The sequence below is a fragment of the Bactrocera tryoni genome, chromosome 5 (genome assembly GCF_016617805.1).
Source record: "Bactrocera tryoni isolate S06 chromosome 5, CSIRO_BtryS06_freeze2, whole genome shotgun sequence".
Classification (NCBI taxonomy): Eukaryota; Metazoa; Arthropoda; class Insecta; order Diptera; family Tephritidae; genus Bactrocera; species Bactrocera tryoni.
This window is the reverse complement of record NC_052503.1, coordinates 27,872,755-28,140,545: the sequence shown is the minus strand read 5'-3', so window position 1 is coordinate 28,140,545 and position 267,791 is coordinate 27,872,755. Positions and strand designations below refer to the sequence as shown.

The 267,791-nt window shown below is 35.3% G+C and overlaps 15 protein-coding genes across 26 annotated transcripts in view; 8 read left to right on the top strand and 7 right to left on the bottom strand.

Annotated features, from left to right (window-relative positions):
• Nucleotides 1-25,612, bottom strand: part of LOC120776934 (glutamate decarboxylase) — a 63,085-nt gene extending 37,473 nt beyond the window's left edge. The window contains exons 1-3 of one of the 5 annotated variants that reach the window (XM_040108009.1): nt 25,485-25,612; nt 10,413-10,481; nt 2,379-2,615 (exon numbers count right to left, since the gene is read on the bottom strand). In XM_040108009.1, the coding sequence (XP_039963943.1) occupies nt 2,379-2,615; nt 10,413-10,473 (298 nt within the window). In that variant the 5' untranslated portion in view covers nt 10,474-10,481; nt 25,485-25,612. The other 4 variants (XM_040108010.1, XM_040108011.1, XM_040108007.1 and 1 more) reach the window with 4 other exon arrangements.
• On the top strand, nt 22,309-38,602 carry LOC120776935. The gene is made up of 4 exons (XM_040108012.1): nt 22,309-22,365; nt 32,504-32,893; nt 33,360-33,481; nt 37,021-38,602. Exons 2-4 carry the CDS (start codon nt 32,526-32,528, stop codon nt 37,305-37,307), a joined length of 777 nt encoding a protein of 258 aa, XP_039963946.1. The 5' UTR covers nt 22,309-22,365; nt 32,504-32,525; the 3' UTR covers nt 37,308-38,602.
• Nucleotides 38,603-48,772: 10,170 nt separating this feature from the next.
• On the top strand, nt 48,773-50,880 carry LOC120777415 (fumarylacetoacetase). The gene is made up of 5 exons (XM_040108715.1): nt 48,773-49,007; nt 49,416-49,499; nt 49,568-49,701; nt 49,776-50,377; nt 50,447-50,880. Exons 1-5 carry the CDS (start codon nt 48,924-48,926, stop codon nt 50,785-50,787), a joined length of 1,245 nt encoding a protein of 414 aa, XP_039964649.1. The 5' UTR covers nt 48,773-48,923; the 3' UTR covers nt 50,788-50,880.
• Nucleotides 50,881-53,200: 2,320 nt separating this feature from the next.
• LOC120777229 lies at nt 53,201-64,884 on the top strand. Its single transcript, XM_040108410.1, has 6 exons — nt 53,201-53,515; nt 59,465-59,604; nt 59,665-59,913; nt 59,977-60,134; nt 60,195-60,600; nt 61,422-64,884. Exons 2-6 carry the CDS (start codon nt 59,544-59,546, stop codon nt 63,521-63,523), a joined length of 2,976 nt encoding a protein of 991 aa, XP_039964344.1. The 5' UTR covers nt 53,201-53,515; nt 59,465-59,543; the 3' UTR covers nt 63,524-64,884.
• A 3,684-nt stretch (nt 64,885-68,568) lies between these two features.
• Nucleotides 68,569-70,921, bottom strand: LOC120778449 (cytochrome P450 302a1, mitochondrial). Its single transcript, XM_040110242.1, has 6 exons — nt 70,763-70,921; nt 70,225-70,698; nt 69,994-70,169; nt 69,264-69,910; nt 69,008-69,205; nt 68,569-68,918 (listed from the first exon to the last, which is right to left on the bottom strand). The coding sequence occupies exons 2-6, from the start codon at nt 70,614-70,616 to the stop codon at nt 68,784-68,786; spliced, it is 1,548 nt and encodes a 515-aa protein (XP_039966176.1). The 5' UTR covers nt 70,617-70,698; nt 70,763-70,921; the 3' UTR covers nt 68,569-68,783.
• A 2,041-nt stretch (nt 70,922-72,962) lies between these two features.
• Nucleotides 72,963-76,102, bottom strand: LOC120778588 (UDP-glycosyltransferase UGT5). Its single transcript, XM_040110454.1, has 5 exons — nt 75,885-76,102; nt 75,238-75,774; nt 74,695-75,134; nt 73,555-73,667; nt 72,963-73,495 (listed from the first exon to the last, which is right to left on the bottom strand). The coding sequence occupies exons 1-5, from the start codon at nt 76,001-76,003 to the stop codon at nt 73,037-73,039; spliced, it is 1,668 nt and encodes a 555-aa protein (XP_039966388.1). The 5' UTR covers nt 76,004-76,102; the 3' UTR covers nt 72,963-73,036.
• A 4,611-nt stretch (nt 76,103-80,713) lies between these two features.
• Nucleotides 80,714-138,860, bottom strand: LOC120778735. The gene is made up of 4 exons (XM_040110700.1): nt 137,891-138,860; nt 82,616-82,772; nt 82,428-82,549; nt 80,714-82,364 (listed from the first exon to the last, which is right to left on the bottom strand). Exons 1-4 carry the CDS (start codon nt 137,924-137,926, stop codon nt 81,339-81,341), a joined length of 1,341 nt encoding a protein of 446 aa, XP_039966634.1. The 5' UTR covers nt 137,927-138,860; the 3' UTR covers nt 80,714-81,338.
• Nucleotides 138,861-167,415: 28,555 nt separating this feature from the next.
• Nucleotides 167,416-169,835, top strand: LOC120778105 (pyrimidodiazepine synthase-like). The gene is made up of 3 exons (XM_040109807.1): nt 167,416-167,516; nt 169,007-169,593; nt 169,657-169,835. Exons 1-3 carry the CDS (start codon nt 167,489-167,491, stop codon nt 169,780-169,782), a joined length of 741 nt encoding a protein of 246 aa, XP_039965741.1. The 5' UTR covers nt 167,416-167,488; the 3' UTR covers nt 169,783-169,835.
• A 1,906-nt stretch (nt 169,836-171,741) lies between these two features.
• Nucleotides 171,742-173,287, top strand: LOC120778104 (pyrimidodiazepine synthase-like). Its single transcript, XM_040109806.1, has 4 exons — nt 171,742-171,913; nt 172,147-172,733; nt 172,807-172,928; nt 173,044-173,287. The coding sequence occupies exons 1-4, from the start codon at nt 171,886-171,888 to the stop codon at nt 173,075-173,077; spliced, it is 771 nt and encodes a 256-aa protein (XP_039965740.1). The 5' UTR covers nt 171,742-171,885; the 3' UTR covers nt 173,078-173,287.
• A 2,810-nt stretch (nt 173,288-176,097) lies between these two features.
• On the top strand, nt 176,098-177,930 carry LOC120778041 (pyrimidodiazepine synthase-like). The gene is made up of 4 exons (XM_040109716.1): nt 176,098-176,125; nt 176,649-177,235; nt 177,313-177,434; nt 177,677-177,930. Exons 1-4 carry the CDS (start codon nt 176,098-176,100, stop codon nt 177,705-177,707), a joined length of 768 nt encoding a protein of 255 aa, XP_039965650.1. The 3' UTR covers nt 177,708-177,930.
• Nucleotides 177,931-179,328: 1,398 nt separating this feature from the next.
• On the bottom strand, nt 179,329-185,922 carry LOC120777281. Of its 4 annotated transcripts, none has more exons than XM_040108486.1 (9): nt 185,465-185,922; nt 182,506-182,761; nt 182,294-182,423; nt 181,266-182,232; nt 180,618-181,207; nt 180,494-180,546; nt 180,322-180,423; nt 179,801-180,120; nt 179,329-179,735 (listed from the first exon to the last, which is right to left on the bottom strand). In XM_040108486.1, exons 2-9 carry the CDS (start codon nt 182,580-182,582, stop codon nt 179,707-179,709), a joined length of 2,268 nt encoding a protein of 755 aa, XP_039964420.1. In that variant the 5' UTR covers nt 182,583-182,761; nt 185,465-185,922; the 3' UTR covers nt 179,329-179,706. The 4 variants fall into 4 exon arrangements, with proteins under 4 accessions (XP_039964420.1, XP_039964422.1, XP_039964423.1 ...); XM_040108488.1 differs by having other exon boundaries at nt 182,506-182,655; XM_040108489.1 differs by having other exon boundaries at nt 180,494-180,543; nt 185,465-185,921.
• On the top strand, nt 183,364-184,595 carry LOC120777282. The gene is made up of 3 exons (XM_040108491.1): nt 183,364-183,634; nt 183,696-183,864; nt 183,927-184,595. The coding sequence occupies exons 1-3, from the start codon at nt 183,481-183,483 to the stop codon at nt 184,252-184,254; spliced, it is 651 nt and encodes a 216-aa protein (XP_039964425.1). The 5' UTR covers nt 183,364-183,480; the 3' UTR covers nt 184,255-184,595.
• A 548-nt stretch (nt 185,923-186,470) lies between the features above and the next one.
• On the bottom strand, nt 186,471-189,175 carry LOC120778159 (pseudouridylate synthase 7 homolog). The gene is made up of 5 exons (XM_040109885.1): nt 189,006-189,175; nt 188,742-188,929; nt 188,281-188,677; nt 187,664-188,216; nt 186,471-187,573 (listed from the first exon to the last, which is right to left on the bottom strand). The coding sequence occupies exons 1-5, from the start codon at nt 189,104-189,106 to the stop codon at nt 186,662-186,664; spliced, it is 2,151 nt and encodes a 716-aa protein (XP_039965819.1). The 5' UTR covers nt 189,107-189,175; the 3' UTR covers nt 186,471-186,661.
• Nucleotides 189,176-189,502: 327 nt separating this feature from the next.
• On the top strand, nt 189,503-190,997 carry LOC120777295 (negative elongation factor E). Its single transcript, XM_040108511.1, has 4 exons — nt 189,503-189,668; nt 189,731-190,248; nt 190,341-190,507; nt 190,621-190,997. Exons 1-4 carry the CDS (start codon nt 189,588-189,590, stop codon nt 190,710-190,712), a joined length of 858 nt encoding a protein of 285 aa, XP_039964445.1. The 5' UTR covers nt 189,503-189,587; the 3' UTR covers nt 190,713-190,997.
• A 401-nt stretch (nt 190,998-191,398) lies between these two features.
• LOC120777294 lies at nt 191,399-260,584 on the bottom strand. 5 transcript variants are annotated; one of them, XM_040108505.1, is made up of 8 exons: nt 244,969-245,306; nt 235,614-235,685; nt 209,583-211,165; nt 207,878-209,508; nt 199,167-201,171; nt 198,862-199,094; nt 198,536-198,769; nt 191,399-194,323 (listed from the first exon to the last, which is right to left on the bottom strand). In XM_040108505.1, the coding sequence occupies exons 1-8, from the start codon at nt 245,048-245,050 to the stop codon at nt 191,782-191,784; spliced, it is 8,382 nt and encodes a 2,793-aa protein (XP_039964439.1). In that variant the 5' UTR covers nt 245,051-245,306; the 3' UTR covers nt 191,399-191,781. The 5 variants fall into 5 exon arrangements, with proteins under 5 accessions (XP_039964439.1, XP_039964442.1, XP_039964440.1 ...); XM_040108508.1 differs by lacking the exons at nt 235,614-235,685; nt 244,969-245,306 and adding an exon at nt 260,560-260,584; XM_040108506.1 differs by lacking the exon at nt 235,614-235,685.
• Between the last annotated feature and the right edge of the window lie 7,207 nt (nt 260,585-267,791).

Here is a 267,791-nt window from a genome sequence, read left to right as displayed (position 1 = left end):
GATGGTTTTGCGAATAGTACGCTCAGGAGCCCGATTATGTTGACCATCAATCGAGCGATCCTGTGAAATTCTCTAGGCCTTTCCCTACTTGTGACATTGCAGATCGAGCAAATTAAAGAAAAAATACTATTTAATTTTTCGTAATCTACATACGGATAAAAACTGGCTGTTAGAGGGGTTGCCGGGATCTGCGGCGATCCTTCAAGCTGCCGAAATACTGCAGTATTTTTCAGGCAGACATTTTTGCGATCAGGAAAGCAACTAAGATAGATAACAACGAAGGAAATAACATAAAGAATATCAATATGTCGATAAACAAGCGGTAATTAAAGCAATAATCTCACATCGCATTGCATCAGAGAATGACTTAAGAAGCAGGGAGGCAGAATATATATAGTGGATGCCGGAAAGCTGATTGCTGTTGAGTTTCAGGTCACAAAAGTGTACCGAAAAACGAAATAGCTGATGAGATTGCCAAAAGTGCTATCCGTTTGAACAAAACAGTTCAGGAAATATGCAAGTCGCTAAAAACGATACACATTGAAATTGCTGAAAAGCCAGGATGAGATAGAATGCCTCGGGGACATGCAATATCGCCAAGATCATGTGCTAGGGAGCGGAAGGGAAACACGTAAGCTTTCTACTTCTACCGGTTTGAAAAGACTGTAGGACTGTTGTGTGCCTAGTCACAGGTCACAATTTACTGGCATCACGTGCGAGCCGTAAAGTCCGTAATGCCCATAATAACGATGGCTTATAGTATATGGAAAGTGCAGGGAAGTAGGAATGATAGAGACGCTGCGGTACCTCCTCTGCATATGTCCAACCCTATCTAGAACACTACTTAGATACATAGAAGCTTCGCAGTTCAAGAGACTAGATGAAATCTTAAAATTAGATATAAAGTCTGTATTAAACTTCGCAAAAAGCGTTGACGTCCAGCATGTCGTTGACTTCAGCGCGTATTAATGATGAATCTCCATCTAGCATTACAAAGGCCTGTAGGTCTATATATGGCGTGACAGCTAGATAATACATTCCAACAACACCAAATGTGCGGAAAAAATTCTTGAAAAACTTTGGTAGAGCAGCCTAAAAGGTAAAGGATTAAAAATATAAAGTGTCGATAAAGTGACAAGGACGAAAAGTCACAGTGCTTCGCAGCGCTTTCTCACATAATTGATAAAGTTTATATCAAATACGTTTCAAACATACATATTTGTTGATTCACAAGCTTATTAAAAGTCAAACGCTGCTACTTTGCATAATTGAATTTGTTAGACAAACAATGGCAGTGCTTATCTGCCAGAGGTATGTTTGAACAGGCGGGCGACAAGAAGCTTAGTGTACTCTTCACTGCAGCGCACGAGCCAATCGCTCCTTCCCAGCGAAATTTGTCTTGACATAATATTTGAATAATAATTACCCGCCACTGACAATTTGCATTAGCATATGTTTTGATGCTCCCAAACGCCCAGCACAGCATGGTGTCTCTTCTTCGGCGAGTGCGTATTGTGTCACTCGAGACGTGACTGGTTGCGCTGCGGTCGCATTAGGGTAGTTTGTGGCGCGGCACGAGCACGAACGAACAATGGACAGATAATCAGATCAACGCGCGGCTGATGCCATTTTATGGTCCATTGAATCCAGACTCTTAAAATTTACACCTTTCATCTGCAGACATGCGAATATGTTTACAGAAACTCTTTTTTACACAGCCATAAAGGGTACGAGGTTGCTTGCTTTGCTGACAAATATTGTGGTTGGCATAAGTGCCAAATCAATCAAAATCTCTTACCGCCAAAGGATTGAAAGCCAAAAGTCGTGTGGCAACGAGGAAACTCGGCACTTTTGCTTGCGTCATGAATGCCACACTGATTCCATTGTGCGCGAGCGCTCGTGGCCCGCCCCTTTGAGCGCTTCCTAATCGAATTGGCCACGTGACCACAATTGTGTTTGAAGTAGCGATAATAAGCGTATTTATGGCACTACGAAGACGTGGCACGCCACATAGTTGCAAGTAAGTATATGCCGCGGGGGACACTTAAACGCAACGCCACATGCCACACCACCGAACCGGATTCGCCTGCCTTGTTGCGGATGTGTCGGTGTTGGCGTTGACTTCCTACATGTGTGTTTGCTATTGTTTTTGTATGTAAAACTTTTAAATGAATTCAATTTCGGCTCACTTCTCTGTCGTTGTTGGTTTTCAAAATTCAATTAACTCCAAAGAAAATATACAAACAAATAAATATTTTGGCACAATCAGCAGTGGGCGTGAGAGCGCGAATGCGTGTATTGAGACATGAGTTGAACTATCAATATTCAGTATTTGTATTCACTTTAATACCGATACTTTATCTTCTTCGCTTACTTACCAGTCTTCACTTGATATTTCAGTGTTGTGGCACAATCTTCAATGAGCTGCTGTAAAGTCACAGCTCGATCGGGTATGTCCAAGTTTAGTATCGTCTTCATTTCCTCTGGATGATGGAATTCCAAGATTTTCTCATTGCGATCATTGGTCGCCTTCACAAAGTCCAATAGCACATCGATGACCTTCTGCAGGAACTCTCGGGTCTCAGCAGTGGCGCTAACTGTTGTCGGCAAAAGATCTGGAAAGAGAGCCAAATCTGTGGTTTATAAAAAGGAAATACACATATGTATATCTATCGAAACTATTCGTATAATATAGGTATTTTGAGGTATAAATGATTCTCCAATTGTTAATTATTGTTGGAATCCGTCTGGTTATCAACGAAACAGGTAATCCTCTTAACTCTCTGCAGTCGGCTTTATTCTGAACTCTAACAAAGTGCGTCTGATTTATATGGGCTAAGATTGAGGAGTAGATTCGATTCTTCCTGTGGGTAATGAAATAGAACCTTGGAATCACTTGTAAGTATACATTTTGCCACGAATTTTCAAAAATTCGAACTCAACAGCATTATTGTTAAGTTGAAGGCAAGCTTTCTAGTTTCAGTATTATACCTACAAGCTGTCATAAAACCAGGGTTTTTGAAAGGACACCACGCGCTTTGCACTAGCTTGGTTTTACGGTAGTAATTAACTTCCAAAAGTGGATCTGACTGCTGACAAAACGCCTTGAAAATCTCACAATTCTGTTGAGGCGAGTACTTTAGATTCCAGATAGATTTATAAGATGACTAAGTATATAAGACCCATGATATTTAAACCTTAGCTTTACGAAAGTATGTAGTCCAGCACAAAATACCGGGACAATATCACCCTACACACGGATAGTTTTCCGACCTTATCGCGTGGATGCTCATTGCGGATTGACTAAACAGAATCTTCCTTTAAGTCCAAAACCTTAGGATACGGTCAAAGAGCTCTTGTGTGGCGCAGATAAAAAAGCATCAAAATAAACTCTAGGGGAAGATCCAAAACTGTAATTTGAGGTGATGTGATTTCTGTACACGTAGATATGTAGATCCTAGGGTCTTGTACCGGCTTCTATAAATTGCTGGGAAATCTAGAATCAGGTGTTCTGGAGATTCCTGTCCTATGTCGCAAAACCAGCAGATTGCGTAAGAGACTATGCCCATATAGGACAAGTGCCTCCTGAGCTTGTAGTGCCCTATATAGAGTACGACAAGGATACGGAATTTGGCTCGAGGGAGGTTGATCATATCTCTAAACCATACCAGGTAGTAGCTTGGTTTGTCGCGTGACGTAAAGCGATACGCTGGTTGCGTTAGTTGTGTTGGAGATTGATTCTTGCACACAGACTTATAGCAAAGACTTCTGCTTGAAAGATGCTGGGAAAAAATCCCATTGGTATGGATGGTTTCGTAGGTGGTTCACCAATGCCTTCCGGTGTTTTCGAGCCGTCAGTGTACCACTGGTAGTAGTAGGTCGAACGTGGAATCAGTCCACTCCGGCTTACTGCCTAGAGTAACTCTTAACTTCTTTTTGAAGTTTACCCTCTTTTTAACTCCGTCTCACGGAAAAATGGCCAGTGGTGTATCTTGAAAATATATTTCAATCTCAAACACACCACAAATCTTATACTGAAATCTAAAAAAAATATTTTTCTTATCATTGCATGATATATGACTATGCCTTGCTTCGCTTTCCCCACGTCATTTCAATAAATTACACAAATATTGCATATTTATGCCATTATGTGTGTTCTTTTTGCTTAGGTCATAAAAATCAGATTTTATTTTAAAGCATTCCGCTTCTAAGAAAGTCCGGCAATCAAAGGCATTTGGTGGAGCATAAAAGACGAAAATATTGCTATTTTGCTGGAGGAAATTGCGGCTACCGCGCACTGATTGCAAATCGCCCTTTCATGATGGGTCGCTCGTCCAATATGTTCCAGCTTTTGTTGTTGTGCCATAAAGAAAGGAATAACAATACCGAGGCAAGTGGCAAACGTAAGCATATGTGCCTGTGAGTGAGTGCTAGACAGAATGGAGTGGATTGGTGGTGGCTTGTAGGCAAGATTACTACACTCATACTTCAATCGACCCTTACAAGGTCGTACAGCTGGCGCACCGTTATGTGGGAGTGAGAAAATTCATTCATCAAACTTTGGATTTCGCATTCAAAATTAATTTTTTTTGTTAGCTTAAACAGTGGCGAAGTTATTTTAAGAATTTGGTTTCAAACCGATATGCATGTACTTGTATATCATATGAATGTATATATCTTTGCCTAGAATATGTAAAATATTAGTTAGACGAGAGGAGACTACAGCTTTGTTTTGTGAGTCTGTGAGAAAAATCAGATTGTAACAAACTTTATGTCACTATCTGATGCCTAATTACTTTTATTAATAAGGCCAAATTCCGTATTAGGGTTCCAATCTTACTTCTCTTACGAAAATAACTGCTGAATAATCTAAGACATTTGAAAACCCTCAGTATGGAGCTGCAGTCCCTTTGGTCGGAGATTTACGGATCAATGGGGAATCAACTGCAGTTAATTTTAATATAACATGTCTTCGAGCTCCACGACCGTTGCTGCTTGAATAAGGGAAATTATTCTAGAGGCGTCCATTTGATTGGCACATTTTTCGAAATTAACGAGTTGGCAAACTTTGTACGCAATATGTCTATGTTTATACGTATAAAATGAGGAGCCGCAGCGTCTTGTTAGAAATAGATTGGAAATATCCGAAAAAAAGTTTGTCAACATCGTCATGGTGACGACATTTCCTGTCTCATTTCGAAGAAATAAGCCCCGATGATGCCGCCATATAATTCATATAAAATTTTGTGGATGAATTTCCGCTTCCTGAACCACACGAGGACTTGACTCATCTCAATAGCGACACTTTTGGTGATTGACGAAATCAACACGCCAGAAGTAAGCCCCATCTGAGAAGGTGATTTTTCATTTTAGAGCAACTACCGAAGAACGTTAATTTCTCTAATAATTTTGGACAATTTTCAATTAAGAATTCTCTGTATATCATATACTAGCTACGTTAAAAAACAGTCTACAGTAAAATAACTTTTGAATTTATGATTTCAAGGAAAAATTGCGGACAGGATCTATTACACTAATTCCGATGTCAGCAGCGACACAACTTACGAGAAATCTATTTTTTAAAAAGTTAAAAATTGATTGTTTTTTATTCTTAAAACATTGACATGAATATGAGTGTCGCTTTCATTTTCCCAAAAATTAATCACAAAAACCCATTTTGGGGCCTTTTCCAAGTACTCCCCCCTAAAGCGTTTGAAACCAAGTGTTAAAGTGGAAAAAACTCGAATGGCATCTATATGACATAATTACTCTAAATCTCTCATTGACTTCAAACATACAAGTCCTTGATAAAACTTTTGAGCCGGAAAATTGTATTTTATATATAAATCTTTTAATTTATTCCTTCACAACCTATCTTTCTAAGGATTCTTGAGAAAAATTGAACGAAAATTACATAATTTCATATAACATGTGCTATGTTATGCTGTCCGGCTATAATGCTATACATAGACTTACTGCTTCTTAGTAATATCAGATGGGGGTTTAGTTTAATTTGAGTTGAAAAATTCGTCAAGGGTTTTTGGCAACTTTAGGAGCGACTTGATGTCTACTTTCGATACTTCGTCCAGTCCTTTGAACTCCGAAGCTTCTAACTTCTCTGCACTTTCTGCATTGATCGTTATCACTTATGCCCAACCGTGTTGACAGTGGGTTGTGACCTTTCAAGAAGCCAGCAGCCGTCCGGCAGTCCTTTCCAGTTCGTGTGAGTAAGAAGCAAGCGAGTTTTCCTAAGGTTCTCTTGCACATGATCTTGGCTATCCTGCAAGTACTTAAGAAGTTCCACCCCGCCCTGATCCGCCTTTTAGCTCTGATAATAAAGATAAAACTACCTATGATATAGCAGTAATTGGAAAATGCTTATGCCGTATATCTTCTTGAAACATAAAAAAAAATTATATTTTCTTCCTCTGATATAATGTTCGAATTCTATGACAGTCGAGTAATTCCGTAATAAGTAACGATCGGTTAAGGGGTTACAATGGTTTACGGGTTACAAAAAATCGAATTTTGTTATTGTCTTATTAAATTCTACAACACCTCTAGAATATTATCCGAAATCTTCAAGATGATCCGAGTAATAGTTTCGGAGATACATCCTTGAGAACTTGTTAGCTCGAGGTTATCTAGGCTAAGTGAGTCGTTCTTAAACGCGTTTTTCCCGGTACTGTGTTTTTGAAGTCGGTTGGGAAGATTTCTCGAGAAATATTCAACCGATATTTATGAAATTTTACACAGATCTTTGGGATACAGTTCTTTAAGACTTGGATGAAGCATTTTTTTTGATTACAACAGTTTGAAAAATTTTTAATTTTTCTTGTAAAAATATCTGCCAAAAATCCAATTTTAAGTTTTTTCCCTTCGTCGAACTTGTAAGTTAAGGTTTTAACTAAAACACGTATATTTTCCCTTTAGATGTAAGAAGTTATCCTGCCAACGCGGGCGCATCTTTTGCCGAGGGGTCACCGGAAATGGCGACGCAATCCGAGCTTAAAACATTTTTTCAAAAAATTTCAAAATTTTCTTTGTTAATAGTGTATTTTTGAACAATAAAAGGTTCTTATAAAATATTTCATTTAAAAAAAGGCTGTTTTTAAGTCGGGCAAACCCATATAACCGCTTAAGTGATTGATTATGGTTACAACTAACATTTGGTGTGCCATGTATACTATACTTTGTAGATGATGAACACAAAATTATAGAAATAATTTTTCGAAGACTCTCAGCAGCTTGGGTTTTTTAGAGGCAGTCAGAGAAAAAACTTAAGAGCCTCCAGACCTCTCCCATTTTTAGAAGTAGAAGTAAGAAGAAAAGTCAAGTAATTTTGATAGCAATAAAATTATATAACCTATTAAAACTTAGTGTTATCACAGGAATTTCCATTAACATTCTCCAAATGAAATCGCGCACAAAATTAAAATTTCCCTTCATTAATCAACGGCAGTGATGTGTAAATTTAAAGCGGTCTACGCACAAGAAATTCCAAGTTTTATAGACTGAAATGTTTGCATTTGTTTACGCAGCTTTTTAAATTCAATTTAAAACACGTTGATCGGCGCATTCGTTACGCCAACACAGACAGAGTCACACGCACTTATACACTTGTAGATAAGCATCGCTGTGCTGGCGGAAAGAAGAGAGGACGGAAGGAAGACAGCACCAGCCGCTTAAACGCACGTCCACCACTAGCGGATATGTAGACTGATAAGGCTTTTTGGAACTGAAAAAAGTGCTCAACGCACGAAAGTGAGGCAGCGAACTGCAACTCGGGCGAAACTACCACCAACGCCAACCAACAGCAACAACATTCGCTTTGGAAAAAGCGCTGCTCATAAGTAGCTTTGCTCAGATGTTACCTTTTTTCCTTGTATGTATGTGTATGTGTCAGTACGTCATGCACGTTAAATAAACGGAATTCCAGTGACATGTAAACGAACGTAATATCCTGTGACTAAACGGTTTATGGCTGGCCGTGTATTGAATTTCAGCCGCACGCACGCACATCACAGCACCGCACACCAAGTGGCAGGAAAGGGGGTGACTTTGACTTCTTGGCACTGCTTCATGTATGTATGTATGTATGTATGCCTCAGACCTCAGCAGATCTGTTGTAGATTCTTCATATACATACACATACACGCACTCATCATACACACGTGCGCCCCAGAATCGCTTAGGCGGAGTACATAGTGGCTGCGCGTTGGGTGTGAGACGCTGGGCAATTTATCACCTCAGTGGACGAGTGTGTCCGACACCGGCAGCTTCTGGTACACAAAACTCTGCAGTTTTTTCTTGCTCTTATTCCTATTCTCATACATTTTGTATTTTTCTTGTGCGTAAACAAAGTTTCGCATTTTGCCAGACTTCGGTAGATTTGCCATTGCGCCATTTGTTAAGCCATAAATCGCAAATACTCTTGCTGCATATGTCATTTGCCAAATGTACTTTTGACTGAAGTACATATTTATCCAGTGCTTGAGCATATTAACAACACCCGTTATTTGCTTGTGCTCTCAAACCTTGTTTGTGTGCTTGAGAAAAGTAAAAGTATTAGGTTGTGACACTCAGGCTCAGAAGTTGATTTTTTTGCACGGAAGTGTGTGAAGAAAGTTCTTATTTAAGAAATTGTGTTCGTTATTTCGCTGGTAATATTAATTAGTAGAATCTAATGTGAAGATTCTAGGATTATGTGTCTTATTTCAGTACTTTAGTGCAACAAATCTCTTTTTAGTATGTTTAATGGGCTTTTTGATAAGGTTTGTAATGGTTCTGCAGCTATATAGAACATACAAAATAGAAAACAAATGTATATACTTGTATGTTCCTTATACATATGCAGAGACTGGGCCGAAAATCCTTTGCTCTGACAGAGAGATCGCATTAATAACAATAGCATACATGAGCATACTATTCGCAACGTCCATCTTGAGACCCACTAGTCATTATTGGATAATATTCGACCAACCATATCCAGCACGCAGTGAGGAACATATACCTGCATATATACCTGTTCGCAGTAACTCGGACTGAAGTTGAGATCTTAAATTGAAATCGTCTAAAATACAACAAAAACTGAAGCCGCTAGACCTTCCCAAGTTGCAAGAAGATTCGACGTTTTTGAGCCAAATTTTGTTCAGCGATGAAGCCTCTGGCTCCATGTGTATGTAAACAAGCAAAATTGCCGCATTTGGGACAACGAGCAATCTGAAGAGATCCAAGAGTCGCCATTTGATCCTGAAAAAATAACAGTTTGGTGTCGTTTGTGGGTCGGTGGAACATCGGTCCATATTTGTTCAAAAATGATGTCGGTGAGAACGTAACCTTCAATGGTGACCGTTATACCGCTAAGATAACAGAATATTCGATGACATTTGTTATTAACAAGACGGCGCCACTTCCTACACTTCGCATCAATCTATGGATTTATTGAGAGAAAACTTCGGTGAGCAAATGATTTCACGTTTTGAGTCTGTCGATTGGCCACCAAGATAAAGTGATATCATACGTTTGACTTTTTGCAGTTTACATGGTCGGACGGACGGGCAGTCACCTAGATTACAACTCGTCTTGTCATCCTGATCATTTCTCATATTATGATCAAAGACTCTTACATTGACTTGGTACAGAAGGGGGCTTTTTTAAGGAAACCCTTAAGGTGAACACTTCTTAATGCCAGAAAAAACGATTGATACATTCCAAGTGCATATCTTAGGCTTGTCTTAAACCTTTTGTTCAGTCCCTGAAAATTAGTTTAAATGTATCATAAATTCTGTCAAAATGGCGACTATATTTAAACCAATAAAGCGTTCTTTAAAAAAATAGTAACCTTCCAAAGATTTTTGCAGCCAGATTTTGGAGAGAATAAAACCGGTCAGTAAATGTTGAAGTATAGTTTCCGAAGCTCTGCGTAAGTATTGATGGTGTTTAATTTGGTCGTCTATTGTTGGGCGGAAGAATTCTGTCGAGTTGACAGTCCTTTACTGGATACAAAACCCGGGTCCATTCTGGTTACGTAGACCGGACTGTCGTGGGATTTGTTCGTCTGTCAAATTACATGATTTCTTAGAACGGTAGTTATTTATCTATCGGTATTTATGTCTTAATCTGAATTTCTGCTGTAGAATACTCTCAGAGAAAGTTATTACAAGTAATGCAAAGTTTGAAGGAATTAACTGTATCTTGGCTATTTTCGAGAAGGAGATAGTTCGTGGAGCGTATTCAAGTAAGTTTTGCTTTAGTTATTATATTTAAAAATTATATAGTAATTAGTAAAAAAAAATATGGCACCAATTGCCTTTTCTAAATATTCTCAAAAATATTTTTTTTTTTCAAATTTTCTTATCATTTTCTATAACTAAGTTTAATAAAGCTTATTAATGTTTTTATAAACTTACCGTATGCCGTTAGACGAGCCGTTTTATCGGACAATTTATACCCGTTTGGATTGATCGACATCTTCTCCTCTGAAATAAGAGCGAAAAAGCAAATTGTAATTAAAAATCATAAAATTTTTATTTCAAATAATTTAATTCACTTGAAAGCAAAGTAAATAACAGCTGCGCCGGTATTGATGTAATGTATGTACACGCTGTTTATTGTTTACAAAACGCACTAAATTAGAAAACAAAAATTTGCCAATTTGTTCGAAAATATCTGAATACTTAGCAGCGAGTACGAAAATATATCTATCTGCCAATTTGGTGGCGAACTTCTGGCGAAAATATTCGATAAGACAAACATTTAGTATCTTTGATTGAGGAAGTATCTCAATTTAATTTAGAGAGCTTTTAATCGTGTTGTGTGTGAGAGATTACATACGTACATGTGTATATGTTGTTGGAAGAAGTAGTTGCCTAGATTGAGAGATTGATTTCTGATCGACGCGAATCTCTCCCAACTTAACTTAAATGAATCGAATGTATCATTGTATTTTCTCGTATTTATTATTGATTTTTTGAGTCTAAGAGAGAGCATGGGTAGAACGCAATGATACACTCTCACAAGTAGACATTTATTTCTCATTCAAATGTTTATTAGTTTTAGGGAACGTAATATCAATATTAAAATGAAAATACTCACTTCCGTTTGATGGTTTAATCTCTTCTGAATAAAGAAATTTTCTATAGTGTTTTTTGTATTAGTTCACCTTATACAAATTTTTGCGAAAGTTATGTCTTTTTTTCGCTACATTAAAAATGTTTCAGTGGCTGCCTTAGGACGAATACATAATACATATATAGAAGTATTGGATGACTAATTGTCACTATACAAAATTTCCGTTAATTTTTCTTCTACTAAACTATAAGTCTTTTATAGCGAGGATTTCCAGGGACTTATTAATGAGAAATCAGTACAAAAGTAGAAATATGACAGATTTCGCACTCTTGGGCTATTAAAATTCGGTGTATTTGTAAAAACTTTTGCGCACTTACTGCCGAAATCATCACTTAACTACTTTGGCAATCGGAAAAATCGGTATGACACAATCATACTGACGCTTTTCTAAGTTCTTCTCTTAATGTCAACGTGTCTAACAGGAATGCATAATATCTCAAGAATGTTGTATCCATATGCTGGTTTAAAAATAAAAAATCTAGTTTGTTACTTTTATTCAAAGTTTAACTATTCTAAAATATATCTACAAGATGATTTTTCAAAATTCAAATTAAAAAGTAATAAAATAAGTATTTTGTGGACTCAGCATTCAAACTGGTTCGGCCGGAACTGAAACTTTAAACGGGTTTTTCTTGAAAACTGTCTCAGGTTCTATAGGAATAATTAACTTGACTTTAAGGAAGTCTTCTGTATACATTTGTCTATATCTGGAACTCCATATCCCCAGATCTAAATTTTTCGTATTTTTAAAAAATTCGAAGCAGTCACAAGATGTGGATCAAAGTTGTTTCTTAGACAATCGCCATTTCGTGAAATAAAAAATTTCCAACTTTTCATAGAACCAGATATTGTGCCATTATTCTATATTAATAATATTTTTTTTGGTTTCAGATTGCAAGAAGGCTTGAAATCCATGGTATTCTCATAAGTCAATGTTTTGAGATCCCAACTTCGTCAGCTGCTAATTTTTGAAATTGTTGACATTTTTTAATTTTTTTTAATATTTCTTGATTTTTTCCTATATGCTTGCAATGTTAATAAATAACTAATAAAAAATCGATAGTAAAAATATTAATTACCTTTGTTTAGGACACTTCAAAAATTACGTGAAACTTAAGCCTCTATACTAAAATACCCTCTTAAAGCGTTCTTTCCGCAACTCGCGCTTTCAAAATCGGTGCCCTCATAACTTAATTTTATTGCCACAATCGTATGAATGATATTTCTTTAGATCAAAATAAAGGAATTGGTGCTTGAGAATCGTCGATTAACAGAAAATATCTTATTGGCATCGTTAGAATATTGGAAGGATCAGTGAAAACCATTTTGAAATATCATTTGGGCCTAAGAAAAGTGAAAACACGGTTTGTTCCAAAATCACTCAATTTTTTCAAAACACAATGTCGCGTTAACGACTGTGAAACAATTCTTTCCGACTACCAAGATGTCATGAAACGTATTATTAATGGCTAGGAATCTTTGATTTATGCTTACAATCTGGAAACAGATGATTAATCGGCCGAATATCAAGGCAAAGGTGAGTCGAAGCCGAAAAACCACGTCAAAAACCAAGCTTATCTTGACAGTTATCAAAGTGTGTTGTACTCCGAAATCTTTCCGACCGGCCAAACTGTCAACAAGGAGTACTATTTGAGTGTTATGCGTCGTTTGCGCAAAGCTACTATGGGCCGATAACTCTTGGTTTTGGCACTACGATAGTGCATCGTCGCATACAGCATTGATTTTTCGTATATTTTACGCTATGGTTAGCTCCGTGGCTAGTCAAAAACTCAAACGACCGCTCTGGAGAAACCGTTTTGTGTCAGTTGAAGACATTAAACGTGAATCGCTACGCGCATTGAAGGTTATTTCGGAAATTTACTTTGACAATTGTTTCGACTGGGAAAAACGTTGGCAATTATAAACAAAGTATTTCTATTTTTTGCTCATAGTAGTATGTTTCAACCGTTTCATTTATAATATTGGACCTATTCCCCTCTGAAAATGGGTACTATATTTTTCTTCCTAGAAACAATTAAAAATAAGAATTTAAATTAGATCGAAAATAAGAAGGTTTCAAAAAATATGTTATTTTGAATATGATGACAAGTTTTTATTTACAAAATTTACAAATATACATATTTCATACATTATTATGATGGTTAATTTATTTTTATTTATTTATTTCTGTTAGCTAGTGTTAATTGATACATTTTTGGTTCCAGGGTTGCAAACTACGCATTCAAATTGGTAAAGGTTTTGTATTATATAAGAGAATTTTGATTTATGTAAGATTATGTTAGGTTTACAACTAATATGATTGTATTTTATAATATTTTACAACCAAAGAGTAAATACATTAATTTATATGTATATGCACATATGTGTTGTTGTTATGTAGGTGTAAAAAAAATAAATAAAATGGATATAATTAAATGATGAAATACAATGCAGACTAATTATGCGCAGTTATATATTTGTATATATTATTTTAAAAATCAATGCAAACGCCTTGGGTTGTGCTGTATTGAAGGATAAATGAAGGACAAGCAAGAAATGCGAGGAGGAGACATGCAAAAACGGCTCACGCGAAATGGAGTGAGAGGGAGCGAGTGTCTTGGGAAAGTAAAACTTTACGTAATGCAAATGGTGGCGTTTGACCGCTTGGCAGACAAAAGAGGTGTGAGAGGCGTAGATATGTATGTGTATGTATATGTAAGTCGATGGATATATGTATATGTAAGTGAGTGTGCGTTAATAAAGAAGGTGTGTGTAATGAAATGACGCCTCGCAACTGCGCATTGCTAGCTGCGTCAAGCCGCTGCCAACGGAAACTGCCGAATTTTCAAATTTTCAAGGTACTGCACTGAAGGACAACAATGCTGGCGAATGGTTATGTAATCAAAAAATTCAATTTTAGCAGAAATTAAATTTATTTTATTTCACACAACTTTTTATTACACAATTTTTTTTAAAAATTTTCTTTCGATATTCATTTTTAAGTTTTATTAATTTTTTTGTCATAAAATATGTTGTAATATTTTTTTTTATATTTTATTTGTTTTGTATTTTTTCAAAAAAAATTATATTTACAAAATATTTATATTGCCTTGTAGGACAACGAGGCGAGGGAATGGTTGTGCAATAGAAAAAATTCAGAAAATAAAATTGTAAGCCAATTTTAGAAGCAATGAAAATTTATTTCATCTTACAAAATGTTTTTTGTTTAAAAAATTTTTTTAACAAATTACTTTTTTGAATTTTTTTTTGAAATTTTTTTTAATACCGATTTTTCAAATTTTCAAGGTATTGCATTGAAGGGCAACAATGCTGGCGAATGCTTATGCAATCGAAACAAATTCAATAGAAAAATGTTGAAGCTAATTTTAGAAGAAATTAAATTTATTTTTTTTTTAATTTTCTTTTATTGCACTATTTTTTTTTAATTTTATTAATTTTTTTAGTTTTATTAATTTTTTTTTGTATAAAATCTTTTATAATACTTTTTTCATGAAAAAATTTTATATTTACAAAAAATTTATGCTGCATTGAAGGACAACGAGGCTGGGAAACAGTTATGCAATAGAAAAAAATTTGAAAAAAATTATAAGCTAATTTTTACAAAACTTTTTTATTGCAAAAATTATTTTAACAAAATTTAATTTGTTTTTTGAATTTTTTTTACTACCGAATTTTCAAGGCACTGCATTGAAGGACAACATTGCTGGGGAATGGTTATGCAATCGAAAAAATTAAAGAGAAAAATTGTAAGCTAATTTTAGAAGAAATGAAAATAAATTTTATTTAACATTTTTTTATTTTTTAACAAATTTTTTTTTGATAATTTTTGTTTTATTTTTATAAAATATTTTTTAATTTTATAATTTTTCTTAAATATATTTATTAATTTTTATATATTTTTTTAATTTTTATTAAGTTTTTTTTTGTAATTTTAATTTTAATTTTTATTTTTTCATAAGAAAAATTATATTTACAAAAAATGTGTATTGTTTGTCTGAGTAATTATGTCTGGCTCAGCAAATTCTCAGTGTCTGTCTGTGCATGTAAATTGGTGTGTGTGCGCATTGGTGCAGTCTGCTTACCAATAATCTTGCGGAGGTCTTCGATGTATTGCTTTAGGAGAATCACTTTGACTGTTTAAATTTGATATGGATGGTGATGAAACAAGTGATTAGTGCTGATGACTGTTGGGGTGGATGATGTTTGCGGCACGTTAGCTAATTACGCTGATGCTATAACGCAGCCTTGGTATGTGTGAAGGTGTATGGCGGCCAACTACAGTGGAACACTTTTCAATATTTTTTTTTACTTTTAAATTTTTGGTTAATTTTTCTAAGCTTTTTTACTACTACTAAGCGCTGTGAGCGTTTTCTACATTTGTATTACTTTTCTTACAACGTTCTTGCAATGAATAATGCAGCAACTAAGCGTTTACAAACACGTCTAACTCGCTTGCGCACAAAAATTACTGCGACCGAATTTTCTGAGTTCTGTAAATTTTTTTCCACACTCTTGAAGACTTTTCAATTTAGAATTTAGCTGAGCGTTGAAACCACACGTTTAGCCAGCCAGGACGGACAGCACGCGAATGCAGCTTTACTGTTTGACGATCTGCGGCGCTATGTGCCACAGCTTCCATGCGAGTCGCCTAAGAAGCACAAATTTTTCAAAATGGCTGCGAGGACACTTCGTGGCGACAATCGGCCTCCGACTAACGTATGCAATGAAATTATCGATTCTGGTTTTTCTTCATAGCCAAAGCACCAAACCACTCACAGGCAAAGGCTCGGCGACAGCAGTCCTTCGTGACACACACACACATAAATAAATCCCCCTCTCGCATATTCCATTTTCCATTGGGGAGCATTTTAGTTTTTCAGCAATGACGTCATAGTTGCCATTTTGCTTGCGTAGGCGGAGCCAAAATGTGGCAGAAAATGGTCGTGTGGTGCAATTGAGGGATGTGGTGGGGCTGGCGCTGAAGCTGTAACTTTTTGTGCCCCAAAAATACGCCTTTTTGTTGTCACAGCACAGCGCGCGTTGCGGCTAATGGCTGACATTGCATAACTAATGGCTTTTCTCGTGCACAAGGATTTTAAAGTAAGAATTGAAGAATTTCTGTTTTTCGAAGAAAACTTTATTAATCTGGCAGCCACGCAACCAGCCATGGGAGCGCTTATAATGCCGTTAGAATGAAATATTTTCTGTATGCACTGAGCCGTGCGAAATAAATTAGTGCAAGGATTGTTATTGTCAGGTCATCGTTGACCTCAATCAGAACTTAATTTGGACAGTAACGAAAGAATATGTTATGATAAGAAGAAAAAAAGCAATTTGTGTGTTCTTTTCTGTTGCCTCCAGCAGAAAGGTTGTTCAATTTGTGTGCAAAAAGTTTTTATTTGTGTTTTTTCTTTATCTATAGTTCAAATGTCGCAGAGAAAAAGTAAATTTGCGATAATCTCTTTTTCGGACACTTTTTGACAACAGCAAAAGTTTTAAGCTTTGTTTTTTAAATGCAGTCATGTGGAGGTAATTAAATCGATTTTGTGTGCTCTTTTTATAAAAACTACAAAAACCATATATTTTCCCAGCTCGTGATTAAATTAAGTAAGTTTGATTTTTAATATCCAGTCAAATGCACATAATATTTGACCACCAGTTCTCATAAGCTCAAGAATATTCGATAAAAAATGTTTCTTTCTTCAAATTCCCCTGGCTGTAAGCGGTCGACTTCAAGTAACCATACCGTTCATTGCGCTACCAAGTGAGTCCTGAGTAAGACCCACAGGATTTGACGAAGATTTGAGGTACTTCCAAAGCTTTTTCCACCCAAGCTGCCTAATTTCTTTTATACTGGAATATTGAGAGCCCTAGAAGACGTCACGTATCAACCACCTAAATGGTGGTACTCGAAAAACGAATCTTCCATTAATTATCTAAATTACTAAGATAAATAATAGCCAAGGATGAGTTTTCTGAGCGCCATTGACTTGGGGTTGGCTGGAAACGATTCTTTTACATATGGCTCAAGTAGCGCACGACTTCCGGTTTTAGCTCAAGTATACCCAGGGTGGCCAAAAACGATCCCTTTGAACGCGCGCTAAGGTAAGAAGGCGGAACATCCCTCTCCATCGCTGATCGCTGGGTTTGCGATCCGCCACGTAAAAACCACTCCCAATGAAAATTAGAAAACAGCCTCTGATGAGAGATCTGAATAGGGAAGATTCAAACTTCTATAACAATGTACGGCTGCTGGCGTACTCCGATGATATTGATATCTTTGGTTTCAAATACCGCACCGTTAGGTCTGGTTTCTCCAGACTAGGTAAGGAAGCAGAATAACTCTTACCATCAGGTGCTACTTTGGACTGAGTAGGCAACTGAGATGTAAAGTCCTCTCTCGACGAACAAAAACCACATTCTACAAGTCGCTCATCATCCCCGTCCTGCTATATGGTGCAGAGGCATGGACGATGACAACATCTGATCTGAATTATGGTGCTTTGGGAATAGCCAACGACGAATACTGCAGTCAATGGAACGATTAGCTGTATGAGATATACGACGCCATTGACATAGTTCAGCGAATTAAGAGACAGCGCCGGCTCGGTCATGTCGTTCGAATGGATGAAAACACTTCAGCTCTGAGAGTATTCGACGCAGAACCCGTCGGAGGAAGCAGAGGAAGGGGATGACCTCCAATCCGTTGGAAAGACCAAATGAAGAAGAACGACTGGCGAAGAACTCGGCTATAATCGCGTAAGCGGTGTCTACGCCAGTAAAGAAGAAGAAGAAGACGCTCATTTTTTGCGATATTGAGATGTCTTTTTCAATCAGAACCGTTGATATCGGTTCACTATCGGATAAAGCTGCCATAGATTATTGGCATAGGCAACACTACGATCGCCGATGGTTCAGATTGCAAATATTTGCCATACAAATAAACAGATAAAAATCATGTTCTTGTGCAGCTGTAAAATAATTTGGATTTCGTCCAGCGGACGTTAACGTTTTTTTATTGTTTTAATTTTAAAATAATTTGATTCAATAATTCAATATTATAGAGCAGTTTTTGATAAGCTGTCCTTAAACTTCAACAGTTATTCTTCGAGGTGTTTAGAACCTTAGATTGTTAGATCCTCCTCTCCTCCTTATTCATAACAAATAATTACCAGAATACATGATATGTCTAACTCACATTGGATAATAATATAAAATTCAGTTCACGATTGACTGGAAATAATTTAAATAAATTAGATCATAACCTCAAAATATAGAAAATGCTTCATGAATCGAGGATTGATTTTATGTCAGAGTAATAACGCGGGTGCATATTCAAGCTTGTCTATAGTATTAATTCACTCAGGAATGAAATTCGTTGTCCTTTTGCCACAAACGGTATGGTCCAAAATTAAATGTTAATTTATATGTTGCAATAATATTAAAAATTTAATGATCTATATAACCCAAGAGTGCAGAAAAGTAATCACTTCAAAGAAATATTCGACGAAGTTCGAAAAATTTGCAACCTCGATCCAACAAGGGCAAGGAGACAATTTGTGCTGTATTTTTCTCAGCCTACTTCGGCATTAGATGACTTCATCACACCTACATATGTTAATATATGTATATAATGTTACGATTTTGAGTCTATAGTGATGGATATAAGTTAAATATATTTTTAAATATTATTTTTTAAACTGATTAATCTTAGTAGATATTTTGTTTTATTAAAAAATCAGTACTCAAATGGTACTATTGTATTTTAAGCCACAACTGTTTGCTATAAGGGGATCTACACGTTTAGAGTCATTAATTAGTGACAGTATTTATTTTAATCACTCTAGAAAACGTTTAAATTTTTTCAATTCGATAATATATGTACATAATTTTTACTTTTTTTAAGAAGAATATATATAATATGTGTATATATAATATAAAAAAAGATATACTAAAATCTGTATATATATTTTTTTATAGTAAACATTTTTTTTTCTTAGCACTCTGCATACATTAATGCTTATACTAGTTAACCATGAGAGTAGGATACACAGGCATGTCTCACTCATAATAGCGCTTCGATATCTCTCTGTATAATCAGTTTAGCAGTTGAGGCATCTCTGACGCACAATTTTATCTAAATGGAAGCGAATGTATGTTTAAGTAAATGTGCATATATATGTAATATATAGAAATTAGTGTTCGAAATTTCGATTTATCTAACGCCGTCGAGAGCTTATCGACGCAACTGGCAAGTGTTTCTAATGGCTTCTTGACACTTGATAGGCAGAAAACCTATTACCAATTATCATCTAACAACCAATAATACTTAATATTAATTAAAAAACAAATGTTATCAGTGATATGATATTTAATGCCGCTACAAAATGTTATTAACTGGATTTTATGTTCATCCTTATTAATACATATAAATATGTTTGAGTTAGTGTTATAGCCTTTCAGACTTTATGAGAATGAGAATTGAATCATAAACCATTCTAAAGCTCAATCCGAACATAGAATATATGTATAATATAATGCTTATATATAAATGTACTATATACCGTTTTTTAAGTATGAAATTATTTCCTTTGACTTCTCTGTGTAATCATCTAATATCAGTATGTAAATTGAGTGTTGAAGCCACTGGCAAGCTCAAGATCGACAAATCACCCGGCGTGGATAGGATGCCATCAGAAATCCTGAAAGTTGTTGCTTCAGAGCGACTGGCAGTACTATTGAATATGTATAATGCCTGCCTCGACTGCAACGGCTGGTGCTAATCAGTAAGGGAAAAGGAGATCCCAACTTGCCATCTACATACCGTCCAATATGCATGTTTGACACACCAAGAAAGCTCTATAAAAGGCTGTTCAAATCCAGATTCGAAGTGGCTATGAACGAAGCTGGAGGACTCGCCCCTAGACAACATGGCTTTAGACCCGGCAAATCAACTCCAGGAGCTTTAAAATGTGTCATTTTTAATGTAGAAGCCGCACAGCGTAGATGGCATAAATACAAATATTAGTCCGAAATATCTTCAATAGCACTAGATGATTGGATATACGCTCTCCAAAAAAGGTTTAAAATACCTCAGAGCTATCGGAGCTGTGGTGCTACCTTAGCAACAGAAAAAAGCTTAACTAGAGAGGGATCACGACAGATAGCGGTCACGCAGGAGTTGCCCAAGGATCCACTCTAAGCCCAGACATGTGAAACATCAGCTACGACGCTATACCAAAACCTGAAATGCTGGACGAATCGTACTTAATTGGTTACGCGAATAACATTGCAGCATTAATTATAGCACGAGGCAAAGAAGAAGCGCGAAGAAAGCTTAATCAGATCATGATACGGCTTGACTCCAGCAACTTTCAGCTCACTACGGAAAAAACAGAGCTACTACTGCTAACAAATAGACATATACCCCTCGAAATAAGTATGAAAACGACTTCTGACTGTTCTGTTCGACTTAGAACAGAAAAAGTTGTAAGCTACCTAGCGTAAGACTATGCCCCAGACTAACCTTTGGGTAAAAATTAAGCACGCCGCAGGAAAGGCAACGGAAATCACCTCCCAATTTAGCAGATAAATGACCAACATAGGGAGCTCGGCTAAGGAAAGAGAAGACTCCTAATGTCGATGACAATCAGCGTCCTATAATACGGAGCTGAGATCTGGACAGATGTGCTTAAAAAGGAAAACCGGAGTAAGGTAGTGGTCAGAGTGTACCGCACCACAGGCGAACATTGTCAGGTGATTCAATATGGGTTATAAGCGGTAATGCCCCAATTAACTTTCTGGCATATTAAAGACAAAGCTTTGGGAGCTAAATGAAACATCCGTAAATAATAAGAGTGCAATAGAACAAATAACGAAAGATACAATAATAACATGGCAACGAAGATGGGAGAATGAGAGTCGTGTCAGATGGACTGCCAGACTAATAAAAGGCCGAAACTTATGGGCAAGCCGTAAATTCGGAAAAGTCGACTTTTACACAACTCATCTGTTATTCAGTCACGGATACTTCAAATAGTACTTCCACAGAATGAGAAAAGTCGAAGAGCCGTCAGGCCTATACTATGATGACACAGAAGACGACGCTGAACACACGTTCTTTAAATATGGCGGTGGCAACGAGAATGCACCGCCGTAGAAGATTGGGGGATTATTCACAAAATCGCAGCAATTATGCTACACAGCAAAAAGTGGGACCTGGGCGCAGGTGTGCAGATGTAAATTTCCCAATAAGAAAAAAGAAACGCCACCCTGACGTAATGCAAATGTGGTCCCAGGGTGGGCGACGGTTCCTTAAAGGGGGCGTTTTTATTGATCAGCAAGTAGCACATACCGTTGCCCCGACGAGAGCACTGAGTATGTGGAAGGCAGTTTCCACACGCTCACTCAGCTCATGAGAGTAGGCGTGTATGAAAAGGAAACGGAAAAGCTTGGATCGACTTCTAGCTCACCAACGAAGCAAGAGATGTATCATACTTTGAATAACTTCAAAAGATATGTAATATTACAGGATTATTATGTTATACCAGTAATCTATTACTTAAACGAACAGTGGGACAAGATATGGCCGAGATATGTGGATATATTTTAAGCCCCTCTCTCAAGACGTCTCAAAATTTATTACTAGGTCATACTCATACAGCTTGACATATCTTTGATGCACTGCGTGTGGTGAAAAATAAAGCCGTTAAGACTGTGCAGAAGTGTAGCGAACCGACTCATAAGACCGACGAACTTGTTAATTTGCTGCGTCATGCAAATAGCAGCTTCGTGTCCAATATGGCACATGCAAGATGAGCGAAAATTGCGAAAATCATGAAGCCACGTTTATCTAAAAGCAATAAAGTGCCAATGACTGAGAGCACACGTTCGGATAATCGAAAGATATAATTAGATCGTCCGATATGTCAATTACTTTGGGTGACGCATATATGTAATTAGCAAGTAATCACAGTTAATATGAATTTTGGCTAATTGATGATCTGTTAATAAAGTGGAATATATTCCGAAAACATTTATTCGTTTTCTATTGCTAAGCTTTCGCACTGATAAGTAATTTCCGCCAAGCAGCGGCGGTGATAAGCTGCTTAAATATCCACATCGAGCCAATAAACAAATCAGTCGAAAGTGCTAAATTTCGGAAAGCATTTCGTACGCACTGAATACGAGTAGCAAATACAGAAAATAAAGGTAGTAAAAGTATATTATTTGTATTGCATATAACTTTAATAATAATAACGCCAGCGATTGCGTGGATATGTGGATTTGTTGAAATTCAAATGTAAATGAAAATTTCGTTTAAATATGCTTGATCAAGCGGTGAATATTGTGAAAAAGTAATTTTTCAAATGAACAAGTAAGGAAAGGCTAAGTTCGAGTGCAACAGAAAATTGTATACTCTTGCATTTTGCAAGAATCAAGTCCCGGGAAATTCCTTCGGGCGGTGGCAAACTTTATTAATACAATACTTTACTTAAATATATTCCGAAAGAACTAAACTTAGTTTTATTGCTCGACTATTTTTTAGTTCGCATCAGCTAAAATTACAATAAAAACATCTTGAAATGACATATGTACATATGTGTGATATTTGATATTAACTCGACTGGAAAGAGAAAGAGTCAAGCGGAATTTAAAATTGTGCTATGGGAAGTAGGCGTGGTTGTTGTCCGACTGCGTCCATTTTGACACTGTGGCATGGGAATGTCACGTACTTGGTTGAAATCGGTCAGAGCTGGTTTGAGATATGTACACCTAAAAGTAGGCGGTGTCGTTTCCATCATCCAATTTTTAGCTCGACTCCTATTAAGTCTTCTCATACTATGTCTAATGTACATTTGTGTAAGGTTTTCATGCTAAAAAATGACTTTTTTTGCGAATTTATTTTTTTAATATGGATTAAGTAATTTTATTCGGAACTTTTGTACATTATTGAGCACACTTTTGGCAATTTTTATACCCTGAACAGGGTATATTAAGTTTGTCACGATGTTTGTAACACCCAGAAAGAATCGTCGGAGACCCTATAAAGTATATATATAAATGATCAGTATTTTGAGCTGAGTCGATTTAACCATGTCCGTCTGTCTGTCTGTCCGTCCGTCTGTATATACACGAACTAGTCCCTCAGTTTTTAAGACATCCTTTTGAAATTTTGCAAATGTCATTTTCTCTTACAGAAGCTGCTCATTTGTCGGAACCGCCGATATCGGACCACTATAACATATAGCTGCCAAATAAACTGAACGATCGGAATCAAGTTCTTGTAAGGAAAATTTTCACATTTGACAATGTATCTTCACCAAATTTAGTACAGATTATTTTCTAACATGCCACATACTAATGTAATCTCCGAAAAAATTGTTCAGATCGGATTACTATAGCATATATGTAGCTTCCATACAAACTGAACACATAGTTACTAAAAGAAATGCACCTGTGAAGGGTATATTAGCTTCGGTGCAGCCGAAGTTAACGTTTTTTCTTGTTTTACCTTAAAAATAATCGAGATTGATCCAGAGTTATATACATACATATGTATATTTATAAAAAGTGACAGTGGATTCCAGGATACTGTCTGTCCGTCAGCACGTGCGCGCCCTAACTGAAGTAAATATTGAGTTATCTGGACGGAGCTTGGTACATGTGGTAATTTGTGCTTTATATAGCATTTTTGAACCAAGTAGTATCTCTACAAGGACCAAGAAGAAAAATAACGCATCGTATCCCACTAAACTGAAAAGTTTATTTCTTAAGCGATTAGCTTAAATCAGCATCATCTAAATCAAATTTCGAATGGCAATGCTATGAGTGTCTTGAAGTCTGAATCGAAGGAGCCCCACTTGTATGGCTTTGTATTTATGTGTGGGCGACACGAGTAAACCCTAACATACTTATATCGTAATCTACCTTGAACATAAATAAGACGAGTAAAATGAGTATAACATCGAAATGGACACATATTTATGATCCCTTTAGTCATTATTGACATTTGGAACGGATATATAGAACACAAGTTACAGTTTCTTCCGACATTTTTTTTTTTAATATTTACTGTGGCTTCACTGCGTGCATTGGTATTGAACTTTTAAGGATGGGAAGGCTTTAATCTAATTGAAATCGGTATATACGAAAAAGTATCTGGAAATTGTAATTTAAATTTCCCGGGTAAATGATATTTCAAATGTTGGAAAAGGCTTACGGTGATTCTGTTTTATAAAAACGCAAGCCTACGAGAGGTACAAAACCTTCAAAGACGGTTAAGAGATTGTTGAAGACATGCCTCGCTCTGGACGACCATCGACTTCTTCAACTAATGAAGGATATGGTGCTTGAAAATCGTCAAGCAAGTGATAAAGAGATGGCACGAGAGCTCTACATCTCTCTCGAGTTCGTTCGAATGCTTCTGGTGGTTTTTTGGATATGAAACGGGTCTCGACTCGTCCTAATAAAGATGAAGTCGATTTATCCATGTCCGCCAATCTCGCTAGATGTAACATACGCAAAATTTGTATGGAACTGAAATTTTGCACACGTTGTTTTCTTCCAAAGAAAGTGCTCATTTATCGGAACCACCGATATTGGGCAACTATAAGAAATATAAACTGTTCGTTCAAAATCAAGTCCTTGTAAGGAAATTTTATTTTTTTACCAGATGTCTTAACGATATTTAGTATAAAGTATTGCACAATCAGATCGAACTACTATAACCTACAGCTATCATTCCAACTGACCGATCAAAATCAATATTAATATCTGTTTTCACTATTCAGTAATCTTAATTCGACTTCAAGGTTGTTTTTTCTAACTCTGAAAACAAACATTTTGCGCACATGTGTATATCTGTATATATGTATGTATGTATATGTTTACAGTTATTTGAGTATATGTTTATTATTCAGTTTGTTTGATTACCTTGATCTGTACTTAGATAGCGCAGATAGGCTTTGTATCCTAGATAAGCGAAAATATTTGCAACTCTGCGTTTCTACGCGTATCGACAACAACAACAACTACAAGTATGTAAGCAGTGTGCGCGTGTATGTATAGCAATCGATAACGGTATCAGTTATTATTTGTGATTTCAGTCAGTGATTGATGCACACTTTACGGTAATTAACACTGGATTTTCACGCACAAAAACAACAACAGTTTTGTTTACAACAAAACCAGTACACACAATGTATACATTTAGCAACAACAACAATTATTATATATTGTTATCAGCTATTAACAACAACAATGCAATATTTATCACAATCAATGCAATAATAACAACAACAGCACTAAGTCCATGCATATGCACTTACATATGCTTACTAGAAGACAGCAACAATGATTACACAACAAATTAGACGAAAAGCTTGCAAGCGACTGTTGTCTCGTGAGTCCTGCTGCTGCTGCTGCTCTTGCTGCCGTTGTAGCTCTTGGCTTAACGGATGTGGCAAATATGGCGCCAGCAACGCATCGCTCCTGGACTTATGTACCAACGGCCAGGCTGTTGGTGGTTTCGCCAACGCCACTTTGCAACGCTGCTGCCGCTGCTGCGGCGCCCACTTGCCATGCCCACCACAGCAGTTGGTATTTTTGTGCAGCAAAGTCATATACGGAATTTCGGCAAAATTGGTGGAGGGGTTCTGCCTGTAGTATATATGAGTAAGGTATGAAGTACATTGTTTAAGGTATTTGTGTAGTTGGTGTAGTGTTAGTGCTAAAGCCAAACACTTTCGCTATATACAGTTATGTTAAGCATGGAATGGCTAATTCGCGCAGTCGAAGGTACAGTGATCAAGGCTTTACTAATAGCTTTCATAGTAAGGCCTTGTATTATAAAAATACTTACTTTTCATCATAACATGATGAATTTTTGGTGAAGAAACTGTCTTTAGTAAAAGAGAGAATAGAATCTTTCGCAAAGTTAAATTTTACGTTTTGACAATGCCATGATACCTAGAAATCCTTATCCATTTCCACTACTACTCCCACTACTTCACTTAGTTAGATGAAAGTATTACAACCAAGGTGTTTTCGTTTTAACCTCTTTAGGCTAGGGCAATTATTTGTTTGGAAAATTGCCAATTAAAGACCTCTCGACTAGAGAAAACAAACTTTGCTGAGAGAGCAGAGCTGGTTAGACCAATTTATTTACAGAGAAAGATCTGTAAATAAAGATCAAGTCGTTGTTGTTGTAGCGGCAGAGTTGACAGTCCTTGAGCGGATAAAAAATCCGGGTCCTTTCCGATTACGTAGACCCGACTGTCGTGGAAACGGTTCTTGTGACTTCGCAAGTAATGGTAGATCACTAGGCGAAACACAAAAGGTATCGACTGTAAATCTCATAAATCGGTAAAAGTTGATGGTATTTGATACGTGGTGAGATAGAAAGATGAGACCTCATACTAGAAACTTCTCAGACAGTTCTGTCATTACTTGTTCGAGCACGCATCAAAGAAAGGCACCAGCAAAGAGCAAATATGAAATCTTTTATGTTTTTTTTTTAAAGGTGAAAACACAAGCTAGGTAGGTGAAAATGTGAAGAGTGTTTATTAATCTGTAGCACTAAACACTGGCATTGGCAGTGAATTATCTACGAAAAAAGAAAGCAATTTCCGAGAAGCGGTCAGATTTGGCTAATAGGAAAGGAAAGTTACTCGCCTCAAGTTGCGGGTGCGTGGTTGGGATGTTCTTATGCATTAATAGTATAATTTAAAACTGACATCAATTGATTGCCATCTGTTGCTGTATACGGTGAATGATTTTGTTGATTAAAAATTTGCCTCAAGTGTAGCTTAGAAAAATCGACTGTGGTATGTTTTAGGGAAAACTTTCTATATCACAAGTGTAAAAGTTTACAAAATCAGACTCCAATGATGCCTACTCTCAACAAAAAAAAAATATATTGAATATCACGAAGCCATTTGCCTACAGTATAAATGCATATATATTGAAATTAAACTTATAATTAACAATATTCTTGAGCAGCTTCTTGAAGAGAAAATGACGCTCGCAAAATTTCAAAACGATAACTTAAAACTGAGGGACTAGTTCGTATATATACAGACAGACAGACAGACGGACAGACAGACGGACATGGCTAAATCAACTCAGCTCGACATACTGATCATTTATATATATACTTTATAGGGTCTCCGACGCTTCCTTCTGGGCGTTACAAACTTCCTGACAAACTTAATATACCCTGTTCAGGGTATAATAAATACTGATGACATACGTACATTCAATAAATACTGGCCATCAATAAACCTGTCAGTCGTATACGAACAAACAACTAAAAATAGTTTAGCACCAACTGTTACATATTTGGGCATTGCCTTACATCGTAAATATATCCAATATTTTGAGATTAATCCACTGTACCGCATGTGGATATAAAGTGCAGTTGCTGTATATATATTTATATGTATATATGTATATATATTACCGAATTTATATATTTTTATTAGTATATAAACACATGAGATATACGAGCCTTACGAGTATTCCCTGTATGTGTCAAAGTGTGGTAGGGCCTTGTGTATGGATTTTCCGTGCTGACGTTGGCACTTTGTGCTAGATTTAGAGCTTGTCCTTAAGCAGTCGCTGGAATGAGGTATCCCACCAAGCTTTCTTACTTTCACGTACATACTATGTATTCTTCTTCAAATATATGTTAGTACATGTGTAGTCGGGTACACATTAGGTTCTTTATGGGTATTTCGTGGGTGATGACGCTCGCATGTGTTTACTAAATAAATATTTCTAATGGACCTAAAGGCCTCCTGACGCAAGTTTTAAAATTGAAATTTAATTATGTTGTCGCCTATATTCTGTTGTTTATACCATAAAGAACGTAGAAATTGCGTTAGGATCAGGTAATATTGTTTATTTTTGTTCGAAATTGACTTAACCTCTCACATATTGATTTGATTGATATAATATGACCTATATATGGAAATTTATTAAACAAAAGAAGTGGAAGTTTGCGATTTTTACAGCTTTTCAGCTCAATATTATTTTATATTTGTTAATTCGTTTAAGGATCGAATAATATTTAAAAAAATTTCAGAATATGCTTAATTTTCTAAGTTGCAAGACGGTCTAGAACTATTTTAGCAGACTATTTGTAGTAGGAAACTGTTTAATGTAATGAAATTGGCCGATTAATTACCAATTCCACACAATTTTTTAATAATTAAAACTGGTTCGAAATAATTGTTGATTTTCCCAGAATGTTACTTTGCAGGTTAATTATCTGGTATGTTTACCTTTGATTAAAGGTTAGGTTAAGTTAGGTTAATCTGGTAGGCCAATAAGCCACTCATAAACCAGTTTGGTCCTTTGCGATACCAGATGGAGTTCAGTTACTAGGTCCATGAGAAGTAGTCATCGTTTAGGATGCCTGCGCTTGACGCGAGTTTTCACAGACTCTATGGCCTCACTATCGATATCTCCTTCAGTGTATCATACTGTGGGGTTCCCAGATGCTTACAGCGTATTCTTGCCAATGCGGAACAGGTACGCAAGAGATGCTCCATTGTTTCCCTGGTGCCCTGTTCTAGGCATTTTCTGCAGTCGTCTGGTTCTGTCAGCCGCATCCTGCGGGCGTGTGTCGCCACCAGACTGTGACCAGTTAGTATACCGATCATGTTCCCATAGTATTTTCTATTGAATGCCATTAAGAATTTGGTGTACTTCTAATATACTATTTTGCACATGACTTTTGCTGTTTTGCACGCAGGTAGCTCGCTTCATTGGGTTTTGATTATCTTTACCAAGCTTTTGTCAAAATCGTTGTCCCAATGTTGATCACGTTCTTCGATGTTAGCCGAACACTTGGAAATCTCGTCCATTATTTCATTGCCTTCGATACCGTTGTAACCTGGCAGCCAGTAAAAGTGAAGTTGCTTGCTTCTGACAACACTTTCCACGGCTGCCCTGCTTTGCAAGACATCTGTCCGTTATGCGATACGAGGTTTTTGCCTTGATTGCTGCTTGGCTGTCCATGTACATGTTGACTATGAATTTGTCTGCAGGTGCAATAGAGGCCAACTTGGCGGCTTCCGCTATAGTAAAGACCTCTGCTTGAAATATCCTGCAGTGGTCCGGCAACTTAAAAGGTTACCTTAAGCCTAACTCTGGACAATATATTCACGCATCAACTCCATCGTACATTTTGACTCATAACACACCTTTATGCCATCTTTTAGATCTTCCACGCTCTATTCTAGACCAAAATGATTTTGCCGTCGCACAGGAGTGGATTCTCGTCCACCCCTTGCTAAGCTCACGTGATATCTATTGTTTCAATGCTAGAACGCGCGATGCCAATGGAGATCCAACTCGGTCGTAATCCGATGTGTGCGACGCAAGGAACCCCCTCTGGCTAGCTCATCGGCTTTGCAGTTGTCCGCGATTCCGCTATGACCTGGCACCCAAACGAGTCGAATGATGAAGTGGCTTGATGGTATTACCAGTGAATAAAGCCACTACTTGACTAGCTTTGGATGCACGGTTAGCGAGCTTAGCGCTAAGTGCGCGAGCTCAAGCCAGTATTGCCACCTTGCTGTCGGAGTGAATACTTACCTCCCTCAAAGAGTTTGCACTCCATAGCAGTGCGTCGATTGTCACCTTAATTTATTGAGCGAGTTAATATCTACTCCTACCAAATTGGTGTGTCCGTAGAAGGTATGACAACCAAGATGCTTCAATCTTAGTCTCGGGAAAACTGAAGAGTGAAGGAGAAAGTGTCTCCTTGTAGCTTTGACAAGTTGCGTCCTCCAAAGCCTTTAGCTTCTTCGCGTGAGTGCTTATGGAACAGTTTTCAGTTAGAACACCCATCATTGCGGTCATGTGAACCTTGCTAAGAGCTAGTGGTTACATAGATATTTTACGTTCCATTCTGAGCCAGAAGGTTTTCACAACGCCACAAGTGCTGGTTGCTAACCAACGCTTATTGTGCTCGCGCGAAGCCCTTAGATCCAGCGCCTGAGTGCACGATCATCTCTCCTGATTGGATTTGGATTAAACGCTCTGGGTTCGTTCGGGAAAAAAATAGAATTTTTATAGATGGTATGTTTTAAAAAATCTATAAAAATTGCATACAGCCTTACATAAAAAGCCGAATATCTCGAGACGTATTAATGATAGCGATTTTGACCTCAAACCTTTTATGTAGCAAATAACATTTCCTACAAGTTTGTCATGAACATTTTTTCTATAGCTCTTGTCATTTACGAGTTATATACAAAAAATGCGAATTTCGTGGAAAAACCAGGTTTAGAGCCCCGTACTACCACACCGGTTTGTTGCACTGGGCACTTTTGTAGAGTGAACAATTCTGAGGAATATGCGTCTAAAGTCAAAGCGATGCCATAAAATACCTCTGATCTGTAGGAATTTAAAGATAAAAAATCACGATTGTAGTGTATTTTCTATAGAAAAGTTTTACATGCCTTGGTCCATTTCTTAAGGGGCTATACCAGTGTGACGCATGAAAAATTAGCCGATTTTTGTGAATTTTTTTAAAAGAAAGTACTAAATGGAAGGTTTCGACGTTCTATTGAAGTAATAAAGTATTTTTTTAGCTATATTAAACATTTTTTTGTTTTACAAAAATATTGGAAAATAACAGAGTAATGTGCTGTCTGCGGAAATGCTGAAAAAAAGTGCCTCAACTGCTGGCATGATTCCGGTCGAATGAGTAGCTGAAACAAAAAAATTCAAAATGTTTATTAAACTTAAATATATTTCCTATACAATGGACTACGATTTTTGAAAAATATCAAAAATTAAGAAAATTGCGTAATTTTGAAAAAAAAAATCGTTTTTTTACGAAAAAAATTGCCTTTTTTTTTAATGCCAAAATGACAATATTCAACCAATCAAAAAGATCGTAGTACATTATATAACAAATATATTCAACTATACCCAGTTTTAATTTGAAGTCAATCGGACAATTTCTCGTTGAGTTACGATGTCAGCAAATTTGAAAAATGTCCTGTGTAGAACGCTGCCATTCAAAAACTATCCAAGATACGACCTTTCCGATTTCACAGGATATTTTTGAATATATAAACTATCGAAAAAGCAAAAAAAAAAATATATTTTTTTTTGAAAGTGTCGCACTGGTATAGCTCTTTAATGTTTATATTAACGGCTAAAATTTTCAGGGAATTTTTTTTAGGGTATTTCCAAGGAAATTTCGTAACGGTACTGGAAAAAATTAATAGTTGTAATCTTTGAAAACAAAGTGTTGGTCCAGGTGATTTCAATGAAATGAGAGGAAAACTCAGAAACCGAATCAATAATATTCGGCTTCTCTGGAATTTCCTTGCATTTAAAACTTTAAAGTGTCAAAATACTGAATATTTGGAAATATCGATCGTTTTTAGGCATAAAATACAACTTTATGTAAACAATCTCATTTAAATGCATAAATATAACTGTATATATATATAAAATTTTTCCTTATATATTGAAAAGTTCCCGCTGAATAAGGATACAGTACTGAACGTCCACGTACATAATGCCATTAGTCGGCAACCCAAATCGCCGCCCGTCTACCCTTCAGGTACTACTACTTACGTGCAAAAAATAATACAAAATATACGATAAATCGTTGCCCACACAAAGTGTTGCAATGTTGCGCAACAGCAGCGCCGCACAATGGCGTCAATTGGTTGGCGCAGCACAAAAGCAACAAAGGCGGCAGCGCCATCATTTGCATGCAACATCGCTCAATAATTGCATTTGAACGCCAATTACGCACAAAAACACATAGCTAGTTTGCCGTACGTGTTATACATACACATATACATACATAAATATTCACCTATATATGTATATATGTATGTGCGCTCCCGTTTTCTGCTGCAGCGCCTTTATTATGAGTATATTTTGCTTGCATTGTTAGAAACACACACACAAAATTACAAAAAATTACATATACACACATACCCATATACATACATATACATACATATATGTGAAACCACACATGCAACTACTGTAGCCTGCAGCCAATGTTGCTCATACCACCCGCCTTACAAAATTTGCTGTTTGCAGCACTTACGACACACACACACATACATACACACAGATATACATGCATACGAATATACATAGCTGCGTTTGCACCTCACTTCCGCATTCGCTGACAGCCATATTGCTCCCGAAGGTGCCACTTTACCGCCAACAACTCGCACTTCACACTGCCACATGAGTCGCAACGCCCACATTGCGGTGGCGCCACACACAGCGTACCCACTACCTCTCACATATGTATATGTATGTTTGCCAGTTAATTTATCAACGCTACTTTGCCCCACAGCTCGTTTGTATAAAGAAAAAATATGGCGCTAACTCTTTTCCGCACGCTGCTATTGGTTGTTGCCACAATCGGTTTGGCGCAGGCGCGTCATGTGCCTGCCAAAACGGTGGTAAATTACGTTGTGACGTCATCACTGCCCACAATAGGGGTTGCACGCAAAGCAAGCAGCTACCAAAATGACAACAACTACAAAAACAAAAGCCGCAACATTAACAACAACAATGTAACTAGCATCCTTGACGCTGGCAAGCAGCACGCAAACGCTGAGTATCAAAGCCAAAGAGCGTTGAGCCTCGAGGACAACGGCAACGGCGACGCTTTCACTGTCAACATCAGCACGCCGAAGAGTGTAGTTCAGGATTGGAGTTCGGTGTGTCAGCAGCTCTGCGGGTAAGTCAACTGTTGCAAGCTGCAATAACTTTGAGCAAAAGTGGAAAAGGAACTATTTTTTTCGCATAAAATTGAAGCAAAAAGAAGTTGTGTGTTGGTGTTGTTTAAGTGCGTATATACAAATGTGAGTGTATATATGTTAAATATGTGAGTGTGTATATGTATATTTGTCTGTGTATATCAAAAAAAAAAAATAAACTCAGCTCAAACTTATGTCATAATTCAATTAGCCGACAGCAAAAGTTTTGTGGCAAGTGATAAGATCTTCATTAAGGTCAAAAGTGGATTAATGCAAAGCGTGTTGTGAAAGCAGCTTAAAATGTGTTGTTGTGTTGAAATTTAAGCGAATTTTCGGGTTTTATAATTTGTGTGCTTAAACCAAAGTTTTAATGCATTTTAATGTAGATTTTAGAACAAGCGCAGATATTTGCTAACGCTTAGCCTTACTTTACTTTGATAATTGCAGAGCTGGCCTAGGCGGGCCGCCATGTCTTGCCTACTGTCACAGCACTGACAAGCCGTCGCTTCCATCATACTTTGCAGACAACAAAAATGAGATTTGCAAGGACCTCTGCAAGCTACAGCTCGGTAAGTTCGATATAAGTAAGAAAAAATTTTAAATTCGGCTGCACCGAAGCTAGAATAGTTTTCATAGACACAAAAGTTTATATTTACAAAAACTTTGTTTGGTAAGTTTGCTTGGCAGCTCTATGCTATATGCTCTTCTATCTCGTCAATTCTGGCAAGTGAGCAGCTTCTTATGCAGCTTGATATCTGGAAAACTGAGAGACTAATTTGAGCTTATACAGATAGATGGACATGACTAAATCGATTATATACAGAAATTTATGGTCTCTGATGTCTTGGGTGTTAAAAACTTCTTAGAAAACTTAATATAGCCTAGTTAGGCTTCAAATGTTTTAGAGATTATATGTGTGGTATATTAGTCCAAACTTAAGTTTTATGCTCAAACTCGGTAACAGCACACGAAAAATGAAAAATTCGATTTGTAAAGAGCAACTATCACGCCTTTGAGCATTTTTCAAGTAATCAAACAATTTTTGATGATACTTTGAAATTTCATATTTGCTGCAAATTGCTTGGAATTCCATTAGATACTCCTAAACTTATAATTTTTTTTAAAATAGCAACAAGCAATTTCTTTTAAAAAGCTAAAAAAGATAAAAGAGATTACCCAAACATATGCTTCATAAATTTTGGTTACATAACACACATAATCATTATGACTCTAAGGAACAGGGGTATATAATAATGAGTTTAAACTATTATGTGATTGTGTGATGTGAAAAGTGATTGAGCAATCATTATCTTGTACTAATTCTAAATGAATGATAGGATGATCATATATGCTTTGATATCAGGTTAAGTTAGTGTTAAATGTTTTCCAAGTTGTTTTTTATGCTAAACAGTGATATTAAGTTAGCCACAGAGTATTTAAAACCAAGAAGGAAACGTCGGAAACGCTATAAAATAAATATATAAATTATCAGCATGACGAGCTGGACGTTTGACTGTCTATCGGACTACTATACTACTATGGTATAGCATATAGCTGCCGTACAAACTGAACGATCGGTATTTGTGCAACCGAAGTTAAAGCTTTTTTTGTTTTTTGTTTTCACCTACATCCATTGAAGTATCAATTTTTCCAAAAACAAGGGCCAATATAAATGAGCTCTGCTTTCAATTTAAACCTTTCCCAGATAATTCCTTTCTTTCCCATACATTTTAAATGGAAATTTTGGTATTTTTCTCCAAATCTGCAAATAAAAATAATGACATTCATATACAAAAATTTTCGTTCTACAAAAAAGATCTAAATAAATTTTATCATAAAATATTACTTTAAAAGTTATACGTCAAATGTACTGAGCACTCCTTCATATCATGTCGAATAAGTAGCATAGACCAATATATAAATCACTGGTTTATTTTCTAGTTCCTTTTATGCAGAGCACAAAATTTTTTATTATTATATAGTCTTTTCAAAGTAGTGAATTTACTTGCTTAATGCAAAATATCAAAAAATCTCATGTCATATATATGACAAAAAATATGATTTAAGCAAGGTTTAAGAGCATTGGGATCCTTTTTAGAACCAAAACTGTTCTCAGTCTTTCAGTTTTCGTTTGCAAAAAGGAAATCATCCCTTCTCAAGTGATAGATATGTATCCAAAAAAAATTATCAAAAAGATGGGAATCAGTTAGTGTGTTAGATATTTTCTTTTTGTTGTTATCATAGCGTGCCAATGAGTTCCGTTTTGAGGAATGTAGACGAGCTAGTAGTACTTGCCCGAATAAAAAACCGGATTTGTTTCGATTACATAGACGGACGCGGGTGCACATCTGTATTTGTTTTCACGGATACAGTTCATCCGAACTACGATGACTATCAATCCATTACTACTACATAAGTGTGGGCCTTCAATGTAGCGAGATCAGAAAAAGTTATAATGAATACCAGCTATTAACTAACTACATATCTAGTTTATACTTACATAGGTACGAACATAGACTTCAATATATGTGACCTGGTCTACGGAAAGGGGGCTTAGGTGTCAAAAAAAAGAGAACCGTAGACCAGGTTACATGTACGTATGTATGTAACTCATTATTGTAATCCCAAAAAATATAAGAAAAAATGAATGGCTGGTTACGGCATCTTAATTGAAGTGATTTTCAGTACTGTAATGTGGCGGTATTACACCGATTTTTAAAGTTAAAAGTGAGTTAACGGAAGATGACCCATCTTTGTCGTGACGATTTCTTCTTTGTGCCCTTTTTTGTTGAGGTCTGAGAAGAGAAAAGTTCATGGGTGCCAGGTCCGGTGAATATCGTGGACACCATAATGGTTGAAATTTATTTAGAACAGGTTCCTTTGGTATCTTTTGAGTGCCAGCAATTAGATTTTCCTATTTTTATGCTCATCCATTTTTATTTGTGCATTTTTCACAACTTCGTCCGTAACCGCTTTCCTTGTTTATATTACACCAAAAATATTAATAAAAAATAGATTAATCAAATCTAGCGTTTTCTCAAAAAAACACTTAAAAATACTACAATTTTCAACCGATCTATCGAACATTAAAAGGTGTCTACAGTTCTAAAGCACTTTTGCCACTCTGATTGAGGTATCTCCAAAACATGCGTTCTGAATGCATCAACGGTCTTATCAGGTGTCGAAAAACGTTGGTATTTTAGTTTACGTTTTCTTTGCGGGAATAAAAAAGTCATTCGCCGCAAAGTCAGGACTATACGGTGAATGGCACTTCAAATCGACGTTTTAAGTGCTCAAAAATGCAGTTGTTTCAGTCGCTTTGTGAAAGCTCGCACTGTCGATCATGGACCTTCTCCAAGTTCGTCTTGGAGTGATCTCCAACCTCGATTGAATTCATCATAGCAACACTGGTCTTTGATGAAGCCAAAAATTTAACTAAGTTCATCGACGCACTGACGCTGAGATAATTTACGTCGAAAGTTGTAAAAAATAATCGGCGAAAATGTTCCCAATTTAATTCCATTTTTTTACCGAGATGTTTATTTTAAACGTTCTATTGTTAAAACGTTCTATTAAAAATGTCAAACTTTACGGTGAAGTTGTGAGTTGCCACTTCCACAGTATAAATGCGGACTTAGCGTACCAATGTTGTTGAACTCAAGTCGAAGCGGCTCTTTGTTTAGAACTTCGGTAGACGCCAACATCAAATCTTAATATTAAGTAGGATCGGAATGAACAGCGATAACGATGCATCTAAAACGCATAAATTTTCGTAACATGCTTTCGGAATACTTCCCAAAATAAAACTGAAATATAATGATTTCATTCTCCTTTCGATAAGAGCAAATACGCAACCATATATTTTTTTGGAATCAATTAGTCAGTTTTTTAGTATGCTTAAGTTTAATAGTTCTTCCTCACATAACAATATTTTCAACAATAGACCTCATGTCTACTTTAAAAAATCTTTCACAGAAAAATTTCCTCAAAAAACTTAACATTCTATAACTTTCTCCATATAATCAAAACCCGAACTTCTTGCCACTTTATCTATTAATAAAAAACTTTCTCTTTTTCTTTCTCTCTCCGCCAAATCCCTACCGTATAGGTGATGTTAGTTGCGACTGTCAGCCCGAAGAAGTAGCTTCGATTACCTTCTCCAACATGACATGCCAGTATGAATTACGTAATATGGCGTGTGGCAGCTTCTGTGAGCATGGCGGTACAACGCTGATCGGCTGTAGCAGCTGCCAGCTGGAGGTCGATAAGACCAATTTATCAAATAGATCGTCAGATGAGAGCACCACACCAGACTGGAAGGAGCTGTGCGTCTCTTTGTGCAAAACCGGCGATGGCGGGTCACTCTGCAATTGTGATTTGGCGCCGTTTTTTTAGAAGTCTAGCAGAGCAGCGAAACGCTATGCCAACCACAAGGTCCACACACATGCAAACAAATTGAAATTGAAATGTGGACAGACACAGGTGACAGCTGATGACAGAAGTTGACAGTTGAAGACAGTGTGTCGATGTTGTGCGAAATTGATGGCTGGTTATTACTACTCTGCGCGGTCTCTAAGGTTTAAAATTTATTTTTGACGACGACAAAAACACCAACAACTTATTGTTGTTGGTAGTTCGTTATTGTTTATGACACACAATATACATACATATATTTTCGTACAGACGTTTAAAGTATATAGTTAATTATGCAACACACATACATATGTAAGCACAATGTATTTATGTAAATGATTTGTGAAAATTTTAACTTCAAAACTAAATCGGATTTGTATGCTCCAAATAAGAAAGTTTTTCGCAAAAGATTTGAGTTTTTATTACACCGTTATTTGTTTGTGTTGTTGTTGATTGTTGTTGATTGTGGTTGGTTTTTGTTGAATTTTGTTTGTTGTTTTTGTTATAGCGGCTTATGCGCTCAAATTAGTCACACAAGATGGCGGCATGGCACTGCAAGGCGAAGGAGAACTACGAAGCGTGCAAAAAAATAAAGAAAATTAAAACAAAAATCCAAAAAAAAAATTAAAAAAAAATACTCAATCCCTATGCGAATCAATTAATTTGTAATTAATTTGAATTATAGTTAATGAAAAATTTACCGTTAAACTAACGTAAACAAAAATTCACAACTACAAATACAATTATAGGCATAAAGCGACACGAAACTGGAAGAAAACGAGATTGTAAGACAATTGCATATAAAGATATATATATAGATATATAGTTATATAGCTATCAAGGTGATGTAGGCCAATATATACATACATATAGACATATATACACACACATCTGCATACATACTATCTATACATAATGTATAATCTCTTATGCACTAATTCATAGCTCATAATCACATGCATTTGTATGTATTTATGTACCGTTATCTATAATAATCTTAACGGTTTTCTGTTTCACAGTTATTGTTGCACAATTTTCTTAAGGAAAAAGTGAATGCAAAATAAGAACAACAAAATCACCAAAGGGCTTCCAGGATGCCAGCATGGCGGCGTGTGGTTTGCCGCAAGCGGTGGCGGACGCACAAATGCCAGCTGGCATACAAATCTCAGAGTGTAGACTAATTGTAGGTTAAAAAGAAAAACAAAACACAAAATGTTAAATAATTAAATGCGTTAATATGAAATATTGTGCAACATTTCGAGTTAGAGGCTGGTTTTTAAAAGAAAATTTTGTTGTTTTCGTTTTTTTAAGGTTTTTTGTTGATGGCATAAAATCGAAGGAATTATCATAAAAAGTGATTCTGAAAAATTAATTTTTTTTGACAAAAACTCATTATTTTTTTTTTTAATTTTTTGAAGAAATTTAATATAAAAAATATAATAAAATAATTATTTGTTAAAATTTTTTTTTTTTCAAATTAAAAAATGGCATAAAATCAAAGTAGTCATAATGAAATGCTTATTTAAATGTTTTCTTTTGAGGAAATTAGTTTTTTTTTTAATTTTATTTTACAAAAAATAACTAATTTTCTTTAAAAAATTTAATTTTTTTAAATGAACTTTTAATACATTTAAAACAAAGTAATAATGAACCAAAACTTCAAAATTCATTTTTGAAAGATTTGACAGATTTTAAATTAAAAAATTTGTAAAATGTAATGGAAATTTTTTGAAAATTTTTAAAATTAAAAAAAATCGAGAAAAATATTTGAAAAGTTCAATGCAAAAAAAATACTTCTAATTAAAAAAATATTTAAATATGCTAACACAAATACTCCTATTAAATATTTTTAATTTTTTTGTATATTCGGCGTGTTATCAATTATATTTATTTATAATTTTAGATATTTTTGTAAACTATTTTTTAAAGTTTTAAGACAAATTAATAATTAATTAAAATTTGTAAATCTATTCAAAAATTTTTACAGATTTTCAAATAACTGTTTTTTTTTAATATTTTAAGAATGTACTGGAAAATGTTTCGACAGATTTTAAAATTATAAGAAATATTTAAAAAAAATTTAAAATTTAATGTTTTCAAAAATGTAAAGGAAAAGTTTTCGACGAATTTTCAAACAAAAAAAAGTTTTGAAAAATGTAATCGAAAATATTTTGACAGGTTTTAGAATTATAAAAAATTTAAATTGAAATTTAATTTTTTTAAGGTTTTTTAAATATTTTGAAATCTAAACTCCATTTGCTATTTTTGTTAACTTATTTGAAAACTGTGCTGAGTTAGTAAACACAGCTTCCAAATTCTCAAATTTGTTTAATTTACAGTATTACTGTTTTTAAGTGAGTATTTTTGAAGCACGTAAAAAATACTCAAAAGCTTGTACCTTTTAATTAATCACAAAAAAGAAAATATTAAATTTTTTTTTTCAAATATTTTATATCGGTTTTAGGTTTAATTTCTTAATTTTTATAAAAATTACTAGTTTTTAAATTGTATTTTATAATTTAATTTAAAAAACTCTTTTTTTAACTTTCACAACAAACTAATAGCTTTTTTATTTTAATTTTGAAATCTATATCTTTCGTATTAAAAAAATAATAATTAATATTATTAAGAAAAATTATTTATTTTATTTTTTAAAGCACCTAAAAATTTAGAAAATTTACTACTTCGTAAGTAAAAAAATACTAAAATTGATTAAAAATTATTTTAACCAACCAGTTTTAATAATTTCAAAAAAACATATCTTTTTTTATAAAAGTGTGTAAATTAAAAAAAATCATATTAAAATTGATTAAAAAATATTTTAGTTATTTAAAATTTAAAAAAATTGTGTTGTTCTATAACGATATTTATGTTTTTTTAATTAAAATTTGCAATATTTTTTATATATATTTTTTTTTGTTTTTGTTTTTTTTTTAATAAAATAATTGTAATTCTAATGTTTGAATTTTTGATTTTCACAAATTAATAATTTAAAAATTTTTTTATTTCTCTTTAAATATATATATTTCTTCTTCCTTTGATTTTATTTTTTGCAGATTTTTTTTATATATTGAAAATATCTCCTTCCAAAATAAAGAAAATATATTATTTATATTAAACATTAACCTCTGCTTTTCAAATAAAAATTTCAATGCAAGTACAAGAAATAGAATTGCCAAAATAGGTCTATTATTTTTTAGCCAAAGCTACGAAATAAATATAGAAATTATAAAAAAATATAAATAAATATAAAATACATAAATAAACTCTTTTTGTAGTAATACTAAGCTACTTTGGAAGACAAATGTTAAATAAGCACACATTGTATAGAAAATAATGAGTATAATAGAAAAAAAACCAAAAGAAAAAAATCGTTTTGGAAGACATTTTTCATATGCAAGAAATATGAAACCTTTTGAAAATCCGCAAACAGCAAAGGATTGAAAATTTTGGAAGACAACGCTGTACACTTGACCCAAGCGTAAATTAAAACAACAAAAAAATACATATATAAATATTTAATAAAAATAAATTATATAAAATATTTAACTAATGCTTAAGGGGGATTACACAAAGCTGAAATTAGCTTAACCTAGCAGAAATATAAAAAAGAAATTATAAGATATGTAAACACAATAAATATAAATAATTATAATGAAATGATTTAAGTTCAAAGAATTATTATTTCACTTTGATGAAAGCTCAGACAAAGAGGCACAGCTTTCCACACATAACAGAGAGGAGCGAGTGTTTTTTTGTTTGTCATTTTGGCTGAAATCTACGCTGTGACTGACAATAACGGCAAATTCTTAACGCCACCACACGCCAGTGACTAACTGTTGTCCGGTGCGGTTGGCGAGAATTTCCACAACGACATAGCGCAAAGTAAATTACGCAATAATTATATCAGAAATAATAAAAAAAAATATGTTTTGGAAGACAAAATAAAGTTAATTTAGTGCTAGTAATACACAAAGATAAATAAATATAAACATAGCGGCATTAATTCAAGCATATCGTAATATAATGTATATGTATGAATGTAAGAAGTTTGTAAAAACAGAAAACGTTAAATCAAACTGAGAAAAAATATTACAAAGTTTCTAAACAGTAAAGAAAAAAAAACGAAAAGATAGAATAAAAATTAAAAACCAACAGCAACAGAAAATGTGCTGTCAACAGAAACAGCATGAACAACAGAAATAGTATTAGCAACAGAAACTTAATTAGCAACAGAAACACACAAAATGTATTGCAAAGTTGCAAAACACAATAAGAAATAATAATAATTAAAAATCAACAGCAACAGAAAATTTGCTGACAACAGAAACATAAGTAGCAACAGAAATAATATGAATAACAGAAACACTCTAAAATCCAACCATGTAAAATATCCAACATTAAAGTCATTTCACATTTGCTGTTTTTGTTTAAAGTGTTTGTCCAACACTACATATTTATATGGGAGCAAATTTTCAGAGCACAGCCAAAGTTAAGCGAGAAACCAATTTTGATGTCGACACCATTTTAAGCGTCAAAAAAAAAATCATAATTAATAAATAATCCTCTGCACTTTTAATGTTAACTGAAATTTATGCATATTAAGTGTCGTATTCCATTTTCTTATTGTCTTTAAATGCACCTAATTAATCCAAAAATGCACGCACCCCCCTCATCCACAAGGCAGCAATGCAAATTAAAATAAACACACATATTATGGTATATATAAATACATATCTCTCCAAATATATATAAATAAAAATGCACTTAATTTCTTTCGCTAATTACTTGCCTGTTGATTATATGTATTTGTACTTGTTGTAATTGTATTGTATTGTAATCTAGTTGTTAACTGCCATTCGACTTTGTTTTACTTCCACAAAAAAAAAAAATATTACAACCACATGCAAAAAAAAAGGATTCGTTTAGTATGGAGAATGTCACTTAATTACGAACTTTGGCTAACCAAATAATGAAAAAAAAGTAATTCAAATACTTTCAATTACATAATTATCTCAAATAAATAATAATAACAAGCATATAAGCACTTTTCAATATTCAAACTTTATAAGTGTGTAGCTGAATATACTTATAAAAACAACAACAAAAACGAGATCATAAATTGTCCTTTTCGTGACTACACAACGGCGAAAACCGAAGCAAACTGCAAAGAGGAGTGCCACGAATTGTTTATTTGCTTATCAATATATGTAGCTGACTATGTACATAAATGCATATGTATGTTTATGTATTTTTAATGGAAACTCCAGCATATAACAAATATTTAATGAAATTAATAAAAAATTATATAGTTGAATGTTGTGAAGTCAACTTAAAAGGAAATTTTTCATATTCTGAGGCAATAATTGTAAGTATGTACATATGTAAACCAAAATATTGCCACTTAATCACACTAAAATCTATAACAGACAATTTATAACAGATTCGTAAGTAGAAGGTCTTCCAATATTAACGCAATATTTTAAGCTATTTAAATTTGCCGCCATCAAATTCTGGAATAGCCTCCAATGCGCGTAGCGATTCACGTTGAATGTCATCATTTCACTCAAAACGGTATTCTCGGCGCGGTCGTTTAAGATTTCTGAATAGCTAGAAGTCATACGGAGCTAACTGTGGAGAATACGTTGATTCCGGCACGATGTTGGTTGATAATTTGGCGAAAAACTCACGAGGTATCAATGCAGTATGCGACTTTGTATTATCATGGTGCAAAACTCAAAAGTTGTAGGCCCATAATTCCGGCCTTTTTTTTACAAATAGCTTAGCGCAAGCACTCTAATAGATAGTATTCCTTGTTAACAGTTTGGCCGGCTGAAAGGAATTCGGAATGCACCATACCTCGATTATCGAAGAAACCTGTTACATAGCCTTGATTTTTGATCTGCTTTGACGTGTTTGTGTTATTTTCGGCTGCGGCTTACCTTTGCCACGATATTTGGCCGATTGATCGTCTGTTTCCGGGTCGTAAGCATAGATCCAAAAGCCATTGCCAGTAATAATACTTTTCATGATCTCGTTGACGTCTCACAGTCGTTAACGCGACGTTGTGTTTTGAAAAATTTGAGTGATTTTGGAACCAATCGTGCTTTCACTTTTCTAAGGCCCAGATCATTAAAAATGATTTTCACTGATCCTTCCGATATTCAAACGATGCCAGTGAGTTCTTTGTCCGTTAATCGTCGAGTATCAAGCACCAATTCCTTTATTTTATTGACGTGGTGATCGTCAGTTGATGTTGATAGCCGTCGGAATTTCTTTTTGAATAATTTCATTCAACATAAAAATTGCCGAATACATGAAGTGTATGTAAGTGAAGAATGGCGAACGTGTACTAAACCCTAAGGATTACTTTGATGTGACTGTTGTCACAGCTATCACACACAGTCATACCAACCTACAAAAAAAATATTTCGACGAGTGGGCTTTCGCGCGAAATTTTAATTGCAAAGTTTTGCTATTTTTTGCCCACATTAGTATAGGCAAGCGCAGTATTTGCTGTGACTTTCAATTGTTTATATTCTGTGTCGAATATTTTAGTAAGTTTGCATAAGTTTTGTATATTTTACCTATTTTTGTGTTTCAAAATAAATCAGTTGATTTGTTGTACAAAAATACAATAGTCTCATATTTTCATACAAGAGACGATGGTTCTACAATGATTATTTTACTAAAGTAGACGATTCAATAAGCTATATGTAATTATGCTGCAGGACTTCTTCAAGAACTGCGTGTTATATACATAGTATATATGTAGTTGGGACTCAAGAAGAACGTTGAAAAGCTATTTGAAGGAAAGTACAAGGTTTCAATATCTCAAAATATAATTTTCTCTAATCGTGAGACAAAATTGAAGAAAAGAATTTTTTGTAGGTACACAATAGGTGAAGACATCAAAAGTTGGACAAAGCAAAAAGTACTTTGGCTTTTTTAAATGGATGCCACAATTTTTTCGTGAGTAAAAAAGCTGAAAACTACGGTCATGCCAGAGTTTATTTCTGCTTATGAAGCTTTAGAATGCAATTTGTCACATAAAATTCACAGTGAGATTTGGTCAATACTTGTGATTCCGGTATGTCGATTGGACGGGAAACTACATTGAAGTAAATATAAGGAAAAATCTACAAACGATGCGATATTTTTCTGACATTTTTAGAACTTGTTACCATAAAATTATGATTTTTCACTGTAAAACTTGAACCATAATGTTTTTCACATTTTTATCAACTACTTTAATAATAATATGATTTTTTTAACACAAGTATATTAAATTGAAAACCTATATGCTGTACTTATTTGCATGGTAAATTCCTTGCTAAAATCATAAAATATGGTGAACTCATGAATGAAAATAGTAAGGAGAAAAAAATTTGTTTTTATAGATCAGTGTAATTTGTTTTGTTGAGAGTTACACCCTAACTAGCAATCTTCCTGTATGTAATCAATAAAAGTCTATTCATATACAATAATTTCCAATCAGATTAATTGAAGCAATGTAGGCGTAATCCTCATAAGACCAACACGGCGTATACTTTATGTCAATTTTATAAGTAATGGTATTTATCACTCTTTCCACTGACAATTTATTAGATTAGTGCCTAACTACAATACCGTTAGCAAATATATAAATATGTATGTGTAAACAGGTGCTTTAATTTTTCCCGTAGATAAGCCCTTTTGGAACATACTATGTACTATATATATAGTAAAACATTCTGACTTCTGCATGTTAAATTCCAAATAATTAAGGAAAAAATATATTTTTTAATTAAAATTTTGTACTTTATGTTTTATGCTTTTATATTCGTATGGGCTGTCTCGTATTAAACCCCAAATGTAAAAGCAAACTTTACCAAAGTCTAGAATATGAAATTGAGCATAAAAATGAGAAACTCAAAAACAAAATTTTTTGTAGGTACACAGTAGGTGAAGACATCAAAAGTTGGACAAAGCAAAAAAAAAGTTCTTTGGCTTTTTTAAATGGATGCCACACTTTTCTCGTGAGTAAAAAAGCTGAAAACTACGGTCATGCCAGAGGATGCAATTTATCAATTTTGGAGGTTTTAGAAACCACATCCATAGTGAATTTGATAGCAATTGGAGCCAAAATTTTTTAAGAAGTTTTTAGCGTACAACTTCTCTCCGTCTTAATGTTGGTTTTGAATACCAATAATGATGGCTGCTAAGGAATGTACGTACTTCATACTTATGTGTAAGTAATTAAGTATCAAAATCAGCAACTCATTTTAAAGAGAGTCTAATGGATTAGTTATAGTATTTTTGGAATGATGATTTAATTTCAGATCATCAAGTAGGTTAAAAATTGTTATTAGTTTGAGTATTTTCAGTATCAAAAATGGTTCTTGAACTCAATTTTCAATAATCACCAATAGAACAATAGCATTTAGATAATGTTTGCAGGTACATAGCACCGTTAAAAGAGTCAAGCATAACAATTAATATCTTTTCGTATTATTGATCTCAGTTTAACATCTAATCTTTGAAATACAAAGCAAAAATAAATAAAAAGAACTAAACTCTCGTAGTTTTGTGAAATAAGTTAGTATTTTGTTGCAGTTTAAGGGGCCTGTTCGCCAGTCCAACCACATATTTCGCTAAAAAAATATCTAATTTTTGTATTTTAGATGGAAATTTTTCTACTTTTTTTGCTATTTAACTGGTTTTTCTGATTCATCTGTGTAGAAATGTCACTAATACAAAATAAGACTTTATGCAAAATTACTTGAAATCATTCTGCATAAAATTAACTCGAAACTAGTTCGGTTAGATAAACAACGCACCTGGCATTACGCTGGCTCCGACTTTGACTTAGGCTTGTGTTCAAATCTAATAAAAATAAATTAAATTACAAAGTGTGTTGCTATGCATTTCAGTTGAAAAAAATGATGATCATGAATGATAATACAAATTTAGAATTTGGTATTATTTCGAGAATAATGTAACCTTATATGCTTAATGGGGATGAGAGAGAAGCGGTGGGTCGCTCTATATAGTAATATTCCTGGTATATTACTGGGTATATTATTCAGAGTCAAGCATGATTTGGATAAGCTTATATTCGATATAGTTCCTTAATTGTACCAAAAATTAGGCATTATTGAAAAATCATAGTAAAATATTTTTATAGAAAGATAGTAAAAAAAAATTCATAAATAAAAAGTACTTTGAAGCTCTACTAAGCGAACAACTCCGATAACCATGCACACTGGCCGGCCATTGGTTGTTGATGTTTATTAAGTACAATCTATTAACAGGATAGAATGGCTGGTAACCAGATATTGAGAAAGCAGCCTTAAATTCGTTATTTTTCCCAATAAAATTTATTTGTATGAACATAATCAAAGTGAAACCTCAAATACAATCCTTTGGAATGTATACCATAGCCGGATATCCTAGTGTATATATATATATAGGTTGCTTTTTTATAAATTTAGAGAGAGAGCTTCCTACCCGGCTGGCAAACCGACTGTTAAAGTAGGCTCTTGTATTGGTACATTACTTCGACTGATAAGCATGAAAATCTTTCTTCTTTTAAACTTCGAAGAAATCAGGAATGGAACTGTAAATTACCCACCTCATGTTTAGGCTCCGTTAGAATTCTTTTAATAAAGGCGTCCATCCTTTCTGTGGATGAATCAGCTTCTTTTCCTAGTAATGTGAGGACGAATATACGGAATATTGTTGAAGAATCGGACCGGGAGGATGAAATTCATAAGGCCTGGTAGCTATTTGAACTGAAAACTTACGGTTTAAATAATTTTCCGATGTTTTATATAAATAAAAAATCAACACCTCAAAAAAATTTACCTTCTTCATTACATATACATTGTAAAATAAGGACTCGGAAATTGTAAATAAAACGCAAAATATTTAAATATTCATCAATATTTATTTTGTTCCCTTAATAGTAATTTTCACCAGATGTAATACACTTATGCCAACGATTTTTCCTGTCCACTAAACACTTTTCCTAAGGACTTTTTAGGATGGTGATCAGCACCTTCAGCGAATTTTGCGTTATCTCTTCGGTCGACTTAAACAGGGTCCATGGAGCAGTAATTTCAATTTGGGAATAAGAAAAAATAACACGGAGCCAAATCTGGTGAATACGGTGGCTGATCGATGCTATTCATTCCGTTTTTGGCTTTAAATTCGGTCACAATTGACACTCGATGCGAAGACGCATTATCATTTTCGACGAATGTTTTTACGCAAAGTCCTGAATACAACCAAATAGAACTCCTTATTGACGGTCTGTCCCTTCCGAACAAATTTATGATGTATCAAACCACGAATATCGAAAAAATAATGGAAAACTCCTTGATTTTTGAGCGCCTTTGGCGTGTTTTTTTTTTGTTTTTGGCTCGTTTTTTTCCTTCCGTTTCGAAGATTGTTGACTTGTTTGTATAATGCATAATGCTCTCCATGAATGTGGGATAGGAACTCGCACGATCAAGCACATACAAAGAGACCCTTTTATGAAAAACGCATTTTCACACTCGTCTGACGATTTTCAGGCAGCAAATCTTTCTTCTTCTTCTTAATTGGCGTAGACACCGCTTACGCGATTGCAGCCGAGTAATATCTTTCACTGTTTTAATATTTTCATCAGTTGAAGAAGTCGAAGGTCGTCCAGAACGAGGCATATCTTGAACGATCTCTCGACCGTTGCTTAAGGCTTTGTACCACTTGTATTTTTGATACATTTTTAAAAGTTTATTTAAAATAAGTACTTAAAAATATTTCAGAACTTTTTGAAAGAGTTGGTCATAGAAAATGAAACGTTGAGCTGCTTTGGTAATGGAACGTATTAAAAAATAATTAAACCGTATATAAAAACCAATGTGTACACTTTCTATTCTACCTTAAAATTGGCCAAAGTCGCAGAGGAAGAGCAAGAAAAGCTATAAATTCTGTTTGCTAATACTTCGTATTGTTGAAAAGAATAACCCTAAATATGTAGAGGTGGCTCTCAAACTCATCACAAAAATATACGCTGAGTATAAAAGATTTGGTTCCGCTCAAAACCTCTGACAATTTTTGTCTTATTTAATTATGATAACACATGTGTTCAAACTCTCCCGGCGAGTAGCTTCCTAAGCTTCATGAACACTTAACAATTTTTAACAAAACGATAATAATTTAACAAATTTTAAATAAACGAGTTGAAACGACGAACACACCTAATTATCACCCACAAATGCTCTATCAGTGAGAAATTTTTAGAAGATTTGTAGATATACTTTTATGGCAAGAAAATATGGCAAGAGACCGTGATCAGATAAGTAAACCCAAACACGAAATATGAAAAGAGGTTACCGAATTTGAAGAGAGCAAATAGTAATAGTAGTTAACCGTCGTTAGACGCGATCACACTTCAGCGCTCATTGAGCTTCAGTTTTGTTAGTTGCCGCTGAACTGGCGATCGAGCAGGTTGCTTTCTTCGCTTTTACGACAGCTTTCGTGCTTTGCGCAATCACTTTCAGCGACTTCCAAACGTGGCGTGTGCATTCTGTAAACAATTTTAATCGACAGTTTGTTGTGAATCAAAGCGGAACGATGACCAGTTTTGTAAACATACCGGAAGGAAGCGATTTCCCTTTGGAGAATCTACCTTATGGCGTATTCTCAACCAAATCAAATGTGAGTAGATTTAAAGGCGTTTAAGTGATGACATTCCTTTTTATAATTTTGACTTGTGAAATAATTTTTTTCGTGCTGAAATTTCATATAACGGGTCCAGTTTCCGAACTGGAAAGTATCCCATTCTAGTTCAACTGGTTCTACTAATGAGGTATGCGAGTTTAGAGTTTAGAAAACCAAAACAAAATAAGATTTTATGCAAAACAACACGATTTCCATTTGCATTACCATAAATTAGTGAGAAACTAGTTTGAACGCTGGATAAGTGGTTCACATGCCGCGACTGAGACCGGCTTGAGAGACACACGTTTGTTGTTATAAGTATTGACTTGTAATTAACTAACTTACCGAATTACAAATTAAAAAATAAATACAAAAATACAATTATATACTTATTCATCTTTCCAGCCGCGCAAGCGCGTCGGTGTCGCCATTGGCCAACATGTGCTCGATCTCGCCGGCGTAGCGCAACTTTATCCACCCGAAGTGCAGGTATGTCGCCATTAGCACTTTATATATAGCATAACTGTTAAATTTCCAATGCTTTTTATTCGTTTCAGGATGCGCTCAACTCGGAGTCGTTGAATCTGCTGATGAGTCTCGGTCATACAGCGTGGAATGTGGTGCGTACGCGCACACGCGAGCTTTTACTAAAAGGTTCGGTGCTCGAGGAGAATTTGCTGCTGGCACAAAGGTACATATGCATCTTACCTTCACTCTCTTTCACACCATCTTCTTTAAACATTTCCTAATATTTCTTACTTCCAGCGCTCTCATACCACAAACCGACTGCGAGCTGCATTTGCCCGCCAACATCGGCGACTACACCGACTTCTATTCATCCATACATCATGCAACCAATGTGGGCATCATGTTCCGCGGCAAGGAGAATGCTCTTATGCCGAATTGGCGTTATATACCGGTGGGCTATCATGGACGCGCCAGCTCTGTGGTGGTCTCCGGCACACCGATACGCCGTCCATTGGGTCAAACTTTACCCGTGGATGGTCAGCCACCAGTTTTTGGCGCTTGCAAGTTATTGGATTTTGAATTGGAAGTTGCTTTTTTCGTTGGTGGTCCGGGTAATCAATTGGGCGAACGCATTTCTGCTGAAGATGCGTGGAAGAATGTCTTTGGTTTTACGCTGATGAATGATTGGAGTGCACGTGACATTCAAAAATGGGAGTATGTGCCGTTGGGTCCATTCACAGCTAAGAATTTAGGCACCACCATTTCACCATGGGTTGTGCCTGTTGCGGCCTTGGAACCCTTTCTGGTAGACAATTTCAAACAAGAACCGGAAGTGTTTCCCTATTTGAAACACGAACGTCCATTCAACTTTGATATAAGCCTCGAAGTTTCTTTGAAACGTAAGTACCTACATTCCTTTTTTCCAGTTCTTAAATCTTCATTATAACCTTTTCCATCAACCACTTTAGCCGAAGGTGGCGCTGAGTCTGTCATCAGCAAGTCGAACTACAAATATTTGTACTGGACAGCGCTGCAGCAGATTGCCCACCACACTGTCACAGGCTGCAATGTGCGTCCCGGTGATTTGATGGCATCGGGTACAATTAGCGGTGAGACGGAAGACTCTTATGGCTCTATGTTGGAACTGAGCTGGCGCGGTTCGAAGACCATCAATTTGGAGGGCGGTGCTACCAGGAAGTTCCTGCAGGATGGTGATGAGTTGATTATTCGTGGTCACTGTGAACAAAATGGTGTGCGTATTGGCTTTGGTGACTGTGCCGGAAAGGTGTTACCCGCTATACCACTTTAAAGTGTAAACTACCATTTTACTTTAGTTTGTCTGTATATTGTTTACAAACACTTTTTTACTATGAAAGAAAAATATTAGTTATTATGAAGAATATTTAACTCTTCTACAAAAGCGCGGTTTTAAAGTCAAGGAACGGGGATGGACAAAATATGCCAACAATCTGAAGGATTCATATTTTGATAAGCCCGGAAGTACGGTTTGATTGACTAATTTTGAAGCTTAGCTTCTGTAAACCTCAAAAAATCTAGAATGCTTAGTGTCAGTTCACACAAGGACTCTTATGTTAAAAACGGGTTATTGTAGTCAAGTGAATGAAAAAAAAACGAAGGGATGGCAAGTTTTGTGTTCTTGTTCTTAACAGTTTACTGTTATAAACTATAAAAAAGCTGTGGACCTCGTACATGAAGCAGTCAAGAAAGTTTTCCAACGAACTCATACAGCTCCTGTGAACACAATGAGCAACATCAAAAGAGAAAAGTCCGTGTATAAGCCTAGACATAGTATTCCGCAAAGAACTGAAGATGTTTTGACATACCACATACTATTTGTGTTTTTACGGTAACTCAAAATATTCATCTCGACAAAAAAAATGGAATTAAATCACGAACATTTTCTCGCCAGTACTTTTTACAACTTTCGCGAAGATCGTCCAATATACCTTGTTTTCCCGGAAACTATTGATGTAGTGATAACATTGTTACATCAATATCTGTCATGGGATCTCTCGTGAGATTAAGACAACAATAAGCATTAGTGGGACCAACATATATTCAGTATTGAGTGGATATTAGACATTAAAAAATATTCACGTTCGATCCCACACAATTTGTCAAGCGCTTAAGAAAGCTCGTGCCGATTGATCGAGAAAAATGTTAAAAAGTACGACAATGGAACTTCAAAACACGTCTATGATATCATGACAGGGGATGAATAGTGTATTTACGTGTATGAGCTCGAAAGTAAACCGCAGTCGCCTATATGGGTGTTTCAAGATGAGACGAATCCAACAAAAGTTGTTCGCGCACGAAGCATTTCCATTCCTTTAAGTGCCTGTTTTGTTGGAGAAACTTTATATTTTCCTCTTGAAGAGGCAATTGCTGCGTTTATATCGCTTGCTTTGAAGATACTTCAATCAGAGTGGCAAAAGTGCTTCGAAAATTTGTTCATACTCATGCAAAAGTGTATAACATAGATCTTAATAGATCTTACAAAGGTTAGGTAAGGTAAAGTTAGGTTAGATGGGTGATCGAAGATCGCAAGTGGACTGCCATAGAAAAGAAGAACTCCTGTGTTCGGACTTGTAAATAAGTAAAATGCTTAGCAGCCAATACAAATTTACATGGCCGTTCAATTTCAACTCCCGCCAGTTCGGTGGGATGTCTCAAAGGATGCGCTACCAAGTGCTTAAGTCTTGACCTCCGAAATGCGGGACAATCATGAAGGAAGTGTTGAGTTATTTCCACCTCATTTTCTTCAAAACAGCTTCTGCAAGAGGCATCTGGCAAGATTTTCAACCTTACAGCATGAACGCCAAGAGCACCATCCATATCCATACCCATACTTAATAAATATACTCAATAAAGCAATTTTCGATGCTTAATATTTGTATTTGCTTTCAAATCCCGAAATATAAAAGGCATCCCTCATAATAATTCTAATTATCGATTAGCTAAGGCTGTCAATTTCTAAACATGCTATGGAGTTATGATAATTTAACAGAACTATATTATAAAATTTGAAATTTTTTCTCAGGCTCTTGTTCGTATTCATGGCTTCAAACAAGCTTACGTAAAAACTGAAGCTCCACAAAGCTATGGATACTCGACGGATCAGGCAAAAGGTCAGACTCCGCCTGACTGATACAAATATTTCGTCAAAAATATTCTATTTGTGATTTAAAATTATCGAAAACTTAAAATGAATATTCCTTTAAATGTTAAATGATAAAATGTAAATTTCCTGAGTACTGGTCTTTTCTTTACTTTGGTCTTAGGGTCTTTTCATAGCACAGTGTTTTTATATGAACTTTTTCAACTCGAACTTATCACTTTGGTTAGTAAAAGCTTTAAAGCGCGCATGTTTGTAACTTTACAGAGTGACCACGGTGTATCACAAATAACCACCGAGTAAAAAACTTGCCTAGTACCATTTGTATCTCAGAGCATTACTAAGTTACTTATCTCATAGATGCTTTCGCTGCGCGCACTTTATGAAGAGCATAAAGCATACAAATACAGAGAGGGCGAGAGAGCAAACAATAACACTGCGCCTGCTCACAACACAGCACCACCCTCCGCGCCGCTGCAAGCGCCAACCGTTTGGCAATTTACTTGAGCAAAGTAACGAGCGAATTCCGTTGGCTGTTCAACTCCAGCACGAAATCGCTGCTGCCGCAAACAGTTGAAGACGAACAACGTCAACGAGCAGAAGCGAGCAAATTGCAAAAAATCACTGGCGCCGGGTAAAATGGTTGTGTCCGACCGCATTAACAATAAATACAATAAATAAATGAAATATTTCCATAAGTTTGCGAGCAACGAATAAGCACACAGCAAAGTAAATAAATAAATAATCGAATAAAAGACAGCGATGTATATGGTGAAATAGTAGCACACAACAACAACAACAAGAAAAACACAAAGTTTTCGCATAAATCAATAATAGATGAGTGCGACGCAAATTTGTATGCCAAACGCACAGCAATAAAACAACAAATCCGTAGCAGAAAGTGAGTGCAAATTGTAGTGAAATATCTAGTTTTTTCCATTTTCCACACATTGATTAACGGTACTTCGGCACCTGCATAAAATAAATGGAAAAGTGCAAAATTTGCAATGCGAAAAAATAAAGAAGTTTCGTTTTGAACGCGTTTGGAAAAATCAATTCTTTGCTACTTCATTCGGTTGCCGAAGTCGGCGCTGCAGTTGGCGACGCAGCCGTTAAGCCACTACAGCTGTCACCAGCAGTGCCAGCGCCGCCGAGGCATATTGCATTGTAGCAAGGCGAACTGCCACCGGCAGAAGACGAACCACCCGCCCAAACTGCTATATACGGCGCTTAGCTGGCCACCCACTCCAGCAGAGCGGACGCGAACCCCCGCGCAGGTTCGTGTCCACGGCAGCGGCATAGAAGCTTAACGCCAGCGAGCGAAGCAGGTAGCAAGTAGCGGTGGTAGAGTAGAAACTTCAAGGAAATCCCCCACGTCGTGCTGGTATTTTCGGCTAAGCCAGCGCTGGCTAACTGCACTGTCAAGTGTGTGGTCGCGTACTGTGTGTGCGACTCTTGAGACGAAGTCTGTCACCGCTGAACCCTTGACTCAACTGTCTGGCCAAATGACTGACAGAATGAGGTGTGCTGCCTAGCGGCGTTCGGGGTGCGGGGCTGTTTCGTTTGTGAAGAATACGAAATCATAAGCGAGCAGTGCAAATGTGCAACGACTGATTGGCTGTGGGGGAAGGGGGGCGCAGCACTTACCATGCAGACGCACCCCACAGCGAATAATACATTTTTTGCCATATTACACATGCAATTCCTTACTCGGTGCAGTAGACAGCGAGATAAACAAATGTGAGACAAGCCATTTCATTGTTTCTTTTTTTGTCAGTGTGTATGAGAGACGACGCCGACGACAACGACGACGACAAAGGCAATTAAGCGTCGGCGCCAGAATGAAAGCTTGCTCGCAAATCCATATGTGCATATGTATGTATATGTGTGAGTGCATTTCGCGCAGCGCCGCAGCGGCAGGGGGTTGTATGGGCTAACCAGTTTTAAATATGGTTTGCTCAAACTTTTAATGCCTAGACTTGCTGTGCAACGTTCAATACAAGCAAGCACAAACATATATAAAAAAAAATATATACATACATATTTACATAAAATGAATTGTCATCTGTGCATTTTTTGTTTTGCGTGCAATAATTTATACTGCTTCGTTTGTTCGGCTTTTTTTTTTGTTGTTATAATTTTCTGTCCCTTTTACAACCAACCAACCACCCCATGGATCGGTTCCACCGCCCTTTGCAACGAGTCGCTAAAATACGGCGAATTAACTGCATTGTGCGGCGAAAAAAGCTAAAATGATAATAAAAACGCCGTGATAATAAATGAAATGCGTAAATGTGGAGCAAAGTGTAGCTATGTGTGTATGAAATAAACGAAATCAAGCAGTCAACAACAATAAAAGCAACAACGAGTACAAAAAGAAAGAAATAAAAAATTCAAGTGTTATGAAAATGTGTGTGTAGAGAGAGCAGCAAGTACAGCAGTTTAAAAAAATGTTGAAATACAAATCTGTAAACAAAGCAAATGTATTTTTCGGCCAACCGATTCGGCAGCAGCTTTTCACGATTTTGTTGTTAACGAATTCTTTCAAAATTTTTTTTTATAAAAGTCTATGTTTGGCATATAAAAACGATTAGTGAGGACTTACAAATGCTAAATTGGGGACTAAATGCTTAGTTGATTGCGTTAAATACTTAGTCTTTAAATGCTTAGATCAGTCTTAAGTATTGTACTTTTCACAATGGGCCTCTTAAAGGCCTATGTGCGTCGGCAGACATCCACTTTAGCTTCCTAAAGATTGTATTAATATATAAGTACATACGTAATTATATTTATAAGTAAATTGTTAATTTTCTAACCACAAATCGCACCGCCAACGCTCAATTGCTGGGCGCACAGCTCAGAGTAGCAAGTGTTGTGGGAAGAATCGCAACTTTCTTAAACGTGTTGACAAGTAATTGGTTTAAAAAGTCGCTTATCACTAAAGCAATCAATTACAAATTAAAATAACTACTTAATTTTTAAACTATTTCGCAATACAAAAACAACAAACAATAAAAAACAACAAGAAATAACGTTAACTTCGATTGCACTAATCTAATAATAGCCTTAACAAAAAAAAAAGAATTTTGAACAGTCGGTATGTGTGACAGTTATAACATTGAAAAGTCCCCGGCCTACCATGGCAAATTCGTTTTTTGATTATAGCGGCCCTCCAAGCTTTCGATACCACTTTTGTAGTAAGTCGTAGCTGATTTGTTCTTTGCTTCAAAATTGGCCTCAGTTTTGGGCAAACACATCTTATGCTTCCCAGCAAACACTATTTTGAGATCCAAGATAAAGTAATAGTTGCTGGGGATAAGAACTGGTGAATAGCGTGGATGCGGAAGCAACTCGAAGCTCAACTCATCGATTTTTCTTCCCATAGATCGCTCTTTTGAGATCTGAGAATAGGAATTAGTCGCTGGGGGCCAGATCTTGAGAATATCGTGGAAGCGAAAGCAATTCGAAGTCCAATTCATCGATTTTTGCCATCATTTTGACTGACTTGTTATGCGGTGTATTGTCTTGGTGAGACAGCACTCACTTTTTTTGAAATGCGGCCGTTCGTCGGCGGTTTCGTCTTTCAAACAGTTAATGTAATAGTCGCTGTTGAAGGTTCTTCTTCTTTCAAGGTGGTAAATAAAAATTATTCCATGTGCATTCCAAAATACAGACACCGTAATCTTGTCAGTTGGCCGTTGCGTTTTTCCACGCTGCGTAGCGGGTTCATCGTGTGTAGTCCACTGGGATGACTATAGATTGCAGTTCGGAGTGAAATAATGGAGTCATATTTCATCCATTATCACATATCGACACAAAAGTTAGGGTTTATTAAGCTTAAACATCTCCAAACACGGCTCCGAATCATCAACTCGTCCCTGTTTTTGGTCAAAACTGAGCTCGCGTTTCACCCACTTTACACAGAGCTTTCTCACACCCAAATATTTGTAAATGATATAATGTAAACGTTCAGTTGATATCTTTCGAATACCTGCTAACTCGAACAACTTCTCTTTACGGTCTTCCAAAATTATTTTGCGGACTTTTTTTAAGGTTTCCGTCGGTAACAACCTCTTTTGGGCATCCACTGCGTTCACCGTCTTCGGTGCTTATTTCACCACGTCTAAAGTTAGCACACAAATATTTGATGGTTGATTTTCCTGAAACAGTGTCCGGAAACAAGTCCTCAAGAAAAATTTTGGCTTCAACTGCATTTTTTTCCTTCAAAAAGTAATATTTATCAACAGGAGATATTCCTTTTTATCAATATTTTTCACAATAAAAAAGTTGCTTCATTCAAAATGATATAATTCACAAGCATACGATACGACAGCTGTCAGAAGTGTCATCTATTTGTCAGATCTGTCATGTTATAGTTATACGATCGTTATAGTGATCCGATCGGAACAATAATAACTTCTCAAACAAATACTTTTAAGTACAAAAATTCAATTTTGATCGATCAGGTTGTTATAGTGTTCCGATATCGGTGATTTTTTTTTAAATAATTAGCGTCTTGGGGTGAAAGGACGTGTGCGAAATTTCAGATCTATTCCTCAAAAACTGAGAGATTAGTTCGCGTATCTACTGACATACTTTACTTTATAGGCTCTCCGTTGTTTCCTTTTGGATGTTACAAACATCGTACCAAACTTAGTATTGCCAGTTCAGGATATAAAAAACAAAAACACTAAAAAAGAGTGAGATATACGTACATGTACATTCGTTCATACATGCTTAAATAATTATATAAACATGTATAGGTACATTTGTACAGCCATATACATATGTATGTATGTTAGCTTATCAAGAATCGCAGCCAGCTAATCGAAATAGAAATGTTCGGCTAGTAATCTTGCTAGAGTTCATTGATAAGTTTATATGTACCTGTATATGTATGCGTAGATATGTGTATGTGCACATAGCATTATATATAGACAGAAATTTTGCTTTTTAATAAAGATTTGCTTAAATCGATTTGATTAGCCCCCTGTATACTTAAGAGTATGTGATAGCGGCCTCGCATATATTTTATAATCGCAATCGCGCACATTATATACCATACACACATATGAACAATGCATACTTTCATACTTTTCTTTTGTGAATTATGAATAATGCGTTATATACCTTTTATATTAAAAGAAATTATCAGCGAGGAACAGTCATTGAAGCAAATTAGAATACTATGGCTGGAAGCGTTTGTTCTAAAAAAAATTAACAGGGTGTAAATAATATAATCATAAATATTTTTTTATTTTAATTTTCTGATGCATGTGATTAAGGGGTTAGACCAGTCTAAATTTTTCAAAAACTCAATTTATTTTGCATTAAGTACAGCTCAGGTTCCTTATTCTTATATAAATTAAGATGTCTGTATATAATGATTATTTTTTGATTAAGATAATTTCTAAGATTGATCCAGGATTCAGTTTGACCAAACCTTGTTTACGCTGAAAAAAATAAAAATAAATTCAATACCGTAAATTCCTTACTCCTAGAATAAATTGTCAAATTAAGCCCTTTTATGAGCGCCTGATCGGCCTTATCCCATAAATATTCCATAAACAGTATGAAAAATGCACTCGAGTTAAGTTGCATCCTTGGCCGAAAGAAACTCAGGTCCGTTTCGGTTACAGAAAAGCAGTTTTGCTCACGCCAAAGTTCACTTGACTCCTTTTGACTGCATCCCCACAAGTGAAACTTTTTTGTTACCCTGAATGTAAAGGGTTGATTTGAAGGAGGTTGATTAACTTTCTAGCCTTTTATATATGTAAATCATAGTTTTTATAATCTATTTGATACCCAACCAAAGTCACCAAAAAATACTTGTTATGTATATCGGGTCAATGTAATGGTTGTCATCGTTATCAGTCCTAAAATCTAAACCATAAGTATGGTAGATATGCCAAGTGAAGCTTTTTCTGTGCGGATACAACCTGAAAGCGTCCAGACTGGTCAACAGTGTTTCTAGAAAAATAATTGAGAATACTTTAAGCGTTGTACTATATACTGTCAACTGAAGTCTGATGTATTACATGCATAAAATGGAAATGTGGTCCAATGATCGAGTTGTCCATACTGCGACCATGTAGGGAAAATACAGGAGTAAAATGAATAGAGATCTCGCAGTGACGTATTCGAAAAGAAGGTACTTCCATAAGCGCAGGCGTTTTATTAGGTTTAGCTATTTGTCTTATCGTTGAATGAGGTGATTTAAGTGAAGCGAGGGAACAATCGAGATCTTAAATTGAAAGCGTACAAAGTACAGTCTGTGCAAGAACTGACACCGCTCGATGGAAGAACTATCTGAGACGTAGTCGAGGCCAAAATTTGAAAGAGATAATCTTCAAAAAATGAATGCCAAAGAATATTCTTTCCAATGTTAATAAACAATCGTCATTGAATTTGAAGTTTCTGTGTGGAGTAGAGAACCTCGAAATGGTTCATCCTTTATTTACACATTTAATCGAACATTTCACATGAAAAATTAGCTCATGAAAAAAGATCTCCTGAGAGTCTCTACGCTTTTTGGAGACATGCCTTGTATGATAAATTTATTGAACCCATTTATAGTAAATAGTTTTTAGTATTAGTCCAGATAGTTCCTTTTGATATCCTTCTACGCTATCCGTTTGTTTGTTGGACTACCACAAACCGGAATGATTAATCTAGTTGATGAACCAAACTAATAGTTAGAACTCTCGGTTGATTTTTACAGTTTCACAAAATTTCTTTCTTCTTCAACCTCTTTTAATGCCAAATAAAAGGAGACCTTCAAACCTTAATTGTGTTTATAAATCATTTTAGTATTTATTGCTTAATTTTTAAACTCTTCATATTTTTCTAGCAATAGATAAAATGCCTGCGACGCTTTCTTATTAGAAACCACTGGGTCTTCAATAAAAGCAAAAACAACCAGCCATAAAATGTCTCCACTAAGATTAGTGTACTGTTTGGCGCTTTTCGCCGGTGTTCGAGCGAGTACGCGTAAGCTTAAATATAGTAACCTAAATCGCAGAACCAAATAATATGCTTCTTTATTTCCAGCTGAGCGTCCATTCGCCTGCATGAGTTATATGGAGGATGAGAAGTTCATAAATGACGACGATGACTTTGACGAGTATTCAGCAAATGGCGCGCAGACGCAATATAGTGCAGAGAATTTAAATTCATTGGACGTAGAAGACACACCAATTGAACCGGCAGCGCCGCATAGACGCGTCTGCCAGGCTGATTATACTTTCTGCTTCGCGCTGTGGCGGCAATATCCGAATGGCACACGTATCGAGAAACAAGGTAAATGAGAAAATTTAAACATTTCCTAATTTTTTTCTAATCTTACATTTTTCCGCTCTTAAGGTTGTTGGAAGGAGAGCACCGAACGCAATGCCACTTGCAGTCAGTCGGAGTGCACGAGCTCAGCGCCCACATCACGCAACAATTCGCTCTACTACTGCTGCTGCTCGGGTGATTCTTGTAATAAGCATGTGGCCGTGGTGGAGCCAGCGCCGCTGCAGGTATTTGGTCTTAAATGCTATTACCTCAACTACCGACTCATTAATAATCCAACTTTACAGCTCTCCAAACCCATATACGGTGCTGATAAAAATGTTTCCATGCACTTCGGCGATGCTGGCGTAGGCGTCATTTTGACAGTGATTGTTGTATTGATTCTTTGCTTGTCGGTTAGCGGTTTTGCGGCTTACTGTTATGTGCACAAAATAAAAGATAAACCCATGCCCGAGGAAGCACCGCTGGCACCTTCCGGTCCTGGTTATAGTTCGAACCTGCGTAACGTGGATAATATTAACTTGATATGTATGCTCGGTAACGGTAAATATGGTACCGTTATGAAGGGTTTACTCCATGATCAAGAGGTGGCTGTGAAGATATTCCCTGAAAGTCATTATCCATATTACATTAATGAACGGAACATTTACTCGTTGCCTATGATGGATAGCCCTTCGTTGCTAACTTATTTTGGTGAGTATGAAAACTGAAGGGCTTAGGGTTTTAGAAATCAAACGGTTTAAAACGTCACCATTTGACATAGTCATTCTGATACCATTTTACACCCCAAATATGGCTGAAAAACGAGTACCAAGGCGTTTAAACTTTGATCTCTCAATATGGAGTCGATCCAGAAGGAACTGCAAAGATTTTTTTTCAACCTCGTTGTTCCTTCCTTAACATATATCGGTCTTTAAGGGTAACAAACGAACGGAGTCTGATCAGAGAAAGCATAAATTAGTCCACATCAATGTAACCCATTCTTATCCCTTCAAAAAATTCATCTGTATTAGTCGTTGATATTTCATAATATATATGTATCCGATCCAGAAGGTTAGGTTAATCTGGTAGGCCAATAAGCTATACATAGCACAGTTTAGTCCTTTGCGATACCAAATGGAGTTCACTTGCTAAGTCCGAGAGGAGACTCTGCGGCCTCCCTGTCGATTCCTCCTCCAGTGTATCATACTGTGAGAACCCCATATGTTTACAGTCTTGCCAATGCGGGACAAGTGCGCAGAAGGAACTGCAAAGATTATTTTTCAGCCGCACTCTTGACATAGCTTGGTCTTGGGTGGTGGGTAACAAGAAGATAGGAAATCATAAATATGTCCACATTAATGTAGATAGCTTTCTTCATAGCTGTTGCGTTGTTTTGTTGACCTTGGTCCGTACAACAGTGTGTATCTTGATTATAGATTGATTTTCCAGTCAAAAACCTGGCATTGTTCTACTAGAAAACTTTTTATTTACTCATTCCATATAAATATTTCTAAAATTTACTTTTTCTGTAGGTTATGATGAGCGTCATACAATGGACGGCAAAATCGAATATCAGTTGGTGCTGTCACTAGCACCACTCGGCTGCTTGCAGGATTGGCTAATAGCCAACACTATGAATTTCGAGACCTTTTGTGGCATGGCGAAGTCCATCACACGCGGTCTCTCACATCTACATACGGAGATAAGTCGCGGTGACGAGTATAAGCCATGCGTCGCACATCGGGACTTCAACTCGCGCAATGTGCTCGTCAAAGCCGATCGTACATGCTGCATAGCCGATTTCGGTTTCGCGCTTAAAGTGTTCGGCTCCAAGTATGAGTATCGCGGCGAAGTGGCTGTCGCCGAAACGAAAAGCATTAATGAAGTCGGCACTTTGCGTTACATGGCACCCGAACTTTTAGAGGGAGCTGTCAATTTACGTGACTGTGAGACATCGCTCAAGCAGATGGACGTGTATGCGTTGGGGCTGGTGCTCTGGGAAGTTGCGACACGTTGTACAGACTTTTATGCGCCGGCACAAATGACGCCAGCTTATAAGGCGCCCTACGAACAAGAGGTCGGCACACATCCCACCTTCGATCAGATGCAGGCATTGGTGGTGCGACATAAAGCCAGACCACTCTTTCCACCCGGTTGGGGTGGTGGCGCTGCGGCTAAGCTAATTAAAGACACATGTGAGGATTGTTGGGATCATGACGCTGAGGCACGTTTAACTTCGCTATGCGCTGAGGAGCGTATGCAAGAAGCAGCTGGTTTGCGGCCACGCTACTCACACGCACAATCGCCAAGTCCATTATTGAGCGCCAACAATTTACTCGCCTGCGATCATGTAGACTCGTCAGCGGTACGTATATCGATGGAGACGTGTCATTCGGAGACGGCGACAATGCTGCAGCCGCCACCAAATCAAAAATTGTTGCCGCGTGCACACAGTATGGGCAGTGAGTTGGGTGGCTTGCCACCGCAGACAGAGAAAAATCATCTCATACACACGCAACAACAACTGCAACCATATCAGGGGCGTAATCCATGTCAGGAGCGTAACTTGGCGCCGGTCGCAACGCGTCCACCACAAATACTGGTTGAGAAGAGTAAGAAGCACAGCTTCCAGACGGGTCAAGAGAATAGTTTCTCATGCCTCGAAGACGATGTTTCAGTGGAGGATTTGATCTCTGGCGGCAACACGAAGAAGATTAGCAATTTTATGACTGACAATACTTCCAGCATGGGTGAAGGCTTCCCCAAACAGCACAACACCGATCGCAAGCTGCGCGGCTGGCATGGCGTGCGTGCGCTAATACAAAAGAAACTCTTTCGTAAGAGTGATGCCGGCGCCGACGTTTATCACCAACAATTCGGTTATGGCGATGAAAAGTCCAACTTGGTGGACAACCGTTATGCGGCGGTAATTAAGGGGCTCGACAACACCGGCACCGAGAGACTGGCCAAAGCAGCCACCGTTAGTTACATTGACGATCGACAGCGCTGCAATAATGGCGTCGCTACAACAAAAACCACAATGCTCAGCGATATCTATCCGCATACGAGACGACCCAACAACCTGGACTTGAGCCCGCTCAACGGCGCCGCAGTTCCGGTAACTGAGTGCAGCACGCCGCTTAACAGCGCCACCTACAACAAATCCAACTTAATACAGAGCATAGCGGAGGAGTGTCACGATATCGTGCCTAAAGTGCGCCTACAGCAATTGGAAACACGCACAAGTACGCCCTGTCACGTGGTGCCGCGTTCCCTCTCCACGAGTCTGATAAAAAATATGAATCGTAATAATAATAACCTCACTAAAAGTGAACTAAACTCAGTGAATGTGGCAAAGTGTCCGAAGGAGCCGACACCGCCAACGGCTGCCAGTTCGGCTGGTCATCTCAGTGCGCCCAATCACGCCGACATACTGTTTCGGCGGCAGCGCAGCCTTGAGATGTTCCGCGAAGTGTTCAGTGGGCGTGGCAGCACAGAGCGACTGCGCGACCCTAGTCAACGTGTGAAAACACCGGGCGATGTACCGCCTTCAGTGCGTAAAGTGCGCGCCTCCAAGACGCTCAGTCTCTACGACGATCGCATGATGGACTCGTCCACGCTGAATATACTCTAGCATGAGGAAGTTCTGCTGTTGGAATTGTAAGCTGCGCGTAATTCTGTGTTGAGCTTACAATGGCGGCAGACAGAACAGTAGTGCTATAAATGAAAGTACACGAGGTGCTTCGTTGAAAATACTCGCGTGTTTAGTGGGGCTCAGACCGGAGAGCGAAAGCGCACGCGCTGAGATTGCAATACAAGATTTCAACTCTATTTTACATAGATGTTTATGTAACTATATGACCCAGCTGTATTGTATGTATTTACAAGGAAAACTCTACACATATACATATGTAGATTTGTATGTGTTTGTAAGTGTAAGTGAAATAACCAAAGTCCTTATAGTGTAATTTTTGAATGTGTTTTTGTACGAGATTTATGTAACGCATTTGCGCGTTGTGTCTGTAAGCTAGTCTTAAGCGTGTATACTATACATAGTTAACGTACATACATATATGAATGTATATGGGGTAAGTAAGTATAAGTTGTGTGTGCATAATAAGGAAAAAAATCGTGGAAAGGATCGCAGATCAACATTGTCAGCCATTGTTTGTTGTTGCAGACAGAATGTAGTAAGGGAAAAACTGTATTTTGTAAAACACTTATTGGTAGTATCGTAAGTCAACCACTGTACATCTCTAGGGAATTTTCATAGCTCTTATGGCAGACACAAACTACATTAGGGTGGTTCTTAAAGACGGGAAAGACACAATTTCTTAGAAACAAACTTCGAAACATAACAACTAATGCAATATTATTACGAATGAAGATGACAAAAAAACTTTTCGAACCTGTTAGGGTGTGTATGCGCTGAAAATTTTTTTTTTATTTTGTAGACGCCTAAGTCGTTTCTAAACTAGTATTTCAAAACTTCATAAAGACATTTTTAGTTCGATTGTTGTTGGTTTTTGGGCGTGTATAAGGAAAAAAAAATTAATTTTTAAGAGCCACCCTAATTCTACATATACATTGGCATTAACAAGTAAATGACAAAGAAAGTATGGACATTTTGTATTTTTCCTTTTAATCAAAAACTGAGCTTATAGCCTTATGTTTGTATGTTAAGGTGGTTCTGAAAGTACGGAAACTAAATAAAAAAATAAAAAAACCACCCTAATGTCCCGACACCCGAATTTCAAAATAATTTATTTGATCTAGTTTGCTGTGAAATTAACGAATTTTTGTTTTGGGTACTGAAAAATATATTTTTATTCTCTTTTAGAACCACCCTAATATGTACATATTTTTGTATTAATAAGCTAAATCAGCAGATATATAGTTTATATACTCTTTTCACTTATTCTTAATTAAAAACTTTATTTTCACGTTTATGGTGACATATAAATATTTATTTATGTATGTACATATGTACATATGTACATACATACATATGTATGTATGAATATTACGTTGGTTCTCAAAGCTAACAATATAAAATTTCAAATAGAATTTCGGAAGCTCTGCTAGTACAGTAATTTTTTCAGAGAATGTTATTATAAAAAAAATATTAAAATAAAGAATTGGCAACGGTTGCAGACGATTAAGGTGTGTTTAAGTAAGAAAAATTAGTTGATTAATGTTCATGTGTAAATCTTTGTACAATATTTTTTCTACATTATTATCAATTTTTAAAAATTACACTGAAAAAAAATATACAAAAAAATTTAAGAACCACCCTAATGTATAGTATGTTGCATACTTACATAGCCATTCACATGCAAGTCAACTCTCTCTCTTTACCTTATTACCATTTTTTGAAAATTAAACTCAAAAAAATTATGATATTTTAAGAACCACCCTAATGTGTGTATCTAACATATATACATAGTTTCTAGATTCATATGAAAGTCAGCACAGCAGAAAAAGTCGTTTACTTTCCATCAAAAACAATACTTTCTTATAAATATATTTTTTGATTTGTCAATTAACCGCATTTATAGCTATTAAATATATTAAAAAATAACACACACATATATACAAAAACATTCACGCAATATTATATATTTATACTTACATATGTGCTATAAATTCTTTTCTAATTAAAAATAATAATAATTTACTACACACCCTAATACTTGAACTGTTGAAGCGTTCATGAAGTCGAAAGAATTTTCCAAATGCCTTGTATTTAATTAGAAAACAAAATAGAATTAGTGATTTACGATTTAGAATAGAAAACATGATAAGTTTATTCTTTACAATAATGAAAGCTATAAATATTATAGCCATATAAAGATTATAGCAATGATACTCTAACAAAAAACAATGATCTTAGTGTATTCCAAATTATATATGCAATGTATATGTACATATATATAGGTATAAATAGTAAGTATGTAAATGAATTTGATTTAGAAAACGTGAAATGTAGTGTGAGAAAACAACAAAAACAAAAATATTATTTGTATTATCAGGCTCAGCTAACATCACATATACATATATACATACCATTAGCAACATTGCATACACACACAAACATAGATACATACATCTATACGAGTCTAAGTTGTGCAAATAAGTAAATACAAATGTATGTATTTAAATCAATAAATTCCATATATTAAAGAAAAATATATATATTAAAATAATAATGGGATTTTTAATTGATATTTGAAGTAGATTTGTATGGGTTTACGAGTTCATGCATAGATACACATACATATATGGTCACTTTTCCACCTATTTCAATCATAATATCTACAATACTTTGGCTAAGCATTAATATTACAGGAGCGAACCAACACGAGGCCCTGTCACTATGTAGCCACTATGGCAACATACATACATATATCTAATATTTGTCAAACTTTGGGAAGTGGCGAATCGAACAAACATTAGACTGGTAATAGACTGATGAGAGCGCCTTACAAACGTAACATCTCAATTCGCTATGCTTCATCGGTCAGTATGGGTAGGGCCAGTAGTTTTTGGGATTCACATAGAATTCACCTAGTTGATGTGGATTCTATGTGAATTCCAAAAAGCATAGTAAAATATTAAAAATAATTGGATATCGAAAACACAGGTAGGCCAAAGACCTTAAAACCGCCGTTATAGTATACATAGCAAGATATATATATCAATATACTATTTGTTTTTCGCTTACTAAAAACGTTGTACGTCAAAAATAGTCAGAAACGGATCCGAAGAGATAGTTTATCTCCTCATTAATGCCTCTTACAACCCGATTTCCTTGAATCAAATGAGAATTTGAGATTATAAGCTATCATGAACGAATCATTGTCAACATAGTACCTAATTCGGAACTAGCAATTCGTTTTCCTGGTTAGTTGTTCCTTTCGGATTAATAGCAAACAATGTTTATATACTATATATATGTATGTAGAGGGATTTCCAACAAGAGTGATATAATTTCTTTACAAAAAAAAACACTAATTGTTAAAAAAATTCAACAATATTTTCATTACTTCGAGCGGTTCTTTGTGTTATTGGCACTTCAACATTATGCAAAGAAAATGCAGGCTCCAAATCTCAAACGATTCGCGAAGGATTATTTTGATAACATAATTGAATACTTTGTAAACGTTGTTTTTGTTCATATCATTCCATAAGGAAATTGTAAACCTTACTGAATAAAATGAAAAAAATAGGACACAATATACTATGTATGAAACGACACTTAAAAATTATATCCCTGATATGTAGTATATTTATCTCATCTCTAAACTTCTAAAGACGCCTTCAAAAGCAAAGGCACGTAGGTTTTATAATATTAAATACTCAACAATTTCTGACTTTGATTTCTTGTTTTTCAAATCGACGCCCATTTTATACATTTTGGGAAAGTCTTGCTTAAACTTAGTAGATAGGTCTGACGACGCACGGTTGTGAAAAGATCTAGTTAACTACTGCACATTTATAATTTGGCATGACGTTGAATATTGCGAATGCTGGAGAGTTTCATACACTGTAATTTAATTCACCGAATCAAAGTTTTAACCATTTTGATAATATCGGAAAATCTAACATTAAGTCCTGGGTGACCAGAACGGTTTGTAATTGCAAATCTTTAAATAATACTGTTCCACAGCTCTAGAGATGCCAATCATTGCTTAGGAGGTCAGTCTAAAACTTATAAATGTAGCAAATAGGTTTTTTGGACACCAGTCGTCCTCCGGTGCATAATTTTAAACCTTTGCGTAGTGTTTTGTCTTGAAATATATTTTCATAAAAGTCATTCGACATTTGGAGGTATTTGAAAGCTATAAGTTTCTTCTTTAGCCGGTAATAATATCATATCATTGTCAAAGCAAATCGGTAGGTCTATTCTTTACAGTATGTGACTAGTATGGTCGCGTGTTCACAGGAGAATCGTAGGAAATTGTTAATTCGATAATTTGTAAGGAAAATTACCCTTGTCTCGATAATGAGCTCTTGGAACTCATTAAGATTCGCATATTCCTAGGTGGAAAAGTTTTAGTAAGCAATTGAGAAGTAAAGTCCTCTCTCGACGAACAATTCGTCGTCTTCGACGATTCTACAAGTCACACATCATCCCCCTCCAGCTATATGGTGCAGAGGCATGGACGTTCACAATATCTGATGAGTCGGCGCTACAAATTTTCGAGGAAAAGGTTCTGCGGGAAATTTATGATCCTTTGAGCATTGGCAACGGCCAATACCGCAACCGATGGAACGATGAGCTGTACTACAAGTAGATATACAACGACATTGACATAGTTCAACGAATTAAGAGACAGCGGCTATGCTGGCTAGGTGTGCTAGGAAAGCACTCTAGCTCTGAGAGTATTCGACCGCCCGCCTTGGGAAACCGAGGAAGACGATGACATCCTGTCCGTTGGAAAGACCAGGGTGAAGAAGGACACGGCTACATTTGGAATCTCCAATAGGCACCAAACAGCGAAAAGGAAGGACGACTGGCGCGCTGTTGTAAACTCGGCTGTAATTTTTACTGGCCATTGTTCAAACCGAGTGCACGAGACAAGCTTAAAAATTACAAAAGGGGCGTTATTATATTTGAAACTTAAAAAGTTACGAAATCTTAGGTCTCAAACTCAGATCGAAAAATTAAGTTGGGTCTAAAATCTACAATACACTAATGTTCTTTATTATTTATAATCATTTATCACTTTCCATACAAAAAACAATTCACTACAAGTACAATCTTCACAAAAATTACAATAAGAATAGTTACATAAATCTACAATATTAAGAGGTATGTAGTTCATCCGTGATACACAAACACAAGTGCTGTAGTTGGCGACAATCAGAAAATCACTTTACTGAATCCGTAATCAATTTCCGTGGCTTGACTCATCGCGTCGCTTTAGCTGTATGCACACCGGCCGACTGGGCTTGTTGATTAGTAGCGTCCGTACACCCATCTTGTCTTCACCCCCCATCCAAGTTACTTCAAAGTTTCGCAACAACTAGCGAATGAGATGAAAATTTCATGCAAATCAAATGCGGATTCAATTTTAAAAATAGCTTTGCAGCTCAATGCTCATTGGGTACTTACGCGTAACATGAAAACGAGTAATATTTGCTCAGCCATGCGACGGGCTATGCAAGCGCGCATGCCGTGACCAAAGGGCAGCACTAGGTAGGGATGAACGGCTTGATTGCGATGTAGCCAACGCTCGGGCTTGAATTCCTGCGCGTCCGGGAAGTATTTCTCCAAACGACAGGAGATCATATTTTGTGTTACCACCACGGTCTGTAAAGAAATTTCATTAAGATGATGTGTCGCTTTGCTAGCTTTAACCCAAACCCACTCCTTTCGGCACATGATAACCGCTTAGCACCAAATCTCTATTGAGTATGCGTCCGACGCCGACTGAAATCGGATTCAAGCGTAAAACCTCCTTCAGCACGGCGCGTGTATATGGCACCTCGGCGCGCAAAGCATCAGCTGATAAGGGTGTTTTCGGTGTAGCCAACACACGACAGGCTTCCTCCTTCAACTTCGCTTGCACTTCTGCATTCCTAGCAATGTGATATACCGCAAATGCTGTCGTATAAGAAGTGGTATCGATGCCTGCTAGCAGTAAATCCGCCGCCATGCCGACAACGTCACAGAGATCGAGGTTGGGATTTTTGAGGTATTCTTCAATCAATGAGCTGCGCGACATAGTGCCATCATGATTGTCGCCATTGCCGTCCGGTTTACTCTCCTTGAAGTACGCCAACTTTTGAGACACTAAATCGATAGCGACACTCTCCATATATTCTTGCGCCTTGCGTAGCCTACGATATTTGGGTGTCTCGAAGTGGCGCCATAACTGCAAACCTTGATCGGTGGGCAATATGATGCTGTTTGTTGTTTCTGCAGCGCGCATGAGTTTGGTGGAGCGTGAGTTGGGTAGCTGTTCGTCGGGTGAGAAGCCATTTAGACGCTCATCGAAAGTCATTAGGCAGGTGACTAGGATGAAAGTTGGAAATACATGTAATAATGTTGGGTTCAACTTATAGTGCAGTTTAGTCACTTGAATTAGATAGACTTACGTTCCAAATTCAAGCGCGCCAATTTCGGTAATATGTCGAAGCTGCAATCCAATGGCAAATATTCGAGGAACTCTTGCGTGACCAAATCCAAGTCGGCAAGAAAGCTGCGTACGCTCTTCGGTGCGCTGATCTCTTTTTGCAACTCAGAGCGTAGGTGCCACCATTCCGCGCCGTTGCTATAAATAGAAGAAAATTATGAAGCAATTGAAATCACTTTTCACATATACTAACGTGGGCAGCAAGCCGGCTGAGCGATAGATGTGCGGCCGATCTTTGCGATACTTCTCCAACGCCAAATGACTGCGTCGCTGTGGATAATCTCGCTCATTTAGCAGCGTCGCAATATCGTTCGGATCATATAACCACACTATGTCCTCGCCCGGTATCATGGTCTCACGCACGATCGGTCCATATTGCTCGTACTTATTGCGTCCCGCCTTATGCAGCTCCAGCCATGAGTAACGTCCAACCAGCGGCAAGTACTGATACAATATACCAAGTCCGAAGGGTCCACGCGGTCCCGGTATATCCTTGTAGGGTTTAGCAAATGCTTTCGACGTTGAACGCGCTGCCGTAGATGAGAGATATCTCTTTGTAAGTGCGCTGCTGATTATTCTAGCCATACTGCTTTGCTCAAGCACAGCAAGCACATCCGAAATCACAGCTTTTTGTGGTGCCGTTCAAGATCAACAAGGCCGCTTAACACTAGAGCGTCACAGTATAAATGAATTTCGGTTAACGAAAACATTGCGGAATAGCGTGAAAATACCATTGTTTCTATATATTGCTTCACTTATAGAATGATTGATCCACATATAATTGACTGTGTGTATCCAAGTTCGAGCTCATAAATAAATGCAAACCGTAGCGAAGTAAAGGAGTTAAGAATCGACGTAAATATATAAATGTATTTACATATATTTCGCAGAGTTAGATAAACACGAGAGCTACATAGCATCGGTTTCCACAATCGTTCTCACTTTGTTAATTTGTGGAACTTAGCGTTGATTTAAGCTCAGCTTAGCATCCACCAAAGCGAGCAGCAGCACATATCAGCTGTTGAGATTACTCAAAGCTTACGGTATGTATGTGTTGAGTTGCAGTTAGAGCATGTTTAAAGATTTAGATTTTCATCGGCAATCACGAAGTTTTAATACCCTACATTTAAAGGTAACCTCTGGATAACACTATGCGGGTAATTGGTCCAAATATGCAATAAACTTTCATATTGCGAGGTGCTCAACGTTAAAAAAACGAGATATTTTAGCAAAGAAGGCATCAATTAATGACCAATGAAAGGTTCAGTATACGATTACAGAAGAACTTCTTTTAAACTTCTAAAGCAGCTAAGTTCTACATCGCTATTCCAACGCTCATACTCGAACGGGCCACAATTGTCTTTGAATAAAGACTGTCAACTCACCAACACTCTCCAAATATTTTTGGATAATATTTTTTACTCCTAAAAAACACATCACTCATCAATTTGAACAATTTTTAAAGATGAGAGGCTCAGAAGTTTAGCGAAGAGAGGATCACATTCGATTTAATGGATGAGCCAAATGATATGTATTTATACCAAGCATTTGTAATACTTACTGTGGTTTATCATCCTCGAAACTGTAACTAAAATTCCGTATTTCTTCTCAGTTGGATAAACCTAAAAATATTTTATAACTATCATAATTCCTAATATTTTACTACATTATATACGTTCCAACTACTCGAAGAAACCCATTACGTCTGCGACTATTTCGATACCACTAATAATAGATCCATCAATTCAATCGCCATTGCCATCTGTTTTCTATCGTTCCCATGATGTCTGAATCTATTGACGGATCGCTACTAATTCCCAATATAAGAATATGCCTCTGGAGTGGTTCGCCGATGTGTAAGACGGAAGCATAGTCAGATGTTAGGGGTTTTCGTTGAACTTCGTATTCAACCTGGATAACCCATAAAGAAATCCTTAAAATCTAGAATATACAAATTTTGTATTTCTAACCAAATTTCGTGTGCGAATGTAGGAAAACGCTTACGGTGATTCAGTTACATGCCTCGTTCTGGTCGATTTTTGATCTTTTCAACTGATGAAATATTGAAAAAGTGAAAGATATGGGGCTTGAAAATCATCAGGCAAGAGTAAGAAAGCACGCCATATCTCGCGAGTCCGTTCGAATGATTTTTGTGGATATTTTGGATATGAAACGCGTTCTTGCTCGACTCGTTCCGATATAGTTTAATTTTTTTCAAAAAGAGTATCGCAAACAGGTTTCTTTGATCGTGTAAATTCCGATCCTACATTCATAGAGCGCATTCTAAATGCCGATGAGCCATGGGTTTATGAGTTTTATATACAAACAAGTCAACAATAATCGGAATGGAGGGGAAAAATGAGCCGAAATCATAAAAACCATGCCAAAGCCGCTCAAAAATCATGGTGATGTTCATTGTTTTTTCGATAGTCGTGGCTTAGTGCGTCATGAATTTGTTCCGGAGACACAGACTCAATAAGGAGTTCTATTTGGCCGTATTGAGGCATTTGCGTAAGAACATCCATCGGTCGGAGTTGTGAAAGAAAAATTAATAGATTTTACACGATGATCAATCACCAAAAACGCAATGAGTACCATTGATCAACCACCGTATCTACAATCGTTTTGGCTCCGTGTGATTTTTTGTTGTTCCCCAAACTGAAATTACCGCCCTGTGGTACCCGTTTTCAGTCGATCGAAGAGATGAAACGAAATTCGTTGAAGGAGCTGAAGGCCGACTTCTTAAAGTTGACTTAAGTAGATATAACTAAGCTTTAGCTACAAGTGAGTTACACTTAAATAAATTATATTTCGAAATTCCGATAGATGAATAATTACGGTCTCAGCTTCAGCAGACTAAGACTCCATTTTGATATTTCTCTTTCTTTGGGCATACATTTTTGAATAACACACATTTCGTTTATAGCGAGGTTATTTTATTATTCCATTAATTTATTAAAGTAATTAAATATTTATTTCTATTTTTTTTTTGATTTTAGTCTACCTCACTGCACTTTCTTCTTACTCTCATTTGCTTTCTTCGTTTTACGTTTCAGACTTTTTTCCTTGTCTACGCCGTTCATCGTCGTCTTCTTGCCCTTATTCTGACATTGTTCTCTCAGTTGTTTCAGCACAATAAAAGTATTCACCAAGAACATTACCAACATGAAGAGCAGCACAGACATGGCGTCTAAGGAATGCAAAGCAAAGAAGCCCGTTTCGGCAACTGACTGCGAGTGAAGATACCCACTTTCTTTGGGGTTCGCCATAACGTGGTTAATCCACCAGAGTGCCTCTTCGAGTGGATTTTGTGGCCGATTACGAAAAGCGACCTGCCGAGATTTTGCGTTCTCTGTGAATTGCGGTTTCGTGGCTAATGCTGAGATGGCGCTCTGCAGTTTCTCAGCGCCGGACTTTAAATCTACGCTAAGGCCGATGCCCAATGACTGCACACGAGTCGCGATCTGTATTGTAAAGAAGATTAGAATTATGATTACTGGTGTTACTTGTAATGCAAACTCACACTTGGTGGCTGTAAGGTATTAGTAACAGCAATAATGGGTACACCGTGGTAGATAGCCTCCTGAACTTCCATATGGCTGCCGCTCGTAATTACGCCTATCACCTTGTTTTGTGCTGTAAGAGATGGATGTTAATTAATGAATTTGGAAATGAAAATTTAAGATCTTTGAAACTCTAGTACTAAGTTAATAACTTTAAAGCGCTGCCAAACTGACTGAATATAAGTTTGAAGTTAACAAACTAAATATTCCGTAAATTTTTCAATCGATCTAGTTAAAGATCATATCCAAAGTTTTAACGCTCATTGAACCATGGAATATAATAAAAAAATAATCTGTAAGAGATTTATGGGTTTCAACTCATTCCATTAGAACTATGAAGCTCCTCATTGAAAATAGGTTAGAAAAAGTGGACAAGTGTTTCCATTGCAGATATCTCCAAAGAAAGAATTATACGTTCTTAGAGTATAGTCGCGGAAGCTGGTAAACCAGTATGTCTCCATGATTGCTCAGATTTCATTGTATCTTGATACAGCCCTAATCAAACGAAAGTTATAGGTCCGACACTGAAATCTTTAAGCCACACCGAAGTCGTAGATGCATGAGCTTAAGAAGACATGGTAAAAAGCTTGATAAAATGCTTTAAAGAGCTCTGGAGATGATCTCAAGATCTTGTATTGACGGTCTAAGAGAACAAATATATATAATATTAATTTATACTTCAGCGATTGTACGAAGCCAATGAAGTAAGGCTAAGGCAGTTTTTAAGTGATCGCCGGTAACAAATAGACGTTTCTACACGAAGCAATATTTAGTCCAAAAACGGTCGAGTCTATGAAACTGATACGAAGACAATTCCACACGGAGGCAGTATTTAGCCCAAAAACAATCGAGTCTACGAAATCGATACAGCCCCAATTTATATCACACCAAAAACCGGTTCTTTAGCGATCGCCATAACAAAAAGACAATTCCACACGGAAGCAGTATTTAGGCCCAAAACCGTCGAGTCTATGAAACCGATAGGAACCCCAATTTATATCACATCAAAAACATGTTCTTAAGTGATCGAAGTGATGAAAATTTGTTATTTGGTCGAGATCACAACTAAAGAAACCACAATCTCGAAATATCATACTCACCCAGAATATTGCTCTTCTTCAACCATTTTCCCACATACAGATTTTTCCTGCCTGTCGACGGTATCATAATCTTCTTTACACCCCACACGAAACCAAATTCTGGGAATTTATCGACCACACTCAACACCTGCTCGATGAGTAATGGAGTCAAGAGCTCAGCGCCAATGGTGATAATGAAGACACCCTCAATGGAGTCATCAATGAACGTTTGCATCTCCACTAACAGTGGCCGATTGATATTATCGAATTGCAAGCCGGCGACTTGAATTACATTCGGCGGCAACGAGTGCACATAGTCAAACGCCGGATGACTGTTAACCAACGCGACTTTAACACGATCGCGTACGCTCTCAAAAGTGGGCTTTACGTGAGCTGCTTGCAATGCCTCGTGCCTAGCCAAGAGAGCTTCTTGTACGCGCAACACCGTGAACTGACGAAAGCTGCAAGCAAAAGAGAATGTGAAAACAAAATATTTGTGTACTTGTATGTATGTATGTATATATGTATGTATAGAGTACGTTGGTACACAACGCGGTGACTCACAATTGGGCTGCGGCGTATATCAGTGTGTTGTGTAGCCGTTCGAAAAAATTCATGTGCTCGTCGTGTGTGCTAGTGAAATGCGGCACAGTGGCAGGTTGCAGCTGCGTGCCTGGCACAATTTGCAACAAATCAGGTGTGATATGCGAGGCACTGACCGCGACAATGGGCACATGCTCGAAGAGCTGCGTCAGCGCCAGCAAACAGGAGTGGCCATAGGTGGCGTCGAAGATGATCACGTCGAATGGTGCCTCCATGCCGGAGCCTCTAGAGAGCGCGATAAGCTCATGCAGACCACTGGACGAGAGCACAGCCTGGCAGACTTTCATCTGTTTGTTGTACCAATGGTAGATGCGCTCGAAAGGATTCAACCAGGCATTGACCAAGCGGCTGTGTAGATTATTGCTGACGTCCAATGCTTCCTTCACCTGTTCCAAATGAATCTGTGTGAGGTGTGGCGACTTCGAGTGCATTGTACTGCCGCTGACTAGCGTAACTTTATGGCCGCTTTCAATTAGACCCTTGATAACGGCATCGTGCCTACGAGTGTGCGCCGAAGTGAAGAAATGCAGAAATTAGAAATACACACGAACACATATAAACACAAGATATAATTAAGGTAAGCTCGCTTGTTTTGCATTAAAATGTACCAAATTTGTTGATCCGGCGCTAATACCTCGACTAAACTGAGTATATTTGCGCTTTCTGCGCCGTTAAGCGCATGGCAGAGCGTCACGAGCAATCCGATTGCAAACTTTGTGAATTTCATTGCGTTTGTGTTGCGCTAAATATGCACTTTCCGTGGGACCCGTTTAACTACTGAATTGTTTATCACGCAGCGCCGGTACTTGGAGCACCGGTGTGGAATTGCACCAACACCGGAGTGCCAGAGTCGCTGTGGTAGATAAGGAGAGCCTATCTTATCGGTTTTTATGTGGATTTATGACTTTTGTTGTTGTGATAAGAATTGTGCTTGCGGAACGTGTGTGTGAAATTAAGAGAATTTGCAGTTTTATAAGTAAAAAGAGCGCTTAAAAGAGCGTGACTAAAATCTTGAGCGTAAAATATGACACGCGAAGTGAAATGGAGAAGCGTGGGATTTACACGCTGCTTTATATATTGTCTAAAAATGTAGATCTTAGTATAGGTAAATTATTACTAAACAAGAAACGTGATCTAGTTTTTCCTACCGTTCGTGACAGAGAAAGACTGGGGTTATTTTTCTGGCGAAAATTTTTAGTAGCAAGAAGAGAATATTATCAATAATTTGAGCTTTAATTGATGTACATACATAGATCGAGCTTATCTCGCATTTCAACGTCATGCGACATATGGGAATTCCCAGAAGTTCTAAGCTGCCTGTAGATGACGGTGATTTTATGAGAAATGATTAAAGACAGAAAATCAGAAAGAAGAACGTTCAAAATATTTGTTTTATTCTGTTCAGGGTAACAGCCGATATCGGACGGCTACAGCATTAAGCTGCCATACAAACTGATCGATGGGAATCAAGAGTTTGTAGTGTAGACGAGATGTCTTCACGAAATTTGGCATGTGTTTTATCTAAGTCAATACTGCAATCTCCGAAGTAATTGTTCATATCGGATCACTTTAGCATATATGTAGATGACATTTCGATCATTTCGACATAAGCTGAGAACTATATTCGCATTGACACTAATTTCCATTATGCCATGTGATTTTATGAGAATTCAGATCAAAATTTACTTGGCTTGACAAAAAAAATGTCATGTATTTTATTAAAATTTCTTATTATTGCCTTCAAAATACACTTCTGAGGCAATACAAGTATGTCTATGCTTAATCTAATTTGTCACACACTTGGTATAAGCCTTGACATTTTTCCGTTTCAGGTAATTCTTCGAGCGTCATTCAATAGATTGTTGAACAATTTCGACGTCTTATTCTTAAAATGCGTTTGATGAATGTAGAGTCTTCAGCTACGCGACCACTACTCAGCGCCGTTTTTGCAAAAGAATTCAAGATTTTTGGGACGAGTCCAATATTGACACGCTTCATATCTAAAACCGAAACCATCGATCAATAAGGGATAGTTGAAGTGCTTTGCCAACTCGCATGAACCAAGTTTTCTATGAATTCACTGAATTTGTGCATTTACTACTGTGGGCAAAAAATAGTATGACTTTTTAATTTAAATTTCGCATGGAAACCCCCATTGTCTTTCTGAAGTGCATAAAGTGTATTCGGCGATTTTTAAGATGAGTGAACTTATTCAAATCAAATTTCTGGCACATTCCGAATGTTGAAAAGGGCCTTCAGTGAATGTTGTTTGACGCGAGCAAGTGCTTTTGATTGGTACAAATTATTCAAAGAGGATCAAGCGCGCGTTAACAACAAACCATGTCCAGAACAGTCATTAACATTAACTGATGATCAATGCGTCAAAAAAATACAAGAATTGGTGCTTGAGTATCGACGGCACATTTGGGCAAGCGAAAAGTTTTTAGTATTACTGGCGATGAGTCTCGATGAAACCGAATTCTACACTTATGATTTGGAAACAGATGATCAATCAGCCGAATATCGTGTCAAAGTTGAGCCGAAGCCGAAAAAACCACTGATTGGATAATCTATAGTTTTAGACAGTGGTGTGATTATTATTAATTCTTCAGCACTTTCAAAAAATAGTATAAGGTGGTGTATCCAAAACCACAAGGATTTGCTGGAATAGTTATTGGAGACATATTTAAAAAAAAAATATATGAAAGATATTACTTGGCGACATATTTGGACTAAAATCAGAATTGGATAAGTAGGCTGATTGTCAGTTCTAAACCAACCTTATCAACGAAACCACAATTAAGAAGACTTGGTAAATAGAAAAATAAGGCAGGGTCAACCTATTTTCCAAAATTTAAAAACCATAGCTTAAAATTTGAGTAAAATATTTTTTAAAACTTTATTTATTTCATTCTAAATAACGAAAAGCGTTGAACACGGCCACAAACAACATATGAAGTTTGTATTTCTTTATGGAATGTCTTAGTTTTTTGTTGTAGATCAGCGTAAAAAAGTATATTCTAGTAATATTTTTCAAGAAAGTTAAAAGTAACATTTCGTTTAAAAACTCAGTTTTTAATCTCTAAAGGCCCGGCTGGGGCGAGGAAAACTTATCCGCGTCGTCGACTAGGGACTGTTTTTTGGAAAATGTATCAATACATGACAAACTTTACGGCCAAATGCCGTATGGCTACGCGGGAAAGCCCAATCCGCCTGAGTAAGGCTTAATAACATAATAATTTTATTTTTTTTTTAAACATTGTATTAATGTTCCATAATTTAACAATTATATATGGAGTTTTTTTTTTAAATATATCTTCCTATATTTATTGATTTTGTAAGCATGATTTAACAAAATTTCTTCCATCCTTGAACGATTTTTCTTTTTTTTCTTACTTCACTTTCATTTCCTTCCACAACACTTACCTCTATTGCATTAAAAATAATAAGGAAATATAAAGACTTTATTGATTTTTAATTACACAATATTTATTACAGCTTTTACATACATATACATATATTTCTCTTGCAGCACTTGCTTATAACAAAGACAGTTTCCTGGCAACCGATGTTCATTAAACATTTGCATAAAACTACATACATGCAGACATATGACATAATAAGTTATTTTATTAAATGATTTAATTTAATTTGTGAGTTATTAGGCTGTTAAAGAGCGGCGCTTAAAAAAAATCTAAGATAAAGCAATTATAATAAACAACTATTGACCAGGAATTGCGGTGAGAAAATGTCTACATATACATATGCATATACATATATATTAATTTTTAGTATGTACATATTCAAGGAAATTATGTGTATAATTATAAAAACTCATTCGTCACACAGTTTTCAATCGTCGTTGTTTCATAGCATCCACAGGTTAATACGCACAAAGATTACAACACATAAAAATACGCACAGTTGTGTCAATTAAGTAAATGAGGATTTGATACAAATTGAAAAACAAAATTAAATTTAAAATTAAAAAAAAATTACAGCTTCAAAAAAAATAATAGTAATAAAAATAAATTAAATAAAATTTAAAGAAACAAATAAAAATTATATAAAAATCAATTGAAAAAAATGAATCGAAAAATTCAAATTTTTATAATTTTATTTCAAATATTAAAAAAAAACGAATTTAACAATAAAAAACAATTGAAAAATTTAATTTTTTTATTTCAAATTTATTTTTTATAGTAAAATTTAATTTTTTGAATTTTAAATTTGATTTTTGAAAACAAAAATTAAGGCTTTTCGATTATTTTGTTGTATTTAAAATTTCATTCTTCTTTTAATACTTGATAAAAATATTTTTTTTGAATTTTAAATTTTTTTAATATTTTAAATAAAATAAAAAAAGGATTAAGATTTTTCTATAATTTTTATTTTTTTTAATTTAAAATGTCATTCTTTTTTTAATATTTAATATACACAAAAATTTAAATAAACATTAAAAAATTAAATAAAAAGTAGAAGGAAAATAGAGATAAAAAAACATCGAAAAAATACAAACTTAAAATTAAAAAAGAATGTAGTCGAAAAACCTTATTTTTCTTTTTTAATTTGACTTAAAATATCTAAAAAAACTTAATTCAAAAATAAAAAAAAAACAATCGAAAAAATTTTTATTTTATTTTAAATTTGTTTTTAAATCGAACAATTTTATTTTATTTTTTTAATCTAATTTTTTTGTAAATAAATAAAAAAATAAATAGAAATTAAAAAAAATTAACATTTTTCAATTTTTTTGTCCTTTTTTATTTAAAATTTGTATTTTTCTTTTTGAAAAATTTGAATAATATTGAAATATAAAAACAAAAATTTAAATAAAAATTACAGAAAAAATTACGTAAAAAATATGAAAACAAAAAAAAATAATCGAAAAAATACAAATTTAAAATGAAAACAAAAAGTAATCGAAAAACTTTAATTATCTTTTTTAATTGTAATTAAAATATTAAAAAAAAGGAAACAAATTATTTAAAAATAAAAAAACAATCGAAAGATTTTATGTATTTTTGTTTTAAATTTGTTTTTTTAATTTTAATTTTTAATTTTGAATTTGATTTGCTTTCTGTAAATATAAATGAAATAAAATTAAAAAACGAAATAAAAATTAAAAAAATAAAAATTGAAAGAAATTAAAATTTTTCGATTATTTTATTATTTTTTATTTAAATTTTTTTTTAATATTTGAAATAAAATAAAAAATTAATAAATAAAAAAGAAATACAAATTCATAAAATTTAATAATAATAAAAAATATTATTGATTATGTTAAGAATACAGCTATGAAAAGAAAGCTAATATAAATTATTTTAACTACTTTTCTGCAGTTTTATTGCACTTATTGCTAAAAGCTATTATTAATTACAATTTTTTTATTTTTTTTTATTTTAATGCGTTTTTTTAATTATCATAATTCATTATTATTTTTTAAATAATATTAAATATGTTAGTCGCTTGTTGTTTATATATTTAATTTTTTTTTTTGTTAATATGGCAAGATTAATACATGAATGTGATTTCGTTAAACTAACTGTAGCTCGTTCGTTCGACGTCATTTTACGCAGCAACGAGTACTCAGCTCAAAGCTGTTACGTTTCGTTACATTTAAATTATATAAATTAATTAATTTATAATTTTCATTAAATTATATAAGTATATATATTAAACTAACACAGACACATACGCATAATTCCACACATACACACACACAGGATATATATATGCGTGAACTCGCTGAAAATACAAACAATGCCAGGCAGGGTATAGCGAACTGCAAGCAAAAACACGAACGAGTATGCAACGCTGACTTGTGCTCGGCAGTTTCGATTTCAAATACTTGTAATTCTATTTTATATTTATGAGTTTGCTAAAACATTACACCATTATCCACTCTTTGGCTAGTTACTCGCTGCTTTGGATCGGTTCGTTCTTGAGTTATTTGGTGAGACAGTTATCAGCCGCACGTAAAATATTGGATTTGCGAGCTCCGCTTATATTTGACATTGTTTATATTTCGTTTTCGCCTACTTCTCCCGCCCATCCACGCATCAGACAACGGCATCGTAAGGTGCCGCACCCAGACCCACATAACGATTGTTGTTTCTATGCACGAAACCGCTTCCCGGCGAGGCATTATAGTAGACCACACGGCGTATACCGAATGGATCCACATAGCCGAAGCTGCCGGCACGCTTCTCGTTCGCAAATTGCTCTTCTTCGTGGTATTGGTGCGGTAGGAAATAACGGAAACCGTTAGCTGTCACACCGACACCGTCATACGGCACCGCGGGTCCACTTAAACTATTCGCAGCTGTTGGTCGCTGTCGCCGATGTGTCGTCGGCGGCAATGGTGGCAGTAAGCCGTCTTCAAGCTGATTGATCTCCAAGGCATTTGTTGTGGCAGCATTTGTATGCGTGGCTGGTGTAGGCGAACGCTGGTAATAGTAACCATTGGTGTTAGGCGCGCTCTCACCACCTGTATTGGCAGCAAACGGTGAAGGTGAGGGTGTGGAGTAACCCGCAGCTTCGGCAGCCGTGATCGGCGCTGGCGTTGTATCGTAGACAGCAATTGGACGCAGACGCTGGCGTGTGGCACCTCTGCCGAGCAACGGTGGTTGCATATCGAGTGCGGGCAATGGAAGTGCCCCACTAATGCTGCCCTCACGTAGCCCTTGCACTACTTCTTGTTGAAGATCTGTCAGCGAATTGCTGGCGGGTGTGTCATAAGGCGCCACTATCGGTTTCTGTATGCGTTCGCGTTGACGCTGCAGTAGGCGTGGCACCTCGTCGGGGTAGTGATCGAATCCCAGCTGGCCTTGAGGTTGTATATTCGCCGCTTCAGCTGGTGAAAGATAGTTTAATTTGCCATCGTAAGCTTCTGAAGCTGGATCGTGCGGCACGATGGGTTCGCTAATGATTGGCGGCAACGGTGTTGTGGTTGTTGTGTATGCAACAGCTACTTGTTTTGCTGTGTCCACAATATTAACACTGCTCGTTTGTCCACGCAGTCCATTGCGGCCATTAACCAGCACGCCATTCTGCGCTGGCACCGACTTCGTCGATTTGATGGCATCCTGCGGTAGAAAATAATAATTGTTTACTAAATTCAATTTAAATATGGTTTCTCTAAATATTACGTCAATAGCTCTGTTATAGCCCACAAATACGGTCTTTGACTTCAGTATGCGATAACCATCTTTATCGGCAATATAGTCCTTTTGGCGTAGAAATCCCGCTGCGTCTATCCAAGCTTCAGTGCCTGAAACGTAAAAAGGTTCTAGAGTGCGAATACATGGAAAATGATTTAAAAGCGGCAAGCACTTACCAACAACGGTACCGTCTTGTAGACGTCTTTCCTTACGAAACTGTCCATTATCCGTTTGAAAACGGAAATAACGCTCCGGTCCTTCATCTGTCTGTATGTGATATTGTCCATCACCTGGTGAACCCCATGAGCCTTCTGCCACCGCAAGCAGTGAAACCTGCAAATCGAAATTGAAATATTTTATTATCATAAATGCTAAAAAGAATAATTTAGAACTGGAATACAGTTAGTTCTTATAGTATTACAAATATGAAGAAATGGTTAAATTTCTAGAAAAAATATGAGACATACAGTTTCAGAAGAGGCGCAAGAAAAATATTATTTTCGAACCTTTTATTTTCCGAAATTATCCTTTGAATATTCAGTAGCGTTCCTAAGACTTTGGTGTGCTTCAAAAATAAGAGATAGAACTAGATATTAGACAAATACTATACGCCTTATCGTAGAAATACCTACGGCCACTTGATTATGTTCGCGGATACTGTTACCATCGACAAATTAGTTATACCATGTTAGCTTATCTGGTTTAAAAGCTTGAATCAGTTTTTGGTGATTATTTTGACATTTAAGAGTTCGTATCACTTCGTATTTGCTACTTAATTTTATAATATTTCCGAATTTAGGTTTATATGTTGGAGAATATCAATGCATTATATGGGATTTTCGATCTGCGATGATAGTTTGTGGATGGAGTCATGAGCAGAAGTTCAGTTGAGGAAAGTCCTTTCATTCATTTAGGAGTTGCCAGAAACGATTATTTTACTTATGGCTCAAACAGCTTATGATTTCCGGTCTTAGATCAGGTATCCTCTGGGTAGCCAAATCACATCCGTTTCGAGACGATCTAAAGTAAGAAGGCGAACCACCCCACCCAAGATTGTACGCTAGGTTTAGGACCACCCATTTAAAAATCGCCCGCAATGAAAAGGAAACAACAGCCTTGAATGAGAGACCTCTCTTCTGATGACTACCACGGGAAACGCATTAAGGATACAATTTATGGGCATGCATCTGAAATTTTCGGTCCCTTAATTGGGAAATAAAGGCTGACATCACCGCCGTCCAAGAAGTGTGGTGGACGGAACAAGTCCTAATACGAGTAGGCATTCACTACAGTGGTAATATATACAACACATATTCGCCCAATCCTGGCATTCACACCGGTGGATGAACGTCTAGCCACAATCCGCATCACAGGAAATTCTTAAACATATAACTGATTTGCGCCCACGCACGCACGGAAGAGAAGGACGATGCAGCGCACTTATGAGAGCTGCCTCCGCCACGAAGTCAAAATCGTATTTGGCGACTTTAATGCCAGGGTGGGCAAAGAAGGTATCTTTGGCTCCACGGTAGGCTGAAATATCTCCTATCATCAAATGAACAGTCGCCGCACTTGGTTCCACGTCAGAACTTCAAAGTCGAAGATAATTTCCTCTATTTTGGAACCAGCATTAACACCAACAACAACGTCTGCCTCGAAATCCAACCCAGAATAACTCTTGCCAACAGTTGCCACTTCGGACTGAGTAGACTACAAAAAACAAACAAAGAGCAAACTTCAGAAGTCACTCATTATTCCCGTACTGCTATATAGAAACGAGGCATGGCCGATGACAACTTCTGATGAGTCGACGTTGGGGATTTTCGAGAGAAAGGTTTTGCGACGAGTATCGAATTCGATGGAACAATGAGCTGTACGAGATATATGATGATATTGACATAGTTTAGAGATTAAAGAGACAGCGGCAACGCCGGCTAAGTCATGTCCTCCGAATGGACGAAAGCACTCCAGCTCGGAAAGTATTCGACGCAGTACCCGACGGGAGAAGCAGTTAGATATGACCGAATTGATCAGATCGCTGATCATTTTCTTCGGATTTCGGACTTATACCTTATTAGTACTCCATGGGACATTTCTTTGTACCCGAGAACTACTTGGTGCAAATTTATCATCAGTCCAATTCAACAAGAATATAGAGTTCATCGAAAAACTGTATTGTAAAAAATTTGTGGAACTCGAGAAAGGTTTTTTATAGGCTCAAACATCTTATAACTATAGGTAGAAAAAATCAGTCTTCCACAAAAGTTTAAAACCCCTTTCAAATATAATAGTCAGATGTACAGATGGATGCTATGATTGTCTGAGAAATGACTCTTTCTTCTCGTAGAATCAAAATTTTGTTTTGAAAAGACAAAGATTATTTTTCATCTTAGTCTTGAAAAAAATTTTCATTGTCCAAATATACCGAAAAAAAGCTTTGGTCATTAATATGCCATATAATATGCAACACACTGCCTCACAAATATCTCACCAATGTCTATCACGCCTAACGACAGTAAACAAACCCACATTCGATTACTCAAACATTGCTAAGTAACGAATGTGTTCGGCATTTGAGCAAACATAAATAAACTTCGGGAATCAGCAAAACGAAAACGACAGCAATTTAATTTTTGGAAATATTTACAAAAACAAACACATTTATATTTTGAAAATTTCTCAAATAACGCAAATAAAAAGCCAAAATGCCCTCTTTGGCAACGGCATCCATCAGTTCATTTAAGTTAGCACGTTTTAGTCGCCCACTACGGTTCAACGATCCCATTGTACGGGAACAGCCCGAGTGCTATTCCATACGACCATCACTCATCGACTATATACGCGAAGACCTACAGGAGTTATCGCGACGTCTCTTCTACCAACGCATCTATATATTGGCGAAGAACAAATTGGATGCGGAGCCACCGCAGCTACAAAGTCGACCGACGCCGCCAACACTGCCGCATGGCGGTTCGTACCGAGGGGGTAGGCGCTCACTGACCTCTGTGACATCGGCACGACGAGAAACACTCGATTTTAAGATAATCCTACAAATGGAATTGCAACACATATTAGCGCGCGATGCCGAAAATAGTATTTCGGGTGATAGACCCACGGGCATATTTCTGTACATGGGCGATTATACGTTGTTGATGTTCGAGTGCGTTGAAGATATTGTCGGCTCCTTTTGTACGCAGTTGAGTGCGATCGCCGATAAATACTTTTTGGCAAATAAAGTCTTTCTCACCGAAGATCGCACCGGGGAGGTAAGCGAAACGCTAAATACACACTCTTTATGGTAGCGTTCTCTTTTTCCAGACTTACTTTCAAAATTTTCATTATCGTCGTGCCGTCCCGATTAACATCAATGAGAAGTTTCCACCGAACACCGTCACCGACATTGAGCTAATGAGTCAACAGCACTTGACAATTAAGGATAAATTGTTTGAGCTGTGTGCGACACTGTCGCAAGAGATACAGCGGGGCCAAGATAATACGGTACACAGCACAATAAGCTCTGGTAAGGGCGCGTTCAGCTTGTGGCGACCGAGTTTTGATTTCGGTGAGGATCTAACGCCTGCCATATTCAATAAACTTTTACCCGAAGTGCAGCGTATCGAACTTGTGCTGAATTGTAATCGTTTCTACTGCAACGTGCAGCGACGCGCTTTAATGTACAACCGTATACCAAACGCGTTGGACGATAAGCTCCATTCTTGGCCCATACCATATAATTACACTCCGATCGGCGTTTTCTGGCACTCGCCATACGATGTTAATTTGACATTCTCCGATTATGGCAAGAAGGAAGAGCAGGTAGAAGAGCAGGGCTCTGGTTCGGATGAGGAGGGTGAAAAGATCGCCTAGCGTAGTTGATGTGTTAAGTTTTGGGCGAGCATTTATAGAGAAATAACAGAAATAAATATGCTAAAAACCTTAAGTTGATTTTTTTAAATAAATGTTTACTGAATAAGTTAATAAATGATAACGAAAATTTCGTAAGAAGAAAAATTTCTCGCAGAATTAGTTTTTTTCAGCAAATATTTCTTTTTATAAAGGTCGCTCCACAATATTTGGATAATGGTAAATCTCGGCGCGTATGTATTTCTAATAAAAAAATGTCTCATAAAATCCATAAACTGTTTGGAGTCGATCAAAATTTGTAGCATATTTTGAATAATATCGAGGCAGATCAAATGAGAAGAAAAAGTGCTGATATCTCTCCAATGCAATATACATTAGGGTGCTCCAAAAAGTAATTTGAATTTTTTTTTTCAACTCTTACTCCCTCAAATGTTAGTGATAGACAAACAAACAAGAAAAAATGTTAACTTCGGCTGCACCGAAGCTTATATACCCTTCACAGATTACATTGGTGCCTTAGAAAATAATTTATACCAAATTTCGTAAATATATCTTGTCAAATGCAAAAGTTTTCCATACCAGCATTTGATTCCGATCGTTCAGTTTGTATGGTAGCTATATGCTATAGTTAACCGATCTGAACAATTTCTTCGGAGATTACATTGTTGCCTTAGAAAATAATCTATACCAAATTTGGTGAAGATACATTGGCAAATGTGAAAGTTTTCCATACAAGAACTTGATTCCGCTCGTTCAGTTTATATGGCAGCTATATGTTATAGTGGTCCGATATCGGCCGTTCCGACAAATGAGCAGCTTCTTGAAGAGAAAATCACGTTTGCAAAATTTCAAAACGATATCTTAAAAACTGAGGGACTAGTTCGTATATATACAGACAGACGGACGGACAGACGGACAAGGCAAAATCGACTCAGCTCGACATACTGATCATTTATATATACACTTTATAGGGTCTCCGACGCTTCTTTCTGGATGTTACAAACTTCGTGACAAACTTAATATACCCTGTTCAGTGTATAAAAATCTTCCTTCAAGCCAGGCGCTGTAGCTTAACTCTAAGGGGTCGCTATTTTTTTTTTAGGTTCCCATACACTTTACATAGGAATTTTCGTTTTTTCATTCAAACTAAAATTTCACCAACTAATTTTCGTTTCTCAAAAATAACCATCACATATTCAGAAAGTTCATTTTTCAAACTTTAGAAATTCCGGCGAAAAATTTATTATTCTCAGAAACTTTGTTTATTTTTATTGAAAACATTCCAAATTTCAAATCACTATGTTTAATCGCCTAATTGAGATAATCAAACTTTGTCGCAGAAATTTTTAAAATTTGAAAAGTGAACTTTCTGAATAAAGATGTAAAATGGTGGTCTTCCTGAAATCTTATTCATCTGCGTCAAACTAAAGCATTATCTTCTTTCCGTTCTAATTTTGTTCTACGATATTGTTCAGATAGTATACAATTGAACTATCTAGTGCAGGTTGCTGCAAGAAAACCCTTCAATTTCAATAAATACTCATTTACTCAACCTAACGTAATAAACCTCTCACTAGACTTAGGCTGGATCGGTCATCTTTGCGCAGCAAATATCATAATCACTAACATATCAAAGTAGTAAATATATATATAAAATGTTCGGATATAGTAGGTCTAAAGGACCAGTCAGTGAGAAAATTTACAAATATACATACTTTGGAGATAGCTTATGTCATTTCACAATGTTATAAAGACTTGTTAAGGGGTACGGCTATAAAATCATGTGCAGAATTATTAATTATATTCTTTTTTATTCACGGCACTAATGGACCTCAAGCTGATGAAAAATTATTATTTTGGTTAATTTTCTAAACCAAAAAACGAATTGCGCGATCTCGCTTTGATCAAGAGCATTCACAATTGTCCTAAAGCAAAATTATAAATAAATGACAATACCCACAGACATTCGTTGGGAAATTTAAAAATTTTGATTTCTTTAAAAGCAAGAAAGAAAAATTTAATTTTTGGTGAAAACTGCGTAACTCGCCTTAAAAAAAATTTGAATCAATTGAAATTTCTCTACATACTTGTACTTCTATGCAGAATCCAATTTCTAAGATAATATCAAATATGAAGTCGATCGAACAGAAATTGTCAAAGTTATTTGTCAATTGAAAAAAAGTAGTTAAAGTTTCACATATGCTTTAAGGAGGGAGCCTGCTTTAGAAGCTTCAAAAAATCGATTTTTTTGCTTAAATATTTTTAAAAGTTATCTAAGTCTATGCGTGGCTTATTGGCCTGCTAGTTTAGAATAATCTACTTTAGTGGCCTGATCAGAAAAGAATTGTTAGGAAATTGTTGTCTTGCCTAGAAAAGTTTTTCATTCGAATATTTGATTCCGCTTGCTCCGTTTGTATGGAAGCCACATGCTATAGTGGTCGATTATCAGCGGTTCCGGCAAATGTGCAGTATCTTTCAAAAACTAATTAATATACAAACAGACAGAAGGACAGAGAGATGAACATGATTAAATAGATTCAGCTCGTCACGCTCATCACACGTATGTACCATATATTCTTAACATAGTCCCTAAAATTTTCTTGTGGGTGTTAAAACTTCGCGGCATGTCTAATATACTCTGTTCAGGTTATACAAAATAACTTAAGGTGAGACTGAAAAGACACCCCACCTATTAGAAAAACATTTGTTTACAACATGTAATTTAATAACATTACCTAAAATACTGTCCATTATCATAAATATAGTTGCATAACACCTCTTGGTTAGGAAAATTTATTATACAACTCTTACCCAAGCAGTTTCTTAGCTTCCTACCACCTATTTGCTATTATTATTTCTTGAGCACATGCAGCTAGTTATCAGCCACAATATTTATTTTATTACTTATTTTATATATCACAAGCTGATAAATTTGTTATTTTCAATCGATTGCTTAACTATCGCCTTATAAAGTGCGACATTCGATTCTGGTTCGCCTACTGTGAGTGAAAAATTTATTGCTTACTATCTACCCACAGCTGGTCGACATGTAAGCCATTAAAATACTTTTAATCAACAGCGAACATGACAACCAAGTGCCTACTCGTATTTCTTCAGTAGTGTTGAGCTGAATATTTAATGGTTGATTTTTTAAGATATTTATTTTTATTATTTATTTAATTTTTAGTTACCATTTTTTTAATATATTTTTATTATATTATGTTGTATTTTGTAAAGTAAATATATCAAAAAAATATGTAATACATATTTTTAAGTAATCATTTTATATATTTTTTTAATACCAAAAATTTTTTTTTATTTTAAAATCTGTTTCAAATTAATGTTGAATTTAAAAATGGCAGTATTTTTTGTAGTTTTATATATTTTTTAATTAACTGATTTTTTAAAATTTAAAAAATATAATGTTTTTATTTATACCCATTCCTAAAAGAAAACTATTTTATCTTTTGCCGTTTATTTCATTTTTCATATACTTAAAAATTTTTTTAATACTATTTAATAGTAAAAAAAAGTATTAATAAATATATATTTTGTTTTGATTTGTTTTTAAAATATTTTTGGCTTGCAATTTTTGATTTCATTTTAATTTTTCTTTAATTAACTAATGTTTTTATTATTAGAAAAAATATTTTGCTTTTATTAATTTTTCGAACAGACATACATACATATGTATGTACGTACAAATTTATTTTTTGCAGTTTCTTATTTTTCATATAATTTAATTTTTTTTAAGATTAATAAATAATGTAAATTTTGTTTTGATTAATTTTTTAAATATTTCTTTTGTTTTTTTCCTTTATTAACTAATGTTTTTAATATTAAAAATCATATTTTTTTTGGTTTTCGTATATTAAAAAATTATTTTTTTTTTGTAATAATATTAAAAAATGTATGTATATATGTATGTATGTATGTACATATATAATACAATTTTTTTTTTTTTTTTAAGATTTTGATTTTGTTTTTTATAATAATATAAATATTTTGTTGTTGATTAAATTGAGAAAACATAAATCGATAAAAAAAATGTATGCTTTGTGCTAAATTTGTAATTGTAATTTAAATTTTTTTGTTTTTCTTTTCTTAAATTTTTTAATTAATTAATGTGTTTTGTTATTTTTTAAATATTAAAATTGTTTAGTTGATATAAAAAAAATATATGCTGTTTTGATCTACTTATTACAAATATTTTAATTATAGCGATTTTTTGTTTTTATTATTTATTTATTTTTTTTTAAATAAATTTTTTGTCGATTAAAGTGCAATATTTTTATTTTCTATTACATATTATTTTATTTTTTTATAAATTAATTTGCAATTTTTAATTTTTTTCTTTATTTTTAGTACTTAAAATAATAAATCTTAATTGTCTCTAAAATAATATCAATACTTAAGGGTACGATTTCCTATCACTTCACATCTGAAGATACGTTACGCTCACACAAAACCAACTCCAAGTGTCAGTTCAATGCCAAATCGCTTATACGCCGTGTGTAACACGATAATTCAAGATGAGCAGATCGAATTTCAAACAAAAAAAAATTATTTACTAATGTGCTCATTCAGCCATTCGCAATTCACTCAGCGGGCAAGCGGCACTCATGCGCTCATTCACTCAACCACTTAACAGTATAATTTAGCGTTCAAATGCCCATTCATTCACAAAGAAGTAACAATTTCGTTGCTGCTTGTGTTGTTGTTGTTGTATATATTTCTTTTATTTTCAATATTTAATTGCCATAAAAGTAAGTAATTGCTTTTTGAACGCTCGATGGCTGTTGTGACGTCACCAAGTGGACAGACAGCTATGGAAGATGCGACCAGCAGACCAACACACACACACACATACACTGACAGGGTCGAGATCAACGATTTTGTTACGGCCAACAGCCAAAAATGTAAACAAATAAAAACCGGCAGACGAAAGGCCGAAATCACAATAACAACAAAAAAGTGCTAACCACAACAAAACAGTAGAAGATGGCAACAACCAAAAAAGGTGACAACAACAAACAAACAAACAAGAAGATGAGCGTGAAGAAATGCCGCCAAAATGCGCGATGAGCAGCACAACGGAAGAGTCAGCGATGTGTTGAAATGAAGTGTGGTGAGCGAGGCAGAGGCGTCGGTAGCCGTTTGCAAATGTAAACAAAAAACTTTGCAGACTTTATGACTTTGCACAGCGAGTTGTGGTTTTTATGTGGTTGTTGTTGTTTTTATATGTATTTGTGGTTGTTTTCGGTATTTATATGCTGTTGTTTTTTGGTCAACAGTTGTGGTTCGGGTATGGCGCCAACGGCAGCAGGAAAAAGCAACAATGCGCACGAGTGCGCTAAACGGCCAACTAGTTGTTGCGCTTCTGCGGTAGCCGATTGTTGTTTTTGTTTGTCTAATTTTAGTTTATATTTTCTCTATTTTTCCCACTTCCAATTGTAATCATTTCCGTTTGTTATGAAGATCAGCGCCAGCGCCAGCGATTGCGATTCCGATTGCATGTTGCAGTCGTGTAACAATAACAACAAACTGTGATAATAAGCGAGTTGAGCGCAGCGCGAAATTATGCAAGAGCTGGATTGTGGAATATTGATAGGTTGGAAGCACTGTGAAAAATAGAAAAAATGGAGAGAAAAATGACAGCAGCAGCATTGAAAGTGACAGTGGCAGTGACAGTGGATTTTGGCGAGTCCGCGATTAACAGTGCTCATAATATTATGAAGCAGGTTTATGGCGTAAAATGTAAGTAATGTACTTTTTTATATATATTTTCTTGTTTTTGATTTTCTGGGTGTCGTTGGTTATCAGCTTTGGGTTACTTAGTTATTACTCGAAATGTCTGAATATGAAACCAAAACAAAATTATATGAATTAAGTATACCAGACACGATTGACCTCGATTTATTTAGTTCAAATTGCTACTTTAAAATTGTACAGTGCTTGGAAAACGTCGTGTGGGCGTCAGAGAGACAGCAGAGCACCTCAACATCTCTTACGGATCGATCAAAGAACTTAATCTTTTGCAAAATTGTTGCCAAAAGGGAGGTCGAAAAAGAGATGCTTGACAACGTGGTAGAGGACTCATTATCAAACGCTTCATTACTAGCAACTGTATCGGGGTATATGAATATGACGTAGAATCTGCCCAACAATCCAATTCAGCAGCCTATTTTGAAGGCAATAATATAGATTTGTAAAGGGTAATCCGAAGTGTTCTCTCAATAAATCCATAGATTAATGCGATGTGTGGGAAGTGTCGCCGTCTTGTTGAAACCAAATGTCGCCGATATCACGAGCTTCAATTTCAGACATCAAATAGTCGGTTATCATGGCACCGCTGATTCCACCGGGCCACAAACCACAACAAATCTTGTTTTTTTCTGGATAAAATGGCAGCTCTTGAATCTTTTCAGGTCGCTTTTCGTCTCAAATGCGGCAATTTTGCTTGCTTACATACCCATTGAGCTAGAAAAAAATAGCTTAACAAAATTTTACTCGAAACGTCGGATCTTCTTGGAACTTTTCCAGGAGCTCATAGAGCGAAACGATGTCGCTTAAGAAGGTCCAGCGGCTTGGACACGAGTATTTTGTACGATGTCAATCTAAGATCTGCGCCATGTCGTTGCCTACGCCAGTCAGAGAACGGCGCCGAATCGACTCTCCACGGTCTTCGAGTACACTCCCAGCTACGGCTGCTACATTTTCTTCACTCCGTATTTAACGTGGTCTATTCGGTCGAATATTATCCAATAATGAATGATGGCTCTCAAGATAGGTGATGATGTTGCGAATAGTACACTGAGTACTCCGATTATGTTGACCATAAGTTGAGCAAAACGTACGAAACACATTCTTGACAGAACGTGTATTTTTTTTTTGTTTAAGTTGAACGATTTGTAAACATTGTTCAGACGTAAGTCTTTCCATGATGAAATGCAGAACAATACTGAACGAAAATAACATGTCAGCTTCGACACGATTCACCCATGATCTGTCAAAAAAAGTGCTATTGAAAAAATAACTGCTATTTGATTCACCCGTTATAATAGCTTGCAACTGTGAATTACTACTTAAGTGAAATTTGGAGTGCCATTTGTAATTTACATCCAATATCTCAGCTCCTAAGGCAATGACCTTTAGATTAAAATAGTTTAAAACCCCAATAAATTGTATCATTTCAACTGATTTTATTTGATTTCACTTCTCCACTTGTAATGACAAGTTTTCTTGCATAAACAGATGCAACATTGTAATCACGAGACACACGAGTTGAGTTCGTTGCATGCCACGCCAAGTGAAAATGTGTTGCATATTTATATGTCTCATTTATCATGCTATCTGACATCGACCGCTAAAAGTAATGAAAACTTGGAAAATATTACCAATTAACAGTTAAATTATTACGAATGTGGCATATAGAGTGCAATTACCGTTAATCACAAAACAAATAAATAAACTGAATGGATGTGGAAATTGTATTTATGTATATGTACATTTACTAGTCTGGACTTATTGACTACTGTTATGTATTTATATATGTATGTCATATGTTTTAAGTACATATATAAATTCATGGGAATATTCAAATCTAACATAGCTAGTCGTACCTCCAGTTATGGAAAGTTATCACACAAAACTTTAGTATAAAATAAAGAATCTAAAGTAGGATAATGTTTAGTTTTTTCCAATTATAGTTATGTATGTCTGCAGTTCATGGTCCTCAAATTGGTTTCACTTCGAAATAGAAATAAGTCTTCCAAATTAATCTGTCCAACAAGTTTGCTCCGAATCTGATGGCGCTAGTCAATAAAGTTAAAATTTTATACTGTTATTATAGTAGTATTATTTTTCTGAGTAAATAATAATGCTCCGAATTTCAGGACTGCTTTTCGGGGTTCATGCTACCTCATCGATAATCGTTATTGTCTACAACTGATAAATAATGACTATCAAAAGTGGCATGCAAGATGTAAGTCCAAGAAAGCCAGGTTCCTACTTCTACGCTTTAAAATATATGATCGTGTTGGACCCGAACTGACATAATATCAACATTTTCACGTATACTAAAACAATTTTTATTATCGCCTTAGGCGCCCTTTGACCCCATAAAATCTTGCCAATGGTTATTACTATTCCTCGTTATATAAGTATATGTATGTTATATGGATGCGGGATGGAGTCATGTGTAGAAATTCACGCAAGTGAGGAAAGTTCTCTGAGCGCCATTTTAGTGATGGTCTTTGACTTTCGGTCTTTAACCAAGTATTCTCTGGGTAACCTAAGCACATCCGTTTGAAGCGAGCTAAAGTGAGAAGGCGAAGCATCCCTTTCCAGGGTTGTGTGATGGGTTTTGGACCCATTACGTAAAAACAAACACCACCAATAAAAAGGAGAAAATAGCCTCGAGTGAGAATCTACTTTTGATGACAATCTTTGCAAACGTAATAAGGATTTAAGGGCATGCACCTGGCCTGGAATATACGGTCCTTCAATTGGCAAGGTGTCGCTGCCCAGTTGGTTGATGTCCTCGTGAGAGTAAAGGCTGATAGCACCGTCGCCCAAGAAGTGCGACTTACGGGACCAGGACTGAGGTGAGTAGGTTCTTGTGGCATTTACTACAGTGTAAACAAAAGAAGCGCAAATTCGGTGTGAGATTGTGGTAGGAGAGGGACTTCGTCGCCGAGTCCTGGCATAGTGGATTCCGCATCAAAGTGAATCTTCAACTTATCGCTGATTTGCGCACACGCACCGATGGGAGAGTAGAACGATGCGACCTCAGATGTCATCTATGATCATTTAGAGCGCACCTATGAGAGCTGCCCCCGCCACGATATCAAAATCGTGCATGGTGACTTTAACGCCAGGGTGGGCAAAGCTGAAGTGGCAAAATTCATCAAGCTACCTGGCTGTCCCCTGATCGAAAAGCCACTGACCATAAATAATATAAGGTTATTAATAAATAATTCAATAAAATCAAACTTAAGCTGATTAAAAACGTAATTTTGTGCATAAATTGCTGACCAGCAGAAAAAAACGTCCATGAATGATATGAAAACGCAAAATTTAAGCAGAACTTAAGAATAAAAACTGATTTAGATAATTTGATATGTCGTCTAAAATTGCTTACTATATTTATTAGGCGCTGCAGAATTTATTTATTTTCTTAAGTCTTTGAGAACGAGAACATTTTTTTAATTGCAATAATCTGGATCGCGTTAATTATTGCCATTCAAAAAATGTTCTCGTTTTGTTTTGTACTGTAACTGCAACCATAAGTCAAATTTTAATTTTGCTATAATTCCTTACCAACCAGAAAGCTGTTCGAAAATTTCATTTCCTTATTTGTACGTTTTATGACTTTTTGCCCGAATTACCGAATTGCTGTTTCCTCAATATTTCGTTTTTTTGGCAACTTATTACGAATTCTGTCATTAAACGTCAAAAGCAACCAATTTTTAGGGGAACCAATTTAATTTGTGTTGGCAATTTGTGTCATTGCTTTTTTTGCGCTTTGCCCGCCAGCACAAAGCCCGATTAGATTTATGAGGTCATCAGCATAACTCACTATTTGGACAGTCTAATTAGACTTTTACGATCCGAACGAATTTATTTTTCATATTTCAACATTATTAGCAACGTATTGTTCTATTATTGTGCTGTTGACAACATTGTTGAGGGCAACAATGGCCAGCCAGCTGACATACAACAGTTAAGCCGACATTCAACAGTAAAGTCGACATACAACGATCGAACGAAGCGATCGAGAGCAGCGATCGAACGAACGAAAATTGTGCGAAATCACGAACGTATCGAACGAAGGCGCCGGAGGGACTTTTATGGCATATGTGTCTTGTATGTAAGCACTTATGCGCCGCGTAGCTGTGTAGCACGGCTTACGTAATCGCAAGTCACGCAATAATAAAATCGAAAAGTTTTGACTTTGCAAAAATTATAGCAAAAAACTAGTAAGTGAGCTCAGCGCAGATCCGATAATCTGTATCGCATATTTTTACAGTTCAGGATGTATGTTGGCAAATTATATACTGACATGTTGTTGTAAAGCGCAACAACAAAGAGCACGCGAAGTTGAATTGCACCGGACAAACGGGCTTTTCCACTCTGCGCACGCTAAGTGGGCAGCGGTCAGCGATCGTCGGAAGCGGTTGGCAGCTATCGGCCGTGTGGGCATCTGGAAATGCTTGTCTATGTATACTTGTGTGTGTGTTTGCTCCAAAAACCTTTGCAACACAAGTTGCTTGCAAATAAATGCAGGTGTGTTTGCAAGTAAGGCCCACACTGCCACCAGCCGAACATAAAAAAATTGTTTTTATTTATCTTCTGTGTGTTTGTATGTAAAAGTGCACCCATGGACCCGCATGGCTGCCGCAAATAACGCAATTGGTGCAAAAACTAAATTGCAGTGCAACAAAATTTGCTGCAACAAGCTGTAAAATTAATGCAGAGTGCAGTTATAAACAATTTGGGGTTATTACACCAATTTTTTTGCAATTTGGTTTTTGAAAAAAAAACTTCATATGTGATGTTGCAAGCTCTACTCTAGGTGTTGAAGACTTGCTGGGGCAGATTTAAGAGTTATATTCATATCAACTCAGAAAAAATGTTTTTTTTTTATTTTTTTTGCGAGAGGAATTCTATTTAAAATAAAAAATCGATTTTTGAAATTCGCAAATCGCTATAAACACTAAATTATTCTTCTGAAAACAAATTAGAATAAAAACTTAAAAAATAATACTTGTAGTGATGAGTCCACATGTCATTAGTGACACATCTGCAAATATGTGCTTGTGTATTGAAATTACTCATACGCCAACGTGTCTTCCCACATTGTAGCCTATTCTACTTGTAGTATGAAGCACATATTGTTATTCTGCCTGCATGGAGGTAGAACAAACAACTTGAGTTAATTAAATAAAGAATCTCAACTGCGCATAAAGTTCTTCGCAAATATTACAGGCGTTGTTTATTGAATATTCGTAGCAATTTTTAGTTTAAAGTAAAATTACATATAATTTTTTGTTTGTTTTGCGACTCACTTAACCCTTACGGTGAACAGATGTTTTCTAAGAAATTCAAATATTTATTTTAATTTTTCGAGGAATCCGAGTATTCACACTTTTATGACTTTCTAAGCGCAGTCGACAGTTTCTTCTAAAGTTTAATTTAAATATTATAATTGAGAGCTTCTAGTCTCTAAGAAATATATGCAAGTGCACGATTTAATTTAATTTTTTTATGCAATGCACATATTTTAAAGAGTATGCGCCCAAGAAATATTCAAATAATTTGGAGATATAAAGGAACTCTTGCTCTAACGAAAGCACAAACACTTAAACAATAAAAAGTGTTTTATGAAAATAGTGAATTCGTTGGTAATTTACCTATCATGAGCCACCCATTTACCGTCCTATCTGTTAACGATTCCTCTCGTTGTTAAAGCGACTTTCACTCGAACATTTATATAGACTGCTGAAAACATAAATATGTCTCCAATAGATATTGCGAAATAGATGCTTCTCACCGAAAGCCAAATTAAGGTGACCGACAAGCAAACTCAATCTAAAAAATTACCGTTATGTTACTTTTTCGTTCCATGAAGTACCAAAATATGCTGCGAGAATGGAGGATAGGTCGGTGAAGATCAAGAAAAGAGCTTGATAAGGGAAAAAGGTCTTTTACCATTCAAAATGGCATTGTTTCTTGACAATCTTGGTTACATTTTAAAAACTAATAGGCGATATGTTAAATACTTCAAAGAAAAATATGTAATCGACCAAAATGAGGTGTAAGTAACTGTAGGTCCACTATAGTATTTATAATACATATACAAAAAAGTACCCGGAAATTGTATTAGAACGCAAAACATTTAATTATTAATCAATATTCCTTTTGCTTTGTAATCCTCATCAGATGTAATACACTTATGTCAACGATTTTTCCAGTCCTCAAAGCACTTCTTTGCATTTTTTTGGATAACCTTCAGCTCTTTCAAAGAATTTTGTTATATCTCTTCGATCGATTGAAAACGTATACCACGGAGCGGCAATTTCAGTTTGGGGAACAAGAAAAAAACACACGGAGTCAAATTTGGTGAATTCGGTGTTTGATCGCTGGTATTCATTGCGTTTTTGGCTTTAAATTCGGTCACAATCGTGCCTCGATTCGATGGTGCATTATCATCGTGTAAAATCCATAAATTGTTCTTACACATTTCGGCCGTTTTCGACGGAGGTTTTCACGCAAACGTGTCATTTCGCTCAAATTAAACTTTTTATTGACCGCCTGTCTCTCTGGAACAAATTTATGTTGCACCAAACTACGAATATCGAAAAAACAATGAACATCACTTTGATTTTTCAGTGGCTTTGGAATCCTTTTTTTTGTTTAGGCTCGTTTTTTCTTTCCATTCCGATGATTGTTGATTTGTTAGCATGTCAAACGTATAAAGCCATGTTACATCGGCAGTTATAATGCTCTCCCTTAATGAGGGATCGGAATCGTGCGAACAAGCAGGTCCAAAGAGACCTGTTTACGGTATTATTTCAAAAAAAATGTTTATCTTTATCGAAACGAGTCGAGCAAGAACGCGTTTCATACCCAAAATATCCACCAACGTCATTCGAACGGGCTCGCATGAGATGTCGAGCTGTCTGTCTGACGATTTTTCTTCACTGTTTTAAAATTTTAATGAGTTGAAGAGGTCGTAAGTCGTACAGAAAGAGGCACATCTTCAACGATCTCTCGACCGTTTTGGAGGCTTAATACCACTCGAAGGCTACTTTTTTTGATAAAAGTGAATTATTGTAAGCCTTTTTCAACATTCGCAACGATCCAGCACACGAAATTTGGTTAGAAATACAAAATTTTAAACAGATTCCGTCTGACCGCCTGTCTGTATATATGTATACGAACTAGACCCTCAGTTTTTGAGATAATGTTCTAAAATTTGGTATTGCTTCCTGTTCAGATCGAGTCTCTATAGTATATAGCTGCCATATAAACTGACCGATAAAAGTCAAGCTTTTTAAGTGCTCTTAATTCTGGTGGGAAGGCCGGAATTGCGGTAGCAGTGGAGGACCGTTTGTTTATCGTCGTTGGAGATAAATAAATAGATAAGAACTTCACTGCAACCTTAGGTCTATTGTGCCGTCGGAGATCACGTTTGAGTTGAAAATATTTAAATAAAAATCTTCATTCATCAAATTACATTTCAAAGGCCAAAAATAGCTCAACTCCTTCTCAAAGATCTAACTAAGCATGCTCATGAATAAATTATACGCATTTTCTGTTACAAGAAAAATGTGTCAAATGAAGTATTAAGCATAACCGCAAATATATGTATGTATGATTAACCGTTTAGTATGAAATGACATGATTTTTTGTGCAACTAAGGCGCGCATAAAAAGGACGGATTAGAAATCCGGGTTTCTGATAACTACACAGCGACTAGATTTGCATGCAACCGCTTTGTCAAACAAATTTATGTTAATGTTTGACAGTAAAAACCGCTAATTTAGTTTGACAATTGTCGCTGCATTGCGCCATTAACACGCCTACATGCGCACTTTTATGTTACACATTGCATAATTGCCAATTTACCGGCACAAATTTTCACAAATAGTCAAAGGGCGGCAAACATACATGTGTATATACTCATCTAGACATATGTATTCACATACATATATAGACATGTATATATACAGATATATGTAAACATACAAATGAAGTTACTTCAAATCCGGCTGACCGAGATGTGCTCATATGAGTGTGAGTACTTTGTATATAAATATATTTATGTATATATAACATGTATATATGTGTGTGCACGCAACACATTAACCCGATTAGCTTGCACATTTATTTAGTTGAGTGCAATAAAATATAAATACAACAGCAATAAAAATAAAAGCATGTAAGTAAGTCATTTGAAATTTAAAATGGACTAAAACGCTTAAGCGTACAGCGTCGCAGAAGTCATTTGAAAGCAAAAGAAAGCGATATAAACAATGCAACCAACACACAGCAACAGCAACAACCACAAGCGACAACAATGCAACGCGCCCACGTTCGCTCAGCGACGCTTCAGCGGTGTGTTGTACGTTGTCAAAACGAAAGACTTAAGCGACGAACGTGCTGAGAGTGTGAGACACATTACAATGCCCCCACAATGCGCACTGCCAGCAGCAACAACAACAACTACAACGCTCAAATAGGCGACGGTGTGCGAATGCAAAATGTTTGAAGCCGCGTTTGAACGAACGAACTTTGGAGTCGATTGTCGACTGTGGCGTCATTAGCATTTAACGCCCGCTGCGCTGAAAATATAAAACAACGCGCAGCAACACAAGCAATGCAAGTAGATGTCAAATACAACAACAAAAACTGTTGGCGAATGTCAGCAAAGAGGAGTGGGCTTGATGGCAGTTTAGGTGGCTGGCAAAGTGTTGATAGAATTAAGTGTTTTTGGCACCGCACAGCAAGCTTATATATATTTACAAATACACACCATACATATGTATGTATATATGTGCACACATGCATATATATAAAAATATATAATATATAATTTTGTGCAACATATGCAACGCAGCGCTTAGGCGTACAGGTTCATTTACTTGGCGCTCACGCACGAGGCATTCACTGCCGCTACCAACACTGCAACCGCTTCCACCACAACTAGCAACACTGCCAGCGCTTCCATCACAACTAACAACACTGCCAGCGCTTCCACCGCCGCCAATATCGCCACTACCACCGTCAGTCCCAACACCTTCACCCCAGCAGCGTTAGTCATTTGTTATGCCTGCATTTTTTCTACTCCTCTTCTTCTTGCTGTTGCTATTATTTTTTTCTTTTCTACCACTGCATTCGCCAAACGGCGCACGGCTAGCCACAATAGCAATGATTAATTTCGTATTAGCGGCACTGCCGAGGCCTAAACGGCCGCAATTATGAAACGATCTGTTGCATTTTAATCGCGCTCCAATCACGCGAATTCCACAAAACAAATGTTTGATTGCAATAAAAGGCGCCCGAGTATGGCAAACGAACAAGTGCAAGCACGCATGTAATTAATCGCTACTCAGCGCTGGTATAACATATGAAATAATGAAATAGGCGCGCTTAATGCGAATTTTTTGAGTTAATTTATTTTGAATTTTTTATTATTTTTTAATAGCTGAAGTGCAATGTTAAGTTAATCCAATGAGCGAATTTTTTTAAAAAAGTGTAGTATTCCTATGAGGTTTGAATAGTTTGAATGGAGTTGCCATCTATCAGGAAAATAATATAAATGTATTGGGTACAATAAATAAAAATTATAAACCGAAATTTTAAGAGTAATTTATTAAAAATATTTTAAACAGCGTTGTCATGCATAACATACGAAATTATAGGGATATTTTTAAGTGCAATAGGTTAAGAATATTTCAAACATATTTCATATTAAAATATAATAATATAACAATGGTTATAAACCGAGTTACAATATTAAAAAAATATGAAATAAAATAACAAATTATTTTTTACTAAAATATATAATAAATACTGTGGGCAAAAAATAGTAAGACTTTTTAATTTACATTTCGCGCGAAACTCCATTAGTCGAAATATTTTTTTCTAAGTTGGCATGACTGTCAGAGGAATCTGTGCCAAATATAACATCAAACTAATCATTAGTGTTTAGTACACGCTGCTCTTTCTGAAGTACATACATACAACGGCGATTTTTACGATGAGTGAAATTATTCATCAAAGCAGTTCCATTAAATTTTGTGTGTGGAACTAAACTTCTGGTGCCAAAACGTTGGAAAAGGTCTTCTGTGATATTTCTTTGTCAAGAGCAAGAGTTTCTGTTAAAAACTGTATAAATTATTCAAAGAGGGTCTAGAATCGTTGACAGTGAACCACGTCCACGACGGCCATAAACATCAACTGATGATCAACACTTCATTAAAATAAAGGCATTTGCGCTTGAGAATCAACGATTAACAGTTAGAGATCTTACTGGCATGGTTGCAAAATCGGAAGAATAAGTAAAAACCATTTTGAAATTTCATTTGAGCTTAAAAAAAGGTGAAAGCACGATTAATTCCAAATTCACTAAATTTTTTCGAAAAACAGCGTCGCGTTAACGTCTGTGAAACAATGCCTTACGACTACCAGGCTGCCTTGAAACATATTAAAACTAGCGATTAGTCTTTGATCTATGCTGGCGATCCGAAAACATATGCTCAAACGGCCGAACATCGTGGCAAAGGTGAGTCTAAGCCGAAAAAAACACGTCAAAGAAGGTCAAAATCAATGTTATGTTGACAAAGTTTTCTTTGATTATCGAGGTATAGCGCAATCCGAAAACTTTTAAAGTATTTTGCACAAACAAAAATATTTTTGAACAGAGTTACCATATTAAAAAAATTAAAGTAATAATAATTTCATGCTCAGATATACATAATAAGTAAGTAAGCAATGAATCTTAAATATACAATGTTTTTAAATAAAGCCTTTCGAGAGAACCTCTGAGCAGGTCACAAACATATAGTAGTTTCTATCTTTTTCAAAAATTCGAAATTAATTAAAATTAGGTGTGCTGTCTAATTAAACCTCACAAGCAAATATTTTACCAATATGAATAATGGAAAAACTCTTCATATGTTTTTAAGTCACTTGATCAAAAATATTTTAAACTATATTACCAGCATACATTATTTTTTTCTAACCAGTTTCTAGTAAAGCAAATTCCTTGATTTTCAAAAAATTTAAGAGTCGTTCTGGGGTGTATGAAAAATACAAAAATCTTACGTATCTCGAAAAGTGATCAGATAATTTGTCTTGGCAGCTTACATACACCTGTATAAGAGTTATAACTAGACACTGTACTGTTGTCACTCATGCTGTTAGACTAAAGATTTTCAAGGACTCAATTTGTTAAAGTTGCAGCAGTTGTATATGGGGTATTCCATACCAAATCGACCACTTTTGAACCCGACCGCTTAAGATTTTGCTGAAACTTATCCATCCTTTTCTACCCTTTGAAAAACATTTTTGAGGAAAAAAATCGGCCCACTCCGGGATTAGCAGGGATAGTTGTCAAATTAATTGTAGTTTTTCTTAAGGACAAAACAACAAAAATGGCGAACTTCCAAAAAATAACGATTTTACTTAAAAAAAACCGATTATTTTATATAATTGATCGTGTTAAATTTTGTTCGAGTATTTTTTCGAAAAGTTCATTCAAAAACAAAAATTAGAAAAAAGGTACAAAAAAGTCAATTTCTACAAAAGTTATGCCTATTTGAAAATAAAAAAGCCTTTTTTTGAAAAATTCATAACTTTTTTTGAACTTGGACAAAAAATTTTGAAAAAATTGTCAAAAATGTTTTTCAAAGGGTAGAAAAGGATGGATAAGTTTCAGCAAAATCTAAAGGGGTCGGGTTCAAAAGTGGTAGATTTGGTATGGAAAACTCAATATACACCTACATACTTTCTACTCCACTGTCCAGCTTTCGCCAGAGTAAGGTTGAGGCTTCTCATGCCTTCTACAAGCCAAGCAAATTGGCTGCAATTGTTATTAGCCGTCTTAATAAATTTATAATAGACTCAAGGTGCTTTGCCTTTGTTGATCCATAATTCATACATACTTAGGAGATCTTAGGAGGTTCCCATGAATATCAGCCTATTTCCCAAATCTGACCTAATCTGCAACTGCAGCCTATTTGAAAAATCTAGTTTTGATAAACTGTTTGAGCTTTTGTATTGAGTGGCTACACTTTATAATGTTATGATTAAAAAAAACTGTGAAAAAAATTAATTTAAAATGTAATTAATTAAATTTAATTTTATTATAAACATATGTATGTATATGCGATATATGCAAAAAACACAAAAATATTAAATTATTTGAAGTCTCAGCTGGGTGTGCCCCTTAAGACCTGAACTTGATGACCTAATCAAAATCTGTTCTATCGACTATTTATCAACACATTTTTAACTTAATTAATTGTATATTAATATTTCATGCGCCTATAAGCGGCTTGTTAGAACAAGGTAGAGTCTATGAATACAACGAACATATATTTCATACATATCTTGTCATACATATCTACATACATGTATGTATATGTCATATGTGCTCTTATGTATTACATAACTATTATTTTTTCTTGTTCATAATTTTTTTTAAATTTTTTTTTTAGCTTTTCGAGCAAACCACAACGCCGCACACATCTCAAAAGCCACCCGTTCGTTTGAGAGCAATTTGTTGTTACACAAGTTGTTGTAGCAGCTAAACTGTGCTTGTTGTGGCTTTGCACGTTGCAACATATTGCATGCGTACGAGCAATTTGGTCGATAAAAACCGCACCGCAAAGCACCGTTAATGTAAGCCAAATAGAAGCGAATATAAAAGCAAAGCGAATTGCAAAATATAAAATAAATTCAGAAAAAGTGAAAAAAAAAATATTAAAAAAAAATTAAAAAAAAATCAAAATCAATGCAAAGGAAGCAAGGGCAACAAGAAAATTATTGCATTGCATTGTATTGTTGTTGTATTCGCTGGCTACTGGTCGCGAGGCACTTTCACTCTTTTCAATGTCTGCTGCAGCGCCGGCGAATTGGCACCTTCGCCTTCGCACGCCGGCCCAGCGCCGGCATTTTTCGACGTCCACGAAACACTTTTTTGACTTAGCTGTTGTTGTTGCTTGTACTATTGTTCTTTATTTATTTGTTGAGGCACCAGCATTCCAGCAAAGCTTTAAAAATGCGTGTGAAACTCGAAGACAATGGAAAATTGCCGGCGCTGCAATTAAGTAGCTCATTGCAACGTCAGGCCGCCAATGCAAAGTGGCAACAAGCGACAGTGAGTTGGGTGCCACTGCAGTTGAGTGCGATTGTGTGCTATGTGTGTTGCGCATGCATGTGACTGGCAGGGGTTTGGGGTGTGCCGAAATGTGTCAATCTTCCATTTGACTATACACTTCTTTGTTTATATGTGTGTGTGTGCTTCTTGGCATTGCCACAATTCAAATTGCCTTTGTTTGTATGTGTGCGTGCTTGTTGTCATTGCCACAATTCACGTTTTGTTCGCATTGTGAAATGCCGATAACCCACTGAAATGCATACAATAGCAACAACAAAGGCAACGCAATGAAAAAATGCCGTGGCAACGAATTCGAAATGACAAATAGAAATTGTTGGCAATGAGTTATTGCTGGCGAGTTGCACATTTATCGCTCAGCTGCTGTTGGTTATTTGTTATTGTTATTGTTGTTGCCATTTTGTTTTATTGCCCAAAGGCTCAAACAGTTTCATTGTTGCTTCTATCCACCTTTTTTGGCATGCACTCTATCAATCTCCCTCAGAAATATGAAAAATATTTCTGATTGCTCGCTCAAATTTGGTGAAACTATCAATTTGTTTTTGCGCCTGAGCTGAATTTTAATGTCAAAATATTTTGCGTGCTTTTTCGCCGGAGTTGTCGGTCATTAATTTTTATCCTTTCCATACTTCATTGTTAACCCACAGCTGTCTGTCTGCGCTGCCTTTTTGGTGAGCGATTTGAATTTTGACTCAAATCGCTGGCTTTGATTATTTTTGACAGCTGGAAAGCAGTTTTTTAAGGTGATAATCGTTTATTCATTTTATAACAGTCAAACAAATTTGTTAAGCGTTTTTATGATTTTGCTTTTGTTGTTGAAAACGAATGAATACGTTTTTTGTTTTGAGCTTAGAAAAATTTTCGGCACTTAAATTAAATATTTTTTATTGTTTTGCGTTACCCTCACAAATATTTTTGGTTCATTAGCGGTTGGATTAAAAAAAATTATATTCAGTTCACTATTTCACCATAACCTTAAAAATTTGCTTTATTGTAGTGCAGCATTTCAACATATACATTAGGGTGTACCTTAGAGTTAAGCTACAGCGCCTGGCTTGAGGGAGGATTTTTGTTTTGTCAATCACAAACAATTGACGGGGCAAGAGTTGAAAAAAAAATTTCAAAATGTTTTTTAGAAGCACCCTAATATACATATCCTATTTTGCTATAATGAGTGAACGAAAAATATAACCAGAAACAAGATATCTATCCATTACATTAAGGATTTTCATTTTAATTTTTGAATTTTTGATGATCTAACATCTTCCTTGGTCGGCAAAAATCCACTTAGATGTGTCCTCCGCGCGGGTGTCGCTGCTTACAATGTCATACTCTCAAGCTGGCTCTTGTCAGTGTCATTACATTTCAGGCGAAGGCTGACGTATTTTACCAATCATCCTCATATGTTGGACTGCTTTATATGTATCCTCAAAAGCAGCAATCAAAGCAGTAACAGCGTATCGTATATCGCATAGAAGTGTCTTGAGAAGCTGGGCGACAGAAGAAGGTGTGGCCAGCAGCAAATAACTTTCTTTTTACTGGGTGCTAGGCCAAAAAGGCATCGATGGCAATGAAATAGTGGACCAGATTGCCAAGAAGATGTACGGTTAACACCTAAAAACGTGATCAACATTGGGAAGCCCATACATTGGCATTAACGATCTGGAGAAAAACTTGGTAAAGAAAATCAAAAAGTTATGGAACGAGCTACCTGGTGCAAAAGTCATGTGCAAAACGGTAGATCGCAGGTACACAAAATTCCTAGCGGCATTCGATGGAAGAGGCTGTAGGAACATGATGGGAATACTAACTGGTCACTGTTTGGTTGCAACACACGACCGCAGGATGGGGCTGACAGAACGAGAAGACTGCACGAAATGTTTAGAGCAGGACACCAGGGAAACAATGGAGTATCTCTTGCGTACCTATTGCGCATTGGCAAGACTACGCTGTTAACATCTGGGGTCAGCACAGTATGATAACTGGAGGAGGTATCGATAGTGGGGCCGAAGATTCGAAGTCCATAAGCAAATATAAGAAGTATATGGAGTTTAATATTGATTTAGAAATATGAGTAAGATAAAGATAAGAAAATTGGTGGTAAAAATATCAATTGTAGATTTGATCAAAAAAACGCTCCAAATTCGTACCTTCAGGTTAGATTAGCCTCTTAAGCAGCTATGCTACTTAAAAAGAGTGCAAAATGAGAAGGAGCAACACTGCGTATTCACATTACTCTCTTTGAAATACAATGTAAGGTACAGTCCATAACTGAGAAAAGTGAGGCAGTAAGCACCACTCTTCTATATTAGTTATATAACGCAGTTCTAGGCAAAGCTGAGAGCTTGCTTTAATTAGACTATTCAAGTCCAAATTAGTATTTTAACTCAAGTATTTTGCGTCTCATAGGCAAGAATGTGTTTAATCGAATTTCAGGGCTTATATTTTATCTATTTACTTAAACTATTTAAAGGCATATGAACGTTTTCTAGTTTATTTCTTTTTATTTACTTTGTGTAGTTTTTGAGCGAAGAATGGCTGTGTTTTTTTTTAAATGCCCGAAAGACCTCCAGCAATGTTCAAGTACAAATTTAATTTAAATTGTTTTTTGTTTTGTAGCATTTTGCTTTTAGTCGGCATTTCACAACTCTTTTTTTTTCGTTTTTTACATTTTTAATATATTTTGTTTTAAATCAAAGCAGTCCTCAACAAAAAAAAAGTAGTTCGCTGTGCATGGTGATAGCGGCTGTTCATGTTGTCTGAAATAAAAATATGGAATGGATTATTATTCAGTAGTTCTGCGGCTATCGTCCCTACCAAATATTATCAATTTCATTAAAAAAAAATGTCGAACTTCAAAAAAAAGTCAGGAAAATCTTGTTTTTTTTTCGTTATAAATCGTTTAAAAAATATGAAAATATTTTCGAAAATAAAAAATTCTGCTAAGGACGATAACTATAAATGAGTAGAAGAACATATGAACACTTTTTTAGGACCATGACAGTTTCAGAAAATGATGATTCGAGAAAAATGCAGACTTGTCATGGCGCCTGGTAGACAGTCGCTTATGACACGGCGGTGAATATGAGCAGTAACTTATTAAATACTATGAATTTTTCACAGCATGTTTTCAATAGGTTTTACTGTCAAAATATAAAAAAAAATCGATTTTTCGAAGTGATTACATGAGAATACCCCCTTAAATGAGTTTCTTCTTCCAATTTTGGTACTAAACTTGATGTTTTCAGTCAAAAGAAAAATCCTAAAACTTTGAATAACCAGAAAAGTTGTGAAATGATTTGACTTTTCCCAGAAAAATAAGGACGCAGTGGCTTTCAGTTATAGTGCCATTTTCTTGAACAAATTTTTACTTAAATTTCTTCTCATCTTATAGATCCAGTTTTATTTAGAACCCACCTTTAATCATCTCTTTAGAGTTCAAATATTCAAGTTTCCGTTGTTTTTTTATGTAAGCCCTGAACTGACTCTTTTTAAAATCTTCAGCAAGTTCTTCCGTATTTGTTGTTTTAAAATATGACTGATACCTTTTATTACCTATAAATTTATTGATTTTTCGCAAATATCTAAGCAATGTTAAAGCTTAGGAGGTGATTTCAAGCGCACTGCCTACACTAATTTATATGTGAGTATGTAAGAAACTTCTTTTTTTTATTGAATAATTCTATGAACAATTTTGCCTGTTTTTCGCTACATCAAAAAATACCCAAATCGCCCACTCTCCTTAAATGCGCAGCGCGTGTTGCCACATGCGACGCCTCCGTTGAGCAAAATTGTACATTTCAATGAAAAAAATTGGCGAAACTTAATTAGCACCGAAGTGACAAAGAGCCGTCACTGTCGTTGCACTCAGTTAAGAAAACGCTTGCGCTTGCAATCGCGCTTGAAAAGCCGCTCAACCAGAAGCAGAGAAGCAGGTGTAAAGTGAGCTTATCGCTTCGCTGCAGCTATAAGCCAAGAGATATATATGTATATATGTATATATATATATGCATGTGTACATATATTCATATATAGAAATGAAAACAGCTTCTGGCGTTTGTAGCTTGGCAGCGGGCGGGTACTACTTGCAATTGCTCATACGCCTTGGCAACCCACTTTGTAATTTCTAAAAATAATTTAAAGCGAGCGCTCACCTATACACCTCAGCTCAGATGCATATTCACCAGCACATATCAATTACAAAATAACGTAAGATCACCGCATGTTAAGTAGATATGTATATGTTTTACATATAAGTATTTGTATATACATATGTATGTATGTACGTGATTGTGTTACAAATACAAATTAAGTGATTCAGCGGCGGCGGCAACTGATGGGTGGCAAAGCAATAACAAATTGCGTCATTCCGTAAATAGTGCAAATAATTATTTATTTAGTGTGTTCACATGCATACAAATATACATACACATATGAAATACTGTATTATGTACACATGTGCTTGTGTGAATATCGTATTCTACGGGATATTCTAGGCGTTCGTTAGCTAATGCAAAGCGCCTACATCACGTGCATTGCACTGAAATGCGAAAATATTGACGAGTATTTGCTGGAATGCAAGGTGTTTTGGTTGGTTGCATAAGTTGTTAACATTAATTATTAAGTGCCAGTTAAATGTAATCCGATTAAATGTTATTAGGCAGATTTTCGTTTGGAATACTTTACGGGGTCTTCCACTTTTAGTTTTTTTGAAAATTACTTGCAAAGTAATATTTTTTAAAAATCTTTTTCATTTTTTGAAAAATTTCTTATGCTGTCTTTGAGGAAACTATAAATTTTTTCCTCTTTGTGTAGGAAATAAGTTTACATTCTCATTATTTTTTCTACATTCATTTTGAAAATTTTTCTCCATAAGGTTATTTTTTAAGGTTCAGAATAAATAGGAATATGGTTAAAACTGCACAATTTATTAACTAAAATTTTTCAAATATTTAACATTTATCGGTAGTAAAATATCGATAAATTTATTAGAAATACATATGTATGTTCGAAGAAAAGTGGGCCACTTACGACAACGTCAAGCGGTTGTAGTCAGGAAAGTTTTGCTATGTGTTTAAAGAGATTGACGGTAAGTGTAACCCTTAGGTTAGGTTAGGTTAGGTAAGCCATAAATTCGGTTTGGAAAATTATTTTTATTTATTTTAAAGTACAAAATGTGTGAAAATAATCATAAATTCAGCCAATTCACTTTTGCTCGATATGACCACCTTTTGCCTTAACTATGGCCTTGAGACGTTCAAAAAACGAATCGCAAGCTGCCCGAATGTGACTTGCCGGTACTTTGGCCTACTCACGGACAATGACTTTCTTCAGCATTTCGGGACTGGTGTATTTTTGACTTCGGACCTTCTCTACCACCAAAATGTTGGTTTAGTTTTGTTCCGTCAACAATTGAATAGTCTGATGAAATCATTCTCTCTAAGAGCTTCTAAGAGTAGTGTCAAGAGCATCATCATAACCGAAAATATTACATAAATTCGCAATTTTCTTAAAAATTGTTTCCCATAAAATGTTGTATTCAAAGATAGTTTTTAATAAGAATGAGGTTATGTTATTGATAAAGTTGGATTTTTGGTTAAGTTTATTTTCTCTTACTAGAACTGCATAACACATACAAATACTTTGATCCAAAACCATATTTTTACGGGAAATTTTACTACCAACAAATCGAAATTATTTTCTTCTAAGCCAGCCAACAAAAATCAGTTATCAAATAATCAGAGATCATTGTGAATAATCTGTAATTCATTAATCAGTATACGGGAATCACATATATTTGGTAATACAGTAACCTGTAGTCGGAAATTAAGTAATCAGTAATCACTGGAAATATTCAGTAATCGAACAACAAGTAAAAGGTAGTCAAGTAATCAGTAATAAAGTCATCAGTAATCATTGTGAATGATCAGTAATCCATTACTCAGTAGTCGGTAATTACATAATCAGTAATCATTTCGAATAATCAGTAATCAATTAATCAATAGTTGGTAATCAAATAATCAGTAATCATTTTGAATATTTGGAAATACTGTAATCATTAGTCAGTAATTAGGTAATCACTGGAAATATTCAGCAATCGAGCAACCAGTAATAGGTAGTCAAGTAATTAGTAATAAAGTCATCAGTAATCATTGTGAATGATCAGTAACGCTTTACTCAGTAGTCGGTAATTAAATAATCAGTAATCATTGCGAATAATCAGTAATCAATTAATCAATAGTTGGTAATCAAATAATCAGTAATCATTTTGAATATTTGGAAATCCAGTAATCAGTATTCGGTAATCACGTAATCATTAATCATTGCGAATATTTAGTAATCCAGTAATCAATAATCGCTAATCAAGTAATCAGTAATCATTGTGAACAATCAGTAATCAAGTAATCAGTAATCGTTATGAATATTTACAATAATCACTGAAAATATTCAGTAAATTCGATCAATATACATACTTAAAGTATGACTAATGCTGGACACAGCGAGGTTACGAATAAATGGTGGATTTATTCAATTTAACGAAAGGCATAGGGCAATAACATTCAGATCGCTTAAAACTATAATCATTTGAAAACATTGAAAATTTGGATCATAAAAAAATTAAATTCCATGATTCAATTACTTATACTATTTATAGTAAAAATTATAATTTTTCCAACGAGCAATTTTATAGCTGCTACGATTCAAAAGAACCATTAGATATTAAAAAGTCGAACAAACCCACCACACCTAGTGTTCTTGGGTATAATTCTGAGTACCGTGCTAACCTTATGCCCACAAACATATCAAATTCCATTGGCAGCTGCTGCCACATGTGTAACATTAGAAGCAATTGAACTGTAAATTCAAAAACGATTATGAAAACTATGAGCATGCTCATGTCAGCCACATTTGCAACGCCGCGCATGCGCAATGATTCAAGCCAAACTTCAACAAGCACTGCCGGCTTGGGCATAGAAGAACTAAGCTGCGTTGTAGGCGGCAATTGAGCTGAAAATCCGCTTAGCACTTAACTTAAAGCCGAAACGCTGAAACCTAATATGTGTGGGTGGGCATAAACTAAAACCAAAAAGAATAATGAAATCTGTGAAATAGGAACTATTTTATGAAGCCGTTACTTACTTTGCTCTTTGTAACCGAATCGCTCTAAGTACGCTTTAAGTCTGCATTATTTTTCGTTAAGTCAATCAAATGATTTTCTGAGCAAATACCGACACTTGGCATTCACTCATGCGCACATTGATGACGTGCTGCATTGTTATTGTTATTGTTGAAGTGATTGTTTATTTTTCGGCTTATTATTCAATCAAATTTTATTGCCTTATTGCCGCAATTCAATGGAATTCGTAATTTTAACACAAAGCTGGCTTTTGCTTTCAATTTTCATTCCATTTGGCAATTATGGCGGCGAGGAATTCCGACTTTATGATGCAGTGAATCATTGAAGCTCGCCATAAAGGGTAACCAATCAGAAGGTATTTATATGGAAAATTCACATTAGAATGACATCTCGTGGCGCATGTGCGAGAGGAATGCAGCGGAAAATTATTTGAAAAAATAAATAAAAATAAAAATTAATTCAATTAAATGCATTTTGTGATGCTGGTGTGAGCAATCGCTTCGATCATTATGTGTGTTTCAGCAAAATATTCAGAACATTAAGACTAAGCAGAAAAATATCTGTTATATCTGTGACTTAAATTGAATTTAATGTTCATATTGATCAACAATTTTTAATTTGCATTTTTATTACTTATTTAACGAGATTCTTGACATTTTTGTTGAGTGAATCGCGACTTTTTCCAAAAAAATGTGCGTCGGAACAGATTGGATGTAACCTCATAGTGTCTGTCAGTTGCAAAAAATGTGTAAGCAATACCAAAGCAACATAAACATATTATAATAAATATTTAGAAACTTTTCCGCATACATTTCGAACAGTTAATAAAGCTTTTGGCTGTAGTAGGATATCTCTTGATAGTTTTTAATAATTTGTAAAGGGTCTGCAGTTTGGAAACACAATGAAGGTCCAGCAAAGGCTTCTGCTTGAGAAATGCTGGGAAAACTTCTGATAGCTGTGGAGAGTTCGATGCATGTTACTGCGACTGCTGCACCGATTCCCTCCGACGCTTTCGAGCCGTCAGTGTACTACATGATTGTACTATCCCTAAGTAGTAGCTCGAGAGTGAAATCAATTCATTCAGTCTTGCTGCCAAAGGTAACCTTGAACATCTTGGTGAAGTTTACCCTTTTGGCAATGCTGTCTCTTAGGAGAAGGGCCAATAGTATTACACCGCGTAACTCTCTCATGCGCTGGGACGAGATTACCTTAACTCTGCCAGACTTTTCTGCTGTCATTTTTAGCAGTTGGTATTTGGCTGTCTGACCGATTACTAGATGAAGTGGTGTGAACTCAAGAATGACTTCAAGTGAGAACAAGTGCACATTGCACCCGACATGCTGATATATGCGTAGTTATATAGTTGGAGCCTTACCGAAATCATCGAAGCCTTTGAAGTCCAGGCCACCGCCCCATGTGTGATTATCGGTCGCACAATCATTATGTACAACAACCTTGGTGTGCAGCCCCAGGATTTGTCAGTCGCCTTAAGCAAGGTCAAGTCAACATTCACCACAGAGTGGAATTCAGCGTGAGACCAAGATATTTGATCATGTTGGTCATCTCTACCACTCTGCGCCCAAGGATAGGGTTCCTGAGGCCGGGAAGAGACCTACGTCTCGTGAGCGGGACAATGATCGTCTTAGAAGATTTGATGTTTGTTCAGGGCAACCTCTTGGTATTGAGTTGCGAAGAGTGTCCTCGAATTGGCTATAATAACAGTGTCATCGCGTAACCTTGACAGCGGCTGCCATTGTCAGTTGGCAAAACTATATTGCAGCGGGAGGGGATTACTTTGAAGGAGATGAAATGGACAAAATTCTCCTTTCAATTTGATCAAAGTAGTATAACTGTAGCACCAACCCATTAATTAAATTTGCTGTGTTTCTCAAAATAACAGCTTACAGCTGTGAAAACAAGCGCAGACAACTTGTAATAATAGTTGTCTGTGTTGCACAACTTACAACATTCGTTAAAATATGTCACAAGCTAAGCCAGAAGTACAATTAATGGCGCTTGCAACCAAATCGCAACAAAACACAATAACAACAAGTTGAACACATGTTTGAGTTGATATTGCATTTGGTGATATTAAATTGCTTCAATCACGCACTATTGACAAAATTTTTTAATTTCGGGATAGATATGTGATGTTTTCGGGATCCCAAAATACATGAGGGAAATAAATTGCTTTAATCACACACTATTGACAGAATTTTGAAATTTCGGGATTATTAAATGAATTGTTACATTCGGGAAATAAATTGCTTTCGGGATTGATAAGTGATACTTTCGGGATCCCGAAAAATTTCGGTATTTTTCTTTGATTGCTGGAAAATAATTTTTGTAACCAAAGGTTGACGAAAACATACATTTGCATTGTATATAAAAGTTATATTTTAATGAAGAAAGGTATTCACCCCTCTAATTTAGAAACCTTTAAAATTTCTATCAATATGTACAAAATCTACTATACGAGTATTACGGGCTTCATATTGTCACATAAAGTTATTAGTTATAACATACCGGAAACATAGTGCTGAAAATTGTAACCTGTCCGCACTAAACATGTAAATATATTGAAACAAAAATAATCATTACAGGATATTTCTTTAGTTTCGGGATCCCGATATACTAAAACAATAAACAATAAAATATAAGTTTAAAGTTTATATTTTAAACCGCGCTTTAAATTAATTTGAAAGATATATGATAATTTTAAAAATTTTCGGGATCCCGAAATTACAGCTCCAATTTCTGTGTAAATTTAAATTTTAAACGCGCTTTAAATTAATTTTAAAGACGTATGGTAATTTTTATATATGTATATATATTTCGGGATACCGAAACTACAACTCCGGTCCCGATTTACTAAAATAGAAAATTTCTGATTAAATTCAATTATAAAGTTTAAATTAATTTGAAAGATATATGGTAATTTTAAAACTCGGGATCCCAAAACTACAACTCCGTTAATTCGACGTAACATAAATAAAATGATTAAAGTGCATTAAGAAAACAGTTTCGAATTGCAAAAAGTGAACTTTGCCTCCATAGAGCGAGCTCCTACGCAAACATTTACGTGGTAAGGCTTCTCGAAAAACAAAAAAAAATCTACCAAAATTATTATTTTTTTAATAATTGCATTTATTTTTAATAACTTCCGCTATTATTACATAATTAACTAATGAAATAATAAATTCGGCAGTAAAACCCTTTATTAATGACTACGTACGCCCAGGGCCACCACTGGCACGTACCACAGAGCACACACGCCCCATGAGCACGTCGCTGGGTGGCGTGGTGAGACGTCAGTGCATAAGTGCGTAAAACTGTAAACAAAAATTTAAATTAACACTTTCGCTTTCAAATGTACGCATATGCAATCAATTATTTCATTTCCTCCACTTGCTATGCTTCTTCTTCTTCTGCGCATGTGCACAGCGTGACGACAGCAATCAAATACATTTTATTAATTATGTATGTAACTAGATCTAGCAAGTTACCCACTTAGAAATAGAAGGTGCCTGTATTTGTATGTATATGTGTTGTAGGGGCACCGTGTTGCAATGACGCATGTGCCACAGGGCGTGACGTTTGAGATGGCGCAACCTTCTACTTCATCACCGTTGTGCAAAACAGTGTGAAAGAGTCGAAAGCTTGTTGAAGAGTGCTAACTTTTCGTGAACTTAGGGGGTCTCAGCGGTGCTATATTGCTTTCTGTGTGTATGTGTGTGGGCTTTGTTGTGTGCACTTCTATAATGCCGCAAATTAGCTTCATTTTAGTTGAAATATTAAAATTTGAAAAAGCGCAAATCCGTGAAGGGCATAACGGTCATAAGCGGAGCAGCGGTGTGAAAAATATCCAGATATACTATATACCATACATGTGGTCTATTTACAGAAACGTATATATCGTAGTACTTAATGCTTTTTCGGTTAGTTGCGCCGAAAATAATTTCTATTATATAATCAAAGGCTTTGAGAAATATTTTGCAATTTTAACGACTTTCTACTTTTAAAGACTTTATGTCAACATAAAATATTAAGAAGAAAATGCAGTGGACTCTAACGGCATAAGCATTTGAGCGAGAAGTTACAATTTTTTTCAGCAAATAAAATAAGTTATAATTTCGGTTACATTTTGAAAGTTTCTAGGTGTTCGTAATTTTTAATATAATTTTTTGTGTTTTTGAAAAGAAATGAGAGTTTGGGTATCTTGTGACGACTAAGCTAACTTAAAGGCTCTGACCTGCCTTGAAGCAGGAATATTCCCTGAACCCTGGAAAAAGCAACGGCTGGTGCTAATCAATAAGGGAAAAGGAGATACCAACTTGCCATCAGCATACCGTTCACTATGCATGCTTGGCACAGCGCGAAAGCTGTATGAAAGACTACTTCCACCCAGACTCGAAGCGGCTATCAACAATACTGGAGGACTTTCCCCTAGACAACATGGCTTTAGAACCGGCAGATCAACTCTAGGAGCTATATAAAATGTGTCATTGAAAGTGTGCGGCTTGCACAATGCAGATGGCGTAAATGCAAAAGAATAGTGTTGCTTTTGATGACCGAAACCCCTTCCCCAGCGTTAGATGGGTGGATATGATCGATACACTCGAAAAAAGCTTTCAGATCCCCGACAATCTCAGAGCTGCGGTGCGGAGGACATTGCAGCAGTAAGTTCAACAAGAGACACAGTAGAAGCGCGAAGAAAGCTTAATCAGGATGATACGGACCTCCAGCTCGCTACGGCAAAAACTGAGCTACTACTGCTAACAAATAAGTACATGCCCCTCGAAATAAGTATGCAAACGACTACGGGTATTCCAAGGATACAACAAGCGGTAAACTACCGGCGTAAGATAGTGGCTAGTATGCACTGCACCGCATCCTTCAAAGTAACATTAGCCTACCGAACAGTGTCAGCTGATGTCATATTAGTTATAAAAAAAAAGCTGTGGGAGCTACAGAAATATATCAACAACATGGCAACAAAGATGGGAGAATGAGAGGCGCGGCAGATGGGCAGCCCAACTAATAAAAGATCTAGACTTATGGACAAGCGAAAAGTCGATTTTTACACAACCCAGCTCTTAACCGATCACGAATACTTCAAAAAGTATTTCTACTGAATGGGAAAAGTAGTAGAGCCTACAGCACTGATGATGCGGAAGGCATTTTTCACACCCTCACCTGTGAAAAAATCAAAAAAAGGCTCCGAGCGACCATCAAAGCTTCTATTCAATAATATAAGTAAGGGCCATAGAACAGTTCTTTGAGGTATTTCATTCCATTATTTGGCCAAGGAACGGCTTCGGCGAGATTCTGAAATTACCATAAATGAATAAGTCACGTGTACTCAGTCGATATTTAGAAATATATTAGAGGCATTAAGAGGAAAAGTATAAAACTTATTTAATGTTTTAAAAGTCTTGTTGCTTAAAGAAGTAGGAATATATATTTTGAAACTTTTTTGTTTAATTAGAAAAAAATATATAATTTGAGGTTTTTACAGTAAGTAATAAAAAAACAAAATATTTATTTTTGTATGAATGGAGATCGGCTGCGTATTTAAAATTATACGCCAGTTAATGATTACGAGCTGTAAGAATTAAGTTTGTGTCTATAAACAATTATAATATTTAATATTTTAAGCAGTTTTGCTGATATTTTCTTTGGAATATCTAAATAAGCCATAGATTTTTGTTCTCATCTAACCACGAATTCTATGAAATAAACCGTAAAAAATACATGACTAAACTAAATATAAGAATTTTGAAACTTGCCAACTAGATATTATAAAAGAAGACCCAAATACATTATCTTAGAAATTTATAAAACATTTTCAAAGTTTCATTTTTCAACCTAACTTTTATACAAATAATATTATTGGCAACTTAATAACAATTGCCTGGTATTTTGTATAACGAAATTAATGGAAAATTTAAAACATAATATTAATCTGTTTATTAAAAAAAAAATTCAAAATAAACATATTATTAAATTTATAAAAAAATAAACTATTTCAAAAGATATCTATACTAAATAAATATTTCATAGCACATCATTGCAAAAATGTATTGAAACAAGAAAAAACGTTAACTTCGGTTGCACCGAAGCTAAATTTCCTTCACAGGTGCATTTCTCTTAGTAACTATGTGTTCAGTTTGTATGGAAGCTATATGCTATAGTAATTCGTTCTGAACAATTTTTTGGAGATTATATTGTTACCTTAAGCAGTAATTCATACCAAATTTAGTGAAGATATATCGTCTAATGAGGAAGTTTCCGATGAAAGCATTTGATTCCGATCATTTAGTTTGTATGGTAGCTATATGCTATAGTTAACCGATCTGAACAATTTCTTCGGAGATTACATTGTTGCCTTAGAAAATAATCTATACCAAATTTCGTGAAGATACATTGTGAAATGTGAAAGTTTTCCATACAATAACTTGATTCCGATCATTCAGTTTGTATGGCATCTATATGTTATAGTGATCCGATATTGGCCGTTCCGACAAATGAGCAGCTTCTTGAAGAGAAAATGACGTTTACGAAATTTCAAAACGATAACTTAAAAACTGAGGGACTAGTTCGTATATATACAGACAGACGGACGGACAGACAGACAGACGGACATGGCTAAATCGACTCTGCTCAACGTACTGATCATTTATATATATACTTTATAGGGTCTCCGACGCTTCCTTCTGGAGTATAAAAACGGTCAACTTTGTTGCACAGTGTATTTTTTAATTATAAAATATTTTTAATCGTTATTTAAATTCCAGATCATTCATTAAAATCAGAAAAACTATCTTTAGCTTACAAAATCCGCCACTCCTTAGTATTTACACTACATACAAATACATATCAAAAGACTTAAGCAACGAACTTTTTGCTTTTTCAACACAAACAACAAAAGACTTAAGCAACGAACTTCATTTGCTTTTCCGCAAAAAACTACACACCATACACATAACCATATTTGGTGACAAAACATGCGCCAGTACATTGTGTCTAAGTGTAAATTTATTTGACATTTTGATATTTCCACAGTTATGAACAGATGTTTCTGCTTTATATATCAAATGACACTAATGCGCACAATTACTTAGCAACGCGCCAACAAACACAAAGCAAAAGCAACAAAAACACTATGTACACTAGCACACATCCGAGAGCTGCACAGCATCGTAAAAAACTAAAATCAGTGACTTTTGCGCTTGAGTTTGTCGTTTGTGGCAAAGTAAAATAGTAAAATGCGCTTTTGAAATGCAAAGCAAGCATTAGAATTTCGAATATATAGTGAATATATCTGATATATATATGTATATACAAACAAACACTCATACCAATATGTATTTATGCAGCATGTGCTTGCTGGGTTGTAATTTACGCTCAAGTTGTTTGACTTTTATTAATTTTCTTGTTTAGAAATATGAAAAAGATGAGTACAGATGAGCAAAAGTCGACTTGAGCAACTCAAGCGCCAAGTATGACGTAAATATTGGTTGTGATACCTAAGCTGCAGTTGTAAACTACAAAGTATAATTATAATAACAACAAAAAGTGTTTGTTAGTTTTAATTTATTTTCATTTGACAAATATACAAAGTTTATTTCAACAAATTGCCGGATGCAATGATCGAAGCACACAAATATAAGTTTATGATTTTTGTATAATAAGTTCGATAACCTGTTGAATGGATTTTGTTGTGAAATTCTAGTTTAGAACAGAAATTTTGAAATGCATATACCGATCTCTCAATGTCTTGCTTTGACAGTATTTAATTAAATTGTTATATATAAAATCACATAATCTATATTTTTATCATAAACAAAGCGATAAATTATTTTAAATCATATTGAAAGAGTTAAAACTGAAATGTCATTTATTTTTCAACAGTATTTCTTTTCGATATTTTTTCTAATCGAAAATTTCTATGAAGTATCGATGGATTTATTGAAATAAAGCGACACTGAAATTCTTAAAAAAATTTTTCTTATGTAATAGGAACTTTAGCTACATACTACATCGATTTTTAAAGAAGTTTTTCATTTACTACAACTTAACAATCACATCGAGGAATAATAATTTAAACCAATTTCACAATAATTGAAAAAATCGATGAGCAAATTGTCTGTAATTGATGATTTAATATTTTTTTTTACCCAAAAAATCGAACAGTAATCGATAAATATGTCGAAAGAAATCGACATTGACAATCTTGAATAATTTGATAGTGAAATAAGGTTGTTCTTTACTTTTCAAATGCACAAGTTAAGAATTTTAGCCACTATACTATTTCGATAAACTATCGATTTTTTTAAATAAATGATTTTACTTGGCACAAATGAAAAATCATGGCATCGAGTTATTTTGTGCTGAGACTAGCATGGGTACCAGGCCGCAGCGGAATCGGAGACAACATTAAAGCTGATGAGCTGCCATGGGAAGGTACTCTAACCACGCTATTGATAGGATGGAAACGGGTCGGTGCTCCACTCCACTCGTGTGTTATACTACTTGGTAGCTGAGCTTCACGGAAACTTGACCAGCGCGCGGCTACCAGCTGTTCATGCGCCGTCGCAAGAATTTTTGGCAGAAGATTGAAGTAAGGCTATCCTTTCTCTAGCTTTAGCGGTTCTAATGTGTCATTAACCTATCGGCATCTATGCTGTAATGTTGATAATATTACAGAACGCTAGCTACAGAAACTGTTTGCAAGAAGATGAAGTGGAACAATCTCAACACTTCTTTCTTGATTGTCCCGTGCTCGCGTGCTCACACTTTCAAAAACAAACAAATTAAACGCCTGAGCAAATTTGTATTGGAAACAAGGCGCTTTGCTGACTTATAAGCTTGAATAGAGCAGTCTTATATGTAGTTTTATGGCTTCACAAGTGACATCACTTAATATTCCCAGTGTGACCTCTGGATCAGCCATTCATTTGTCTACTTGAAGGCTTTCTTGAATGACTTTCCAGTGAAATCTGAAGATCTTCTACAAATGGTTATAACGCCATATTCCCACATAGTATACTAATAACACATATACTAATTCCTTAATTTAGTTACATAATTTCATAATTTAAAGTTAAAAAACTAATTTTTTTATTGACATATTGATGTAAAGAAACATAATCTAAACTTTGTTAAACTAACATTAGTATATAATATTCAGATTTATATAGAAACTGTCTTATTATTAAAATGAAAATCACTAAGTTTGTTGACAAAAATATTGATATACCAAGAAAAATATTTTACAAAAGTGAAGATGAGATCAATTGAATCGAATGGAGAGAACTAACGGATGATATCTTTTTTGACTATTATTCAGCTTGAGCCGCAATTACGTTTCATGGTTCTCCAGTCGAGTGAGGTAACGAAATTCTTTTTTAGTTTCCTTTACAGTGACTATTTTTAAGTCTCGATGTAAAACGGTCTGAGTATTTCAAAGGCAACACTCAGCCAATTGTATTATAAAACTTTTCAGTTAAATTGTAGAGAAGAGATTTTTGAAAGCGCACTTAATTTATATCAAGTAATTTGCAAAATATTATTATTTAAGCTTCAAAGTCAAGTTTAAGAACGAGCTTGGCGCAAAGACCATGTAAGTGTCATATGCCAAATGCAGTGGTAAAAGACATATGAAATCACTAACAAAACGGGTTTACAATAACTAATAAAGCAATTTGTGTGCAGAACTGGGAATGTGTACAAAATTAATTAATTGACCTCTGGACAAAATTTTTTTACAAACCTAACGGAAAAATTTATAAAAAAAATTCCATAAAATAAAAAATATATAAAATTGCATAAAAATCAGCTTTACAGCTGAAATAACGTAATTTCAATGTGAATTTATTATGCTAAGGAAAATTATATGAGGTTTTCTTTAAGTATAATAATAGCTGCATTTTATTTAGAGCATGAAAAGTAATTTATAAAAATATCTTATTTAAATTACAAACGTCAAGTGTGAGTACACTTAATTTATGCAACATAAATTGCACAAAATTGAGTAATTTATGCGAAAATGTGAACATTGCTTCATGGATTGCGCTATCTTCCTACAAATCAGCGTTAGTTCTGAAACTGTAATATAACTTATTACCTCCAATTGCTACCGCTGAGCTGAAGGTGGATCCATGCTGTTATATAATAACCGCAGCAACAGAGAGTTACGCACAATGCGACCTTGAAACGCGGTCACAAGCAGCAGACTGAGTCAGACCAGCATGTAACAGCGATTAAGCCGTTATTATCATTATGTAATTTTATGTGTGTGTATAACACTTCGCATTACATTAGTGCTCGAGTTAGCTATTCAATTAGATCTGCACTGAATTAGCGTAAACTAAAGTTGTTGATTGTTATGCGCCACGGCTCATTAAGGTACGCAGAGGTCATGCAATTATTTAACTCTTTGGCAGTTAAACACGTAGTTAGCGAACTGACTACACGCGCAAATCGCTTTTTGGCAAAAAGCATGGCAACGCTGCGCTGCCTGCTCACTAATTTGTGGCTGTTATGCAATGCGCGGACGAGGGCAATCGAAAATGGGTCAGTCATTTGATATGATAAATAGTCAGGCAGGCAGGCGGGTCAGCTACCGCTACAGGTTGAGCGAATGGCACCGACGTGCGATGCTAATGATTTGCACTAACTGCCATTTGATGTGATCAAAAGTTGTGTCTTGTTGTTGCTGTTTTTATTTCTTCTCTTTTATATAAAAAGGAGTGTCCACACTAAACTGCTGTCCATCAAGATTAACTGCATGTTCGATGGCGCATCGGCGCGTCGGCTTTTGAGTTCAAAGTTGGACAACGCGCATTGATTAGCAGCAGCAGCAATGATCATTAGCAACATCAATGGTCATCTAATCATTAACAGCATTAGCAAGCATCGACATAATTTCGCTAGTGTTATTCGCTGACTGATGTTCACATCGACTTCTTTATTCATATGTATGTATATACTGTGCGGCAGGTCATCTTTGCACACCCCAAATGCCATTTCTTCATCTCACTTCACATAATTCACAACTTTTGCATATTTTTGCATACGAAAACTATTTTTCCCATCCTCTTTGCTTAGTACATTGTTGTGTTTTGATATTTCAAAATCAATTGAAAATAAATTAACGCACTTTTGTGTTGCAAAAACAAAAGCAAAAAATAAATAATACCGAAATAAGCAGGCTTCCAGTCAAAATAATAAAGTGTGAATAAAAATAATAATTAAAAAAATTTCATAAAAAACAACAAATATACATATATGTATATATAAGTAATAAGTGGCTTCAATTCAGAGTAAAATGGAAACATTAAGTAAAAATGTATGGAAACATATTGTATATTGCAAAATAAGCCACTATTTGCTTTAAACGACCAAATTAAAAAGTAAAAAAATTATCAAAAAATTTAAAAATTTAAATAAAAATTATAAAAACAAATAAACATCAAATACGTTACAGTGTATACCAAAAAATATTAAAATTTGAAATAAAATAATTAAAAAAAGTCTTAATTAAAATAAAAGTAAATAATGTTATTAATAAAATTTAAAATAAAATAATTTTTAGAAATAAGGGATTTTGACCGCTTTTTTTGAAAACCACAAAATAGAAATTTAAAAAACAAAAAACATTAAAAATAAAATATAAAATTAAAAAAAAATATATACATCAAATAAGTTGCAGATAAATACTAAACATTAAAATTGTAATAAGGAAATATTAAAGAAAATAATAATAATAATCTTAAACAAAAAATCACAAAAAGAAATAATATTATAAAGAAAATTAAAAGTAAAAAACCATTAGAAATAGGCAATTTTGGCACAAATTAAAAAATTAAGCATAAAAATATAAAAAGAAAACAAAAAAATGTTAAATAAAAAAATTAAAAAAAAACAAAAGTCTTTATTTAATAAAAATAAATACTATAAAAAAAATTAGAACAAAAAAAAAACGACAAAACTAAAAAATTAAACAAAAACTTTTAAATTCAAAACAAAAATTTAATTTAGAATTAAAATTTATAAAAAAGCGTGCAAATAAGTTATACATACCACAAAATAAATAAAATATATTTGTAAAAATAATAATTTTAAATAAAACTAAAAATATATAATATAAATAATATAATATAATTAAATAAAAACATCAAATAAAAAAAAACATTTACATTTTAAATGAGTTCTTTTGAATCAAACTTCAAAAATATTTTGAAATTTTATATTAAATAAAAAAATTTGAATAAACAAAATTCAAATCAATAAAAAAATAAATAAAGATTTAATTAGAGTTAAAATTTAAAAAATTTGCAACAAATAAGTTATATACAACACAAAAAATAAAAATTATGAACAAAATATGTTTTAAAAAATCATAATTTTAAATAAAATAAAACTAAAAAATTAAATAAAAATTGTAAATTCAAAAAATATTATAAAATTTAAAAAGCAACTTTGATTAAAACCTCAAATTTAGGTTTAAAATTTGAAAAAAAAAATTTTAAATAGAAATAAATCAAAAATTAAATAAAAATGGTAGATACATAATTAAAACAAAAATTAAAATTTTTTTTATGAACAATTTTTAAAAAAATTTAAAATTTAAATACAAATATAGTAAAGCAAAAAATAAGTATGTTGGAAATAAGCAACTTTGATCGAAAAAATTCCCAAAATATGCAAAAAAAATTTACACAATTTTAAACAACAAATTTACGAATTAAACTAAGTAACATATGCACATATGTATACAAAAAAACATAAAATAATGATAAATGCAAAAATTAAAAACATAATTTTTTAAAATAAAACAATAATAATAATAAAAATAAAACAATATAATGTATAGCAAAAAGAAGAAGAAGAAAGAAAATATATATATTATTTTTATTAAATAACCTTTTCGTGAAAAATTTCTCTTTTTTCATATTTTTTTTAATAAAACTTTAATTAAAAAAATAAAAAAACAGAAATTTTTAACGAAAAGGTTATATAATAAAAATAAATACGAAAAAATCCGTTTCAAATAAAATAAAAATAAATAAAAAAAAAAACTACAAAATAAATGAATAAAAAAGCAATAAGCGGCATTTCATACCAACCAAAAACAAAATATATTACATGTAAAACAAAATTACAAATAAAAAAAAGCTAAAATAAAAAGAATTTGTTTAAAAGAATCCACGCCTTTTGTCTCGTTGATTATCGCTGATAGGAGTATTCACTGCATGCCTTGTCGAAATTCCGAAATTAACAATTATTGTTCGATCACTGATCGTGCCGATCGCGCGGATCGCGTTGCTCGCTTGAACTGCTGAACTCTGCGGTCGCTGTGCGAACGTCTGCAGTCCAGCGGCGTTAACCCAAATTCGCTGTTGTATCGAACAGTTAGCTATGCGCAGACCAGCTACATGCTGACACACATGTACACACAAACACACAATGGTTTTTTTGAAGACAGCTGTTTTGGTTTATGACTGAGGAAGCATTTTTTTGTAATTTTTCTGTGCTTTTTTGCCATTCCTTTTGCGTGCCAAATATTATATTACCAATTCACAAATATTTTATTTTGCTTTTATTTTCGTTGTTTTTATGATTTATTTTTTATTTTATTTTGCTATTATTGCTTTCTCCGTTAAGTTTGTTCGACTTGTAATTAATGCAAAATACACAAATTAAAAGCCTTAATGGTGAGCGGGTGGCCAACTGTTCGGCACAACAGCAATAACAGCCAATAGTTTATTTTTATTAAAAAAAAAAATAGTTAAAATGAGTTTGCAGGAAGCCTGGCACGCAGTTTGAAATAGGAGAGCTATGACTCTTGTAGTATTTCTTATTTTTTTTTTACTCAGTTCGCTCAATGAAGCGAAAATAATTATGATTTTTACTTGTGCGTTAAGGTCACGGAAGATTTTTTGGAATTTTCTTTTGTCGGTATTTTTTTGGTTTCTAAGAATGCAAATTACCGATATCTAAATTTCTTTATTTTTTTCGCGATTCATTCACAACAATTATTATTGTTATTGTTGTTTGTTTTGAGTTGCCGTGCTAAAAATCTGCAGTGATGTCATGCCTAACTTGAGCATAGCGATGACTCTAAAGGAATGCTTTCTACTTTCCAAAATGCTTTTAGTAAAAATGATTTCACACCTCCAAGTATAGATTCTCTATTTTACGGTTCTAATGAATTTATTTGAGTTCACTTCTTTCAGGCTGTTTCTATTACTAAAAGCATATGTTTTTTTTTTCAGTGAAAAAATACTACAGAATTGATGACACCCACTAACATTTTGTTAGCTCAAAAAAATCATCAACTAATTTCAAATACACTAAAGCTGAGCACACAATGCGACATAAGACACAGAATACAGGGAGAAAAAAAAATATAGTGGAATTTAATGCAGGAGAAGTAGTAATGTAATGAAATGTTTTATGTATTCGGTTCTAGTTGTTTGAAATCATTTCTTCATAGCTTCCTGTCCTCTGTAGTCTATAGTTAGTTTAAGAAGTTTATTCAGCGGTAATAAAGAATTATAAAATTATGCTCTTCGCCTATTTTGCAATACTTCAGAGCAGTAATGAAGTATTACAGAAAATTATATTAGAAAAATCCAAAATAATTATTAAGAATGTGTTTAGAACACTATTGATAAAACAAAACTATCAGTAATTTAAGCCCATACATTTAATTAATAATAAAATACAAGTCATGAGGTCATAATTAGACAGAAAAGATGATAAACGATTACATAAATCGAAAAAGTTAGACTTTTTTCGTTAACTCTTGTTGATCTAGATTAGATTAGATAAGTAAAAGAGAATTGCACCGTGACCTAGGGTCTATTGTGACCTCTTCTAAGTCACAACGTCTCAACTAAACCGAGTAAATTGATAAATTCCAATATACTGCTAAATCCTATTAAAGCCATGTGATCCCTTTTTTGAAACATGGATCCAAGAGCCTTTATACTGCGTCTACAAACTGCAGGTGATCTGGTGTTTCACATTCCAAGTCGTAGAACCCACAAGAAGCTGGGCTCGTGTTAAATAAGTGCTTCTTAAGCTCACAGTGGCCAGCGTAGAAGGCGAAAAGTGGCATGTGTTTTTTCCTTGGGAGTTTGATTACATATTTAAAACTTTTAAAGTTGTAACCACCCATTAGCAACTTGGCATGGCACATGTCTAGGATTTCTTGTCAGTGCTTCTCCCTACCCACTGCTTCATCATTGCGAAGCAACTTCCTTATGGTATGTGGACCAAACGTAATAAAGGTTCCGGTCCTACCATGTTGGTGGATGCTGTTGAGCGAGCAAGCTCACAGTTCATATCCGGGTACAACTTTGCGGCACCCAAATAAGGCGCACTTGATTACGATCTGATAAATTATTTAGTCGTTCTATACACTCCTGCACCAATAGCAATTTGATCACTTATGTAGAGATCGCTTTGAATGCCGCTTGACTATCACTTAGTATAGCTATACGTTCACTGCGATAGTTGCGTTGAAGGACTAACTCTACAGACCGATTTATAACAAAGACCCCTGCTTGGAATATGCTCGGAAAACTACCCATAAGTATGGGGAGTTTTGTGCGTGATCATTCTCTCCTTCGTTGATTGTACTGTCCTTAAGCAGTAGCTAGAGAGCGGAATCGTTCCATTCGGTCTTACTGCTGAGGGTAGCTTGAAACTTCCTAGTGAAACTAACACTTTTGGTAATGCTATCCCTTGGGAGAAGAGCCAGTGGTATTTCGCCACTTAGGTCGATCATGTGTTGGGAAGAGATTAAATTGTCAGTATGTCTCTCTGCGATTTTCTGCATTCAAAGTCGAAACATATCTATCTGCATATCTACATATATCTATATATCTGTGTAATTACCTAAGTATCTTCTAATTATCTACATATGAACGAACAAAATTCAAGAAGCCACAGAGCAGCAGTTAATTAGAGGCATAAATCGCCTTGATGGTCGTATGAAGAGCGTGGAAAGAAGTAGAAAAGTGGTATGTTTTAGTTTTCTTTTAAGTAGATATTTTATTAAATGTATGTATGTATAAATTTCTTGAAAATAGAGTTGCCACCTGCAGAAAAATATTAAAACTGAAAATAGAACATGCTTAAGGAACCTTTCCGCAATATATCCTTGAAAACGTAAATTTATACATAACTCAAAATAGAGTTGCCACTTATCCAAAAAATAAATAAAATTAATTTTTGAATATTTTTCGAAAGGTGAGATTGTAGCCAGACCTCAACTATTTTATGAAATGTATAACCATAATTTTAAATAATTTTAAATCTTGAAGTATGATAAGGAAATGTATTTAGTCAATTAGAAAATTCATTCATTCAAGTGAGTGAAAGAAGGAATGCGGGTGCACACTTTGTTTTTTCAAGTAGCCAAAAAAATCTAATTATTTGGGTCGTATTGCACCTCTATTATTATTATTATTATTACTACACTTTTAGCGGCGACCATTTCACCTATTTTTGATCTCAAACCTCGGAGAATTTTTTTTTGCAGATTGTTGTTGTTGTTGCGCAGAAAATATTCCTGAAATACTTTTGAGGCATATGGTCAAAGCAGTTACTTTTTGGCCATGCATTCGCATTTCGTGGATCTGGAATGATTTTCTAACCCCCAAATAGGCCTATCAATCGGTTAGTGAAGGTCAATTTTCTATCTTAAGAGATCTACGTAAATTATGGAGAACCCTGTTATAAATTCAATTAATTGACTACCTTGAGGGCTTGTATAAAAATCTAAAAAGCCTTAATTTCTGATATCTATGGTCTAATATTTCGATTTTTAAGTGTAATTAATTTTGGTGATTATTATTTTGATAATGAACCATTTAATTAAATGTTCTACTTTGGTTAGTAAGAATATTGGACTTGGACTATACTCGAGTAGAACTAAGAAGTATTTTGAATTTAATAAATTTTATTTTATATGAATTCTAACTAAAATTAAAATTGTTTGCTATATATTAACGCCGAAAGCACTATTTTTCAATTTGATTTCGAACCACTCGTGCCAGAAAACTTCATTCACTAAAATATGCAATCACAATTAGTGGAAAAATATTTATTGAAAGTGTTAAGACACACGAAATTTCATCATAAATAGTTCGTTGCCAAAATGCCTGTGTATGTGTTAGTGTGTCGCATAGGCACCGCCACCAATGCTGGCTTAATTTGGAAATTCCAACGTATTAAATCACAATATAATTAATATCGCATTGATTTGTGTGCTTGCCGGCGTTGGAAAACAAAATTGAATGGTGAATTGTTTTCGCAGCAGGTTCGTTGCAAAAGTCTTTTGTTTTCGCAGACTAAATGCGTGTAAAAAGCACACTGTTGCTTAGACCATACGCGCATTTCGACGCTTTAGCCTTGAGCAACGATTACATTAGCGGACATAATCACCGAATCACTGGCCTATTTGGCCTATTTAGAAACGTAACGCCAGCAGGTTTCTCGAATACATTTTGTGCGTGTGATAATTTGCGTTTGCTTTTGAAAAAAAGAAAACATTTTTTGAACTGCTTTTTTAGTTTTATTTTCTTCTTTGAAATCTTTGACTGCTTCATATTTTAATGCTTACATATATAGTTGTTGTTTTTTCTTAATTTTTTTCTTTATTTCTTGGCTTGCCTCGCTCTCGAGTACGCGGTTGCCGATTACCAAGATTACCATTGTATTACAGCGTGTGTAAGCGGCAGCATTGGCATAATAACAATGTAAACAATCGCAACGCAGCATAAAAATAACAAATATATAATAAAACAACAATAACATAATAAAACAGCAATAAAAATAATCAAGCGACATTATGTGATAGCAAATAAAGCACACAAAAGACACAAATCTACTAGCCGACTTCAGCTTAGTTCCCAAAACGCCAGCGCGCAACGTGACGCCAGGCATTGTTTTGTCATCTGCGCGTCTTCGTCGATTCAGCTGACACACACAAGCACACACACATGCACTTATAGCAGCATACATATACATATGTGGACCGTGTTGCGCGCTAAAGCCACTGAACTTTGCCATTGTATGTTGGCGAATGCAAATTGTTCGATTTCATCATTGTTTAAACCTCATCCCACCACTCACAGCATTGCGTACATTGCAGTTGCCACTTGCCACGCGCACACACACTCGCATGCAGCGACAGCGAAGTGTGAATTTCAGCATCAGCCATTGCCGCATGCTGAAGAAAGACCTAAAAAATTCGGAAACAAAAACAAAACCCCAAATAATTGCCGCAAAATTATCGCTGAATCTTTCCGCTCGCTTAATTATTAGCATTGGACGCAGCCGCACGACTTTTGATGTAACAAATTTACAGCTAAAAGCTTGTGGCGGCAGGCGGCTAGAAGCAAGAAGCAAATACAATAACTAGAAGAAGGTATAATTTTAATTGCTTTAACGCCAGGTGGTCAGCGTAGCATTGAAAATGCAAACTGAAATAATATTAGAAACAGTTAAGGTCGTTTCTTGGCGGCGTAAAAGAATTCACGAAAATATGCAAAGCAGTTGAGTGTAAAAGCAGCTAAACAATAGCGATCAGCTTAGTGGGGCATTTTAGGAACAATAGTACAGTAACAATAACAAACAACAAGCAAATAGTACTAAAGCATAATGCTAATAAAAGAAGAAGAAGAAGATAGAAGCTTCGTGAGTCATCAGTTTGCTTTGTTGACAATAAATATTCGGCCAGCACGCCGAAATAGCCACCAAATATGGGTCAAATATGAGCGATTCTACCAGCGCGAACGCCGACCCAATCACTGCGTAATGTTTACACAGGGCAACAAACACCCACACTTGAATAAGAAAGGGGGAAAACATTAACAGAATTCGTTTAAGAATTTACAACAAAAAATTATTTAAAAATCTGCAACAACAATAAAAACAAATAAAATGTAAAAAAATTGCAACAACAACGAAAACAAATTAAATTCCAAAACTTACAACAACAATGGCAGAAATCGTTATAAAATTACAACAAGAATAACAGAAATAAGTTGAAATTCTACAACAACAATAAAAACCATATTCGTTTAAGAATTTACAACAAAGAAATCAAATTCTACAACAACAATTACCAAAAAATTGTAAATATCGACAACAACAATAACAACAAATTAAGTGTAAAAAATTACAACAACAGCAACAGCAAGAATCGTTAAAAACTACAACAACAAAAAAAAATAATTTAATTTCTTCAACAATAACAGCCATATATTTTTAAAAATTACAGCAACAACAAAATATGTTTAACTCTAAAACAACAATAAGAAGGAAAAATAATTTTCAAAAAAACAATGTATATACTACAGCAGCAATTACCAAAAAGCTTAAAAATCTACAAAAAATAAAATAAAAACAAATTAAGTTTAAAAAATTACAACAACAAAGCAGGAATCGTTCAACAAAAATTACAACAACAATAACAAAAAATCGGTTAAATTTCTGCAACAACAATGACATACATATTTGTTTAAGAATTACAACAACAATGTCAAAAAATAAGTTAAATTTCGACAACAACAACACACATATTTGTTTAAAAATTGCAACAACAAAAACAAAATTCGTTCAAAAATCTGGAACTACAACAATAGAAAATAATTTAAAATCCTAAACTGCAACAACAAAAAATAATTTAAAATCTAGAACAACAACAACAAAAAATATTAAAAACTCCACAATAACAATAACAAAAAATTTATTAAAAAGCCTACAAAACTCGTAAACAGCACGAACAATAACGTCTTCGCCCGGCTATATAAGGCATATGTGTGTTTGTGTTCATATGTCTCCCGCATGTTTGCTACTCAAACGGCAGCGAAACATATGAATAATTCAACTAATAAAATATTCGTATTATATACCTTTGTTTGTTTGTATTTCTAAGCTATTTATTAATGTATATCAATTTTGTCGCTGCGGGCGCAAATGGTTAACAACAACAATAAATTGGCACACATATTTTTGCCGCGAAATAAGCAAATGCGATTTTGGCAATTCCCTCACTTCCTGGGTAAATGAAAAAAGTAGTAATATTTGATATGACAGATAATATCGATTTACATCGATTTTGTACTTTACGCCGAAGTGCAGGCAACAATGTATTATTAAGGGAGCACAATTTTGCGATATTGATGATAATTTGGTGTATTTATCCAGCAAGATGCATCCCATAAATAAGGTTTTAGGTATCGGGATCCAGGCAGACAAAGTATATGGCATATGTTTTAACAACCATAGATAAATATTTTAAAAAATTATTATTATAATATTATAAAAATCCCGAAAATTCGGTACTAAATTTTTGTCGGTATATTATATTAGTTTTTGGTATTAAATAAATTGTTTGAAATAATATTACTACAGAAAATGTTTGCCAAGCAGTATTAATAATTAATGTTGATATTTGAAAAAACCTTAAAAAATTCAGGACTAATCGGGACTCATCGAATAAAGTAATATGCTTTGATATTTGAAAAATCCCGAAATATCGAGACTAAATATTTTTCGGTATTTTACTAAAGTTTATTTATAAAAATAATTGATAAAAATGCATACTAAGATATATTAATAATCTCACATTGATATTTGAAAAATCCCGAAATATTGAGACTTCATATTTTTCGGGATTTTTGAGCTCTCTTTCTCAATCCTAGAATAAAAACTGCGTTTTTAAACAAATCCGAATTTTCGAGACTAAATACATACATATGTTTCAGGATTTTTGAGTCCAATCCCAGAATAAAGTGTTTGTAAACAAATCTGATCTTATTGAATAACTTATATTATGACTATATATTTGGGTAACTTGAAATGGAAATTTTAAAATATTTATATATAATATTATTTTTTTTTTCCAGATGCATACCAGAAGTCAATTTCGACTCTACGAATACTTGGCAATGACTTTTTTTAATATATTTCACATAGTTTAAAGGCGTTATTTAGAACCAAGGTTTGACTGCTTCGAAACTAAGAACATAACCCCAGGATAAACCATGCCAGATGGATTCTTAAGTAAGTTAAAAAAATTTCTGCGACGATGACCACTTTAACTTTGAAAAAGCACTCAAAACTATCTGGCGAGAGATTTATCCAATAAATGGACAAGGATTTAATACAAAACTTGCTATCGGTTTCGTGAAAGCTGTTTTCATAATTAATGGGTATCAACAAGGGAACAAAAAAAAATACTACAGAACTACTTCTCGAAAATCTGTTAAAAAATTCAACCTCAGCGGCAGTCTCTTTTGAAGTGATATAGTGATTAAGTGGTCCTGGTTTTTAAGTACTGACCTGTCCGTCATACCGCGAGGGCTCCAGATGGGAACTTACAAATAAATACAATTTCTTTGAACGCGATTGACAAGAACTGCTTAAACGATGGGGCCATTATTGGGCATACTTTCACAAGTACAATGCCGTCATAAAAGAAAGAAGGGGAAGAGTAAAGATGCCAAAATTGTCAAATTTTCTTTCGCTAATGACGTCACAAACTAATTTATTCGTCTTCTAATCAGTTCATCATGGTTGACACTTCTGTTGCTTAAAAAGTTTTAGAAAATTTATTTTTCGATTTCATCAAAAAGGTTAGAAAAAATATGAAAGCCAAACTAAATAAATACTGAAATTAAAAACTATTTTATTTTCAATTAATGAAGCAATCTATGACTAAAATTATTATATGTTGAAGTTAACGGTATATCGCATTCATACTTAATACACGTCTCAAACCGAAGAGGCATTAAATGCTTTGCAGCGTTCAACATAAAGGAAGATAAAGAGCTGTGCGGCAAATTACTACTAATTGCAAATAAAACATTTGGTATGCCTAATAGTCAATATGAACATATGTATGTATGTGTGAAGTGTGCGCAAAGCAAATATTTATTAGAGATTAAAAAATAATAAAAATCATTTTCACTTGTGGAGTGTGTCTTCACATTTGCCTGCCACTTGGCTGCTGGGCTTGAGCGACGTTAGACCTGAGACCAGAGGATGACTAAGGGCGCGTTCAGTTAGCGTCTGCCAACGGCCGTTTGGCTTGTTTATTTGCCTGTTTGTTTATGTTTACTGCATTTTTGCATCAAGGCATTGAATAATTAAATGGTTGGGAATTAATATTCAAATAAGTTTTTTTTCTTAACACAAACACAAAAGCTTGTCGCGTGTAATTGCTGTTCTTGAAATGTAATTGGTTCTGTTGGAAATGCGATTTGTTCAAAATTAATAAATAATTGTAAATTGTTTGAAATTACCTGGGAATGGACGGGCAGCAGGCAGGCCAAGCATGCAAAGTCAATTTTAATTACACAGATCACATATGTATGTTTGTGTATGTGGACGTTTTTTCTTATAAATCAGCTTTGTGGAATTTTAATCACAAATTAAAAGAAACAGTTAAGTAAATATATATTTTTTTGCTTTGCAAAATTACAAAATTGTGTAATATTTTTGTTTTTAATTCTGAAAAATATTTTTAAAGCATGCTATGTTGCAATTAATATTTTTTCTAGTAAAATAAATATTATAATTGATAAGTGATTGATTCTGAGAACGTTATTAAAGAAATTGATATTAAAAATTTTATTTTTAATTAAAAAAAAATTAGTGATTAACATTTTGTAATATTTTCTAAATATTTTTTATATAAAACCATTCGAAACTATAAAAGATCCGAAATTTTCTGTTTTTCTCAAGTATTGAAGGTCATATGAAAACTGAAGAACGGCCATGAGTTATGTACAATTCATTTAGGTGCAACTATAATCTATTATATATTGAGATTATTCTACGCATTGTGATGAATATAGTATACATTAAATGTAATTATAATAAAGTATAATATATGTGTGTATATAAGAGCGAGAAGTTCATTGGCAGGGGATTGTTCTAGAGATTTTGAATATTGGGAATTATTTTTAACATAATCGAGATATAAACTATCCTATCTTTTAAATAGGAACAAACTGGGCACGGTGCGTAATTTATATAAATTTTAGGACGCTTTAGGAACTCAAATATATGTTGAAACACTTCAATTTTCATTATTATTTTCCTAGGTCTTTATTTGGATAGAAAACTCACTTGGAAGACACACATAAAAGAGAAATTGAAGCAGCTCAAATTTAAAACAAGAAAAATGTACTGTCTTTTAGGCTCGCGATCACAACTTAGGCTTGAAAGTAAAGTTCGACTCTACAAGTCAATCCTTAAACCAATATGGACATATGAAATGCAGTTATAGGGTACGGCGATTACATCCAACATTGAAATCCCCCAAAGAAATCAATCTAAGACTTTAAGAAGCATTGTACGAAAAATCACCAAAGCTTGTCGAAGATACCTTGATAGACTTTCTAATCATGGAAACTGGAAAAATAGCTCACATTTTTACCTTCCAGACAGATTTTAATTAGTTTAAAGAATATTTTTTAGCTTTTAGTTTAAATTATGTTATTGAAGAATATATCTGTTATGCTTGTTATATGCATAAAATATATATTATATATATAAAATGTGCTTAGAGCCCGAACTCTATATCAAATCTACAAGCTTATCTTGCTAAAAATAAATACATATAGCAACAAAAACAATATTGTTTCAATTATTAACGATAGATAATAAGGATGTCGACTTAATGTAATATGGCCCCTTACTATTCATTTCCCTTTTTAATATTCAAGACTCTCTTACTTATACCAGTTGTTTGTTCGATTCGATAATCTTCAAGGTATGGCGAAACGAAAGCATTTCATCCACTTCTTAATATCGTAAGACCCAAGAAGAATATTATTTTTTCTTATAATTATCAGATGGTTGTCAATGAGAGTCTATTAGAGTCATCGTGAGTTGCCTAAAATAATAATATTGTGTATCTTGACAAAGAAAGTTCGAAGCGTTCGAAGGCAACTCCGATTTCATACATATAATTATACGTAACTATCTTTTTACCACTTTAATAGATAGGCAATGAAGGTAGAATCGATCATGGCATATCGGAGAACAAAAAAACACTGGGAATGTGTATTTCCCGAAGTAAAAAAGGAAATACAAAAGGAACTTAAGCGCAAAAAGTTGAGATAATTTTATGTGAAGAGTGGTATTATATTCCTGATTGTGAATGATATCTCGACTGAGTAAGAAAGCACGATAAATGCACTCAATCTTGAAATTTGTGAATTAAGGAGAAATTATTTGAAGTAAGGATACTAAATTTTTCTGTTATTATATTGCCTCTCTAGAGGAAGGAGCCATGTGTAGAAGTTCACACAATTGAGAAAAGTTCTCTGAGTGCCATTCACTTGAGTGTATCCAGAAACGATTCTTTGACATATTTCTCAAGCAGCTCGCGACTTCCGATCTTTGACCACGCACCCTCTGGGTAGTCAAAAAAAATCCGCTTGAAGGTCAACTAAAGTGAGAAGGCGCCACATCCCTACCCAGGGTTGTGCGCTTGGTTTGGGACCCGTCAGGTAAAAAACATACATAATTAAAAGAAGAAAACAGTCTTGCTGCTGTAAACTAGGTTATAACCGCGTAAGCGCTGTCTACGCCAATAAAAAAGAAGAAAATATTGCTTCTCTATATTGATTCTTTTAGGCATAATGGAAATACGAGTACATTTATACATATTTTTTTCTTCCATAAATATTTTGCTCGACAATATGTATTTTAATTTAAACCTAAGGTAAATAATTTAGTTGCTTTGAGTTTAAATCTTGCAGGGGAGAATTTGCCTTGGATGATGGATTTGCCCATGCAGCTCTGTTAAAGTAGATTATATCGAAGGAATTTAACAATTTTTGTTTAAGAAACCTCTGTTTAAATAACTTAAAGTAGGCAAGTAATAATTCTCAAGCATTTCTTTCGTTGCGGAGCGCCATCGTTGAATTTGCTTAATAAAATCTATTCCTTCTTTTTGCTAAACAAAAGAAGAATAGAGCCTGCAAACATCCAAAGTTGAAAAAAAATCATTGAGAAGTCAATTTAATAGACAAATTTGGGCTTTTTTTTCCTTATTTTTCAGTTTCCGAAACATAAAAAATTGCTCAGATAAATGAGCTTAATAAGTATTTCAGACAAAAAATTTATAATTTCTATTATTCGTAGGTATGAGCGTGTTAACTCAGAAGAAATATATTTGAAGGCGTCAATTCAGTTTATTTTATCAAAGAATTACAAAAATTTCATTCTTTTTACAAAACTCTGCCAAATCGGAAGAGGTGGCAAGTTTCAACAAAGTGAAAAAATATAGTGATTTACAAAAATATTTTGCAAATTACTCCGTTTATAAGATAGAAAATTTTTAATTGAAGCGTACTCTTAAAAGCACACAAACACTCAAATATACATATATGAAAGTCTTCACTAGCACTATAAAATTAACTACACATGATTTATATCGCATCTCATTGCATAAATACTTTTATAGCAGTTTACCAATTAGAGGCATTCATCACTACTTACCGCCAACGCCGTAAGCATCCAACAATTCAGCCACATTTCGAAACTTTTCGATTTCAAACACTGCTTTCTTGCAATATAATGCAATGCAACACTTTTATGATAACTTCCGTGTGTTTTGTTAAAACGTAAATTCAATTTTTTTTTTGTAATTTTTGCAATCAAATACTTCTTTTTGTTTCAATTTCAAATACTTTTCCACGTTTGCTTGCCGCTGGCGCTTTGTTTTGGGAATTTTTCAATTAAAAACTCTTTTCAAGTGCAACGGAAATAACGTAAAGCCAAGCCGATTGCGCCCATAAAATGATAGGTGAACAAGAAAAGTGAAAACAACAACAACGTTGCAACGTAAACTGCTTCAAGCACGCAACTTGCAACACCAGTCGCGAGGCGTTTAATTACCCGCTCGACGCGCCGCGCGATAAAGAAAGCCAAATGCAAAAATCTATAAAGCGAATTCACGTAATTTTCGCAAATTTATCGTTTTTTATACACAACCAGATTGGCGTACAATGCGTTTAGCGCGTTTCCGTTTATGCTTTTGACTTATGCGCGCGCGCACGCTCGCACACACACCGACACAGTTTAAATTTATGTAAGCGCAGTGACTGCAATGCAAGTTGTTGTTATTTTTGTGTGTTTCGTTTCTTTACAATCAATCACTGTTGTTTATTGCTGCGCTCGCAGTGACACTTTGTAAACTGAAGCAAAAGTTCAAAACTTGAGCAACGCGAGATACGCCGGCGCGCTCACTAACTAATTGGCTCAAACGCTTCGCATGCGCTTACGTACGCGCTACTCTCTCTGCGCGCGTTTTCACTCACTGCACTGAGCGCTCACTCAACAAGTGTAACTTTTGTGTTTGTCTTTGTATTTTGGCTGCCACAAGGCGCGTTCATACGTTATATTTTCGCGTAGTTCGCTTCACTTTATTACAGCGCCAGAGCGCGTCGCTTATTGCATTCACACGTCCGTCAACGAAGCTGGCCAAAACGCCACTAAAAGCCGAGCTAGACAATATTGAGTTTAAAACTGAAAGCCAGCAAGCATTGTATCGTTCGCGCAGCAGCAAGGCGGTGGCAGCACGGCGGCGCGGCAAAAGCAGCAAAGCGCCACACAAGCCCAGCGCCGCCAGCTTTGCTGTAACGTCATTCGATACTCCACATAATCGCATCGCGTCGAGATTGTGGGTGTTTGCGGTGTCTAATTCCAAGCGCGCAGCGTCAGCGCGTCGTATGCTGTTGTTGTGCGCGCCGCTGGCGCTGTACAAAAAGCCCTTAGGCTGCATGAGCTCTCCATGATAGGCATCTCTTGAGCTGTCAAAGTTATTGAGTTGTCGCGCCGAAATCAATTTTTATATTTTGCCAAGGTTATTGCTTCTTTTAGAAATGCCGATGGTTCGATAATGTTTGGCCTAAATTATTAGAAACTTTCGCCAAATCTCAGTAAATTTCATAATAGTTATAATAGTCATATGAAAGGTATGTGAACAATTTAAGCTATTTTTTATGAGGCCAAATTACGGGCCTGAACTTACTCGTGTTTAATAAAAATCTACAGACAGTGCTTGAGATTCTAAGTACACTTGATAGTATACATTTCGTTGAAAGGCTGAAACATATCTGTAGCCATGAGGATAATAAATTCGTTACATAAACTTAGAAACATATAAACAAAATCGTAAAGCTCTCCGATGGGTGACTGTTTTAATTTTAGAAACGAAATAAAGTTATACGAAACAAATTCACGGCCTTATTCTCTCAATCCGACCACAGCGATAGTGGAGGTATGAGTCAACACGTTGACATGGTGAAAGAACACTTTTATCTTCATTGAACTTCTGCAATTCGGCGTCGAATTAGACCAATAATTTGGTATAGTACAGCCCTTTGGCAGCCTTTTTCCATATAGTCGATGTAAATCCCAGAAAACCATCAAGTTGGTAGAAACTAGTGAAGTCCTTTGTTTCGACTGTGTCTGAGTCTCTGGTGTGTAGCATTAGATCCATGTCTCAACGACATCTCACGACACGTCACAGAAACTCCTTCAGATACCGCTTAAAAACTATCACACTCTGCTGTTAAACAATCGTAAGATTGCGCTTGTTATCCGAAGTATTCAAATCTCATGCACTCAGCCTTTTAAAATTCCTAGTATTTTAGCATCTAGCGAAACTTCAATTTATGTTCTGTCAATGCGAAATCATGTACTTTGGTCTCAATAACTTCCATGCCACTGAATTTCGGACCATCAAAAAGTACGTCATCAAAAATAGTCGTGGAATTACGGGGTTAGATCTCCGAAATAACACCCCTCGGCCGGATAAAACCTGTTCAGTTCTGGTGCGCAGAACAGTCAGAACACTGCAGTCCGAACTACGACAGAATGCCCCTTGATGTCTCCCATCGAACCCCTTCATATTGAGGCCCGTATGCTCTCTGTTAAGGAGCATAATGAACTTCCGCTCCAAGTAGGTGCTGCAGGGATGATTTCTGCGAAGGCACCCAGCGGGAACTGCTTGGAGCGAAACCGCCTCAAAGGAACATCGAGAGGAAATTCCTCACCTACGTCGACGACATCAAACAGTCCGCCGACCAGACTTCGGACGCAACTAACTTCCGACAAGCACTGACCACCATTCTCTGTGGAGACATTAACACCTTCATCCACTGCCTTTCAGTGAATGGCTTATTTGGAATCAAACCACCACTCATTGCAGTCAAAGAGCTGTACTTGCCGCTAGAAACGAGAGTGACCCTTGCGCAGCTTTGTTCCGGATGCTGTAGCAGGTTAAACTCCTATTTGTCCAGAGTAGACCCTGATATATCTAATTTTTGTCCAGAGTGAAATGTGTCCCCGCATGACACTGACCACCTTTTTGCTAACCCTACTCATCTGACACCCTTCTTCCACTGGTCTGACCCCGTCGAAACAGTTTCCTTGACGACAACGTTAATTTTTACCATCCTAACGAGGAATAGCTACCCGTTACAACAACAACATGTTTCCGAATTTTTGGATGATAAATGCGGCAAACTTCGCAAACCTGCAAATCTCGCGAACCTGTTTTCGGACGTAGACTTTTGCCATGTGAGGTTAACGTATTAGTCAATAAACCAAAGGATAATATGGAAAGAGTCAAGCGTACTTTACTTGCGTTACCCGATTTCCCTTCAAAAAACAAACATCGATTCGCCAACCAATATTGTTCCTTTTATATCTCCCCATTCACGGACAAGACTTCTTTCATATACGGCTAAAATAAAACTGCAATGCCGATTATAATGGAATTTTGACATTATCTTCTAGGAAAAAGCGTATAGCGCTTTATAGAGCGATCTGGATAACGGAGCCAATGAGCTAAAAGCTGAAGCTAAGAAATTACCAAACTGCTCTCGAATAACTGTACTTAATTGCAATTCTCTGCATTCTCTTTTACCGAAGGGATCGAATAAGCTTAGAGCTTTATTATAAATATTTCACTATGCCTATGTCTAAAGTGTATGGCACCAGCTATAAAGAGTCCATTCCCACGATAGTTGGCTCTAAGTAACCGGAACGAACCAGGATTTTTACCCAGACAAAGACTGTCAACTCGGCCCCATTCCTTGAAATTACTTCAGGAATGTTTTTTGCCGTTACAACAGCAAAAGCTATAAAGAGTGAAGATAAAGAATATCTTATCCTATACGAAAACAGACCAAGTGAGGAAGTCTTCAACTTGAATTAATCTTCGATAAGCAGATTCGGAAGGAGCGGCAGATTAGTCAAGCCTTCTTATAGAGTTTCAGTATTAACAAAGAGGAAATAGATATTTACAGATCATTGCTTTGAAGGTCTTTTATATCATATTCATTGGTATTCCGTGCACCAAGTAATATTCGAGCATTCACAGCGAATTGAACTAGATTTCGTTCAATTTTTTTTATTTTGGTGTAGGTCGCCCTTGTTGCAACAATAGCTGGCTTTCATTATAAAAATTGGAATAAGCGATTAAACCATTATCGACTTGCACTACAAAGCTTTAGGAGTAGCATTCACTGAGTAATCATTGGCGCTTGCACCGTCCACCGTCACCACTGCGTAGGCGTCTCTGCATATCCACCGCTAATTTGAATTCATGTTTTTTTCTATTTTTCTACAGATACATACGTATACACTTTGCTTGCAGCAGCTGCGACCGTTGCTAGATGACTGCTGCTCATTCAGCCTTGAAATTGTGCGCCGACTCGCTTTGGCGCCAAAACTTCGCTTTTATTCAAAAGAAGTTAAAAATCATTAAAGACAATTTTTTCCGACAGTTCCATTCAGTTCGTGCGTTTTTCTACTGTATGGGCGAATTCGATGGAGAACAGAAATATTTACATATGCACACACACACACATTTACAAATAGACATTTCTGTTGGACACGCATTGCTCCACGGCACACTGGGCTGCCATGTTGAACAATGGAGCTTGTCGTTGACTTTGTGGCTTGCAGTTTTCAATTGTTGGCATTTTGTTGTTGTTTTCAGTTTTCTCAAGTCGAAAAGTCGAACCTTTGGCCGGGTGTGGGCGTGTTTTGTGCGCAAATACCTTAACACTGGCGCAAAGTCAAAATCATAATTACAAGTGGAGATTGCTGTTGGCGATAATGGAGGCTTGCGGAACTAGCGAGCTCTCTGTGTGTGCGTGCGCTAGTTGAACAATGCCCTGCGGCTTCTTGTGTCTAGCGCTGAATTAGGGCGAAAATTAGCCGAACAAACACTTGTTGAGCAATTGAAAAATTGAAACTGAAAGTGCAATGCATTCAGAGCAAGAAAACAAGAAATGGGCGTTGTCAAGGTTACATGCCCAATGGCTAGGTTATACTGATATATATTGCTATATATTACAAAAATTAACACCTCAAAAGTATTATTGCGAAATTTGCAAAAAAATATGTATAATTGCCTACGTAATTACTGTTTCGATTTTTCAAGTGTTTACACATATTTTCAACGAGTCTTTGTCTAATTGTTTGTTCAGTTGATTAATTACATACCTAATGTGGATATAGCAGTATGCGCCAACGGTGAAATACTCAGCTTTTCATTAATTATTTCATTACACTTCTTGATATTTAAGAAACTCATTTAAAGCACATTTACGAAGTAGCATAAACTCGAGTTTAAATTTTGATGTTTAAGAAACTCCGAGTTTAAGGTTTGATATTTTGAATTATCTTCAAAAATGTTCACTTCAGGTGTCCAATAAACTAATAAACTCTGAGTTTATGGTATAGTATTTATGAATAACTATCAAATATTTTTTAGTAAGGTGTTTAAGAAATCCTGAATTTTATTTTTGGTGGTTTTGAGCAGCTGTTAGATATTCTTATGTAGGGGTTTAAGAAACTGAAAAATCTGAGCTTAAGTTTGGTGTTTTTGAACTACAATTGTGTGCTTTGCATTCAGGTGTTTCTGAGTTTAAGGTTAAGTGTTTATGAATAACTTTATTAAGTTGTTTAAAAGCCTACATATATATTTAAGATTTGATATTTATGAATAGCTATCAAAATGCCATAGTACTTAGAAATAAATATGATCCCGCGTTGGCAGGATAACTCCTTGCAGGATCATCTTAAGTGAAAAAAAAACTTAACTTAGAACTTGGACGAAGAAAAAAATATTGAAAATTGGATTTTTGGCAGACATTTTTGCAAAAAATGAAAATTTCAGTGAATATTACGCGAATTTTTTTTTTCAAATAGTTGTAATCGAAAAAAATCCTTCATCCAAGTCTTTAATAATTGTATCTCAAAACCTGTGTAAAATTTCACAATCGACTTTAGAAACACAGTTTCGAGAAAAAAGACTGCGCACTTAGTCTGGCTAGCCTTGAGCGCACAAGTTCTCAAGGCTGTACCTTCGAAACTATTCCTCGGATGAACTTGAAAATTTAGGTCAATATTCTGTTGGTGTTGTAGAATTTAAAAATACAATAAAAAAAATTCGATTTTTTGAAACCCCTTAGAAAACTCTGTCTTTTGTTCATTGGAGCAGCTGTCAGATGTACTCATGTCACCTACATGAATTTTTAAGTTTAATTATTAATTAAGTTTTAATTATTAAGAAAATTTACCACCTCCTTACCTTATCTGATCAAATTTGACTCCGACTGATCAATTTAAAGTAAGCGCGCTAACTGAATCGTTACATTTTTTTCCTGATAAAACTTTTTTGTTTTTGCTCCATATGTCCTTTAGTGTGTATTTGCAAATAGCTAGCTTAAAACACGAAAAGTTTGTCTGATGATTTATACCATAGAAAAAATGTAACAACGTGTTTGCTTGAAATGTTGCATTTCCAATGGAATCACAGCTGTGGAATTGTTGAAAACGGTGCAGAAGTATTTTAGGGAGTCTACTTTATCAAGAACATAAGTATTTATGTGACACGAAGCATTCATTGAAGGTCGCGAAGTAATCGAAAACCTGCCTCATTCGAGTCGTTCTCAGTGAATGAGGATAATATCGAACAAGTTAAATAATGCTGTTAAATTGTCATGTTGGTATGAAGAGATAGCCGATGGGTGTAAAAATCTCTTATGGAGCGGCTCTACACTGTTTGATTAACTTTTAGATATGCTAAGAACCCAACATGCATCAAACGCATCTTAACTGTAACGAGACGTGGAACTATTCAACAATCTAGCGAACGGCACTCCAAAAATAATCTGAAACTCAAAAAACCACATCAAAGTCTGTCAAAAATCAAAGCAGTTCATCGTTTACCGTGATTGACCGTTTGATTTGTGGAACGAAGTGGTCAAATGATCAATAAGGAAAAGTACCTGGTTATTTTGAGGCATCCACGCGAAGCAATTGGACGTAAGCGACTGGATTTTTGGACAAAAAATTCATTTATATTTCACCACGATAATTCGCCGCTACATTCTAGTATCATTGTGACTAAATTTTTGACAAAACACAAAATGAGGACCATCGCTCAGCAACCGTATTAGCAAGATTTAGCTTCCTGTGATTGTTTTCTATTTTCGAAACTGAAAAATCAACTTCGGCTAGTATGCAATGAGTCCATTAAAGCCATTAAAATGTGCTTTCATCGATTTTAATTTTGAATGCCATGCCAGCAGAGGCTTATAAGAAATCTATGGAAAATTTCCTGTATTTACTCAAAAGTAGCCTATTTTTAAAGCGATATATATCTTTGCCAGTTAGTCCGGGTTAAATTTGATCAGATGGTAAATATATAAATTTCAATAAATAATTAAATATATATTAAATTAGAAACGTAAAATGAATCTTTTGATATAAGAAGAAAAATTTGGAATATGGTTGGAATGTTTTGGTTGAGAGGCACGCTACGGGCACGGCACCAAAAATGAAGAGATTTTATTCTAATATAAACAAAATTACTTAGTATTTTGCCAATTTGAATATAGTTTTTAATTCTAATTCATTGTTGTGTTTTATAATGCCATCATTCTTACTGAAAGCATACAAAACATACCGTCTCTGCTATTGGTGGTGGGTGCGCATTCTGTTTTGCCCAGAGCTAATTGTCTACAAGGAAATTGCCGCGCAGTATTTGTCACTCCCTCAGTTGGATTGTTTTAGCTCAGCTAATTAAGTGCAAATTTTCGTTTTTTTATTTTATTTTATTTTTTCAAATAAATTTGTTGCGCTTAAAGCCTGCCTCTGTTCATTGTGCTTACATAAAATGATTGTGAGTTCTTTATTGACAGCTTTTTATGGTAAAAGCCATGTGGGCTGCCAGTCTAAGAATGAAATATAATTAATCAAAATGTTGCGGGGAAAAGTTATGCTGCTTAAAATGGTATTGCAAAAGTAGCAAATCGCAGAATTGAAAATATTGAAGTTGATATATCTGCTTGGTTTAACACCATAACACTCATATGGCCTAAATTGTAATTTTTCAACATTAAAATATAATTTAATTTATCATTATTATATAGACAACTAATTAGAAAGATCATGTGTTCTGATAGACAACTAATTAGAAAGATCATGTGTTCTGATCTCATAACAATAAATTTTGAGTAACGGAAATTTGCACGACCTCAATGTTAAAAATTCAAAGAAGAAAAGTTATAGTATAATTAATGCTTTCAACTCAAACAGTGAGCAAAGAGTTGTTTAATTTTTTTCTGAATTGGAGTTTACAAGTTTTTATAAGAACTATAAACTACAACTAGATTAAAAAAAAAAAATATTTCATTAGATGATCCTCTCGTTCGTTTTATAGCGATCCCCATTAATGACTTCACCCGATTAAAGTGGCCCATAATACAGCACGTCCTTTTGATCCCACCAAATACCGTGCAATACCTTGGCGTCTTGGATATTCGACTTGGCCGTTGATTTAGGTAGTTGGCCAAGTCTTACATATGATTTTTTGCATTTGGGATTGTCGTAATAGATCAATTTTTCAACATCAGCCACAATCTGATGTAGAAACTAATTTTTTTTATGGATACCTTAATGATATGCAAAATACGTTGAAAAACGATCCATCAGCAGAAATTTTGGTCGAAAGGGAAACCAATAAACTCCAAAGCGGACCTGTCTGAAGGAGGACAGTTCTATGAGAAACGCTCTTTAGTAAACTTCCCAGTTTTATAACGGTTCAGTCAATGATTTCACAATGTACTCATGCTCACATTAGACAAATACAAAATTTGTCGGCGTATCTTAGATTCCATTTGTTTCCACCATGGTTTGACCATATGATCTCTGAATTGCCGGGGTGATTGAAGCCATGAAATTTTCGATTCTGTACTTTAGGGTTCCGGTTCCAACCAAGCAATGGTTATTTTCGAAAACACATAAAAAGTGAATATAGAAAAAGTACTGTCTTTATTGTCGAAAGACAATTTCAGTTCTAATAAAAGTATCTACATAAAAAATGAATCGCCAAACTGTATGTACGCTCATAACTTTCATACGACTGAACCAAATTTGATCATTTTTTTTAAATGTTCGTTGAGGTTCAAGGAAGGTTTTTACGGAGAGAAAAATTCGAATAATTGCCGGAAAACTCCTAAAAACAGACCTTTTCTTTTTCCCATACAAACGAATGAATGTTTGTTTGTTAGTAACGATAAGAGAACGGCTGAACCAATCTTGATGAAATTTTCAAAGGTTGTTCGTTCTGGATCAAGGAAGGTTTAGAAATAAAAATACCTTATACTTTTCATGAAGAAAAGTCGGAAAATTGATAATTCCAAAAAGTACAAATTTTTTTTCAATTTTTTTTTGTTTTGTTTTTCAATATTTTGATTTGTAAATTATTTGAATCTTTCAATTTCGGTCGCTTGCTTTTATATTCCGGCTATTCAAGAGAAAAATGATTGAAAATTATTCAGTGAAAACTTTACGTGTGTTTCACACAAAGAGGTCAATTGCAGATTGAACTTAGTTACAAAGCCACAAAGAGGTCGGCCTAATATCGTTCGGCGTTCTTTTTGCCATCAACGTATGGCAGGCCAAGGCAAGGCAAGGCAAGGCAAGAAGTACTTCCAGGATGCGGTGACAAACGTGCGGAGTTATGGATCGCGGTCAATCAGTCAGCGATCGTCACGATGTCACAGCATGACTTTTCAAACAACAGTTACGATGTTTGATTGACTTTAACTTGAAGCATCGTATATGTGGTGCTGGTGGATGCTAGATGTACTTTGTTGAGTGGCAAAAGAGAGGTTTTCCGCATTCTTCTTTGGATGATGGTTACACCAGATCAAATTGATGAAATCATTTCTGCGGAAATTCCTGATGTAGGGAAAGATCCAGTACGAAGTGGTGGAAACCAATATGGTTCATCTTTTCGGTTTGTATGTCGGACAATAAATGCATGAAACACAATCCAGGTGCTTTTCTTTCGGAAACACAAACTGGAAATGATGGATATCAACTCTATCGGCGTCGCTCACCAGATATCAGAACATTCAGTATTCAATTTAGAAGAATGAATATTGAAGTTGACAACACATGGATCGTATCAAATTCACCATTATTGTCTAATTCACATTCAAAGCTCATATCAATGTTTAATATTGCAGTTTGGTGAAATCGATAAAATACTTTTGTAAGTACGTCACCAAAGGAAGCAACATGGCGATTATTGGTCTTGAACGATACGGTCGATACGTGAACTGCAATAAAGCGCTTTGTAGGATATTTACTTTTGCAATTCATGAACGTTTTCCGACTGTTGTGTGTCTCGCAGTTAATTTGGAGAATGGCCAAAGAGTGTATTTCAACCCAGAGAATACAGTACAGTCAGTGGAAACACCGCCAGCAACAAAATTAACATTGACGAGTTTTTTCTCAACTTTCGTTAGTGAACCGTTTGCGAGAACATTGCTCTATTCGGAAATACCCTGATATTATACATGGAATGCATCGTCGAAGAAATAGTTGCGCAGAAAGCAAGGCCAACCAGTAGATTGACATCCAGATGTGTTCTCAACTAATGCATTAGGACGAATTTACACAATCCACCCGAAAAACGAGGATTGCTTCTACCTTCGGTTGCTATTGATTAATGTACGCGGTTCAACTTCATTTAAGTCATTGCGAACTGTGAATGGTACGGTGTGTACAACTTTTTAAGAAGCATGCCAGCAATTACAATTGCTGGAACATGATAATCACTGGAATGAAAATGAAGTTCGCACACTTTTCGCGATAATCATTTCGACATATCAGCCTTCAAATCCGCGTCAATTATGGGATACGAACAAAAATGACATTGCCGAAGACATTTTACATCGTCTTCGCTAAAAATTGGAAATGGTACAATTTCGGTTGATACTTCCGGTGGTTCGATACAATCCCATCTTCCCTTTATCTATTCACGAAAGATGAACTCATCACAAATGTTCGGACATTGGCCAAATTATCGTAACTACGATTCCTTAAGTGCACGCGCAATGTTACCGATGTTGTTGACTTAAACTGGAAGATTCAAAGTCAAATTCCGGGAGACTTGCGCTCATGCAAATCGATCGATCGTCTTGACAATGAATATGACGCCGTGAATTATTCAGTGGATTTTCTAAATTCTTTGCACAGGCTTGGTATGCCACCAGATCATTTGCGTCTCAAAGTTGGATCTGTCGTTATAATGTTTTGCTATAATCATGCCCCGAAACTGTGTAATGGAACCTGACTGATTGTGACGCACCTATCAAATACAAGGGGCAGAATGCTTGATTCTACGAATTCCTTTGAGTTCTTTTCCAGTTCAGTTCAAACGTATTTCGTTTCCAGTGAAAATTGCATTTGAGATGACAATCAACAGGATCTAAAGATAGTCGCATAGTGTGAGGCATAAATTTGGAAATGCTATGTTTTTCACACGGACGTGGCGTACTCACGAGTTGGGAAACCATCTTATCTGTACACCGGAACAGAAACCAAAAAATGTTGTTTATCAAGTTGCGTTACATTGAAAAAAAACAAAAATTAAATGATAAATTTAACTTTCTTTTCATTTCAAAACACATAATTTCGCGCAGGACAACGACTGTTTTAAATATTTGTATAACCTCAAATTCAAGTACTTCTCTTAACAAAAAAATTTGAACTGGTAAAGTTTTTACAAAAGCAAGCTTTATGCATATTCTTTTCCGTTTTGGAAAGAATAAGTGTGAAATGGCAGCTGTTGGAAAAAAATACAATCTTCGAAAGATAACTACAAGATAGATAGATAAAAGTTTCAGGAATCAGGTGTTCTGAAGTTTCCTCTTCCATGTCGCAAAATTTTGGATCGAAAATTGGAAGAAGGGCCAGTGGTGCGTCTTCCCCTAGGGCCTTCATTTGCTGAGACGACATTATCTTCTCTTTGCCAAATCACTCTGCTGTCATGAGCAGCATGGTATGTTTTGCTACCTGTTTGATCACTAAATGCAGCGGTGTGAGCTCCAGCATGACTTCAAGTGCTGCCGTTGGCCAATTGCGCATTCTCCTCGAGGCGCAGACACAGCAGCTTCGATAGTTGAAGGCCAACTGAAGACCTCATCGACTTAGTTGCCCAAGCAACCGCACCATAAGTGACAGTAGGCCTTATGATCATGGTATACAGCCATCTGATGATGCCTGGCTTGCAGCCCCAGGATCTGCCGGCTAGACGTCCGCATATCATGAGATCCGTGGTGGCTTTGGACAGTGTTAATTCCACGTGCCCATTCCACCGTAAGGTTGAGTCTAATGTGTGGCGAAGGACTCTGACCTCTTTAGACACCACTAACTCCCTGCCACCAAATGTAAGGGGCCCCAAGCCCGGAAGAGATCTTTGCTTTGAAAAAGATAGACAGGAGTGGGAGTGGTTATAGTGGGGTGATATGGTTATACATTATAATATTCGACTCCTAGCGAAGTAATTTCCGTACTTGTCAATATATTTTATATACATATGTATGTATATATTATTTATATCCGAAGCTACCTCACTTCCTCATATGTCAAGGAAATTTGCATAGATTTGAGGACTGATTTTGTCAAATCGAATTAAAATTCATTACAACGCACTGGCAGCCGAAATTGGGCGAACGCGGAAATATGCGCTGCGACTAGTGTTGTAAAATGTTAAAAAGAGTATGTACCACATTTATATATTTAAATATATTTTATACATATATATATGTATAGATAGTATATATTCTTTTTTATCAAAATAAGTACGACATAAAGTGAGTCAACAAATATGTGCACATACACGAGTACATACACTCTGTTACATGTGTCTTATCTATATGTTGCCAAAAATACAAAAACAATATATGTACTGTATGTATGCAGCCACAATCGCTTAGCACGTACATTTAGTGACTCAAATTCGAATTTCAAAACAGAGCTAAAACATGGCACGCGCACATAGCAAGGCATAACATAGAGATATAATTTAACCGTTTTCAATTGTATTTAGTCTGAACACATAAACACATACACACACACACTTGGAAAGTAATAATAGACAATTTAAAAACGAAATGCGCTCGAAGCGAGTGCCGAACGTAGAATTGTGTAATCGAAAGAAATTATGCTGGTAAGTGACAGCCCCAGTCGTGGCCGCAGACAAGCCGGCTGGCATAATTAGTGCGCAGCCAACCCCAAATGGGGGCCAATTGAATAAGCGTTGACCAAAATGCGCAAACACGTCGATATGTTTATGGCGCTGGCGCGGTTTGTTGTTGCTATTATTATCACTGTTGTTGTTGCGCATGTTGTTTTCGCTATTGCTAACGCGCTTACGTCGACACTGAGAATGCGATCGCCGAATCGCTACCGGCTTGCATATCTCACCTTAACGCCAGTCCACCACACTTGGACTCTCCGCCCGCCTGCAGGCGCCAATAGCCGATCGCCGGCTGCGTTTCGCCGCCAGTTGGCACACACGCCGCTGACTTACTTTATTTTTGCGCTTCTTTTATATGTACATCCAACTGTTTCGTTATTTACAACTTTGCTTTCTTTGCATTTATTTGCCTCCGTATTTTGTATGGTGTGTACTAACAACAACAACAATAACAATAACTTGTTGCAATGCTCATATTTGGCAGCTTGTTTGGGTTCGTTTACACATGTCACTGGTGTGTGTATGTATGTGGGAGGCATGTAAATATGCGCTTTGTTGTTGTAATTGCACGTGCGTTGCAAGTTGAACCACTGCCGCGATCTGAGATTATTAGCGTAATTTATGGCGAGTGTATGGCGGGTGGACTATGCAAGCTTTTGGCAAATATTCATACGAGTGCAATAAACCAAGTGAAATGAGCATTAATTGGGGTTTAAGATCAATGGATCAGATCGTTGATAAGTTGGGAGGCTTTATTCTTCGTATATTCTTACTGAATATTAGAGCATGATGAAATTTTTAATTAAAGTTATATGATCTTATTGACCCTCAATCCGACTGTGATAGCAATAAGCGATCAGTGACTTGTAATAGACTTCACAGTATCTTGGAACCCCAGCTCTAACCTTCCATAAAATTACTTTCTTATATTCTCTTTGGGGGAGATCCATCGATCATAGGATCAGGCTTCTAAACCACTATAGTGTCTTTCAAGCAGATGTTGTGTGTAATCAGGGTAGCAGAGTATATACAACTCCGAGGCGCAGTCTCCTTATAGAGCAGGCCATTAACTGGATAGCAGAGCGGCAAAACTGGTCTCGCCTCAAGTATAGTTAGCGTTCTGCAAGCAGAGGTGGCTGCCATTAAGGTAGCAGTAAATGTATTGCTCCTTATTGCAGCCTATTTTAGTGAGACAAGCATTCACTCTGCCAACAGAACGACAATACTAACTTTGACATCGCTCAGGTAGTAAAGGAGTGCCTGGCCTCATTATCGATAGAATTTCGTTACTTTTTTTCAGACTCGTGTGACAGCCTGCTCAAAGCAGAATCGCTGGAAACTGAAAAGGCGGCAGGACACCCTTGCCTCGATTACATCGGATTGGGAACAAGTTGGATCTCCGATGTCCTTTGATGAAATGAAAGCGAAACGCAAAAGATTCATTGAATTACTCGCTCTCACAACTACTAATCTTGTCGCCATTGTAGGCGTTCTTCCTGACCAATTGGCGTACATGCGTAAAGCAGAATATTTTGTCGAACGCTATCTGTCAAAATTACACGAAGAAGGCTGAAATAGGAAACGGACATCATCCAATGAATATATGGTTTAAAAGAAAATGCGGCACGCAAATATACCTAACACATTCCAATCTGTCCAGCTATCTCTAGATACTGATTGAAACATTTTAGATGACATTCTTTCGATGAACTGGTCGAATCATCTGAAAACTACCATATATTAGCCACCAGAATTGATTTATAATGTACTCAAAGCGCTTTTTGACAGTTTCTTAAACCATATTTGAGAGTTTTGGAAACCAAAATAATAATGGAATTCCCGTGATCTTCATCACGTAGATCAACCTCGATTTTGTAGTGTTAACTAACTCAAGATCCATGACCAAGAGTACTCGAAGTCGAGTCTCTATTTTCGGAAAGTGACATTTTGAAAAGTACTTTCTTTAGAACTTTTTAAATCAATTATTCAAATATTCGAATTTGTGCCTTCAAATTTACACAAAAAGTGCTTAATACTTATGTTTGCAGCTTGGCGTTGGTAAATTCCTTAGAAATATTTTCAAACTTTGTTGAAATTTGAAGACTAAGTTTTTCAATTATCACCGGGAAGTTGACAACTGATAACACAAGTCCACGAAAGAAATAGGTTTATACTTTCCTGAAAATTTGTGTGAGTTTAGTATCACTGACAAGACAATATACAATTTCTTTTTTAATATTTTTGAACCTAACCTAACTAACTTTTTATCAAACGCCACAAAGGGAACAGAAGCCTGCTATGTCCACGTCGTTCTTCCTGGGTATGGCTGAATGCTGATACTTGCAAAATAATGGACGTCTTAACCATATATTGGATATTAATTTAGAAAGTCGCCCGAGGCTGTTGTGTTCTTTTCATTGGGGGTGTTTTCTTACGGAGCCGGTCCCAAACCCAGCGCACAACCCTGGGGAGGGATATTTTGCCTTCTCATTTTAGCTCGCCTTCAAACGGGTGTTTTTGGCTACCCAGAAGATACTTGGTCTAAGACCGAAAGTCGTGAGCTGCTTAAGCCATATGTAATAGAATCGTTTCAGCCGATGTAACGAAGAGCTGTCCAGCGGAGGGAAGCAGAGGAAAAGGAAGACTTTCTCTTCGTTGGAAAAACCAGGTGGAGATGGACCTGGCTACACTTGAAATCTCCAATTGGCGCCAACTAGCGAAAAGGAAGAACGACTGGCGCTCTGTTGTATATTCGACTATAATCACGTAAGCGGTGTCTATGCAGATAAAGAAGAATTTAGAAAGTGTGATATCAAATTCGTAATCAGGGAAACCCGAAAACCCTCGAATAACAAGTTTTAAGCAAATTTCAAACAAATGTTTTTTGAGGTTAGAAAAAAATCATGACGCGATGGGGCAAAACGGACTTCGGATTCATGTTCAGCGACCACAAAAATATGTGTTATACCAGGTTTGGTGAAAAGAAACCCTCAACGATTTTCTTGTGGACATGTGTAATTGACGAATTTGGAGGACTCTTTGCGAATAATAAATATTTTTCAGAAGGTAGCCGAAGCCTTTGTAAATTCTTCTAGAGATGTACATATGTACATATACAAAATAAACTGCGTATAGTGGTTGAAACCGAAACTAAGCCGAAATTCGATGACACGATCTTCACATTCGATTAAACTTAAAGATTAAAAAATAATAACTTCCAAAAAGTCAAAAATACATATGTACATAAGTCGATTCCAATATATGCATTTCAATGCTATTATTTTCACTACCTAAACATCACACCCTAATGCACCGAAAATATACATATTTGTTCATAGTGAAGTCTACGCCCACACTCTTATAGTACAATGACCAGAAGATATAACGCCTTTTAGGTGTTTTAGAGCTCATCTCGAACACAGATTCAACTTGCCAAGCGCTCTTCAGACCATTTAAGCTCAACACTTACACGCGGCGACACAATTTCACTTGACCTACGCTAATAAATTGATTTAGACAAATTTGGAGAAAATGTGAAAACAGGAAAACAACTTCATGTACGAAAAAAATTTAGATTTTTTGTGGAAAAAATAAAAACAAAACTAAAACTAAATAGTAAAATGAGAGTAGCGACTAAATTTATAAATGGCGGCATCCAAGAAGAAGTTCGCTGAACTGCACGCATGACAAACAGAATTCAAACGGACAAAAATAATAATAAAAAAATACTTTAAAATTTTGTGCGAAAAAATAAAATAAATACAAATAATGTTAATATATTTTTAAAAACACAATAACAAATACCATAAACAGAAATTGTTGAAATAAATTAACATTTTTGTAATATGCAAACAATAAGAACAACAATAGCAAATTAAAAATATTTACAACAATAAAAAACAATAACAACAAAATTGAATATTTTTTAAAATTAGTAAACAATAACAACAAAAGCTTCTGTAATAGCTTGGATAATTTTTCTTAATGCGCAAAACAACAACAAAATGCGTTATGGCATGCACTATTCATTAAGCAATACATTTAAATACCTCATTTAAGTTTTTATTTTATTCGCGGCGATTAGTTTTATTTAGTAAATAAAGAATTAGGCACACAATAACAAAAGAAGAAAGCCGTTAAAGAATACACACTTTAATTTATTAGATAAAACATTGCATTGAGGCGATGACCAAATGAGAATTGGCACATAAACAAACGAAAAACAAAAAAAAAACAACAACAAGACCTTAGTTATCAATGACATCAGTTTATAAAACGAAAATAAGTAAAGACCCCGATAGCATCACTTCTTTCTGCCTTTTCTGCCTCGCTGCCAGCTAAATCGTGTGTCTCCAACTAAAATTAGTTATTGCCGAAAAGGCAAGGCATCTGCAACAACTTGGCGTGCTCATTTCCTAGAAAGTCATCGAACTTTCTCTATGCCCCTAAACAGTTTTGCATAAAAAAACTCACCAAATTAAATTAAAATCTGCAGAACAAAGCTCCATTTTGTATTGAAATCTAAAGAATTCAGCTTCTGGATTTCAACTGTCTTCCCAGCGGCAACAATACATCCATAAGGTCCATACAGTTGCTGCAGTTAAACCTTCAACTGAGAAATGCTCTGTTAATAATAACTGTAAAAATTTGCATAAAACTAATTTGTTTAAGTTTGGAGTTTGAAAAGTATTTAATTGCCCATTGCTTTGACACTTAAATTAGTCAGCTGCTGATTTGCTAATTAATTGATGGGCGTCATGCTGAGCGACCTTGACTTTGCATATTTTTCTAAAGGCGAAACGAATTGTTGTTAAGTCGTATTCATATAATTTATAAAATGCATACGAAGTTTTCCAAACTCCATGTCATCGAACAGCTGAAATTTGATTCGAAAAAAAAAATTGAAAAAGTTGCAAAGGTTTTTGGAGAACCTTCTTCTTCGTAAAATTTGGCAGTGCACCACTCACTAGTCCATTGACTTCAGTTAACTGAGCTTAACATCGAAAATAATCTAAGAAATAGTGTTTAGAAATCACTATCTTAGCAATAGACTATGTTCTTATATGGTCTATGGCCATATTTAGCTAATATTTTCAGTCTTTCGTATCAATCATCCTTCATCAATCATCATTCAGCCTTATTCGGATTGACTCACAGTGACTTTTTTCTAATTCCGCGTTGTAAGTATCCGCTGCAGGAAATTACACAGAGTATATTTAGGTCGCCATGAAAAGAAGTGAAATTTAAAGCAAAAAGCAGCTTAAAAAGAATTGATGTACAAGTAGACGGAAATAGCACAAAGTCGGACGTATCTTAGATAATCTCTGATTTATCTAATTCTTCATCCACCTAAATAACGAATAAGATCATAGAAAGACAATTCCAAAACTGAGCGGCTAGTACACACATATACAGGCAGACGGATGAACAGACAGACAGGCAGACAAACCGGCTTTTGGGAACAGGAGATAATGCTCAGGGTATAAACAGAAAATGGAAGAACTTAACGTGGCATATCTCCTATGACAATTTTTTTGTTGTTGAGAGATTTGGAACCGGTGAAGCGATTTGTTTTTTTTTGGTTCGTTAAGCAACATGAGTGAACATTTATTGCAAAGTCTATGCTCAGGAATACAAAATTAATTAGTATTGTGACTTAGGTAATTTAATGCAGGAAGCCTATGACCTCACCCTATCCTAAAAAGAGGCTTTATCTCTAACTGAACGGTTTTTACCAACACCTCCTTCTCTTATCATATATTCATTAGCAGGGGGCGTCGCGAGGATCCAGATCATAAGGGGGTGAATCCCTTTGAAATGCCGACTCATTTCAAGAATTTGCCGATTTAATGTATATGTTTATAAATATATATAAAATAAGGATATCTTCATTTCTGATAAGGCATTACGGAGAAGTTTGACAACATAATAACATAATTCATTATTTTATTCTCAAATAAGTATTATACATATTAGTATAATCATCATTTAATATGTTTCTCTTAATATAAAATACATATATTGTTCAGCGACGTGTTACGCGGGAAAAAACAAGATTTTCTTAAGAAATTGATTTGCAAAAAATATTAATTTCTGAGTTATATTTTCACTCTGCGATGTTTCAACATTGACCATTTTTCAACAACATCGCATCGATTTCGTCTACTTTATCCTTTGAAGAAGAAAGCAGCATCAAAGAATTCAAACGTTCATCCCCCATTGTTGTACGCAAATCGTTGAAAACAAATTTCAATTTACTAAAAGAACGTTCACATGAAGCTGACGAGACAGGAGCAGTCATTATGTAATGAACAATTTTGTACGCAGAAGGAATGACCTTTCTCAATTTGTACGCTACTATAGAAATGTCATCGAAAGATTTACACTCTTTACATGAATCAAAAAGAATTTGTGTTTCAGCAAAAATACAATCTAGATCTTCACTGAAGAACTTAGGTTCCAATTGCACAACAAATTGTATAGATTCTATTGTAATATTACTTCTGTTAGCTGGAATCCTGAATATCTCTTGAATGGGTTTGAAGGTTGACATAGTTTCTTGCAAATTATCTTGAATCCAATTTGTGAAATTTTCGAGGACAATTTTGAATTCTTTTCTATAAAATGTCTGGAAATCAAAATTACAAGCAGTTTCTGGATTATCGTCATATTTCTTCGGGGCACGGCGTGTTCTGTGGTGTTTTCAAAAGTTGATTTGACACTTTTCAGCAAATGCAACTGAACTCGCTAGCAATGCGTTAATTTATAATATATTCAATCACTGTTATTCGAACATTGTAGTGTTTTAATAATCCTCGTGGAAATTACGAAAAGGTGTCTTTTTAAGCTTGCTTCCGCAATTATAGAGCTAATTATTGCATTTTACTGAAGTTAGAATTTTCATAAATGCCAGCTAGTGAATTCGCAATGGATATCACGTAAAAATTAATGTGCAATAATATATTTTGATGAAAATCTTAAAAATATTCAATAAGTTTTGACAACAAATTTCCGGCTACTTGGCAACTCTTACTGGAATTGCCGAAATGAAATTTCAATTTTTTAGTTATGATATTAAAACGGCCGAAAATGCCGACTCGTTCATTGATGGGGGGTTACACCCCCCACACCCCCCCTCGCGACGCCACTGTTCATTAGCTTTAGTTTGGACGGAGTGCGTACAGCTAGTAAACCTTTTAGGAACTTTATAAACACGGATTGAGATCTTCGCTCACCTCTTCCGGTCTCCTAATATTGCGACTCAGAACTCACATCCATCGCGATTGATGAGTATGTCAAGGTCTTCAGAGCTGCATGTAGAACCACTCTTATACCTTATAAACCTTATATTCTCTTAAAACATAGAAAGTCACCTATGGGTGAACATCGGAACTATCGGAAACCGGATCTTCAGGTAAAAGACTGTTCAATGAAGCCCACAAAAGTGGCGGTAGCGACTAGGCGCTGTTTAAGACAAGACTTGCTATACACAAGCCGGAAATAAAGAGGGCTCAGAGAGTTGCAAGAAGATATTTTGTGAAAGCGTAGAAGAGTGTCACGAATGCTCAAAGTTTAGGTGTTTTCTCGTGAAAAACGTTATCTTAGAAATAAGCATGATGATTGGATCTCGAGTTGGAAACTAGTGCTAGACACTCACTTTCTAAGGAACCAATTCAGCAAATCCCGCGGAGGATTTCAGGAGAACGAAGGTCTTTCTGGACGAACGCTACTTCACATGTAAAATCATTCAAACCATTCAAGTCCCCGAGATCTGTTGGCATTATAAATGCGTAAGTTCAGCGGACGGTAAAGCCGTTGTCAAGCCCTTCCGTGGCCCCTATATACAGAAGCTGTGTTAGGTCACATTCCTGATGACTCGTTTATCCTGTACTTTCGAGCCGATTGAACTATTCTCAGCTTCTTTGCTGCAAGATAACCGATAAAACTCTACTGTTTCAACTACTTTTTGGTCTCTAGAGCAGAAAAATTATCGTATACAACAACAAAAATCGAATCACCGTCCGAATTTATTTTTGTTATTTCCCTAAATTTAATGAAAATGCCCAGTTCCAGAAGCGTCCCAATACAAAACTGCGAAACCGCAAGACTATTACATGAATATTAATTTTTTTTTTTTATTGTTATCAAAATCAATTCTAAGGACAACGGATTTCTTTAGAATCAAGTTATTAAGAAACATGGATGATATTTCAATGGCGGGGTTATGGTTATCATTTGCCTAATTAACATAAACTGGGAAAAATGTCATGTCCATATGGATACTAGAGAGTTGAAATTAATCAATGGCTTCAAAGTCAAAACAATTTATAAGTGAGTGTTTTATAAAATGTATGTATGTTCCAGAGGTCCTTGCCAATCTCAGGCTTTCAAATAAGAATGGCAAATCATCCTTGGAGCGAACTATGAAAACCCTTGGGCAATCATTCCCATGACAGTCGGATCTATGTACGTGACCGGAGCAGACTGCCATTCCTCCAATCTATTCGGGAAATATTTTCTGCAGCTACAGCAGCAACAAAAAAGCTTTTACCTACAAAAAAGAGCAGCAAAGAAGTAAGCGATACTTATAAAATCCCTATTGTCGAATTATTTGTTACTACTAGATTTTCCTGCAGGGGTAGTCAATCATATATAAGTATTATATGTTCTTTATAGTCAATATCAACACATATAAATATGCATGTGGTTTTCTAAAGAGGTCATTCGCCTACGTTCGGCATATACATACATAGGCATATGTGTCGCTACATAAGTGCTTATATAAATATACATATATACATATACATATATGAGTATGTATGCGAGGCAGCTTCTTTGAGGCGAAAAAAGAGTTCAAGTGACGAATAAATTGTAATAACGTTTTTGTTGTTATTTTGTTTACTGCTTTTTGCCTACAGATTTTCCATGCAATCATGAATTTCGTGCAGTCAATCAAATTGGTCGAGTAAAAGTGAGAACAAACAAACAAACGCCGCTTGCATGCTAATTAGGCGACTCACTATGCCAGTGTACATATGTATGTATGTGTGGGTGTTATACAAAAACTCACGTAAACTTCAGTTGAATCAGAAAATTGTCCGTTGGAAAAAATCACGAATTCATAAATTAATCCAACATTTTGGTAGAAAAGAGTGCTCAACCCATAACCTTGAACTCCACCCAAAAAAAAACACAAAAAGCAACATCAATTACAACAATAACAACATAGATGAGGCGCGTAACCCCATAAAACAAAGACCACAACACAATTGAGCGATAATAAACTGGTCAGAATAATCACAAATACAATAAAATTGATTGAATTGAATTGAATGCACAATAAATCGCAAGAAATCGCCATAAAACTCATTCTCAAACACAAAAAATTAAAAATTAAATAAAATTCAACAACATTTAGTGCAGCAGTGAGCGGCATTGTAAGACACTAATAAAAAATTAAATTGTAATGTTAAAAAAAAAATAATAAAATAAAAAATAAAAAAAAGTAAATTTTTCCTTTAATTCGTCTAAAAAGGCTTGAGCTGTTCATTTTAAGTCCTCAGTGTCACTTGAATGTCAAATGGATTAGGAACAAGAAAAACCGTTAACTTCTTTTGCGCCAAAATAGCTGCATTTTCTATAGCACATAAGAATATAAACAATTTTTTCTTGATTTTAGTAGATTAGCTTGTGGGCAGCTATATATTGGGTAGTCGAAAAAGTCTTTTCGTATTGGTAATCAAAATTCAACTTATTTTTTTGTATTTATAATGAACTTTAATGAATCAAATACCAATTTGGTCGACCACTTTTTGCCATTTTTCCGCTAGAGACATTATTCCATCAGTGCAAAACTTTTCTGGTTTCTCGGCGAAAAACTGCGACAAGTAATTTTCACAGGCTTCTCTTGAAGCCAACTTTACTCAATTAAGGGAGTTCTGCATTGACCGAAACAAATGGTAGTCCGATGGTGCAAGGTCAGGGCTATAAGGTGGATGCATCAAAACTTCCCAGCTTTTGCCTAGTCATCAAAGATGTGCGTGGTCTAGCATTGTCCTGATGGCAGGCAAAGCCCTTTCTGTTGAACAGTTGTGACCGTTTTTTATCGACTGCACGCTTCAATCTCATCAGTTGTTGACAGTAAAATGTAGAATCAATCGTTCGACCAGGCCGGAGCAGCTCATAGTGGATGATTCCCTTCCAATCCCACCAAACGCCCAGCATAACCTTTCGAGGCGTCAATCCAGGCTTTGCGACCATTTGTTGCGCTTCAGCAAGCTGGGACCATGATCTTTTTCGCACATTACTGTCGTATTTGATCCACTTTCCGTCTCCTTTTACCATTCGCTTCAGAAATGATTCGATTCATTTCATCTCGGCAAAGAATCGCAGATGTTAATTCGGTCTATTAAATTTTTCACATACAATTCATGTGGTACCCAAACTTCGAGCTTCTTTTTGTAGCCAGACAATGGTTCAAAACCGTTTGATGATGATTTTTTTTACAAAAATTTCAGAATTTCTTCATTTCTGAACAGCTGTAGCTTTTTTTAACTTCCCCGAATTTAATTTTGTTTTGGTTAAGCTTAAAATCTCACCTTTTCCACACTATACAATGACACAATATGATTGGAAGCACTGGAGATATACGACTGCAACGACATCTATTGGCAAAATACGAAAAGACTTTTTCGACTACCCAATATTATAGTGATCCGATTTAAACAAGATCCTCGGATATTAGATCTCTGCCTAGGAAAATAATTCGTGCCAAATTTTATCAAGAAATCTTCTCAAATACACAAGTTTTCCGTACAAGGAACTGATTTTGAGCGGTCGGAAACTATTTGTTATAGTGTTTCGATCAGAACAATTTATCTTGGACAATAATCTGTGTGAAATTTTATGAAGATATCTTTCCAAATAAAATAGTTTTCCATACAAGAAATTGAGTTTGATCGGTCAGTTTATATACCATGTGCTATAGTGGTCTGATATCGGTGGTTCCGACAAATGTGCAGATCGGTCGGCAAACTTTATACAGCCCATTCAGGGTAAAAAAAAATAAATTTTTCTTTAACTCCACTTAGAAGGCTCTTGATGCTCATTTTAAGACCTCAATGTCCATTGAATGTCAAATAGTCACAAAGTATTATTTTGCCACCCCTGAGTCATAGCAACTTATGCGAAATTTTATTTCATTTTTTCCAATAATCACTTTTAATTCATAATCTGCTATAAATACAACAAAAAATACACGTATATAACCACACTATTAACACCATCTGTTTGCTTATAAGTAGCCACGATTGTCCGTATCGGCGCGTAGGCATTCATATTTAATTCAACTATTAATTTTGTATATTTTTCCACGACAAAAACACGTTCGAGCTCAAAGCTGCGTTCAAAATCCAACACGCTTAAGACGCGGCGCCCTGATTTGCTTAGTAATGGCGCGCCCACACACGCACCGCGACGGAGCCAACCACTCCACCACACTTTGTCTGCTTAATTCTTATTCATTTCCGATATTCTTAATTCTTTTGCTGTTGTTTCAAAAGCGCATTACTATTTAAATCCATAAGTACACTTTACAATGTTTTTCTTCCTTTTGCAGACACCGTTGTTTTTTTTTTTTGCACTAGATCCCGTTCTTATTCTTTCTGAAATGCTAGAAAGCGTCCGGTGACATTTCATCGTCGGCGTTGCTGCGTTGGCGTAATCTCTCAGCACTGCTGAGCTGTTGGACACTACTTGATCGTCAATATCAGTGCGGCTGTCGACATGTTTATGTGCTTGTATACTTAAAGTGTGAATGATTTTGTATTGTTCAGTGTTAAAAATAAATAAATAAATAGTTTAAGACTGTTCTTATTGTGAAACAAGAAAAAACGTCAACTTCAATTGCCTCGAAGCTATAAATAGCCTTCACAAATACAAAAGATTTCATACAAGAGCTTGATTATGATCAATCAGTTTGTATAACAGCTACATGCTATAATGGTCCGAGCTTAAAAGAGATTTTCGAGAATTGTAGCGCTGCTTTCTATAATAATCCGTGAAAAATTTAGTGAAAATATCTCGACAAATAAAAAGTTTTCCATATATGGACATCATTTTGATCGTTAAGTTTATATGATAGCATGGGCTAGTGAGCCGATGTCCGCGATTCCTATAAATGAGTCCGCTGAACTATGTCAATGTCGTCGTACATCTCATACAGCTCATCATTCCATCGAACGTGATATTCGCCGTGGTCAATGTGTAAAGGACCATAAATCTTCAGCAGAATCTTTCTCTCGAAAACTCGTAACGCCGACTCATAGGATGTTTGCATCGTACATACCTCTGCAGCATATAGCTAGACGGGGATAATGAGTTCTTTGTTCAGTTTGGTCTTTGTTGAGTTTGGTTTTTGTTCGTCGAGATAGACCTTTACTTCTTAATTGCCTACTAAGTCCGAAGTAGCATCTGTTGACAAGAGTTATTCTGTGTTGGATTTCGGGGATGACATTGTTGTGTCTGTTAATACTGCTTCAAAGATAGATGAAATTATAAACAACGACTGTTTGTTAGATGACAGAAGATATTTCGTCTTGACCTCGTTCACTACCAGACCAATTTGCTTCGCTTCCTTATCCAGTCTGGAGAAAGCAGAACTAACGGCGCGGTTGTTGAGGTCAATGATATCAATATCATCGGCGTAAGCCAGCAGCTGTACACTCTTATAAAAGATTGTACCTGCTCCATTAAGTTCTGCAAGTCGAATTATTTTCACCAGGAGTAGATTGAATAAGTCACACGATAGGGAATTGCCTTGTCTGAAACCTCGTTTGGTATCGAACGGTTCGGAGAGGTCCTCCCCGATCCTGACGGAGTTTTTGGATTTGCCGCATTAGTTTTGCGGGAATACCAAATTCAGACATAGCACCATAAAGGCATCTCCTTTTCGTGCTATCAAAAGCAGCTTAAATTCTTCGATTCTCTTTTTACGGGTCTTTTCCAAGATTTGGAGCATGCTGGAATATCTGGTCTGTTGTTGATTTTCCAGGTCTAAAGCCACATTGATAAGGTTCGGTCAGTTTATTGACGGTGAGCTTTAAACTTTCACAAAGTACGCTCGATAGAACCCTAAATGCGATGTTGAGGAGGCTTATCCCACCGTAGTTGGCGCAGATTGTGGGGTCTCCCTTTTTGTGGATTGGGCAGAGCACTCTTAAGTTGTAGTCTTCGGGCACCATATTTCATTTTCATTCAACAATGTTCTACAAAAAAGCTAATGCTTATCAGTTCTTCGCCGGCGTAATTTAATTGAGGGACCAGTTCAGTTCGCGAATACACAGACAGAGAAACATATTAACATGGCTAAATCGACTCAGCTCGTCATGCTTATCGTTTACATATACAAGATGTGTTCCAAATTAAACAGCACTTGGTTTTTTCGGCAAAATTAATATCAAAATTGTCTCCTTCTGCTTTTTGCACGGTTCAAAAGCATGTCGAACGAGTGTTTTAGCTTGTTGGCCGGTATGGCCGCCAGTATGCCGGTACAAGCCTTTTGAATGGGCTCCACGTCTGCATAACGCTTTCCTTTCATGGGCAAATTCATTTATCCGAAAAGGAAGAAGTCGCACGGTGCCATAGCATGTGAATACGGGGAGTGGTTAATGGTTAAAATGTGGTTTTTGGTCAAATAATCGGTCACAAGGATTCGAATGTTGGATTCTGAACAATTTTTGGTCGTCAGTCAATTTGTGCGGAACAAACCGTGCACACACCTTTCGTAAGCACAAATGTTTGGTCAAAATGCGATAAATCGATGTTTTGGAGATGTTCAATTCCATTTCCATGAATTTCAATGATGATTTCGGCTGATTTTTGATGAATTCACGCACAGTTTCGATGGAATTTCCGATGATCACGGATTTTGACTGGCCCACACGAACACTTTGAAAACGTTGAAACCATGTGTAAATTAAAAAGATGCGATTTGAACACTTTTTGCTGCTAGGAATATTTAAACTACTAATTAAGCATGCAGTTCAAATTGGCTGTCGGGCACACTTGATTTACACCGATATTAAAGATTACTCATACGCCAACGTGCACTCACCTTACAACCAAAGTTTTTTCGTGTGTCAAATAAGTTTAACGTACCATATAATATACATAAATACACATAAAGGTAAAATAAATCAATCAAACCGCGATTATTGCCTCGAAGTGAAAGCAATGCGAGATAATTAATGAGTCACAATTTGGGTGTGCATGTAGTCACGTGCTCAAATCTAACATATGAGTTTTGTAGTGCTGACAATGACATAAGAAATAAATCAATAACAAAACATGTTTGAAAAATTTAAATTTTCAATTATTTTCACTTTTTGTGTTGTTTTTGTGCATAAAATCCAATTTTCCGAATTTTATACTAATGACGACTTCAAACTGCGATTTATGCATTTTTTTCAAATTGATTATTGTAAATATGGTTATACGGGGTTTGTCCTGAAAGTAATAGGACTAATTTTCTTCCGCCGCGACTGTACTTTGGAGCGTGCGCGCATGGACTGAATTCGGCAGAAGGCTTTCCTTGCTAAGGAACGAACGGCTGGTCAGTTGTTTCCGAGCACCTGAATAGTCAGGACAAAACTTTTCACGCGACGTGTTTTTGTGAGTGGTGCAAGCCGAAAATGTAGCGTTCGTTAGAGCAGAGGTACGTGATTAAAATCTGTGCAAAACTCGGTAAATCTGCGACAGAGACGTTCGATATGATCAAGCAGGCTTACCCAGATATTGCTTTAGTAAGAAGTGGAGTGTTTCGGTGGCACCATGCCTTTTTAGACGGCCGGGAAGAGGTCGCTGATGAATGAGCAAATCCATTTTTGACATCAAAGGCATCGTCCACCATGAATTTGTTTCTCCTGGACAAACCGTCAACGCCACGTTTTACGTGGAAGTCCTCAAGAGACTCAAACGAAGGGTCAATCGGGTCCAACAAGACATCGCAGGCGATTGGAAGTTCTACCACGACAATGCCCACGCTCACACCGCCTTTCTTGTGAACAGCTGCCTAACCAACGCTTCCGCAGCCGCCCTACAGCCTAGATGTGGCGCCCCGGACTTTGTTTTTTTGTTTTTTTTTTTGTTTCCTTGTCTGAAAACGCCGATGAAAGGCAAACATTTTGAGACCACAGAGTTGATCCAAGCAAAATTAACCTCGGCTCTTAAGAATATTCCGGAGAATGCCTTCCGTGACGCCTTCAATGCTTGGAATTGTAACGATTGGTTCAATAAATTTTTTTTAAATGGACTCAGACCTATTACTTTCCGGACAAAAACAAAAACAACAATACTGGTTGTCATATGAATTGAAGTCAAGAGACTGAAGTAAGAAGTCACTTTCCATCTGATTTTTACCGATGAGAAAACCTTATATGAAAGCTGATCAATCAGCCAAATCAACGGCAAAGCCGAATATCCATGACACCAAGGTAATGCTCTGTATTTGGTGGAATCCGAAGCGCGTGCTGTATTATAAGCTTCTAAAACCGGGTGAAACACTTCACAAATTTTCATTGTTGGATCGCTTATTTCAAGAGTAATTATAAAATCTTTGTATATAAGACAGACATACCTCATTATTTTTGCATTCAACGATAATGTCAACGGTGTGCAGGTTCAGTTCCACAACTTTATATTATAGATACCGAAGTTTACACTAAATTTAATTGGTCACTTTTCTGTGTGTTAGAGCCGAATGCAATGAGTGTCTCAGCGATATATCACACACAATATTTAACTAAAAATAAGTAGATGATTTATTATTTTAGCTTTATATCAAATAATAATTTTTGTAAAAAACAAATAATATTTTTCATTTTGCACTTTTGGTACAGTGGTTTTGGTACCCTGTGTTTTTCTATCTCTTCCTTTATTTCCTCATTCGTAAAAACTCGATCCAAAAGCTTTGCGACACCGTGAACTTTTAAAATTTTGTTATTCACGTTATTAACTTCCTTGAAATATGAATTCAAATGCATATATTTTATACTTTCGAACCATCGAATCTTGTTTGCCAACTAAAGATGTATTTGCTAAGCTTTTTGTGTATTATTTAGGTTCAAATTTACAACAAAATTCAATATTTTTCTAATAATATCTACCGAGTCACTTCTTTCCATCAACCAAAAAAATGTCACTGAACAAAAGAGCTTTAAGCATCACTTCTTATGAAAGTGATTAGAAAAGGAAGCTTTCGCTAATGACGAACTAAAATAAATATGTATAGTATATGTTCGTGTAAGCCTAATAACAAATAAGATAATCGAAATGAACGCAAAGCATAGCAAATGAACGCACATAAGCTAGAGAGAGAAGCGTTTCCAAAATTACATAGTACAAAATTTACGTTTAAAAGGTTTAGTTAGTATTGGTCAGTTGCAGACTTAACAATAACGCGGACTTTCTAAAAATTAATAATCATTTCCCAGACAAGTTATAACTTAATAAAATATATAATGAGTGGTGGCAGACATTTAGCTAAAGGTTAGTCTAAATATTTTGAGAAAATTCAAAGAATTTTTTTTAAGAAATAAAAAAATCAACATATTGTAAATTTAAAAAATTCAATTGTCTAAAAAAACTTAGTTTTTTATGGAAAATATATTTTTTTCCAATTTTATTAACTTTTGCAAAAAAAATAAGACACATGAAGTCTTTTTAATGGTCTGGAGAATATCTGAGTACATTTTGAAGCAAATCCGAGGAGTAACCTAATTGGAAGTAGTCTTTCTTTTTGCTTTGCTTGATTACAAAAGAATATATTTGATATATTTCTAAATTTGAATTGTGTTTTATATAATGCGTATAGAAATATTTTGGAAAAAATTAAATTTAAGTATAAAAAATCAGCTAATCAGAAATATTTTTAAGCATCGCTTACATGAAGTATACAACAATTTGAGAATTTGGTACGCAAGGGAAGACAAAAAAATGTCCGGCGGACATATGTCGCTCGTGTAAACACAATTAACTACAGCAAGAGAATTTTCCGATAATTAACGGCAAAAAAGTTCTTGTGTTAACACGGTCTAATGCAACGTTATCTGGTATAATTAGATGCGAGTTAGTGAGTGGTTTAAGCAAGTTGCTAATCCATATATACACATACATATGTTTTATATCTGGAAAAGTAAACAGTTGTTGGAATGTAGGCTGCAATATTTGAAGGTCACGGTAGGTGTCGCTTGATTGAAAAATCCGAAATTTAATCAAAAATTGGCAAAATATAACTCAAGTACAACGCAGTACGTGTTCATAACAAATTTGATCAAATTCGCAGATATCAGAAGTGAAGAAGCAAAAAGCCATCACGTAAACTCTTATCTTAAAATTGAAATTTTGTTAGTGACTGGTAGTTCTAATTTTTGCTTGGTGGTATTTAGAATGTTTGGATTTAAGTATGCAAATATTTTCATTTGTATATGTAGTACATATGAGCATCACAACATATAATTTTAGGTAATTTAATAAAAACCAAAAGCAAAATGTAAATTTCGGTTGCAACGAAGCTATACCAAAGTTTTCATATAATCTATCACTTGACTTTGATCGGACAGTTGTTTTTTATCAGCTACAAATATGCGATAGTGCTTCAATCTGAACATTTCTTCGCAGATTTTGAGAGAGCTTTGCATAATAATACACATCGAAGGAGAAAAAAGTTTTTCATACAAGAACTTTATTTTGATCTTTGGGTTTGCTGCTGTTGTTGTTGTTGTAACGGCAGAAATTCTGCCGAGTTGACAGTCCTTGGCCGGATAAAAATCCGGGTCCGTTCCGGTTTCGTAGACCCGACTGTCGGAGGAACGGTTGAGTGTGCTGTCAAATCAGCTGCTTCTTGGGAAGAAATTGAAGTGGCAAATTTAATACACCCTCTTCACCGCCTGTTTAGAGTATAACAAGACATAACTTTATCTTTTTACTGATTATTGAAATTGTGAATATTATTAATTGCTTTTATTATTACCACTTAGGCTCACCCAAACCTGCATTATCCGACGATGGCGTTCTTCGCTTGTTTTCCATGCGATTTTGTCCATATGCTCATCGTGCTCACTTAGTGCTGAACGCCAAAAACATACCATATCACACTATATTTATCAATCTTACTGAGAAACCAGAATGGCTTACGGAATTCAGTCCACTGGGAAAAGTACCGGCATTACAGTTACCCAAAGAGGAAGGCAATCCATCCTTAATCGAGTCACTAATAATTGCTGAATATCTTGATGAGAAGTATCCCGAAGTACCACTTTTCCCCAAAGACCCACTCAAGAAAGCACAAGATAAGATACTTATCGAGAGATTCAACGCGGTGACTAGTGCAACGTTCAAAGTGTTTCACGCTGATATCGAAGGAGCATCCGATTCGCTAACTGAAATCTCTAAAGGTTTAGATATTTTCGAGAAGGAGTTAAGCTCACGTGGTACACCTTATTTTGGTGGCGACAAACCCGGTATGTTGGACTATATGATTTGGCCATGGTTCGAGCGTACGGCAATGTTGAAATACTTGCTGCCGGAGAAATATGAATTGGACAAAGAACGCTTCAGCAAATTGGTAAGCTAAATTTATATTTTCAAGGCATCGAATTTTGATTAAATGTATTTTAACTCGTTATAGGTTGCATGGCGTGATTTGATGGTAAACGATTCAGCAGTGAAAGGTCATTATTTGGATGGTGAAATTTATGCCAAATTTGTGAAAGCGCGCCGGGAAAATGTTCACGATTTTGATATGCTTGTGTAGGCTTCATCAAGTCAAAGATATTATCAATAAATTTATTTTTTGTAAGCTAGTAACTATATATAGTACATTGTACAGGGTGGCAAACAATACATTAAAGGTATATTTCGGGTTTCCGAAGCTTCTTTCCCTCGGAAAATGGTATGATCATTATCTTGTTAGTTATAGCTAATCTATTAGAGCTTAATTTAAGGTCTTAGTTACTACATTGATCTATATCCCATGTAGTCCTCTTCTCTCTCTCTCTGTCTCTTATGCCATTTCACCAACAAAAGTATTAAATAGTGCTTTGATCCGAACAATGTCAATGGCGACCGTTATGGCGTCATGACAACCGACCATTTGATTCCTAAAATTTAAGCTCGTGATCTCGGCGACTTTTGGTTTCAACAAGACGGCGCTACTTCCCACACATTACATCAATCAATGGATTTACTGAGAGAAGACTTTGGTGAGCAGATACTTGCACGTTTTGGTCTGGTCGATTGACCATCAAAATCATGTGATATAATACCGTTAGACTTTTTGCTGTGGGGATATGTACAGTCTAAAGTCGATGAGGACAATCCCGCTTTGATTCAGGCCTTGGAGCAAACCATCACTCGTGTCATGCGCCAGTTACCAGTCGAAATGCTTGAACGAGTTATCGAAAATTGGACTCAACGGACGGAACATCTGAGACGTAGCCGTGGCCAACATTTGAGAGAGATAATCTGCAAAAAAGAAATGCCAAAGAATATTCTTTCGATTCATAATAAACATTTCCATTAAATTTGAAGTTTCTGTGGTTTGTCTTTAAAAAAGTAGGGAACATTGTAATGGATCACCCTTTATGAACACAACCAATTCGGATTCAGTTCAAACTCAAGACTTTGAATATCATAATAATGACTCTGAGTAAAAATGAAAAGGACCGAATTAAAATTTATGTACTTCAAAATTGCTAAAATGGTTTCAAACCAAACAGTGTGACATATTTTGTTTAGTGTACGTAGAAAGCCCAGATGCGGCCCCCGGACTTTTTTCTTTCCTTGCCTGAAAAGGCCGATGAAAGGGGATCCTGGCAGCATGCATCTTGGCTCTCATCCTTCCTTCCATAACTCCTTCTATACTTGGAAATCGTTCTGGCAGCACTACATCGACGCGGAAGGAGCCTATTTTGAAAGTTATTAAAGAATTATAACGATTGAATCGATAAATTTTTTTAAATCGACTCAGTTCCCTTACTTTCCGGACAAGCCCTGTATTATTTTAATTTGTAACAATAACTTGTCAGTTGAGCCATTCGCAATGGAAAAACTGGTCTAAAATGTGTAAAACAAACCTGGTAGCACTGGATTTATCGTTTATAGAGCTTCAATAAGTATTCACGTACTTTCTTGTACGAATTCAACTAGAAAATTTTGTTATTGTACGTCAGGATAGCGAGCAGAGACATGACGAACCGAAGACAACTACTAATACTCTAGCAGCCACATCGGAAACTTTCATTTTGTAGAGCGCTAGTTTTGAGATAAAATATACATTTTACGTAGAAAAAACAAATGTACCTCAGTTTTCTTGTCTTGAGCAATCTTGTGAGCAGTATTCAGCGTTAATTTCACAACTTCCTTGACTTCCTCATTCGTAAAAACCGCGATACAAACGCTTTGTTAGCTGCCTTTTAAAACGAATTCAAATGCAAATATTTTATACTTTCATAATATCACTGTTTATTAATTAAATTTCCATAAAAATAAGAATTTGTAAAGCCTCTAGTGCATTCAGTAAGTTTTAAATTTAGTTTAAAATCACAATATTAAATTTTTACGCTAAGCCACTTCTTTCCGCCAACCAAATAAACGTCACTACAGGAAAGAGCTTTAAGCGTCAAACTTACGGAAGTGACTATAAAAAGGAAGCTTTCGCAAATGACGAATTAAAACATATGTTTGAAATGAACGTCAAACATAGCGAATGAATGCACACAAGCTACAGCAAGAACCGGTCGTTGTTTATATAAACTTGTTGTTGAGTCAATATTACTCAGTTGCATATTAAACAATTGAAGAGGGCTTTCCAAAATTAATCATTTCTCGAACAACTTTTAAAGCGATAATATATACAATGAGTGGTGGCAGACATTTAGCTAAAGGTTAGTATTTTGCTTCTTTGGAATCTTTGGAATGAATAGGTGGCTGGTATTTCCAATTTTTGTATGTATGTACATCCTTAGTGTTTTGATTACTTGTTTACTATTTTTTCACATTTGTGTACGCATAACAACTTTTTGTTTTAGTTAAATATTATTAAAGCAACACATAATTTTTGTAATACTCAATATAGAAATTGTGAATATGACTAATAACTTTTAATATTACCACTTAGGCTCACCAAAACCCGCATTACCTGACGATGGCGTTCTTCGTTTATTTTCCATGCGATTTTGTCCATACGCTCATCGGGCTCACTTAGTGCTTAACGCCAAAAACATACCATATCACGCTATATTTATTAATCTTACCGAGAAACCAGAATGGCTTACGGAATTCAGTCCACTGGGTAAAGTACCGGCACTGCAACTACCCAAAGAGGAAGGCAATCCAGCCTTAATTGAGTCACTAATAGTGGCCGAATATCTTGATGAGAAATATCCCGAAGTACCACTCTTCCCCAAAGACCCACTAAAGAAAGCACAGGACAAGATACTTATTGAGAGATTCAGCTCGGTGGTTGGTGGTTTGTACAAAGTGTTTCTAGGTGGTACTGAAGCGGCACCCGATGCGCTAACAGAGATCTCTAAAGGTTTAGATATTTTCGAGAAAGAGTTGAGCTCACGTGGTACACCTTACTTTGGTGGCGAAAAACCTGGCATGTTGGACTATATGATTTGGCCATGGTTCGAGCGTGCGGAAATGTTGAAATACTTGCTGGCGGAAAAATTTGAATTGAATAAAGAACGCTTCAGCAAATTGGTAAGCTAAATTTATATATTTACAAGGCAACGAATTTTTATTAAATACATATGTATATTTTAACTCTTCAAAGGTTGCATGGCGCGATTTGATGATAAACGATCCAGCAGTGAAAGGTCATTATTTGGATGGCGAAACTCATGCCAAGTTTATGAAAGCGCGCCGGACCAATGTACACGATTATGATATGCTTGTGTAAGATTCTAGAAATGTGTTTGTTATACATATAGTTGCATGGTATACATATAAAAAAATATATGTAACTACATATCGTCACCTAAAATAGAAAATAACGTAACAACATTTTTAGAAATTTACAGGGGAATGAACGAAACACGATATAAAATGGAACATGAGTTGAAACAAAATTTAAGTATTGGCTAAAACTGGGTTATATCTGGTAGCAGAACCCTAAAATGTTAGACTTATGTATTTATATGTGTGTAATTTGAAGAAGTGAATGGTATTCAATAAAATACTCAATTTATTTTACATTTTAGGTGAGGATATATACATAAATGTGTTGAATGTAATTAAAAATAATTAAAATTGTTATAACATATTTAAAAAAGCTCTGAATAAAACTTCATGCTTCAAATATTACAGCAATTAAGTTCTATATATAGCATCAAACGGCCTCTATGACTTGTTTTGCAAGAAAGAATTCGATGGTTTATTAATTAATCTAATGGTGTTAGCGTGCAACTTCTTGAAGGCCATTCAATGCCACAATTTCTTGAAATAATCGAATCTGCAAACTTTTCTCGTATTAATTCGGTTGTTGCGTGTCGCACATAGTCCCGTCTTGTTGGAACCAGATGTTGTCAAGATCAACTTCTTGCAATTGTGGTCATAAAAAGTTGGTTTTCATTGATCTATACCGCTTTCCATTTACAGTAACGATGTCACCAGCTTCATTTCGAAAGAAGTAAAACCACACCAATCTGTCAATTTAGGAGAATGTAGTGGTTATTCATGAAAATTTTTTTGATTTTTTTCGCATCAGAATGGACAGTTCTGATAAGTTACCACTCAGAGGAAAATGGGCCTCATCGGGGATGATGATTTTCTTAATTATTTATTATTATTTTGATAATCAAATTGAATAATCTGTAAACGTTACTCTTGAAATTGTTAACATTGCTGAATACAATGAAAAAAATTACAAATCATCTCATATTAAAATGACCGAAACAACACTTTCAAATCAACACATCCCTATTAGAAAACCCGTTACACATGTAGATGTGTATGTGTTTATATATGTCTGTTTGTATTAGAAGCTTTACCAAATATCTAAAAAATGAGCATTATAATTACTAATTTAAGTAAATAATTGTGTTATAATTGTATCTAGTTATGATTTTTTTCCACCTAATCATGTATTATAGTAATTACCTTCTAATGACTGTACCTTCACTTAGTTTAATTGAAAATTTGAACTTGATGTTGGAATTTTGGTGTGCATTATCATTTGAAAGTTGATGATTTGTTCTTTTTATTCGTTGTTAATTTATTTTATTTATACTCGTATAAACATAATAATTTATGTATGTACAAATGTATATTTACTTAGATTGGCAAACGGTAGCAAAATTCTATTTTGACTCATTGTTGGATCGTATAAATTTCCATAATGAAATGGCAAACCTTACTGAAGAGAAATGCCAAAAGAGCGGGAAAAAATATGACGTCGTTTGCTGTCCATGTCAGTCTACTTTTGTAGTGTCCCCATTGAAAAACCCGTTACAATTGGAGCGTTATTGTGAAACAAATCGCAAATGTAAGTAACTGACAGCCAAAGGATATCTTTTGTTCCAACGTGTCCTTGCTTTTCTTACTAAAATGTTAGTATGATGCTGGGAAAAAATTCTGAATTAGAAACAGTGTTAAGAAAAAATTCGCACTGTCATGATTTTCCAATTTTACCTAGTCATGTTTAATGCACAAAATTGGAGACTAAAGTATGTAAATATTATAAGCACTGTTATCGATTTCCAATTAATATAATATTAGTTGCTTTTATGCCGAATGTACATACATATATATGTATGTATGTAGGTCTATGTATTTTCAATTCCTTTGACTTGCTCATTCGTTACACCGCAATCCTAAGGTTTTGTTTTGGCAAACATTTTGCCAACTTCCTTTTAATACGAATTCAAATATTTTATACTTTCATAATAACAATACAAGTACATGTTTGCTAACTAAATTTCTACTGAAATTAGAATTTGTAAAGCCTCTAGTGCATTCAGTAAGTTTTAAATTTAGTTCAAAATCACAATATTTTCGCAAACCAAATAAATGTCAATATAAGAAAGAGTTTTAAGTGTCAAACTTACGGAAGTGGAGAGAAAAAGGAAGCTTTCGCAAATGATGAATTCAAACATATGTTTGAAGTGCATGAAGTGAACTGGCCGTTGTTTAAATAAAATTGTTCTTGAGTTAATGTTAGTTAATCAGTTGCAGTAGCTAAAGGTTAGTACCATATGAGCAGAGAACGTCTAAAATATTAAATAATTCAACGTTCTATGATATAAACATTTGGAAGTGAGTAATGCAGTGCGAGTGTTTATCGGATTCAAGGATATAGTAAGTTGTTTTATATTCATAACAACATAAGTTACTTCCGGAAAAGTGATCAGTTTCAACAATGTATCCCTTTATTCAATATAACATTTTTTGAAGGCCAGTAGATGATATCTCTTGAGTTAAAAATACGAAATTTAATTAATTATTTGATCAAATATAAAACATGCACGAAATCAATCACTCCTGTTTGTCAAACGATCGTTGGTGGAAGGGGCTAGCGGAACAAATAGATGTTATGCCATTCTGCATCAAGAACGACAAAGCCCCACCATAATTATGAGCAACTGTAGCAGCTCGTCTGTCATCTCAATGGCAAGTGGTGGTCTGAGGAACTCTTATTAAAAATAGTTCAGAACACATAAAAGAAGTTTATAAAAAACATATCTTAATATTTGAGCTGTACTGACTGAAATCGTATATCCAACAAGAGATCCTCAAGAAAAATGTACCCATTTGAGTACAAATTAATCAAATCGGCAACACAGAGTTGTATTGGCATAAAAGCTTTCCATAATTGTCAAACAGCAAATAAAACAAATTTGTTACAGAGCAACCCTAATAGAAATAGATAAGAAAGCACAAATAAATTTAAATATAGCGAATGAACGCACATAAGCATTTGTCAAACCGGTCGTTATTTATATGTGTATATAAGCGCGTGAATTAGTTAATTTTGCTCAGTTGGTGACTTAACAAACGGTGAATAATTCTTATTCCAAATAAAAATTTTACTACAAATTTTAAAGCATTTACAATAATAAAATACACAATGAGTGGCGGCAAACATTTAGCTAAAGGTTAGTAAATATTTTAGTGACAAATACTACAATTATAGTGTTATTGTGAAATCAATTAAATATAAAAGTAACTCGCATCCTACAGATATCTTTTCTAAAGTGTCCTTGCTTTTGTGACTAAAAAGTTAGTTGTTCACCAGAAAGTTCTTAATAGCAAACATTGTTATAAATTTTGCATTGTCATAATGCCCCCGTCGATCAAGTGAAGGTTTTGATAAAGGGATATCCAAATTTTGCCTAGTCACGTTTAATACAAATAAAAAAATGGAGATACGCATACTAGAGACTGCACGTAAATGATTAGCGGCGTTATCAATTTCCAATTAGTATTAATATACACTATAAATAGAGATATATGTAGAATGTGTGAACCTTTTTAATTTATTTGTCGTATGCTACACTCATACAAGTATTAAGTACTTCCAAACATACATACTTATGTATGTATATGCATACATTTATACATATGTATTATAATTTGTAGCAAACTTCTGCAATATAAAAAATTTTATTCATTGCTTAGGTTCCCAAAAACCAGAACTACCTGACGATGGTGTTCATCGCTTGTATTCTATGCGCTTTTGTCCATATGCTCATCGTGCTCATTTAGTACTTGACGCCAAAAATATTCCCCATCACACAATTTATATTAATCTTACGGAAAAACCAGAATGGCTTACCGAAGTTAGCCCACTGGGTAAAGTGCCGGCATTACAATTACCCAAAGAGGAAGGCAATCCATCCTTAATTGAGTCACTAATAATTGCTGAATATCTGGACGAGAAGTATCCCGAAGTACCACTCTTCCCCAAAGATCCACTAAAGAAAGCACAAGATAAGATACTTATCGAGAGATTCAACGCAGTGACTAGTGCAATGTACAAAGTGTTCGTAGGTGGTGCTGAGGCAGCACCCGGTGCGCTTACTGAAATTTCAACAGGTTTAGATATTTTCGAAAAGGAGTTGAACTCGCGTGGTACACCTTACTTTGGTGGTGATAAACCTGGCATGTTGGACTATATGATTTGGCCATGGTGCGAGCGTTCAGCCATGTTGAAATATTTGCTACCCGACAAATACGAAATGGATAAGGAACGTTTCGGCAAGTTGGTAAGTACATTTTGTAAAGTTATTAAATTTTTTTTTTGCATTTGAGTGTGTTCAACCAAAATTTTTGTACATTATAGATAGCATGGAAAGATTTGATGATCAATGATCCTGCGGTAAAGGTATTCTATTTGGATGGTGAAACTCATGCCAAGTTTATGAAAGCGCGCCGGACCAATGTTCACGATTATGATATGCTCGTGTAAGGCATTTTCAATGTATACAACCGATTTTCGACGAAGCCAAGTGCGAAATATAGACTTATTAATATAATATCATTGGATTTAACTAACCTCTTTGCAAACACGTCATTCCAACACAAAGTTATAATTGATAATATAATTTTCTTGTATTACATACTAAAAATCTATGTATAAGTGTCGAATGTGACTAAGAAAGTAGACTTCCAAAAACTGATTCTTTTGTCTTCAATCTCATTTTCAGGAACGATGCTAAACGGCAAAGAACTTGTTGAGGATAAAAATCTCATTTTAATTGTTTCTGGTCATAGTGGAAAGAATAACTTCTGTCGATTTCATTGTATGCCGTTTATCAATATCAAAATAACGGGAAATATCACGCTACTTACATATCCTTGTAAATTACTTACAGTCATTCTTATACATCGCATATATTTTTGTACATATCAGCATATCCATTTGATGAACTCAAATACAGCGCATTTGTTTTGTAACAAATTTGTCAACATTTTTTTAGTGATATGTTTTGTAAAAAATTTAAAAAAAAAATTGTTTGGTGATATCTAAAGTGGTTTGTTATGTGTTTAGTATTATAAAATAATTGTTTCGTCTATTTGTAAACGTCCAATTTTCTTCAAAGCACCCTTCGTGTAAAATAATCAACCATATATTTGCGTGATTCTGCAGACATAAACAAGAAAGAAGGGCTGCATCGAAACTATAATATCCGTCACAGGTCCATTACTTAAAACATAAATGTGTATTAAAAGTTTTTTTTTTCTTGATTTTTATCGGTCAGTTTGTACGGAAGCTATATGCTGTGGTTGTGCGATCTAAACAATTTCCTCGGAGAATGTACAGCTTACCGTTCCGTACGAAATTTCGTGAATATATCTTGTCAAAAAATGTATTCCATACAAGGACTCGACTATGGTTGATAGCTTTGTTTGTTAACAGTCCGATATCGGCGGTTCCGACAAGTGAGCAGCGTCTTAAAGAGAAAAATCCGTGCACAAAATATATCGATATCATACAAACTGAGAGACTTGTCCGCGTATACACTCGTACCGACTAAATTGGTAGCCATGAAAATTTATAATTATATGCATGTATTTTACAAGGCTAGATGATCATTCAGTGAGCTACAAACTTCATGCTAAACTTAATATATCTAGTTCAGTGTATAAAAAACTAAAATTTATCACTAAAATAATTTTGTTGCTTTGAAAGAGAAAGTTTTAGTTTGACGTTAGAGAAAAATACTTTATTTAAAACTGCATTGCTGCATAAACTGCTTAAACAGCTAAATACAATATAATATATATATTCACTTTTCCTTTTTTAATCGTTAAATACGTAAAATCACGATAAATGTAAATATCATTTGTGGTTTTGGAATGAGTTCAATTATTTTTATAATTTTTTTTTTTATCAACTACACACATAGAGAGCGAGAAAATTGAAAAAACATACATTTTGCAGACAAGTTAAGTTGTTTTGTACAGCTGCCACTCCTTTGTATACTTGTACATATGTATACGGTTATGTATGGACATACTTGTGTTTTAATAAGTATACAATAATATTAAACATCGAATCAATTTATTATTATTTTTTCACTTTATATGTAACAAATTGTTGCATAGTTTCGAATAAAATATTCAATGGTGTTGATCTTTTGTCTTAAAGTTTAAAACTTTTTCGTTTACAATATATCTGCATGCACGTGTATACACTTATGAGCTTTTGTAAGTTGGTATAATTCACAAAAAAATATTTTTTCCATTTTACATTATGTTTGTTTTTGTTTTTTCTTCGTTAGTTCATTTATTATTTAAAAATGTATGCTTTAAATTTTTTATTTTCTCTTTTTAAGTTTTTTTCTATCTTATTCAATTTTTTTTACAATATATTCACCTTCGGAAGTCATTAATAATGTTTTTTCGTTGCTGCAAAGTGATCCAAAGTATATGTGTGTGTACGTTTTTTTTGTTTTGTTTTTGTTTTCATTTATATATTTTAAAACATTTTAACTGTACTCCTGATGCCATTTATAGTTTTGTAAAAATTTTGATTAAAATAGTTTGGTTGGTATGATTTCATCATTAGTTTAGATTTGGAACGACTTAGGTAATGATTCTCACTCCACTTGTAATCTCTGGCAAAACGTTGGGCTGCTCAAGCGTTTTGTGCATTCTTCTATGCCATGCAATCGTTGGCAGAAGCGCGTTCTTTTCAAGCGTTTTGTGCATCCTTACGACATCTACGACTGTATCAAGCTTGCGACGAAGTGCTTATTTGTTCTATGGAAGATAAAAGTGATATGTGTATGTATATGTGGCAGAATTTGAATTTCTTTTTGTTTTACCGTTTGGTAAACTGCTGGCCACGCTGCTAATCACACTTACATCTGCTCCACCGGATGATGTGGATGCTACACTAGTGCTCACACTCACGCTGACACCATTCAGTGCACTGTTGTGATTACGTTTGTGCGTCAAAACGCCGCTGTGCGTGGAAAACTTTTTGTTACAAGCTTCTGTACGCTCCGAAAAGTTGGACGTGGATGGCGCTGTTGAAGTTACTGCTAACGGTTGCGTATCGTTGGCGGGCTGATCATACGTCGAGCGATGGGTGTAACGTTTGAGGTGCAATTGTTGCAGGTTTTGGTGGTTGTTGTTGCCCGAACTGTAATAAGATGAAATTTCCCTACTTATTCACATACACCAATTTAATTTACTATATACATAAAAAATAAAATGTTAACTTCGGTTGTTTCCCTCTAGAAATTAGGATTCGTAGCAGTGTTAACACACTAAGTATAAAAATAGAACTTGCTGTCACTATTTCGCTGGACATTACTGTAGGTATATGTGCAATTGGCCTTACCTTTTCTGCTCATTGTCCTTTTTGCTGTTGAACATGGCCAACTCGATTTCGGTGTGTTCGTTGTTCAGATGGCGCACCCAGTCTGCAGGGGTCTCAAAGGAGCTGTGGTAGTAAAAGCAAAAACAAAATATGATTCCTCGTTTTAACTATTATATGAAAAGTATTTACATACATTGAACACAAGTCACAGCAGAGCGTCACATGACCCGCGTTGTTCTCCTGCTGCTGTCATGAATATAAAATATTGTCGACAAAATATAACAAAATTAAAACTTCGAGCTTATAAGCACACTCACCGATACTCGTCGCCGCTTTTTGGGCACATATGACTTGACTAATGCCTCCCCGCCATTGGGTATGTTATTGCTTATGCTTGTGCTATTCATGTTATTCGTTGTACCGCAAGTCACATTTACCGTTACCGTATCTGCTGCTGTTGTTGCCGCGTTAACGGTGTGCGACTCCAGATGACGCACCCAAGATTTAGGTTCATCAAAGGATTGTTTGCACGTTTCGCACGCGAGACGTGTTTCATAGTCGATATCATCTTGGGTGTTCGTGTCCTGTTCGCTGTGTGGACTATGGGAATGTGCGCCGACTTCAAGTTTGACAGTTGTACTGCCAGGTGGCATTTTAAAATCTAACGGTTGTTTTGGCGAACGCAGCGGTGTTTTGGGCCGTGACGCTAAATCGGTGTGTGCATTGTCTGTTGCGGAAGCGTTTGTGGTCCAGTCGGTTGGCTCTTGTTTTATGGCGAGAAAAGTTTGTGTGTGAGGCATGGGCGATGCGTTCGACAATCTGCTGCCGCTGACCTGCTCCGTATAGTGACTTTTCGTGGATGTTGTGTTGGTGTGCTCATAGGAATCTGATACGAAGTAATCGCGCACTGTAAATAACGGTAATAAGAAATAACTTATTGGGGTTATCAATTTTGAAATACTTACTGCGCTCCCCGGTGCTGCCGCCACTACTGCGTCGCAGCTGTCTGTCATAATTGGGCATGTCAATGTCATTATTTTGTTCTTCTTCGTCGGCTGGTGGACGCTGTCGCTCTGTATACTCTCGCTCCAATTGCTGCTCTACCACAGTTGCGCGCATATTTTCATCGTTTTGTCTGCGTTGTTGTCGCCTCACCTGCTCATTCTCCATGGAAATGGGACAGCCGCCCGTACAGCCAATTTCGTTGCACAAAGGAGTTTCCACTTGAAGCTGATTCAATCGATAGCAGCATTTTTCATCGGGATCTATAGCAACTTCTTTGTTTACCGTTATACCACAGCCCGTAAGATGCTTACTACTCGACGCTGCAGCGGATAATAACCCAAGCTGTGACAATTTCGGTGACTTTACTATCACTGGACTATCCTTGGGCAGTACGGAGGCGCCCAAGCCACGAAACTGGTGATGTGTTTGTTGTATTTGTTGTGCGTGTGTTTGTTGCGTCGGCACTGTTTGCGTCACAGGTTGCTGCAAATGTTCCATGGCATGATAACGTTGTCCACAATTGCCACCACCAGCACCATTTGGACATTTGTTAACAATATACATATCGCCCCCATGTGCACTGGACATATGCGAGTGTGTAAGAGATGGTAATGACTCTTGGCGATTACCTGCACTTTGTATATAATGTGTGCCAACGCCGTTAGCTATTAGTGTTTCGTTGACGCGCGTTGAAGCATTGTGCGAATTTGATGACGTGGAGGAGGTGCGACATAGGCCACGAATTTTTAAAATTTCTCCGCCACGTAAAACTTCATTAAGTATATCATTGGCGACTGTGGCCTCGCCACTGTACATATATTGTACTAGTATTTGTATAGCGCGGTGGCTTAGTTCTGGCGGAAGCACAACGTAGAGCACGCCGTTGGGCGAGGATATTGGTGCGGTTTCGAACATCGTTGCAAAAAACTTAAGCGAAACAAAATTTAGTTAAAGGAGAGTAAAATTAAATTAATTTACGCCAAGTTACCTGACTACACGAGCTGAGTATAAATTTGTGCGCTGATATACCCACTGTTGGTATGCCACTCTCTGTGCCACTTCCACTGGCGCTACTGCTGCTGGAACTGTAGAGCACAACATCGGCGAACTTCTCATTTCTAAGGTGAAAATCAATAACAAGTTTATTAACAAATTCGCATACAGTTGCAGCGCAGATGTGAAGGTTTTCATGTATCTTACTTGTAAAGTGTGGCAACTGAAGAATTCAAATAAGACAAATGTGAGTCCCATTTCAAATGATAGTTTTCTGCCGCCATCGTTTCTGTTAAGTAAACCGACACACTGGTTGATATAAACTTCCTTGCTCACTACCCTCGTTGGAATCACTGACTTTGTGCAAAAGAAAAAGCATTACTGCAACATGGCGGTGCATTTAAAATACTAATAATTGTTGAATGTGTTAATTCTTCACACACGACACTGCTTTGATACTATCCTAAAATGGGAAAGTATTACTGTTTTATGAGCTTGTATGCGCTCAACACGTTATGTTATAAAAAGAGTGAAATCAAGTGCATGCTAACAGGAAGCAAATCGATAAATCAATAAACTGTCTGCAATTTTGGGCAGCTACAATAGCAACAAGCGCGCAATAACGAACAGATTGCTGTATGTGTATGTATGTGTACATCACAGCACAGGAAGCGCAATTAACGGACGTTTCTATATGGAACATTTCACCATTAGAGAATAAGGATATCAATAGTAATTATATTTTGCAAAGTTTAAAATTATTATCTATTATTGTCTATATAAAATAACATTTAAATTTTTAAACCTAATATTCCATGCAGATATAAGCAACTAAACCGGAAGTGCTACCAATTAACATAGCCACAGTTTTTATATTGTATTAATGTACTGCTTTATGGCACAATTATTATTTTTTTAAATATAAAATATTTTAAAATATATATCCTATTTTTTGCCAAATATCGTATATTTTTATTTTTTTTTTATGTCTATTAATAGTTTTCTAACTTCATATCCGTTTATTAAACGAAGTAGTATGGCAGCACTGTCGCATTTCCCTAGTTGACATTCTATTTTCGTGGTTTTGTTGTTTTCGTCGTTTCTCATACTCATTCGCTACTTGGTGCTTAATATTTTATTTACGTGATAAATACTTCATGTAAAATAAATAACTCTATAAAAATGGAAGCGAAATTAGATTTCGATTCCAAATTAATCGATTTGGTGCGCGCAAATCCACTGCTGTATGAAAAGGAAGTGCGTAGTTCACCTTACCATCTGATGAAGAAAAAAAGTGAGCTCTGGCGTAGCATCGCATCCTCTCTGGGTGTAGAAAGTAATTTTACTAATATCACTAAATGCAATTTAACATATACAAATAATTATTGTATTTTCAGCTAAATACTGTGTTATACGTTGGAAGAATTTGCGCGATAAATATCGTCGTGAGTCGCAAAAGACACAGGAGCTTAAACGCAAAGCTGGCGGTATAGAAAGCGCACAGGGCGCTACATGGCATTTATTAGATAAAATGAAATTCCTTGACCACCACACAAGGGTACACAGGTAATTTAATCAATATATATATTATAATAATTTATTTAAGTCATGTATTCAAATGTTGACAGCTCAACCAGCCACAAAAGCGCCGCAGAGAATCTACGTACGAGTTGGAGTGAAATGGAAGCTGAGCAACTTATTGAGCAATTACCTAATGACGATGATCCACTACAAGAAGCAATGGATGAACAAGCCGTCGCTTTAGAAGCAAAGAAACCAGAACCTGTAGTTAGTACAACGTCAACTACTGCATCATGCTTAAAACGCATCGAAACGTTGCTTGAGGGCTTGGATGAAGATAATCGCACAAAAGCTGAAAAGCGTATCGTCGCGTATCTTTGTAAGTGTCAGCTTAAATTTTTGGAAAATGAGAGTATCGACGATATAGTAATTTAAAGTAGTTTTTGTATATGTAAGCAAATTTCAAGCCTAGATCATTTTATCCTTTTTTTCAGAACTCTATTTATTGATTTTAAATATAAGTGTAATGGCAGTGAAACTAATTAAATGATTTTTTATATTAAAAAAATGTTAAGTTCATACTTCTGTAAAAAATTACATTGATTTTTTAAATTAACGATTCAGAGTTTAATTATATGAATATGCATTAGAAGCAATAAGGCAGTAAATAGCACTACCTCGCCATTATTTGTATTGATTTATTGGATTTTACTCTTTTAGAGCGTGTACAAACATATTTTTTTGTCACTTCAAATAATAAAACGCACTCAAATGTATGTACATATGTAACTTCCCCCTAAATGAATATATCCTCACAAACTGCTATTGATTTCTACAGATATGAATCACTTGGATGCTTGGTTTCCACCCTTCAATTGTAATAATGGTTTGGTTGGAGTGGCCAAATTTTATTGCAGATATCGACTCGACGCTACTAATATCTGTTATATGTACATATGTATGTATGTATGTAGGTGTGACTAATACAAACATACTGTTATACTTGTATTTATGTATGTATCTCGCTGTGTAAACAAGGTGGTGATTTTCTAATAAGGGTCATAATATCTTGCAGATTTATTTTCATTCTAAGCAAATGCGACGTTTCACCACCATATGCAATGTTTGAGTGGGTGGTTATGATAGGCGCCTAGTGTGAGCGTTTGGTTGTCGACCTCGCTGTTTTGGCTTGAAGCGCGCAATTCAAGTACTTCAGTTATTAAGTACCTCATTTGTACATATGTGTTAATATAAATATATATCTGCATATGTATTTATAACCGTTTAGGTTTTCAATTAGCACTGTTGGTGTGCTCCTGTGTTTTGCTGTTGTTATTCATACATTAATGTGACCGTCGCCTTTATTGATTGATTTACTCTGTTAAAAAATCAATAACTGAAAATTTTCAAAGACCTTCGCCTTAACAAATAACATTTAGACATTGTAAAAATTATGTTACTCCTTATATCGTTAATTGTATAATAATTTTGTTTATTTCTCTACAAGTGGTATGCATATGCCAATAAAGGCGCCAAGCTAGTGCAACGTTTTAAACAATTAACACTTTTCGAAACAATAATTTCTTATATTTTTATGAATAAAAGCACTTTTTATATATTTTTCAAACACTGCTGGATTATTTACTTTGTTTCCTATTTCACTGCATATTTATATTTTGCGTTAAAACCGCACTTTTTATGTTTTTTATAAAATTTTGCCAACCAAGAAATGATTTTATTATTTGTTGTCGCCACGGTTGTTCACTTCGTACTGTAATCCGTGTAAAAATGCCTGAAAATCCTTGCGCCTTTTGCCAATCCTTTTGTCTGTATATGCGCACTACGGCGCGCTCCCTTCATATGAACGCCTGTAAGTGGTTGTATGTGAAGAGAGTTGAAGAGAGTCAATTACACCACCAAATAGACTTGTGCACTACCGCAAATACAGCTTCAACATAATTGTTGGCCATTTAGGCAATGTAAACAAACTGATTTGACTGCGTGCTCTGGCGAATGACGCTCAATTCGCTAGAATGGCGAGGCGTATGAGGGGCAAAGCGGAACAATGCTATGTATCGATTTGTTTTTGTTGTAATACAAATCGTCTGTTGCTTTTAACTGTTTTATTTTTGTATTGTGGCTATTTTTGAACGCGGTCTTTTTGAGCACTCAACTCAAATACATATATTCTGAACATGTATGTAAGTGTGATTACAAGCTAAAAATATGAAAATATGTAACTTCGATACTCTTCCCAAATAAAAAAGTTTTCCATACAAGAACTTCTTTGTGGTCCGATCTGAACAATTTCTTCGGAGGTTATAGCATTGGCTTGGATAATAATTCAAGTAAAATTTTGTGCAAATATCTTGCCAAATAAAAAAGTGTTCTATACAAGGACATGATTTTGATTGATCAGTTTGTATGGCAGCTATATGCTATGGTGGTCCGATCTGAATAATTTATTACTAGATTGTGGCGTTACTTAGCTCGATAATCCCTATCAATTTTAGTGAAATAATAAAAAAAAAAAGTTTTTTATACAAGGACAAAATTTCAAATCCATATATCAAAAAAACATAAATTAATATTAGAAATATGACAATATTTTATATTTTGAATATAACCACAATATTTTGAACTTTTAATCATCATTTTGGATTTGTTTATTGTTTACTTTTATTATTTCTGTAGGTTTAAATAGCATAAGATATGTCAAACAAATCTTTGGAGACTTGTCAGTTATAAATCACACTCAACAGGGTGGATTTGTTTACTTACATAAATCTGTACGAATTATGTATTTGTATAAAATGCACTATCCTTTTAGCGTTACTAACTACTATGAAGTTTTTAATTTCTTCTCCTCCACCTCTACTGCCTCATCTTCTGTCAATTTTCGCTTTTCTGTTGTTGTCACCTCACTGGCACTTTCAACTTGCGCTGCGTCGTCTTTACTTTCATTCACCTCTGGTGTCTGCATTTTGACTCTGACTTTACTCATTTCATCTTTTTCAATTTTTAATTGTTGTGCCGCCGATGTATCCGATTTGAGCAGCTCCCGCAGAAACATTGTGGCATACACCGATGGCGGCAAGCAAAAATCTAATAAGAGTGCCTTTAAGTCACCGGTACCCTCTGTGTTTTCTATTTTATCAGCTTTGCCTGCGATACGATCCCAATCGGATGCTATCAGTGTCTCTTCGGGTGTGGAGTACTTACGGAATTTCCAAGTTAATTCGCGGGGGCATATCAACAATTTGCGATAGGCACCAGCCATAGCAAAAGTTTTGACTTTATGACGTAATTTTTCAGATGACAAACCATATTCAGCGAGTATCTCTTCATACCAAGCGCCGACTTCATTGCTGGGATATGTGATATCATGACCTGGTAAGGGCAAAACCACATCGAAAAGCGTATAACTACCGCTGACAATGTCTTCCTCAGTTAAAGCTTTGACTTTACGCTTAAAAATTGAATCTTCATTCTTAGCGTCCGAAGCGGGAGTTTCAGCATCTTCCTTTGCCTCTAGATTATCTTCATTATTCTCAATGTCTTCTGCTACATTATCGGTAGGATTATCTAAATCACATTTTTCCATGATGTCCTCATCCATTTCTTCTTTATTGCGATAAACTAAATCGCCTGGTATCAGCTTAAAACCGTGTTCTTTTATACGTCGCGATGCAATGCGGTTGAACACAAAACTTTGAAAGGAGTGAGGGTAAAGCAAGAGCATGTTGCGTGGTATCTAAAATTTGGAAATAAAAATATAACAATGTAGAAGTTAATATAACTAAATACAACTAATACTTAATTCTTACTACCACAAAAGTCTCACCTTTCTTAAAGCCGCTGCATAATCATTTTCACCGTATTTCGCCAAGCCATCTAACAATTTCTTCTCAATAAATTCATTAGGAATGAACATTGCTGCCGCAGCAGCAGAATTACGCTCTTCCCACCACTTCTTGCGCACTTCATCCATGAAGGGCAGATCATTTGAGCGCGGTTTTAGAATGAGCTCTGCGACCGTTTTATAATCCGCCTTCAAAAGTGCAACACCAATTTCATAAGTCGGTATATCGGCGTGATTACCAAAACGCTGCAAGCCAAAATAATTTATAAAGCCTTTGTCACGTAAACTCTCTAGAGCTTTCTGAATTTCGGCCTCATCACCATTAACATGACGCAAAGCAATTCTAAAACGATTGCCTTTTAAATCACCTAATTTGAGCACATCATTGCTGAATGTGAAATTGCCTATTCGTACGTATGACTTTTGAGCTGCCGTTAGAATTTGTGAAGGAAGTCGTCGTTTTATGCAGAACTTCTGCGTAGTTTTGGCGCGTTTATCTTTCGTACCACAATAATTAACGTTAGATGGGTGCATACTAAAACAGATCGGTAGTAAAGTGTAAAAATAAAAAGTAGAAAGAAGATTTACTCAAAACATACCCAATACGTGAAGCTAGACGTGATGCTGCCTCGCTGGTTTCCATGTTTTCTTTATATACCAGAAAATGTACATATTCTCCCGGAAAATTCCAACGCGTGCGTTTCTCACTGCTGGAATTATATTTGGGCTTCATTACGCGTATAATTCGTTCCTCTGTAGAATCTTTCACTTCAGTCACTGTCGAACCAACCAGCTTCGAGCTATACAGTGTTTTGAGCATATCGTGTATTTGTCCACGCTCTGTTTTATCTAATGCCGTCACTATTATATCTATTGGCTGCGCTGCTGGATCTTTCGCACCTAAGGCGGCTAATGCGGACATTTTATCCCACGTGTCATCTGTTATGATTTCACGAAATTTTTGACGAACAGCTGCCAACTCCTCCTCATCAAGTGCTATAAGAATATTTTATTGTTTACGAAAACCGCATTTTCTTTCTATGGAAAAATTTAAATTTACTAGGTTCCGCTGGCTTTGGCACCGTCAAATCGTTCAATTGTAAAACTTTTCCATCTAGATCAATTTCATTAACATGAAAATCAGAAAAACGTGATTTTACAACTCCAGTGAATCCAGCACCTTTGCTAACATATTCGGTTATACCCACTTGATCTTCCCGCAAGCTATTCTTATTAGACCCATCCTTTCTAATAACAAATTATATATGTATGTATGTATGTAAAGTCAATGCAATATAAACGTACAAAAACATGTGGAACCTACTTTGGTAGCCTTTTTCTCCACTCCTCTTCTGGACCTTGACGATGTTTAGTGTGCATTTGCTTTGGACGCCATGGAGTTTTCGCTTTTTTTCTTTGTGGCATGGCGAAAATATCAAGTTGATTACTTAAAATATAAACTACCGGCTTTTATTAACTAAAATGGGCTACTAATAACTAAAGACCGCTATCGTACGATAACTTATACAGCAAGTATCGATATATTTTGGGAAATCGATGACCAAAGCAAACAATTCTTTTAGTTATAAATAAAATTTTTGTTTGGCAAATAACATTCATCCAAATTACATAATTTTGTTTTGAATGATAATTCAATACTTCGCACATCTATATATTGTGTAAAATCCAATTATTGTGCACTTTTTGCAACAAATTCAATTGCAAAAATATTTCTAAAATTTATTCGTTCGCAAAGTTCGTGAACGAAGGAAAAACCGGTGTCAGCTGTATAAATAATTTTGAAGCGTAGACAACTCTGTTCCGAAAACAACAATAAACAATTTAGTTGACGATTGTCTAAAAGTGAAAAGTATATTTCATTTCTTGCAATAAATAAAACAAAAATATGGTTTATATACATTTCCCAACAACTTTAACCGAGGAAGAGCATATGCTGCAAGCAAAATATCAAAAACTAAAGAAAAAGGTAAATAATTTTCAAAACTATGTTCCCCGTTGTAACACAATGTTTCACGCGTCTATTTGCAGAAAAAAGCCTTGCAAGCGTTAAAAGCACCAAAACCAGAACCAGAGAAACCACTAACATTGAAGCGTCCCACTGATGCTCGCGATGCACGTGAAGTAGCGCGTAAATTAATTAAAAGTGGCGCAATACCAGCTATCCAAAAGCAGCAAACCAAACAAGACCAAACCTCATTTAAACGTCCCAAGGGACAAGAGCGCGCTAAGCGTGCGCCCGAAACCAGCGTAGCAGCCTATCAACCATTCTCGTCTACACAAAATGATGTGGCACAGGAGACAATCATTAGTGAAATCATAAAAGAAGAACCGCGTATGCAAAACCTTTATCAACATTTCGCCACTGAACGCGATCGCAAAGAACGTGGTCTAAATGATAAAACGCCATTGGATTCAACACAACCAGAAAAGCCACGCACCGGCAATACCATATTCGTTTCGGGCAATAAAGTAACCGAAGAATTTTTGAAGAAAACTTTCAACGATTATGGCACAATTGTTAATGTATCAATGGAAATTGAGAAAAGGTGAGTAATGAAAATGTGCGAGTTGTAAACAAGTACAACAAGTATGTAGTAGTAAGTTTTACTTGCCGTTATTTACACATTCCTTTTTGTAGTCGTGGGTTCGTTTCGTTTGCTAAACCAGAATCAGCTGATCGTGCTATTGCCGAAATGCATGGCAAAAGCGTTAACGGGATTAATTTGCAAGTGCAACTGGCGCGCCGTCAACCACAAATTGAGCCTATAAATGACGCTTCATCTTCGGCCGTGTGGTCGTCTATAGGTAAGAAAATTTAATATTTGGGTGAGACAAACTTTTTGTGGGTCTTAACAAAAAATGTAGCTGTAGTTTACTTTGTTATTGTTTTCTAATTTTTTTTCAATTATCCGTTGCAGCGGCGAGTGATTCGCAAAAGGGCAGCCACAAAGACGGCCGCGAAATGGTTCAGTATGACGAGGACTTTTTACTGCAAACAAGTTTTGAATAAATAGTGTTTAAAAATTTAATATATAATAATATACCAACTAAGTTATAAGCCTACGCCAGCGTTAGCAGCAATAACTTAACAGCATTTTCCCACAGTTATGAAGCAAATTGTGAAAATTTTCCGCTTTAAGGTAGGCAAAGGCCAACAATATGTACACAAGTAGTTTGTTTGAACTTTACTTTATTGAAAAATTTTACACTTTCAGTATTTCTTAATATGAGTGTGTATGAATTTTGAATATATAATTATTATAAATAATAAATATTGTAGTGTAGTTAACAATAATGCATAAATTTTAAGCGATCAAATTAACACATAAACTATTTGATTGCTTACATTTAATAAAAAATAATAATAATAATAATAACAAAAACATCTCCGATTACTGCAAAGTTTAATAAATTAAAGAAAATTATAAAAAAGAGTAATAGAAAACAATAACGGTACTTGATGCGGCATCGTACGTATTTATGTGTGTAATATGCGTATGTGCCATCAATAATAACATGATTTTCAAATTTTAGGTCCATTATGAAGATTTCATTGCAAAAATATATATGTATGTCTGTATATCCTAAACATATTTACATATTTATATGTAAATACATATGCAACATACGTTCTTAATAGCGTTTGTTAGTTCTGTAGAAATTGCTTATTGCATATTCGTCGCACTTCGTCGTTTATTTTTTATTAATTTTTCGTACAAAATTATTGCAACAATTTAGTTAAATTTTACTTCGTCGTTTAGTTGAACTCTTCGCCGAAACCAATACAAAGACATAGCTGACGTACAGCTAGCTGGCATCTTGAAGCATATGGAGCATGCGCGTTCAGCACGAAGCGTCGTTCCCTGATATTCGTTTCCCTTATCTATGTACACAACTGTTTCAAAAGTACATACTTAGGTATATTCATATTCGAAATTCCATATAAAACATAAAATGCAAACAATTTTCAAACGCACACGCTCGGCAACGGCTTGTGGTTGTGGGCAAAACGCATACGACGCCTGGAAAAAGAGGAACTAAAAGAGACTGTGTATCTTCACCATGCACCACCGGTACTCCTACGACTGGCGCGCGCCACTCCCGGGCGGATTGAAGAAGTCCCAATGATGTGTGTGTACGCTGCGGCCCGCAAGCATGTACACAACCAACGTGAACGATATGACCACGAAGAGCGCCAGCAATGTCGGTATATGATGCACTTGACCTTCAACATTCTTGTCCGCCTCGGCACCACGAATTGCCGCAGTTACGCGGTTCAGCAATTGCACCAACGATAGGCTACAGGCCGACATGAATTGTTTGCCCGCTTTGGCTACGGTCTGCGGTTCGTTTGGTGGGCGTGTGCTGCTGCGCGAACGTCTGCTATGCGAGCGCGAGCGCGTCTCCTCACGTTCGCCCAAGTCATCATAATCCTCACACTCGGAACATGATGAATCGCATCTGCGGTGGTGGCGATGATGATGATGATGATGATGATGTGGTTGTTGTCTTCTTTGCTGTGCGTTGGCCTCGTTGCCGTCAGCGCTGCCGCTGTATGGCGGTTCGTCGGCGCGTCGTAGATTATAGAAACCCAGCGGTGGCAATGACTGCAGATATTCGGTTGTGGCGTAGACGGGCGGTGGGACGTTCATATGTGTTGGATACGCCAACGGATCGGTTTGTGTTTCTTCATCGTAATTTCTTAGCTGTTGCAGCGCAATCTCGTCGCTCGTGTCGGCCGCTGTACGCTTGCTGCCTTCCAAATCGCGTTGACGTGGCGGTTTTGGTGGCGGTACCACTTCACGTGCCGGCGAACGTTCTTCGCTGCTCGCTTGTAAGCTAGTTTGTGTTTCGACAGTTAATAGCTGACTGCGATCGGTGGTGCGCACACGCTCCACAATATCCTCAATGAAACCATCCGGTAAAGCTATATTTTTCACAATCAAATTGCCCGATTTACACTCCAGCTCGTCGGCGGATATTTGCGCGCCATGCAGCTGTGAGACCATGATTTGTCCGGCTTGTAGCGCATGCACGCGTAAGCGTTCCACCTCAAGTTCACCCAAATGTGCAGGGAGTTGAGGTAGCGCCTGAGCTAGCGGCGCTGCTGCTAATGTTGGCACAGGTGTTAATTCCTTCGAAGTCTCCTCCACCAAAGCTAGCGTCGGTGGCAGCTCCAATGCCGTGGTTGATTTGCGTCGCGGTGGTGGTAGTGGTGGCTCTTCAAATGCCGTCGCTTCCTCCCGATCTTCAGTTACCACTGCAGCCGCATCGGTGGTGTCGCGTATTTCTACTAGACTTTCAGCCTTATCTTCGTAAGTGAAGTGTTTCTCTTGTACAAGTGTTGGTGTCACTTCTTCAGCTGTTGTCGGCGCTACGTTGTCCTCCTCTTCCGTTGGCGCTTCATCGATTTCACTTATTTTCTGTGCATCCTCCTCTTCCGTTGGCGCTTCTTCGATTTCGCTCATTTTCTGCTCATCATCGTCAGCAATTGTTGACGCTTCGTACCGCTCACTGTCTGTTTGGATATCTTGCAGTAGTTCTTCTCTCATTTCCGATACATCTAACTCGAGCTCTTCCTCATCCTCCTTTCCAGAAGTTTCGTCTGCGATATAGCGGTCGTAACTACGTCTACCCAGCGTACCTTCCTCTGCCCTCTTTACATATTCACTAGCATATTCGCTTAACTCAGCTTCTTCCTTTTCGTCCTCATAGTTACTGTCTGCTTGTGCGCGTAGTTCGTCCAGCGCGGCATTCAGTTCCTCAGAGCTCGGTCCGACTGAATATTCGCTAATTGCATGCTTTGATTCTTCTTCTTCATCATGCGATGTGGTGGCCTCCACATCGGATTTACTCTGCTGTTCACTATCCGTAAGCAGACCCTCTCTACGTAAGGCTTCCTCCTCGAGATCCAAATCGTCAATTGGACGCACAATCAATGAGGCCTCCAACATGGTCTCGGCCTGTTGACTGGGTATAGGTGTGGAAATGCGTCTTTCGATCACCACAGCGGAGGGTGTTGGTGGACGACTTTGTGACTTGGAGCGATCGGCTTGCGACGACGCACGCGAACGCTCCGACATGCTACGTTGATTCGCATCGCGGAAGCGCTGCAAACCGCGCGTCAATTGTTCCTCTTCTGTAAGTGGTGCCGCGGCCGCCTCTTCGGCAGCTTTAATCTTCAACTCTTCCTCACGAAGCAGCTCATCCAACGTCTTACGCAAGTTATTTATACGCGGCTCGATGATGCGCATATCTTCGGTGATTTCGAACTCTTCGCATTCGAAATCATCTGGTAGGGGATCGGTTTGCGTCGACACCTCCACTTCGGGTAGACGTGTTTCTTCCTCTTCCAAATCCACATCGGTCGGATCGTAGCTATCCGCAGTGGATGAGGTCGCAATTTTATCATCGGCGAAGTCGCGTTCGTGTAATGACACAAAAGCGCTATGCGCTGAGCTTTTACTTTCGGCGCGTTGACGCTTCTCACGCGGTGGGCGTGGTGGTGGTGGCAATGGGCGGAATTTCATTTTATTTATAATCTCACCAGACTGCAAGTCGCGTGGTGATTCGGGACGCTCCTGCTGCAAGGCTTCGGGCTCCTCGTAATCGTCCTCCAGTCTGGGGCGTGTATGCAACGTAAAAGAGAGTGAATAATGTAGACAAAGAGAAGAGGTAATAAGTAGTGGTTAGTAGAGCTTCTGGAAAAGTGAAAGCGCTAAAAACCAAAACCAACAACAACAATGTAAGCAACGAACGAAAATTGCGAAAAATATGCAATAACAAAAGAAACGAACACCAAAAACAGCAAACGAAACAAAATAAGTTTATGTTTTGCAATGATTTTTTATTTTCTAATATATTTTTATTTATTTCTGTTTTTTTATGTAGTTTGTATGTATGTAACTGTAAATATATGTGAGTGTGTTTTTTTTTGTAGGTAGTTTAAGTATTTATCGTAAATAATAACTATTTCGCGGAGAAGCCTTCACAGCAATGATTTTGGCATGTAACCTTATAAGCATTAGGGACGTTCTAAATTCAAAAATAATTTAATATTTTTTCATAATTTTGCCCCGCAAGTGTGAAAGTAATATACTTATAAGTGTTTCAGAATGATTTTGGGATGTATGCTTATGAGCATTAGGGGCGTTCTAAATTCAAAAAAAAAAAATCATAATTTTGCTCGCAAGTGTAAAAGCTATGGTGTTTGGTGTTTATAAGTGATTAAGAATGATTTTGGGATGTATGCTTATGAGCATTAAGGGCGTTCTAAATTCAAAAAATTTTTTTTTTCATAAAAACTTCTTGATATGATAAGTTAGGTTAAGTCGAATTAAGGAATGATTGGTACTTTGATTTCTGGTAAAATCCCGGATATATTGTTTATCTCCATATTATAGCGATTTCAAACTCTCGACTACGTATGTAGTTAAGGATAAAACAAAAGTTTAAAACAACTCAAATTGATACCTTAAGTCGCCTTAAGACTTTAGGCTCTAATATACTGCCAACTGCCACAGGTCTTTACTTTGTGCCATACCTAAAGAATAATGTTTGCACACTAAAATATATACTCCGGCTAAAGTCTATTATTCGATATTTCGAATAAAGCATAGCAAAAATATATAGAATAAATATTCCTACAATGCAATCAAGATTAATAAAAATATTAGGGTGGTTCTTAACAAAACGCTTATTGCATTCTTGATTGCAATCAAGAGTAATAAAAATATTAGGGTTGTTCTTAACACAGCGAATTTTTGCATTCTTGATTGCTTAATGAAGATAGCAAAGGAACTGTCAAACAACAAATTCATTAGAAAAAATAAGCGAAAAGCTTTAGGTCAGGTTAGGTTAATCTGGTAGGCGAATAACGCACGCATGAACGAGTTCTGGACCTTTGCGATACCAGATGGAACTCAGTTGCTTGGTCCATGAGAAGTAGTCATTCTCCTCTAGTGTATCATAAAGTCGGGACCCCAGATGCTTATAGCGTAGTCTTGCCAATGCGGGAAGAGTGCACAAAAGATGCTCCATTGTTGCCTTTAAAAAGCTTTAAATTATTTGAAGTCATTTGGGAGAGTGTTCTATATAATAGAACTTCGAATTGAAATCTTAAAAATATAATATTTCATTTCATGACAGGCAATACTTTCGCTTATATTTAATTTTCCTGAAAATTCGACTATTGACTTCACCGTCTTTAGGCAGCAATATCTAGTATATCGCCAGCAATGGCCTAACTATTATTATTGTAACTCAAAACTTTGATTTCTTTCTCAAAAAAAGTTGTGTTTGATCAGGCCTGTGAGAGTTTCTAACCTATCTTTGTACGATTTCTGGAAGCTATATTTAATATAAAAGGGTATAAAAAGATATTTATATTGATTTCGATTGATTCGATTTTGTATGACAGTTATAAATTATAGTGGTTCGATCTCAGTGTTTCCAGTGGATCAAGTTCATACAAAGACTCGAACCTGTGCAAAATTTTTTATCGATATCTCAAAAAGTGAGGAACTAAGTCGTTAAAATACAGATAAACAGACATTTCTAATATTGGAAAGGGTCTCCGACGTTTCCTTCGGGGTTTTACAAACTTTGTGACAAACTAAAAATGCTCTTCAGTGTATGAAAAAAAGTTGATGTAGAGTCTAACAGTTATACCATTGTGATGTTGTAAAGCGGGAAGTAATTTGAAAATGGGCCAAGTAAAGAAAAATGTTTTGTAAATACTTTTTAAAGCAGTCTAAAAATAGTTGATTTCTTATAAATATTTCAAGACTAGATCGACAATTGGAGATACAACTTTTTCTACAGCCTTTGACAAAATTTCCGGGTCCCCACAACTAATGGCATATCCTTTCAAAAAACCTCTAAATGATATGTATATTTTCGTTAGGCGATAAACTCTAAAATGTAATGTCTCCTAACTTCTTAGTCTCTGATTTTGCTGCTAGAAACCGTAGACATTTTTGGAAGTGAATCCAATTTCTGCCACATATGACCATACGATGAGGTCATGTGGTGAGGTCTTAAAGGGTTACCTGGGTTTACGGGTTTCAAAAAATCGATTTTTTTATTGTCTTATTAAATTCTGCAACACTTCTAGAATATTGTCCTAAATTTTCAAGTTGATCCGAGTAATAGTTTCGAAGATACCGCATTGAGAACTTGTGCGCTCGAGGCTAGATAGGCTAAGTGCGACGTCTTCAAACGCGTTTTTCTCGAAACTTTCTTTTTGATGTCGGTTTGGCAAGATTTCTCGAGAACTACTTAACCGATCTTCATGAAATTTTACACAGGTCTTTGAGATACAATTCTTAAAGACTTGGATGAAGGAGTTTTTTCGATTACAACTATTTGAAAAAAAGTCGCGAAATTTCCACAGGAATTTTTATTTTTTGTTTTTTTTTTTTTTGGAAAATTTTCATTTTTTTTATCCTTCGTCCAAGTTCTAAATTAAGGTTTTAACTAAATCAAGTTTTTTTCACTTTAGATGATCATGTAAGGAATTATGCTGCCAATGCGGGCGCCTCTTTTTCCGAGGGGTCACCGAAAATGTCGCTGCAAGGGCCGAGTTTGAAATATTTTTTTCCAAAATTTCAGAATTTCTCTGTTAATAGTGTATGTTTGCAACAAAAAAAATCTAATAAAATACGATATGAGAAAAAATTGTTGAAAAAAGGCTATTTTTTTAACCGAGGGAACCCATGTAACCCCTTAAGATTGTGTATTGCCTTTTGTATTTGATTTTATATATTTTTTTTTTTTAATCAGTTTGTCACTTAAGTTAAAGACGACTGCCGAATTAGAAAGAAAGTATTATCGGTAGACTTTTTTGAGTGTTCTGCTAGACAATTATTTCGGACCGACGTTCAAAAATCTTTTCGAAGCATAATTAACCACATTTTTCTGCAAAATTTTTTTTAAATATAATTTTGTAAGATCGGCTTGGTTTGGAATTAATCTCTTATTTAAATGTTCTTATATGGAATGGACAAAAAGAAGTTATAGAAAGCTTGATTTTTTAATTCTTCACGGAGAAATCTCTTGCTGACTCAATTTAACAAGATTTTAACTCTCAAAGAACGCGGTTTTCTGTGTTCAAGGTATATGATCGAATAAATTAAGTTATTTATTATTTATAGTATGGCATTTCTCTTTAAAAACCTTATAAGTTTAAAATATATTTTTTCCAAAAAAATTAAAAGTAAAACAATTCCAGTTTTTTTTTTTTGGAAGTGTAGAGCTTGTGTCTAATACCAGTGTGAATATCTACATAAATATGCGAGTATGTGGCCAAATACCAATGAAATCAACAGAAAACATGTGTGCGCCAATGTTTAGAACACCCCTAATATTTTATGAATTACTGCTACTACGTATATTCTGGTATTCGCCTAACTGCCTTCCATGTAAGCTTAAAAAAATATTATTGAAGCCAAGCTTTGCTCATTAAACACAACACACACACATACTTATTATATAATGAAATAAAAATTGGAAAAAATATTAATAACAATGGAATTCGATCTCGATATGGACGCTCTACTTACAATACTAATGAACGTTTACATTTAAGCAAGTAACAACAAAAATACTTTCAAACAACAACAATTTTACACAACAAACTGAATTTTTTAGTAAATTAAGCATTACAAAAACAAAGAATAAAAAATAAAATGAAGTGCGCGCAGTGTTTGCATTTGGCCACTCCCCATTTGGGAATGAAACAAAACTCGTTTTTTAGAAACTCAAAAGTGTTCTTTTTTCCAAAAATATTGCATTCAAACGTGCGTTTTTTGCTTGTGTATTTTTCGTGCTTACATTTGCGGCGCCACTTCTAAGCTTGTAGCTGATTTGCGGCGCGGCGGCACTGGTTCCTCCATTGTGGACGGTGTGTAGGCGCGGGGTGGTGGCGGACGCTCGGGTGGCGGCGTGCTGCTCTTCGCAGAGCCGCTGGATATGGAGGCAAAGCGCTCGCCGGGCGAACGTGAGAATTTCTTTCGGCGAGCTGGTGGCGTGGGTTTCGGCAATTGCTCCTTTCGGACGATCGCGTAACTGTGGGCAGAGAAGTCAAAAAATGCATGCAAAAATTTGTATACATAAAAAATGATTTGAGACAAAAAGTATTTCCATAAACTACTACGCACCCATCGTTCTCCATCATGTCGATTATGTACTTGTCCTTGTCCACATTCGACTCACGATCGGCTTGCGTTTCCTCGTGGTCATCGTAACCTAACGAATCGGCGCCACGTGACGTACGATCGTCTTCGTCGTAACGACTAGTTGCTCTAGACTTGCGAGTTTCCAACGCAGGTGCGAATTTTTCGGTCTCGGCGAGCGGAATAGGATATTCGTGTTCAGTGCGATAAACAATTACCTAAATACATTCAAAGAATTAAAAGCGTTAGTAGATATTTTCATTAAGAGATCCAAAACTCATTACACTCACATCGTCGGTTGGCTGTAAACGACTATTCGATACCGATCGACCACCGAAACCGTTCATATACGAATCCTTATCCAATGAATTGTCTCGCGTCGTATCACGTTTGCGACGTCTGGGCGCTTGTGGCGCTGGCACACCATCGTTAACACCCTCTGGCTCGGCTGGGAAGACCTGTTTGCCTACAATATCCAAGTCATTCATTTCCACCTCATCTTCGTGGTCTTTGTAACTGTTGCGTGGCGGTCGTAAATATTCCTCGTCATCGTCGAAATATGGTTCGTGTCGTATATGCTCAGCTACGGGAAAATCTTGACTATCCATAGAGTATTTGCTGCGACTTCGTCCCTTACGTAGCGGACGTTTGGGCGTATTGAAGTAATCGCTGCCATTTTGTGACATCGACAGATCATCGCCATATTCGCTACGCTGCGATTCCAAATCTTGCGATACATCTTGTGGCCGATAGCTTTTGTGTAGTCGCTTAGGTTTCGGCGGTGGTATATCATAGTCCCTGTATTCCATGCTCTCCCTGGTTTGTCCAACATGTTCCAATGTATTTATGGGTCTGTCGTAACCCTCACGTATCGCATTACTTATATACTGTCGCAATTCGATGTTGTCTTCGGAGACACCACGTTTACGTAGGAAAAATTCATCGTCATCAATTTCTTCCATAACAACTTTCTTGCCAGAGCTCGCAGTGGATTGCGTTTCTTGTGGCAATACATCGTCGGAGGGATATTTTAAGTAACTTGCCTCAGCCTCTAACTCGGCTTTGCGTAACAATTTATTCTTTTCAATCTCTTTCTCGGTCCAACCCTCAACATCTTTGCTGTCTTCGGAGCGTAGATCGGAGTCTTGATGCACCATCGGACGTCTACGGAATTCGCCGGCACGCATTTTCGATATCTCGTGTATGGCGCGATTCTCCTCATCGAATTCGGCAAACTGCTTGGTATCAGCAACACCGCCCAATATACCCATTTCTTGTACCTCGCTCTCCGTCTCTTCCAAATCGTCCTTCATACGGCGTTCTAGTGATGATTCGCGATCGAAGCTTTCCTGTTCACTGCCATAACGGCGATAACGTGAACCCTCGCTATCATTATAGCTGACATCGGAGAATTTGTCAGCCCAACGCGACCGCACAGGACCGGGACCGCGATCACCCTGTGGTGAATTGGAGGATTCCTGTGATGGTTGCGTTTCAGTGCTTGGTATTACACTGACTCCCGCCGTGTCCGTATCCGTACCGAGTGATGCTTGTGTCTCCACCGGTTTCTTCTTACGAAATGCTCTGGGGTAGGTGCCGAAATTGAATTCGAACTTTTTCTTTTGTGGCTGTGCGCTTGGCTCGGCGTCTGTTTGTTGTGTAGCCACTTCCATTTCTTCATCTTGTGTCTCGTTCTCCTTAAACGACTTACTTCTTTTAAGCTTCAGCGTCGTGAACTTCTCGGGTAATTTGAATTTCGACATGTCAGGCTTATTAAATTTGGTGAATTCGGGACGCTTGAAGTCTTTCAGTTTTGACATATCGGGCCGTTTAATTTCCGGCATTTTAATTTTCGAGAACTCTGGTGCCTTAAAACGTTTGCGCTCCTTTGCTTTTGGGCTCGACGATGTCGGTTTCTTGGCAGGTGTGCGTAATTTGGTCTTAATTTTGCCGGCTTGATTCTTTAAGCCCGCCTGCATTTTACGTGTGCGGTCCTGTGCGCTAGCCATGAAACCTTTCTTACGATTTTCCGGCTTCAAGGGTAGCTCCTCCAAGGCACTTGAATCAACTTGACTAGTATGTATTTCATAATCAGTACGCGACTCTGTACGTGGCGTGGTCGCTTCGGAACTAAAGTAACGCTCCTCCAAATCTCGCTGGAAATCTTCGGTGTCTTTGATTTCTTCGTGCAACTTCTCAATGTTTCGTGCGAGATCTGATTTTTCAGTTTGTGTTTGCGGCGCCGCAGCTTGCTCGTCTTCGGCGGGTGCTGCGATAGGTTCATATTCATGATCACTGGAAAGGAGAAAATTAACAGATTATTTATGAAATACGATTTTTTAATGGAAGACGTCATTAGTATTTGGAGGAAAACTGAAGTTGGTGTTAAAGTAATACACAAATGAAGGGGGAGTCTTTTATACCAAGCACATGTGTTGCATGAGCAAAGCAACGAGTAGAACTAAGCAAAGAAAGATGAAGTCATATCGTGGAACCGAGTATGTGTGAAGAACCAGACATACTTCGTTCGTTCCTTGATTAAGCTTCATAGTTCGTTGCTTGCTTTGCAACACAATGTTGTCGGCCTTAGTGTTCGTGTGTGGGTAATGTGTGTGTCATTGTGGAGTCAAAGTATTGTCAGAAAGACCAGTGTGCGTTCAAAAGGTTTGCATTCTTACCGAGAAAAGTATGTCCTTTCGAGAAATTCACTCTTATCTTTTTGTTGTTGAGACAGATTGGAACTTTCGAATTCGGACAAACGTGATTTACGTTCATCGAAATTGAAACTAACGGTTTTAGTCATACGCGTACTATACAAATCTTCATGTGAACCGTGCAGTTTTTGTGCACGATCCTGCGACTGAGTTCGTCCATCCATAAAGGATGATTTACGTACCAATTTCGATTTTACTACCCGCCCGTCGGCCGATGGTGGACGTGGACGTGGTGGTAAGCTTCGTTGTGAAGCATCAGCTGATGACGATTGCTGACCCAAATCACCACTACTGCCGGCGCCAATATTTATCGGTACCGAAATTAGCGTACCCTTGGGTATGTGAAAGTGACTACCGCTTAAGCCACCTATCGATGGTTCCTTACTGCCGCGATTGAGCTCCGACTCGCTGCGCCGTGATTGCGCATCAATTTCGCTGCTATAAAATGATCTATTTCCAGCCATAAATTGCTCCCGGCTCATTGCGGGTATTACGACGGGCGCAAACGCATCCGTTATGTTAACGGAAACTTGTTCGGAATTCAAAAAGTCCTCGCGACTGCTGTAAGCGGTAATCGGTGGTGTGGGCTGCACCGAACTTGGTGGCGGTTTGCTTGGACGTGCATTGTACTGATCCATTTCATCGACTTTCAATGAGAAAGTCTCCGTTACTTTTACGGACATTAGTTCTTTTTGTGGTGGTTTCGTAACAACAGCCGAGTTACCACTGACGATGGACATTGGTGTTGGCTTGGATTTGGTAAACATGCCCATCAATTTGGCAGGCACTGGGGAAGGTGATTTCTCACGCTGCGGTGTTGTTGAGGTCTGACGTAGCGGCGAAGGTGATTTTTGACGTTCCGACGTAAAGATTGGTTCAACTACTTGCGATGCTTCCGCTGGATGTTTGTTGGATGTAAACATTGATTTGAATCTGGATGTGTAGGTGGGTTTCACTTCGGGTGGCGCATCTTGAAGCGGCACTTCGGTGTTTAGATCGGTGAAATGGAATTCAATAGTTTGTGCCTCTAAAGGTTGACTACTTGGCATCGGCTTTTTTCGTCCATCCGGTGACATATTACGTTCCGGTGTACGTTGTCGCTTCAACGGCGTGGGCTTACTCGCTGTACGCGTTTGGTCGCTCGAGAAGTTAGGGGCGTCAGCAGCGCCCGGCAGCTGTAATGTGTCCATTCCGTTAAGCGGGGATTGTGCACGCTTACTTGCTGATGGCGGTGGTGGTGATTTGGAGCGCAGACGCGCTTCAACCGCCTTCTGCGTTTCGCTCTGCACCAGCCTATCGATATCGACTGTGGGTATGGCGCTGACGATTTGTATGCTTGTTTCTTCGGTGGGATGCAAAGAAGGCGGATGTACTTCATCTCCAGTGAGTGACGGTGGCCGCGTTGTCTGCATACGAATGTTGTCGTACACGTCTTCAACATTTCTAGTGGCCGCTATATTCTCTAACTCACTAACCACCTCCTGTAAAGGATCTGTCGTGGTGGCTGTAGGCGGGGCAACTACCGGTGCAGGTTTTGGTGAGCGCGCTCTTGTAAAAGGTCGCCATGTAGTTGTTGCTGGTTTGGTGACCGCTAATGCTGGCAATTCCACTGTGCTTTCATCCTCATAAGCGGAAAACTTGGACACATCAATTGGCCGATTCTGTGGCATAACACCGCCCATTGCCGCATAATACATATTTTCTTTATTCTCCTCCGGACGCATATAGTCCGTAGACACGGGCGGTTTAGCGATACGGTAGTCAGTTGCCGACGGCGAAGGCGATCTCTGTCTTGAAGCTGTGGCACGCTCGAAGTCCGGACGCATGTCAGTGGCATCCGTGTTCGGCGTCGGTGTGGGTGCAATTAAATTCAATTGCGGTGCAGTCAGCTTGGACGCCTGCTGTTGTTGTAGCTGTGGTGCGGAAGTAAGCGAAAATCCATTTGAAATATCACCAGTAGGCGACGTAGGAACAGTAGCAAGCAACAATGCAGGCGTTCCACGATGCGAGGCAAAATGTGAAAGATCAACATTTGAAGTGCGACGACTTGTGCTCGCTGAGCGCATTTCAAAACGTGTTTCCGCCCGCGTGGTTGGTATATTAATATCGGCCACAAAGAGATCCGATTTGGATGGCGAACGTGAGATGCGACGCAATGAGGTAACGCTACGCGTGGACCAAGTCTCCGGATCGCGCATACCACCGCTAGACATACGACGACTCAACGACATCTGACGACCGCGCTGTCCTGCCATAAATGTAGTCGGTACGCCAGGCATTTCGTTTTCCTGAGCATCGGAAATGCTACGCACCACCAAACCACGCGAACGCGCCACCTCCTCCAATTCCGGATATTTATCTACGAATGAGATATCCACCTGCGTTGTACTCTGGTTGAGCGTATGCTGTGCGCCCACGCTACGCATAGACAGTCGATCAATGTCCACATGCATATTACTGCCGATATTATAGCTACGTGTGGACAGCTGATCCATCTGTATTGCGGAACCCAAATTAGCGTGCTGAAATGGATTGGGCGAATGCAGTTGGCCGCGTTCGCTGCCCACATCACTGTGGAAGCCCATAGTCGAAGTGGGTCGTGAGTCAGTGGCGGGATTCACGCGATCGGGTAGCAGCGAGTCACATTGAAAGTACTGACAAGCGCAGCGTACATCGAGCGAAGCTCCACTGGTGCTTTCGTTGCGCGACACAAAATGCCGCTTCTCGGCCGGTAATGCACCAACCGAGGCCGAACGTCGCGGGTTCATGTTAACAAGAGCTTTGTGGTCCGATCAGCTGCACAGCTTTATGCAGTAAGCGCTCGGGCGGCACACGCACGCGGGTGCAAAGTAGCTGCTATTTACTTTGTTAAGTGTCACGTTTGGTCCCAGCAACAACGTTCGGTTGCGCATCGACGTAGTTGTCTTTTTTGTGCTCGTAGATGTTGGGTTTGTTTTTATTATATTTTATTTTTTTTTGATTTTTGCTTACGCTATTTTTAAACACACATACGTTTGAGAGCGCTGCCCGCGGGTAGGCATAACAATTTTGCTAAAATTCAATATTTCGTTGAAAATTTTTATAAAAAAAATTATAAAAAAGGATTCTCGTTTGTTTTCTTCGGTTTTGCTTCGGCGTTCGGAGTTGTTAAAATTTCAAACAGCTTTAACCGTTACAATTTTCATATATTTACGCCACTAAAAAGTCGACAATTTTGCGTAAATTTTGCGTACAACAACAACACAATGTTTTGTAAAAAAAAAATAATAATAATTCGGCTGCAAAACTAGCACTTGAACGTATTAGACACTTGCAGCCAGGAATTTGCTGCTTTCTGACTGTCGCATCGTGCATATATTTATGATATTTTAAAATAGATTTATCTTTTGTCACAGCACAGTAACTGTCTCGCTATTCGCGCGTCCAACGCCAACCGAGCGTCTGCATCGTTGCGAATTTCAGCCAGGACTGAGAGCTTTTCACACTTTAGCCGTTATGGCAAGAGTCGAGTCGTCGGCTGTTGACGACTAATTGACGACGAAAGCTGTGCGCCTTTGTCGTCTTTGCAAAAACAATTTCCTATTTTTTTTTTATTTTTTTGTTGTTTTAAAATTAGCCAAAAGCGTAGCATTTATTTGAGTTATTTCACTTTTCCGATCGTTCAACATTCAACGGCGTCGGCCGACCAAAAAGTAATCAGTTATACAAAAAGAATATTATATATCTGCGATTTATATATAAACACGACATGTTAATAATTGTGTTTAGCATTCGCTAAAGTATTTTGCTCTTCTAGTTTTCTGTTTTTCTTTTCATTTTTACTTGGCCGCCGTGCCAGAAATGTACACTTGGCCACGCCACCGTGTGCCACACTCGCCAGCCGCTTTCAAGTATTGCTGCCTGGTCTTTGTAAACATCTTCGAAATCACAATGAATTTTATAGCAGTATTTGTGATGTAATAGATTTCCACTTACGAGTTATGTATATGCATAAATTTCTTCGCGTACGATGTGCCAAATAATTTTGTATTTTCAAAATTGCACTGGAGTCGTACATTCATTTATCTTGCCAGTTTTAGAAGTGTTATTTTCGTGTAATTGTTTTTTAAATTGCCAAAATGAAGTGCTACTAAGTTTTTCATCAGTTGATTGCCGAAGCGCGTTTATATAGTACTTTCTTCGAAAATTTTCAGTGTTGAATTGCTTAGAACCAGTCGAGTACATACCCCTGATTAGGACGAACTATGAGTACCATCTTGAAGTTGAAAAATCTTTAATAAGTTGTAGAACTCACAAAAAGTCTCGCTTTCTCTCTTTCTCTTGAATACTTTCTATCAGTACCAGGTATCTTCAGGTAGTTCTAGAACCATGATGGTTGATTTTCGTACAGATTTCTCTCACTCTCTCTCTCTCTTTCTCGAACTTTACTTCCGCTAAGCACCAGGTGATTAGGACCATTCGAAAAAATTAACTCCAGGAACATTCTGGTTGGTCTTCGTCGAATGTCCTTCGACGTTTCTCTCATTCTCTCTCTCGCGAACTTTGCTTCCGCTCAGTACCAGGAATATGTTGGTTGATTTTCGTCGAATTTGCTTCGGTTTAGCCTACGGCGAATTTCCTTCGGCGTTTCTCTCGCTCTCTCTCGCGAACTTTGTTTCGGCTCAGTACTAGGAACATGCTGGTTGGTTTTCGTCGACTACGGTCGGTGTATATTCTTCAGTCTCTCTCTCGCGAACTTTACTTCCGCTCAGTACCAGCATCATGCTGGTTGGTTTTCGTCGACTTCCTTCGGCGTTTCCCTCAGTCCCTCTCTCGCGAACTTTACTTTCAATCAGTACCAGGAACACTTTGATTTGCGTCAAATTTGCTTCAGCGTTTCTCTTGCGAACTTTACTTTCAATCTGGACTAGGAACACTGAATTTCCTTCTGCGTTTCTCTCACTCTTTGTCTCTCGCGAACTTCTGATCTTTACCGGGTGCACACAGGTTGCTTTTTGTCTCATTTCCTTTGCCGAACTCTTCCAATATTGAAGTGCTTAGGACCATTCGAAAAAATTAACTTCATCACCATTGTTTTACAGTACCATCATAAAGTTGAAAGAAATTGTTCAACAACTTAACAGAACCTTGTTAGATTCATGAAGTTGAGGTCAAGTGGCTTCAGTTTTTTCACAAACTGTCTTTTGTACGCTTTCAATCTTCAATATATCGAAGTAAAATGCACTAAGTCGTTCCAAACGTCAGTCCGATTTGCTGCGAACGGCCTCGAATCGACTCTCCGCAATCATCGCGTACACTCTCAGCTACGGCTGCTATATTTTTCTCATTGCGTGCTCGACGTGGTATATTTTGTCGAATATTAGCCAATAATGAATGTTGGGTCTCAAGATGGGTGATGGTGTTGTGTAGGCATTGTTGTGTGAAGGCAGTAGAAGGCTCAGTAGGCCGACTATGTTGACCGTATTAGACCTTACTAGGAAGGGCAATCTCCCGCCAATTTCATCCGATTGGAAGTAAGTCGGTACTCCGTTACCCTCTTGTAGTCTAGCGCAGAACCTATGAGTCTCTCATGAGCTCAGCAAGCGCTGGTCGACAAGCAGAACTTGTGGAAAAGGACCAAGGTTCACAGCGGTCCAATGCAATCCATCGTTGCCTTTGGTGGGAGGATCATCACCACGACCTGACTTGACCCCGACGTTGACTGACTGACTGAGGTCACTGACTTATCAAAATATAATGTTTTCAAATTTATTATCTGTTTCTGGACACCGAGAGTTTATATAAATGATAAATGTCTACTCATAATATTTTCCCCTCTCAAATGCTACTCAAATGGATCGATTTAACTCTTCTAACAGCTCGAGGGTTAACAATTTTCCTCTCTTGGTGTAACCTACACTTCAGCGAACTGATACGAACTGTTCGACTCATTCGCGGAAGCCTTAATTTTTCAAGATTTTAATAGAAAAATTATATAACCACTCACCTCTGACAGATTCAGGTTTGTAGGTTTATACAGTTATTTTTGTATGTGCGTTGCCAATTTGTGTCTTATGTGCTATGTTCTTATGTGTGCGTATGTACATAAAGATATGAGTTTGTGATATATACAAGTGCTTTGCTTGTTTGTCTGCAGTGGCGTGGAGTTAGTAACGGTTTCATTAGGAAATGTATTAGCAAAAGAGAAAGTTTTCTGAAAGCAATGCACACATTTACAAAGATGAAGATTAGCGGAAATATAGCAGTAAATTAAGTAGAGATTTTAGCATTTGCCACACTGAACTCACCTCATAGTCGTCCATCTCTTGCGCTGGGCAGCCTCTTGTGTCGCTTCCTGCACTTCCGTTGGCAATTCGATATCTTCACGATGCGGTTCCGCTTCGTCTTCCACATGCGAGAAGGTCACCTTCTTGTCCGATGGCGCTGGTGAGGCTTCTTTCTTAATGGCCGGCTTCAGATCGATCGGTTCGTTGTCGTCAACAATGCGTAGATTATCTTCAATACTCGCTGCTTCACTTTCCTCCGTCACAGGTGAGAGTTGTGCACGATTGCGGTCCTCATCCGATGATGCGGAATCGACGGAGGACAGTGGCGCTAACAAATTAATGGTGGGCTTATCAGCAGCGGCGGCGGCAGCGGCAGTGGCCACTTGATCTTCTTCACTGCTGCCCATGCGGTCAAGTGGCAGTGGCTTTATACCTTCTTCAATGTGCTTCAAAGTCGAGCTGTCCTGCTTCGCCAGCGATTCTTTGAGCGTCTCAATAGCGCCCAGCTCCAACACACCAACATCCGTGGTTGGCGGCTGGGTCAACATTTCCGGCGGCAAGTCAGCTTCGATTTCTTCGTATACATGCTCGCGCCGCAGACGTGGCGCCTTCTTTGGTGGTGCTGCAGTTGTTGCACTCTCAATTGCAGTGACGTCAGCCTCCAACGCAGTAGCGTCAGCCTCCACCGCAGTAGCGTCATCTTCAATTTCTTCCGACTGCTGCAAGTTTTCTGTTGATACAGCCTCCTTACTAGTAGTGGGTAGTTCACTGTTGTTTTCCACTAACTTCGGTATTTCAATGATCTCATCGGGCACAACAATGCTAATTGCCTCGCTCTGATTTGTGTCCATCTGTTCATTCTCTTCATGTATGCCGTTGGCAGTTTCTATTCGTTCTTCGTCTTCCCGGCCATCGTCTCTGCGCTTACGGCTCGGCGACTCGTCCAATTCCATAATCTCCAACACATCGTCAGAATCTTGTTTCTCTATGAAGTGTGGTATTTCGCCGCGTTCTGCTTTCGGTGATTTTTTCAATTTCAAAATTTTCGTTTCTTCGCCCAGCACAATCTTCTCATCTCTGCCCAAATGTATACGCTTTATATTCAAGCGTTTCTTTTGGCGATCTGCCATACTTTTCAATTTCTTCATTATGGGATAACAATGCTTCTGATCGGTGTTTTTGCCGTTCACTAGAATTGCTGGATTTGGCTGTGGCTCCGGTAAAGTTTCCTGACTATGTCGTCGACTACTGCTTATGGAGGCGCAAGGCAGTGATTGTGCGTCTTCGTTGCTGCGTCCGCCTTTGCGTCGCCTCAAATAACCACGTATTTTATCCAAACGGGTTGACTTACGTGGTTTGCCGGTGGCAAGTATCGAATCCGAGACACAAGAAATGCTTTCGCTGCGTAAACTGTGTGTTTCTTCGTCTTCGGGCGCCGATTGTGGATAGTCCTCTTCAGCCTCCGAAAGTTCTTGTATATAACGTTCGGGTTGCTTAACTATAACTTGCTCGTCGATGCGTACTTTCTTCAGCGACTTTGGGGACTCCGAAAGAAAGCGAAATTCTTGTGATTTACGTAAAAGTAAAACAATTTCGGGTTGTTCGTCTGGGCCGAGTGGCCGCTTGTATAAATGTGTCCACGGGTAGCCGCCCTAAAGGGAAATATGAGAAGAACGAAAAACATTAATAACAACGCCAATATGCTTTAAGCATTTCTACTGCTTACCCTTTCCTTGGCACGCCGCAAATCCTCCCAACGATAGGTCTGTAACGGTACTGGTGGTCGATCTGCTTGACTCTGTATCAGATACTTCTTCAGCGACTGATAGTATTCACGTTTGCAATCGTCGGCAAGTTTTTGCGCCTCCGCGTTACTGTCTAGATGCGGCAGCGACTCTAAAAATCGTTTACGCTCCTCCTCATCCGATGGCGTCCTCGGCGAAGGCACATTCACAATCTTAAGCTCGTTGTGTTTGTTTTGTTCGGCATCACCATTAGCGGCGTGGCTGGTTTTCGATGACTTTAGTATGCTTGTTACCTCGGACAATTGTGCGTCGACTTTTTGCGTTAATGAGTTGTTTATGTCATCTAATAAGGTTGTGGCTTGTTCAGTCTTTTCTTCTATTTTACACGCTTCTTCTGGTACTGCGTCGTTGTTAAGTGTTTGCGTTTCTGTTGCTGTGTCTGCGGAGACCTCAGCTTTTAATTGATTTTGTGTTTCTGCGGCTTCCGAGCCTTCAGTATTTGTTTGGTTTTGTGCTTCTTCGCTCTTCCGCAACGCGTCCAAGACTTCACGTTCTATTTCGTTGACTAGCCTCTCTGCGGTCGCTTTAATTGCATCACTCGGTTCGCTGGGTAACACAATTGCGCTCTCTACAGCCTCCGTTTCCGTTTCCGCTTCCGCTTCCGTTTCTGCTTCTTTTTCCTCTACCACTCCGTCTTCTTTGCCATTCAAAGTTGCCTCTACAACTTCGGACGCAATTTTGGCGTCATCAACGTTCTCTGACTCACTTTCGGCCCGCTGTACACGTCTGGTCGGCAGCACTGTCTCAACGGGTTTCTTCGATATCGCACCAACCGGCTCCACTTCAATCACCGTTCGTACATTTACATCCGTCTCAACTTTCGACGAACCCACTGTCAGTTCATCTTGCTGAGGTGGCAATTCGTTAATACCAACACTATCGTCGTTCGCTTGATAATCACTGTACGTCTCAATCAAATGAGATTCAATATCAAGTACATGACCCTGATCGGCGCTGCTGCTGCTGTTCGCACTGCATTGCCTATCGACGGCAATCGGTTGAATTGTAATCGTTTCTTTCGTCGCTGCTGTGTCACCTACAGTAGCAGTGTTCGTTGAACGCTGTGTCACCGCGCTCGCTTCGCCCTCCGTACTTTCTGTGCGTACCGCCTCTTTTGTCGTCGGCGCTGACGTCACTGCCGGATTGGGTATTTGACTCGTTGCACTTTCGTTGCTCGAAGAACTACTTTCGGTATTGGCTGTGCTTTGACTGCTGACTAGATCATCGGCACTTGATAATGCATCCACCTCATCTAACGGCACATTAACTGTACTCGTTGGAATTTCATCGTTTGCAATATTCACTGCAGCGCCTGCTGCCCCTTCCGCTGATGGCGACGGTGTTGCTGTCTGTGTTGGAGTACCGGCAGTTGTTGTTGTAGCTGTTTCAGTTGGCGTTGCCTCTGTTGCGTCCTGCTGCTGTTGTTGTTGTGTCTGCTTATTGTTGAGCACTTCAATTATGGTCTGTTGCTCAGTTGGACTAGTTCCAGCACCGGGTAATGACACTACAAGCAAGAGAATAATGCAACATTAATTCACCATTCAGCATCGGTTCTAATTTAAGTGCGAATAGCACAAATACACGACGCATATGTATGTACATTTGGCCACAAAACAATTGGGTTTTATGCGTGAAATGAGAAACAAGTGATCGGTACGGCACAAAAAAAAAATTGAAATTGAAATAGAAACAGAAACAGAAACAGCAATAATTCAAGAGACGTCAGCACAAAAACTTTTGTACGAACACGAGTGTACGATGACGTGTATAACGGTATGCATGTACGACTATATCAAAAGGGCAGATTACATAAGAACGAATTTTGAAGTTGAAAGTGACGAATTTTGAAGTTCCTTGAGTAAGTTTCAAAATTTTTTCCTTCAGGCCAGCACTGACCATTCATTTCAGCGATGATCATACAATGCTTTTTCGTTGCGTTCAAGAGACATGCATGACAGCACACCTGTTTTTATGCGACCAAAACATTTATTTTGTTGCACAAGCGATAGCATTTATTAAGAAGTGTACTTGTAATTACGAAATGCCACACAATTTTTTATTTGTTCAAAACAAACGTTCAACTTAATACATTGGCGAACACGCCAAGCACACCGCGAGCCAAATTTTTTTCGGAATTAGAAACAAAAAAGTTTTCAGAACGCAAAATCTGTTGTCGACATGTCTAAAAACATTAAAAATTATAAAAATATATTTTCCAAATTTTTTAAAAAACATTTTGAGAACATAAAGTTCATTTCTGAAATTAAAAAATTTGAGATCGAACACCTAATCTTTCTAATTTATAAAAAAATGTTCGCGTACGAAATTCGTTTTCAAAACTTTTTGGAAACATTTTCAAAAAAAAAATTTAGTTTCGAAATATTTAAAAAATTATTATTATTATTATATGGAAAATCCAAAATCAATGCAGCAAAATATTTTTCCAAAATTTTTGAAAAACATTTTTTGAGTGAAAAATTTATTTTCAAAACTAACTAACTAACTAAAAGTTCTAAAGCGTAAAATTGAGTTTCGAAATAAAAACGTTTTCAGGACGCCAAAAATATGCGAGCGAGAAAATAATTTTCAAAATTTCAAAAAAAAATTGTTTCGAAATATTTAAAAAAATAAAGTATTGAAAGCCCATAATGAATCCAGCAAATATTTTCCAAAATTTTAACAATTTTCGGGTGCAAAATTAATTTTTAAAACAAAAAAAGAACTTTGAAACGAAAAATTGAGTTTCGAAATTTTTTAAAAAACGTTTTCAGGTCGCCAAAATAATTTCCAAATTTACAAACAAAATCTGGACGAAAACAAATTTTAAAATTTTAAAACATTAATATTAAAAATGAAAAAAAAATATTTTCAAAGCACAAAATTCATTTTCGAAGTATTTCTCGAAACTTAAAAAAACATTTTCTAATCCAAAAGTTGCAGTTCTTAATTTTTTAAAAACTAAAACATTTTCAAGGCGAAAAATTAAGTTTAGTAATTTTTAAAAAATATTTTATAAACACGAAATCCATTTCCATGTAAAAAAATCAGAGAGCTAACACCTAATTTTCAAAAACAATTCGAGCACGAAGTTTGAGTTTTCAAAAGCATTTCAAGTAAATAAAACGCGTTTCGAAGTTAAAAAAATATTCAAAATTTATTACCAAAACATACCAGAGCGAACAACTAATTCTAAAACTTATTAAAAAAAACATTTGGAGCGCGAAATTGATTTTAAAATTTCGAAATTTTGAATTCTGAACGCAAAATCGCTAACGGAACGGATAAAATGTTAAGAGGGCATAAACGAAATAAAAAAATTGATTATCGAGATTTTAAAAAACTTTCTCAGAGAGAAAAATTGTTTTTCGAAATTTCAAAAAACTTCCCCAGTGGTCAAACTTTTCTCGAATTTTTAGAAATATTTTCGAAATATACTACTTAATTTCCAAAATTTTAAAATACTTTCGGAGCGGATAAATGCTTTTCGAAATTTAAAAAAAACATTTTAAAGCAAAAAATTGATTTTTGACATGTTAGAAAAAAATTTTCAGCACCAAAATTTTATTTTTGAAAATTTTAAAGAATATTTCCATTGCAAAAAAGGGCAAGAATGATTTTCGAATTTTTAAAAAACATTTTCGAAAATTTTAAAACACATTTTCCGAGCATAGACGTTATTTTCGAAAGCATAAAATACCACTTTCGGAGCGCTAATTGATTTTCGAAAATTTTAAACTTTTTTCTGCATTTTCGAAATTTTTAAAACACATTTTCGGAGCACAAATGTCATTTTCGAAAGTATAAAAAATCACTTTCGAAGCGCATAATTGATTTTCGAAAAACTTTGAAATATTTTCTGCACATTTGCCTAACTTTGTGACGCCTAGATACATACAGATGCTTGTAAAAATTTAATTCATGCACTTTTATGACTCAAACTATGTCGAGAGCTAGTAATATTTTTAGCTTATTTATAACCAATACCTTTTAACTTTTACTATAAGTTCACTACATATGTATGTAGATGCTGCGCACAAATCTATGCTTTAAGTTCGTATTCGTTGTTTTTGTTACTTTATTTTACTATTTTCTGAGTTCTTTCAAGTTTTCAAATGATATAAAGGATACTCATTCAAAACTATTTGAACTATGGATTTCGTAATTCACAAAACAGAAAACGCGCTGCTCATTATGCGCAATTATTCGCCCCGATCGCGTTTATGACCTTAAGCACACTGAGTTGGGTCTTTCGGTTGAAATTCGGAAATTCGCAGGAAATTGCCGACCGATCGGCTATTGAGATTTTGCTGCTTTTGTTTTTGCTCGCCATTGGCCATTTGGCAGCGCTCAGCGGCTAGGCGAACAAGCTGTTTTTCGTTCGTTGCTTTTGTTTTTGTTTCAATTTTTCAATTTTCCCTATTTTCTATTAGGTTTTCTCAATTTTTCACTTTGTTCTTACGCTGTGTTTTTGTTTGAAATTCTTCTCTAAATGTTTGCTTGCGTGTATTTTTATAATTTTCCTATTTGTTTTTGTTATTAAAACGTTAAAGAACTTGGCTGGTGGTTAATTGTTGTCTATTTTTGCGTGTAAGCGCCTGCATATGCGTACACACATGTGTGTGTGTGAGTATGTGTTCTTGGATGTGCATGAGCACTAACTTCTTGCTTCTCCATTGAATTTTTATGTTTTGTGTGCTCTTTTCTCGTATAAACATATATTTATATTCTTGTCTGTCCGTCGTTGGTCCGCTTGCTCGCCTTTGGCTCTCCTCAATTGGCATTTTCATGCAACTCGCACTCATAAATATGTACGTAGAAGTTAATTTGGACATGGTCTGTTTGTGCTCAATATTGGTCGAGTAAATATGTATGTATGTGCCCATGTACGAAAAGTGATGCCGAAAAAATTAGAAAAAAAAGTTGTAAGAACGCAAACATACAGACGCTCTTGCCTTTCAGGTTAGACAATGTTTAGCTCGTTGCTGCTTAATGTATAAATATGTGATCCCAATTTAGATCAGTTGTTTGGAAAGAGTGTGGTTGTTTGATTTTTTTTTTTAATTTTTTGTTTTTGCTCAGAATTGTTTGTCTGTTTTATGTGGTTTTAAAAGAAAATATTTATGTGTACACAATTAGCACGCGCCAAACCATAAAACACTAACGGCACTTGTTTTTCAAATCTATAATATAAGATTGATACCAAAATTGAAAATATTCATTCATTATTTTCGAAAAAAAATTAAGAAGTTCTTTTAAAAATCACAAAAATTCTATAAATTTTTATATAAGGTCTAGTAGGTTAGGTTAGCTTGAAATGGTAGGCCAATAAGCCATGTATAGACCAGTTTGGTCTTTTCCGATATCAGATAGAGTTCAGTTGCTAGGTCCATGAGGAGTAATCATCCTTTAGGATGAGTGCGTTTGACGCGAATTTTATTAGACCCTGTGGCCTCACTATCGTTACCTCCTCCAGTATATCATACCGTGGGGAAACCAGATGCTTACAGCGAAGGCTTGTCAATGCGGGTCAAGTATACAAGAGATGGTCCATTGTTTACCTGGTACCTTGTTTTAGACATTTCCCGCAGTCTTCTCATTCTGTCAGCCCCATCCTACGGGCGTGTGGTGCCACCAGACAGTGACCAGTTAGTATTCCAATTAGTCTTTTCTATCGAGTGCCAATAAGAATTTTGTGTATTTTCGATTTACCGGTCTAGTAAAAAACCATTATTTTTCCAGTGTTAGAATGATAAAAAGTCGTACTAAAAAATTCTAGAACTGTTTTATGATTGCTTGGTTCAGTTTTTTTCGATCACGCGTCAAAGATCAATACCGATAAACAACCACCGCATGGACCGAATTTACACCTTCGTCACAATCAAGTCGATCCATTTCCGAAACACATGATTACTCCTGATGAAAAGTGAGTTATTAACAGCGCTGAGTCGGCGCAAACGTTGGCCAAGCCAAGATTGACGGTCACAAAGGGTTTTCTATAGGCTTGATGAGATTCGGAGGAAGTTAACTATTATGAGATGCTGCTATACGGCAAAACTTACAAGTGCTTTTAATTAAGAACTAAGTACAAGCTCTTAATTCAGACTTTTACTTTCAACAATTTATGGAAGCGAATGCCCAGAAGTAGCTAAATTTTGAGGAAGAGAAATTGTGTTCCATCAGAACAATGCTGAGTCACTTATGTACATCGATAGTGACTCGTCAAAGGCATCTTATAGTCCGGATGTGATACCAATGATTATTACCTGTTCCTTAAATGGCGCACGATTTTGCTTATAAAAGATTTATGAAACTCCACTTTATTTGACAAATCCATTACGAAATATTAATAATTATTCAAGAATCAAGGTAGTCGGTCTTATGTTTCCAATTATACACCCAATGCTGATTTTCATATAGTGAATCGGAACTGATTTATCAGCGTACATCTTCGAAATGACAGATCCACTTAAAAAATCACTCCAAAGTAATTTATTCACGCAACCGAGAAGATTAGTTGACAGACAAAGTTACGAATATGATCTGATTACCAAAAGTTCGAGCCAATGAGTTGATGGATTATTTAAAATTTACTTGTAACACTATTTAGCTGAAACTACAAAAGACAGTAAGCTTTCCTGAATGCAAAAGGCTGGTGAGTCTCTGCTGGCTTATACCCTTTTAAAAATTTCTAAAAGTAATTTGAAGTGTTGACTGAATTTTATAGATCTTTAAGAAACTTATATCGAAAGACCATAACAAAAAAAACTAAATTCAGAATCGATATATTGTTTAGCATTTGCTTCCAAATCCCTGAAATTAATCGTTTTTTCTGGATATACTAGATTCAGGTCTTTTGGTACTAGTCAGCCAGTGGCACACTTCATACCGAAAACATTAACCAAAATTCGGTTGAGTCGGTATATAAAAGATGTTGAGATCCTCTACGACGATTTTCAAGCACTGTTTCTTTGACTTTTATGTGGCCCAGTCCGAGTCATATTTGATCAGATAGAAATCGCTATGGTAGGATAATTGAGTTTTACAAATACATCATCATATATTTTTTGGAAAAATCTTGAAATGACTTATCACTCTCCTACATATGTGACCTGCCATGACAAAAAAAATAGTAAGAACTGAACTAAAAAATGTTTTGAGTTTTGTTTCTAAAATTTAAGAAATATTTGAAATTTGCTCCAATTAAAAACAAAATCGAAAATATCGACAGTGCCAAAATCGCCTGTTCATAAAATTATTTTGACTAACCAAATATTGTCCTGTTATAAAGGGTTATCCATTTTGAGGTTCCCTACTTTTTTTTGAAGAAAAAACACAGAAACTTCAAATTTAATGGGAGATGCTTATTATCATTCGAAAGAACATTCTTTGGCATTTATTTTTTGTAAATTATCTCTTTCAAATGCTGGCCGCGGCTACGTCTCAGGTAGTCCATCCGTTGAGTCCATTTTTCGATGACTCATTCGGGCATGCCGACTAGTAACTGGCGAATGGCACGTGTCCGGCCCAAAATGTGAAATTATTTGCTTGTCAAGGTTTTCTCGCAATAAATCCATTGATTGACGCGATATGTGGGCACTTCACTTCGCCGGCTTGCTTAAACCAAATGTCGCCGAGATCCCGAGACTCAATTTCAGGCATCAAATAGTCGGTTATCATGGTGCGATAGTGGCCGCCATTAACGGCTACGTTCTCCAGCCCATAAACCACACCAAACCGTTGTTTCTTCTGTATTAAATTGCAGCTCTTGAATCTCTTCAGGTTGCTCTTCGTTCCAAATATGGCAATTTTCTTGTTTACATTCTCATTGAGCCAAAAATTAGGCTTAGCGCTGAACAAAGTTTAGCTCAAAAACGTCTTCTTGGAACTTCTCACGATTCCATAGCGCAAAGCTTTGTCGCTTGGAAAAGTCAAGCCGCTGCAGTGTCTTAAGATAGGTGATGGTGTTGCGAATAGTACGATCAGTAGTCCGATTATGTTGACCATAATTTGAGCGACATGCGCGAAACACATTATTTACAGAACGAAGTTTTGTAAAAAAGGTGAACGTTTTATAAGCGTTGTTTAGGTGTAAGTCTTTCGATGATGAAATGCCAAACAATACTGAACAAATGTAACATGACAGCTTGATACGACTCACTCGTGATCTGTCAAAAAAAGGCTATTGAAAAAAGTGCCTCTACTTGGATCACCCTTTATTATTTCGAATTTTGTAAACTATATAAAGAAAATCTTTCTTCAGTTTTGTTTTATTATTTTTTTTTTCAAGAAGCAACCTCATTATCTGCTCGCTTTATTGCGTTAATGATAATTTATATTTTTAGCTATTCAGCACAGACATTTTTATTAATTTTTCTGACCGAACGAAAATACATAAATGTCATGCAATTGGGTTTGCTTTTTATTAATACTGTTTTTTTTTCATTTTACGCATATACGTATCTATAGACCGGTGTATATATGTTTACGCACATTTGTTTGCACATGTCGCTATTATTTGGCAACGCCAATTTTTAATTAACAATGAATTTGTCGAAAGAATATGGGCCAAGACGGTAATAATTATAATTAAGCAAAACAGCTACGGCTAGTACGGAAATGCAAAGTTTGTCACATATGTGTGTGTGAATATGTTGGAAGTAAATTAATTTTGCAAATGTTTATAATTTTTAACCTTCAAATGTAAATAATCAGAGTAGTGTGAGGAAATTAAATTCTTAATGCTCAATCTAGCGGAAATATTTTCGTATGTATATGTATATACGATTAAATTTCAAAAATATTATTAAACACGAGGCTGGTGGAATTAACTAGTAAAATTTTGAAAATTTAAAACTAAAAAGAATCTTAAAAATAGTTCCCTATTTACTCAGAAAATTTTAATTTTTTGAATTTTGTCTCCGTACTCTCTCCTCTCTTTCTCTCTTTCCTTATCTTTCATTCTTAATTTCTTTTTAAAATATGTAAAATCTACTTTATTTAACCATATATTTTGTAACGGCGGCCTTTTAATTAGTTCCTAAATTACAGCTAATGGAGAAGGGAGACTAAAGACGTAACATATGCTCAGAAACCGATCGCTGTGGAGACATTAATGCTTGTACCATAAACTTGTTCGATCGTCTTTTGCTTTGAAGAAAAAATTCTGATGGAAAAATTTGGTTATTTTTAATAAGTTTTTTTTATAAATTAAAAAAAATATATATAAATTTAAAATATTTATTTTAAAAAATTCTATAAATTTAAAATATTTATTTTGTATAATTTTTTTAATTTAAAGAAAAATTTTTATAATTTTTTTAATAAGTTTAAAGAAAATTTTTTATAATTTTTTTTTTAATAATTTTTTTAATATTTTTTTATAATTTTTTTATTTTTTTTTAATTTTAATATTTTTTATATATATTTTTTTAATATATTTTTTTTATATTGTTTTTTATACATTGTTTGTATATTTTTTTATATATTTTTTAAATTTTTTGTTTTTATATGTTTTTTTTTTATAAATTTTCCTATTTTCTGTTACCAAGTATAGAAATAGAGATTACGACAGTTGCGCCTTGAAAGAGTGGTACATAGTATGTACATAATTTCGTGACGTCATAAAGGAAAGAGGAGAAGGCTTAGTTGCATTGAAAGCTTGACGTGCGTTTCTTTAATATAATTGCTTGTCTCAATCTTGTATTGATGATTCCTTCATATTGTCCTACTTTTTGCGAATAACGAAAAAAGCAGGTCAATGGCTTACTGATTCTGCTATTCTATAATGCTTGGTTATTTGCAACAAATGACTAGATATGGCAAGGTTAATCCTTTTTTTCACTTATTTTAATTTTTTGCTTTCCAGCTCCCTGCTGAATTTTCAATCTTGATGTGGTACAAATAGCAGGTTTTACGGGTTTTCAGTTCTTTTAGAAAGGCTGATCGATTTTGTGGAAAGCTTTGTCATTCCACAAATATGCATGTACGAAAATGAAGTGCTCTTTTTTTTTAATTTGCCTTCACCAGTATTTAAACTCACGCACATCTGGCAGTTTTTCATGCACAAAGTTCCCTTCGTTACGTCCTCATTGCTTTCCGAGGTAGCTTTCATTCTTCATTTCTTTCCAACAAACTCCAGTCTGTTGTGATAGATCATCGTTATATGTTTTTTCGTTGTCGTATATATAAATTGCCAAAATAATTTTGAGGAATTTTGACGGGTTGTCGTGGGAACAGATCGTTATACCCTCAGATTAAGTGGCCGCTTGGTTGTAGGCAACCAAGAAGAGATTATATTTTCTAGCCTAGCGTTTTTATAAACTAGTTACAACTGCGAAATATGGGCTCTCTCAGTTCTACCTACAACCTTAGCCAACCTTGAGCACCCTCACCCTGTTTTGAACCACTTCAATTTTCAGCTTTGTTCTAGCAAAAGTTGACAACATCGGCATTTAGTAAACTATATCCTAAACCGTGTTATATAAATCAAATTCACAACATCACATTTTCAAAAAAAGTTTACAAATTTCTCTTTTCCTAAAGACTACCGTCATTTAAACTAAATTATCCAAAAAAATACACTGTGCCATCAAGCCGCCCTCGTATTTCCTTATTTGGGGTTTTTCCGCTACAAAAACTCAGACGAACTTCATGCATTCTTCCACAAAAGTCGATGCGGCGCATCAAAGTCAAGTTCAATGCGCAAAGATGATGCAAGACAATGCAACAACAACACCAATTTCCCTTTATATACATCTTACACATACATGTGTATGCAGCGGTAAACCGTTAACATATCACTTTTACAAACATACTTTCACTCGGAACTGCACCCACAACGCGCCGTGCATGTCTTTGCATACATTTTTTTTGTTTTTATATGGATGAATGTGTGTATGTGTGTGCATGTGATTTATTTTGGTTGGCGCTCCATAGCGTTTGTGGGACAGCTGAGTAGACACACTATTGACGTGCTTAGTTACGCGCACAATAATAAAAGTCATATAATTGTGTGCTTATGTGTACATATGTATGTATGTTAGTGGGTACTTAAACCTTGAACTAACGGCACTTCGTAGTTTATGTGCCTAGTAGTGTAGTTGTGGAGATCTTGCCACGTGCGTACATATAAAAGTGGAATTATATTTAAATATAAGTTTGTGTATGAATGTGTAGGTGTGTATGCCGATGCATAAAAGACTCTGGTTGCCACACACTGCGTATACGTAACATTTTCGTATTTACGATATTTAAGTGCTAATAGAATAATTTGAAAAGTTTTGAACTTTCAACCCACTAATATGCCGTTAAAATGCTTCCAATTGGCTTTTTAAATTTATTTTTAATTTTTTTATAATTTCTTATTTATTTTTAATATTTAATAATTCTTATTTTTTGTTTTGAAACCAAAACACTTAGTAACACATAGACCATTTTTCGATAACCTTTTTATATTTAGCTTACAAAAATATTAAAAATGTTGTTTTTCAAATTGTTTTTTATTTAAAAAAATATTTTTAAAATTTTTTTCAAAAGTTTTTGTTAATTTTTTGAAAAATTTTGAACTTTCAACCCACAAATATGCCCTTAAAATGCTTATAATTGGCATTTTGAGATTATTTTTTATTATTATTTTAATATCTGATAATTATTCGTGTTTTTTTTTGTAATTTAAGTTACTTAACCACTCACCGTAATTTCCCAAAACACTTAGGAACACATAAACCATTTTTCGATAACTTTTTTATATTTAACTTTCAAAAATATTAAAAATGTAGTTTTTCAAAATTTTACGAATAATTTTTTTTCAAATTATTTTTTTTTCGATTTATTTTTTATTTCAAAAAATTCTTTCTAATTTTTTTCACAACTTTTTTCAATTTGGTTTTTTTTCCAAACTTAAATTTTTTTTCTAATTTTATTTTTTAAATAATTTTCGTATTTAAAGTTTTTTACATTGTTTTTCATAATTTTTTCCAATACTTAATATAGTATACATTTTTGTAATATGTATATATTTTTAAATAATTTTTCGTTTTCATATTTTTTTTTTGAATTCGTTTTCATAATTTTTTTTTTTTCAACACTTTACATACAATTTTTTTCTAATGTTTCGCTTATTTGCACGTGATCACTCGCAAACTGCTCTTTGTGCGCTCTTACATAATCAGCAAAACAAATAAAAGTGCAAACATAAAATTACTTAAAAAACTTAATGGAAACTAATTAACGTAATGTATTGCAAACAACAAACAACAACAACAAATAAAAAATATAAATATTAATTTGAGCAATTTGTCTCTCGACCCGACGACTGACGGCTTCACATGTTTTACGTTTAATCGCGTTTTGAATACTACCAAGACGCTGCTCAACTACTGTGTACATAACTAAATCGTCAAGCCGCCGCTAATAACGTCAGCCGGCCGTCAGCTGACAGCACGCTGACCGCCTTATTCGAAGCAATGCAGCAGTACACTGTAAGGTACAAATACGCATACACACACACTTACACACGTACATGTGTGCTTATAGTGGCATTTTTGAAAAGCAAATCGTAAGAATAACAGCAAAAACAACCACAAAAATTAAACTTATTATCAATTGGCGTCAAACGACATTCGAATTTCTTTCATTTTGAGTTGCTCTTTCTTTAGTTTCTTTATTTTGATTGCTGGCTGGGCTTTTGCCTGGTTCTTTTAGCTTACGTTCGCACATTCGTACATTGGCCCGCTATGCAAATGCGTGCTTGTAGCGTTTCGTGCATTTGAAACGCATGTGCATACATGAACATACATACATATATGCATATACGCATATACGAATGTGAGTTTGGTGCCACCCAACTGCCCAGTCGCCCGCTACCGGTTTACCGGTTTCGTTAGCTGCGCGTCGCTGATTTTCACACACCGCGTACTCGACTTTTACCTAGTTACATATTAGCACACATACTATACATACATACATACATGTATATAGCATTTTCTATGCATAGCGGCGCTTATTATGTGTGCCTTTATATACATATATCTATGTCCGTTATGCATGATTTCCTTCCAAGGTGAGCTGCGCGATTGCCGATTTCTTGTGCTTGTTCTTATACAACAATCTACGATTCGTTATTTAAGGGGTATTCTGGTTTAGAAATTCAAAAAAATCTATTATTTTTTGCATATTTTTATAGTATAACCCTTCAAGAAAATGTCCCTAAGAGAATTTTTCGAAGTTCAAATTCATTGCGCAAGACTAGTTCTCAATCTTTAAACTCGTTTTTCTCATAACTACTTTTCTAGAAACGGTGTGCATGATATCTCAAGTTCTACTCAACCGATTCACATGAAATTTTACACTGAGCTTTCTTATACATTATAGTATCGCACTACGAAGAGCTTTCAAAAGATTATTTTTTTTTTATTTTTAAACAATTTCGAACCAAAAAACAACAGGGAAAATACGAAACTTTTTTTTTAAATGGTGGAGATTTTGTAAATTTTTTGTTTTTCAAAAACGTTTCGTAGTGCGATAACTACACTTTTAATCTTCACGGATTTTGCATAAATTTTCATTTTAGGTCACGGAAAGGATTTATATCCTGCACACAGGACAAGCAATTGTTTCATCAGTCTCTACTCCGCCAACCTGCAGTTTTTTTTTAATTTAATTTTTTTCTTATATTATTTATGTTTTGTATTCTTAGAACATCAATAAAAAGCATGTAAAAAAATAGATAGTCAAAATAATTTTTGATTTTTTTTTAACGGGTCAAAAAAAAATACCTAAAATTCGGGTTTCTAAACCAGAATACCCCCTTAAAACAAAATTAATTTAAATTTATTTGTCTCTTATTATAAATTTGCGTTTCATAATACTGGCTAAACATACATACATAGATACATATGTTCATATGTAGTATTTATGTATGTAGGTATATTAATATGTAAATATGTGTATAGTAGGGCTTCTATGGCATGCAAATGATTCTACTAGTGTATGTGTATATAAAAATAAATATATTTGTAATATTAATTTTGTTAATAAATTATGAGTTAATCGTAATAATTTAATCAAGTTTTTTCAGCCTTATTAATCGATAATTTGTGAGTTTTTCTTTAATCGATAAAATTTTCGTGGCATCGATAAAAGCATCGTATTTTATCGATATTTTTTATTTGGATATTTATCGAAAATAATCGATAATTTTATTAGTTAAATGTAATCCAATTTGCACATTTTTATCACAAATGATTGTTATTTTAATAATATCATTAGTAGTTGATCATGTTTACCGATATTTTCTGATTTTAATTGTTATCAAAAAAATACTCGATATTTTTATAAGTTAAATTTCTAATATTTTTCACATTTTAATCAAATATGATTGCTATTTTCATATCATTATTAGCTGATCATGTTTACCGATATTTTGTGATTTAAAGTTTCATCGAAAAAAATTATCGATAATTTTATTAGTTATATTTCAACTAATCTTTAACATTTTTATCAAATATGATTGCTATTTTAATATCATTTGTAGTTGATCATGTGTATCGATATATTTTTTTATCGAAAAAAAATCCATTTTTTTTTAAATTTCATATATTTTTTCGCAATTTTTTTTCAAATATGATTGCCTTTTTAATAATATAATTAGTAGTTGATCATGTTTATCGATATTTTGTGATTTTAATTTTTATCGAAAATAATAATCAATATTTTTATTATTAGTTAAATTTAGTTGATCATGTTTATCGATATCTTGTGATTTTAATTTGTATCGAAAAAAATAATCTATATTTATATCAGTTAAATTTCATAAATTTTTCAAAATCATATCAAATATAATTGTTGTTTTAATAATATAATTTTTTTTAAATATTTCCATTGTATATGATCGAGATTTTGTGATATGTTTATGTTTTAAAAGTTCATTTTCCGATATAAAAAATTATAATTAAATTGAATATGATTTTTATTTTAATTATTTAATTTTTCATATTCTTGATCGTATATGAAGATACTATAAGAATTTTTTAATTTTTATCAAAAGTAGTTGTTATTGCAATATTTTTGTTTCTGCAATAAAAAAAAAAACTCATTTTTTCAGACATTTATTTCGTTAATTTAATATTAATATTTTACAATTTTTTTCAAAATAAAAATTTATTATATCTTACTTACATACAATTATGACACCTTTTTAACTAAACTTCCTCCACTGTTGTGTTTTAAAAATTGTTAGTCACGTACTGAATGCATCTAGAACCATCAACAAACACACAATTTTCTGGCTAATTTTTTGAGAGTTCAAACGACCATATTTTGGGCAAAAACGTGCCTCAAAAGTAATACTATAATTGCGTGTAAAGCCATAATAAAATATATGAACTTATGTATGTATGTATTCTACTGCAGTGAAATTCATGAATTTCTAACTCGAATGGTTTTAATGGGTTTCGAATGCAATTTCCAAAACAAAATAATAACACTATTTGGCACACTCCTTATACGTTTACGAGCTGCTTGGATGGTTTTCTCTTTCTATGCGTGACGCACAATTTTGATTTTAGAAATATTATTTTTGGTACCCAGCTTGACTGCCCCGGCATTTTGTTTAACAACAAATGATTTATTATGCCAAATTTTTTTTCTGGTGGAAAATGAATGATCAATTCCAAAATTCTCAGCATATAAATTTTCGCCTTCGTTCGCTCATTACTTTCATCATTGAAATCAATTTCTAATATAACGTTGGCTTCTTGTTTGTGCTTTAGGCACGTAGCTAACAGTTACATAAATATTTGCAGTAAATATTTTCGGTTGTTTGAAACACCTAAAAATAATGGAAATTGATATAGAGTTGTGTATGTATATCAAAATGATAAGGCTGACGAGATGAGTTCATTTCTGAGTGTCTGTTTATCCAACCATCCATTGGAAATTGATCTAATGTCATCGACTTTTAGAAGTCATATATTAATTCATTGATTTCATATATTATACACCATTTTATCAGTTTAAACCGAATGCATCATCATCACATTCTTGTGTTGCATTTTGAAATATCGAAATTGGGGAACTAGCATGCTAATTTCCCCGTATAATGCCATTTTATTTCCCGTCAGTTTCTTTTTTTTAATAGCTATCGCAAGCCTCAATACTACTATGACCAAAAAATTGTAAGACTTTAATTGAAATTTCGCGCTAAAACCCATTCGTCGATTTTTTTTTGTATCTTGGGTTGGTATGACTGTCAGTGACTTCTATGCCAAATGTCGCATCAAAATAATCATTAGTGTTTAGTATACGCTTGTCCTCCTGAAGTTCCATTAAATTATGTGTGCGGAATCAATTATCTGGTTCCGAAACGTTCAGAATGTTGGAAAAGGCCTTCGCTGATAATCGTTTGTCGTGAGCAAGTCTTTTTGATTGATGCAAATTATTCAAAGAAGGTCGAGAACGCGATGACGAAGAACCACGTCCAGGACGACCATCAACATTAACTAATGATCAACACTTTAATAAAGTAAAAGAATTGGTGCTTGTGAATTGGCGACTAACAGTCAGAAATCTTACTGGCATCGTTGGAATATCGGAAGGATTAGTGAAAACCATTTTGAGAGGTCATTTGGGCCTAAGAAAAGTGAAAGCACTATTGGTTCCAAAATCATTAAAGTTTTACGAAAAACAGCGACGCGCTAACGTCCATGAAACAATGCTTTCAAACTAACAGGATGTCACGAAACGTATAATTACTGGCGATAAGTCTTGGATCTAGGGTTACGACCCGGAAACAGACGATCAATCTGCCGAATATCATGGCAAAGGTGAGCTGAAACCGAAAAAACATATCAAAGCAGGTTAAAAATCAAGGTTATCAAGGAATAATATTTGAGTGTTTTGCTTATGGCTTTTCATGAGTTTTTCGCCAAATTTGGACCAATATTGGACCGCCACCACCATATTCGCTTGATTTAGCTCCGTGTGACTTATGGCTATTCAGCAAACTCAAATGACCGCTCCGAGGAAACCGTTTTGAGTCAATTGAAGACATTAAACGAGAATCGCTACGCGCATTGAAGGCTTTCAGGAAATTGACTTTAGCAACTGTTTCGAGGATTGGAAAAAACATTGCCACGAGTATATTTTGGGCAAGGGGAATTATTTAGAAGGGTCGATATAGATTTTGAAGAGTAAATTATAAATTTTAAGATTATAAATAAAGTCTTACTGTTTTTTGCTCATAGTAGTATATTGACGTACATATGTATCAAAAAAGACCCGGAAATAATATTTCTCATGAGAGAAGAAAAGGAATAAAAATAAAAAATATGTGTTGATCTGTTCACGTAATCAAATTGTTTCTTTCATAAAAACTTTAAGCCTCGAAGATTATTGTAAATTTATGCACTGACACACAAATATTTTATTCGAAAAAAGATTTGTTTAATCTTATTTTAAGAACTGACTACGAGCTGGTCGCGAAATACCCTCTCCAGGGTAAATAAATGTGCTATGAATTGTATAGTATCACTTACTTATGTATACTATAAATAACATGACATCTGATCTAACATGATCATGACTGATCATCTGATAAGAAACTTTCCGATGACATAACACTGTTTGCCTCTTTATGATTACCCGACCTTAGTATTTAGTCGAAGCTACCTTATTAAAAGTTGTGGTTTTTGTTAGGAATAAAAAGTAAAAACATTTGTTGTTTTTATTTTAATGATTTTCAAAAATCTTAATTCCCATATATTCTCCTGTACACGCGAAACTGATGCTGAGTTTTTCCAAATTCTGACAAGAGCTTTTCAAGGTCGATAGCATCATGTATGTATAAAATTTAGCTCAGGGCCTAACAACCCCTTACAAAGCACGATTCATCGTTGTTTATCAACGTACATAGCTATTTTCATACATATACTTATAAAGAGTAGCACGCAAACTTGTTGCCCGCGATCAGGTCATCAAATTAATGAGAGAATAACAACGAAATAACTGTGGGCTTATCAGTAAAAGCTTCGTTATGATGAGCGCAAGTTGAGCTTTCAAATAAAAATAAATAAATATATATTATTTTTGATTGTGGGAGCGAATAGCTTAGGTTTTGTGGCGTGCAAATATTTAGTTCGCTCTTCATTGTATCGTCTCTCAGCATTGTGGGCTGTAAGCTTCAATATAAGTGTATTCTTCACTTCTTTTGTTGATTATTTTTTCTACATTTCTGTGCCAATTTTCGTGTCATCTTTTTTGTTTGTTTTGTTGTTGCTTTTAGTTTTGTATTGCTCCCACATCTAGACTCGTTTCATTTCATCTTTGGCCGATGACATGAATAAACTAAATTGTTGTGCCAACAACGTCAACGCAGTTTACTAAATATAAATGGTGTACAATAACAACAACATGTCATAGATCGGACATAAGCAACAATTGTGCTAAGTGTCTGATGAGGGAAATAATGTTTAAAACGAGCTTTTAGCTAAGAATTACTAATCAATGAAATGTGTGACTTCGAAGCATGAGCCAATAGGTGCTATAAAAGTATATATGTACATATGTACATATTGATATTAATACACAAATATGCTTTAAAACAAAAAACAATATTTACCAATTATTTTTCTGTAGGGGCCCGATAATTCGGAACGTCGGAAACACTATATATACGGAAATGATCAAGTAGACGAGTTGAGCCGATTCAGCCAGATATACGTGACCTAGACCCTTAGTTTTTGAGATATCGTTCTGAAATTTTGCAAACTCTATTTTGTTCCGAAAAAGCTTCTCATTTGTCGAAACCGCCAATATCGGATCATTAAAGCGTATATAGCTGCCATACAAACTGATCGACAAAATTAAGTCTTTATATAAAAAACTTTTCTATTTTACAAGATAGCTTCACGAAATTTATAATGGATAATTTTCAGAGGTAGTGGCGTCATTTCTGAAGAAATTGTTCAAATCGAACCACTATAGCATATAGCTGCCATACAAACCGATCGATCCGAAACAAATACTTGACTAGAAAATTTTTTTATTTTAAAGAAAAATCCCACAAATTTAGCATGGATTATTATCCAGAGCAGCGCTATAATCTCGGAAAAAATTGTTCAGATCGGACCACTATAGCATATGTTATGGCTGCAATGAAAAAATATTGCTCAAAATCAAGTTCTTGTATGAAAACCGTATTATACGTGCATGGTATTATAGTTTCGATGCAAACGTGGTTAAAATTCTTTCTTGTTTTTTTTTTAACACTTTAATATTGATATATTTCAGTTAATTTTTTTTTCAAAAAACCACACTTCTTTTCTCCATTTGCAATTGAAAAACATTTATTGCTGCAATTTGAGAACTTATTCCAATCACTCGCCTTGACCAACATCACTTAAATTACAGTCCAGTTGATCTCTTTTTCTTCATATTTGTTGTTGTATTCGAAAACAATTATGTGTTATAAATAATGGTCTATTAAAATGCACTTTTGATCTCTGAATGTAAATCACTTTGCCACTAAGTATTCCGCTTTCTTGCAAATTCGTTGTCAATAACTAACTAACAGTAACACCGCCAACTATTTTAGTTGCTGTAGCGTTCTAAAAACAAAAACAATAATAAATCGCATTAAATATTCGCAATGCTTGCCCTAATCTGCATAGTCATACTAGAACTGGTAATACTTGTGAGTTAGTTTTATAATAAAATTAAAGAGAAATATAGAAGTAAGGCATAACTGAAAACGTGTGCCACCAAAAATTATAAATATTTGCAATAATATTTACGAAAATTAATTTTTAATCTGGTAGACAGCTGATCAAAATTGACCCGGACTAGGCCATATAAACTGCGAGCACAACTCGAATCGATTCGAGTTTTTTCGTAGATTGGTATTTTTGTGAAGTTTGATATTACCATGGAAAATATTGAACAATCAATTTTCTTGAAATTTTGTGTTTTCAATGGAATTGCGATTAGGGAATCGATAAAAATGTTGCAGAAGTGTTTTGGGGAATCGACTTTATAACGAAACAAGTACTTGAGTGGCACAAAGCTTTCATTGAAGGCCATGAAGTCATAGAAAACTTGTCACATACGCGTTGCCCATCCCATTGTATTAACGACGATATCGAAAAAATTTAAAAAACAGTTCTTGGAAATTATCTTGTTAGTATCAGAGCGATAAAAGAGGATTTCGACAACTCTTAAGTTGATGCCAAAATAACCCCAAAACTGTGTCCATTTATTGTTATTGTTATTGTGTTATTGTTTTTTAATATTTCAAAAGAGCCGAAGATAATATTTTTTATTCCGTTATCAAAATTCGGATATATGTACATACATATGTCCATATTTTTATCCTAATTCTTACTGAAGTTTATCCATTTATGATATACTTTTTTCTTCTTAATCGATAATAAAAGCGATATTTGTTTGTCATCAGCTACTGTCGTGATGTCTCATACCAAACCATTACTCGGCTAATTTGATCCACATTGAACATAATGTGATGCCATTATAACTTCCATCTCATTCTTTCATTTTACAAAGAAAACGCAAAATATTTAATTATTCATCAATATTTGTTTTGTCGCCCTCAAAGTAATTCCCACCCGATGTAATATATGGAGGTACTTTTGCCAACGAATTTTCCAGTCCTCGAAACACTTTTCATAACACTTTGGGGTGGCCTTCAGCTCCTTCAGCGAATTTAGTTTTGTCTCTTCTATCGACAGAAAACGGGTTCCACGGAGTGGCAATTTCAGTTTGAGGATCAAGAAAAAATCACACGGATCCCAATCTGATGAATCAGTAGTTGATCGGGGGTATTCTTTGCGTTTTTGGCTTTAAATTCGGTCACAATCGTGCATTATCATTATGTAAAATCCATGAATTGTTCTTCCACAATTCAGGGCCTTTTTGATGGATATTCTCACGCAAACGTCACAAACGGCCAAATAGAACTCGTTATTGACAGTCTGATCATCCGAAACAAATTCATGATGTACCAAACCACGAATACCCAAAAAAACTTGACTTTTGAGCGGCTTTGGGGTGGTTTTTTTGGTTTCATCTCGTTTTTTTCCTCCATTCCCATGATTGTTGATTTGTCAAACTCATACACCCCTGTCTCATCGGCAGGATAATGGTCTGAATGTGGGATCAGAAGCACGATCAAGCATATCCATAGAGACCTGTTTACGGTACTCTTTTTGAAAAAAAATCAGCTTTATCGAGACGAGTCGAGCAAGAAGGCGTTTCATACCCAAAATATCCATCAAAATCATTCGAACGGACTCGTGAGAGGTGTCGAGCTCTTTTCACATCTCTCTAACACTCGTTTGACGATTTTCAAGCACCTATCTTTCACTTTTTTTTAATATTTTCATCAGTTGAAAAGGTCGAAGGTCGTCCAGAACAAGGCTTGTCTTCAACAATCTCTCGACCGTCTTTAAAGGCTTTGTACCACCGTAGACTTGTGTTTTTGATAAAACTGAATCACCGCAAGGCTTTTCCAACGGCTCCGCACACGAAATTTGGTTAGAAACACAAAATTTGAGGCAAATTCTTTGTTCGATATTTTTATCCTTTGTAAAAATTGCAACGCTTTACTGAGGTGTACCGACTTAGCAACTGCTGTAAGCAAACTAGTTGACATATCACGCGCATATTTTGCATAGTAATTAATAAACATACATTTTTCTGAAATATCATTTATCCGGGTAATTTAATTACAATTTCCATGTGCTTTTTTGTCATAATGTGAAAACCAATAAAAATAGGGCTCTAATTGCATGGATATTCTTATTTAAAAATCTAAATTTTTTTAAGTTCCCAGTACCGAATATGAGTACTCCTGTGTCTACGACTGACTATATCTAAAATATCAGACAAGTTTCAAAGTAGCTTAAAGGAATTAAGTTATTATACTTATATTTTTATGACTACAATATGGTCTGGTACGAACTATAACTAAAATCGGTTCAGTTAATCTCTTTGATGTTGACTATGAAATTCAATATGATTATCAATTTTCATAAAATAGTGATTCTGGCATACTCTAATTTAATGCCATATTACATGAAATCGATCCAGCCCTTTCTTTAGCCTCAAATAGTAATTTTCGCCTTAAAAATTTTTAAGCGATTAAATTACAAGAACTAATTTATTTTTTTTAATAGAAAGCTTTTGTAAGAAAGAGGTATTTGTTTTAAAACACATTTAATCAGTAACCAAATTTTGAAAAATCCCCTTTAAATCATTTAGTAACACATAAAATACATATATGCATATAGCATATGACACACATTAATCTATATGTTTGAAAATAAAGACACATCAGCGTGAAATTGCGACAAAAATAAATTCTCTTTCCGGCGTTAAGAAGGTTGCGTTTCAATCAGTCTTCACACTGCTCACTAATTTACATACTTATATACCACATAAGCACCGATAGCAAGCGACATCATCGCCCAAGCATCCACCCACCCACAATGTAGTGACCAACGAAGACGAAAATGTATGGCTAAATACATAAATGTATGTGATACATATGTACATGAACATCGTCAACATGATCTTGGTGCTATACTATTGTTGATAAATCTACAAGTTAGATTTGTGTGCGTGTCTTCGCTGAGAGTGATATTCGATGACACATTTTCATAAATGCGGACACGAGCCAGACGAATTTTCATCGCTCACCACATTTCGGCTGTTTGCATATGTGTAATGACCATCTATTTAAAATAGCTTATAGGTCTATGTTATGTTTGTATGTGTATATGTTTTGGCGTAAATGTGTTTGAAATGTGCTTTGATGATGAATTTGAAATTGTGTGTTAGCGCATTTACTTGGCACACGTTGAACTCATAATTCAATGACTCCCACTACATACATACATATATACATGTATAGTATGTATATAAGGGTATATGAAAATCTTAAGATAAAAGTTGTAATGGAGCAACATTTTTAAGTGAAAATGCAGAGCAAAGAAAGTAGTAATGATTAGCGTAGTGAAATATTTATTAGTAGTGTGCGAGCTCGAAAACTGTAGGAGGTTTCAGTGGATGCTCTAAGCATATCTTCTTCTTCTTTACTGGCGTAGACACCGCTTACGCGATTACAGTCGAGTTAATAACAGCGCACCAGTCGTTTCTTCTTTTCGCAACGTGGCGCCAATTGAAGACTTCAAGCGAAGACAGATCCTTCTCCACCTGGTCTTTCCAACGGGTTTTTTTCCTCTTCCTTTGCTTCCCCTGGTGGGTACTGGCAGAACTGGAGTGTTTTCGTCCATTCGGACAGCATGACCTAGTCAGCATAGCCGCTGTCTCTTAATTCGCTGAACTATGTCAATGTCGTCATATATCTCTTTGCCAACGCACAAATGACCATTAATCTTACGCAGAACCTTTCTCTCGAAAACTAGTAACTTTGACTCATCAGATGATGTCATTGGCCAAGCCCCGCACCATATAGCAGCACGGTGATAATGAGTGACTTGTAGAGTTTGGTCTTTATTGGACGAAAGAGAACTTTATTTCTCAATTGCCTACTCAGTCCGAAGTAGCACATCATCTTGGCAAGATTTATTTTGCGTTGGATTTCAGGCTGACTTTGTTTTTGGTGTTAATGCTGATTCCACCTGCCTGTATATACGCAGACTAATTCCCTCAGTTTTGCAGATATCGATCTAAAATTTTGACTTTAACCTTTTCTACTCAAGAAGCACTGATTTGTCAGAAACACCGATACTGGGTCACTATAATCTACAGTTTCCATACAAACTGATCGCTCAAAATCAACTCATGGAACCTTTTTTATTTGTGCTTATAGCTTTGGTGCGGTAAAAGATAACATGCGATCTCAATCGTCGGATTATTCAATTTATTTTAATTTAATTCATTTATTTAATTATATATCTGTATTGCCTAAGAAAAACCATATTCTCCAAAGAAAGTTAGTCGGCCGCCTCTTTGAATATGCTGAAGCAGTAAAAAGATGAGAACTCTGTAATCTCTACTTGAAATATCTAGTAATGCTCAAAAGTCCTGTTTCGGAGTTTATTACCATTTTTAAACTATTTTATTGAACCCTATATTCCGAGTCTCTAATTTACATTAGTCTTTTTAACATCGACTTCGGAGTTTGAAAGTTCTCAGTATTTTGCTTCATAGTAACAGGAACGTGTGGCGATTACACTTAGTTTCTCAGAGAGAGAATAAAAATTCCAGCTAAGAAAATTTATCATCAGTTAAGATAGATAATTTTGTAAAGTGTATTGGTTTCTTCTCCGCATACGTTGACGGATTATGAGATATAAATACTCTACGACTGATAAGAACAATTTAACTACTTCTCAAAAAAACCAGATTCAAGATATACTAAAATAAAAATATACTGTAAATATATAAAATTTCTTTTACTCCCAAACGCAATGTCGGTTGCCCCACAACAACTTTGCCATTTGAAGGCAAACGGTCACGTTAAAGTTCCTGAACCTCTCAAGTGCAGGAATGCTAACAATTTTACTTTATTTCGATTTCAAAACTTTTTGAACTCCTTGGTCATTAACAACATGAAAGACTTTCAGACAAACTTTCATACATTAAGTACATTTTGACTAATTTTTGACAGTTCTTGAAGTCCTGTTAACAGAGTACTATATGGTCGCATGTATAGTACTATTCCTTTTAAAAAGAATGTGTGATTGTGCAGATTCTTTGGTGATTGTACCAATTACTATTATAAAATATATTGATAATTGAAAAAGTATTTTCGTATTTTGTCAATAGATGTCTTTGCAGTCGTATATATCCAGTGCTACCAATCACATTGTGTCGTACACTATAGTTTTGGAAGGGTGAAATTTTAAGCTTCATTTAATCAAATAAAAAATTCGGCGAAATTGAAAAAAAGTTACAGCTGTTTAAAAATGAGTGAAAATAATGAACAAATTCGCTATATTTTGAAATTTTTATATAAAAAAGGGAATAATGCCACGCAAGATAATAATGAAATGTGTAAAGTTTTCGGAGATGATGCTGTATCTAGCGGAAAGATGGCAAAAAGTAGTCGACCAAAATGGTACATGTTTTTTTTATTTATTAGTATAAATATAAAAAAATAAGTTGAAGTTTGATTAGAAATACGAAAAGACTTTTTCGACTACACAATGGCATAATTTAATAAATGTATTAGTAAATATTATAATTATATTATTTAGTCTATAACCCTGTTAGTTGGTTAAAACGAATTTAATTGAGTTTCAGACAGGATGGAAGTAAATGATGAACAGCCACACAACTCTTTCACACATTCGATTTGGTTACGAATGAAATAGCTTTGTGAATAATGTGAAGTTAGCTGCAATTTCTCAAAAAGTTTTCAGCGTCCATGGAGGTTAAGCTTAAAGTCGGATTTTTTTTGTCCACACGCTCTCAGATTAATTTTACCTATATTATATAGTTTTTGTTTCAAATGTGATTATTTTCTACTGATCTTTAAAAATGTGATAAAATCCATCCAGTTCAGGCAGAAAAGAACCTCTTCTTCTTGAGTATGTGTGGTATAAGATTGTAGTATTATTTAGATAAATCCCAATTTCCAACCCAATAGCAGAAAAAATATGAAAGTAAATTACACCACTGACCCATCCTAATGTGAAATTTACATATATAAGTTTATGTAAATATATATCTAGTATACTTAGTGTACATACAAACATTTTCAATTACAAATGAGTATATGTATGCACATATGTATGTCGATAAATGTATTTTAATGAATGTATTTACACGTTGCCAACAGCATTTAATTTACTCGAACAACATTAAAACGAATTTTGTTCCACATTTGTGCACACGAACACACTGAACTTACAAAATTACCAAGTAATTTAGTTTCTACTTATGTGACTCGGTTTTTTTTCTGTATAATTTACCCATTACTGGTGCCATGCAAACCAAAAATCTTGTTAATGTTGCGCCACACACCCCACTCGCGTCGCTTAACTCTGCAACAAATTCAAAATAATATTTTATATTTTTCAAAATACTTCCAAATATTTGTACACATATATGTATATTCACAACGCTGCATCTAATTTTTCTTATTGCATAAATAAATAAATCCTCATATTTGCGCATCATAAGTCCAACCTTCTTTTTTATATTTTAAATGGAGCAACACTTTTAGCACAAACTGTTCGCAATTTACATTTTCATAGCTTTCTTTGGCGTCTACACTTGCTTCTTATCTGTAGCATCTTCTTACTTGGCACAGTTGAATTCTTTGTTAATTCTCATATTTACTTTGTCCATCGATCAATTTGATGGACGCTAATTGAACATGTGATTTACTGTTATTTGTTTTCTTTTTTTCCTTGTTGTTATTGGAAGCTTAGAAGCTTAGAAATTGTACATGATTTTAACCACAAATCGGCAAAAGCCTCACTTGTTGTTGAGGCTAAATAAATTGCCCCTGTTGGTTGTTGCTATTTAATTCGATTACGTGATTCATGAGCCGACTGGAACACGAAAAGCTTGATTTTAGAAGTATAAAATAATGACTGAGGAACTTTTTTGAACTCATTATAATGTTCACAATTTTTTTTCTACTTGTTTAATTGTGATTTGTAATTTTACAGTATTTTTCGCAGAATTTATTAATGATTGATTCGGTATTACTTGATAAATTGAGGTTCTACGAGGTTTATTATCCGCATCTAAATTGCTGTTAGAATTATGAGATAATTCTTTAGGTTGGTAATACTCAAGTACTTGTAAAAGCTTCTGTTATTTTTGATTTTTCTTCGGCTGACCTACGACTCTATATATAGTTATGAGTCTGTGTTCTGTTTCAACTCACTGTCGAATATTGGAAATCATGAAAAATGTTCTAGCCTCTATTGGGGCAGAAATTTACATTATATTCGGTTATTATGACTTTATGATCTATAGTTCCAAAATTTTCACTATGACAAGAAGGATAACAGGAGGTTAAAAAGAACGCATACGTAGATTGCCTTTCATATTTCGAGAACTCTAGTGTTGCAATTTGGATACTCATAACTAAAATTTAACATTTTTGATAGTATGTATATTCAGGACATTTTGACATATGAGCGCTATTTGTGGTGTTTACACTAACTTAAAATATTCTGCTCCACCAACAAATTAAATTAAATCGTACACACTCTCGCACGATTATTTTTTAACAACTTTCAACGTGAATTAACTCATCAAAAGTTCATAGATGAACTTAGTAAATTAATTTTTGATGATGAAGCTCTATCAAAGACCAGTGTTTATCGGTGATATGGTGAATTCGATCGAGATCGTAGATCATTCCAACGACGGGAAAGTCGTCCAAAATCATATGTTATTCCGGAAACTATTGATTATGTGCGCAAGCTATAATGCCAAGTCATGTGGGCTATCGTGAGATAGAGACAACTATAAATATTACAAAATTGCATGAACATTTGACTGTAAAAAAAAATTGTTCACGTTGGATCCCACACAATTTGTCAATCGCTCAAAAAAAATCTCGTGTCGATTGGTCGAGAGAAATGTTAACAAAATACGATAGCGGTGCTTCGAAACACGTCTACGACGTCGTGACAGGTGATGAATCATGGATTTACGCGTATGAGCACGAAAGTAAAAAGCAGTTGACTTTATTGAAACAGCTATACGTGGTCAGATTAGCGGTTGTCTTTCAAGAAATCAGTAAAACCAACCGCCACGACAATACGAGCTCTCACGCATCGACTGAAAGAACTGCATTTTTGAGCACTCAAAACATCGATTTGATGAGTCATCCACCGTATAGTTCTGCCTTGGCACCGAATGACTTATTTTTATTCCCATTCGTAAAAAAAAACTAAGAAGTCAACGTTTTTCGACACCTGAAGAGGCATTTGATGCGTAAGAAAAGCATGTATTGCAGATATCTCAATCAGAGTGGTAAAATGGCTTGGATACCATTTCAGTCTTATCACGTTTTTTTCACCTACAATTTTCTGGAGGTCTAAGGTCAGCGAAAAGTGATTGGTAATAAAGTAATGTTTTTTTAGATATGCTTGTTTAGGTGAATCCAAGTGATTACTACCTGTTACAGTCTAAGTTGAATGATTTCATGGTGAAAAATTTGTCTAAAGCGAAGCTTCTGAGTTTTCTTGCAAATAGCGACGAGGGTTTCTATGAGAGTAGCATTATGAAATTTCATACGCAATGGCAACAATTCGAATCTTCTATTTTATACAAAAGTAAAGGACTTTTTGTAGACCTCATGCTGATCATTCTCAAATTAACAAATATTTTTACTTCCGAAACTTGGGATCGCCCATCTAATTTCAAAATTTTCATACTGAAAAGGAGTCAAGGGCTGTTGTCAAAATAATAAATGCATACATATTTAAATGTACTGCTCTGTTTTCTCAAATCGTAAACTATTTCCTTCTGTTTTATCAATAATTTTTGCACAATTTCTACAACCTAATAGTACGTGTTTTTTCACAAAATTGCTTCCTTGAACTCAAACTTATTTAAAAATGCAAATTTCAACCCAAACTTAATTGAATGTGCAAATTTAAGATAATTATATGACTAAAATACTTGAAATTCCTCGCTGTTTGAACATTGGAACGCCTGCTGATTGAAAACAGCCATATTCTTTCCGCTTTTGGTTAATTTACTTTCGATTGCCGACAAGTAAACAAAACTAGAAATCAAACTAAAGCAATTCTAAAACAGATAAAACGGTTTTATTGCATTAACTCTGACAGACTTATGGTGATCGACACAAAGTTGATCAAATGCAATTTTTATTGTTGAACCGTTTTTGATGCTGCGGTTATTTGATGGGTCGTGGAATGGTTTTTGGCTTGTACTCGTATGGGCTGAATCCAACTACCGTTAAAAACTGTTGTTCGATATTTACAATGTAGTTTAGAAATTAAAAATTATCAGTTTTCCGTACACAAATTCAAAAACTAGAAAATTGATGATGTAAAGGTTACCAGGTGTATTTAATCCCAGTATTTAATTAAATATATTTCGAATTAATATTAAAATTTAGAAAAAAAGAAATTCAATATAGAAATTTGAAGAAAAGTTATTTTCTCGAATTTTAATACAAAAATATTAGTTTATATAGTGGCATTATTTAGCTACAACAATTAATGAAATTAATTTTTAAATAAAAAAAATTGCAATTTAATTGTTCTAGGATATTAGTGGTTTTTTTAATCTTTTTTTACGAAAATAAATTTGTGGAGTTGCCACATGTATGTATTTATTTCTAACTTTTATTTTTTTTTGTTAGATACATCTGAAAGTATTGTTTCTCATAATACTACGGGTACAAGAAAAAGTATATTTAAAAAATACTATTTAGCGTAGTTGCCACCTGATTTTAAAAACAAATTTTATTTTTTTAAATATTTTGCTATAAAAAACGGCTATAATTAATATTTCTATAATTGCTTGAATTTACATATGTATGTATAAGTTGAAACAGGGTTGCCATATTTCAAAAGTTTAAAATAGGTGTCGCATTATAATAGTAAAGCAAAAAAGTATTAATATGAAATTAGTGATATTCAACGAAATCTTATGTAAAACTATTAAACATTTATTCAAAGGAGTTGCCACCTTTTCGGAATTTGGAAAATAAAAAATATGAAAAGTGTATTCATAAGAAATTAGTGATATTTAACGAAATCTTATTTAAAATTATTAAAAATTTATACAAGGAAGCTGCCACCTTTTTGAAATTTGAAAAATATAAAATATAAAAAAGTGCATTTATATGAAATTAGTGGTATTTAACGAAATCTTGTGTAAAATTATTAAAATTATTTATTTATTATTTATTTAAAAGAGTTGCCACCTTTGCGAAATTTTAAATGTAAAAAAATTAGTATTTTTCCAAGACTTAAATATTGGTTAGAGAATCGGAAATACATACGCGTATAAATCCTCCAGCTCTATCTAGTATATTCACTTGTTACCTAACTTCCAGAAATCTGTTGCAACTAAATCGCTAATTCCTAGCTAAATACTCAATTGCACCACATTAAGTTAAACTGTGGCTAAGTTAAGCCCACTTAAATTTCAATTTGACTTTTTATTAATAGCAAATTTATTTTATCTACCACAATAGTTGCGGATATGGATATTATGGCTCACTTTTTGTTAGCTATTTATTAACGATATGCGGTTTTTCATATTATTGAGTGCAAATATGATGAATTAACTCATGCAACAAAGTGCATGACACTTCGCCGCACATTGCGAGTGTTTGTGTCGCCTTTCTCACCGTAAACATATTGTAGTTTAAGTACAATGTTCAAGCGGTTCTATTGTTTATGTTGTGAGCTTTTGCTGAGCACAAAAACAAAACAAAACAAAAACCAAAAATAAAAAAAAAACCTTATATGCAACAGTAAAAATAATCACCTTTTAGATAATAAGCCGGTCACGTACAGGGATACATGAATACATGCATGTACGTTTTATGTATTAGGGTGTATCTGAAATTATTGGTTTGCTTGTTTAAGTACGAAAACAATATTATCATGAGCAAACTTTTTGCATATAAGTACACTGGAAAATTCCAATAATTCTATTATATGATAAAGTAGATATATAATATAATTTCTGAAAAATCAATAATCAAATATTAAAATGAAATGGAGTGGGCTTGACGTCGGGCATTATTGCAGCTAAAGTTCCCGCCGTTTTAAAATCCACAATTAGTGAATTTAAATGTCTCCACATGTTCAACCAGGAAAGGCCTCATCACTGTAAACTCACTGTCATTGACTTTCACATCACATCAATTTGTTCAAATTTGACCCGGACTGATCCAAAAGAAATGTTCCAAGATTGGTACACGTTTTTGGCTTTGTTCATGCAAATGGTTTCCAAATGTCAATTAGTATGTGTTTGACAGTTTGTCTGATAGTTTTAACCATAGAAAAACATGAGAATTTTTTGCAAAAGTGTTTTGGGGAGTCTACTTTATTACGTTATTAGGAACACAACTATTTGAGTGGCACAAACCATTCAGTAAAGGTCGTGAACTCAACGAAAGCTCAAGTCGTCCAGTCACCTTATTAATGACGATAATATCGAATAAAGTTGAAGAAACGGTGGTTGAAAATTGTCGTGTTTGCATCGTAGAGATAGCAGAGGTTCTCAACATCTCTTATGCATCTACTCAAAACATTTTGTTTAATATTTTGGGTATGGCGTGTCAATGCTAAACTCGTACCAAAAGATCTGAAGCTTTTGCAAAAGCGACATCAAGTGTAGGTCACAAAAAAGGTACTTGACAACGTAGCTGCGGACCCTACATTTGAATATGAAGACGAAACTGTCAAAAATATCGGCCAGACGGCTCTTCAAAAATAAACCGAAATCGCCAGAGTTCAATATGAATTCATTTCACAGGGTCAAATTATCGATAAGAAATACTATTTGTAAGTTTTGCGGTGGCTGAGGACCCTGGTGAAGAGACGTGGGATTATGAATATGACTGTTCAACAATTTAGCGCATGGGGCTTTAAAAATGAGCTGAAACCGAAAACACCAAAATTTGCTGGAAGCACTGACCCCAGCCTAAGCACTCAGAAGCTGAAGGCAATAATAAAAACGTTTATTAAAATATATTTACCACTCCGGGTCGAATTTGATCAGATGTTATATACATAAATATGTAATCATATTTCCATTATAAATTTTTAATTCTATTTTGATTTTTGATTATCAATTGGTCAGTTTGTCGCACTTTATTTAAATATAATATATATATATATATTTATTTGTTTGTATTCATTTGTTTTCTCATACTATTTGCATCCACCCTAATGTCTATAGAAGCAATTATAAATAAGTTGAATATATGCACATTTGTATATTTATAGATTTGTGTCTCTGCTCACAGTCTGTGTGCATAAAAAAGCAAACATTCAACTTTTTGCTTGATTTTTAATTAAACAAGAAGATAAAAATGAAAATAATCAATTTGCTAAAAATATATACACACATACAAGCACCTATATTTATCTGCTCGTAGTAAATGCATTCTTAGCACTTCAAGTTTGTCTTCTTGGTGTCACTGCCGGTCACAAGCGATTACATACATATGTATGTACACTTGCATACATATATTTAATGCCGTTAAATGAACAAATGAAATGATAATTTTTTTTTACCAGTCTGGCATCTTAAACTGGCTGTCATTATCTACGAGCTTTTGTATAAGTTACTTATTACAAAGCTATTTACATACGGGATACATTCATCTATATGTATGTATATGTACATAATTATTTACGACTTTAACTGCAGCGTGCAGAATTGATATTATGTATTTAATCATTTGTAATTACAACTAAACGTAATCCACATCTATGGTATATCCGAATCAAATGCTGAGAAACTAAGTTGTTTTGAACTTTGCTTAGCTAAATTATCTTGCTGGCCTTTATATTTTTGGTCAAATATATTTGAATTCTTTAGTCGAGTTTTTAAATGTGAAAAAAGTGTAGTATTAAATATGCATAACCTCAATTTGTCTGGCTTTATCAGCAAGTGCAGCAAGTAATGACATGAGTAAGAGACGCTTTGGATGATTTATGTTGGTCCATTCTTATACTAAATATTGAATTTAAAATAAAATTAATAATTCATAAAATTATATGCACAAATATTTTTTCAATTCTAAAAAAATTTGCACTAACCTAAACTCTTTGGACATGCTAACCTAAACTACCCAATAAATTACGTTACACAAAAGTTATTGTGCCTGATGTCGTTAAACAATTCAAATATTTCTTTTTTGTGTAATATTCAGTTTTTTTAGAATCTATTTTATTCTTTGAATATTTACGAAAAAAATACTCTCTTTTGTATTCGACAGACCTTCCAATTTTCTATGTCTCAAATGTGATTAAAATGGTAATCTTGACAAAAGCTTTAAGGTAAGTGAGAATAAACGACTTTTTTCAATTCATTTTATATAAAATTACAAATAATGTGCATTTACATAATTTAAAGTACTGTAATGACCGGTGATTTGTTTTGGAAATATTTGGATTCTCTTGATCCCGTAAATAATCTCCAAGAGGACAACAGAAAAATGAGCGTAGTGTGAAGTAGATTTTCTGCTTCAAATTAGTAGTGATCGAAGAGCTAATCAAAGTTTTGATGTTTTGACAAAAAGGCGGTTGCCCAAAAGAAAAGTCATTTGTTGTCAAAAAAATTTACACTTTAGAGTGGCTTAGGTTAGGTTCGATGATACCGGCCGATCACGCCATACATATATAGATGTAAAGATCCTTAGTAATGAAGTATTCGTCATACAACACGTCAACACTTTTTGGGAACTTTAAGAGCGACTTGATATCTAACTGTGATACTTCATTTAGTCTCTCGAACTGCGAATTTAATATGAATTCTAGTTGATGCTTGACAGAGTTATAAAAGGTATTTCAGCATCTCACTCATGCCTACTTCTTTGCATGTCTGCATGGATCGATGTTACTTATACCCATCTGGCTGTTGTTGTTGTTACGGGTACCTTATTCCGTTAGGATGGTAAGGATTAGATAAATTGTTAGTCCAACTTTAGGCCCAGGAAACGTGCTGTTTCGACGGAGTCTGATCAAAGGCAGAAGAGTGTCAGATAAGTAGAGTTAGTAGGATATGCAAAGAGGTGGCCAGTGTCATGCGGGAACTCATTGCACGCTGGACATATACATATTTGATATGTCAGGGTCTATTCAGGATAAGTAGGAGTTTAAACTACTATAGTATCCAGAACGAAGTTGCGCAAGGGTCACTCTCGTTTCTCGCGGCAACTCGAGCTCTTTGTCTGCAATGGGTGGTGATTTGACTTCAAGTACACCATTCACTGAGAAGGAGTCGATGAAGGTGTTAATGGATCCGCTGTGAATGTCGGTCAGTGCTTTTCGGAAAATAGTTGCGTCCGAAGTCTGGTCGGCATATTGTTTTATGTTATCGACGTAGTTGGGGAATGATTTCTGCGAATGCACCCAAGCAGAAACTTAACTGGGAACAAACGGGCCTCACTAGGGGAGACGTCAAGAGGAGTGCAGTTTTCTGACAAGTTTGCAGCTCCTTCGTCTGCGGCCGGCCGTAAAAAGTATGCGAGTTTTTCTTTAGGGTTCTTGCACATGAACTTGGGAATCCTACAATGAAGCATTCCATCTCGCCCTGAACTGTCTGTCAGCCCATTCGGAAATTTCATTGCATATCATTTGAGTGACTTCCGTATTATCTGCACTGACTCAGTAGTCAAACGAATGGCACAAATCTCCTCAATAATTTCTTTTTCAGGAATTCTTTTGTGACTTGGAATCCAGTACCTTGAGATCCAGCTTCGAGCAATAGATTCCGACTTAGAGCTGCTCAATAAATCGAAATTATTTTCAAAGATTTCTCTAACAAACACGCTCACATCTCTGAAACTATTTATCTGACCAACTGAAAATTTTCGGAGAATATTTTCAAATGTATGTACATTCGATAGATCAATATACATATGTATCGATTTAATATCGATTTTTTTATATTCACAAGTGAATAAACCTCTTAATCTCTATAAAGTTTGTTGACATGCAGAAATGTATAGCTTATTACAAGAATTGGTTAGTAAATTGGTTTAGGAGCGCGACCTGGCCTTCCTACTTCAATACAATACTTCAAACAGCTTCTTTCACATATAGTAACATTTGTAACCCTTCCAAATTAACGTTTTTCTCAGACTATAACAAAATATTTATTAATCCTAAATTGATTTACCAAACAAACTAGATTTCCTTTAACTTCCCTTGTACATACTTCTAAAGTTAAAAAGCTACAGTTCGACGTGTCTTGGAAACGTATTCTTCGTATTCTTGAGCAAATGCAAAGCATTTCACGGAACAGTTGTCAAAACCTTTTAAATTTTTGCTTAAAGTCGCTGCATTGTGAGAATTATACGTGATACTTCATTCTACGTTATGTAATTATAAAATTATAACACTGTCTTTTGCCTTCTATAGCAAAAGTTATGCTATTCTTAAAGCTTTTTGTAGAATAGTTAAAAAAAATATATTCCATATTCAAATATAAAAAATATTTAATTAAAATAATAAAAATAATATTAATTTATCACTTTTAATACTCTCATTGCAACTCTGTGTACTATGTACACCTTTGCGTATGCGTAATCAAATGTGTTTTGGCGTTAAGTATACGCCGACGCGCAGTGGTCATGCATACCTTCGTCCCAGGGATGGTGTCTAACGCGGCGAGGCTTGCCATTGCGTTTTCTGTGCTTCTTCTCCTCCTTTTTCTCTTCCATTATGCGATTGCTTGCGATAAATTATTTGACGTCACGTTTGGTTCACTTTGATGAAATGCGGCATACGTACACCCGCACGCTATGTGGATACCCGTTTTCACACACACACGCATACACAAGACAACAAAAAAGTTTGAGTTTACCGTACTTTTATGTCATTCGATAATTTTATAAAATTTATTTACACGTGTTGTGCACTTGTAAATTCTGCAAGGTGTGTTGCACTGCAATTTTATACATATATACACGTATATGTTTATATATATATTTGTTCAAAGATATATATTTTTACATACGTTTGCATGTATGTGTGTGTTGATTATGTATTTATGCAAGCGCGTCGTTCGTTGCTTTTTGAATTGCGAATAAATTTATTTTTACACTCACACACACACACACTCATATATGTGTGTGAATTTTACGGTTAATTCTGATTTTCCATACACTGTGTTCGCGAAATGCGCGCTCATTTGCAGTTCTCCACTGGGCAGCTTTTTGTTGGCTTTTTTCGTTGCGCCTTTCGTGCTGCTTTAGCCGGCACCACCACAAAATCGCGTTATTTTTGTCAAATTTCAAGTATGTTTATATGTACTCGTACTCATGTATATATGCAGGTATATAGACTTTGTCGTTCACACACTTTCTAGCACAGTATTTTTACTTTTGAAATTTCTTGTTGTTGCTACTTTTTCGAATTTTTAATTTCATTTGAGCACAATATTATTTTTTTATTTCCATTTATTTTTTCACAAGTTATTTTTAATGCGATGATTTAAATAATCATTTCGTTGGTTTCTCATTTGGCACTGGGCTTTTGCTGCTTGTTGTTGTTATTGCTAATATACATATATGCTAATGCTTGCATTGAACACAGAAAAACTGTAGAAAAATTTAACAAATATTAAATAAATTGAACTATTTTTTTTATAAAAAATATTGTTATTATATTATGTTTTAAACACATGAATAATAAAATTTTAGTGAAAGTCAAAACTTTATAAAATATTTATTTTTAGTGTATTTAATTTTGAGTATTAGTTTTTATATAATTTTTGTTTTATAATTTATTTATTTTTTTGTAGTTTATGCGAATAGTGAAAATAAGTTAAGTTAAAGTATGTATTAGTATTATAATTTAAAAATTTTAATTTTATTAAACTTTGAGTGTTATATTTTGTAATTTTTTTTATAATTTTTGTTTTATAATTTATTTTTATTTTTGTAGTTTAATTTATAATAATTTAAATAGTGAAAATGCATTCAGTTACAATTTTTTATTACTATTTTAATTTATTATTATTAAATTTTGAATTAAAATTAAAATAATTAATTTTATTAAATTTTTAATATTATGTTTTATATATATGTTCTTATAATTTATTTATTAAATATTATTAAATTTTTATAGTTTATTTCTCAATAATTTAAATAATGAAAACAAGTTAAGTTAATTTTTTATGTTAATTATTGCTATTAAAAATTATTAAATCAATTATTAATTGCCGAAATTTCATTAATAATTTTTATTTTGCTTATGCAATTATTTTAGTGTTTTTATTTTAAAATTTGTTTCTTTCTAGTTTATTTCACACTATTTATATAATTAAAAATAATTAAATATTTTTATTTTCTAAATAAGTTACATAAGTAAACAAACATATAAAATACGAAAATATTTTAAAAAAATTATTAAAAAGATCAGTGAACAAAGTATATATGTAGATATGCATATATATAAATATAAAAATATGAAAAAATATTATGTAAAGCCTATATACTTTAGTATAAATGTATAAATGTATATAGTATATAGGCTTTATATAATATAATACTTTAGTATAAAAGTATATAGGCTTTATATAATATTTTTTTTATATTTTTATTATTTTTTTATTTAGATATATACATATATATTTTGTTCACTGATCCTTTTAAAAAATTTTTTTAATATATTTTTGTAGGTTTATTATTTATATAAGAAAAAAATTATTAAACATTTCTATAAAATAAATATATTACAAAATATGAAAGCAAATACAAAGAAAAAAAAACTAAAATAACAAAATAAGAAATAAAAATTAAATCATACAAAAATATATTTAAATATTTTATTTAATATTTTAGTAAAATATTTATTTTATATTTGTATTTTATTTCAAAATTTTTTATATAAGAAAAACTAAAAAAAATATTTAAAATTAAGTAAATAACTACAAAATAAATATATTATAAATATTGAGTTTTTATTTAACATTTTTTTTTTAATTTTTATCACTATTTTATTTATGTTTTTATATTATTTTACTTCTATATTTTATTTTATTCATGATTTAAATATAATTAATTAAATATAAATTGGTTATTGAAACAAATTTAGTACATTATGGATGTTTTGCTTATTACTTTATTTTTTATCATTTAATTTTTATTATTATATTTATGTTTTAGATGTTACTATTATTTGATTTATAAAAAATTATTAATTGATTGATATTGTTAAAAAGTTAAATGAAAATGTACTATTAACTAAATATGTAAATAATTAAGCTTGCGTACTTTATATAATTATTTGTTTTAACTTTTTTTTCTCTATTTCTAACTTCTAAGTTTTTTTTTTTTTAATTTTAAAATTGTTAGTAATTTTATAGTTTCATTTATGATTTTGTATGCAATATTATTTTTTATTAACAACGATTTTTATATGTTCTGTCGTAGATATAAAGATCTGTATGTATTATTTATTTTCTGAAATTCTCATCTATTTTAAGTAATAATTTTTATGTGATATGTATGAATTTTTCCAATTTTCATTAACTAATTATGTATATATAGCTTTTTATATTACATGTTTCACAAACGTTTTGTATATAATATTTATTTTCCTTTTGGAAATTTTTATATTTGCTAAGATTTCTTTTAACATTTTTTTTGTTATTTATTTTTAATTAATGGAAAATTTAATACATATACGTATATTTATATCCCGATTCCAAACCAATATTTATATATATTTTTTTTAGTTTTTTATTTTATAATTTTATTTTTATTTTAATTTCTCTTATTGTAGTACACATATTAATTTAATTTTTTATTTTTTATACTATTAAACTATTTTATTTTTATTTATATATTTCCATGAAAATTTAGTCACCACGCGCACTTAGTACACTTGTTTAGCTCACACTCGGCGTCTAAACGCCAACTAATTGGCAGCTGGATGCTTTCAGCTAAACAAAGCTATGCTACAGCTTCAATCAAACACTCATATTAACTGGAGCCGGACAGCTCGCGCTCGCAACGCCAGCTGTTATTGTCATTTACTAGTCCGCTATCAGCTCAATTGTTGTTTTCCGCTGCGCTTTGTCGCTTGCTTTATCTCTGAATTGTGCCGGCGTACAGCTTGTTTAACTCTCTACTTGCTGCTCTCTAAATCAAATACGCCGAGCTTTGTTTGGTTTTAAAACGCGTCGTTGGTTCACACGCACTTTAGTCGATTTTTTTGTGTACCTAGTGTTGCCATATACATTTTTTTGACAATTGCTTGGAAAATTATTTGTGGACCTACTTTTCTTATGGACAGTCACTGCACAAATTTATTCGAAAATAATTATTTTAATTTTTTTTCCATTACTCTACTACTGAACGGTGCGTTGCGAACATGCCAACGTGCGTCCGTTCGTCGTTCGTTGCGTTATGCATCTGCTGACTGATCGACCAGCGATCGCTAGTCGCAGTCGCGACAATATTCATGGTGATCAACGAGCGGCGACATTCATTGAATCTCCACGATTTGCCGTTTTTCCATTTCGATTTCGGACGAATGACGCTGGGCAGCGCGGAGCGGTTGGCTGTTTGGTTCGGCTAGGATGATTTTTTTTAGTTATTTTTATTTAATTTTTTTTCATTTTTTTATTCTTTATTCGATTTTAATAATATTATTGTTTTCAGAATTTTAAATTTTGTTTGTAGTTTTAATTTTTCTTATTTTTCTTCTCATTTTCCATTTTTAATGATTAATTCTAATATTCTTCTTTTTAGAACTTAAAAATTTTTTGTGATGAATTTTTTATATTTTTTTATTTAAGATTTTTAGTCCTTCATTCTTATCCTATTAGAATTTCCATTTTTTCCTTTTAAATAATTTTTTTTTTTATTTGTTGCTCGTATATGACTTATATCTCGTTTTTATTTTTGTTTTTGTGATTTAAATTTTTTTGAACATACATATATATTTTTTATTTTTCTCCTTCATTCTAATGTTTCTTATTTAAGAATTTTTAATTTTTTTGTTTTTAAAATTATTTTCAATTTTTTTAATCAATTTTTTTTCTTTACTCGAATATGAGACTTTTTTATCGTTTTTTATTTTTTTTTTGTTATTTAATTAAACAAAAAGAAATACAATTTTTAGTTTTTAATCCATATTTATAATATTACTTCTTTTAGAATTTATATTTTTTTGTTTAAAATTATTTTTAATTTTTTTTTGAATTAAATTGTTTTCTATTCTTTACTCGTTTAAGACGTTTTTTCTCGTTTTTAATTTTTTTTTTTGTAATTTAATTTGTTTTTCTATATTTTTTTTTCTTCAACTTTTTTTTTGAAAATTTGTCTTCGTCAATTCATATGTACATACATATATCGGCGCCCTCAGCACGCTGTTACTCTTTTAGCTGTCACCGCCGCGTCACCACTAATGTGGTCACGATTTATTTAAATGTATGTACCTTGAAAAGCACTCTCTCACACACACCTTAACACACTTACATATACTATATATTTATATCATATTTTGAAAACTCTGCACAGCGTCGACTATTTCACTCTGGTATTCCGAATTTTTCCATTGAAGAAAAAATAAACCGAGCAAATGTCGTGTCACGTAGTTTTTGTATGCACTGTGTTCTCCGTGGCTTCCCTGCAGGAAATGCCTTACAAATCTATATTTGTACACAGTACTCGGTACTGCTGACAGACGCACTTGGCCCAAGTGTGTTCAGCACTTCAGCAATGTGTACTCAGTCGAGGTGTTGGAAGAACTGGCCGAAGAATTCTCGTGACGCTGCGTAATCACAATGACCGTTAATTAAGCGCAGCAGGCAGTTCATTTCGGATTTTATTTATAAATGATTGACGGCGAAAAGAAAGTGTCGTTTATAATTAAACGGTTCGGTGATGCAGTGCGCTGACCGCAACACACCTCTTTGCATTCACAAAAGTTCACATACTGAATGCGCCAGCCATATGCAATCTTATCAGCTACCGTTTATATAAAAACTCATATATAAAGTATAACATGCATATATGTTTGTGTATGTGTGTGTTTTAGAATACGGATGTATATGTGTGTGCATTTGCGACGAAGTAATGGCGGCTATTCGACAGTTTGGCTCGAAGGAGTCTAAGGAACATAGCATTGCCAGCAGCATAGCACGACAGCAGCAGCAATAACAAAAATAGCAACAACAAAAGGGGAATGCTTAAAATTACTTTGACTCTTCACACTTGTTGCCCGCTTCTGGTCACGTTGTTGTTATTGTGGACAAACTGCTGCCAAATTTTAAGTAATTTATAGATATGTAGGTATATGTGTATGTATGTATGTATGTCTGTCTGTGTATATGTAAATATATAAAATTAGACACTTTTGTGTCGGAGAAATGTTCGCATAAAAAATTTTAAACAAATTTCACACTTTAAGAGCTCTTAAGAGTAGCAATATAATACGAATTTGTTGGCCAATTAGTGCTGTGATTAATTATTGGGAACCAATATTCGATACGCCGTATTTGAAAATATTTTATAGGCCGCCAGATTCACTAAATTGGAATAATAGAAAAGAATCAGATAGAAAAGAACCATAATCACGTATACACGAATCTCTTGGCCTGCCTCAGCGCTGGTTCCGAACAATCAAGTATTCCGCTATGAGCCTTATTATAAACCATAAACAGCTTTAGGGTAACTTGTATAAAAAGAGAACTACCCTTCAACAAAATATCTGTGCACTCGACGCTGAACTACAACCTTCTTTTTTTGAATATCTAATGTTTCTATAGATTTTCTGTGGACAAAAAGTAGTAAGACTTTTTAATTTAAATTTCGCGCGAAAACCCATTTGTCGAAGTAGAAAAAATGGGTTGGTACGTCAGTGAGCCAAATGTCAAATCAAAATAAACATTAGTGTTTAGTATACGTTTGTCTTTCTGAAGTAAACAAAGTGCATTCGGCGATTTTTACAATGAATGAAATTATTCAACAAAGAAGTTCCATTAAATTTTGTGTGCGGAATCAAATTTCTGTTGCCGAAACGTTCAGAATGTTTGAAAGGCCTTCGGGGATAATAATTTTTCGCGAGCAAGTTTTTATGATTAGTACAAATTATTCACGGAGGGTCGAGAAAGCCATCAACATCAATTGATGTTCAGCACGTCAATAAAATAAAGGAATTGGTGCTTGAGAATCGACGACTAACAGTCAGAGATCTTACCGACATCTTTGGAATATCGAAAGGATCGCTAAAAATAATTTTGAAAGATCACTTTGGCCTAAGAAAAGTGGAAGCACTATTGGTTTCAAATCACTAAATTTTTTCGAAAAATAGCGTCGCGTTAAAAACTATGAAGCAAAGCTTTCCGACTAACAGGATGTAATGAAATGTATTGTTACTGAAGTTAAGTCTTGGATCTATGCTTACTTATGCCCGGAAACAGACGATCAATCGGCCGAATATCGTGGCAGAGGTGAGTCGAAGCCGAAAAAACCACGTCAAAGCAGGTCAAAAAAAGAGGTTATGTTGACAGTTTTTTGAATTATCAAGGTGTGTTGTATTCCGTATTCCTTCCAACCGTCTAAACTTTCAACAAGAAATACTATTTGAGAGTTATATTTCATTTGCTCGAAACTGTTCTTAAAAAGTAGACTGAATTATAGGCGGACAGCTATTGGTTTTTGCACCGTCACATAGAGCATTGATTCTTCGTGAGTTTTTCGCAAATTTTCAACCAATATCGTGCCGCAACCACCGTATTCACCTGATTTAGCTCGGTGTGACTTCTGACTATTCAGCATTCCGAAAGACCGTTTTGAGTCAATTGAAGGCATTAAACGTGAATCGCTACGTACATTCAAGGCTATTCCACAAATTGACTAGAGGATTCGCAAAACGTTGGCACAAATGTAATGCGGCCATGGGGGATTGCTTTGAGAGGGACGACATAGATTTTAGAGAATAAATTATGAACAAAGACTTACTATTTTTTGCTCATAGTGGTATTAAAGCGGGTCAAAAAAATTTATTCTTTTTGTCGCTTGGTACTCTGAATAATAGGTTCTTAGACAGCTATTAATTGTAACGAGAATATTCTCCGCCTTACATTTTGATATTTTTTTATTATCAGATAGAAAAATTCATATCTGGCTGTCAGGCGGTAGAAGAAGAAGACAGTAGAGAATGCGCATGCAAGGCTTTATATAGGCAAAAAATCGTAACTATTGGACGAGAGTTTCTAAACAATTAAGATCATTTTTTATCTTACATCGAATAAGTTTAAGAAACAACAAACAACAAGTGGAAGTATAAAGTTAGCCAATATTTTGATACAAATAGAATGGTGAATGTATGAACGTATTCAAGTTCGGTATTTTTAGTAGGACATTTATCACAATCTTAATAGATTTAAAAAATATGGTTTAATTCCGCCTATTTCTACAAGGTGTGTTCCAAAGTAAACAGGACTTTTTGAATCTAGCGCCCCCTAGTGGCGTCATCTATAGTCGACTGGTGCGTTAGAATCTGCTATCTTTATCGATAGGCCAGAGAGATTTTCATGACATTTCATAGATTGGAAGTAAAGTTATTGCGTTTTAAGTGTCAGTATGTTTGTGTTATCGGTGCAAAAATGAGCTTCAAACAAAGAGCCAACATTAAATTTTGTTTTAAAATTGGTAAAACTTTTAACGAAACGTTTCAATTGATGAAACAAGTTTATGGCGATGATTTCCTATCCCGTAGCAGAGTGCTCGAGTGGTTTCAACGTTTTCAAAGTGGTCGTGAGGACAGAAATGACGATCAACATGTGGGCCAATCAAAATTCGTGATCACCGGAAATTCCATCGAAACTGTGAGTGAGTTCATCAAAAATTAGCCGAAATCATCATTCCATGAATTTCGGAAATGGAATTGAACATCTCCAAAACATCGATTTATCGCATTTTGACCGAACATTTGGGCTTACGAAAGGTGTGTGCATGGTTTGTCCCGCACAAATTGACTGACGACCAAAAATTGCTCAGAATCCAACATTCGAAGGACGATTATTTAACCAAAAATCACATTTTAACCATTAACCACTCCCCGTATTCACCTGATATGGCACCGAGCGACTTCTTCCTTTTCGGAAAAATGCTTTGCCCATGAAAGGACAGCGTTACGCAGACGTAGAGGCCATTCAAAAGCCTTACACCGGCATACTGGCGGCCATACCGACCAACGAGCTAAAACACTCGTTCGACATGCTTTTGGACCGTGCAAAAAGCTGTATTGAAACAAAAAAGAGATTATTTTGAATAAAATAAATTGATTTTTCCGAAAAAACCATTTGTTTTGTTTTTTTTAAGTCCTGTTTACTTTGGAACGCACCTTGTAGGTGTGTGGGTGGTTGATATTCAAATTTTCCATTTTGTTTGAATAATATAATTCAAGCAATTTATCATCGAGAGGGTTAAGCTATGCACAGTTAACAAACATTTTATTCAAAACTTATAGCCACAAGTTGCAAAACAAATGGAAATAAGGGTAGTTTTTATTATCAATGGTAATTTTAACAAATAATTACTTAAAACCAAATAAATGGATTCATTTACGCAATAATATTTATTTTGATTGACTGTCATTGCAATATTTCTTTGGCCTACTAGTTAATCAATCAATTAACCGACTGTCCACCCACGCATACTTTAAAATTTTTATATTTGTGTTAACTGTTGTAAAGCGTTTTGTTTGAACTTTTTAAAGCTTTCTCTTTGTTTAATACGAACTCTAGCAGCCTGATGCTTAGTTAACCTGAATATTTGACAAGCAATGTAACAGGACAGCGCACCATGTCCTGTTGAAAACAGTAGCCAACACGAGCTCCTTCACACACATTTAGTCATAATGTTCATTGATATTCCCTTTCCACATACTAAAGGTCTAGTTAAGAAATCCATTATTTTGCTTTAAAATTAAGGTTTAATTTGGGATAATTAGAGGGATCCAGATTTTGGTTCAATCTGCACCGTTTTGTTCGATAACTTGTTGCCATTTTGTAGGTAATTTCATAATACCACTTTTAAGAAACCCTCGTTCCTATTGTCAAAAAATTGGAACAGTCGCTACATTCACAAGCTTTTCTTCAGGCCATTCGCCACGCCCACGCATCAAACTTTCAATACCTATGGGAAGATTTCCGAGTATTTTCAGGCAGAAGTCTTTGCCATAAGTCGGTGCTAAGAGATAAACCTCCAACATCTGCCTCCGATATCTGCCTATGAGATCAAATCGCTATTGGTGCAATAGTGTAGAGAACGGCTGAATTACCTAGCGCAACGTAACCAAGTGGACCACATCTGGGTGCCCGATCACAAAGGTGTAAGCGGGAATGAGCTGGCTGATGAGTTCGCCCGCTCCGCAGCATCCACTAACATAGTAGAACCTGAATCCTTCATTGCGGTGGGTCCCCATACCATAAAGGAACTGCTCCGCAAGGAAGAGACAAATTGGCAGCAACTTCAAGGCATGCGTCACAGCAAGCTAAAGAAACTCTAGCTGGTTCTGGTACAGGTAGCCTGAAACTCCAGAATACCTGCTAATTGACTGCATAGCCGTCTGCATGCGGAGGATAAAGACCCTTGGATCCATGTTCCCAAATATGACTCACATCGGCTCACTAGCACTTGGACTTTATCAATATGCTAGGGCTAGGTGAGTCTGTATGATTTAAGAGAGGGCAACTCAAGTTGCGGTGCAAGCCTCGTCTATCTATCCAATCTAAGTTCCCGGAGGGTCTGACGAGTTTTTACCGATGAGTGTGATCTTGTGTGTACTGATGGATCACTATTCCCTTTCTATAGAGCAAAGCTGGTCGCTTCTGGATGGTCGCTTCCATCAAACGGTCGATAGAACAGTTTCAAATTAAGAGTTTAGCCGTAGGGGGCAGGTCGTTATTAATAATTCCCTGCCAATCGCACCATCTTCTTTACCGTTAATCCTGGCTTGGACATCTTTGCGTCTGCTCATCGCGATACGACCGTTATTGCTTTTGTTTAACGTTGTCGTAAGTAATTCACTTTTCATCACCGCTTCAGAAAGTATCAATTTAATTGCGATTTAGCAGCGTTTAGCGATCGGACTCGACAATTTCCACTATTTCATCGGTTTTTTCGACAATTGGCATAGCATCGTGCACCTTTGACGGTTTAAGTTTAATCCGTACACAACGCGTGGTAAAGATTACTAATGTCATCTATTGAATTTCTCTCACTAGACCTATTATATTAGTATAAGTTGGTTTAAAAAAGATGGTCTCATAATAGTTTTCGCGTAGTCATCAGCTCCAAAAATCACTCTTTTCGCCATACAATGACATTCCGTGGAATTCAAATACATTTTCTGTTCCCCAGATGTTCTTTTCCAATTTCAAAATTTTAAAAACTCTTCTGTCATTAAGAAATAAATTATGAAGTTTCATCCCTATTTCCGTAAAAAAATATTATCAGTTTCAAATGCAAATCTACTCATATGCTAACAAAAATGCCCGTGTGGCAATAGACGAACGAGTCTAAGAGTGAAGGGTGAAGCAAGTCAAATACTTTATTGGCATATGTTGCAAGATTAGTAAACACTCCAAAACTCTACTCGTCTGAAGGAGATGATATTAAAATTTGAAGAGGATATGTAGGGAAAACAAATCTCAAAAAGAAGAAAGTTAATATGAATGAAAATAAATATGAATACTAATGCTGCCTTTGAGTTAAAAAATATACAAAAATATACAAATTCCACACCCATGCTCGTATGTATATGCAGATATTTATATATTATCCCCAATTATACCCTGATCAGGCTGTTCTTCTGTATATACGCGGACTAGTCACTCAGTCTTTACGATACCAAACTGAAATTTTCGGAAGTTTTTTTCTCCCCACGAAGCCGCTCATTTATCGGAACAGCCGATAAGATCATTACATATAGCATATGGCTGCCAAATAAACTGAACGATTGGATCAAGTTCTTGTGCGAAAACTTGTTTATTACTTATATCTCCGGTGTTGCTGGAGTTAACGATTTTTTTTTTCGCCAATTTTGGGGGAAAATACACGCAAATATCTTCCTTCGACAGCGACTGCTCAAATTTGACCAGCACTAAGTAATTAAAAGTACACTCGTAAAAGGGTTCGTCTAAGAACGTTAAAGCGAAATCTAACAACAAACTCGTGTTAGCCTTAGAGAGTTAGCAGATGTTCTTAACATTTCCTATAGATCGATTTAAGGGGGTATTCTGGTCTAGAAGCATGAATTTCAGATAATTTTTAAAGTGTCGTAAAAAAAAAGCAATTAATATTTTTACCATCCATTTTTTTATTAGTTATTTGTTAATTTTAGAAGAGTACAGAAAAAAATTAAAACTAAAAAAAGTAAAAAATTTCAAAAATTATGAGCTGACGAAGTGGGGAGTCTCTAAAAATTTCCGCGTGACCATACCCATGATTTCAACCCTCCTAGTTATCTGAAACCAAAAAAAAAGATTATTAATCTAGAATAATGTCGCAATGGCCGGAACTACGGAAAAGTGGAAAAAAATTTTTTTCACAAAATGGCGACTGCCTGAAAAAAAAAGTTTTTTTGGATCACTTTTTCTGACTATTTCGAATTTTTTAAAAATAATAAAAATAAATATTTGGAGATGGGGCTAGTTCCAACCATAGACAAGCCTATAAAGAAGACTCTATAAATTTCAAGTAAATCGGTCCAGTAGAACCTGAGAAATCGTGGGTATCGTTCCGAAAAAGTGAGTTTTGAGAAAAACGCGTTTTAAGTTTCGCGTAAAGTCTTTTGTTCGATTAGTTCCGGCCGAACCAGTTTGGATGCCGGGTCAGAAAAATGCCTATATCTCCGAAAATAATTTGAATTTTGAAAAATCCTCTTGTACACATATTCTTGAATAGTTAAATTTTGAATATAAAAAAAAATCGATTTTTTAAATTTCTAGACCAGAATACCCCCTTAACAGTCTAATTGAATGATGAATCAAACTGAAAGTGCCGTCGCCAGTCTTCAATGACAAACAACTCTACCAACTGCTTCATTAGAGTCATTACACAAGTTAAAAGACTTTTAGCAAGTGTATGGAAAATTGGACTGGTTGTTGATGTGCTTGTGTTAGACCATAAGACCTCGTTAGTTTGATAAAAATGGGAAGAATAGTCAAAATATTAGGTTCAATCAACTACATACTTCATTGAGGTCTCACTAACACTACAGAGGACGATAGAGCAATGCTGTATCAACCTACACAAGAAAAAAATAGTTTTTTCGACTACCCGCTCTCCGGCGGAAGGTAGTGGCAAGCCCATAAGTATACTCCCGACATGAAAAAACGTCTCATAAAATATTCTAGCCTTTAAGATTCTGCTTTTTAATAGTATTGATAGTTTTCTTACTATTTTATAGCATACACCCACTTTCTAGCTCAAAGAAGAAATCCTTTTGTACAAGCCTGAGTTCTAAAAAACAAGCCTTTACTCATGCCGGTTCTGAGAATCTAAGGAAAACTAATGTTTATATAAACTTGTAGATATTATATTCAGAATCAAAAAGCACAGTGGTAAATAATACACACATTCTTTTTCAAATATTTGCTCTACAAAATTCACGTTTTCAGCCAACTACCCTCATATGCTGTTGCTAAAGCAAAATGACGTCTCAATTTATTGTCGCAACTTATAATATATACAACACATACATACATATTTACATAGCTACAACAACCATATTAGACTTATTGATTACAATATTTATTTTCGTTATCACCAAACAACTTTTTCGTTTTGTGACACTACTCACTGCCACACTACCCTACCGCAAGTGTATGGTGCGTGTCTGCCGAGTTTCGTGCTGCCTTAAGAAAATATAAATCTAACTACACATTTCTTTCGTATTAATGAGTTATTGATTTTACTACTATAATTCGTGAGTGTATGTTGCTCAAAAAAAAAAATACAATAAAGCTTAAGTTTTTCTTTCATGAACACAAGTTGCTATTCATTTTGGCTACTTCAGGTTGCGTATACGCAGTGGCGTGCAGAATTTATGAGCAAGCATAGAGTAATCAAATATTAATTTAATTGTGGAGAGTAGCGTAAGGAAAGTTAGTATTATTTACAGCCAAGCTAATATATATAAAAAATCAACTAAATAAATTAAAAATATTGATTGTTTTTATAAACTATTATAGAGTAAATTTTTGCTTTTTAATTTTTCTGAAATACAGGAAAACAAATTATGAAAAATCAAAATGGAAAAAATTTGTTTTTTAAACATTACATATGTAATTTATGGAATAAATAAATAAAATTAAAATTTATGAATTGGAAACTTTATGTAATCTAATTGCAATTTATTTAAATTAAATGTAAAAAACTACAATTTTTATTCATCGCAGTATTTTTATAAACCATATAAATAAAAAAATTACTTAAACTAATTTAATTTTTAGTTATTACAAATTATTTAAATATATTTCCTTTAATTTTTAAAAATTTTAAATTTTTGTGTTAATATTTGTTTAAATTATTTTCATAAAAAAAGTCAATATCTTATTTTTTGTATTTAATGCTTTATATATAGTTTATACATAGTAAACTGCATCCAAAAAATTCTCGTTTCCATACGTGGCGCTCTACACTTAAATTTATTTTTAATTAAAAATTTTTATTATTCTTTTTCTCTTAATTTTTACTATATTTTGGTAAAATAAAATTTTAAATTACAATAATTATATTTATTGAAATTTAATTAAATTTTTCATAAAAAATCAAAGTAAAATTTTTTGATAATATATCTTTCTTAATTTTCGTATAAAAGTAAAAATTGCTTGGAAACAAGGTTTTAATTCAAAAACTTGCATTAAAAATTAAATTTTAATTTTTTAATCTCGATGTTTACATTAAAAATTTAATTAATATTTAATTATAAATCTGATTTTTAATCCATGACCCTTGAGATTTTTTAATCCAAGATGTTTGGGATTCAAAAATGAAAATCGAAAATCGATTAAAATTTGAAAATTTAAATAAAATTTTAATAAATTGAAATTTGGAAATTTTAATTTTTAATATTAACGCGAAAAAAGTTAATACTAAAATAATTCTTAATTATGTGCTGGAGATTAAAATTTTTATTTTTTACTTTTCAATCCGGTAGTTGGAGTTAAAACTTGAAAATAAATATTAATTGTAAGATTACGTTTTTTTTTATTTTTTTCAATGCGGTTTGTATGCTTAATTTTTTTTATATTTTAATCCTGTATTTGAGATTACAAAACAAAAAAGTCAAAAAATGTTAATTAAATTATTTTTGAATACATTATTTTCTTGAAAATTAATTAAATTTTTTCATAAGAATTAAATTTTTAAGTAAAAAAATGCTTTTTTGAATAATTGTAAGTTTTGAAATGGATTTTTTATTTGTTGTGGTGTATTTAGGAACTTTCATTTTTTTAATAAAAAATATTTTTTTTTTTTCAAATAAAATAAAAATTAACTAAACTATTAATCAAATAATTTTTTTAATGCATTATTGCTTGTAAATTAATTGAATTTTTCATGAAAAAAAATTCAAGGAAAAAATGTTAATTATTTAAATTATGCATTATTTACTGCAACTTTAATTAATTTTTTCATAAAAACTTAATTTAAAGTAAAAAAATGGCTTTTCGAAAAATTTTTAGTTTTGAAATGGATTTTGTATTTGTTTTAGTTTTTCGTTTTGAACTTTTATTATTATTTTTTTTTTTTTGTAATAATCAATTGCATATATTAATTACAAATAAAATAATTATGAAAGAAGAGTAAAACAAAAAATTTTTAATTAGCTTTTAACTTTTTTTTACAAAATTTTATTTTAAAAATATTGAAATAATTTTTAATAACATTTTTAGTCTAAAAATACGTTTTTTCGTTTTATTAAAATTTAAGCATTTAAAAATAAATTATTAAATAATTCTAAGTGAGCTTCGAAACCTAATTTTTGTTATGATCATAATATTTAATTTTATTTTAACATGATAATTTTCAAATAATATGCAGTAAACAAACAACAACAATTGTATACAACTATTAGCCTTTAGTGCTCAACATGAACTCAGTCTGCATTCTACTATGCTTATAAATCAAAAATGAGTGCCACACACACCTACACATACACAAATACACTTATGCATACGAGTATGCCATTGAAATGCACTTACACGCTGGCATGCAACCCTTGCAACTTGTGCCACAAATACCGATTTTCGCAAACACTTTTGTTGCTGTTGTTGTTACTTTTCTTCTATTTATATTATTATTTTTATTTACATAAGCAAATATTCCAGCGCTGCGCCTTGCCACACGAATTTCAAGTTAATTTCCAATTAAATTTGCACTGAGCTGCATTAAAATTTATGGCCAAAATATTTTTTCAAGCTTGCTGCATTTCTATCTTGGCATTTTCGCACGCTTTCTAGCACAAAATTTACTTTTTTTGTGAAAATTTATTTATTTTTTTGTGAAAATTTATTTGAAAAATGCAGAAATTTGTTTAACAATTAATGCAAATATTTTTTGTTGTTTTTGTTTAGTTACTATTGCACTTTTTTTTGCTAACGCATGCACTTTCCGCATTTGTTTTCACCAACTGCACTTACTTTTTCGCTATTTCACGCTCACTTTCTTGGCTTTTCAGCAAATATGTGCGCTGGTTTTCACTTTTCCTTAATTTACTTTAATTTATCGTGCACTCAACTTAATCTTCGACTTCATTACCGACTATTTACAGCGCATTCAATGTCAATTTTTCGCGTTATCCTTGAGCTTGAGCGATTTAATTGCTGGCTCATCACTATTTCACCGCACTAAGCAGCGTAGCAGCAGTCGTGTGGAGCGTCCATACATACTTCACTTATATGTATGTGTGTGTGTGTATAAAGGGCTTTTTTTGCTGCTGTTGAATTCCCACTGCAGCGATGCGCTCATTACACAAACGAACTGCATGACGCGTTTCCGACTAAAATATGATTTCAATTGTGCGCTTCGATTGCCCGCGTTGCGTTTGCTTGGCCTCATGTGTCCTTCTAATATATGTATGTACTTTGGCCGTATGTGTGTTGGTATCCGCCAGCCACTTGGCTGTGTTTTGCTGCTGTGCTTCCTTATTGCCGTTTCGGCGCTTTTGATTTGTTTATCGGCATTTGCAGCCTTTTACTTTGCTACATTTTGTTTCTGTATTTATTTTCAATTTTTTTGTTGCTTTCCTCGTGCTCCGCTCGTTGTTATTGTTATTGACCGCATTGTTGTTGTTGCTGTTGTTGTAATAGTTATGTCGGCATTTCTGGCTGCTCGTGTAGACGTTGTGATGGTCATGTGTTGAGCCATCGAAAGCACCCACACACACACATAGAGCCACATATACACACATATATAGCTATACACACACACACAAACAAATGCTATCATCAATGCACACACACACGTACTCTCAGGAGCCACTCCATTCCATCTACATTGTTGAGACATGCGCATTTTAGTTGCTTACTCTCCGTCACTGTTGTTGTTGTTGTTGCTGTTGCACCGTCTTAGTTGCTGTTGATAAGCTTGAGCACAAGTAAATGGAGCAATCACGCTTACCACAATTCACCGTCTGCCGTTGCCATCCTGGTGGCGCATGGCACGCTACAAAAGGAAAAAAACGATTTGCTTAAAGCTAAAAATAGCTTTGAACGAGGTTTGATTTTTTTTTGTAAACATGCAGGCATATTTGTATATATGTATGTGCATTCATACATATATAATCACAAATGCGACTCGTTGTTGCTATCCTTGCAGGAATTGCTTCGGTTTTAGTGCACCATCTATTTCATTCTTCTTCTTCTTTATTGGCGTAGACACCGCTTACGCGATTATAGCCGAGTTTACTACGGCGTGCCAGTCGTTCATTACTTTGTCTAATTGGAGATTCCAAGTGTAGCCAGGTTCTTCTCCACCTCGTCTTACCAACGGAGTAGAGGTCTTATTTTCCTCTGCTTCCCAAGGCGGGTACTGCGTCGAATACTTAAAGAGCTGGAGTGTTTTCATCCATACAAACGACATGACCTAGCCAGCGTAGCCGCTGTCTCTTCATTCGCTGAACTATGTCAATGACGTCGTATATCTCGTACAGCTCATTGTTCAATCGAATGCAGTATTCGCCGTTGCCAATGCGAAGAGGAACATATATCTTCCACAGGGCCTTTCTCTCAAAAACTCGTAACGTCGACTCATCGGATGTTTTATCGTATAAGCCTGGTGTCTTTGTTCTTCGATGTATGACTTTCATCTCTTTAATTACTCTTCACATTTTCCCAGATATAACCGTTTTTGAAATTGAGGTTGGAGCTTCGAAACTCCAAACGAAGTCTAACTCTTCTGTACACGATTTTTGTACCTTTGAATATGGTATATTAAGTTTGGTACAAAGTTTTTAACACCCAGAAAGAAACGTCGGAAACCCTTTAAAGTATATAAGTACTTACGTATATAAATGATCTGCGTGACGAGCGGAGTTATTTAGATATGTCCGTCTGTCTGTTTGCCTTCATATAGGCGACCTAGTTCCTAAATTTTTTAAGTTATCGTCCACTCGCGACCTTTCGCATAATTTTATCATTTCTTGGCACTGACGATGTTAGACTTGTCATACAATTAGACCTATCAAAATCAAGTCCTTGTACGGAATAGTTTTTTATTTGACTATTATAATGTATTTACGAAATTTGGCAGAGGTTATTGTCAAAAACCTGTTTCGATAGTATTTTATTCAGACTGACCGATAAAAATCAAAAGAAACTTCTTTTTGTACCATTTTATTCTTTGAAAACTCGCTTGCGACAGATAACGGTTTATTTTTATACCCTGAACTGGTTATATTAAGTTTGCAATGACGTCGTATATCTCGTACAGCTCATTGTTCAATCGAATGCAGTATTCGCTGTTGCCAATGCGCAAAGGAACATATATCTTCCGCAGGGCCTTTCTCTCAAAAACTCGTAACGTCAACTCATCGGATGTTGTCATCTTATAAGCCTGGTGTCTTTGTTCATCGATGTATGACTTTCATCTCTTTCATTACTCTTCACATTTTCCCAGATATAACCGTTTTTGAAATTGAAGTTGGAGCTTCGAAACTCCAAACGAAGTCTAACTCTTCTGCACACGATTTTTGTAGCTTGAATATGGTATATTAAGTTTGCCACAAAGTTTTTAACACCCAGAAAGAAACGTCGGAAACCCTTTAAAGTATATAAGTACTTACGTATATAAATGATCTGCGTGACGAGCGGAGTTATTTAGATATGTCCGTCTGTCTGTCTGTTTGCCTGCATATAGGCGACCTAGTTCCTACATTTTTTAAGTTATCGTCCACTCGCGACCTTTCGCATAATTTTCTGATTTCTTGGCACTGCCGATGTTAGACCTGTCATACAATTAGACCTATCAAAATCAAGTCCTTGTACGGAATAGTTTTTTATTTGACTATTATAATGTATTTACGAAATTTGGCAGAGATTATTGTCAAAAACAACGCAAAAATCTCCGAGAAAATTGTTCAGGTCAGTGTTTCGATAGTATTTTATTCAGACTGACCGATAAAAATCAAAAGAAACTTCTTTTTGTACCACTTTATCCTTTGAAAACTCGCTTGGGATGAATAACGGTTTATTTTTATACCCTGAACTGGGTATATTAAGTTTGTCACGAAGCTTGTAACACCCAGAAGGAAGCTTCGGAGACCCTATAAAGTATATATCTGATCATTTATATAGTCGGTTATCATTTTTGAAGAAATATAAACCGATGATTCTCGAAGTAAAACGCGCCAAGTCGTTCCATAGGTCAATCCGTATTGCTGCGAACTGCGCCGAATCGACTATCTACGGTCTTCATGTCCAACTCTCAGCTACGTGTGCTATGTTTTCTTCATTGCGTGCTGGACGTGGTCTGTTCGGTCGAATATCATCCAATAATGCATGCTGGGTCTCAAGTTGGGTGATGGTATCGCGAATAGTATGCTCAGTAGGCCGATTGTGATTATTTAAAGAACGTGAATTTTTGTGTTAAAGTTGAACGATTTGTAAACGTTGTTCGTAAGTCTTTCCATGATCAAATGCCAGAGAATAGTGAACAAAAATAACATGTCTGCTTGACACGACTTATGCGTGATTTGTCAAAAAATGGCTATTGAGAAAAGTACCTCTACTTGGATCGCCCGACGTTGTATGAAGTAAGAGTGTGGGTCTATGGCTCTCGGGCCCCTTCCAAGATATCTGTTTGAATACTGAATATTTCTACCTTGAGCGGCTACAAATGACTAGTTACATATGTATTTCTTCAGCCAAAGTGTTATTCCCTGCAGGGCTACAACTGTTTGCATGTATTTGTATCCTCGCAGCTTTGAAATGTTTCATCGGTTGTTGTTGCAAGTAACTGCCGCCATTTGTTGTTCAAACATTTGGCATTAACGGTTTGACAAGCTAAGTGTGTTCATTGTTGTTGTTATCCTTACAAATTAACAATCATTACATGTCCGGCTTTTTTATAGTCATGAACAAACCTTTTTACATCCACACACACAGTCATGCGAGTACAGTGCTGTTGGAGGGAGTTGAAGTCGCAGACAAATATGTGTTTTTTTAGTTGACAACAAATCTCAACAAGCAGCTACAATTTCAGACATACCCATACATACATACATACACATATACATACAAACATTTTTACATAATTCGGACGTATTGTTGTAGTGAAGTTGGGAGTTGTCAAAACTTGTCCACTTGCCGAAAGATTGATGAATGATAACACACTTTTTGAAAGAAATTAATGTTCTAGCAAAATTAACACCCAAATTTCGATACCCTACGACGGTAATGCAGAGCTATAGTAATTTCTTATAATTACTTTGACGATAATTTTTCGATAAAGGACTAAAGTACGTTTTTATTTTTTCGACTTTTGCTTTGACGCTATAGTAGCCGTACCCAAATTGAAACTCTATGTGAAAGCAGCGCCTATTGTAGCCTCTACTCCATATTTCCAGAGCAGTCGTTTACCGCCTCCTCCCCTAATGTTACTAAGTAATACTGTTAGAGGTGTAAGCTCTACTACTATGTGCAAAAAATGTTAAGACTTTCTTCATAATGTTAAATTTTTAATTTCGGCAGTTTCGGCTCACATTTTCTACGATGTTCGCCATTTTTATTGTCTGTTTCCGGATCGTTAGCCTACATCCAAGACTCATCGCCAATAAAAATACGTCACGACATTTTGGTAGTCGGAAAGCATTTTTCACAGACATTAACGCGACGCTGTTTTTCGAAAAAATTTAATGAGGAACCAATCGTGTTTTCACTTTTCTTAGGCCCAAATGATTTTTCAAAAAGGTTTTCACTGATCCTTCAGATATTCCAACGATGCTAGTAAGATCTCTGACAGTTAATCGTCGATCCTCAAGCAGCAGTTTCTTTATTTTATGGACGTGTTGATCATCAGTTGATGTTGATGGCCGTGCTGGATGTGGTTCGTCGTCAATGCGTTCTCGACCCTCTTTGAATACCAATTAAAAACACTTGCACGCGGAAAATAATTATCTCCGAAGACCTTTTCCAACATTTGGAACGTTTCGGCATCAGAAATATTTGATTTCGAACACAAAATTTAGTGGAACTTCTTTATTGAACAATTTTACTCATCGTAAAAATCGCCGACTGCCCATTAGTAGTACAACCATTCGATAAATATCAAACACTATCCTATACATAAATATATCAGCATTACTACGAGTAGAACATCTTTGTTTCATCTCAAATGAACAATTTCCAATCATCCAGAGGTTTATTAAGTGTCAGATAGAACGTATTTCCATAGGTATTGTTACTGATTCCTAGACGTTAGTATGTCGCATTCAATTGGATGTTCCTTTCTATCTTTTCCATATATTTTACAACAGATAAATTAAGTACCATCTTAACGTCACATCTCAGATATCCTACTACCAAGTCCACAATTTCTATAAAGAAGAAAACACAACATTTCCGCCATCTATTGACTTCTCATCAATTAATCATTGAATGTAGTAGTACCTCACAGTTTTTTCTTTTATTCAGGTTTTTTGAGGCTCATTACTGTTCGATAAATCACAATTGGACAATTTTTCTATATTTTCGAATAAAAAAACCCTCAAGATGGATCAAACCTGACGAATCGTTTCGAGCTTGTCACAAACTTATTAAGGATAGGATCCAGGCTTGTTTACCTGGATGATTAAATAAGTGACAGCGAGATTTTGAACATCGGCTCTCAAAAGTTAGACATTCAAGAAGTAAATATTAAAATTAGTATACTTCGCCAGTCCAAACAATTTCTAGTTGGCATCTAACAAGATTTTTAGCCTTATAGTTGTTAATCAGAATTCCAAGTTAGAGCCGCTAACGCAGATGAACCTTCTTGAGGTTAGTCTAGCCAACACTCATTTTCAAAATAGATAATAATAAAACAAAAGGTAGATATATTGATTGAAGACTCTTTAAAAGTTTATATAGCTTCTCCTGGAGATAGAAAGTTGACGATCTTTCAGATTAGATTCTGACATCAAGTGTTGAAAGTGGTTGGCGCAAAAGCCAAATCCACAGAAACAGTAATAGTAAGAATTTTAGACAAAACAGCAATTATCAAGTTACGAAAAATATGAAAAAATATAAAAAACATTCTTTCAATAACGGTCACTTCTAACCAATTTTGCGCAATGAAATGAATTTAGCTTAAAAACTTATCTCTAAAAAGTGTCAACTATTTGTAGCTGGTATTAAGCTTTAGAATATCTCAAAATGTTATCTCCAGAATGGAATATAGTTCTAAGCGCCACGTAGTTCGTAACATTCGAAACAAAATGTCGGGGGCTCTATAAAATACATACATACATACGTACTATGGTATACACTTTATACTATTATTCATATAATAAACTATTCAATACAGTGAAAATTGTTTTTGTCGGTATAAGAACCCAATGGATTGTACTTCAGGTTTAAATTTGAATGTGTTCATACAAATAAATTTCATTGGAAAAAAGACGAGTTTAAGGCTGTTTTCTCAGTGTCCGGTTACCAGCGTTTCTGCCCAGTTAATAGAGTTGTCCGCTTAATAGAATATACTTAATAAACATCAACAATGTGCATGGTTAATGGATATGTCCGTTTAATAGGGCGTTAATTTAAGAAAGCTTTCACGGTATTCTTTATTTATTAATTCTTTTAACTATCCTATCATCTAAGTTAGTTCGAACTGGACACAGTGTGCTAAATTTTACTAAAATCGGTTCAGTAGTTTAGGCGTTCATCGCGGACAAACAACGTGACACGTACTATTTATATATAAAGATATACTTCTCATTTGTCGGTAGCGCCGATAT

Coding starts and splice junctions, on each gene's coding strand:
- LOC120776935 (XM_040108012.1), top strand. CDS start 32,526: ATGGCGCTAACTCTTTTCCGCACGCTGCTATTGGTTGTTGCCACAATC. Junction 32,894..33,359: donor GTGTGTCAGCAGCTCTGCGG/GTAAGTCAACTG, acceptor TGATAATTGCAG/AGCTGGCCTAGGCGGGCCGC. Junction 33,482..37,020: donor CCTCTGCAAGCTACAGCTCG/GTAAGTTCGATA, acceptor CCTACCGTATAG/GTGATGTTAGTTGCGACTGT.
- LOC120777415 (XM_040108715.1), top strand. CDS start 48,924: ATGACCAGTTTTGTAAACATACCGGAAGGAAGCGATTTCCCTTTGGAG. Junction 49,008..49,415: donor TATTCTCAACCAAATCAAAT/GTGAGTAGATTT, acceptor TCATCTTTCCAG/CCGCGCAAGCGCGTCGGTGT. Junction 50,378..50,446: donor CCTCGAAGTTTCTTTGAAAC/GTAAGTACCTAC, acceptor CAACCACTTTAG/CCGAAGGTGGCGCTGAGTCT.
- LOC120777229 (XM_040108410.1), top strand. CDS start 59,544: ATGTCTCCACTAAGATTAGTGTACTGTTTGGCGCTTTTCGCCGGTGTT. Junction 59,914..59,976: donor CACACGTATCGAGAAACAAG/GTAAATGAGAAA, acceptor TCCGCTCTTAAG/GTTGTTGGAAGGAGAGCACC. Junction 60,601..61,421: donor TTCGTTGCTAACTTATTTTG/GTGAGTATGAAA, acceptor CTTTTTCTGTAG/GTTATGATGAGCGTCATACA.
- LOC120778449 (XM_040110242.1), bottom strand. CDS start 70,616: ATGGCTAGAATAATCAGCAGCGCACTTACAAAGAGATATCTCTCATCT. Junction 70,170..70,224: donor TCAGCCGGCTTGCTGCCCAC/GTTAGTATATGT, acceptor TTCTATTTATAG/CAACGGCGCGGAATGGTGGC. Junction 68,919..69,007: donor TACTCGTTTTCATGTTACGC/GTAAGTACCCAA, acceptor CTCATTCGCTAG/TTGTTGCGAAACTTTGAAGT.
- LOC120778588 (XM_040110454.1), bottom strand. CDS start 76,003: ATGAAATTCACAAAGTTTGCAATCGGATTGCTCGTGACGCTCTGCCAT. Junction 75,775..75,884: donor GCGCCGGATCAACAAATTTG/GTACATTTTAAT, acceptor GCACACTCGTAG/GCACGATGCCGTTATCAAGG. Junction 73,668..74,694: donor GAAGAAGAGCAATATTCTGG/GTGAGTATGATA, acceptor CATCTCTTACAG/CACAAAACAAGGTGATAGGC.
- LOC120778735 (XM_040110700.1), bottom strand. CDS start 137,926: ATGTGGCTGAATTGTTGGATGCTTACGGCGTTGGCG. Junction 82,773..137,890: donor GGATGCTTACGGCGTTGGCG/GTAAGTAGTGAT, acceptor TTCGATTTGCAG/GTTTCACTGCTTGCGGTGGC. Junction 82,365..82,427: donor GCTATAACAGAGCTATTGAC/GTAATATTTAGA, acceptor TTTCTACCGCAG/GATGCCATCAAATCGACGAA.
- LOC120778105 (XM_040109807.1), top strand. CDS start 167,489: ATGAGTGGTGGCAGACATTTAGCTAAAG. Junction 167,517..169,006: donor TGGCAGACATTTAGCTAAAG/GTTAGTCTAAAT, acceptor ATTACCACTTAG/GCTCACCCAAACCTGCATTA. Junction 169,594..169,656: donor AAGAACGCTTCAGCAAATTG/GTAAGCTAAATT, acceptor AACTCGTTATAG/GTTGCATGGCGTGATTTGAT.
- LOC120778104 (XM_040109806.1), top strand. CDS start 171,886: ATGAGTGGTGGCAGACATTTAGCTAAAG. Junction 171,914..172,146: donor TGGCAGACATTTAGCTAAAG/GTTAGTATTTTG, acceptor ATTACCACTTAG/GCTCACCAAAACCCGCATTA. Junction 172,929..173,043: donor CACGATTATGATATGCTTGT/GTAAGATTCTAG, acceptor CAACATTTTTAG/AAATTTACAGGGGAATGAAC.
- LOC120778041 (XM_040109716.1), top strand. CDS start 176,098: ATGAGTGGCGGCAAACATTTAGCTAAAG. Junction 176,126..176,648: donor CGGCAAACATTTAGCTAAAG/GTTAGTAAATAT, acceptor TTCATTGCTTAG/GTTCCCAAAAACCAGAACTA. Junction 177,236..177,312: donor AGGAACGTTTCGGCAAGTTG/GTAAGTACATTT, acceptor TGTACATTATAG/ATAGCATGGAAAGATTTGAT.
- LOC120777281 (XM_040108486.1), bottom strand. CDS start 182,582: ATGGCGGCAGAAAACTATCATTTGAAATGGGACTCACATTTGTCTTAT. Junction 180,547..180,617: donor AAAAGCGGCGACGAGTATCG/GTGAGTGTGCTT, acceptor TATTCATGACAG/CAGCAGGAGAACAACGCGGG. Junction 179,736..179,800: donor GGCCAGCAGTTTACCAAACG/GTAAAACAAAAA, acceptor TATCTTCCATAG/AACAAATAAGCACTTCGTCG.
- LOC120777282 (XM_040108491.1), top strand. CDS start 183,481: ATGGAAGCGAAATTAGATTTCGATTCCAAATTAATCGATTTGGTGCGC. Junction 183,635..183,695: donor ATCCTCTCTGGGTGTAGAAA/GTAATTTTACTA, acceptor TTGTATTTTCAG/CTAAATACTGTGTTATACGT. Junction 183,865..183,926: donor CACCACACAAGGGTACACAG/GTAATTTAATCA, acceptor AAATGTTGACAG/CTCAACCAGCCACAAAAGCG.
- LOC120778159 (XM_040109885.1), bottom strand. CDS start 189,106: ATGCCACAAAGAAAAAAAGCGAAAACTCCATGGCGTCCAAAGCAAATG. Junction 188,678..188,741: donor GCCAAAGCCAGCGGAACCTA/GTAAATTTAAAT, acceptor ATATTCTTATAG/CACTTGATGAGGAGGAGTTG. Junction 188,217..188,280: donor CGTCTAGCTTCACGTATTGG/GTATGTTTTGAG, acceptor GATCTGTTTTAG/TATGCACCCATCTAACGTTA.
- LOC120777295 (XM_040108511.1), top strand. CDS start 189,588: ATGGTTTATATACATTTCCCAACAACTTTAACCGAGGAAGAGCATATG. Junction 189,669..189,730: donor ATCAAAAACTAAAGAAAAAG/GTAAATAATTTT, acceptor GTCTATTTGCAG/AAAAAAGCCTTGCAAGCGTT. Junction 190,249..190,340: donor TCAATGGAAATTGAGAAAAG/GTGAGTAATGAA, acceptor TCCTTTTTGTAG/TCGTGGGTTCGTTTCGTTTG.
- LOC120777294 (XM_040108505.1), bottom strand. CDS start 245,050: ATGGAAGAGAAAAAGGAGGAGAAGAAGCACAGAAAACGCAATGGCAAG. Junction 201,172..207,877: donor AAGAGATGGACGACTATGAG/GTGAGTTCAGTG, acceptor TCTCCTTTCCAG/TGATCATGAATATGAACCTA. Junction 199,095..199,166: donor GTTTACAGCCAACCGACGAT/GTGAGTGTAATG, acceptor GAATGTATTTAG/GTAATTGTTTATCGCACTGA.